The 269,990-nt window shown below is 39.4% G+C and overlaps 4 protein-coding genes across 11 annotated transcripts; 3 read left to right on the top strand and 1 right to left on the bottom strand.

Annotated features, from left to right (window-relative positions):
* The first annotated feature begins 80,905 nt into the window (after nt 1–80,905).
* On the top strand, nt 80,906–90,371 carry LOC134542086 (uncharacterized). The gene is made up of 4 exons (XM_063386009.1): nt 80,906–81,081; nt 81,671–81,743; nt 88,047–89,204; nt 90,158–90,371. Exons 1-4 carry the CDS (start codon nt 81,073–81,075, stop codon nt 90,169–90,171), a joined length of 1,254 nt encoding a protein of 417 aa, XP_063242079.1. The 5' UTR covers nt 80,906–81,072; the 3' UTR covers nt 90,172–90,371.
* Nucleotides 90,372–90,749: 378 nt separating this feature from the next.
* On the bottom strand, nt 90,750–141,379 carry LOC134542220 (lisH domain-containing protein ARMC9-like). Of its 6 annotated transcripts, none has more exons than XR_010076758.1 (17): nt 141,283–141,357; nt 140,266–140,406; nt 137,828–137,912; nt 124,465–124,632; nt 123,325–123,636; nt 122,258–122,489; nt 116,407–116,534; nt 110,955–111,125; nt 109,074–109,399; nt 107,581–107,800; nt 106,052–106,159; nt 103,060–103,173; nt 101,512–101,632; nt 99,313–99,481; nt 98,627–98,748; nt 91,973–92,179; nt 90,750–91,360 (listed from the first exon to the last, which is right to left on the bottom strand). XR_010076758.1 is itself a non-coding variant. In XM_063386301.1 (17 exons), exons 1-17 carry the CDS (start codon nt 141,321–141,323, stop codon nt 91,276–91,278), a joined length of 2,586 nt encoding a protein of 861 aa, XP_063242371.1. In that variant the 5' UTR covers nt 141,324–141,364; the 3' UTR covers nt 90,750–91,275. The 6 variants fall into 6 exon arrangements, 4 of the variants coding, with proteins under 4 accessions (XP_063242371.1, XP_063242373.1, XP_063242372.1 ...); XM_063386301.1 differs by having other exon boundaries at nt 92,137–92,179; nt 141,283–141,364; XM_063386303.1 differs by having other exon boundaries at nt 92,137–92,179; nt 140,266–140,411; nt 141,283–141,350.
* Nucleotides 141,334–198,621, top strand: LOC134542221 (condensin complex subunit 2). 3 transcript variants are annotated; one of them, XR_010076761.1, is made up of 13 exons: nt 141,586–141,985; nt 143,932–144,099; nt 145,571–145,663; nt 146,534–146,734; nt 150,360–150,639; nt 163,799–163,990; nt 165,757–165,975; nt 167,348–167,558; nt 168,695–168,821; nt 173,607–173,750; nt 177,031–177,135; nt 187,329–189,705; nt 189,969–198,621. XR_010076761.1 is itself a non-coding variant. In XM_063386305.1 (12 exons), exons 1-12 carry the CDS (start codon nt 141,866–141,868, stop codon nt 187,539–187,541), a joined length of 2,073 nt encoding a protein of 690 aa, XP_063242375.1. In that variant the 5' UTR covers nt 141,334–141,865; the 3' UTR covers nt 187,542–198,621. The 3 variants fall into 3 exon arrangements, 1 of the variants encoding a protein (XP_063242375.1); XR_010076760.1 differs by having other exon boundaries at nt 187,329–192,321; nt 192,665–198,621; XM_063386305.1 differs by having other exon boundaries at nt 141,334–141,985; nt 187,329–198,621.
* Nucleotides 198,622–223,614: 24,993 nt separating this feature from the next.
* On the top strand, nt 223,615–262,646 carry LOC134541906 (cilia- and flagella-associated protein 300-like). Its single transcript, XM_063385644.1, has 6 exons — nt 223,615–223,722; nt 225,364–225,388; nt 229,894–230,042; nt 230,855–231,027; nt 253,625–253,797; nt 262,361–262,646. Exons 4-6 carry the CDS (start codon nt 230,908–230,910, stop codon nt 262,557–262,559), a joined length of 492 nt encoding a protein of 163 aa, XP_063241714.1. The 5' UTR covers nt 223,615–223,722; nt 225,364–225,388; nt 229,894–230,042; nt 230,855–230,907; the 3' UTR covers nt 262,560–262,646.
* Nucleotides 262,647–269,990: the final 7,344 nt, after the last annotated feature.

Below are 269,990 nucleotides of genomic sequence, written 5' to 3'. Positions count from 1 at the left end.
TTTGCTCAACAATGATAAGTTTACAAGCTAGTAAGTAGTATAGGAAAGTATTTCCGGGGACAGGCTTCAGGCTGTGGAGCCGAGAGACGAGCCACATCTCTGACGTCTCGTCCATCTCTGACGTCACAGCGGCCATCTTGGACGAGCGTAACGGGACACAACGTAACGGGACATAACGTAACGGGACAAGTAGATCTCGGCGGCCATCTTGGATCCGCCATTTTGGATGACGTAATTGTGTTCTAGAAAATTCCGGCGATGTGTTATCCGCCATTTGAATGATGATGTCACCGTTGCAATTTTTTTTGTTACGGACGCCATCTTTAACTTTTTTATTTATTATCTGATTTTAATGGAAAAAAAATTAAAAATTATAAAAAAATTCACTTAATAAAATTTTAATAAAATATTTATAAAAAATATACTTTTACGACACGGAGTTCGGAGTCCTCGGTTCGAACCCGATGAGTGCAAAAAAATAAAAAATGGTGACCGATCCTTCCCCCGTGGTGGCTGCTGGCAGACTGAATCCCACCACTTTTTTCAAAGCATATATAACATCTTCTAGTATGACGTCATGACCGCCATCTTGTCTTCGATGCTGGAAGCCATCATCATTGTATCGTCTGCTAGAGTGCACCAACGCCATGTTTGTTTAATTCGTATCCGCTAGAGTGCAGTAATCATTTATTAATATTACTGTGACACCCGCCATCTTTTCATTTGGCCGCCATCTTGAAAATCCGTAATTATTTAGCTAGAAATTCGGGAAAAGTTCCAAAATTCATTAAATAAATCACTCATTAATTTATATATTGATTCGATCGATTCCCGTCTTCGGTTCGATACCCGATCGATGCAATAATGTTTTAATTTCATGTAAAAAATAATAATTTCAATAAACCATGTTCAACATTCGTAAAGGGAATTTAAATCCTCTACTACCGTCATCCTATCAGACATCAAGACCACCATATTGGAAATGCGTAATTTTAATGCTAGAGATTCGGGAAAAAGTTCAAAATTCATTAACTTAATGTGTAATCTATGTACTGATTGATTAGATCGACTTAGGTCCTAGGTTCGATCCCTGGTCGATACAAAACAACTTTAATATTTTAAAAAAGTTCCACTAAAGTGACAGGTTTGAGAAAATAAAAAACACCACAAGTTCTTTTAAAAAAAATTTATTACATACATACTACACTACTACAAGTACAAAAAAAAACACAGACAAATTACTAAAGTTTTGTGGATTTCTCGATATCTGCATCTGCCACCCACGAATTAAAGCGAGGTGGAAAGCCCCACCACTTGACGTAGGACCGTCCATTTCTTCGTTTTATAATCTTCTCCACCAAGTACGTATCGGGATACAACGTAGGCTGAATCTCTTCGGCATAGAATCCGCCATGGATAGGTTTATGGTCCAAATCTTCGAGGTAGTAGGTCCTAGGCTCTGATTCACGAACATGTGTCACACGGAAAAGTTCGGGACTCCAGTTCGCAGTGAAACCTTTCTCGAAGATACCTTTCTGCTTGGAGATTCGCACAATGTCACCGACGTTAGCTTTACGCTTTCGTGGATCTTTCTTCTTCGTGCTGGAAAACACTGTTTGAAGCAGGCGATTGTCCGTTACGTCCTTTGGCTTCATTTTCGTGGTAGAATGCACCGTGGAATTATACTCGCTTATTAGTTTCGGCAAGATGTCAAGCCACTTGTAATTTCCGTTAGCCGTGAACTGTCGCCACATCTTGGAACGCAAAGTTCTGTTAAACCTTTCGACAACGGAGGCCTTGACGTTACTAAATGTAGAGTAGTGTTTGATGCCATACTTCTTCATCAAAGCCTGGAAGGTTGCATTGTAGAATTCTTTCCCGAGGTCCGTTTGCAGGTGCGACGGTACACGTCCATCACGCAAAATATTGTTCATGGCCTTGGCTACGTCAGTTGCAGTCTTTGATTTTACAGGTCTAGCCCAAGCAAACTTGCTATAAACATCGATGACTGTCAACATGTACTTGAAACCTTTATTCAATCGGGAATACGGTATCATCTCAACAAGGTCCGCCTGGAATAAATCGTCAATTCCACGAACTATGACTTTGCGACGAAGGTATTTTCGTCTAGCAGGAGCATGAAGTTCGCGAGCGATTCCGGTTCGACTCATTGTATGTAGCCGGCTTCCTTCAGTTCTTCAAGTATGGAGACTATTTCGTTGATGTGCGAATAGTTTCCTACACTAAGCGAAGCATGTAGAATTCTAAGGCGATCAACTAATTCATTAGGGTCGTCCCAATATACATAGTCAAATATCTGACCACTTTCTAGCTTTTTTAAACCTTCTCCGTGTATTGTTAGTTCACTGAAGAGATTAGCGAGAATGTCCATTTTTTCATGATCTTCGTCTTTATATACACCACTTTCTGGATCGTTATCGCGAAAATGTGCATTGGTTAGCTCTAGCAGTTTTTTTACTCTTGTAAGTCGTTGTGAGAATATCCTTTAGGTTCCCTGCGAAACAGCAATTCGTACAGACCCGGAGTCCCGCGCGTTTTGAACTCTGCTACGCGCACGATGTTTCCTGGTAGAAAGTCTATTTCTTTAGCACCGAGGAACCACTTATTATGTTTTCTGTACACTACGTAGGTCGTGTCATTATTCCGGCTCGTAAACGATATCAGGTATGGTCGGACCATTGCATTAACTTGATGTCTCTTTTTCGGTATTTTTTTCTTGTGCATGGACTCTACACTTGTTAAGTCCTCTTCTTCTCGATCTGGTTCATACTTTCTCTTCTTTACACTTGTCATTTCATCTTCAACTTCTGTCTTCACAATGATGGCTGGTTCTTCTTTGTTTTTAAGTTCGTCGAGGCGACTAGTGATTGGTTTAAATATCTCCTCATTTGCCATCTCACGTGCAAGTCTGGTTCGTCTAGCAAGTAGATATTTTTCACGAACAGACTGTATAGCTCGATGAAGGTCACTGGCCAGGTCCGACATTGTACTGGCTGAAAACTTACTGCAAGACCTCCTTTTATACTTTTTTATTCGTTCGCAGAAACTTCTTTCTTGTGTTTGGCTGAATCTGAATTTGTTGACAAGTGAGATAGTGATGCTTTCAGACTACTTTGAAAAGTCCTCAGATCGTCCCGTCTTTGTGCATTCGATACTTCAATCATGTCGCGAATGCGAGAATCCGAGGCTTCCACACGCTGGTCGATGGCAACGAGATACTCTAGTAATTCCTTTTTCACACTGTCTACTTTTTGAGCCAGTAGCGAAATGTATTTGCGGATATCGCCGTCATGAGACTTGAGTTCAGTACGTAAGTCTCGACTGCTACGACCGAATTTCGAAATGCTATGACTCATGTTTGGCAATAAACTGATCGAAACCTCGTCTGTACCTGCCCTTATATAGAGGCCAGTCTTTGACTATGACTAGGAATCCATGTTCTTCTTTCCAACACAAGGAGCACATGTCTTTGAATTCCTGGAATGTCATGTCGGTGTTTACATGATAATCATAAGCGTGGCGTAAATTAAGTTCGTCCATGCGAAACAAAACTATGACATTCGCGTTGTCTCGTAGGAGATGTTTTGGAATACGACTGTACGTCTGACACAGGTATACGCAGTCTACCTTGGCGTGTCTGCCCATGGAAAAGTACTCTTGTATTATGCCTTGCTTCTCGCACATTACATCGTCGAAAACAAACACGGAATTGGCTTTTGCTTCGTCGGTAGACACCACATCGGTATTATCGCTAAACGGAAAATACTCCAGACAATCCACAGATCGTAGAACAGCGGCCAAGCGCTGGTACTTTGGCTGTTGCAACGACTTGGAATACAAGTAAACGTTCTCGAACCGAAGACCGTTTGGCTCCTCCAGTAAACTCAGTAAAACGCACGTCTTGCCACAGTTGGACGGTCCTGCTATGATGCAACGTACGGTGGACGGTAATAATATGCCATGTCGTGATTCACGCGCACTAAATACATCGTCTTGCGTAATGCACACTGGCAAACAAATGTCTTGCTTGACGACCTGCATTGTACTGACGAAAATCTTATAAGAGCAATCGTATTTATTGATTTTAGGTCAGTTGCATGTAATGTCTCGAAGAGGTAAGAACAAAAAACACATCGGCGCGGGACTCGTGAACTCACTGATAAACAACCTACCATTCGAGCTACACTACCGGCTACAGATTCTGCGGCCCCGGCACGAAACTAGCGAAAAGGTTAGCTCGCGGTGACGTGGGCATTAATTCTCTGGACGAAAAGTGCAAGCAGCACGATATCGCATATTCATTAAGCAAGGATCTGGAATCCAGGCACCGGGCCGACGAGATATTGGCACAGGAAGCCGAGGAAATAAGCAAATCGTCGAACGCGGGACTAGGAGAGAAAATCGCAGCGTGGGGCGTTTCCAAAATCATGAAGGCAAAGACGAAATTAGGACTGGGTGCTCGTCGAACCAGCTCCATCAAGTCAAAGACTAACTCACGCAAGACCAAACGCAAGACTGGTGCAGGCGTGCAAAAAGCCAAGCAAAAACTACAGACTCTCGACAAGAAGATTATAGGAGGATTTCTTCCTTTGCTTTTGCCTGCATTGGGTGCTCTCGGCGGCCTCATCGGTGCAACGAGCGGTATAGTGCGGGCAGTCAACACTTCGAAGAATGAGCGCAAGCAGTTAAAAGAAGCACAGCGACACAATGCCAACATGGAAGCCATTGCCATCGGTAAAAAAAACGGCGCAGGACTCTACTTGCAACCTCACAAATCAGGTCGTGGCATGAAAAAGAAACGAATGAAAAAATCCTGTTCCCTACCGAAACGACCGCTCACCAACGTAGATTTAATAAAGTACGCACGCAAACTTAAAATACCAAATTTCCGTGGCGTGTTTATGCGAGACACTTTGCCCAGCAAGCCAAAGACACGTGAGCGCGCCATAATTAATTTAGACACGTCGGCGGGTCGCGGCACGCACTGGGTGGCCTATGTAAAGACGGGGAAAAAAGCTACTTACTACGATAGTTTCGGTAATTTACGCCCTCCGCCCGAACTTAGGCGGTACCTGGGCCGGACCACTACGTTGTTTTACAATTACGAAACGGAACAGAGGCCTAATCAAACAAATTGCGGACACTTGTGTCTTCGCTTTTTAACAAACAAAAATTAGCTGACAAATAAAAATTGCTACTTAAAGGTAGTGCAGTGATGATAATTTATTAGTCATGTCGATAACACTTACCCTGACAGGTCACGCATCTGAGCTGCGAGCGGTTCATTTCCCGCCTCTGGATTTAGACGGAGAATGGTGTATCGGACTCGTAGATTTTCAAACGTATAATGCCATACCGAATATCGACGAGGAAAACTGCAAGATCTGCTTCCTGAAAAGCGATGGGACCGCTCATGAAATACAGTTACCTGTTGGCTCTTACGAAATTGACGACATTGCAAATTACATCAGGGATATGTTACCACAGGATGTAGACTTTCAACTGCGTGGAAATCCAAACACTCAAAAAAGCATTCTAACATGCAGTGAAAATGTCGACTTTACGAAACCTGGGACCATAGGTACGATGCTCGGATTCGAATCAAAGGTGTATGATACAGGAAGAACGTACGAATCTACGCGCGCAGTAAACCTTTTGCCTGTGAATGTCATAAGAATAAACTGTAATTTGGCAAGTGGAATGTATCTCAACGGAAGACTAAGCAACATGCTGCACGAGTTTTCGCCGACGGTCCCGCCAGGATATAAACTGGTAGAAGTACCGCAAAGTATCATTTACGTTCCAGTCGTCGTGAAGTGCGCACACGAAGTCGTCGTCCGAATCGTTGACCAGCGAGGACGATTGGTGAATTTTCAAGACGAGGAAATTACATTACGTCTGCACTTGAAGCGATGGGCATAAAGTTCGTAACACCGAACAATTATAAAAGAAATCGTAATGTCGTGAATAAAAACAGTTCTCTACCAGACATCGGTGCGTTAACACCCGACAACATAAAGTATCTCCTTAGTATTGGACAAGTGCCGAATAAATATGGAAGACGAAATCCTCAACGTGGAAGATCCGGTCATTTTTGATGACAGCATTACGAAAATGGAATTGCACGAGTACCAGCCTTTCCTGCTCGGACCGTACGCACTACCATCGGAAGTACGCATTGCTGTACAGCACCAAGATATTTGTACTTTACCTTCGCAGTCATTTCTACGTATAAGAGGCACGCTTACAAAAGCGGATGGTACGCACCCGACAACGACATCAATATCCTGCAATGGTATTCTTCACCTAATCGAGCGCATTACTTATGTACTCAATGGTGTCGAGGTAGACCAGACGAGATATGTAGGCATAACATCTGCTATGAAAAATTACCTTTCGCTCACGCCAAATGAACTGTCTGCTGCAAAGATGGCCGGTTAGGCTCTCGAGGATGAATATAAGCTTCCGGTTTATGCCGAAGGGAAGTTCGAAGTTTGTGTTCCTCTGTCCATGCTTCTTGGATTCGCTGAGGACTACAAGCATATAATCATTAATTCGAAACAAGAGCTCGTACTGCTTCTAGCCAACACGCACATTAATGCAATTGTCGCCGCTGCAGAAAACCCTCAAGATGTCTCGCTAACACTTCAGTCTATCGAGTGGATGCTGCCCCACATCCAAGTGAGCACCGTTGAGCGAGTCAAGATGTTGAAGAACATAGAAAATGGCAAGAACTTCGATGTGCCATTCCGATCCTGGAGCCTGGAAACTTATCCTGGCTTGCCTCATAGTCAGCGTATAAATTGGATAGTAAAGTCCAGCTTCGCTACGGAAAAACCAAGATACATCATCGTCGGACTTCAGACCGGAAGACAGCTCAATGCAGGAGTAAGTCGCTCCGTATTCGATAACTGTCAAATACGTAATGTAAAAATATTTTTAAACAGCGAAAGTTATCCGTACGTTGACATGAACATGGATTTTGAAAGTGGAAGATTTCTTCTAGCATATCAAATGTATGCCAAGTTTCAGCAAGCTTACTACGGGCGAATACAGTCACCGATACTGAGTCCCGACAGTTTCAAGAACAAGGCACCGTTAATGGTGTTTGACGTTTCCAAACAGGATGATCGTATAAATTCAAACATCATCGACTGTAGGATCGAGATAACGACTAGCGGAAATATTCCGCCATACACCTATGCTTTTTGTCTGATACTTCACGATCGTCTTGCATCGTACAATTGTCGAGACAAACTTGTGAAAATTCTGACATAATACTGTTTCGTTTTCGATAATAATTTAGTTACGACCGAGCATTGCTAGCCACAAGATGTACTGCAACCTGCAAGGTTTCCAGAGCCAAAACGGATTCGTGCTCAAGGAAATTGGCGTCACTCACGACGGCCGGACTCGAACACGCACTTTCCGACCTCCGTATCCGTGGAAACTACTAGACGAAAAAAGTAAACGGTCGAATGAATGGCTATGTAAATATTATCATGGACTAGAGTGGGACGAAGGAAAAATTCCGTACCACCAAGTGAAAAACACTATTGAAGATTTACTACTGCAAAACGAAATAATCTACGTCGCCGGACCTGAACAGAAGAAATGGCTACGAGAACTGTGTGACGTCGGAGCAGCTGAAATTGTGGATATACAGACCGACTACGGTTGTCCTTCCCTGCGCAAGCTTAGTGCAATATACGCCGTGCAGCTACGTGACAAGTTTGAACGTGTCTGTGCCTGTACAAACTCGCAGTTAATGCAGAAATGGCACACACAGTGTTAGTAGGAGCCTGTATATATAAATGTCGTACCTACGTACGTGCCTTCAGTTGACGTTCGGCCTGCAAGAAGATGTTTATGTTTCATCCTGCTAACGTGTACGTGAGCGCAAGACCTAGCTTCAGCAGTGTCGAGTACAGCTACTGGGATTCCGGGTATCTACGTACATATACAGAAACCTGTGATGGAGGCGCTCAGCATTGGCGGTTTGCGCACTTTCCTGTGTCCTACGAACCGACTCAGCAGCTGGTAGATTGTTGCGAACCTGGAAACTGCGCCGTCTATCACATTAGTCCGGCAGAACTGAGGTATGGGTTGGAAAAGTGGTCTATAGTTCTGTTTTTGGTCTTAAATTAAAGATTATTATGTCTAGTAACAGGAAATGCCGGGTGACATTGGCTATATGTTGAGCAAATTAAGATATTCAAGATGGCGGCCAATATGGTGTTATATTTTGAAAAATTGCAATACAAACATATTATGGTAATTTTTTGAAACAAAATACATGTTTTCAAGGGTGCTGAATCAAAATATGTGTTTTGATATCGTGTAAAATTTTATTTAATTACATATTCAATATGTATGCCGGATTTTTTTTTAATTTATGCCTAATGACATGTGAATATTAGTATAAAATGTAACTCTTCCAGTTGCTGTGGCATGAACATAGTTTTTTTGTGGATCATGCATGATGGAAGGAATTGGCTAATACTTTTTTATTCTTGCAAGTGTAATGTGAAGTAAATTAGAGAAGAAAATGACAGAAAAATGCCTGTTTGACTGGAAATTTTATTGTGAAAACTACAATGAAAGACTTATTGAAAGTGGTGATAAAATAATTCAGATTATTATAAAATGCAGTAAAGTATACAACGATAATCTCTACAATGTGCTAGAAGAAAAAATAGCTGTAACAAGTGAATTGATTGTGAAGTGCCACAAGACTTATGTATCAACATATTTTCAGTGACACAGCTGGAACGACATCGCAAGAGGAAGCGCCAAGAAGAAGTGTCCTTGAGATCTCCAAAAAGAGCAAGGAAAAATGAAAACACACTTGCACATTTGCAAGCTTGCACACTTTCATACTTGCACACTTGCATACTTGCATACTTGCACATTTGCATTCTTACACAATTGCATACTTGCAACTTGCGTGCTTGCTCAATTGCATACTTGCACACTAGCATCCTTGCATACTTGCACAATTGCACACTCGCATACTTGCACACTCTTACATGCAGGCACACTTGCATACTTGCATTCTTTAGTGCATCAATCCTCTTAATGCAACACAACATGCGGATGGACTGTTAAATATAGTGAGTGGAAAAGTTGCTTGAGCAGAGGTGAATGTAGATTATTCTCTAGAAATTGGACTTGCACAGATGAAAGAGTTCGAAAAAGGTTTACCTGAAAATTTTCACAAGACAATTGCAAAGAAAGTGGTTTCCATGGCTGATAAAAAAAAATGTGTTGTGAAAAATTCAAAAGGCATACCATATCCTAACGTTATCTATTCAAGGATTATTGGAATACAGGCAAGTTCTCGTGAATTAGATATTGGCAAAACACTTTATTATGAGCTTTCACATGTTCCAACATCAATGTTTACCGAGGAAGGAGAAATGCGCATAGGTAAAGCAAAATCAATGCTTAAAAAAGTATGTGTGTCTACTAGAACGATACCCAAACGGAATATAATAATTATAGATGGAATGGCTCTTTTGTGAACTGTTCACTGGCCAAACCAAGGGACAGTCACTACACTTATCTCAAATCTCAAGCATCTACTTAAATTAAAGTTGGATAGAAGTGAGGTGTACCTAATATTCGATCGGTACTATGACTACAGTATAAAATCCACAACTAGGCGGACAAGATCTTCATCTGATAGTCGAGTGTATAAACTCACAGAAAATACACCACTTCCAACCCAAAAAGTTGTTCTAACAGTTACTGGAAACTAAAAGCAGTTGGTTGGACTGATTTGTGAAGATCTCTGTAAAGACAAATCATTTCACAAAGATGTAATAAACAAACTTGTCATAACTGGGTTGGACAAAACACCTTATCAAATATCTCCTGGTCGTGTCATCCAGAATCGAGAGGATTTGTACACAGCACACGAAGAACCCTCAAGTCATATCCATTGTATCAGATGACACTGATGTATTTGTTCTTCAATTGCATTACTATCAACAGTACAATGTCTCCGCTTGCGTGTTAATGGAATCATCAGTACAAGAAATGACTGTTGTGGATATTGGAGAAACCGTAAAAAAACATCCTTCAATCATTTCAGAACTTTTAGCTGTACATGCACTTTCGGGATGTGACACTGTGGCGTAATACATTGGGATAGGTAAAGGCAAAGTTTTAAAGGTCAGGGTTATCGCTCTCCTTGCTTGGAGATGAGAGAGCAGAAATGAATTATGTTACAGATCAGGCAACAAGCTTCATATCGGCGTGCTATAGTCAACGTGGATGTAAAACAATGTCAGAAACCCGTGTAAAAGTTTGGGAGAGCAAAGCTAGTACAGGTTCTGTCACTGCTCCAAACCTTCCTACACTTCCCCAACTGCTGCATCATTTCTTGAAAATGTAAAACGCGCACTTTTTCAATCTTGTATCTGGCGATCAGCAAACAAACCTGAACTTACAACCTTAGATCCAGTAGAATATGGCTGGTCAAAGGATGTGGCGAAAAAATCACTCGTTCCTGTTGCAGTTCCAGACGGGATTGCTTACGCCCCTGAATCTATTTTGAAGCTGGTGAAATGTGGCTGTACAAAACTGACTCCTTGCAAATCTTCAAAGTGTAGTTGCTATTCTTCAAGACTTACTTGCACATTATTCTGTGCCTGCAGAGATTTGGAATGCAATAACCCATCTTAAGTTATTGTAAGAATATACTTGCTTAGTATATATATGTTTTAATGGTCTTATAGTGTTAATATGTATTTGTTAATTTCTTTGTTGTGAGAATACTTTTAGGTATATGACCGATGATATATCTAAGTTATTTAAATCTTGTTCAATAATTCAATATCCTATTCATTAATGTAATATCTGAAATACATTACATGTTTGTAAGAATATTATTAAGTATAGGTATCACTAATGTTTATTTTTTTGAGCTTTAGAATTTACTCATCACACTTTTTCAAGTTTCTTCCCCTTTCTGGCATACGCCTGAAATATGATGTACAGCCAAGTTTCAAGTATGGAGCCACTAAACATGTCTATTTATACAAAAAAATTAACAACATAAATATAAATTGAGGAATTACGAAATTGTACACATTTATTTTCGCAAATATGTTGCTTATCTGCTAGTTTTTTTTACACAGTGTATAGGCTAGTATTTCGATTCAGTGCCCCTAAAACATATATTTTGATACCAAATTTGACATACATATAATTTGATTACAAGTTCTGAACATATTACACCCTATTGACCACCATTTTGAATATCTTAAAATGCTCAACAGATAGCGGATGTCACCCAGCATTTTCTGTTACAAGACACTTATATCTTTCATTTGACACCTAAAACAAAACTATAGACTCCAAATTTCACTTCATGCAAAAAACGGCCAATTTCTGCCGGACTACATGAGACCACACACAATCCTTCCTGCTAGCATCGCTGAGGTAGTCGCCTCGTCTGCATGTGCAACACCAAACATGAACGTGTTGCAACCTGTTGCGACCTATGATGCTTCTATGCAGACGTCCAAACGGTGTGCGTCTCGTCGTCGCAGTTCAGACAGTGAATCTGTCCCAACTGGCACTGAGCCAAAGCCCAGGCGTAGACGTGGTCACAGACGTCACCGACCATGTCTTGTCGGAGTTGTCGACGTTGCAGAGGATGACCAGCTGGAAACCTGTGTTCCTGATCGCGTGACCGGCGAACCAGTTGGAACCGGAGTCAACGAACCAGTTGGAACCGGAGTCGACGAGTCAGTTCGTGTGGCATTAAAGACTTTGCTTGTGAAAATGCTTAATTCCTTAACCTTATATGTATTTGTGTACTTTTTATAAATAAATGTGTAAAACTTGAACTCGTGTGTTTTTTATTTCTACAATTTTTAGGTACCTAATAAAAAAATTTTAAATACAGACAATATTTTGACTCATGTAGTATACCAGTAGACCACGGGTATATATAAGCGAGGTTCGGACGACTGGACCCGCAGTTCACCTCTGGCCGCGGTGCAGTACGGACGTGCTCTCTCCATTAAGTTTCGTGAGATTTAGTTATGTCGACCGGAATAGAATGTTTACCGACAGCAGCGGGGACCTCGATGGCAGCAACGATGATGGAGACGGAGATCCTGATACCATTAGCAGAGGAGACCATGGCAGCGGAGGGCTCAATGGCTGAGGTGTCGACAGCTGTGAAGATCCCGATACCTGCTGCAGAGGAGACAACGATACATGCTGTTCCACCATCAGCTGAAGTTTCACCATCTGCATTCCAGACATCAATTAATGAAGAGCGTGCATCGCATCAATGCAAATATTGTGGTGCATCATTAACCTGCAGTAGGTCTCTGACAATCTCTCGAGAGACATATAAGTGCGACAAATGCGATAAGGTTTTTTCTCATTGTAACAGTCTGGACAGTCACAAGATTATGTGCATAGGAAACGAATCAAGTGATAGTATGCTTCCATACCATCAGACATCATCATTTATTGCCTTACCTGAGGCGATAGTCAACAAAAGAGCAGTAGTCAATTGCCAAAACTTGAAAGACCGGTTTTGTTTTAAATGGAGTATTTTGGCAAGATTTGTCGAGGGAAGTCATCAAAACCGTGTTGATAAGAGGTATTATGCTTTGGAGAATAAGTACAACTTCGATGGACTGTGCTATCCGCCACCGTTAAATCAGATAAAAGTTTTTGAGAAAAATAACCCTGAAGTCTCAGTTAATGTGTATGCGCTAAATGAGGATAATAAGGTGTGTCCGATTCGGGTAACCAAACAAGAAAGAAAAAATCATTTCGATTTGTTGCTTGTGACAAATGAAAGCGGTTCTGCACACTACTGCTACATCAAAAACTTCTCCCGACTTGTGAGACCCCAGGTTACAAAACATCAACATAGGATTTATATGTGTAAGATGTGCTTTAAGTATTTTGCTAATCGACCTCGAAAATCAGGACTCACAGCTATACAGTGTCTTGAACAGCACAAGATTAAATGCGGAAATAAATCTTAACCAAGACTTTAGTAATTTGTCAGTGTTTTTTTTTTTGTACTTGTAGTAGTGTAGTATGTATGTAATAAATTTTTTTTAAAGGAACTTGTGGTGTTTTTTATTTTCTCAAACCTGTCACTTTAGTGGAACTTTTTTAAAATATTAAAGTTGTTTTGTATCGACCAGGGATCGAACCTAGGACCTAAGTCGATCTAATCAATCAGTACATAGATTACACATTAAGTTAATGAATTTTGAACTTTTTCCCGAATCTCTAGCATTAAAATTACGCATTTCCAATATGGTGGTCTTGATGTCTGATAGGATGACGGTAGTAGAGGATTTAAATTCTCTTTACGAATGTTGAACATGGTTTATTGAAATTATTATTTTTTACATGAAATTAAAACATTATTGCATCGATCGGGTATCGAACCGAGGATGGGAATCGATCGAATCAATATGTAAATTAATGAGTGATTTATTTAATGAATTTTAAAACTTTTCCCGAATTTCTAGCTAAATAATTACGGATTTTCAAGATGGCGGCCAAATGAAAAGATGGCGGGTGTCACAGTAATATTAATAAATGATTACTGCACTCTAGCGGATACGAATTAAACAAACATGGCGTTGGTGCACTCTAGCAGACGATACAATGATGATGGCTTCCAGCATCGAAGACAAGATGGCGGTCATGACGTCATACTAGAAGATGTTATATATGCTTTGAAAAAAGTGGTGGGATTCAGTCTGCCAGCAGCCACCACGGGGGAAGGATCGGTCACCATTTTTTATTTTTTTGCACTCATCGGGTTCGAACCGAGGACTCCGAACTCCGTGTCGTAAAAGTATATTTTTTATAAATATTTTATTAAAATTTTATTAAGTGAATTTTTTTATAATTTTTAATTTTTTTTCCATTAAAATCAGATAATAAATAAAAAAGTTAAAGATGGCGTCCGTAACAAAAAAAATTGCAACGGTGACGTCATCATTCAAAATGGCGGATAACACATCGCCGGAATTTTCTAGAACACAATTACGTCATCCAAAATGGCGGATCCAAGATGGCCGCCGAGATCTACTTGTCCCGTTACGTTATGTCCCGTTACGTTGTGTCCCGTTACGCTCGTCCAAGATGGCCGCTGTGACGTCAGAGATGGACGAGACGTCAGAGATGTGGCTCGTCTCTCGGCTCCACAGCCTGAAGCCTGTCCCCGGAAATACTTTCCTATACTACTTACTAGCTTGTAAACTTATCATTGTTGAGCAAAGATAGAGTTCTTGTACAAGCCAGAAATTTATACATTTTTTTATTTTTTTTAATTTTTTTATTAGTTTATTTTTATTTTTAAATATTTTTTCCTGTAATTTTATGATATCAAAGAAAACATGTGGTGGTTTTCTCTGTGTGCTTCCGATTAATCTGGTCAATATTATGATGGTTTTCTCCGTGTGCTTCCGATTATTATTGTTAATATTATGGTGGTTTTCTCCGTGTGCTCCTGATTATTCTTGACAATATTTTGATGGTTTTTCCCGTGTTCTTGCAATCATTCCTGTGGTTTCTTCAAGTGTTTCTGACTATTCTGAGAAACCACTCTCTGCATGGATTTTTTTTGGTCTAATGAGACATGTCATTTTATTTGGAGTTACATTTAATTCGATAATTTCTGCTACTAAATCAAAACTTGCAATATTTTTATCAGGTGGAATTAACAAATATCATTACTCAGTCAAATTAATATTATGCCATGAGACATCTGTGGAGCACCAACATGCAAGACGAACTTCCTTTTCCTTGGAGTCTAGCGAAGCCATCCTTCTTTTGCGATCGTTAGTGAGCATCCCGCATCCCGCATAAAAGAACTAAATATTATTTATCTGCAAGCAACATGTGGCGACATCTGTTGTTGAAAAGCAGAACTACATGCATAAAGTACTTTTGCATGAGATATATTAATTCTCGCTGATGAAATATGAAAAAATTTCTATTTAAGTATTGAATCTAATTTAAAACACTCAATTGGTATCTGGCATTAGTCTCAGTAACTAATATGAATTCCGATTTGGGATCTGACGCTGTATCGAAAGAACATAGGTGTAAGTTTTGCAGTAAAGAGTTTATCTTGAGAAAGAATAAAAGACAACACGAGAAGAATGACTGTGTTAAAAATCCACTGCGCAATATGATAAGTTGTGTTCGATGTAGCAAGTCGTTTACGCGGAGAGAGAGCCTAAAAAGACATGGCAGAACTTGTAGCGCCAAGCCTGCGTACAAGCTAGAGGACAACGATGAATCTACTAGCCTAAGGAAGAGTGATCTGCATTACGACAATAATTTTCTTGGCTCTTCCGATCTCGACAAAGAACTTAAATTGAAGAAGGTTGATGATTTACGGAAGAATGAAGACAATGGAAGAATCCTTAACGTGAAAAGTGAGAATATATTCCAGCCGAATTCAAGTAGATCTTTCCTACTTTGTAAAAATGATGGACTCCTAAAAAGGAAGCATGAAGACGATGAAGACACTTCAACATCATCAACATCGAATTATTACGGTAAATTGGGTGAAGACGATTACTTCTACGGTGATTGTTACAGTGACTCTGAGGCTGTTGACAAAGACATAGACTATGATGAAGCACCTAAAGCTGCCAAGACCGAAGAATGTGGCGGTGTCCTGAGACCAAAACGGCGGAAACGACGTGATATATTAAATAAATCTGATCAAGCTTGTGATGATCACCGTCTCAAACATGAAAGTTACCCTGAGGTTGGTGGTAAAACGGAAGACACCAGAGATCATAATATTTATTATAAAGGTGCAAGGAAGATGGTGGTAGAAGAGAATGATTACACATCATGGAAAGATTCAAACATATTGGTTGACCGGCTAAGACTTCTACATGGTTCGCTTTGTGCAGGAAACTATTCGTGCATCAAAGAAATATCCTTCATACTGTTACGATTTACCGCGGGGGTTCGTAAAGGATAGCCCAATTAATAGATTTTATTTCACCACACAGTTTTATTTATTTCCACTACTTATCATTTACAATTAATCTTCTAAGATGGCAAATAATTTACTACACTTAAATAAATGTCAATTCCCCAGTCACTCGTTTCACACACCTCGCTGGGCCGCACTTCCGGCGCAACTCTCGCCGCAGCACCCCTCGTGGGTCTCCGCCGCGGGACTCCGTCGCCGCACTCCGCCGCCGCCGTCACACCCTTCGCCGAGATCCCACACGACGACTCGCTCGCAACTTCACTCGGGACTCCGCCACGCCCGCGACTCTATCGCCCGGAACCTCCCGACTCCACTGAACTCACTCACTCCCTGCCCTGGAACCTTCGTCCAGGGACTTCGCCACTCTACCGCACCCGTGGCACTATCGCCCGGAAACTCCGCCGCGGGAGAACTCCCGACTCCACTCACTCACTCAGACTCTCTGCCCTGGAACCTTCGTCCAGGGACTTCGCCACTCTGCCGCACCCGCGGCACTATCGCCCGAAACTCCGCCGCGGGAGAACTCCCCACTGAACTCCTTACTGAACTCCACTCGAAGGTCGGCCCAACCTCCTTATATAACCCTTGGGTTCCCGTCCAGAACAATCGGGCATGTCTCCGAGATATCGCGCGACCTTCGTCGTCGAAATGCCCAGAAACGCGTCGTGAGTCCTCGAAGGACGCGGCGGCTGCTCAAAGAACGCCGATAAACTCAACAAGCATCGGGTTCCCACAAAACACACCGATAAACATGTCTGAGTCCCTCCATTCCGCAGTGCGGCCTCCCTTAAGTAACTCGATCTGAGGCAGGTGCGCGCCGCGACAGTCAGGATGTCGCGTGATAGTATGACACGAGATACCAGGGAGAAGATGCGGGTGGAAGGGGGCGCAGACAGGCCGAACGAGCGCGGCGACGCCAAGCACTGCAGCCAAGCGCGATCGTAACAATACTCAAGGAACTGAGGAATGCTGGCTACATACAATAATGGCTTGTTTACTTGCATTTGTATAATGTAAAGCAATAAAATAAATAATTTAAATTATAAGAATTTGATGTTTTTATTTCTTGTATTCTGATTTCTAACTAAGACTTAGATCTCGTATCTTGTGCTTCCTTTTTGCCTTTTTTTTTTGTTGATGGAGCTTCCAAATGTGCTACCTTTTCGATGATGGTGCTTCCAAATGTGCTACCTTTTCGTTGTCGGTGCTTTCAAATGTGCTGCCTTTTCGTAGTCGGTGCTTCCAAATGTGCTGCCTTTTCGTTGTCGGTGCTGTCAAATGTGCTGCCTTTTCGTAGTCGGTGCTTCCAAATGTGCTGCCTTTTCGTTGTCGGTGCTTCCAAATGTGCTGCCTTTTCGTTGTCGGTGCTGCCAAATGTGCTGCCTTTTCGTAGTCGGTGCTTCCAAATGTGCTGCCTTTTCGTAGTCGGTGCTTCCAAATGTGCTGCCTTTTCGTTGTCGGTGCTGCCGAATGTGCTGCCTTTTCGTAGTCGGTGCTTCCAAATGTGCTGCCCTTTCGTTGTCGGTGCTGCCAAATGTGCTGCCTTTTCGTAGTCGGTGCTTCCAAATGTGCTGCCTTTTCGTAGTCGGTGCTTCCAAATGTGCTGCCTTTTCGTAGTCTGTGCTTCCAAATGTGTTGCCCTTTCGTTGTCGGTGCTGCCAAATGTGCTGCCTTTTCGTAGTCAGTGCTTCCAAATGTGCTGCCTTTTCGTTGTCGGTGCTGTCAAATGTGCTGCCTTTTCGTAGTCGGTGCTTCCAAATGTGCTGCCTTTTCGTTGTCGGTGCTGCCAAATGTGCTGCCTTTTCGTAGTCGGTGCTTCCAAATGTGCTGCCTTTTCGTTGTCGGTGCTTCCAAATGTGCTGCCTTTTCGTAGTCGGTGCTTCCAAATGTGCTGCCCTTTCGTTGTCGGTGCTGCCAAATGTGCTGCCTTTTCGTAGTCGGTGCTTCCAAATGTGCTGCCTTTTCGTTGTCGGTGCTGTCAAATGTGCTGCCTTTTCGTAGTCGGTGCTTCCAAATGTGCTGCCTTTTCGTTGTCGGTGCTTTTTTTTTTTAATGTTGTTTTGACTCTAGTATTTTAGTAAATTGCTCTTGATTTGACTAGCGTATTATTTAAACCGGTTAATGTATATAAACGAGTCCTAGACAGCAGGACGCTCAGTTTGTTACTGCCGTCGGCTGTGTAAGGATCACCTAGTTTGCTTCTTCTGGTGCATAAGTCGTGTCAATTAGCTGTTCTTGAGACCTCGATGGCATCTTTACCGTCTTTAACGTCGAACTCGGAGGTTGTACCATCGTCTACGGGAACCTTGACAACAGCTACGATGGAGAAGGTGCAGATCCCGTTGGCAACGACGGCGTCAACATTGGAGGAGATTTCAACAGATGTGATACCACCATCATCCGAAGTTTCATCGTCAGCAATGGATTCTTCAACTAATGAAGAGCGTACATTGCGTCAGTGCAAATACTGCGGTGCATCATTTACTATCACCTCAAATGCTCGCAGACATGAAAGAAGCGGTTGTTCTAATAATGTTCAAAGAATACAATTTCAGTGCAATAAGTGCAATAAACTAATTTCACGTCTCGATAGCTTACATCGACATTATAAAAAATGCTCCGAGACGTATAGTGAACATGGTTATTGATTTGACTCATGTGTTGTACCGGCTAATGAGACTATATAAGTGCTATGAACTTCAGTCCGTCTCTGGCTGTGGTGATGAACGGATCGGATAGACATTTAAAGTCATGTAAAAGGCTTAGTCCGTACAATAAGAAGACTGTTTGAATCGAGGAATCCAAAAGGCTTTAGTTATTTGTCAGTGTTTTTTTTGTACTTGTAGTAGTGTATTGAATTTATGTAATAAATTTTTTTAAAATAACTTGTGGTGTTTTTATTTTCTCAAACATAACACTTTTTTAGTATTTTTTTAAATTAAAGTTGTTTTGTATCGGCCAGGGATCGAACCAAGGACCTTAGTCGATCCAATCAATCATTATATGGATTACAAATTTATTTAATGATTTCTGAACTTTTTCCCGGATCTCTAGCATTAAAATTACACATTTTCAATATGGTGGTCTTGATGTCTGATAGGATGGTGGTCGTAGAGGATTTAGAGTCTCGTTACGAATGTTGAACATGGTTTATTTAAATTATTTTTTTTACATAAGATTAAACATTATTGCAACGATCGGGTATCGAACCGAGGACGGGAATCGATCGAATCAATATGTAAATTAATGAGTGATTTATTTAATGAATTTTGGAACTTTTCCCGAATTTCTAGCCAAATAATTACGGATTTTCAAGATGGTGGCCAAATGACAAGATGGCGGGTGTCACAGTAATAAATGATTACTGCACTCTAGCGGATACGAATTAAACTAACATGTCATCGGCGCACTCTAGCCGACGATACAATGATGATGGCTTCCAGCATCGAAGACAATATGGCGGCCATGACGTCATACTAGATGATGATAAAAAGTGGTGGGAGTCAGTCTAACAGCACCCACCACGAGGGAAGGATCGGTCGTCATTTTTATTTTTTTGCATTCGTCGGGTTAGAACCGAGGACTCCGAGCTCCGTGTCGAAAAAGTATGCTTTTTAAATATTTTTATTAAATTTTTATTATTTGAATTTTTTTTATTAAAATCGGATAATAAAAAAGTTAAAGATGGCGACCGTAACGAAAATTGCAACGGTGACGACATAATCCAAGATGGCGGTCATGGTATCCTTATTCCTAGAAATGGCTTAACTGAGCCTTGATTTAAGGATGCTTAAGCCAGTTTTAGGAATTTTCAGCCGCTGGGATTTTTAAGGACTAAAAACGGGAAATTTTCCCTCGAAACGGGAAATTTTTCCCTCGAAAAGAGAAATTTTTAATTTGTGGAATTTTTTGAGATTTTTTGGCGGAACTTTTTTCCACAGAAATGGAAATTTTGGCGATTTTTGAGGAATTTTGGCAAATTTTGCCCAATTTTGGCGGATTTTGGCGATTTTTGAGGATCAAATTCAAGGTCAAGGTCAAAGGTCAAGGTCACAACCATCCAAGATGGCCGCCGTGACGTCAGAATCCAAGATGGCGAACGCCGACACCGCCACCACAGCCTGAAGCCTGTCCTAGTAGCCCCCAAACTATATTACTCATAACACCAATCAATATATCAAGGGGTGGATATAATTAGGGGTTTAAAGAAAAATAAAATCTTGAATCCCTTGGTAGGCACACTATCAAATCCGTTCAGAGTTATTGTAAAATTTCTAAATATGATCTAAAATTTTTGTTTGAAATTATTTTGATGCTACCAGTTCTTAGGCCTTACTGCAAGAGGTGACATTTGGTTAAAATTGACTGTGGCCTTTTTTTTCCCCCAACGTACTGAAATATGAAATTTCCAAATCTATCTGATCCTGTAGAGCCAAGACGAAAGTTTTTTTTTAAATCTTAGCGTCTCGTCTACATCGGGGTTATTAAACACGATGAGTTATGATGAGATGATAATGGATGAGATTAGAATATTATTCATGGTTTAGCCTTGAATTTACAAGTAAAGTTAAAATTTTCTTTTAGACATGTAGTCTCTAAGAATATTTCCTTGGTTTTTCTCATTTTCAAAGGAAGGGTGTTGGTGGAGGAGAGATTGGGGGGAGGGTAAAACCGTTTCCTGGTCAACATTTAAAAAATTTGCGAAATACTAACAAAGTTCTCTACTATGAGTATTCATTTGAAACTGTGTTTATGTTTGTAAAACCATGATTAACGGGTGAGCCCATGATTCACTAGAAACGGGTACAAATATAAAGTACGAATGGAACATTGGCTGCTCGACCGGGTGGAGGAAACGGGAGCACCCCGGGGAAACCCAACGTCACACAACAACGTCCGCCACGTTCCGGGCTGGACCAGCCGGGAAGCGAACCAGGATCGCCTTGGGCAGATCGCTAACCTCCAGCATTTTGGGAGGAGCGAGCTGATTTTGTTTTTACGATCTTCGCGGTGTTTTGGACCTAAATTGAAACCTTTCTACGTATGGTTTACGGGTCAACGTACCTCGCTTATAGCTCTGGGGTCGTAGTATAAATCCCGCCTTGGACATTGATGTGTTCAGAGTTAGTTTGTAAACCGTCTGTCGCTTAACATAAAACACATCCTCTTAAAACACCTATATTTCATTCGCTTCCCATCCGCGAATTCATCTTTTCTCATTGCCTCGTGCCGTAACCCTAAAGTTCGCGCCTTTATGTCTATGGTGAAGCTAACGTGTGTTTATGACACGTCGTAAATTTACACGCCACTTAATAGACAGGCCTATCCACGAACTGAGGCTTTGTTCGCGTGGGTTGTGCCGTCTGTTAACTCCTGCATTCAAGGGCGTAGTGGTTGTAGTGGGTGTAAATGTTGCCACTCGAATACATGAGGCCTAATGTTAGGGATTAATTTAGTTAATAAGTAATAATCTAACAATAATCTAACTTGTAAGATGTAATTAATTTTGTGTGAAAAAATACAATCACTATAAATAATATATTTTAAATATTTAATTTAAATTTATATATGAGTAGTATATGAATGTCGTTCCGGCACCTGGTTTCAAGATGTGGTGCCGTGGTGCCGAACGATCTCTGACGTTATGTCCGCCATATTTGATTGTGATTTCATGGCCTCCATATTGTTTTCGTCTGCCTAAGGCCACCATATTGGATCTGACTCACTGTTTTCGTCTAATAGAAGGCTGTGCCACCATATTAGTTTAATTTTTACCCACTAGAGTGCAGTAGTATTTATCACCTTGACATCCGCTATCTTATCGTACATCTTTGCCGACATCACTGAAATTCTTTAATTATATAGCTAGAACTTAGGGGGAAATTCCAAAAATCATAAAAAAAATATCACTTGTTAAAATAATAATTGATTCGATCGATTGCGGTGCTTGGTTCGATCCTTGACTGATAAAAAAAGATAATTTAATTAAAATTACAAAAAAAAAGACAAGTTCGAGAAATAAAACAACAAAATTACAAATAAAAATGTTTTACATAATTTCTACAATTACAAAAAACAAACTAATTAATGGCGTTTCTTGATTTCCACAGTCTTCTTAAGGTATTCAGCATGTCCTTTACATATCTTGACATGTCTTTTCAGGACAGTTCCACATGACAGTTGATTACCACATTTTTCACACAGCTCAGAGTTCTCAATTTCGTTAAAAGGACAGTGATATATTTCATGATGCCGCAGAATATATAGTTTGATTCTGATGAATGTTTAATCAGTCTTTGCAAAACCACACGTGATTTTTCAAGTTTCCGTAGCATATAAACCGACTACAACACCTGTTTCACTGGTATTTAATACGTTCAGAGTTATTATTACAATTGTGTATCATGTAATCACGAATTTTCAAAGTTATGGATATTTTCACAGTACATACAGTTCGATTATGAAACACCGTTAGTTGCAACGTCCTTTATCGATATTACTGGCACTGTTGACATCCATTGTCCTGCTACTGAAGACATTGCAGCGTTAAAATCTCCAGCTCTGCTGAAACAGTAGGTGCAACTGTTGAAGCCGATACCAACAGGATCTTCGTCGCCGTCGTTGACATCGGGATCTCTAAAGCTGTCAGCAATGTTGCCATTGGGGTCTGTGCTGTTGATGGTAGACCTTCCATCCAGGTCGTCGTCGTTAATGATTGATGCCATCGAGATCTCAAGAATAGCCAGATACCGGACTAATATGTGAGATGAGTCAAACTAGCCGATCAGCACTGCAACACAGCTAGAGGTGGACTAAGAGTCGCTTTTTTCAGTTCTTACTTGTTTGCACGCAGCGACTAGCATGAGACGAGAGTAAAACAACAGCCAGTTTAATTTTTACAAACATGTTATTGCTATCACTTAACTAAACCAGTGCAGATTTCATAATGTCGATGTAGACTATCTGGCCGTGAAATTAGTTTACTACATTTTATGTACTGAAACAGTATTCTTTGTGCATTATTCCGACATCCGCCTCTTTCGTGCCTGCGAGCGTTTGAAGTGGTAGTGAATGAAGTACCACGGTATTTGCACTGGTGCGATGAAAGTCCGTCGTTCATTGAAGTCTCCGAGGTTACTGGGAAAACCTAAGCCGATGGAACAGTACCTGTCAATGCCTTCTCTGCAGCTGATATCACGGGGTCGTCATCGGAGTCACTGCCGTCGAGGTCTCCGATACCATCGAGGTCTCCGCTATCGTGTACGATGCCATCAGGTTCTGCACTGCTGATGGTAAACTAGCCATCAAGGTTGATATTCAAACACCGACTAACTCTCAGGAAACATAATGAAGAACTGCACTGTGGTCACAAGAGGACTGAGGACTCCGTCTGGACATCACATAAATACTCGCAGCGACTGGTATAAGACGCGAGTCAAAACAACAACCATTTTCCATTAACACACGAGTCAAAACAAGTCAGTTTTAATTCGTTGTTTAAATGCAAGGGCGCCCATATGATAATTTGTAGGGGGGGGGGGCAGACTTAGGAGTATAAAGTATTATTAATGTTTTGGAAGATTAACTGCAGCTTGTTACTAGCCATAAAATAGTTCCAGTTCTGACCCTGTTAAAAATGTTTCTCCTGTTACGAAAATACTAGACCACAGTACTCATTCGCCATAAAAAAAACTTTATTGGCTATTTTATTAATTAAATATTAACTATTTTATTGAAACAAGTGAATTTTTAGCAACACAAATGCAGGAATACAGTCCTTATACTTTTGCAGCGTCTCGGGTACACGAATATCAAGAATACAGTCCTTCAACTCATTGCTCTCTTTACCCTTAAATAAATGTCGCGTACAAATTAAATTAAAATAATTATAAAGTTTAAAACGTGTTGGTCAAAAGATTTAACTTTGTGAGAGAAACGATTTAAATATGTTATCACAGTAAAAAAAAAATAGTTGTTTTTAAATGTAACGCCTGAACTACGCTTATAATTATAGTCATACATTATTTCAAACATTTTTTTTTTCAACTGTTGTTTACTTTTATCACGGCGATATATTATCACACAAAATATTACCTCGCTCACAGTTAAATGAATATTAGTATGTTTAGATATGAATCATAATTGCTTATCATTTAGAATTAGCACAGATGGATTCAGTAGTCGAGGACTATAAGTTTATTTATTGATAGTAAAGCTTCAAATTACAAATGTGAAATCTGTTTACAATATTCAAATAAGATATAAGTTACTATCAAAAGGAATTGTTAGTAGTATGTAAATAGGCATCCTGCGCCAGGCGTCAGGCGGTGGAGCCGGGAGCCGGTGTCCGCCATCTTGGATTTGTGACGTCACGGCGGCAAAAATTCCTCAAAATTCCTCAAAAATGACTCAAAATGACTCCAAAATTCCCGTTTTAAGAAAAAATTTCCCGTTTTCGAGGGAAAATTTCCCGTTTCGAGAGAAAATTTCCCGTTTTATTCCTTAAAAATCCCAGCGGCTGAAAATTCCTAAAACTGGCTTAAGCATCCTTAACTCAAGCCTCAGTTAAGCCATTTATAGGATTATGACGTCACCGTTGCAATTTCCGTTACGCCCGCCATCTTTAAATTTACTATCTGATTTTAATGAAATAAAAAAATTATTAAAATTTTTAAAAAAAATTCAATTAATAAAATTTTAATAAAAAATATTTAAAAAACATACTTTTACGACACGGAGTTCAGAGTCCTTGGTTCGAACCCGGTGAGGGCGAAAAAAAAAATATGACGACCGATCCTTCCACCACGGAAGTCACCTACAGACTAACCTACCACCACCAATAACAAGGTCAACTAGTATGATGTCATGTCAGCCATCTTATCTTCGTCTGCTGGAAGCCATCATAATTGTATCGTCGGCTAGAGTGCGCTGACGCCATGTTAGTTTAATTCTTACCCGCTAGAGTGCAGTAAACATTTATTACCGAGGTGCCCCCGCCATCTTGTCATTTGGCCGCCATCTTGAAAATCCGTAATTATTTAGCTATAAATTCGGGAAAAATTCCAAAATTCATTAAATAAATCACTCATTAATTTACATATTGATTCGAACCGCTCCTGTCCTCGGTTCGATAACCGATCGATGCAATAATGTTTAATTTGATGTAAAAAAAAATAATAATTTCATTATACCATGTTCAACATTCTTAAAGAGACTTTAAAACCTCTACTGCCATCATCATCCTATAAGCTGTGCCGTTTCAGTGCCGCTTTCAGGCACAAATGTACGAATTAAAATTTAATTTTTAATTTTTAAAGAAGAAAACCAAATAATAAATTTGTAATTTTTATTTTATTAAATTTTGTTTCCATTACTGTACACTCCGACGTAAGCTTGTGCTACCCAGTGCACCTGTGCTTGTTCGCAGGCTTCTATTAGATACTGTTTGCTGACGATTTGTGATCGCAGCATCTCGGCCGCGGTTCGCGTCACGTTTGCTCCATGTAACAAAATGACGTTCGTGTTAGCGAACGCTACCCCAACCCCACTGCTAGCAACTTTCATTTCTCGGAGGCAAGCATAGGTAAGGGTTTTGCAAGCACGCCTCTGGAACAAGTTACAGCCAGCGGCGAATTCTCGGGACGGTCCACATGACGCCTTTCCCAGGCGACTTAGCAAATTTAAACCCCCCTCCCCTCAACACCCACCTGTGGCTTCACGAGAACTCAAACCCGGAGCAACGATCCCCAGTGAACCCCGGGCGGAGGCATTGTCTCCCCAAGGACATTCCCACTTGTCAAACAGAGCCCTCAGCGAAGTCTAGCGGTGGGAAAAATCCCTAACCTTGCTCTGAGCGCTGGTCGCGAGCGCGCCCACTGCACTCTAGCGGACGTTTCTATGACCCTCCAGACAGGTTCTCGTCTTGGCCACCAGAGCGCAATACTCATCCCTCCCATAAGAGACAGCTTGTCACAATCGACCTTGGCAGCAGTCGCAGTGCGATTGCGATTTTAGTTCGCCTACGACTCGCGTGAGAGCGCAGCGAACAGGTTGCAGTCTGCTTCGCCCCTTCGGGCATCTCCGGACACCTTCGGGCAATCCCCACCCCCCCCTCCCTTTCTTTGGCTGGGGGCAGTTGCTTACTTTAATTAGGCGCCCCGACGCCATTTTTTGGAGGTTCGGCGGGCAGCATCTGGTCTGTGCGGACCACGCGTCGCGATCCGCGAGAGTCAATCTCTGTTGTTCGACCAAGACTCAACACTACGTCATGTAGTCGCCAACGTCAAGGCATAGAGGCCTCAATTTTCTTAGTTTTAAATTTTGCTGCCTGCAATAGTTATTTGCTAATCTAAATTATTTATCTCTCTCTCAACATGTCTACCGCGACCATCCGTGCCGCGAGCTGCCTTCTCTGCTCCTGCAGCCAGCCTACATGACATCACCCCGCTGTTTTGGGTAAGTGGTCGTCATCCCTACCCCCCCTTTTTTTTTTGCATTTCACTGGGCATAGTCTTGCCCAGGCTTAGCCACCTGTTAACCAGTCTAAGCAATTTGGGACTTTGGTTGCAGGCGGGGTCCAAAATCAGCCTCGAGGTTTAACTCCAAGTTGAGGTCCAAGTTGAGGTCCAAGTTGAGGTCCAAATTTGAGGTCCAAATTCAGCCTCCAAAATCAGCCTCCAAGTTTAGCTCCAAGTTCCAAAATTAGCTGCAAGCTCCACTCCAAGTTTAACTACGAGTTTCTACTAAAAATGATTTCTTCTGGACGTTAATCTGCCGAAACCTCCGGTGCCAGGACACAGGACATAATTAAATGTCTATGTAATTTTTTTTTTGAGCCTGTGAGCTAACTAAAACCAGTATTAAATTCAAGAGGTATTATGGTGTTACTTATATATATGTATTTTGTTGCCCCGGGGCTCCCTCCATTTTGTAATCAAGATGTTTTAATACCAATGTAATTAAAAGATAAAATCAAAAGTAAATTAGTTAAGTAAAAGGGCACTTATATAAACCAAACCACCAGTCTTGTTATTTCATTAGTATTCATCCCCGATCCACATAGCCGACTAGAGTTGCTAGGAGGTTATAAATAAAAATCTTTTATACGGCATCTGGGCACCTCTGTGATTATTGTTATTGTTTTGTTTTCTGGGCTGATGCTTCCAAGGCCTTAATTTAATTATTCAATTTGAGTGTTCACCTGCAGCCCAGCGTTTGCTATAAAAATGGTAGCAGAGCATGGTTTCTTACAAAAATGGTAGCAGTTAGCGTGGTTTGATCTTTGCTACAAGTTGGTAGCATAGATCAATTTTCTGCTTCATGTTGGAAGTTGGTAGTATTTAACATGGTTTGGTTTATATGCATACCCAAATAATAATTTTAATTTTTAATTTGAAATTTAAATTTTAAATTTTAAACATAATGTAATATATAACTAAATGGTTTTTCGAGTTTATTTAGACTCAGATTGTATGACATATTGTTGTAAGTCCTAAAATCGGCACCCCCTTCTTTATCCTCAAATTCATTTAAGTTAACATTCTGTTTTCCCTTTGACCGACGGTCGCGTATTCTTCTCCATGCGGCCCAAGGCGAGCCCCAGGCCTCGTCACTCAGCTGTTGGCCTTATCACTAAGACGTGCTCAACCATTGTAAACAACACCCCCTCCCTCCTCCGCACCTTATCTCTCACGGCGCGCGTTGTAGCGTCGAGTTCAGTTCAGCGCCCTGGGCGACCTTCACAGGACGACTGACTGTACTGCCACAGCGGCCTGCTGGGCACGCAACTTGACGAATGTCGTTCGTCCCCCGAGCCAAGCAGTAATAATTAGTTTTCATTACCGGCTAGGACGCATGTGTTTGACCCCTCCTAGGTATAAAGTTAAAGTTTTCTAAATAAAGATTTTTATTACTTTGGGCACATACTTCCGACCTGCTAGAGTAACGATGATATTATTAAACTAAGTTAAGTTAAGAGTGTCTTATGTATAGAATTTAAGGTACTTTTTAAACAATAGTTTTAAGTCTTTGTTGGTATTTTTTTGACCAACCGACATCAAAAGTTAGTGTATTTTTTTTTGTCTTTGTAAGATTGGACCAAGGTCCAACGACGAAATGAACACAATGCTCACGCCGGAGTATCTCCTCCGTGACGAGCTTATGTATGAACTACGGTTTCGAGGCTTATCAGACCTCGGCGACGTGGCCACGCTCCGGAAAAGACTCCGAGCTGCTTGCGCCGAAGAGATTCAGCCACAAATAGCTAATCTCGCGAACTTGGACCCATTGAATGAATTTAATTGTGTTTGTAACAAATTTCAAGATCTCTACAGCTACACTAATTCTGTAGGAGATGAAACAAATAAAAACAACATCCTCCGTGCGCTAACTTGCTTGAGCCATATCGGCACGAGGTTTACTAACCTCAAAATAGTAGCCGCAAACAAATTAAATGGGATCTACCAAAAGGAGATCGACAAATGTAGGCAGCAGATCCCTGGTCTAACCTTCCAATTGCGGAGCAAACTAGCCGCAATAGATCAAGGATTACTTGAACCCGTAGAGGCAGTGGCAGGAGGAGCAACTGCCACTCAAGTACAACCACCTCCAAAACAAATGCAAACCGGAGATAGCTCATTCCCTACCCCCCTCCTTTAACCTCTCCCCCTCCATCACCCCCCGTAACACCACGCCGTCAGGCATTCCCTGTCACCACCCCTACATCCATTAACTTGCAGTTTCCCTCCGCGACTGTCATGGCGACTGGTACTCACCAGAGCACCAATGTTACATATACTCATCCCATTCAATCGTTCACAGCTCACCCTTTTTACAGGCCCCAACCCATATACCTACCCTCCACCTCACCCACCATTTTCAACCCCTATCGTGAATTCAGGTCTGCCTTTTCATCCCTTCAAACCTCTCCGGAAGCCCAACCCACCTCCTCGGCCATTGAAAGGTCAGGTTCGCCACTTATAGCCTTTCCTTCCGCCCTGGCAGCTACGCTGCCGCAAGCAGCATCTGTGCCACCCGGTGGCAGAGTAGAGTCGCAACTTCCATACATCAGCCCCGCCACCACATACCTGCCATTGGCCCCGCAGGTAAATCAACCTCAACCTCAAAATCAACCTCAACCTCAACCAACCCCACTTCCATCCTCTACCCTAGCACTGAACCCAGTACCTGTATTTTCTACCTCCAATCAAGCAGCTGGAGGCAATTTCTATGCTAAGATTCCACATCCCGTGGAGAGGCTCTTAGCCAATTTCAAGGAAACCACAGGATTGGAGCCCAGGAGCCTAATCGAGTTCCTCAAGCATGTATTCCGAATCAAACAAAAGGCTAATATTCCAGACAGGGAACTGCTGGAAATCATTCTCCCCTTCACACAACCACCCTTGAGCGAGCGAGTGACGCTCGCCATTGAGCAAAATTATTCATTTGACCAATTTTACGAATACGTACTAAATTATTTTATTCCAGCCCGTTTGATGACCAACATCAGACTGGAATGGTACAACAGGCTACAACAAAGAAGTGAAGCCTTACCAAATTTCATAGCAGACATCAAATTAGCTGCACAAATTCTTCGGTTGCGAGTGTCTGAGAACGAGATAGTTTCAAACATCCTTGATGGAATTAATCCGCAGGAAAGATCGAGGGCAGTTTTCCAGTCTCGACCACAAAACTTTGCCGAGCTTGACCGCCTGTGTATCTCCAACACAAACGTAGAATACGCTGACCACCAGCGAAATCGAGAAGCTAATTCCTACGCCCACAACAACGCACGGACGGGAACAGAAAATAAACAGCAATTTTCCAATAAACAATTCCAACAAAGGCACAACTCTGAACACTTTGCTAAGCCCCAGTACAAAGATGAGAGCATACTGGTTTGTAGATACTGTAAAAAGACTGGGCACTACATTGAACAGTGTCGTGCAAAAAACTATCGGCCAAATTTTCACTATTCTCAAAATTCAAAAAACGTGTAAATCGCTGGCCAGAAAGAATCCTTTCTGAGCCAGCACACCAAACAACTGTAAGAAATATTTGCTTCCACACAAACGTAAATAATAAATCTGACAGCAACAAATCAAAACAAAACACAGCTTCCCCAAATCGGTGGAAAAATAAAAAACGAAAACAAAAACACAAAACAAACAAGAAAGTCGGAATTAACAAAAGAAAACAAACTGATCATAGCAAGACTGTTACGCTCAGGTGTAAGAAATGTAACTGTCCTCGCACGACTGACAAACGAACATGTCATAACATTTTCGCCAATCTACCCACAGTTTTGCCCTACGCAAACACAACAATTGGAAAACAAGAAGTCCCAGGTCTAATTGATACTGGATCCGTGCGATCATTCGTGTCAGGCCAGCTGTTCAGGAAATTACAACAGGACCGTTTGACTCAAAAGGTAGAGCCAATATAAATACAGTGTTTTACAGCTGCTGAACAGCCTTTGAAAGTAAATCGCATTGTCCTTGTTAAAGTAAAAATCGTCTTGTTTTCTTGGACTTTCCCATTCTTAGTAGCAGATGATTTAGCCACAGATTTAATTTTTGGTTCAGATTTCATTGTTAAAACAGGCATGATAATTGATTTGAAAGCACGAAAATTTCACTTCAAATTTAACAACCAAGTTTTTGTTTCTTTTGTGTCACCTGACGCAAAATGTCAGAGCAATGTAAATGCCATTCACGCAGATGCTAAAGGTGAAAACAACATTTCACTAACCCACCTTAACTCCGAACAGAGACAAGAAATAGAAAAGTTATGCAGGAACTTTCCCGACGTTTTGAGTGAAAAATTAGGACGCACCCATCTCACACAATATGAAATTAAGCTTTTGGACAAAACCCCAGTTAGGTGTCATCCTTATCAATTATTAGGACCTAAAATGCAGATAATGCGGGATCACATACAGAATTTGTTAGACAAAAATGTCATCGAACCTTCCACCTCCAGTTTCGCCTCCCCGGCATTTTTGGTACCCAAAGATCAAGGTCAAGGTCACCGCATGGTGGTCGATTTTCGCCGTGTCAACCGTCAAATTGAAGTAGAAATGACGCCATTACCAGATCTAAATTCGGCATGTCACTGGTTCAGTAAAGCCAAATTTTTCAGTGTGTTTGACCTCAACTCGGCCTATCATCAAATACCACTAACTCCAGAGTCAAAACACGTCACAGGTTTCTGCGTTCCGTGGAATCTCTATCAATACAAGGTAGTACCTTTTGGTCTAGCCACAGGCGCGCAAGTGTTAACACGCCTTCTAGACCAAATTTTCGGCGACCTGAAATTCAAATTCGTTTTTAATTATCTTCATGACGTCGTTGTTTATTCAGAAACTTTTGAAGAGCATATTGCTAATTTGCAAGCAGTTCTTGAGCGACTACGTAAAGCCGGCCTAACTGTCAATACAAAGAAGGTAAAATTTGCAGTGCAGGAAATTTCTTTCCTCGGACACCTGATTTCAAGTAGAGGAGTAACCATAGACCCTAGTCGCATACAAGCGATAAAGGATTTCCAACCCCCTAAAGATGCTAAAGGCATCTCCAGATTTATCGGCATGGCAAATTTCTACGCTTAATTCATACCTAATTTTGCTGAGTATGCAGCACCACTGAATGCTCTACGTAAGAAAAATTCAGTTTTCAATTGGGGTCCAGAACAAGACAAAGCCTTTGATTTCCTAAAACAGGCAATAGCTAGCCCTCCAGTGCTCAGAATGGCTGATTTCAGTAAGCCTTTCATTCTGCAAACCGATGCATCCAGTGTGGCCATTGGTGCCGTGTTATCCAAAGAGTTCGATGGCTGCAGGCAACCTGTAGCTTTTGCCTCCCGCGCCCTAACACACCAGGAGAGAAAAGCCTCCTCGGTATACGAACTTGAGTGCCTTGCCGTAGTTTTCGGCATAGATAAGTTTCGGCCATATCTAGAACATAAAGAATTTCTATTAGAAACAGACAACCAGGCCCTTGCTTGGCTTTTAGCCCATCCGAAGCAACTAGGTAAATTAGGTCGCTGGATTGTAAAAATTGCTTCTCTCAAATTCAACATCCAACATATTCGTGGTTCACAAAACATCGTGGCAGACACTCTTTCTCGAATGTTCGAGAACCCTTCCAACTCCGATATTCAGGAAAACAATCCCATTGCCTGCCACGCATTGTTAACAGATTTTCCACTAGCATTTTCCGACATACAATCAAATCAAAATTCTGATCCACAATTGTCAAACATAATTAACCAAATAAAATCAGGCTCACCTCCAAAATATTACAAACTTTCAAAAGACATACTTTACCGAAGGACACAACAAGGAAAAAGATTCAGAATAGCCCTACCTCAAAATCTCAGGGACATGGTTTTTCAGTATCACCACTCGTCACCTTTAGGCGCACATTTAGGAATTTTCAAAACGATTGAAAACATTCGCAGGAATTTTATCTGGGACGGGATGCACAAGGATATTACACAAAAGATAAAACTATGCAAATTATGTGCATTGAGTAAACCTGCGCAGCAGACCCAGTTCGGCTATTTAAGTTCTGACGTGGCCGAAAGGCCCATGAAAAAGCTTTTCATAGATTTTGTGGGACCCTTCCCAAGATCAAAGGACGGAAATACAATGCTTTTGGTATGCGTAGACGCCTTTTCAAAATTCGTGTGGCTAATTCCAGTCAGGAGAGCCACGGTCGAAATTACCATTCGAGCCCTACAAAACAACATTTTCAAAATTTCTGGAGTTCCTTCCATCATCGTTTCCGATAATGCCACAAACTTTAAATCGACTCTTTTCAAAAACATGTGTTTTTCACACGGAATACAGCATGTAACCACTACACCATACTATCCCCAGCGGAGCGTTTCAACAGGAACCTCCGATCTGCTCTCATAGCATTTCATGCGAACTTGCAGGATAAATGGGACTCTAACCTCGTGTGGTTACAGTTGGCTTTCAATTCGTCCAGACATGAAGGTCACAAAACAACACCATTTGAACTCATGTTTACCTACCAGCCCAACACCCCACTCTCTAATCAATGGTCTTTGAAAGAGTTACTACCAGACGACCCGAGGAACATTAAGGAAGTCTGGAGTAGAGCTCGTAGAAACCTGCACCTAGCCCATGAGGCAAGTAGACAGAAATATAACAGAAAACGTTCTCCCAATCCCTACAGACTAGGTGATTTGGTGCTGTGCAAGGCACACACCTTAAGCAAGGCTATCGACAAGCGATCAGCCAAGCTTTCGTATCGTTGGAATGGCCCCTGGCAGATACAACGATTCCTCACGCCAGTAACCGTCGCTCTAGCCGACCCGAGTTCTGGCGAATTTCGCGCGCGCGCCCACATCTCCCAAGTGAAGAAGGTGCACCCTGACATGAAGTAGGGGCACTCTTCACTTCTTTCCTTACACAAGGAACAGCGCTAATATTCCGGCATGCCATACTCAACACAGAGTGTTGATATTTCAAGAAAAATTCCTAGGTCCTAATTATAAGTAAAAAAAAAAACCATGGTACTAGTTCATAAGATATTTAAGTTAAGAAGTGTTATATTAAGATGTCTAGTTTTAAGTGGCGCCACTTATTCAATAAGTTATCTGTAAGTTTTAGCTCTATTTAAACGTGTAACAATTCTTATCGGTTGTAAGTAGTTTACTACAGTAGATCCTGGTACAGGGTAAGTCACTTAGGTTTTTGGTGGCTCAAGTTGGCCACCCTGACTCCGTCTTTCAGGAGGGAAGTATGTGCCGTTTCAGTGCCACTTTCAGGCACAAATGTACGAATTTAAATTAAATTTTTAATTTTTAAAGAAGAAAACCAAATAATAAATTTGTAATTTTTATTTTATTAAATTTTGTTTCCATTACTGTACACTCCGACGTAAGCTTGTGCTACCCAGTGCACCTGTGCTTGTTCGCAGGCTTCTATTAGATACTGTTTGCTGACGATTTGTGATCGCAGCATCTCGGCCGCGGTTCGCGTCACGTTTGCTCCATGTAACAAAATGATGTTCGTGTTAGCGAACGCTACCCCAACCCCACTGCTAGCAACTTTCATTTCTCGGAGGCAAGCATAGGTAAGGGTTTTGCAAGCACGCCTCTGGACCAAGTTACAGCCAGCGGCGAAGTCTCGGGACGGTCCACATGACGCCTTTCCCAGGCGACTTAGCAAATTTAAACCCCCCTCCCCTCAACACCCACCTGTGGCTTCACGAGAACTCAAACCCGGAGCAACGACCCCCAGTGAACCCCGGGCGGAGGCATTGTTTCCCCAAGGACATTCCCACTTGTCAAACAGAGCCCTCAGCGAAGTCTAGCGGTGGGAAAAATCCCTAACCTTGCTCTGAGCGCTGGTCGCGAGCGCGCCCACTGCACTCTAGCGGACGTTTCTATGACCCTCCAGACAGGTTCTCGTCTTGGCCACCAGAGCGCAATACTCATCCCTCCCATAAGAGACAGCTTGTCACAATCGACCTTGGCAGCAGTCGCAGTGCGATTGCGATTTTAGTTCGCCTACGACTCGCGTGAGAGCGCAGCGAACAGGTTGCAGTCTGCTTCGCCCCTTCGGGCATCTCCGGACACCTTCGGGCAATCCCCACCCCCCCCCCCTCCCTTTCTTTGGCTGGGGGCAGTTGCTTACTTTAATTAGGCGCCCCGACGCCATTTTTTGGAGATTCGGCGGGCAGCATCTGGTCTGTGCGGACCACGCGTCGCGATCCGCGAGAGTCAATCTCTGTTGTTCGACCAAGACTCAACACTACGTCATGTAGTCGCCAACGTCAAGGCATAGAGGCCTCAATTTTCTTAGTTTTAAATTTTGCTGCCCGCAATAGTTATTTGCTAATCTAAATTATTTATCTCTCTCTCAACATGTCTACCGCGACCATCCGTGCCGCGAGCTGCCTTCTCTGCTCCTGCAGCCAGCCTACATGACTTCACCCCGCTGTTTTGGGTAAGTGGTCGTCATCCCTACCAGAACTACTTGCATCAATTTGCTTTGCATTAGATAACTTAACTCTCGCTGATGAAATATATCAAAAACTCTATTTAAGAAATGGTTCCAATTGGAGAAAACTGACAGTTTGTATCTAACATTAGTCACAGAATCTACCATGGATCGTGGTTTGTTATCTGCAGCTGAATCGGAAGGAAGCCGCTGTAGATACTGTGGCAAGGATTTTGCCATGAGAAGGAATGCTAGACGTCATGAGAAGAATGATTGTGCTAGAAACCCACTACGCAACATGTTAAGCTGTAATCGATGTAGCAGGTTGTTAACACGAATTGACAGCTTAAAAAGACATGGTAGAACATATAAAGTCAAGACTACTTACGGCATAGAGGACACCGATGGATCCACTAGACTAAAGAAGAGTGATCTGCATTACGACAATAATTTTCCTTGTCCTGAGCGTGATGGTATTAGCTCACCCGATCGTGAGGAAGAACATAAATTGAAGGATGCTAATGGCTTCGGGAAGACTGAAACTAATGGAAGTATCAACACCGTGAAAAGTGAGAATACATTCAAGCCTATATTCAGTATATCCTCCATTCTTTGTAAAAATGATGGACTCCTAAAAAGGAAGCATGAAGACGATGAAGACACTTCGACATCATCGATAGCGAATTCATACGGTAATCTGGGTGAAAAGGATGTCTTCTACAGTGATTGTTACAGTGACTCTGAGGCTGTTGACAAAGGCATAGACTGTGATGAAGCACCTAGAGCTGACAAGATCGAAGAATGTGGCGATGTCCTGTAACCGAAACGATGGAAACGTCGTGTTATAATAAATAAATATGATAATGCTTATTATGATCACTGGGACGATTGTGATATTAACAGTATTTATAATAAACAAGCAAGTAATATGGTGGTAGAAGAGATTGATTACACATCATGGAAAGATCCAAACATATTGGTTGACCGGCTAAGACTTCTACATGGCTCGCTTTGTGCAGGAAACTATTCGTGCATCAAAGAAATATCCTTCATACTCAAAGAACTGAGAAAAGCTGGCTACATACAATAATGGCTTCTTTTACTTGTATTTGTGTAATGTTGAGAAGTAATTAAATATTGAAAGTAAAAATTTAGTGTTTTTATTTCTTGTATTCTGATTTCCAACTAAGCCTGTGTGTTTCCGCTACTGTATGTGTGATTTCCTGTGTGTGTACTGTGTGTATACGTTTCGTTTCCTGTGTGTACTGTGTGTAAGTTTCGTTTCCTGTGTGTACTGTGTGTAAGTTCTGTTTCCTGTGTGTACTGTGTGTACGTTCCGTTTCCTGTGTGTACTGTGTGTATACGTTTCGTTTACTGTGTGTGTACTGTGTGTACGTTTCGTTTCCTGTGTGTACTGTGTGTACGTTCCGTTTCCTGTGTGTACTGTGTGTACGTTTCGTTTCCTGTGTGTACTGTGTGTACGTTCCGTTTCCTGTGTGTACTGTGTATACGTTCCGTTTCCTGTGTGTACTGTGTGTACGTTCCGTTTCCTGTGTGTACTGTGTGTACGTTCCGTTTCCTGTGTGTACTGTGTGTACGTTTCGTTTCCTGTGTGTACTGTGTGTACGTTCTGTTTCCTGTGTGTACTGTGTGTACGTTCTGTTTCCTGTGTGTACTGTGTGTACGTTCTGTTTCCTGTGTGTACTGTGTGTACGATCCGTTTCCTGTGTGTACTGTGTGTACGTTCCGTTTCCTGTGTGTACTGTGTGATCATTACATTTATTGCATGTAAATTGCATGTATTGTGCGTACATTGCGTACATTACGTGTTGGAGCTGATGGAGCTGTTGGAGCACTTGCAGCTAATGGACAATTGAAGCAAAGGAGCAAAATGTAGATGGTTCTGATGACGTGAATTGTAGCTCTTGGAGCCTGGCGTATATTGGAGAGATCGAATTATTTTTTTTTCGATCAAATAATCCTCTTTTTTAATTTGTAGATTTGACTCTAGTATTATTGTAAATGGTTCTTGATTTGACTAGCGTATTATTCCATATGGTGCATGTATATAAGCGAGTCCTAGACAGCAGGTCGTTTAGTTTGTTACTGACGTCGGCGGTGTAAGGATCGCCTAGTTTGTTTCTTCTGGTGCATAAGTCGTGCAATTGCCTGTTCTTGAGACTTCGATGGCATCTTTACCGACTTTAACGTCGAACTCGGAGGTTGTACCATCGTCTACGGGAACCTTTACGACAGCTACGACGGAGAAGGTGCAGATCCCGTTGGCAACGCCGATGACAACACTGGAGGAGACTTCATCAGACGCGATACCACCAGCAGAAGAGACTTTAATGCCGGTAGTGCTGGCTGTGCAGGAAAACTCGACGAACTTCGTTTCGCCCTCGATGGAGGCTTCAATGGATGCCGAATCGACAACAACTAACGAACATGAGTGCTGTTACTGTGACAAGATTTTCTCAAACAGCAGCAATGCTCGACGACACGAGAGGAGCGAATGTGCCAAGAACCTATATCGTAAAATGTTTGTTTGTGAGAAATGTCATAAGCAGTTTGCCAGAAAAGATAATATGAAAACGCACATGAAGGCATGGAAAGGTCCTGCTGTGCGGCAGAAAGTAAAGGTTTCGGCGCAACAACGATGCATTGATGTTCATAAGAGTATGCCTGGAGATGGCACAACTGCGGCAACGCCTGTATCTGGATCAGGTCTGAAAGGCTCGTCTTCATCACCACGGTATCCTTGCAGCTACTGTGATATGACGTTCGCATTTTCTCATGATGCACGAAGACATGAACGGAGCAAATGCACGAAGAATCCTTCTCGAATGAAGTTTCGCTGTGATGGGTGTCATGAATGGTTTACACGAATTGACAGTTTGCGTCGACATGTGAAAAAATGCAACGGTAAAATCCGTGTGTCTACTGAAGAATTACCTGTAGAAATTTCGCCTCCTCGCTTTAGGTTAGAGACTCGTGAGCGTACAAGCAAAAAAAAACAGATGTGCAGAAACCGATTGCTATGACGTCTGAACATGAAAATAAACCTAAGACTGTGTTCGGTGCATTACAAGTAAACGATAATGGCTTCTACTTGGCGCAGTCTGCATTTCGTGGAACGTTGAAAGGCTATTATTATCTAAATACGTTCGGTGAGTCGAAGGATATTTGTACTTTTCTTGATGATATTAGACAGGACATAATCAATCAGCTTACTGATGACGTAGCAACAAACGGTCCATTAAAATATAACTTGTGGTTGGACTGTCTATATGGAAAGCCGTATCCGTTAGATGACAAAGTGAAGAAGTGTGCATTCAAGACATCGGCTGCAGTAATTTACAGTTCTGACGATGTGAAGCAAACTGTTAAAACCGGTATCCAGAAACTCTGTCAAGAAGAGGAGAACTATGTCAGTAAAGGTTCTGGTTGGACTCTGTCTAGTATAAACCGATTGGAGCTAAGAATTAGTCATTTCACACCGATGCGGAACTAAATGATTGATTATAAATTTGCTGGCTTTCGTAAGTGATCCTGTAGTAGAATAGAAATTATGTAATACATATTATGTTTGTAAAAGAACTTGTGGTGTTTAATTCCTCGAACCGGTTACTATTATGTTAAATTGATGTTATATTTAATTTTTTTCATCGTCCAGAATCGTACCAAGGACTTAAGTCGATCTAATTAATCAGTACATTGATTGGAAATTTATTTAATGATTTCTGAACTTTTTCCTGAATCTCTAGCATTAAAATTATGAATTTCCAAGATGGTGGTGTTGATGGCTTATAGGATGATGATGGCAGTAGAGGTTTTAAAGTCTCTTTAAGAATGTTGAACATGGTATAATGAAATTATAATTTTTTTACATCAAATTAAACATTATTGCATCGATCGGGTATCGAACCGAGGACAGGAGCGGTTCGAATCAATATGTAAATTAATGAGTGATTTATTTAATGAATTTTGGAATTTTTCCCAAATTTATAGCTAAATAATTACGGATTTTCAAGATGGCGGCCAAATGACAAGATGGCGGGGGCACCCCGGTAATAAATGTTTACTGCACTCTAGCGGGTAAGAATTAAACTAACATGGCGTCAGCGCACTCTGCCGACGATACAATTATGATGGCTTCCAGCAGACGAAGACAAGATGGCTGACATGACATCATACTAGTTGACCTTGTTATTGGTGGTGGTAGGTTAGTCTGTAGGTGACTTCCGTGGTGGAAGGATCGGTCGTCATATTTTTTTTTTCGCCCTCACCGGGTTCGAACCAAGGACTCTGAACTCCGTGTCGTAAAAGTATGTTTTTTAAATATTTTTTATTAAAATTTTATTAATTGAATTTTTTTTATAAATTTTAAAAATTGTTTTATTTCATTAAAATCGGATAGTAAATTTAAAGATGGCGGGCGTAACGGAAATTGCAACGGTGACGTCATAATCCTATAAATGGTTTAACTGAGGCTTGAGTTAAGGATGCTTAAGCCAGTTTTAGGAATTTTCAGCCGCTGGGATTTTTAAGGAATAAAACGGGAAATTTTCCCTCGAAACGGGAATTTTTCCCTCGAAAACAGGAAATTTTTTCTTAAAACGGGAATTTTGGAGTCATTTTGAGTCATTTTTAAGGAATTTTGAGGAATTTTTGCCGCCGTGACGTCACAAATCCAAGATGGCGGACACCGGCTCCCGGCTCCACCGCCTGACGCCTGGCGCAGGATGCCCATTTACATACTACTATTGTTTCAAATCATGTAACTTCAAACTCAATTTCATATTATCAGCTCAAATCATGTTATCAATGAGTGCCTTTAAACAGTGCTTACGGCTATTTTTGCTCAATGGTGTAAGCAAATTGGACCTCTGGATATGAACTACACTTAAGGGACAAGATAAAATCTCAAAAGTAAATTGCAAAGTTAAGTTGTTAATCAAACAGCAACTTCTAATTCCATCTGATCAGACACAAAATCAACATTATAGTTAGAACAAATTAAAATTTAGTTCATGCCAAAAATTATTCACAATACACTTCTGGAAAATTAGTGTGGTCTCAGATTATATGAAAAGAAAATTATTTACTTGATCATCAATAGTTCAAGGGACTCTCGAAAATTGTTCAAATGCTATTCAATACGACGATAACCAACCTCCGTCAGTACATGCGAAAGTATGACGACGCAGATGAACTCTGGCTTGCAACACAGCAGTGCGTGGTCCGGGAACTATGGCTGCTCACTGCCGCTGAATCCCTCCTCGCAGTGGGAAAGGTCTTGTTCGGTACGCACCAATGGTCGACTTCGAAGTTCTGTGTGAAACACGGCGCCCTCAACTGCTTCTATATCGCCACTGCCGGTCAATCGATGGCCTTCCTTCCTTCCGGCTGGAGCGGTTTTGATGTGAACTTGCAGAAATTCTTCCCCTCAGCTCGATTCTCTTCAGCCAAAAATGTTGATCGCTGGCATTACAGCACGTTGAACAGCGTCAGTAATCAGTCTTGTAGGCTGTAAACTTAGTTGACTGGTTTCATTCGTTTCCGTCATGAAAATTTGATAGTTCGTTCCAAAGCAAGCAATAGATCGTGAATAAACCCTATCGTGGTTGCAGTTTATCGCCTACGATGATTCAAATTTGATGTCACAATAATCTAATTCATTAATACTACTTCTGCCACATTGCTTTATTAGTAAAAATTTGAATGTCAGTCGAAACTATAATAAAATCTTGCAAAATTGATATCTCGTGGATAATCAGAAGTAATAACGATGTCTCTACAAAACCGTGGTAGAACGAATACTCTGTTCTAAAGAATGTACTTTTCCTTTGCTATTTAAACGACTTTCAGATGTCAAAACACAAAACATAAGCTGAATGTCCTAGCTATCGCTATTCGCTGATGGATATGCTAGCCAATCATTAACTTTCTTACAAGTTCATATTCTTATAATAATTAAATTTATTGTTTAACACATGAATTTCAATGGGTTATTTATAAAATATAAACATTTTATAAAACAAGCAAAGATTAAAAAAAGAGGAATTTCATATCAGTGTCTAAACACAATCATAGAGGATTAACCTAATTTAAGTTAACAGAATTGTTAAGTAGGAATAAAGTATAAGAATTTAGTTTTCAGTATCTTATGTTTCTCTACCTTCATAATTTAATACAGAAAACAAATTAAAAATGCACACATCACACGATTTTTTACTGGTATTGACATAAAAAGCAAATTTTAAGATAAATTATTATGCATAAGTTTGATTACGGATTTGACTCTAATATTTATCTGAAAAAGCAAACTGTAAATTTATTTTCTTCTTGCCGAATAAGTCAAGCACTTTGTCCTCGAAACCAGGGTTTTTCCCTCTTTTCCTGTGGACACTTAGAAGGCACAAGCTGGACAGACGGTCCTCGCCAGTAGTACTTCTCAGCCACGTCTTCACTTTACGCAGTGTGCTGAAAGAACGCTCTATTGTGCAAGTTGTGGGGGGTATGGTTTGGTAGAATACAAGCAGTCACCTTACTGCTGGGTAAAACATTGTTTCTGAAAGTATATAATGGAGCTTTGTTTTTTCCAAACATTCCTTATTCGTCCAGACGTCATACCATAATCTGGCTTCTGCTTCCAAGTTGTCGATTTGATAAAACTTTTGCAAACTTATTATGTCTCTCATGAAATCTTCTTTCGTCTCCTTTTTCATCAAATGTGGGTGAAGAATTCCACCTTTCAAAGGTAAGCCTTTATCTCTTTCAAATCTTGTAGTAAGTGACATAATTATAGAATCCATGTACGGATTGTAAATTGCAACTTTGAAATAGTCTTCAGGTGATGAGCACTGGACATTCACGTTACATCTGTGGGTCTGCCTTCCAGCCAATCTTGGGATTTTTATATCTATGTCAAGCTCATTACAATCTTCTTTTACTGCCTCGAAAATGGTTTTGAATTCGTCATTGCTTTCTCTCTTTTTTTTGAAAATTTTCTAGCAGGTCAGTATTGATGTATCGTCACCACACAAAAGTTAACACTATGCAATGCGTGGTGCAACTGTGGTTAGTCGCTGTGAGGTCACTTTATATCACTCGTGCAATGAGGCAAGTTATGGAATGTTAAAAAAGAAAAAGGGGGGGGGGGGAACGCAGGGGAGGGCAGAGGGCAGACGGCAGTCATTGTTTTTACTATTTAATATTATATACGCGTATATTCCGTTCAATAAATTATAACATATATCTTCAGAGGTTGGGGTGTTTAAAATTGTATGAAGATAACGATTTTACGAATGCAATCCAAGCGACCGTGAGCGTACGTAAAATCGGGATTCCAGTGTGAATTCCGAGTCTCCTGAAGGTAGCGAAATCCTTATCCTTTTAAACACTTTTGATGGGAAAAAAAGTTTTTGCTCTAAATTCAAAATTCCAACATAAATTTTAAGTTGTAGACTTTTCTGAACAATAATTCTTATTTGAGTAACTTTACTGGTGTAAGCTTACCTAAAATTGTGAATATTCTGAGCGGATGTGACGAATGAGGAAAACTAAGAAACACTACATAATAACAATGGTTATTACCTTTACACTTTTCACTGATTTATTTACACTTAAGTTATTTATACTGACTGACTACACTAAACTAAATCTAGACCAGATGCATAAAACTGTAGACCTAAAGACTATTGAAAAAATCTCTGTTTTGAGATGTTATTTGTGAACATACACATTATGACGAAAAAGTAGCAAAACATTTCGCCGTCTGCAAGCACATGTCAACTGTCGCGTCGTCTAACTCTGACTGGTCTAAATCTGTTGTGTTGTGTTATCGCGTGAGCTTGGGCAGGATTACGAAGGGGAATGACTCGCCACGGGCGTTGCGCTTGCCCGCATTTTCTCCCTGTACACAACACCTTATATGGCAGCAGCAGAAACTAATGCTTGAACTAACATAAAAAATGAAGTAGACATGTAAAAAAACTATATACAATAATATCTTCGTGTTGAACCACTTCTACATAATACCGAATTTAAATAATTTTCTTTGAACACCTGACTACACTATATATTTTTTTCCTTCCCTGAAAGCTAGGGGGGCCACGCCCCCCCCCCCTGCCCCCGGGTATGGGCGCCCTTGTTTAAATGTAATAGTTTTATTGTCTATAAATTCTAGATTAACAAATCAGATTCAGACTTGGCTAAATCGTTACGAGACTCCAAGTGCTCCAATGGGAGGGGGTAGTTTTATTAGACTGTCACTTTTTTGTTGTTGTTGAAACCATTGGTCAGTGACATTCTCCTTACTTCGAACGCAAAGTGAGCAAAATATAATTAAGTAGCGTCAAAGTTCTGTTTTAAGGGGTGGGAAAGGGGGATATGGGTGATTTTTCAAAATCTCATGCATACAATGACTTTACTCTTGTTTCGAAGGTTACGTGTGCATAATTCAGATGCTCACTGTTCCATCTTTCTCTATTATTTGCAATAATAATGTGGTTAAGCTCCCACATCTAAGGCGTGTGTATACCTGCCTTGGGAAACACTTTAGACCAGAAATCGTATTAATGTTTTCAACTTATTTGTAGCGATGAAGTTTTTCAATCGAATTCATACGCATTTTGTATTATATAAGGGTTATTACAACAAGAAAAACTGCATGTTCAAATGATTTTTTTACGAAAGTATAAGGTAATTATTTAAGTTGCGTTGATACACTTTACGTTTATGTCACGGAGTACATTTCACGTACAGGATATGACGAGATAATAGTTTCAATAGTAGTTGCATGTATGTAATTAATGAGTGAAGTAGCATGCAGCAGCTTGCCCCACGCTCTCTGGCGCCAGGCGGCGACGAGGCGCGATGTCGCAAGACGGGACACCAAAGACGGAAGACAAAAGACTAAACACTCCTGACCTCGTTCAGCTTATTTGAAACCTCGGGGAGGGTGCGTCGTCGGCAGCGACTTGCAGTCCCGAGGCGCGATGTCCTGGATAAAGAACTATCGCTGTCTGCTCTTGCGACTCAGTCCGCTGCATCGCACTCACGTATCGCTACTCACTTCCTGCAGGTCCTTCTGTCCTCGGCTACTCAAGCGCGGCTCAAGCCCCTCGTAACACTGTCGTTTTTTCCCCCTAAATATTAGTACAACTAACGGCGACGTCAGGGAGGGGCAGGCAGGGCAACCAAGGGCATATTTTTTGTCAATAACAACGCACTTAATTAACTAACTTAAAATAAGGTTCAATTTATGACCACTGAGTATGAAAAATTATAGTGTATCCTTCTCTTACACGTTTTAGGACATAATCGTAGGCATTGGTAGTGTAAGGATCTACCTTTCATTAGTGGCATTTCTTATTTAAGAATTTCAGATTTGTAAAAGCACTAAAGAGTCCTCAGATTACCTAGATTTTCGTTTTCAAACATAGTATTATTTAAATTTTTCAGGGAATTACCCCTGGGTCCCTCCGCTTACATGGCGGTTGGGGGAGGACCTATCTAAAATATATTAGTATAGCTCCATTCGCCTAAACCCCCCCCCCCCTTCAATTTCTTACAAATACTAACTACGCCCATGGTTATTACTGAATGATGTGCGAATTACATCATAAGTTAAAAAAAAACATTACGAAAACCAGTATTCGAATTTGTTATTCCCTCCATCCTTACCTTTGCAGACACCGACTCCTTGAGCGGGTGTTGCAGTTGCACCCACGAGTGTAACTATGTGGTGGCAACAGTCTGAGTGCTGCTTCCGGTAACAAGAACGCGAAGTTACTGTTTGGTTGCAGTTTGGTCGTAGAAGGTAAAGCTCACGCGATCAAACCCTGTGCAAAACAGAAATAAAGGGTCGTGTCGCGAACGATTTCTGGAGTAAACCCGGTCAGGAAGAGGGAGGGAGCCACTTACCTGACAGCCTATCCGTCATAAAGAGAATTATATTAAACATGAACGATGGTGACGCAAACTTCATGCTCCTCCAGGTGAGAGTTGCAACGACTTCTTCTTCTGCCGGTTATGCGTGGGTACTTTCAAAACCACTCGACTTTATCAGTTCCTTTTTCAACCAAAAAGTCATATTGCACATCCGTGTAGTAATATAATTTCTCTAATTTCTACATTCGCTTGCAAGGTATCTTCTAACCATCTTCTCCATGCTGTTTAAATTGCTTTCATTCATTATTCTATTTATTGTATTTATTTCAGGATTAAATGGGGGAGTAGAAATGGCGCATGGCAATGCACACCCAGTAATTATTTCTGTTGAACACTGGGTTCACCACGCCACAAGTCAGCTGTGAAATCATTAGGATCCTAACTCTTGAATCATTCCATTGCTGTAATCCCTTTCCCAATTTACCTTAAATATTTTATTGTACATGTATGCTTAGCTAATTACTTTGCTTTAGACGAGATTTAAAACCGCAATAAATTTATAAAAAAATATATCATTTGTTTAATTTTGATATTGTTTCCATCTATTTGTGAGGCTTGTTTTAATTCTGTGTTTTGGTATTGGGAGTCAAGCATTGAATCAAATCTTTCTGCAGGACACCGCCTCCCGCAGTTTACTTGCTGCTGAAGAAACCAGTGGTGACGTCAGTGATTGAGGGACCTTGCTGGTAGCCGGACGTACCGGTGGCTGCTCAACACGAGAACCATTTGATACATTCACAAGCAACTGAAGTTCTAGGGCAAATCTCAGACGATTTCCTGCACTTTGCTACAAACATAACTTTGGAGAATTTTTAAAAATATTCATTGCATGAACTCGAAGCCTGTTAAGGGACCTGCGCTTGTTGGATTGGGGATCTCACCACAGACTTCCACAATGAAATTATACATTCACTAGTTTGCAAGTGCCTCGGAGGTGGGACGACGACGGAAATATTGGCGCCAGTTTGAAACCTATCGCAACCCGAGAGAAATCAGTCTAGAAACCCTATAGAGCACCAAGGCCGGCAACGGGTTATTTTGAAATGGTAGAGGACTGGTCGAAAAGCTTCAGGGGAAATGTGTGTCTTATTTAAACATATGAATTATCGTGGAGAGTAAAGAAGTTTCAACTAGACGCAGTGCGCCCTCCCTGGAATTCTTCGCCGGCACGCCGCTGGGCGCGCGGCGCGCCGCAGCCGATACACGCGCCCGCGGAGAAAGCTCGGCCGAAGGATGGGGAGGAGGGGCTGCGATAACCGGGAGAAAGCACCGAGTTCAGGGTTCACGCCCCGCCTGACCGGGGCGCGCGATGCCTCGACCGCCGCCGGACCCGCCCCCTCCACCCCTACTGTCGCCGACCCTTCCCCCTTTCCCTTTCACACTTCACTCTCTCGTCCCGCCGACAGCCATCCCTTCCGTTTCCACAACCCCGCAACTAAAAAATTTAAATACCCCAAGGGGCTTTCTGTACAATTCAAAATTTATGTTTCCCCATTTAACTGGAAAGTATTCTTCTATATCTATATATAGTCTGTCTCACGCTTAGATTGCAGAACAGAGAAAATGATGCCCGCTGGTGCCACATTCATGCTACCCGGCTTGTTAACATCAAAAATTTTATTTTGTATGTAGTTTATCATAAAAAAGTTTTATAATTTTTCAAATTTATTATTTGTTCATTTTTCTAATGCCATAAATTACATTCTTAAAGAAAAAAATTGGCTGAAAGTGTGGCTGCTGTCGTCGCAGGGACTGCAACCCGCATCACAGTGTCCGGGGAGTTTGGGAGATACAATAGTGAAGTTGGGTGGTGTTTCAGCTAGTCCACAGCTGGACGTGAAGGCGTGCTCGACAGACAGACCGGTGCAGTGCTTGCTGGGCGTGGAGCGCAGTTGCGACACTCCTGGCCAGCAGCCCTCCGCCGCAGTCGGCCTCCGAGCCTCTGGACACCAGGAGAGTGCCACGACTCCCGCCCGGGTCTCGGGCCCTCGCGTACCGCTTCACGCGGTCTATTGCGGGCGGGTGCATCAAAACATGCAGTATTCTCACATCTCCATTGCTTGGAACTAAATATTTTTCCTGCCGTTTATGTTTGCAGAGTAATAAGAGTAAAAACTCTGCAAAGAGTTCATTTGATGTTTTACCAGTGGAATATTTGGTTTCGTCGTGGAGGGATTTATCGCAACACCGCCGGATGCATAGTTTTGTCGCGGTAGTTAGTTGCGTCCGTTGCGCTATTATCTTATAATAATAGTATAAGAATGATAGAGACGGGTGGGACTGAGATTGTGTTTGGAGGGAAATTGAAATAAAGTGAGAAAGAAAAGGCCCGTGTACGTAAAAGAAGTACTTAGAAGTTGTACTTTTTTATTTAGACACTGAACTAATATGAAATTTACTGTAACAACAATTGATTCAATACTCAGTATTCAATATTAATATAAACACATGCATAAAATTAATTACTTAATTTAGTAAAATAATGAGATGAATTTTAATTAATAATGAAAATCAATAAGTATGCTGAATGTTTTTCTAATTCATTATTTTCAATCATTTATTAAATATTTTAATAATTTATAATGCAAATAAATTATACACACGGGAATAGAACCTCACTTAGATAAATACACTTGAAAAAAGTTAAAAAAAAAAACTTCTATCCACAATAAATAAATGTTTTTTAATTATATGGACCAGTAGTATATTCAACATCAAACACTAAATTTCTGAACGCGACTCACGTAGTTCCGCACCCGTCGTTATAATTCGCTACCGGAGCAGCTGCATCGACTATCGAATGATTCGATATGCAGAGCGAAAGGTTGAACTACATTTATAATGAAAGGTCTCCGATAAAAACGAAAAAAGACTTGAAAAAATATTAAACACCGGCTTGAACTTGATTTTTGACAAGGTTTCTTATTAAAAAAAACTGCCACCTTGTTAAAATTCATGGAAAATTTAATACCATATAGTTTCAGCACATGTTAGGTGACTATAAATTATCCTACTAATATTATAAACGCGAAAGTTTGTAAGTATGGATGGATGGATGTTTGTTACTCTTTCACGTAAAAACTACTGAATTGATTTGAATGAAATTTGGCCTACAGCTATCTTATAACCTTAATTAACACATATACCCCATATTAATATGAAATTCCATCCCTAAGGGAGTGAAAAAGTGATAATTTAATTTTATAACAGAAAAAATCATAGGTCATAGACATACAGATAGTGAGTGAGTGTCATTTATCTATGTCTGACATACGATCATACACATAGTAAGGTCAGGCAAATTAATATTTTTCTCCTTGGTGAGACCAGTCCGCTTAGTGGAGCTCGCAGCGGCTAGCAAAATAACGGCGCTAATAACAGTTTTGTTCTTAACTTCGTCAATAGATAGAGTTGCCTTGAATTTTAAACGCACCATCGTTTGATGCGTTTGTCATGTATTTAATTTTCGTTTGTTTGTGGCGTATGCGTTCTAATACCATTCATCCGATTGCGATGAAATTTTGGTGATTTGTTATGCGCATGCCCATGAAGGTTACTGAGACGGTATAACTATTTTTCAATAGTTGGAGCACGAATCGTGTCAAAAAATGTGTACTTCATTTTATATAGCGGCACTTCGTCTGTTTTTGTTGTATAAGTACGCACGCATGACACAATTTATTTAAATATAAAAGAGAGACAGAGATAGAGTGATATATATATATAGTGAGATAGAGACGGAGAGATAAGTTGAGATAGAGCGAGGTATCGAGAATGAAATGGATTAGATAAAGAGATATACCTATAGATGTATAGAGATATATAGAGACTTATATATAGAAAATATAGAGATAGTGGGAAGTATATATGTAGATATAAAGAGATAAATAGAGATAGAGATATACATAGATGTATATAGATTTAGATAGAGATAAATATATATAGAGAGATAGATAGATAGATGATTTGTATATGTGGAACTACTTCAAACATATTACAAAACAAAACTGATTGAGGCATTGCAATGCAGGCCGAGCATTAGCTAGATAATGGAATCTTTTCAACATTAGTAATCTCTTATTTTTCAGTTTTTTTTCTATATTGCTTTATTAAGTCTAAATTACATACAGACCAGGTAAATAACTATAAACTGGCAGAACAACGTCTGTCGGGATCTGAAAGTGTTATAAATTACCTAATTTTCACACTTGACATTCAAATTAAGAAGACAATTACTAACTACATCTGATTTCGAAAAAGGTCCCCTTCACCCAGTGTTCAGCCCGGGCAACGCCGGGTATTGCAGCTAGTTAAGTGTAAAAAGTTGAGGGATAATTGTACTACCGGTATTATAGTGTTTTATTTTTATTACCTATGAGAATTCATGGAAAATCATTTCCTAATAAACGAATCCAGTATCTTGAAGTTTTTTAAAACTTAAAATTACTCTTTATTATGAATATTTTAGTTTACCAAATATATTCCAGTTTATTTTCAATATCATAAAGTTTCATTTGGCACACCCATACGTTGATATTACCTTTATTAAAATTATTATTTTTTAAAGTGACTATACATGGGTTTATGTTCATATACATGAGTCCATCATCTTCCTTTAAAATTTTCGTTACAAGTTGCGCGTGCGTCGTAAAAATTCACTCTCATAATTTTTCCATGACACGCCTACAGAACTTCAAAAATATCCATTATAAACTCCAATTACTATTAAACAGGAGAAACTATTTGTAGTAGTTGGTCACTATTAATAACAATATATTTCATTATTTATGTACTATGGTAAGGTAGAGCCCAACTTTTTAATATTAAATGATATAAACAATTTAGATGGCAAAAACGGTTGCGACCAAGATGGCGTCTTTGAGTTATGTTTTCTTAAAAGTATGAATTAAATGTTATCAGATGATGCTCTTGATGAAATACAACAATAAATTGTACTTCCAAATTTATTATTCAACCTTTATTAAATTAATTATTTTATACATTTTAAATTTTTTATTACATCATAAAGTTATTTCTAAGACTTTTGTGCTCTTTGGGATACATAGCAACAGAGCACACTGAAAGAATGACAGCAGCGCTAATGGCAGAAATCGCGCATTCGAAAGAGACAGTAAAGACCCATTAAAATGCACGCTGCCATCTGAGGATGAGAAACGCCATACCAACTAAAACCCTACGGAAACCTTCCCCCCCCTTCCCCCCCTTCCCCCCCCCAAATTAAACAACATAAATCGAAGGTGGGTCCGCCACTCTGTCGAACATTTACGATACGGCGGCGGTAACTGTGGCTTCAGGGCTCAGGCGACTGTGTAGCAATCATTCCAAGGGTTTCACATGCAGGAGCCAATAGACCAAATTTTTATCAATTTGTAAAATAGTGAAGGTCTTGAAATTTTTAAACACTATTAATGATAAATAACTGCAGTAAGAGGACCAAGGGAATTCATATGGATATCTAAACACCCGAACAATAATATAGATCAGGGATCTCCCGTACGGCTCGCGAGCATAACCAATGCCATGCCCGCTGTCCGGCCCGTAATGTTTTTACAATAGGTTGGTATGATGAGCTAGCTATGTCTTGACCTTTGGAACTAGTGTGGCCCTTGGGCTAAAATGTTTGAAGCCCACTGATATAGATTATAGTACTAATCTCAGAAAAAAAAACACTGATTAGATAGCGAAGGCAAACGACAGAAATCACAAATTTAGTTTTGTCGATTGGCCAACAACAACCAATAACAAGTAGGAGTAGACTTGTTCTTTTTGGCTGCACATGAGTCAAAAAGAGGAAGCTCACAAGAGGTCCGTCTAGTCAGGAGTGTATCTGTGTTAGTGAAGCGGGATAATAAGTGCGACGCTCGCTGGTGCTTCTAGCGCGGTATCGCCTCTAAGCGCAAGGCTCTAAACTGGCACGTAGTCTTCTCGTCGTGCATAGGGCAACTATGACATTTTTGCAGTAACCCATAATATTAGATGGCGGAAAAATGAATATAAAGGCGTAATGAGTGCTTTCTAGAATCTTTAACGTGCGTTTCATGTCTAAAAATTATTCTGAAAACACGCATTTTAGCCCCTTTCACTCTCCTAAAAATACTGCTTTAAAACGAAATATGGACACTGAACTGCCCATTCGCCCTCAGCGCATTCTTAAATGCTTTTCGTAAACAGACACCAATATGATATCTTGAACAGTTTTCAAATCACGTGGTTTCTTCTGAAGCTCTGCACACATACTTATTATGTGTGCCCAGGTGGGCGGGCTCTTTGAGGCTGTTTCACAGGCTACGTTTTTATTTTCCCGCCATTACTGTTAATCTAAGGGCTCTTTATGTAAATTTAACACTATACTTCTGTTGCATGTGGTGTTCTTTCACTACATTCTAAACATATATTTACTAAGTGTTATGTAATGGGTGTAAAAATTCGCGCATTTGTAATTATTATCACTTGCACTACTTTTTACACCCATGATATTACATTTAGTAAATATCAGTAGAAACTATTTGTAAAAGAACAATAAGTGTAAGAAATATATAGTGTAAAATTTACAGGAATAGGTCCTAACTAATAATAATTATAAGAAAACGAAAATATCAAAATTGCGTGTGAAACCCAGCCTTAACAGAGGAAGACCTCTGGCTGACTATGTAAGAGCCACATGTCTCTTTGTTGCCTTCTGACCTTGATGATTCCTGCTGGAATGCAGAGGAAAATGCATTGATGTACTCTACCATTTTTACTACTAGCAGACACTTCGAGAGTCAAGCTAGCTTACAAGCTAGAAAACAATGCACACAAAAATCTGGAATAGGTTTTAATGGTTCCACTTTTCAGTGAGAGATTCTTAAAATTAATTTCGTGCCTTTTGGTTGCTTGACTAAAATAATAAGTTAGAATAGCGTTGTAAAATGTCTATGGCCATACACCAAACTTCAGTCAATTAGCAGGCAGAGGAAATTTACTTTAACTTAGGCTGTGGAGTACGACTATATCTCAACTATGTATAGTCGCCAGTTAAAATTACTAGGGTAAGGGTACTAACGTTGAACAGACGGATATAGCTACCGCCTACAGGTCACGTAGCCACTCGGGAAGCGGAAGTGGGGCTTATAATAAATACACCCGGATTTCCGTGAACACATGACTCCCGATTTATTGATAGTTTTTCCTCGAGACACATTATACTAAGTGACGTGCCGCTGTGCACTCCGACAGTTTAAACTGGACCTAAACCCGAGACCCTGGCCAACACACTCCGAGTTATGCACAAGAAGTGATACTAATCGATTAAAATTGCAATAATTATTATAATAATTGGCATAAAACACTGTATCAAACATTATAGCCCGTACATATTAGGTAAAAAAAAAGGGGTCAACCTCGGAATGAAAGATAATAAACTGTAAATTGGTATAAACCTTTGTTTTGTCGTTCTAAATGTTGTCTCAAAAGTCACAAATGTTATCGTGTCCGCGTCTTAAGATATTGGTCAAAGGTCATAAAAATCGGTTTTTCGCGAATATCTCGCTTTCTATTGCCTAAATGAGATTTGCACCAATTATAAATGTTGTAGAGTATAAATTTCTCTACAACTTTTGTTTGAACTTTCTTTTCATACTATCAACCGTTTTTGCGGTAGACCGCGAAAAGTGCGCCGCGTACAGTCATATATGGCCTAATGCAAGGTCAAGCGTGAGTTACGGTTATACAGTATAATTATTAAACAATGCCCATTATTTATGTACTAATTATTAATAATTTATATTTAATTAAAATAAGTGACTTAATTATTTATATTTAATTATTTATATTTAACTATTTAACTATAGTATATTAATAATTCTGGAATGTATATTTTAGTTATATTTTAAGTTAAAACGACATTATATACGTTTTCTTTAAAACGTGTAAATTTTTTAATACTTATATACCTGGAAATACTTGTACCTACCCTATGACCTTATCTATTTATAGCCGGGACAGATATTCTGTTTATTCAAAGCCACGTTCTCTTTTAAGGGGCCACTTTGTATTAGTCAAGATTATTCGTTAGTTTGAAATTGTATCTTCGCAACGACGGACGTACGGTTTTAAGAGCTATGGCTGATTTGTGTTTCATATGTGTAAAGTCACTTTCAGAAGGTGTTTCTGTGAATGTCGTACGTGGCCATATATGACTGTACGCGGCGCATTCTTCGCGGTCTACCGCAAAAACGGTTGATCGTATGAAAAAAAGTTCAAACAAAAGTTGTAGAGAATGTTATACTCTACAACTTTTATAGTAGGTGCAAATCTCATTTAAGCAATAGAAAGCGAGATTTTCGCGAAAAACCGATTTTTATGACCTTTGACCTTCAATATCTTAAGACGCGGACACGATAACATTTTTTGTGACTTTTGAGACAACATTTAGAACGACAAAACAAAGGTTTATACCAATGTACAGCTTATTATCTTTCATTCCGAGGTGAAACCCCTAATATGACTGGGCTATTACACCTTCAGTTATATACTCCATGATGTATATGGAACATATTTAACCTATCTCCCTTGTAAACCCAGCAAGGCCTTGACAGGATATTGTATGCACAAGTTCATTCATTTGGAGTTTACGGATAGTGCTTATGTTTCCAGAGGTTTGTTCTAAATCGAGCTATTGGAATCACATGCGAGCGAATATCGCTATATGGCAACCAAAAAGAAACTATTATTTATGTATTTATACGACAACCATCCATGTTAACAAGTTTTTAATCGTAATGTTTTAGATAAGTAAGTTTAATCCAAATTGTACGTTTATTCAAAAACATCGCTGTACGCGAGTAAAGTTTAAATACTGCACAAATAAATTTAGTAGAATTTTTTTTTTAATAATATACGAATAATTAAAATAATATTATTACCAACGCGCCAGTCCAGTCATTTTTCGAAAACAAATTTTTTGCACTCATTTCAGTAACGTCGCACCTACGACGCGATGTAAATAGAAAATATTTCTAATTGGAATGTCTGTCTTGTACGAAAAATTTTGTCGCACTGACGTCACAGATGTGACGAACGTGATTGGCTAGTAAATTATTTTGTTCGCGTCGCGCCCGTCTCGCTCTCGTAATTCCAGTTACTATGGTGTGCCCGGTGACCAGCTACGCCGCACAATGTTCACCGGGGATGGGTAACGGAACACGGCCCACGCAGACAGCTGCTCGTCGACCGGAAACAGTCGTCCGGCGAAGCTGAACCGCGCCGACCTTGAAACAACACGTCTGCCCGCTCGTGTGTAGAGCAGCGCCGCTTTCTCCTTCACCGGGCAGCATTCGTTCGCTCGGCCGGTGGGTTTGGTGACTTTCGTTCTCGCCTCGTTACCCGCCGGGGATGCCGACCTCTAATTATGTCCCTCTTCTCCCCCCACACCCCTCCAAAACAAGGACTACCGCGGTGGTCTGTCGCCGGTCGCGAGCGACAGTTGCACATCTGTGAGCGGCCCGGTGCCGAGCGAGTCAGAATATTTCATGACGTGGTTACGTGTTTAGTATAAAAATAAAGTCAGTTTCCTTCTTCAGGCTGTGTCCATTATACTGAATATGTCGCGTGTTTGCGACCAGTGGCGGATACAGGAATTTATTTCGGGAGGGGATTGAAAAATAATAATAATAGAAAATGTGTATTTTTGTATTTAATAACTAATAAAAACTTACGGCAACAAAAAAATGGGTTTGGACAGTTTCATTATCATTCCCAACATGCATCACTGCATTTATGGTTTGTGATTCCCAGTGTTGTAATAGCTCAACTTCCATCACAAAATAAAAACATACTACCTTCACCAAGATCTCGCATATTTATTTTTTCATAACTTCAGACCAAAATTTTTGATGGTTTAACTTACAAAATTGATTTAAATTAAGAAAAATGACATTTTTATGATTAAGCAATAGCAGCTTAAATTATATATATATGGTATTATGCATATATTCTTTAAGTAGCCCATATAAATTGTATTAGATTTATGATTTTAAAACACATAAAACTTATTTCACTAAGTTTTTATGTCCTTGGTTTCAACTTATGAATTTGTTGAACTTGTTGACTTTGATGGCTCTGATAAAATTGGCAATTATTTCACTCAGTTTTTCTTCTCCATGATTGGGTTGTTATTTTTCTGTGGTATCCACATTTTAGTTGTCTCAATTTATTTTCATTATTCCATAATATTCTGCTGGGCTTCATTCGGTGAACATAATTTTTTTTCTCTTTTGTTGGTATCATTGTAGGTAGCCGATTTCACCGAATTTCACTGTTACCTGTAGAAACTGGTCCCAGGTATACCTATGAAATGTTGATATCGGTTAAAAAAAAAAAAAAAGTAACAGGTATAGATTGCACTGCCCACCACTAGCCAATACAACTGTCAGAATAGTGTGACATGACGGACGCAGAAGTTAGTTGTTAAAGTTATAACATCTTAAATCACTTTGTTCTCTAAGTTTCAATGTAGTTAGTGTTTGATATTTCATTATTGGTGGATTGTTATGAATTTTCTGCGCCTAATTACTTATTTATATTCAATAACTCTAAGAAATTGTTGAAGTATTATTTGTAAACCAACACATGTGATGGCAAATCATAAGTCAATTTTAGCCTCATACGCAGAAGACTATAATCGACCTACATATTATATGAACCCTATGCAGTGAGGAAGTTGCAGCATAAACTAGAGATATGCTACTGACCGATTAATTTATATTCCACATGAGACCAATTCTTCCCACGTGAGCTTGATATGCTCTCTCCGCTGTTGCAGAACACATGCGCAAGTGATTCCAACACACAGCAATTAGCGGGGCGTGTTTCATTTGTGGCTGCCGAAAATGGTCAGCTGAATGCGGGTTGCCGGCGACGTGATTACTTCTGCGGGCAAGTTGAGGGTGATCTTAGCGTCTCGTTGGCAGAGAGGTCCTGGAAGCCGACGATGTAAGATGGTGTGAGACTGAAGCATTGACGGGTGTACTCCGAGAAAACCCATCCCTTTGCTAAACTTACAGGTTCAAACCCTTCAGGAATCTAACTAGGGTCGTCTCGGTGGTCGGCGTGAGTCTGGCCACTTTGTTTTTTATGAAGCTTTCAGCTCGCTGGTAATTTTCGTTGTACCTACGAGCCAAACGTTCTCTTTGTTTACTTATTCCGGACGATGTAATTTGCTATTGACATGTTCTCTGATTAGTGTCATATTTGCACATTATCTACACCCATGCTCAGTTATTCTGACCCCTACGAGTTCACATCAAACTAGAGGTGGGTCGAAAAGTATCAACCTGATACTTTGGCACTGATACGCGCCTGTATCAGGAACGGCAAACGAGTACACTTGAAAAGTATCAAGTACTTTAGTATCAGTTCAGAATTCGCCTGGAACAACACCACGGCCAATGTGCGCAGAACCCGATCGCAGATGACGGTCACTTGGGCGGAGCTTGTGAAAGGGGAGGGAGCAGGAACGACGAATAAGGGATAAAGAAGGGAAATAATGTAGGGGAGGAAGCGCAGGGGAAGGCGTTGAAGGAGAGGCGCAAAGCGAAATTGTTACGAATCGTTTGGTTATTGTCCCACATCAAAGTACGCTCAGTGCGCAGTGCGTGCACAGTCTCGTTCAATAATAAAACTAATGAAATTTTAATATTAAAAAGTACTTTAATACAAGATATAATATTTATATTTGTGCACCTAACAGCTATGAAAATGCAAATAAATTCTCAGTTGACACTAATAACAGATGTAATCAACATTAGGACTTTTTTTTCCGAAAACAATTAGTAACTAGTGTTTTCATACATTAAAAGATTACGATGTTATCAAAAATAAAAAATAAAAAAAACAGATACGTACATTAGTGAGCATACTATATCAATGTTTACGTTTCAAATGTTTCTTCAGATTAGTCAATGATGATTTATAACTCAGTTTTTGTTTACACAAATTACAATTAGCAAACTCATTATTTTCCGTAAAAAAATTCCACACAAATGAAGTCTTTTTCCTGCACTTATCCATTCCTTATTTAACTATAAAGATACTAACTACAAAGCATGACAGCCCGCAACAATGTACATGGTGGTAATTAATACACGGCCAGGACGAACTGCAGTGAATGTTGAACTGATTGATACTGGCTGTATCAGGCGGGCATGAGAGTAACAGATGTAGAGAATTACCGGGCGTGATAAATAATGTATCAGAGACACCGATACCTTTTTACGCTGGTGATGACGGCACGGAGGATGTGTACCCTGTAACCAGAATGCTGATACCTTGTCGCTTCCTGGGACCGCTACTGCACTGATACAAAAATATCAGAGACTTGTAACAAGTACATTACTGTATCAGTATCAGGTTGGAACAGATACCGAAAATTGATGTAACAACCCACCTCTACATCAAACCTTTATGTATCGTACAACCGTCGGAGCGCTGGTCCGACTTCACTTGCCAGGTTTCTTTTATGATTTGGTTTTAACATGTAGAAAAGAGACGGATAGAATTAGAAAACGGAGTGTCTTGTGAAAACAGGAAACTGTATGAAGGATGAATTTTTTTGTGGAAAATTTTGAGTAATCTAGATTAAGCTAGTACGATCAGTGGGGCGTCAGCCATGGTGACAATCGCAGCCATGATTGGCCAATAAACCCCAGTAACACAATATGTACGTGACCCTTTCCCTCATGGTTTAAACCCAGCATTAGTAGAGTGTAACCTGGAACGTCCCCGCACACTTTAGATTTAACTTAGACAAGGGGAAAATTATTTTCAATAAGCGTGATTTCCGTCGACATTTCGTCGACATGATGCTCAGAGCATTCGACGGTGGCACCAGCAGTTTGATGAACCTGACAAATCTACATATCACCCACGAGTGCCTGAACAAGACGTTACAACAATGAGCACTGATACGCCTCATTGCAACAGCTGTGACTGCAGTAACGCTTGAAATGCACGCAAGTTTGATTACTGTTAAAACTTATGTCATGCGCCCGGTGAGGGGCACATTAAACTTATGTGAAAGGTATATAAAAACTTGGTATTCTTAAAGGTACCTATATTAAAGTTCACCTGAAGGTTCTGTGTTCATACCAGGGGCGTGCATAGGGGAGGGGGACGAGCGGGACCGTATCCCCCCCCCCCCAAGGGCTAAAAATATTTTAATATTAAATTCATAAAATTAAAAAAATGAATATTTAGTATGATATTAAAATAAATTCAATGACACAAGCATAAATGTTTAATTAAACAGTATTTTTAGATGGCCTAAATCAGCAATATTGAACACGTATTTTTCAAAATTTTCCCGGGGGAGGACCCCCGGACCCCCCGCCTAGCTGGGGGGTATTCCATACCCCCCAGGCCCCCCGGAAAGGCCCTAGCCTTCTGCCTGATACCCCCCCCCCCCTTCCCAGAGCAAAATCCTGGGCACGCCACTGGTTCATACAAACATGGAGGAGAAATCCTAATTGACGGGATTGGGAACTAGTTTTGAAGTAGCTTTCATAATATATAACATTGATACATTGATTCTGAGAATGAAATATTAAGCTATTATTAGGCAAACTAAACAGTGAAATATAATTCACTTAATTTTGGTAGCCATATGTTTTGTGGCGCGGCATACAAGAAATACTGCATTTCCTACTCATTTATATAGAACATGACTTTTTATTGCAAAACAGTATTACTATTTTTTTTTCCCAGTTGAAATCTCTTCTACTACGCAATTAGAATTCAAGTTGTCAAATTATTGTTATAAAGCTAACAATTTGGTTTTGAACCTACCGCCAGAGTTTTTTTCCCAAGTAGTTATGGGTCCACTCGACAGATAGCGTTACATGTCGCGCAAACAATGGTTTCAGTTTCCCCTATTAGAGCCCGTCTACAATTGTCCGAACCTGTGCGTGGTCCGTGTCCTTATCCGAATGTGAGTGACGTCACATTGTCTCACCGAAAACTGCCCTGTCCACAATTGCGATGTCCGATGTCATAATGTATTGATTTCTACAGTTGTCACCAGAGCGCAGTAAATGTGCTAAACCAAAGTTTTTTGTTTATTGTTTTGATGATTTGTAGTTTGAGATTGAACTTATGAAAGTTGTGTGAGTTCAATATTATATATTTATTCAGTAAGGCAAAGTGGCAAAAGTAAATGCTAAAAAATGAACTCATATCACACTGCCAGAAATGTATTCGTATGTACCTTCCATTTCCTTCAATAACAAAAACTAACACCACGTTTTCAAACGGGAACCGGAAATTCAAATATCGTGAGTGTTCTGTTCTTTTTCTGTGTCCGGTGTACACAGGTTGGGACAAAAAGTTCAAATTGACGAATGTCTTCGGACCAGGTAGGTTCGGACCATCGCCCACTTGACGCATGACGTCAGAGGGTCACGTGGGCCAATCAGCGACGAGTTTCCTTCGGACACAGTTTAGGACATTGCTATTGTAGACGGGCCTTTAGAGTCGCAGTTCTATGTGTCTCTCCTTGTTCTACGGCTGCAACACTGCCGCGTGTGGCGCGTGGCCAGTGGCGGATTTACCAGTAGGCTGAGTAGGCTTGAGCCTAGGGCGGCAGATTTTTGGGGCGGCAAATTTGGGGACCGATTTTTTTTTTTGCTACCTCATAGAAATCAAAAATATTTCTGCATGACGGTTTTCTGTTTTCTGATGTTTTACAAATAGAAGTCTGCAACAAATTTTGCCGATGACTTTCCCCTCTCCCTTGTCATTGTACGTTCCGTGAATCCGTGTAGCAAACTTCCATATTCCAGAGTAAAACAGCTAGTTCGCTAGTCAGTAAATGCGAATTTTAATGGACAAGGCCTCGGTTGGCACTACACGCCCAAGACAACTATGGTCCCGGGAAAAATGTGACTACCCAAGGTCAGAAGGGCCCCTCCGCCCTCCCTCCGCCGCTATCCCTTCCGCCAGACTGTCCCCTCCCTTCCCCTAGTCCGCCTCAAGGGTCGAACCGCGTCATGTCGCGGGTGGGGCGGCAATTAGAGCTGTTACCTCGGGAGTCGGGACCACAGTTGTCTTACGCGTGTATTGCATAACGAATTGATATTTCTACGTAGGTGTGTCGTGTGGACTGTTATTTTTCGAAGTGTTTCGTGAATTGTATCATTGTATGAATATTTTCACAGCACCGGTAAGTAAAAACTTTTTATAATCATAATACATTATAATAAAGCATCTGTAACGATAACGAATGAATTTATTGAAAAGCCCTGCAATAATATTTTTCATTTTGAAGCTTGGAACATGGTCACGTTAAATTTAGAACATTTTCATATTAACTATAAATAGTATTCTAAAAGATTGCTCATGGTTATCTTGTCATTTTGTCTTTTTCAATGAAGCAAACATCAAAAAATAGAAATAATAATTCACAATAAACAATTCATCGGAAACCATGCAAAGAAATTTTAATTTTTTCGTGATAGAATTAAAAAAATACGTTTTTACGTTAACTATTTATTATGTGAATTCTGAATGAAGGATAGGGGTGAGCAGGGTAACGTGGCCATCCTAAGATAAAACGATACATAAATTGTATATTGTAATTAAAATCAAAATATAAAATAACCCTTCAATAATATAGTTTTCGTACAATCAAAACACCATTAAAATGTAAATATTGGAGCGACTCATGTTTGTTTTTTGTTTGCCCGTCGCACTAATCGGGTAAATGATATGACATTTTTTTTTTCATTTTTCTTTTATCTTAAGGAAACTAAATCACGGGATACCATTTCCGGCCACCTGCACTTGTTTGTGAAATATGAGCCGTCCTTGAGATACTGCCACCTTATCTGCCAAGCCTCTCCTGCTGGCAAATTTTTGTGTAAGGTCGTTCCCCACACGAAAACAACACACACATTGCAAAACACGTTAGAAATTTACAGTGTAGATTTAAAAAAAAATGTAAAATGTTCAATAGTTTGTTTTATTATTTAGTAATACATAAATAGAGCTAAGTATATACAGTTCGGGCAAAGTGAACATGCGGTGGTGGCTGGCCACTTTGCCCTCTGAGACGCCATTACAAAAAAACTAGCAAAAAAAAAAGACATCTTCTACAGTTATTAATATGTGGTATTAAAGTTTAAAACATGCTAATTTGGATAGGCTATATTAAATAATTATGGCATTACTGTGTATTTAATAATGATCAACAGTAATTATTACTTACCTTACATGTTACATCAGAAATAGTAAAACCAGTAAAACCTTAATAAAACAAATAACTTTCACTGCAAACAGACCGGGTGCTCTCAGAACACTAATGGCGTCTCTTACAAATGTTTCACATCCTCGCTACCAAACTTCATCACTCTCCAGCTGAGTAACAGCCAATGGCCACTTTGCTCGCTCTGGCTACGTTACCCTGCCCTCCCCTATCGCTGCTTGTGTACGAAAAATAAACTTGTTAATTTAATCCTTTCCATTTCAGTTCCTGAAGAAAAAATTGTGAAAATGAGTGATGGGAGAAAGCGACTTAGTGGAGCGGAGTACAAAAAGAAGGCCAAAATAAAAAAAGAAGAACAAGAGCAAATTATACGAAAAACCACAAAAATTTACAGTTTTTTTAAAAATGAAAATTGGGTCGAAAAAACGGGAACTTCAACAATGCAATCTGGAAAGGATGAAACGGACTTTAATTCTTCTGCCCAACTGTCATCTGTTGAACTATCGACTAAAGAAAAAACCGATGATTATGTTCTTGACGACGAGTGCTCCAAAATTGAAGATGCCTCTCAGACCGAATCGTTAAATGATGACCAAAAGCAAACAACTGTAGATCAAAACAAAGATCCAGCTTTATGGGAAATTAACGATACTTTAAGGGAAATTATTGCAAGATGCGGCTTTTATCAAAACAAGTCTTCTGACTTCTCTAAAAGTGGAAAACTATATGCTGATCAACGTCGTTTCTTGCCAGTGAGTATCTTTCAAAGAAAAATGAAAAACAATGAAGTGAAGGACCGAAATTGGCTGGTTTACTCTGAAAGTAAGAGTTCCGTATATTGCGGACCATGTTTAGCATTCGGTCCATTGGAGAATAAAACTCAGTTCGAGAACGAAGGATTTAATGACTGGAAAAATGCAGAACACCGAGTAGCTCAGCATGAAAACTCTGCGCGTCATAAATCCAGTATCCTTAGTCTGAAAGCTAGAAGTGCGATTGATGGTCGAATCGACAATTTACTGCATTTGCAAATTGATGAAGAAATTACTTATTGGAGAAATGTTCTGAAAAGGGTTGTTGCTGTAGTGAAGCGGCTGTGTTCAAGAGGTCTCGCTTTTAGAGGAAAAAGTGAAAAGTTCGGTGATCCACACAACGGAAATTATTTTATGATTCTGGAACTGTTAGCTGAGTTTGATCCTTTCTTAGCCAGTCATATTGAACGATTTGGGAATCAAGGATCCGGAAGTACCAGTTACTTATCGAAGACCGTTTGTGATGAATTTATACTTTTGATGTGCCATAAAGTCTTGAAGCAAATTGGAGACGAGATAAGAAGGGAGAAATACTTTTCCTTAATCATCGATTCAACACCGGATATAGCACATGTGGACCAGCTCACCTTCGTGATTCGGTATGTTTTAGAAACAGGAGAACCCTGTGAAAGATTCCTCAAGTTTTTGCCCTCAGTGGGACATAAAGCTGAAGAAATGTTTGCTGTCATTACTTCGGAACTAAAAACCTTGGGTTTGAACATTGAAGACTGCCGTGGACAATCGTATGACAATGCCGCAAATATGTCTGGCATATACAATGGCTTACAGGCTAAAATTCAAAGTCAAGCACCGTTTGCTTTTTTCGTTCCTTGCTCTGCCCATTCTTTAAATTTAGTGGCAACTGCGACTGCTGAATCTTGCACAGAAGCTTGTCGATTCTTCATGTTGCTCCAAGAAATATACGTTTTTTTTTTCAAGTTCAACACAACGCTGGAAGATATTGATGACTGAAGTCGGAGAAGGCAAAACAGTCAAGAGAGTAAACCTCACACGTTGGTCAGCTAGAGAGGATGCATGCAGAAGTTTGAGAGATTCGTGGCACGAAGTCATTAAAGCTTTGGAAACAATCAGGAATGACTGCACCGAAAAGCCTGTCACAAGAAATGAAGCAATGGGAATTCTTTCAAAATTAAAAAAACTGGAAACAGCGTTAATGGTTGTTGTGTGGAATGTTTTTTTGGAAAGAATAAACAAAGTAAATGTTCAAATCCAGGCTTCTACCGTAGATTTGATTACTGTAGCCGATCTTTATGAATCTCTTCGCAAGTTTTTCGTAGAGAAACGAGAAAACTTCAAGTATTTCGAAGAAATGGCAATGGAATTAAGTGCGTCGAAGCAGTACACAAAAGACTTGGGAAAAAGACAACTGAAAAGAAAAAAATTTGCTGATGAAACACCCGATGAAGAAATGAGTATGACAGCGAGTGATACTAGCGATACTTTCAGGGTTAATACATTTCTCGTCATCATTGATAGACTCGTATCCGAATTAGAAAAAAGGAAGAAGGCATACGACAATTTCAATGAAAAATTTTCATTTCTGACCAAAATGAGCGAGTTATCATTATCAACCCTTACGAAAAAGGCTCTGTCCTTAGAAAAAATGTATCCTAATGATTTAGAGACTGAGTTGGTTCAAGAATGCATACATTTTCAAAGCCACATATCTTCGCAAAGCATTCTGGTAAAACCAGATTTTACATCATTACAGAGTCTATCTTCGTTTCTGCGAAAACAAAGTTTGCAGAACGTTTATCCGAACTTGGACATAGCCCTTCGTATGGCCTTATGTACACCAGCGACAAATTGTTCGGGTGAGAGAAGTTTTTCTTGTCTAAAAAGGGTAAAAAATTATCTGAGATCGACCTTGAGCCAAGAAAAATTAAACGCTTTAGCACTTTTGTGCATAGAGTCGGAATTAATGAACAATATTACTTACGACGATATAATCGATGATTTTGCCAACAAAAAATCGCGCAAAAAGGGATTGTAACGAACTTAATCTAGGACATGAAAATTGTAGAGGCAAGGGCGGCAAAAACTTTGCAGCCTATACCTGGAAAATTTGTAAATCCGCCACTGCGCGTGGCGGCTCGGCGAGGTTCCCGCGCCTCCCGCCAGGGCTCGCGCGGGGCGCGTGCTGATTGGAGCGGCGCGGGGCTGACCGCAGACAATGCCGGCGGGACGAGTAGAAAGCGGCGGGCGAGATGGCTATCCGGAGCGCCGGGATGGCCTGTGTCTTCACTGCCGCGCCGGTGTGCTTCCTGCGGCCAACTGGCTTCCTCCCCTCTCGCGGAAATTAACCATTTCGAGGTTAGGGTTTTACCTTGCGCGTCGTGCAACAAAAGCCATTAATTAAGAACAGAGCGGCTTTCCTCACATGTCTGCAACAAGCAACGTGAAACGTGCAAAACCTTTTTTATGTGTAACATCTCAGCTCTCGGTATAAGGCTTTTGGTAAGAGTAATTTCTAGAATGGAACGAAAATGTTTAACCATGCTACCATCAGTGGTGGATGGCGCGAACCATAAGTTCAGAAAGCCAAAGGAAAACTTTATACTAATAACTGTTTAATGTATTTTAACAAGATGGGCAGTAATATAGCAAAATTCCTTGTGGACAATCAGGTCCAAAGCCGGGGTTTATTTAAAAAAAAAAAAAGTCATTTCGCTTTTATCGGAACCATTTAGTTATTCTTATATAGTTTAAAATTTCGCTCTGCAAATCAAATAATTCGATAGTCGACGTAGCTGCTCCGGCAGCGAATTATAGCGGCGGCTGCAGAAATTACGTATGATTTGCGTCAAGAAATGTAGTTGAAAACACAATTTTCGTTGATTTATCACGCTCGGCATTATTTAAAGAATTCTAAATTAAATTTCGTGTCTGAGTTTCGTACAGAGTTGAAGTGAATATATCCTAGTTGAGCAGACACTGCTCGTCGTCGTTACGTGTGGCTCACCCGGTTGACATTTGCAGTGATGAAGTATTGAGCGTTGGTGGGGGGCGTCGAACTGAAGTCAATGAGAGCTGGAACTCCGAAAGAAATAGACCGATTTGTGTGATTTAAACTTCAAGTTGCTCGTGAATAAGCACTGTGTGGTGCTAGTTGAGTGAAATAACTTTCATAAATAGGCTCTAAAAAATGTTTGCAGGGCGTTAAAAATGAAATTGTCCTGTTCTTCAGGTATATTTCCTACAGACTCGAAACTATGCAGTGAGGTTCCTTGTATTACATAGCCATCAATTGAGAACGAGATTTTCCGAAAATCATTTCCCAATGCCGAGTGATTCAGCTAGTTTATGATTAAATTGACTATGTATCATAAATGTTATATTTTATGCAACTGTGTGTAGATAATTGTAATATATTTTACTTTTAATTAAAAAGAGCAATATCTGGTCATTAGTATTAAGACATATTTTTAAAAAGATACATTTTTGATGTGTAGCTCAGTGACCTATTTCATTTTCTTTACAGTTAGTTATTCGAATTTTTAAGTGGATTCCACAGTACCGACCACTCGTCCCGGCTCAGTTCACTGGTTCATCAGTGAGCAGCAGCTGGTGACTGGATCTTCAGCTGGTATTATTTCAATGCCTCATATCACACATTCACTTTGAGTGTGTCTTCTTCAGAGGCTCGTAACTTCAGCTTTCTCTGAGCGTGTCGTGAATGTGTAACGTGAAAGGAGGAGCTGAAAAATCCTCGTCGAACGACCTTTCATTTTCATTCAACCGTTCATCGCATTTTTCCTTTGGATTTTCTGCGGGCTAGTGGCTAGTCATCCAGTTTCTCCTGACCCCCGTGTTACTACGTGCCGGAAGATGATAGGCATCGAATCTTCACATTAATCCTGCGGCAGTATCAAAGCTGGGAGCAAGTAGTATAATTACGAAGATCCGAAGACAGGCTTGAGGATAGGCAGCCGGTAGCCGACTGCGTGAAATTACTTAATGCGCGTAAGCTTGAAAAAAAAGTTTCAAATTCTTGGCAAGCTAATACAATGATTACAGCATGGGGAAAATGCTCTATCGAAGTATTCGTAGCCGTGGACACTAAGTCACCAGTACAATGGTTGGATTCCCCCCCCCCCCCTTTTTGGCTGCTGTACTGCTAAAAATGCCGTCGTGAGGTAAAATACTACTTCCGTCTTTAAAGCGGGGCGAGGCGACACCGAAGTTGGACACTAGACTTCCATCCCGGAGGCTCTGGGTCGGATTTTGGTTCGGCCATTTTGGTTTAATTTTTTTATGACGAACATTTGACATAACAGGCGTGTTCGTGATACAAGGGCCGGCGTGGGCCCTGCTGTGCGATGGGGCTGGGCGGTTGCCCGGTTTGCCCGGCCATGGCTCCGCCACTGTCTGCACGCATGCGCAATAAACTTTCAACCTGTCCTATTTCCGCTGTGTAATGCGCCCTTATTTCATTGCATTTCTTTTGCATACTGAAATTCACACTCATCACACTTAAAGAAGTATAACCTCAAAAACGCAGGCGATGATAATTCCAGTCTAGAAGGAAATGTCACAGGTTCAGCGTTGAGGCATTTACTTGCGACTCGTTCGGTACTCTGTTGTTAGGCTAGCCCTGAGAAATCAATAGTACAATTTCGTTTAACAAAATTAGAGATAGGTTTTAAAATGGAATAAAATGTTACCGTATTTTCCCTAAAATGAATACTTTTCGTATATCTATCTCGCTCGGCGTTATATTTTATAAGTTAAATTTGGTATCCGAGTTTCATAATATAATGTTACGAACGTGAGCAAGGCCGCGACACGTGCAGGTGCACAGCTGGCTGACATCATGTGGCCGCGCAACATGAGATGTTCCGCACGCACCTGGGTCGCCGCTTCCCCTCCCTCCAGCCATCAGCTCCCCGCGCGACGCTGTTAGTTTGACCTCCGAAACCTGACAGCTGCGGAGTTACACGAGTCGCCGACATGTGTTTCGAGAGATTTCTGCCGTCTGGTCGGCGCGGAATGACGCGACTGGCCCCAGCCGCGCTCTTGATTTCTGGAAGGCGCCTGGGCTGATATATAAGATGAGGACGCCGGCCCCAGTGAGTCGGAGTTCAGCTGGGAGTTCAGTTGGGAGTTCTCCCGCGGTGGAGTTTCCGGGGCGATAGTGCCGCGGGTGCGGTAGAGTGGCGAAGTCCTTGGACGAAGGTTCCAGGGCAGGGAATGAGTGAGTGAGTGGAGTCGGGAGTTTTCCCGCGGCGGATTTTCCGAGCGATAGAGTGGCGAAGTCCCTGGACGAAGGTTCCAGGGCAGAGAGTTCAGTTCCGGGCGATAGAGTCGTGGGCGCGGCGGAGTCCCGAGCGAAGTTCCGAGCGAGGCGTCGAGCGGATCCTCGGCCGCGGCGGAGTGCGGCGAGAGTTGCGCAGTGGTGCGGCTCAGCGAGGTGTGCGGTGCGTGAAAACGAGTGACTGAGTGAGCAACATTATTTTTAAGTGCAATTGATTATTTGCAATTTTTGAAGATTATCTGTAAGTGACATAAGTAGTGGCCATCAATAAAACTGAGTGTGATAAAAATCTTTAAAAAAGGGCTATCCTTTACGAACCCGCGATCGTAACAATAAGATTATTTGCAACATGATACCTCATGAATTTTCTCGTTATTACCGGTGTTTGTTTAAACATAACTGGCGAGTACTGGAAGACTCGCTCAGGTTCATTTTATTTTTCCTTTCAAAGTAACGAGAAAAGTATACCAATATTCAAACTCCATTCGCTGGATCAAAGCGAGCGGCGTGTTCACGGCTCAGCGTAATTGACTTCGAGCGATTTTGTACCCCAACGAGTGGATTTGCAGGTGACTGATTAGTCAATTCGTTCATTGTAGGTACTTAGTGGTGATGCTAGAGAAAAGACAAATGCAACAAACACAACGTAGGGAAAAGAATCGCCCATGTGCCATCTCAAGGGACTGTCCCTGTATTTTCCTGGAGTTATTTCGAGGAAACACGAATGGCAAACTCTCTGAGTGGCTGGCTCGGAATTCTACTCCCGCACCCTCCCGAATATTGTGTCACACGTGACACGTGTGTCTCGGTCCGACCTGCTCGCTCAGTTGCCGACCTCCGTAGCCCGGAAGAGAGCTCGCCAGCTTCCCGTGAGAAGGATTCCGGGTTCGAGTCCCGAGTAAGGCCTGGGCGGACTCTTGTCACACCGGTCAGCAAATCGTCAGAATGAAAAACTGTACTTCAAACTTGTATTTAATAATGAAAGAAATTACGAACGACTCCTACATGGTAAGCCTAATATCCCGGGTTCGATTCTGGACCAGCTTGTGGAAAAGTCTTTCGCAGGTCCAGTTGTGTTGTCCCTTCAACTCCCTGCTGCGGTAGGCAATGGTAAACCACTGCAGAATCTCTCTGACCACCACCCTCTTCCACCACCGCGACGTCAACTGAGTTCACCACGCTCGGATACGAGCATCAATGAATCATCATCATCATTATCATCTCCTGTCTCAACATATTGTAAAATTCAATTCGTGACTTAGGTTTTTATAAATTTAAAACTGAATACTACTGCATATATAGCCTATGTATCAGTTGTTACGTAGTAAGCTATTGCTTAGACTTTATTATACAGAATGGTCAGAAAAATTTAATGGGTGGTAGGAATAGCCAAAACAAACTTTTTTTTTTTTTAAGAAAGATATTATGTCCAGAAACGCAGCTGGGAGCTTACAGTAGTTTACAAATTTGAATTTCACGCGCCGCAGAAACTGATTGAAAGGACGCGCGATATCAGCACAGTGACTTCAAACGCCCCAGTGGATGGCGTTGCGATACGTTTTCAGCACGTTAGGCTTCGGGTGATTAAAGCTGTGTTGACTGCTGGTCGGACTTTACATTCGCACAGATGGCTGATGTGCACATGGTGAACGGTGTGGTTACACTGTTAGAAATTACAGCAAATTTACGGAATTTTTAAAGAAAAATTAACCTCAAATAAACGACGAGTTCTTCGCAATTTCAGAAAACTAGTCTTCCGTTGAATCTACGCCGGGTTCAGACTTCCGAGTTGCGTGTCGTAAACAATGTAAATACAAATTCGAAAGAAAAGAGAAGGTTTTTGTTAGAATAATAAGATTATTATTGTTGATTCGTGTTCAAAGTAGGCGAACTCGATTTTTTTTCCTAACCTAACTAAAACTAAGTGTATTTTGGAGGGGTCCGGGTTAGGGAGGGACCTAGGTGCGTCTCAGGCCGAAGCCTATACGCCTAGTCATGCTGGGATTAGCCATGCAAGGAGAGGGTCGCATGCATCATGTGCTAGGAGGGGATTGGCCAGCCATGGCAGCGATTGGCGCCATGACTAACTCCCCTCACTCTTAAATCTAGACTATAACTAGAGATAGGTTGGGCTCAGGTAAAACCTGCATAGACACAGGGAAAACCCTGGGCACATTCATGCGGGATGCAAATTGGCATGCATTACGTGTAGGAATTTACAGGAGACAGAGGATGGTCTGGATGAAGTGTTGGACAGAGTATAAAAGAGTCTACCATGCGGGGGTTGGGCACTTGGACTCGTGGTCCGCTTTTCCAGTTGTCCAGTACTGGATTTAGTGACCAGGGACGCAAGCGCCCCTGGTGGTGAGTGGTTGCACTGACCACTCACTCCGCCGCCAGTCAGCACCTAAAAAACTAAGAAACTAAAACAGAAAAAAGATAAATGACTTACAAACTAGGCATTTCGTTACGAAATATGCAAACACCCACCTCAGGGATGGACGTGCAGTGCTTAAGATAAAACTAAAATAAGAACTAAAAATATATATTTGTTTTAATTTTTTTTTAGATTTTTTATTACTATTTTAGAAATATATATTTTTGATGACTATTACTAAGTATCTAGGACTTATTACTAATTTACAAATCTCTAATATCTACTACTATACTACTAGTTAAATATAGAGGAACTGTCGGTGTATAAAGTTACAGGTGAATTAAGTCAAGACCTATTCGCATTCTGGCATTTGTTGCAAGCTTGTAATTCAAAATCCCATGTATTTCAGAAACACAACCGGCACTGGAGGTGAAGCCTGCCAGGCGGGCCATGCCCATCGTGCATAGGGAGTCAGCCCTAACACAACAGGCAGTGAGCTCCCGGGAGCCAAACCTACACCTGCGTGCTTCGGACCATTTTGAATTAGCTAATTATTTATTAATGTCTATAATTTAAGTTTCAACTCGCGGGAGACTGATTGGCCGATCGCTCAGCCAGCCACAGCACACTACGGAGGTCTGTGAGCCAAGATTGAATTTGGCATTTTATATTTTCCATGCAACTCTGGATCTTGTTCGCCCAGTTATGAAATATATGGGTTTCTGCTTATGGCACATTTATCATAGAATTTTTGCGCAGTTCGGAAATAATAATGTTTTAAAAGTTCGAGTTTGAGCTCTCTGTGCATAGCCCTTACGGGGCAATACACAGGCGCATCTGTCGCAATACGAATACTCTTATTCTGAATTCTCTGTAGCTTGATTAAGTGAGATTCCGCTGCTGTTGCCCACACCGGCGCTGCATACGTGATTATTGGTTTTATTAGTGCGTTATAAATTATTATTCCGTTTTTAACAGAGCTACCTAAACGTCTGCTCATGACGGGGTAGAGGGCCATGAGCCTAGTGAAAGCTGTTTTTCTTTTCGCCTCTATGTGATCGCGCCATAGTAGTTTCCTATCCATGTGCACGCCTAAATATTTAACAACATTTTTGTGAGGAATTTGCTCATTGAAAAGTGTTAGTCGTGGTCTATCTTCGAGTGGCGGGAGATGTTTACGCGTAAAAACTATAGCTTCTGATTTAGTAGGGTTTACCTTAATTCGCCATTTTGTGCACCACTGTTCTATTGAATTTAACGCGGTTTGCAATCTGTCTGCTGCGAGTTCTAGAATACTAGATCTGCTAAACAATACCGTATCGTCCGCGTAGCAGCCAAACTGAACTGATCGGTGTGCGGGCTTAGGCATATCATGGATATAAATATTGAATAAAACCGGCCCCAAAATGCTGCCTTGTGGGACTCCTGCTTTAATTATTTTTAAATCGGACTGTGCTCCTTCTGTCGTGACTCTAAACGATCGATTTTCTAAATACGAGGCCAGTAATTTAATATAACAATCGGGGAAGCCAGTTTTATATAATTTATAAATTAAGCCTTCATGAAGTACTCTATCAAAGGTTTTTTCTATGTCCAAAAACGCTGCGAGATTATAGCTATTCTGATTGAACGCAGTTATTATTTGTTCTGTCAAACGGACCAGTTGATGCGTTGTTGAATGCGCGCTGCGAAAACCAAATTGTTCGTCCGGCAGTACGTTATTTTCTTTAATGTGAGCATTTAGTCGCTGCAGAATTATGCATTCGGCTACTTTTGACAATGTACTCAGCAGACTAATGGGCCTATAATTTTGGGGCAGTGTCTTATCTTTTCCGGATTTATGAAAAACTATCACATTCGCTTCTTTAGGCGAACTCAACAACCCGTAAACTAACGAAAAAATCCGTAAATTTACGAAGGTCTCTGGATATTTTTTTAACCAGGGTTCTTCGCAAATTTCAGGTGAAAAATTCTAACAGTGTAGAGGAACATGCAGCAGAAGTGCGCATTTACCGAGGGCATTTTCGCAACATAAGCGTGCCGAATAGGAAGACCTTCGCACGGCCCAACCAGCGAGTGCCTGGAGCTGGGAGTTCCACGCCACACCACTCTAGTGCACACGTCTGCACCCCACTCGCCGACGGCTTCCCGCGGTGCGTTTGAAAGCCGCGCCACAGCGCTGCGATCGCGTGTCCTCCCAGCCAGTTGAACACATGCAACGAACATTTTTTCAGGGAAGTTGGGCACGGGATCGACCGCGCCTACAGTGATGATCTCAGGAAACAACAGAACACGGGAATAAGAATATCTATGCCAATATTTCTACCCAGAAGGTTCTTTGGAATTAAATCCCTGACAGTGGGTTTTTGTGTTTGGTTCTTCCCAGTTGGGTCAAAACCAAATGTTTTAATTGTTAGAGACGTGGCTGATGTGGTGTATTTTCTCAGTATCTACCACCTCAATAAACTAGGCCTCACTTGGCGGCAAATAAAAAGAAATCAAATTTTCAGCATTGTGAAACTAATTGTTTAGTACTTCAGCATATTAGCCGAAGCTTTGGTTTTTTTAAGCATACATAAGTTATTGCCATGAGAGGATTAGGGCCTGTTCTACAGCCAAGATGCGGCGCTGTTTTCTAACCTGCGTTCCAGAGAGGAGCGCTGCCTAGCAAAAGTTTCCTATTGGAAACCACCACTTAGAGAACTTGAGAGACCTTGAGAGAAGAGGGTAACATCGTACCACGGCTCAGTCGAGGCCGCTAGCTTCGAGGATGTCCTCTTTAAAGTTTAATGCCAATGTTGATGTGATACTGCTTTATGAAAATTAATTTATGTTTTTCAGTATCGAACATGTGTTAACAAAACATAATTGAGAAAACAATACAACTGAATAAAAAACTACTAGAAAAAATAAAACAAAGAAGCCATAGGTATTCAACATTGACCCTAGCAGTTAAATCGTCAATTGAACAAATGGCGGATGCAAAGAAAAACCAAGTAATTTCACAATAATATATGTAGATTAGGACAGTATATCCTTGTAAATAAAATTGCAATGATAAGTATGAAACAAATTATGGGCCAACGAATCGTGATCGTGGTCAAAAACCTATAACAAAAAAGAACATAAAATACAAAACGGTAGAGTAACTCAATCGACACAAAGCAGACACAATGAAAATAAACAACGAAGTAGAACGCTAGCTCAGACCAAATGCATAGTCAGACAATATCAATTCAATTAACTAATAAAATTTACCTATAACCTACAAACCAATCAATAAATAAAAAATCAGCTTATCCCAAATCTAAAGCAAAGTAAATTGTTAGAGAAAGAAATAACACAAACCTATCTGAAAATAAAATAATCGAGATATTAGAAAGGTAGCCCAATGCTATCTATCGGCACTCGAAGAAAACTTGCAGCATCTAAGATTGACTCGTAAATTAAATTACTGCGTGTTTTAATTAAGGATTGGCAGCGCCATATCGTTATATATACACACACACACACACACACAAACACACACACATACATACACACTATATATATGTGTGTGTGTATGCATTAAAAAATACTCTCTGGTCCAGGGGGGGGGACACTTCATAGGGCAAGGCAATCGCATTTTTCCAGTTGCTATACAGTTTTATCCAACATCTGAGCACGAAAATTATAATCAAAATACCACGTTGATTAAATAAATATTACAATTGTTTTAACATTTTATCAAATTTATGGCATAAATTGGTATTGTTGAAATGAAAATAATATATTTACTTAAAAGAAAATAAACAAATTTTCGTTGGCATGTTGAACCACTTGTTTAACCTACAACACCATAATATTAATGGCGTCGGCGTTGAATTAAGTAATATTAGGTTTAATAAAAAACTTTCTAAGGAAATTTTGTTTCAATCAAGTTGAAATAGTAATCTCGTTAAATAACATCAATGATTTCATGAACTACTTTATAAATCACTGTTGACTGTTATGAAACATGCCTGATTCGGCTACGTGTTGTGTTAACTACTGGTACAACAAGAGAAGAGATAATAATAATAAATTTTACTTTAAGTTTCCGCTTCACGAAACTAGGTATGTGTAAATTATTAAAACGATACAAAATAAAAGTTTTGTGTAATTAAAATAGTGATGAGTATTTTGTTTTCATGCCCTACAGAATTTCCTCTTTTTAGGCTGTGTGTAGTCGCACGTTGAGGACAAGCACACAATACATTAATACCTAGGTACTGTTCTAAATGTCAATGAGTCTCAAATTCTGCTCAAACTTGCGTCTTATATACTTTAATTAGTCTAAATGTTTTGTATGAATTTTATTTTTTGGTCGAGAGGGAGGTGTGGGTAAAAATTTTGTATTGCGTATCCAAGTCTATCCCTTGATACTAATGGCATTATCCTGTGGTAATGATTCTTGCTGTTTTAACATTAATTAAAACAGCAAGCATCATGTGCCACCGGATAAATCATACATGATCATGCCAACAGTATCAAGGGATAAACTTGGATACGTGATACGGAACAATTACCGAGGTGAGGGTTGCGATAAAATGAAGTGTCTTTTAAATTTTTATGTTGAAATTAAGGTTTTTTTTCCGTAACAATTGCTATACACCTGTCTTCAAGAAGTGAAGATACGAGAATGATTTGTACTTTCACCTAATCCATAAAGAATTGATGCCATTGGTAACAGCTTCATTTCAGTTTTTGTGGGAAAATTGTACAACTTAGGCAGTTAAATTTGCCAGAAATACACATTGCCTGTGTTAATGATTAAATACTTCTGCACGTTTTTTTATGCATTAGTTTTGTTTGCGATTTGTAATGCAATTCGGTAGGTACCTACGAAAATCCTAACCATAACTTCAATCAACGTGATTCTACTAGAACAGAAATTGTTTCTTGGACATTAAAAAATGCAGCAATTTAATATAATCCAAAAATATGTTACATGTTCTGCATTTTAACAAATGTTATGATACGTAAACAAAACATTTTTAACCGAAATGAGGTTAAGGCAAACACTGTCCCGAAGGTAAGAAATTTACTTATTGTTTTAAAAATATTGCTCTCCTAAATCATTTTATGTTACGTTTACCGATATTTAGTTAAATGATTTGCTTATAAGGAAAAAAAAATTAAAATCCATATTTTTATAAATATTAATGCATGCACGAAAAAAGTCACAAGCTCGCCAACATTCAGTTGAAGCTACAAATTTCCCTACTATTCAAATTAGTGTTTTAAGCATATTAACTGCAAATTGTACTTTCTACGAACAATGTTGTATTTAAATTAAAATTTACTTATAATTTGAAACGTAAGTCTTACTCCAGAAGGTATTTTATCTCGGTTTTAAGCCATTGCAACTTCATTTTAATGTTTGTCAAGTTTGCGTTTTTGTATAGCAACTAGAGCATTTCTGAATAAAAAAAACGTAGAACTGCAATAGCATTGAGTGTCCACTCTGTACTAGTACTTTATTTACTCTATGCTCTGGTCTGTGTTGTTACAGAGTTTAGTGATAATACTATCCTGCAAGTACCTTCATTTTTTCCTAGATGAAGCTATTCAGTTAGTAAAAACGTGTTATAATGAACCTCTTCATAAAATGTTAGGCAGTCGTATTTTAATGACGTTTTAGTGACGTTAATCATCCCACATGAACAGCCAATTATTTCGAGATAAAAAAAATAGACTTTGTATTAATACAGCGTGAGGAAGTAACAAACATAAAAACTCACTCATAGCTCACGCAAATCCTAGGCAAGACGATAGTGCGTTTAAAATTCAAGGCAACGCCATATATTGACGAAGTTCAGAACTAAACTAGGAAGTTCGACAGACCTTATTATATGTATGATCGTGTGGCGAACACAGAGAAATTACATACACTCACTATTAGTAAGTCTATGACCTATGATTTTCTGTTATAAAAATGAATTTTCTCCTTTTTTGTTTCATTAGCACGGGATGTGCACTCATTAGAGAGATACTTGAACAACGTTTTGTTTGTGTGCACGGCCGTAAGAGCGCTAGTGTGCTCACTGCTCAATGTTTGTTTACGATTCGTTGCCAAGGCTCATTTGTAATGGCGGCAATTTTTCTTTCGTATTTTTGTTTAGGACTTTAGGTTATTTGCGTGCTACTTGCTTATTGCTTCGTAGGTGGAAACTGGAAAATATCTGGCGTTTATTTATTAAATTATTTAGTGGCCATATTTTCATTGAGATCCATTGTTAAATTGAGTATAAAATTACGTATTAAGTAAAATACAATGCCGCCACGTGTACGAAAATGCTAGCTGGTGACATAGGTGGTTTTAGCATAAATAGCTACTTAGGTCATTCTTCCACCAATGTTTATACGGTTAGTACTGTGCACGGCCACAACAACGCTGCAAATAGCGTTCTAGCTGTTATTCAGAGTGTGGCCTTTCTATCCCTCCCTCTCTTTTCTATGTTCATTAGTGATGGAACTTCATGGTCATATGTGGTCTATGTGTTAATCCAGGTTATGAGCAAGCTCTATGCCAAATCGTATCCAAATACGTTCAGCGGTTCGGGCATTATTGAGTAACAAACATACACACAAACTTAGCATTTATAATATTAGTGTAAGACCTATACGCGGTGAAAATTCTGCGATATTCACGAAAGCAATATATATATATATATATATGGATGAATCACTCAAGTCCGCCATCTTTTCGAAATTTCTTAGAATTTCACAAATTCCAGCACCGTGTTAACACATTTCCGTTCATTCGACTTTCGTTCCATTCACGAAATTAATCTTACCAAATGCCGTATACCAAGAGCTAAGATGTTTACACATCAAAAATAGTGATGATATATTGTATGCTGTAATTAAAGGGGAAAAAAAAATGGGGTAGCAAACGAGTCTCTAACACGCACTATTTTGATTGCAAATCACTGACTTTATGAATGAAATTCTGGATCGTGGGTTCGAATACTTGAGGAAGCTATTTCGGCTCTGTTGTCTGTCCGGTGCACTGTTTGCATGACTTTGACATTTAAGTAGGGTGTTTGGGTTCTCTTCCCAGCGCAACAATAAGAGGACAGTCTCTGACTGGGGCAACTGCAAGCAGCGGCCTTTTTTTTTTTTTTTTTTTTTTTTTCCCGTAGAACTTCGTTACACATACAATGGACTGTCTTCTCCCGCTCAGAGAAAACATTTCCAAAGAAAACATTTTATAGAAGAAAATCCAGACGACGTGGTTAACAAGTAAGTGGCCCCAATAATTCCAGGTCGCGCGCTCTCACGGAATGCTGTCACTTCGCCCGAGTCTATGGCTACTTTCCTTGCAAACTATGGGAGAGAGCAAATATTTTTGTAATAGTTTTTTAATTGTATATGCCCACTTTAAATCATGTACATAAATATGTTAAACTTAGGCAGCTTATGTGAATAAACTATTATTTATTAACGGCTGCTGTAACAGAATGCATATCACTATGTCAGGTGGCAGCTATTGAACAAAATTAACATCAACTTATTTATAACATGGCAAAAGACTTCCAGAGATTCTCTGAGAGTCTAACCTCGAACTATACGTGGTCTGATACGGCAATGCCTAAACTACCTCGAACTTGCTGTCTCACTGTGCAGGCGTGTGTTTTGATTGTGCTTTAGGTTTGTCAAAATATTTGCTTAAAAATAAAAAATCACAATGGTAACTTAAAAAGCTTAGAGAATATCTTCGTTTCCCAAAATGTATATATATATATATATATATATATATGTTTTACAGCGTTTATGTTATTATTTATAGGTTAAATACCTTGTGTCAAGATAAAATATAAGATGAAATGCGTATATCCAAACTCCAATACCTCTACCTGGAATTATTTTTATAGTTTTGTTGGCGAAAGAACAAGTTATTGCCTAGAGATTGCACAGGCTCACACGTTTAGTGCTCTATTGACTCTACGCGTTTGCATCCATCTAACGCAAGTCCTCTTTATTGTTATTGGTGGAAAGTTTGCTTAAAGAACACTGAGGCACCGTACCTAACTTGACATATATTCTTTTGAAGCGCGTTTTTTTTCTCTCGTACATTCTTGAGCTCGTGGTGAAGCTCCTTTGTTTTATGTCGTGGTGTTCAGTTAAGCTTGGGCGCATGACTTACGAAGACGTTCTAAGTACACCCACGCCTCAGGCGGAACTCTAGTCCACAAAATCATAAATATGTCAGTTCCGTTGACCACTACACCACTGAAGTCGGCTTTTGAATGTTTTAAAAGGAAACCGCTGCAAAGTTTCCAGTGCAAGTTAAATAATAATATTGAGAATATAATTTAGCAGTTTTTGCCAACCTCCTTTGGTGGAACTAAGAATGGGGAAGGTGGGTGTTAATCTTAACTTTTATTTGACATCGGAGACGAGACGACAAGGGGTGATGAAACGTGAACGAAGCATTGACGGAATGCATTGGTGAGGGAAGCGGGAGGATCCAGGGAATACCCACTGGCTCTATCGGCAATGCCCATTTATAGACGGTATGCCCAGTATGAACCATGGAGGTACTAGTCAATTACTTTTTACCTCCATGATATGCACATTGAAGCTGTTTAACACATATGGTACCAAAATTATGACAACGCAACTAACTGTATTATCTCTTAGAAAAACTTATTTAAAAATTATACTTATTTATGGGGGAAATAAACTTCCAGTTTTAAAATTACTTTAAAAAAATTGGTTGTCTGTAAAGTCGGTTTACGGACGATAGTTTAACGTGACAACGTCATAGCAAAACATTGATGAATGATTGATCCAGAAGAAAAGGAAATATCATATTCGGCCTGAGACTGAGCCGGAATATGTTTTTGCAACCAAACCATTTAGGCATTAAAAATATTATATTCTTTGAGGAAGAATATTTTAAATTTTTCAATCTTTTGCATGATACAATCTACCTCTGCATACTTTTATGAATAAAATTGAATATTTTTATTGAATTATCACTATTTTGTATGCAAAGGAGTGAAATGAAATGTGCAATTTAATTAATAAATTTACTTTTATTTGCATTAATTAATTCAAATATATTTATTACTTTTGAAATGTTGCGTGCGCCATATTTATTTTTACAAGTACAAAAACCTTTAATTTAAGAGTTAGGTACGCTAACCACACGCCCACGAGGCCGTACTAAAGTAATAAAGTTTCAAATGTTATATGTACATATTTATAAAAACTTTGTTCACGGTAGGGGTATAATATTAACATGATTTTATAACAAATACGCATCCCAAATACACCAAACTTATTTTTAATGTGTTACAATATTTTTTAAAACATTGTGCAAAAGATCCCGGGTGTAATTTGAATTATTACGTGTAACTGTAAAACACCATTGTTGGTTCAAAACGTATTTGAATTTTCAACATTACTTTTAAATAACCGTACCGATTGTGCTGAAAATCGGTGGAAGATCGTTAAATTACATAATAGGCCCTATTAATAATTCAAACGACGAAAATATGATTGAAAAGTCAAATCGATGGTTGTTCCAATCGAATGGAAGAGAGATGCCACGCATGCGTACAATGAGCAAACAGAACACATCCGTAGTGGGACATCCGTAGTGGGACACTTTTTCGTGCGTGCAGCCGGCTTTCATCGATTTATTAGACGTTGTCACGTCAAAAAAAAAAAAAAAAGGGGGGGGGGTGTAATCGTTTGACACCAGAAATTATAATATAAAATTTAACGATTTATCTATAAAATATTTTTGTAGTCACACCTCTTACCGCAAGGTTATTTTTCACACTATAGCTTGTGTTAGTATAAATCTGTCCGGTATTAGTCTATAGCGTATATGGTGATAGGTTCGAATCGCTGTTAAAACATGGATGAGTTTAAGTTTTTTTTACGTGACAACGTCTAATAAATCGATGAACGCCGGCTGCACGCACGAAAAAGTGTCCCGTTTCGCTGTGTCCCGTTACGCTCATTGTACGCTTGCGCCGCATCTATCTCTCTTGCACTCGATTGGAACAACCATCGATTTTACTTTTTCGAGGCACATTAAACTTGAAACACTCCCATTCGTTTCCTAGTTTACCTATCATCGTCCTATCCTTAAAAGAATAACACAGATTGGAAGAAGTTAAATAGCAAACATGTATAAAAGTTATAATTAAAATAATCTGTTCGTTAAAGTAATAAACATATTTGAATTAATGAGTGCAAATAAAAGTAAATTTATCAATTAAATTGTAGATTTAATTTCACTCCTTCTTTGTATCCATACAAAATAGTGATAATTCAATAAAAATGATTAAATTTTATTCATAAAAGTATGCAATCATTTCATCAATGTTTTGTTTTGACGTTGTCACGTTAAACTATCGTCCGTAAACCGACTTTACAGACAACCAATTTTTTTAAATGTAGTTTAGGTTTATTTCATTTTATACTCATTGCTGATTATTCTATCGGAATTGGATTAGATGTAGAAATGTTTTCTGTTCTATGTACTTGACCTCTCTATTAAGGGCATAGTATCCTAAATTATTTAGCATTTCTATCATTTTGTTTTTCATCATTATATTACATAAATTATCGTTACTTGTTTATTAAAGGTTTTGCGACTAAATAGTGTTTATTTTAAGGTTTATAGAAATTTAGAAGCTAATTAATATTTCAACCTTAACATTAACTAAAAACATTATAATCGTTCCGATAGTTTTAGTAGATTATTTAAAAATATATAAATATTTATTTTCCTAAAACCTTGAAAAACTTAGGCTTTAACTATTTTGGGAAAGCCTTATTGTATTGATTTATGACTGTTGTAGTTCAAAAACTAAATATTTTTATGACAAAGGCAACATACAAAATAGTGAATTCAAAACTGAATAGCACAAGATTTGAAACAATTTCGTATAAATTGGCAATTAAGGTTCTCATAACCAATAATAAAAACTTATTGAAACTATACAAACCTTTATAAAAATCTACTATCGTTGAATGTAATTTTATGTTAAATTATTAGCATATTCTGGAAATGATTGAAGCAAAGTAACTAAGGGTACTGAAGGGGTGGAAGAGTCATCACCACAGCGGGATGTGGTCTCCATTAGACGGCTCACCGACGCAGCACAGGGGTGGGTCTAAAAGGGGGAGGGGGGTATGTGGTCATCTCCCTTTTCCCGAGGGAACGCTCGGCGAGGAAAGCTCCCCTCTCACACAGCCGCGATGAGCACATACGCCACTTTCCCCGCAGCAAGGTCAGTATAAATCAGAAGGAGCCCGGCCACTCTGCGCAGACAGCCAACACCGCTCAAACCAGCAGCTTCTTTCTACCGCCAACAGGCAGCGCTCGCAACACAACCATGGCGCAGGTGGGTTTCGTGTTTATCCGCTTTGTTTCATGCATCTCTTCTTCCTTTTTCATGCGTGGAAGTAAAAAAAAATTAAATTTCTTTTCAAACTTTATTTTTTTTTATGTAGTTTAGGTTTATTTCAGCTTAAACTCATTTCCGATTATTCTATCGGTATTGGCTTAGATGTAGAGGTAATGTTAGAGGCATGTTTCCTAATTTACTTAAAAATTCTTCCTTTACTGTTTAAAAAAAAAATTGTGCATCCTATCTTTACTAATCGAAACTTTAACCTTAGGACAGGAACATAAATCTATTTATATATTCCTCCAACACTTAGTTTTGAACTCAGTTGTTATGCGTTTATGATCTTGCAGTGGTGAATTCAAAGCTCGTAAGAAAAAAAAGCGGGAGAGAGAGCGACAGAAAGATATCTTGTTCAGAATGTAATGTTGCACTTAGTTTTTTATTTCTCTCCCAAAAACGTAATTTTATCCCATGTTGAGTTACGATCACCGAAACCCATGTGGCTTCACTACTGCCAAACATGACATGTCGTCCGATTCCCTTCCCATGGCTACGTCGCTGACGGCGAGTGTGATTGTTGCAGGTGCGAAGTCTGGTTCTCTGCCTGGCCGCCGCTGCGGCGCTAGTGTTCGCCGAACCACCGTCGCACTCCGGGGGTAAGTCCACTCATCTGTGACCATGGACTAACGATCAGGTAGACCGCGCGCGCGTGCTGCGCAGTAAAATATGAACGACCGCAACATGTAGCAACTTAATCGCCAATTCAACTGTCAAAACCTTGGGTCATATACAGTGTTGAGTTATGGAATCTCTTAATGCTTTTAACGTCCGCGTTTCGTTGCAGTAGTCTTTGATATTTCGATACTAGTTTATTAAAATATGACTAATCGATTAACATCAAAATATGTAGGCTATTCCGGCAAATTACAACAATATATTTAACTGATAGTTTTAAAAACGGCGTTTGAGTACCATGTGTAACGATTGTTTATATCCAGAGAGTGGTCCCTCCCCCCCCCCCTTTTCCTTTTAAATTTCACATACCAATATGGCGGACGTTTGTTTATATTTGTATCAGCTGTTCTAGCCTGCTTTTATAAACGACTAGTTAAGCTGTTTGGAAGAAAATTAGATAAAAAAAATTCTGCTAATGTATATATATATATAAATATATATATATTATATATATATATTTATATATACATATATTAAAAGTCCAAAACGAATCTTCCTAATACAAATATAATGATATGAAATGACATTACTGTCCAATTGAACCTCCAGTGCAGGTACAGCTGAAACATTTGTTAACAAATGGCAGCCATATTGCTACGTGTAGTACACTGAAATCCCCCTACCCTTTAGGCTTCACCCCCCTCTCAAGAATAGGACCTTATGCTCCAGCTGTATATTCCCCTAAACTCTGTTTATATCGCCTGCATTTTATAGTTTGATTTTTAAATCATGGGCCAATATTGAAGCCTTATCTAGTGACGAGAATCAGCCTATATATTTTCTATTTTAGTGGTTCTATTATCTAAGCTATACGCCCCAAGCATGAGCTCGAATTATTTTTTGGCGGCGTGTTGTTAAAAAAAAAATATATGCAGCAGTGCTAAACAAAATTATTATTTACCTCACACCAATGCAATTAAGGTAGTTCCCAACGGTGAAACGTGGCGAACGTTGCTGTGAGCCAATGGGTTTTCTCGGGGTGTTCCAGTTCCCCCACCCATTCATTCTGTCAATGATCCATTCTCATTTTATCACCTTCCATCATCTCTAATGACCCCGATGTGGACAGACGTTAAGCCCGAATTCATTCGTAATTTGTTGTTCAAAAATAATTTTAACTTGATTATGAAGTACTTATTTAACCTTGTTCTTAGTTCATGCAAATTATATATATATATATATATATCGTAAGTTTAGCTAGAAATTGTTTTTAAAAAATTATGGTCTCAACTTTTTAAAATATAAGTTAAAAAATTTCCATTTCATGGTGTCTAACGTTATTTTTATTAAATTTGTATCTTTTAAAATTAAAAAAAAAATCGCGAAGTCTAGTTTTAACTACAGGCCAGACAAGAATCAATATTCGAAAAAAAAATTGCATTCGTGTTGTTTTAATAAACATACTTAAACGAACTTAGTGGTTAAAGACTTAAATAAAGCAGTTTCCGACACTTGGACGTACCAAGGCGACTGCGCAAGGGTGGAAACACAGCAGTCGAGTGGGAGGGGTAAGGTGGGGGCCCGTGCTTGCGTTTATTCTAATTGGCCGAAAATTACAAGACTATTGTAATTAAAATCATAGGAAATTTCACATGTAATGCGATACTGACAGATCACGTTTATAGTTATGGCCACAGTATTGAGATTTATTTTTGTTGGGGTTTGAAAAGTTGTACATTAAATAATAGGGAGAGGGGGCACGACAGAATTATCTGCCCCCTGACGTTTGGTTTCCCTCGATGACCGCGGGCGTGATTCATGACGTATCGAGGCTCGCCGGAGACTGCTCGGCCACTCTGAACTCTGTTTCCCGCGGTAATCTGAGGTCACTCGCAGGGGAATGCTGCGACGGCACGCTGGTTCCTTCTCCGATACCCGTGTTTGTGCTGTGCTGGAGCAGACATTTCCTTGTTTCATTATGACCAACTTCGTGGTTACCGTTTACATTTTCATGAATGTAGTACACATGTCACTAGTGTCGTGCGCAAATGTACAAAATCACTCAAATTGTGGCATATACAACACTCGCTGTATCAAAACAAGAAAACAACTTATTATGACACATAAACCGAATACATTATTTTATTAGCAGTGGGGAAGAAATATTTTTTATTGATTGCGTGGTTTTAATTTCATGTTTTTGCTAAGACAGTTTAAAATTTGAATTTTACCTTTCGTCACTGTCTCATTACTAAAGTATTATGAATATAACTTTAAAGAAATCCATATACGATTTTCAAAGCCCTATTTTTCTTCTGTATACATTTTCTTTCGACGTTTCTCTTTATAGGGCTCTACCCAATTATGTACAGTATCACGTATTTTTGTTTTTATTTAATGAAATATAAATTAAAGTTTTTAAATTATTTTTTAAAAATTCTTTAATTTTAAAGCAGATGCTTAGAAAAAACCATACATTAGAGTCTAATTAAATTTTTGTGCATAGTAAATATTTGTTTAAATTTTCTAAATGAAAGCCTAAACTTGTATGACTTAAATTATTTATTTTAAAAGTCAGAAGTAATTAATTCATGTGAATTTAATTGAATTTCGACTTCGGGGCTGTGCGTGGTATTTGACTTCTATTTCGGTAGTTATCAATATTCACCATATCAGCTTGCTTCTGGTAGTGACGCGCTATCTACGAGTCGTAAACACCCACTTTGAAACAAATCAAAGGTTTCCGTGGTAGATAGATATCTGAAGCTGTTTGTCTCTTCCGAGGAACAGGAGCGAGGAAGCGATAACAAGTCGGCCGGAAACTATCGCTACGTGAGTTGAAATAATTTCATATTTTCTTTGGCTCCATAGCAAGAAATACACAATAATCCAATATTTATTCTTAAAAACTAAAATCACACAAATGTGCCGCTTGCGGCGCTAGCCAACTGCACGGGGATAACGACAAGACTAGCATTAAAAACAGCGAAATTATAACTGGGAATTGAAATATCGAACACAAGAACGCAGGTCCAACTAGGTACACATACTGGCGATGATTTTACACTTGTAGTCGTCTTATAATAACACTCAGTTTACAAGTTAATGTTATAATTTCACGAATACAAGTGCACACACACATATAACACACGTTTATAAACATTTTAATTCTGAAAATAATCAATCCAGAAATACTTAAAAAGAATATAGCTTATTATTTGCATCATCTAATGTGACTAAACACTAAATGTTTATAAACACCCACTGCATAACGTAATTCAACAAAGGCTAAGGGAAAAAACAATACATTCGTTCGGTTGCGGCGATTTTCGCACCATCACAATAGCGTTTTATCAAAATTACACTAATTCCTGTTTCATTCACAGCTTCTCAGTTAATTTTCTTGATGTGGTATTATAATCTACTCTGACACATCACAAACAATTACATCAATCTGTATGGCATTGTTTTTACATATACGTACATAAAAGCTTGGGCTTGGTTAATAATTTTGCAGGAAAACCAATAACACAGAACGCATCAAATTAATGTGAGACAGTCGCGGTTATTTATAAAATACGCAAATCGTGAAACTGCACTGTAGTTTTTGGGGCCTTTTTTTTGTTGATAATTCATGTTCATCATACAGGAATGTTCTTAATACTGTCAATCACACGAATAAAGAATATTATTTGCATTCTCTGTGTGGAAGTGCAAAAACTCTCTTACGTAAACGGACATGCTACGGATTCTTCATGAATCTCAGAATGCCATTTGACCGAACACTGGTTTTGTATTCTACATACGTACGTACTATGCGCTTCTGTAGGCGTGGTATTTAAATATAACTTATAGCTTACTTACAAAACTATAATTTAACTGGCTACGAAGAAGGTTAGGAAAACGCCCTGCGCTCACGGGGCAAAAGCACCCCGCCTCTTGCGAGCGGGGTTACCGCGCCTGACAGGGTGTCTTCGTCTGCTCGGCTACCGAGCAGCAGCCCGCAGGAATGCACATATTTTATTTTGGATTTGCGTCCTATCGACAGTGAGGTCATCGCTGACATAAAATTTTCAAACACAAGGGCTTAGCTACCTTAAATGAGAAGGTTGGAAAGGTGGGGAGAGATTTTTCGTAACTCAACCTCTTTTATGGCTATAGTTATTGAGACCTCTCATAAATGACTCCATGTCACTATTTTGTAAAAAAAAAAGTTTCTTTTGAATACTTGAAATACCAGCAACCACCCTGATAGTAAATTTTCAGCAATTTGTTGTTTATATAATATATTTTACCATCATATAAAAAAAAGGGGGAAGGGCAATGATTTAACTCCTTGCCCCCACCCCACCCTCTTAGATACGCCCTGGCAACACAAGCCAGGGAATTTGAGAGAGGTGAAGGTCACGGCCTATCGTAAGAGCACCACCCCAGTGTGAGTTAATTTGGAAGGGTTTTTGGGGGAACCATACCGGGTCCCGTGGGACGAGAGTCCTAGGGTCTACCTTAGCGCCATCTCCCACGGTCGCAGGACAGTGCGTGGGAAAACAGGTAGCGGGCCGCGCATCAAACCAACCCCGCGCGCACCGTATACCAGGCCATTTGCCAGGGAAACCAGCCGCGAACGAGGAGAGAAACGAGGAAACAAAAGAAACAGGAGGGAGGGGGGGGGGGACCCCCAGCGGACGAGGATAAAACGAGGTGCCGCCGAGAAAGCGACATTTGGAAAGCAAACACGCACGGTACTTGGCGAGACGACCAGAAGCCGCGCTTGGGTCTAACTAGCCGCGCACCTTTCACACATGACCGCCGGCCAAGGTCGCTCGCGCCGGTGAAAGTGATGACCGCGCCGCGGAGCCGTCCGGGCTCTTGTTGAATGGACGACTCCGGGGCCAGTGAGAGTGGAGCACTGTGGAAGCCCGCGGGGTGTTCCACTTGCGAAAACTCCGGTTATGATGCCGCCGGGAATATAATTCGGCGAGTGAACCACTAAAACCACCGTGGCCTTGCTGGCTGTTGGCGGTCTAGAGCAGCGGTTCCCAATTTTTTTTTTTCGGCCAGGGAACCCTATGATCGACTTTTATTTTGACGGGACCCCAACACATTTAAAAATAGTTATTCGGCAATAATTGTGCCTGCTTTATATGACATTCGTCCTGACTCACGGAACCCTTGTGACCCTGCCAAGGAACCGCTGGTCTGGAGGAATGGCAGCACCAAGGACAACACAGGCTGGAGAATCATATGCCTCAAACTGCAAGGCACCTTCAGTTGTCGGTCGCTTATCAAGAGATTTTAAGTGAATACCCAAAAGGTTTTATTTGGAGTACCTAGTAATTAAGATGACGATGTTATGAGTCGCCTTGGTGCTTTAAGTTTGTGTATCATTATTTTCATATGTAAAATATGATTTCTACCCATTTTAATAACTTCGGCTCATAAATTAGGGTCCCCGCCTACCAGGACACACACATGGGGTGCAGCGCTTCAGAAGGGACCATGCAGTTCGGTAAACTGCTCAGATATTCGAGTGGTATCTGTTTACGAAAAGTATTCAAGAATAAGCTAAAGGTCGATGAGTAGTTTTTTTTTAATATTTTTTTTTTGCTGTATTTTTAGGAGAGAGAAAATTGCTAAAATGCATGTTTAGTAAATAATTTTTTGATAAGATTCTTGAAAGCACTCAAGGGACTTGCATTACACCTTTATCTTCATTTCTCCACTATATAATGTCATAGTTGCCCATAGTTGCTTGTGCTTAGAGGCGATACTGCGCTAGAAGCACCAGTTTTGCATTTATTGTCCTGCCTCACTAACACTCATACACCCCTAACTAGGCAGGCCCCTTAAATATATTGTTGTTCTGACACAAACTTCATAATTTTGTATAATACTGTTCACAGATTGATGACACTCAGAAAGTCAGAAATATTGATAGCAAAGTATGTTTTCTGGTAAAATTTCCTTGAAGTCGTAAAAACATGGTATAGTGAAACATATTACTTCTCAGCTGTTATAAGAGTCAAACAGTGTACGTTTACCTACTTTTAATTTCAGAGAAACAATCAAAATAATTATAATTGGTTTTTCCAAAAAAACTACTAAATCATTATAATATGATGATCTCAGTATTTTTCAAGCTATAGCTTAACAAATGTATTATTTAAATAAATATTATGAATTTCACATGAACGAGGTACAAAGTTAAATTCCTCTGATATTAACATGAAATATACTTGAAATGCATCGAACAAATAGTAGAAATATTTTTTTTTTGTTTCCAGGTTACAGCAGTGGTGGAGGTGGCTACAGCAGCGGGAGTGGTTATGACTACAGTGGTGGCGGCGGCCATGGAGATCTCGGCGGGGGACTGGATTTTGGAGGAGGTGGAGGGGGGCATGGTGGTTACAGCAGTGGTAGCATTGTGAAGGGATTTTCAGGTAGTAGTAGCTACAGCAGTGGAGGTCTGAAGGGAATTGGCAGTGGTGGATTTGGAGGTGGCCATGGAGGAAGCAGTTACAGCAGTGGTGGTTTCGGTGGTCTTGGAGGAAGCAGCTACAGTAGTGGTGGACTTGGAGGTGGTCACGGAGGTGGTTACAGCAGCGGAGGGCTCGGAGGAGGTTACAGCAGCGGAGGTCTGGGAGGAGGGTACAGCAGCGGAGGTCTGGGAGGAGGGTACAGCAGTGGCGGCTTCAAAGGAATCAGTGGAGGATTAGGAGGTGGTCACGGAGGTGGTTACAGCAGTGGAGGGCTCGGAGGTGGGTTTGGAGGAAGCAGTTACAGCAGCGGAGGCTTAGGAGGTGGACACGGAGGAAGCAGTTATAGCAGTGGAGGATTTGGAGGTGGCCATGGAGGTGGTTACAGCAGTGGAGGGCTTGGAGGAGGGTACAGCAGCGGTGGGCTTGGAGGGGGTTACAGCAGCGGTGGGCTCGGAGGGGGTTACAGCAGCGGAGGTTTCAAAGGAATCAGTGGAGGATTTGGAGGTGGAAGTCTGAAAGGGTACAGCAGTGGAGGTCTTGGTGGGTACAGCAGCTACTCCGGAGGTGGCCTTGGAGGTTATAGCGGCCATTCAAGCAGTGGACTGGGCGGTTACTCTAGTGGTGGTCATGGTGGTTACAGCAGTGGAGGGTTTGGAGGTGGAAGTCTGAAAGGAATTAGCAGTGGGGGATTTGGTGGTGGCCATGGAGGTGGCTACAGTAGCGGTGGTTTTGGCGGTGGAAGTCTGAAAGGAATAAGCAGTGGAGGTCTTGGAGGCTACAGCAGTTACTACTCTGGAGGTGGACTTGGAGGTGGCCACAGCAGCTACTCCAGCGGAGGTGGACTTGGAGGTGGCCACAGCAGCTACTCCAGCGGAGGTGGACTTGGAGGTGGCCACAGCAGCTACTCCAGCGGAGGTGGACTTGGGGGTGGCCACAGCAGCTACTCCAGTGGAGGTGGAGGAGGTAAAAACAAAGTTATTGGTCTTTCCTGATATAATTATCTAATAATAGTTCAAATATTAAGGCCATCATAAAAACAAGTATAACATAACTATACCATTATTTAAAATTCAATGAAATTTAATGGGCTTTGCATTTAGTACTTGAATATCTTAATTCATGAGAATGGAATTGACAAAAAATTGACACTTATCTCAATGTACATGCTTTGTTCAAAACAACATATTTGTATATTTATCATTTAGAACCCTTAACTGTTTTAAAAAATATAAATATTTAATATGTTAGAACTTTTAAATGGCTACTGAAGCACAGAAATACTAGCCTCATGGTTAACACTACCTATATGATGTGCCTTACTGCTACTTTCGGTAACTTACTGTTAATACAAAATTTAATATAGTTGTCACAATGCAAGAAACTGTTCAAACATTATTGAAAAACACTCCTAATACCTATTACCTATTCTGTGCTGCTGGGTAATACGTGAACTGCAAAAATAGTTATGTCCACACTTCGATCTCAACACCCTGGCATGACGCAAGTCATGACCCAAGTGGTTCGGAGCCTGCTATAACCTTTGAAGCCCCGTCGTCTTAAACCTGTACATAACCATATTGCATAAAACCTTCTAAAAAAAAAAAAAAAAAAGCAAAAATAACTCATTACACAGTTATAGTTCTCCTCGGATGCACACGTCACGGTTCAGTAATACTTCAGATGTACATGCACATTCTCTGAACCTCTATTTGTTATTCCTTAAAGGACATCTGGTTCTTAGAATGCTTACTCCTAAGGCAATTTATATTTTACAGTAGCCACAAGCTGTTGAAGTATTTTCTGATGTTGACAGCTCATTGATAGACCAGTAAAACCATTTTTAAAGTGTTTGTTCTGCAACCTTTTCACTTCCATTCCTGTCCATGGCTAAAACAATGCTGAATTATTTCTTCCAGGTGGATACTACTGAAGGCAAACTCATCTGAAACTTGGATGAAGAAAAATCTGACAGACTGATCAATGATGATGACACTCAACCCCAATCCTTCAGTATTACTCATTTTATTTATTATTTTTACCTTCATTGATTTACACATTCATAACTTGTAATTTTCATTTATTGTTTTGTAAAAACCTTTCATATTTTGATAATAAAAACCTAAAAAATGCTTACTGTGTTTAATTTAGATGTGACAGTTTTTAAGAGTGTACATATTTTAACACTTACTGAAACTATGAAATATATTCCACTACTTGAACATGAAAAACTACAAAAGAATAGAAAATAAAAATTTAGCATTTGCTATAGAGTAATCAAATGCAATGCTCTCAGCTGCTATTAAATGATACAAATCCAAGAAGAATACAAAATTTAGCTGTTTAATAAGACAATGTTGTGTACCAGTAAAAGTCAATGCAGATGCAGGGTAAATTATTTTTTGTCTGTGATTGTTGATAAATGTAATTACTCTTGAATGAACAAAAATTCAGATGACAAAGGAAGGTTCACTTTAAAAAAATATATTATTTTAAAAGTCTTTTAATAGTTTCATTACATAGTGCTTGTTTCATTCCATAGGTACCTACCAACTCATAAGTTATTATTACAAGTATAAAAATTACAATAACTATTATTAAGATCAATACAGAATGTATTTCACTGGCTAGACCTAACAATGCCAATTTTTCTTAGTTCGCTATACTCGTTCTAAGGATGCAACCTGCATATACTATGTCAGTATATGCTACATAACTAGGTATAATCAGTCCAGCTTCAATGCCACAAATACATAAAATCTTACCCAGTATGTGCAACTGCCACGAAGGATTATAAATAACAGACGCATACATACACTATGTACATATAACTCTAGAAAGAATACACACATCATTTTTATTTATTATTTATTAGTTTAAGCATCATTTACAGTAAAAGCACTTACAAAAAAATATTTACTTGGTGCACTGCAATTTGCAGATGAGTGGATTGTGTTTGTCACTGTCAAATATATATCTGAGCTCCAAACAGAAGTTCGACCCATCAGGTAGACGTCCCTGGTTGCTAAGGGGCAGCTCACCAAGCTGTGAAAGATCGTTGGAAGGTCGGAGTGCGAGGGATGCGTGGGCGGGAGCTGAATGCTTCACTGTATTCTTCATTCCTATGATGACACATTACACACCGACATGTGGATTTCTGTACGTCAGTAGCACTGAAAAAGTTAGGTACCAGAAACAAGCCAACAAGGCAGCATCATAAAACACTTGACTATGAAAATGCTTGATTATGAATGTTAGTTATTTAAGAAACAATTAGAGTATCAATGTACAAAGGTTCATTTGACTGAAATTAATTTTCTACTTTTTTTTACTTAATATTGCCGCAAGAGTTTTTTCTGTGGTTTAATTTTCTTTAATGTTTTGATTTTCCCCTTCAGATAGTAACAAGTTTGGACTGTTAAGTGTGTTATTTGGTAAAATTGGTGACAGGGCAATTGTGTTCAGACAATGATTATACAGGACCGACTTGCACTCGGTGTATCTGCATTTGAATATCAACATTTTATTACTAAGAACTAAGAAGCAAATTAAATACTGGAATGTACTAAATATGTAGTATTATGCTTACTGTATCATATTAAAAACTATTTGTCTAGTGTGTATCCATTATTTAATACAAAAAACTTTCCGTAAAAAGTAAGAACATGCACACTCCAATTTTTCGTTAACGACCATAAGATTTTAAAACGAATAAGTTACATAAATATACGTACATACACTTAACGTCTATGGAGATGTGACGCATGAAGCAGCAGATGCGTGTGAAGGATCCATGCAGTGGCGAGACTGGCGTGCGAGCGGCTACCGGTGGCGTGACGTGCGGCGGCGCAAGAAGGCACAGAGCATCGAGACGAGTGGCTTGCTACCTAGGACTCACCCCGCCTGAGAGGAGCTGGGTTCCACACTCGACTCCCCGCCACCTGCAACACCCGCGGTGTGAACAGACCAGTAGCCAGTAGAATGCACTGGTTCAACCATCTGTGGACTAGACTCCCCAGTCATCTGCTCATTCTGTATCTTCAAATACCCCATGAGAACGAATTTGAAGTCTTTTTAAATTAAATTAAATTTTTTTTAAATTTTCTAACAAATTTCTTATAACACAAGGGCATTTTATATATGTCATAACATCATACACGAAATTAAACATAAAAAAAATTGGTTTACTATTCACCGGAACATACAGATTTTTATCTTACAAAGCAAAAACATTTTTAGAGATTATTTTATATACTTACCTAATTTACCCAAAAATAATGTAACTCTGAATATAATGCAACCCCAAACCTTTTGATTATTACTTTATTAAAAAGACTTTATGAATTGGAAATCACAATTCAAGTACATAGCACTTGAAAATAATTTTATAATTAAATTTATTCAATATTTACTAGATCATTTTCTGGTGCCACTTTAATCAGCAGTAGAATGATTTACATGATCTCTTTTGAAACACCACGCCGCCGTTAGTAAAATTAATTGTGTGTTATGACTGCAGTTAAAAAGTGGCGCTGTTCGGAAAGAAAAGTGGTCATCTGGGAGAGGTACCTTCGGTAGCAGCCATAATGAAAAAAAGCAGAAAGAACCCCGTTTGCACTCATTAATCCCGCATCTCTCATCTGTCACACCTGTGCAGAGGTTCAGGAAGTCCCGGACTAAAGTGGCATAAGTGATGCAGTTTACATGCACAACATGTAGTTTTTCAAATAAGCTGTTACCAATGGCAAGATAGAAGTTTGCAATTATAATGTGACCCCCACTTTTAGTTTCCACAGTTCTGATAAAAATCATGGCATTATATTCAGATAAATACTGTATATTTAATGTAACTATTGTTGTGTTTTCACCTTGTTTAAATGGACATCAACTCATTACACTGTACGACTATCACATATTTATTCAAAATCGCTCTACTCATTATGTTACATTCACTCTCCACCATTACATCACGATCCACTGCCCGCTCTACCACTTCCTTTCATAGATACCAACTCTCATAGATGCCAACATTACATATCACAACACCTTCCCTTTTATAGCAAATACATCCACACTCTTGACATATTACTACAATCCAGAAACAGAGCAAAAGTTAAAACAGTCATCAGTTTGGGGAATCATATTATTTGGTACTCACTAGTCTTTGTATCTTGCTGGCACTTTCACCTCACGTCCACTTTTTGTACGTCTCGACACATTGACCTTTTCCTTACCACTCATCAGTGCTGGTGGGCACTCTCCCTGCCGCACTCTTGACCCTGCTCCCTGTGACTCTCCTCCTGCCTCGTCTTCTGCTGGGAACCCCCGGAACTCATCATCAGAGTCCAGGCTGGACCTTCTCCTATGCAACTCAGGAGCAAGGCTGGATGGTCTCAAGTGATGGGAGTTCCTCCACACGTGCTGGCCATCCTGATCACGGACAACGTATGATCTCGGAGTCGAAGACTTGTGTACAATTTCTGCTGGTTCCCACTGATTGTTTCTATTTAACAAGACCCTATCTTGGTGCTCGAACTCGGTTGCCTTTCTTGCCCGTTGATCATACCACTGTTTGATCTTCGCTTGCCTGTTACGTAGTTCTTCTGCTACCTTTCCCTGCACTTCCGGTTGTAGTAACTGCTGCCTCATTGGTAGTTTCGTCCTTACCCGGCGACTCATTAGCAACTGTGCTGGTGACAGGCCTACAGCAGTCAGAGGAGTGTTTCTGTACTCTAGTAACATGACAGGTAGATCACTAGACGAATCCGAACACCTCCTCAACATGTTCTTAGCAATCTGCACTGCTCGTTCTGCAAGCCCATTCGACTTTGGGTAGTGAGGACTTGCTGTCACTACTTCGAAGTCCCAACTCATTGCGAACTGCCTGTATTTATAGGAGTTAAATGGCATATTGTCTGAAATAATGAGCTTTGGCACACCATGAGTAGCAAACACAGATTTCAGTCCTCTTATGACTTCATTGGCTTGTTTATTTGCTACTGGTACTATTTCAATCCACTTGGAATAGTAGTCAATGACAACCATATAGCTGTTGCCCCCATAGTCACAAAGATCAATACCAAGTTTCTCAAACGGTAATTCTGGAATGTTGTGAGATATGAGTGGTTCTGCTTTATTCTGGCTTCTGAATTTTTGGCATGTGAAACACCTATTTACCAATATCTCAATGTCTTCTGCCATTTTTGGCCAATACAGTACTTGCCTGACTCGTGCTTTGGTTCTTTCTATGCCTAAGTGGCCCTCATGGAGTAAGAGTAGCATCTGCTGCCTCAATGCCACTGGCACTACAATGCGATCATTTAAGAACACTAGACCCTTGTCGAGATGCAAGCAATTCCTTTGGACAAAGTACATTTGAGCTTGCTGGCTGACTTGATGTTTGTGTTCTGGCTACCCATTTTGACAGTACCTCATAACCTCACACAGTGCTGTATCCTTAGCAGTTTCCCGCCTGAACTCATCCTTTCTAGTAGTCGACACCTGACTTGTATCACTCACACTCACAAGGTGAACCATTTCTGCAGACAAATCTTCATCTGCATGTTCCACTTCTGGCAAATACGCCCTTGACAGTAAGTCTGCTACATGCATGAGTTTGCCTGGAAGATACTCTACCGACAGCGTGTACCGTAGCAGCCTGATTTTCATCCATTGAAGTCTAACAGAATACACATCTGCTATACTTTTCTTAAACACTGGAACTAATGGTTTGTGGTCTGTGTGTACTATGACATGCCTTCCATATATGTAGTGATGAAACTTTCTCGCTGCAAACACAATACTGAGCATTTCCTTCTCGACTTGTGCATAATTCTTTTCTGCTGAGGACAAACTTCGGGAAGCATAGCTGATCGGCTGATCATCACACATTAAACAACATCCCAGTCCATCTTTTGAGGCATCACACTGAATGGACAGTTTTTTGTTGGGGTCATACAAGCCGAGTACTGGTGCCTTGCTGACCAACTCCTTGACTTGCTGCAACACATCAGTGTGCACTGGTAACCACTGCCACTCAGTATCGTTCTTCAGGAGTTCCCTCAGTGGAGCTATGATGCTAGCTAAGTTAGGTAAAAACTTCCTTAAGTAGCTGATGAAACCCAACACTCTTTGCAGCTCAACTTTGTTGGTGGGTGTTTGTAGTGCTAGAATAGCTCGCACCTGGTCGGGATCTGGCTGCATACCATTTGAGGAGAACACATGCCCAAAATACCTTGCCTCCTTCTTTTTGAACTGAATCTTGCGTACATTGAACTTCACATTTAGCGCTCTCGCTCTCTTTGATCGTGCTCAACTTCATTTGCAGCAGCAATCAAGAGGTCATCAAAGTATACTAGTACCCCTGGAATATCACCAAAGTTTTGCATGTTTATTCGTTGAAAAATTTCAGGTGCACTCGATAACCCAAATGGGAGCCTGAGAAATTTATAACATCCAAATGGTGTGCTGAAAGTGCAGTACATACTTGATTCCTCATCTAGTTCCACCTGGTAAAACCCATCTTTCAGGTCCAACACTGTGAAAATGGACTTATTGTTCAGCTGGCAGCTCAACTCCTCTAATGTTGGTATCATGTGATACTCCCTGCAAATTGCCTTATTCAGGTCTACTGGATCTAGACAGAGTCTGAGACTTTTGTCGCCCTTTTCAACAACAGTTAGGTTGCTAACCCATCCAGTTGACTGATCAACCTTGGCAATAATTCCTAGCTTAACAAGCTCGTACAACTTGATTTTTAATCTATCTCTTAAGGCAAAGGGCACTCTTCGAGGTGGTTTAGCAACTGGCTGAACAGATTTATCTACTACCAATGTGCACTTGTTCGGAATACACCCGACTCCCTGAAATACATCTGCAAATTCTGAGAGGAACTTATCTTCCGATAAAACGCTACTGTGTAAGGTGTGGACAAAACTGCGAGAAACTAACTTCAAACACACGCATCCTGGCAGTCCAAGAATGGGCATTCTGCAGCTACCATCTTCAACAACAACAAACTCCAGGCACTCCTGAGCACCATCTGCTGTATTTACTCCACACATTAGCTTAATGACACCCACTGGTTTCACTTTTTTGCCACCGAACCCTTCGAGTGTTATGTGTGACCATTTCAACTGGGTTGGGCGAGCCAGCTGCTTCACAATACTCTGTGATATGATATTTACCTCTGAGCCCGTATCAAGCTTGAAATATACAGTCTTACCTTCAACCCACATTTCTTGGATCCACTCCTTTCGGCCTGGCTTGGCATCCTCCACCCCGGTCGTTGCTTCTGCCACTTCTAATGTGCTGACAAAGAACTCTTCCATCTCACCTCCCGTTAACCTAACCTCTTCAACTTGGTTGGTGCACACGGTTGCAAAATGATTGAACTTCATGCACTTGTAACATTTTTTCCCAAAGGCAGGGCACTCATTCTTCCTATGTACCCTCCCGCACCTTCGGCACTTAGGACTTCCTTGTTGCACATGCTTCTGTTCAGCCCCCCCTTTGTATGGTACCTGCTGCTGTTCAGTTGATTTCTGCTTTCTTCTATTTCGCCACACAGTTTCAACTGTGCCTCCTCTCGGGTGAATTTCATCATCCGACGAATCCTCACGCCGATTAACAGGATTGACAGCTTTGGTTTGTATAGCGTCGGCACGTTGCTTGCCTAGCTCAGCCACCCTACACTGTTCCATTGCCCGTGACAAGCTGAGATCCGGTTCACGCAACAAACGTTCCTGCAGCCCTTTGTCCCGAATGCCCAAAACTATTCTGTCCCGCACAACACTGTCTGTCTGGTCCTTGAAGTCACAACTTTGAACCAGCTTTTTAAATCTCTCACAAACGAGTCAAACGGCTCTCCCTCTTCCTGAGATCGGCAATTAAACTTGTACCGCTCAACTACAATATTTTTTACAGGGTTACAATAATGTTCAAATGCTCGCAACACCTTTTCAAAATCCCTACGGTCTTCCGCTGGAAGATCGAATGTGTTGAACAACTCAACAGCCTCATCTCCTATGAGGTTTAACCACATCGCCGCCTTGACTGCCGATGGTTTGGACTCATATCCAGTCGCCAGCATAAAAATATCAAAGCTCTGTTTGAACCGCCGAAAGTGTTCACACAGATTTCCATCTAGAAGCAGCGCCGGCGGTGGCTTAAACGATTCCATCACGCCGAAACCTGTATAACCTCTATCTCCACGTGGCACAACAACGAAACAACACCACTAAGGTCACGTTGCGAACACTATGCGATTTACTACAGACTGCGCCATGTTGTGTTTTCACCTTGTTTAAATGGACATCAACTCATTACACTGTACGACTATCACATATTTATTCAAAATCGCTCTACTCATTATGTTACATTCACTCTCCACCATTACATCACGATCCACTGCCCGCTCTACCACTTCCTTTCATAGATACCAACTCTCATAGATGCCAACATCACATATCACAACAACTATGAACTGAACAGAGGCAACAAAAACAGAATTTAAGTCAGCAAAAGGCTACTGAAAATTAAAGTTTTGTGATGTCCATCACCGTTACTATTTATTTTGGGATATTTTGTGACTTTCATGACCAGTCCTTCAGTTTTGTTACTTTTTACTGGCTTCTGAAGCCTGTAGACATCTTATCACTGTCTGCTAATTGACTCTGTGCAAATATCAACTGCATTTTTTCATTTATTTTGGTGCAGATGTTTTCATCTGAGCAGAGAACTCCTTAGTCCTTATGAACCAATTACAGAACAAGCTCAAAGTAATAAGTGTTTTATGTATAGCTTGTCCTGGAATGAGTTAGAAAATTCTTTTAAGTTACAATATAACGTGTAAAAAGTTTTAACAACACAACCCAAATACATAGTTTTGCTCATTCTAAGTATTCTCCTATCACACATGAACTGAATCACCTGTAACAACCTCTAACATCAGTTCCATCATCTTAATATTTATTTCATAAGCTATCTCAACCCTAACAGAAACAAACCAACCTGTAGATTGTAGAGAAAGTGGAAACAAAGAATTTTCCTTTTTTCACATTTATTTATATTTTGTTCAAATTTTGCTAAGTACTGCTGCTTTCATACTATCCAATAAGGGCAATAAACCATACATTTCCGATGTTTAAATATTAGAAGAAACTGATGACATTTTTAATACAGTTTAATGGATCAGCATTATCACATGAATAATACATAAAACACAGAATTTGAAATATCTTATTTTAAGAGAAAGTCATTCGAGCTCCATTTAAAATTTATAAAAAATTCACCAAGGTAAAGTAATTCAATAAGTTGAAGATGTAGGGAATGCTAGTTTGATTAATTCACAGTGCATCACTAGAGCCATGTCTGCGCAAGGCACGGACCTGCAGTCTCTTGCGCATCCGGAGCCGGGACGTTCAAGCTGACGGCTGGGATGCTGGCTTCTTCGACCTCTTCCTCCACGTCCTCTGCTTCCAGCTCAGACTCTACGTTCTCCAGGATCAACCTGCGCAATGGCATTTAGCAGGACCACCATGTGAACGACGAGCAATTCAACAAAAAAAAAAAATAGTTTCACACATCTCACATATGGCAAAAAAAAACATTGACCATGTGACATTACGCTGTGGACAAAGTCGGTTTTAACCAAGCCCTGTGGGTGTAGTCTGGTATTCGAGAGACAAAATTACAACCGTCGTAATATCAAGAAACTATGGGACGGAGTCCCTCGAGTCACCAAATCGAGAAAATGGTTTTTTTAGGATCACAATCAGAGACGAATCCATGGTTATTTCTGGGAGGGATAATAAAGTAACAAAAACTCATGGTTATCAAGGTAATTAGATTTAAAAAAACACACACACAAGCTAATGTTAAAGATTCATGGTTTAGTTGTATTTTAATAATATTTCAAACCAATGTGGCCTGTTACATACACTATAGTAAGTATCATACTGTTTATAAGCAATGAGGTAGTATATTTTATGGTAAGGGGGATGGCTACTAATGATCACAATCGAAGAAGTCTGGGAATCAGCGGACTATGACTATAACTGAACAGAGAACTCACGCGTCTGCAGCGTGAAACTGCGCGGCCGTGGGCTGGGAAGTGGTTGTCGCCACGTCTACGGGGGGAGAAGTAGGTGGGCTCTTGGGCCGGCTGGAGAGGGACCGCGGAGTGGTCGGCCGGCGCAGGACTTCCCCCGGCTGGGCATGGGAGGACGCTGGGTGCACCACGCCTGCAAGCCGTCAGAACACGCACGACCCTTACACCCACTCAGGTGCAATACAAGTGTTTGTATTATGATTTGTGACAGGAGGAGACATGGGTTGCTTGTACTGTATTTTTGAATTTTTATCAAACAGACAGGAATTCCATGAAATTTCAAATGTCAGAGCTCTAACCTCACACCAAGAGATTATTTCATACTACATCATCTGATTTTTAAATATGAAAATATGATGTGCTTTACAATGCAAACAATACAAACGCAAAAAAAAAATTATTAAAAAGTACAGAAATCTACATTTTATTTTTTGACTGCATGTATTAATACGCTACTATGATTTTGGGGAAAAGTTTTTATTTCATAATATTTGCAACTTTATGAGCAATAGCATCTTTGAAAAGCTCAAAGATTTATTTCAAGCCAAATAACTTTTTTTTTACAATTATTTGTTTACATGTTTTTATATACATGAAAAGAGCAGAAAATTAGCTTTCATTTGACAACTTAATAAACTGCATACCTTGAAAACTGAGGTAAATGTAACCATTTTTCAGTTAATTTATCCATGAGCAGAATTTTTAAAAATTTTGGAAGGTTAAAAAATTTCTCTTTTAATTATTTTTTATCCAAAATGAACTAAAAAACAAATAAACTTATAACTTTCAAGAAAACCTTCTTAACTTGATATATGATCAGGTGATTTGGCATGAAATGACCTCAAAGCAAAATTGATTAATTTTCCTGCGTGATCAAACCTATATTTTTTTGCAAGAGGAAAATATCAAGAGTAATTGTATTTTCTCAAGACACTCCTATTTCACCTGCAAATGAATTCTTTCACTGCTTCATTTCACCCTACACTGAACTCTAATTAATCAATTTTCAATGCGACATTACACTCTAATACATCCATTCATCATTCAGGAGTTAAATCAAAACACATCTTGCAAGATTTTGGAAACAGGAAGCACAATGAATCTTGCATGTTAAAGTTCAATAATTAATAAAAAAAATAAATGTTCAGTACCTCACAGTTGGCAATGAAATTGTAATGAACCTTCCTAATCCACAATGAGTGGTACAAAAAATGTTCAAAAATAATAAACACCACTTTATGTTACGTATATTTATTATTCAGTTCAAAGCGACTTTTGGTGGTTTTATTTATTTAATTTAATTTAATTTGTATTCCATTGAGCCTTCTTTTGGTAGAAACCATAAGGCTATGGAACATGATATCCAAGTTTATATTGAAATGAGAGTACATACATCTAAAGTGTACAGCAGCTAATATTTACATTTTGGAACTGTTTTTTGGTAGTCCTTCAAGCATGTGAATGACTGCACAAAATGTCATGAAAATTTACTCTGTCTTACAAGTGTTCTGACTATCTTCATATTCAGGGTGTCTAGCAAAACCAACACTTAGAACTCCCAGATTTTTTTCATACTTCTGAAGGTTATTTTTATAACTTTTTACCAACCAAAACATATAATATTTTCACAGAAAACCACCAATATCATTTGTTTCACTTACTGCCATAGTCTCAACGTACTCATATGTTCTTCAATGTCATGACGAAACTGTTTACAGAGTAACAAATATGCTGGAAACTTCATACAAAATGATGTTTCTTACATTACACTCTGAGGCACTACCACAGACAAAATTCAGCCTCACGTTCCAAAAAATCAGTACAACTCTGCTCAAAAATACTTGATATACCATCACTGCAAAAAACTTAGACTAAACCCCGAAATATGATAAAAACAACATAGTTAATGGAATGGTGATTTAGGACTGGGCAATGTTTAATCATTTCGTTTCATTTCCTGATCTGACATGAATTTCCTTGACTTATCCCTGATTATTCCAGAAATTCCAAATATCCTTACAGATCCAGGTTTTCTATCGTACTAGACATCTTGACATAAAGTGATTTAATATTGCAACAAATTCTCGACTGAAGGAAAACACTCTGAAATAATTCAGATCAGTTCAGATCAGCTGGGATGCACGACAGGAGGTGAAGACTGACCGGCGTAGGGGAAGAGCAGTCGGTAGTGCTGGAACAACAGTTGCTCCCCACACGGCTCGCCCTGGCCACCCTTCATGGGGTCATCAGAGTCCAGCTCTTCCTCCAGGAGATCCACTTCCTCCTACAGACACACCAGCGCAGCCCCCACTACCTGCCACACTGCTCCGAAAACACACACACTTCACATGCTCCAGGAAGATTCCTGCTCAGAAACTAATATTTTTCCGTTCTCCACCAGAAAGCTTAATTTTATCAATTGTAACTAACAATCAGAATTACAGATTGTGATGATGGGAAGGGGGGTGGGTGATAGACCCTCAAGGCTGAATTCAGACTATGGGCAAGTTTCCCATGAATTTCTGACAAATTACAGACATCTACGATGGTGCAGTTGGCAGCGTTGGCACCAGATTTTCCATTCACCTCGCTGCAGACTAAAGGAAAAAGTATAAAGAATGATGGCTGGCAGTCGTGATGGCAAGATGTTTGAGAATGCACTGAAGAAAGAATTATTGTGACATGAAACCAAGTGAAAAACAGATAAGGAACATTTATTTATATTTAGTATTGTTAATACTGCACAATACTATGGAAGAAAAATGGAGAACAATACAGGCAATGAAAGAATAAGAAATTAATTCTCAATGGCATTGGGGTCATTAAAAACAAATGAATGGTCGAATGGTGAGGTGAAGAAGCAATGGGAAGCTGAGGTGGGGAGAACCTGACTTCTTTGAGAAAACTGTCCACAATGTTTCCCATTTATGAAGAATTCATGCTGGACTCAAATTAGTATGAGGTGAAGTGATCTGACTGCTCAACCACCGTGCCTCTACAGGCATTGTGAAACTAGGAATAAGAGGGAATTGGTAACTGTTACCGTATTTACCCGCAGAAGAGTCGCCCCTGCGTATGGTTCGCATCTATAATTTTTGGCATAAAAATCTAACATTTACTCAGTGAAGGTCACCCTCACATATGGATCGTACCATATGTCTCCAGTAGACACATGATGATTGTTCACCGACATTTACGATGAGATGGGGAGGGAGATCCACAAACACTGCTGCATGGCCACACGCACCTGAACACATGTGCACGCACACCCCCAACCACCTCTTACACACTGACTTGTTTATTTTTAGATATTCCCCTCTTGCTGGAAGCCAGCACTGTGGCATCTATTACCAGTGGCGGCTGGGTAGCTGCCTGACAGAGGCAGAGGCACCACAACAGCACAGTTCATGATGCTTTTCATGCACAGCAAAGATATTTCAAATAAACAATTTGTTCTTATCCGTAACAATATTTATTAAAAACCCACACATGCTAGTTATTTAAGCACATATTGAACCACACAGTGCAATGTTTTTTTTTTTAACCAAAATGAAAAACTTGTATAAGGATCGCACTACACATTACTAAAATCAGCATAAAATGTGTGACCCATAAGAAGGTATTTAAATTTGCAAACTGTAGCAAGAGAGCAAGAATGCTAAATAATGTTCACTATTCCTGACAGGTCAAAATAAAGAACTGAGAACGCACTGAATCGTCATCTTCGTTCTCCTCGTCACTGAGCGGAGTGTGGTCCGGCTGGCAGTCGCCTCGGTGCAGCCGAGCGATGTACTCCAGCTGCCTGCGCGGCTCCCCTTCACTGCGCTTCAATAAAGAGAACAGTACTTGTGTTAAGAAACCGCATGCCACCGCACCTTCGCTCAACCAGGTGACGTGGCTGCGAGCCAAATGTTCTGTGATCAATCCCCAAACAAGCAAATGATTTTTGCTTGTGGAATAGACTATCAACAATTAAGGCTGATGTGCACAGTCTTGAGTTGGGGCAAAGGAAAGTTAATTCATATGATTAACCTGCAAAGATTTTCTCTTAGATTTTTTTCCTTGACTACACAGGTAGGCCTAAATCTCCTCCCCAACAACTGAAAAGGGCACTGCTTTTCCCTTCACGTCCATAAGATACATCTGCAAACATGTACCATAATGGTGTACTCTCGCAAATGTATGGCCTTTGCCCAACAATTTTTGATGCCGATCTGGAGCCATTAAAAAAAAAAAAATGTTAATGTTTATGCCTGCATGATTACCATGAAAATAATTTACATCTCAATACATTTGTTTTGTTTTTTTCCTCCATCTGGTTTCAAATGGATGAGAGCATGAAATTGAGTGCAATGTTTTATCAGCACTTTGAGATTTTTAATTTATAATATTTGCAACACAATTGAGGAAAAAATTAAGTTGTAAATTTATTTGAAGCTGTGTCCAGTTTAGTTGTTTTCCAGTGGTGGGTAAAAATTTAATTGTTGGCAAAAAAAATCTTGTATTATTACAATGCTGGGCTTAAAAATAGGATATGTAGTGTTAATGGTAGATGCTAAAAAAATTATTTCAATGGTCCTTACGCCGGGTATTTTACGTCAGCTTCCTCATCTGTAGCCCACAGATAAAAGCTATACCTATAGCAATTTATCTCTTAAAAGAAAGGGATTTTTTTTTCTGCGCCTGTTCCTGCGTGGATGGCGCGACTTACTGGTTGTCTTTCGCAGCCAGTATATTGCAATATTAGACAATGGGTAATTTATTCACTTTATACGTGCCACATTTTTATGTGGTGCTCATGTTTCTTAAGAATCATGAAAACTTACATTGTAGTTTCCAATTTGCCACACCTCTTTATTAAGAACACAGAATATACATACCTATTCATATGCCTGCAGCATGTTATCCCAATTAAAATAATATGAAATTTTGTTTGACCACCTTCTGAAACTGTAGTCAAGCAAATGTACAACAAAATTTAATTATTGCAAATATATGTTTTTGTTTCTAGCAAAGAAGTTGCATAATGTTTAAAGTTTTGCTAACGTAAATGTTTGTTCTTCTAATTATACAAGACAACCACTACAATACTTAATGTGGCCATATAAGATATATCCTGTGGCTTAGTGAACAATGTTAACATCAATTATAATAATTCAGATTACAATAAAAATGTATCTGTACCCTAAATATAAATTTAAGTTTTCTCAGCCAATTAAAAATAAAACTTATTTATTTGTATGTTGCATTTGAATGTCAAAGATTATTAGTATTAAATCAGGGGAAAAAAAAAAAATAGATTCCCTACAGATAAGTTGCTATAAAGAAATTATAGTAGGCTACAAACTTACCACTTTCGTTTTTATTTGTCTTTGTGTTGTGCAAATATAGGTAACTCTGCCAAGTTAACATTTTTGGTTTATTTAGGATGTCCACACAAATCTGTATAAAAATTTCCCTGACCTTTCTATGACTTACCATAACAAAAATTACAAATTTCCTTTTTAATTTTTTTTTAAATTTACCTATTTTGCAATTTTCTGAAAGAAATAAAGACAATCCAGCCTTCACTATCCCTATTAATAGCTGTACTAGTTCTAACAGAACCTTGCATACACCATTCTACAGTGTGTGTGTGTGTGTGTGAACACCATCTGAAAAAAAAAGGGGTTCAAAATCTGGGTGATGGCATACTGGGACATGTCAGTTCCCCCTCAGATTACTATAAATGTGAAATTTCCATGACTTTTACAGGTTTTGAAGTAAATTCCCTGACTTTCGTTCACCAATTCCCACTTCCTTAACTTTATCCTAACTTTCTGGATTTGAACACATTTTTTTCCCCTTGTGTTCTTTTATTGTTAACTGGGCAACCATATAAAACACATTTTGTCATTTTGTCACTTAAAATGATTACATATCTATACAAACTTTAGCTGGATCAGCACCAATTTTTTTTGCAGTAGCTCCAACGTGACGTATGCGGAACGCGATACGTTTCACAGAGGTCTTAATATTTAGGTCATGAACCAGATGAAAGGCTTTTTTCGACAGGGTTCTACACCACACTTTTATACACAAAGGCAATGGACCTCCGAGGCTATAGTGGGACCAAAACTACTTGCACACCAATTCAGTTGGGATTGAACTCATTACCCTTTCCACATGAGTATTACGTGTTAACAATCACAGCTACAGAGTACCCCGGAAAGGCAATGAGAAGCCACCGCAGATTCATCCTACCAAGTCTGTCCTATTCATATTGCAGTAATCTCCCTGTAATGACAGTTTGAGGATCCAAAACAGTCTCCATGTTGATCACCCCATTTTCCTGACCGTATCTTTATCCCCATCTAGCCAAATGGTTTCAGTAACACAAAAAAAAAATGCATGAACAAACACACACACACACTTAAATGCTCACTCAACTCAATAAACCAGGTTTATGTTTGATTTTTGAAGCATTCAAGACGAAAGTATTACAAATTAATTGGTATAAACCTGGGGAGGTAATTACAACATAAATAAGACTAATTATTGTAACATACCTATCATTTAATTGACTGCAAATATTCATTTTCCGTATCCAACCAAGAGGTTGTGGCATGTTTAAAAGTTTGCCAAAGTAATATTCATTCTTCTAAAGATAAAACACGCATATGAATTCACGTGGTAAATTAAAACTGAAGCTAGTTTTACAAACCAAGATGTAGTAGTCCAATACTCGACCCAAGCCCATCTTCTTGGCCTCCCGATTGATCTGCTCCTCGGACAAGAGGCTGAACAAGGTGCCGTTCACATATGGCAGGGCCTGGACATACCAAGTAACACAGCAGCCCCCGTATTAATGCTGTTAAGTGCAAAATTTTTGTAATGGGTATCAATCTATCTCCTAGTGACTTGTTTGAAATGTGTATCCATCTAACTCATGGTGACTTGCTAGAAATGTGTATCCATCTCCTGGTGACTTGTTAGACATGTGTATATATCTATCTTTTGGTGATTTGTTAGAAATGTGTATCCATCTACAGGTGACTTGTTAGACATGTGCATCAATTCAAATATTAATTTAGTCAAGAATATTATATGTAAAATTATTTAATTTGTAAAATTTAAAAGGCTTGATGTATAATGAATGTAATAACACGCAACAGGGCCACAATTTGTGATAATTCCTTGGTTTGTGTTCTGTAGTATAGCAAAAGATTTCTGAGATGAACTGCTAGCATGGTCAGTGTATCTCACGCAGAACAGTCAGAGACATTATAATAATTGGAAACCACAATTTGCACAAACCTAACACTAGCGCAAATTACTAATAATAATGTACCTAATAATATAAACTTTTACTTTAACAAAGGAGTTATACAAGATTGTTGTGCTTTCATAAAAACCACTGAGGCAAGGAACTGATAGTGATTTATATATACTAAGCATAAGCATTTACAGTTAAGCCTTACATAAAACTATAAATGTGAATGTAAAGTAGTAGGGCTTTAAGGTGTGTGATTACAACTGGAAAGTCTTTAAGCGATCGGACTTACGTGATACTAGTGACATCCAAACCATTTGGGCGCAAACTTTTGTTCATAAAATTACAGTCTTATGCTCGGGATAAAACAACTGTTTCCCCACTACTTGAGCAGGAACCCGGTGATACTGGGACCACTCTATCACACCTCTGTGTCCTCCAGCATATACTATGCATCTCAAACATCTAAACTGGTCTGCGAAAGTGCAACACTGACCAGAAAAACAAGAAAGAGCATATACTGATCGAAATGGGTGGGAGGGGAGCGGGCTTCATTTTAAGGTTGTGGAACTTATGACTTCCCACAGATGACGCAGTGTCTGTATTTGTTAGTTTATTTCTGGCAGTTCTCCCAACCCCCTCTCGAGAAGGGGTGGCAGTTTCCTCTACCCCTCTTGAGAAGGGGTGGCAGTTCACCAACCTCCAAAAAGAAGTTAAGATAGTTTCCTCTACCTCCACTTGAGATGGGGTGGCAGTTCTTCCAACCCCCTCTTGAGAAGGGGTGGCAGGTCTTCCAACCCCCTCTTGAGAAGGGGTGGCAGTTCTTCCAACCCCCTCTTGAGAAGGGGTGGCAGTTCTTCCAACCCCCTCTTGAGAAGGGGTGGCAGTTCACCAACCTCCACAAGAAGTTATGATAGTTTCCTCTACCTCCTCTCGAGAAGTGGTGTCAGTCCCGAGCGAGAGAGGAAGCAGGGACTCACGTGGGTGGCCTCGGTGGCGAGCAGCGCGGAGAGCAGCTCGAGCGCGGGCCTGGCAAGCGGGCGGCAGCGCTGGCGGGCGCGGCGGTGGAGGCACAGGTTCATGAGCAGGGCCGTGCCGTACTCCAGGGTGTAGGCCCGCGCGGAGCTGTGCCCCGCGGCCAGGTGCCGCACCAGCCACTCCACCACGCCCAGCTCCAGCATGCGCACCCGCTGGCCGTGCCTGCCGGAGCACCATCACGCTGGCGACTGCCCACGAGCTTCGTACACTACCTCGTAGGGAGGATGCTTCTGTTTTCAACTCTCACTCTTCCACAGCGAGGTCGTGAGAGACGGGAACACAGAGCGTTGCGGATCAGGGATTAAGAGGGAGAGCCCAACCTTGGCCTTCAGTGTGGCACCCACTAGGCATTTGCCTTGTGTGATTTAGACAAATCGTGGATGAACAAAATCAGAATGGCCCCGAGGTGGAAGAGATGGGGGAATACCTATACATTTACCCATTCCTCCTTGAAATCCTAAAAAATATATCATTGCTTCCAAACAAATGAAAAGAATGTAGTTCTTCCTCCCTCCCATCACTCTTTCCGAAATGAAATTCTGCGTACACTCTTGGAATAATCAGACTGGAATTCGAACCTGAGACCTCTGGAAAGTGAGTTCAGTGACATACTATTGCGCCACCTTGATTCGCAAGAAACACGATGGAATTGATTATATTTTAAATGTAGTGTAATGTGACTATAGACAGATTCAAAAATGTTTGTACATAGGTACTCAAGTGTAACAAACAAAAATGTATTGGAACATGTGTTGGCAGGGGCAAACATTTATGGTAATGTCAGATGATACAACAAGATACAAAAGCTAGAGAAATTGTATGAGGTGCATCCAACTATAAGAACCTAGTTACAATTGGGAATTAAATACAGTCCATCCAGGCTTATCTGAACACCTTTAAAATTAATTGAAAAAAATTACTGAATGTAAACTGTGAATGTGTTCATGCTCTAGTATACACCCGGTTAATGGCAGTACGGTATATAAAAATGTATTATAAAATATTGCATGCTTAAAACTAGTACCTCGTGTAATTATCTTTATGAATAATAGAATAATATTTGCATGATAACATCATTTTCATATTTCCAACAATGAAAATTTTTTGCTTTGCTGGAGGCATGCCTACTAGAGCTGGGCCAACACCGATTTCCAATAAATGAATTGGCAAATATTGTCATCTTACCGATCGTTGCGATCAGAATCATGCTCGTCGATATTTCATGCCGATCAGCTACCACATTTACCGCAGAAGGGTCGCCACTGTGTATAGGTCGCATCTACAGTTTTGGACTTGAAAAGATGTTCGGTATCGGTTATCGATCGGCAACCAGCGATAGGTATCAATATGATTGGCAAATAGCCTGATAGGGGCCCAGCTCTAATGCCTACAGGCGTGAGGCGGAAGGGTGCTGAAAGCAGCTACATCGCCTGACCTGAGGCTGAGCTTCTGCAGTGCCGCCAGGAGCATGTCGGTGGTGATGGCATCGAGGGCGGCGCCCCCGGTGATGGCTCGCACCAGCACGCCCGCCACGTCCCGCCCCGCCCCGGACAGATAGTCCCGGCCGCAGCGCAGGGAGGCCACGGCGTTGACGAGGCGTGCCGCCGCCTGCTGCAGGGGGTGAGGGCTGGCCGTGTCCGCGGGGAGGAGGCATGCCCCCAGCAGGTCCCCCCCGCCGCCCGAGTGCAGGCACAGCACGTCATGTCGCAGGTACGCGCCCATCACCTCCTCGCGGTCCTCCACACTCGAGCGGGTGATGCGCTGCAGGGCAACGTGATCGCTGCAACTCTCTCTCCCACTGGAACCAACACTTCCAAGAGATTCAGTTACAGGTGTCATTCATTCATATCTATTAATGTACTTGGAGTGAGTTTATTCTTGATTTTTTTTCCCCTATAGGAAACATTCGGGGCACAACAAAATTTCAACTTATGAATTTTTTATTCTTTTTTCTTTTAAGTACATAACAAAATTAAATGTACAGGATAACAAACTATTCCAAACTAGACAGCCTCTCACACAAAAAACTATGAAATATGTTGAATGCTAACATTAGACTTAAGTTTTTTTCACTGTATTTCATAACTATTAGCAGTATTATTTGCAGTATTTTTTTTTTTATTTCAGAGTGTAAAAAAATCCATTACATCAAATTGAAAATGATGATGCATCCACAGAACCTTTAAAACAGAGGAATCAACAACCATTTAAAAAAAATGTATAAGAGTAAACACTATATCTGACTTCAATACATCACGCACTGCACTACCTCAATTATAGATCTAGGAAAATGTAATCTATTACCGCAGTAGTGCCACTTATATTGTATTTGGTTTGCACCAATGCAGGGAAGCATCAGAGAAAAAATATCTAATTTCCACTGTTTTCAGACAATTTGTTTTCTTCCAAGAGTAGCGACCAACCATTAATAGATAATCCACAAGGAGTGAGGGAGCTGGAATGAGGCGGTAAAAGTTGGAAGAAAAGAGCTGGAAATCAATAATTTCCTTGTTTATTCCCTGTATATCACAGGCAAATCGTAACTCCTATTAAGTTCGACATTAACGGTTTACTGTACCCTTGGAATTCAACTGGACATTTTGTTCTCCGGTTTGAGAAGCAAAAAAGATGGCATAAGTACAAGAATTATATTTTTTTATAATTAAATAATAAAAAAAAACTTCATATGCCCATAAAAATAAAATCACACATATATAAAAACAAAAATATTAAAATAAGTTTATTAAATTTTCTTGTAAAATACTTAAAATAAAAAAAAATACATGCATACATAACTGAATGGACTGAATTATGCTTACTGTTTGGTGCTGTTCCAGATGGCAGGGATGGTAGTGTTCCAGATGGTGAAGATCCATGTGATGGGTTATGACTGATGAGATGAGAATGGAGCATCGATGGAATGCAAGCAAAAATCCAGATTGACCTTGCTTTGGTTTGAGGAGAGTGATCTGACCACTCAATCACCGTGGCCCTTAATTAAAAAGTTGATTTGGTTACAATGAAAGGTAGGCTACATTCTTTGAATGATTCTTGTGATGGGAAAGATTGATTTAAAACGTACATACCACGTTGCTAATTTATAATGACACGTCATCGAGAAAACCTGAAGAATGGACAATGGCTGATTTTGGCTTATTTTCTGTGTGTTTGAGTACTCGCCTTTCTTCAGGTTTTCTCGATGACATAACAGTGTACACCAACAATGGTATATGGCCAAAACAATGTTTTACGAGGTAGGCTAATAATCAGTATACAGTCCAGAGCACTGAAATAGGAGCGGAACAAGATGCCAGACCCATCGCAGTGCCTGGAGCAGCAGGAGTTGGGTCTTCATGCTGCCGGTCAGCAGGTGGTTCTTCAACTTCCTGAAGTCCACGTCGAAGCTAGTCCACAGGCTGGCCGCGTGCGACCGGTCTCTCTCGCTGCCGGCGCCGAGGGAGCACTCCTCGTCACCTTCTGGGACTGTCTGTGGATTATGTCAGGTACTGTAGTACCACATTGCGTACACCTGCTGATTGGAACTACAACCATGGGTGTTGCTAGAGTTTTAATGGGTGGTCGTATTCCCAGAACCTAGATACCGATATCCTGTTTTACTAAACTAAAAAAAAAAGTCAGTGTCCCGCCATTTTTTTTTTCAGTACAAAGCCTCGATACTGATAGGTTAATTGCCATGTCTCTTGTTTGTAAGTAAACGTAGATGTTGGTGAAAAACAGTCAGTAATGTGCAGCCTTGTCTACTCCCTTCTATATTGACTCCGTGGGATTTGTAAACCACAGAAATGAAGATGTCACCTGCCAGACCTGATGTGATAGGTAGTTCTATGCATACCCGGTAATGCCTCTGACTACAACATTTCTACAGCTTAAAACAAAGCATTCAACAATTGCTATGTGCATACACTGAATTAAAAATGACACTTCACCAAAAGGAAAGAGCAGCATCACTTTTGTTTGAAACTTCTATGATTCTCTTCACCCAAATTCTGATACTGAACACATCGGGAATACAGGTACATACAACTCGCGCAGGCTAGGAAGGGCTTTGAGACGCGCAGGTTGTGATACCGCCCCCCTCGGCAGTCAAAGCGGCGCCTGTGCTCTAATTGGCTGTGCCTGCGAAGGCCATCGATAGCGCACGGCTGTCTAGTAGACTACTACCGTGCGTGAATATATCAGTCTTCCTCTTTCCGTGGTTGTGTTGTGTACGTATTTAACAGAGTAGGCTACCGCGAGAATTGTCGGATTTTGTGTGCACGTTCTCTTGAGGTATATACGTAACAATGCCTCCAATACATTCGAAGCTGAAACACAAGGTTCTGCATAGTCAAACGCGAGAAGTTATTGCGAATGTGATTGAGTTCATGAACAATGAAAAAGCGGCTCAAGAGCCTATCATCCCTTTTGCCGAAGCACGAAGACGTGTTGCTGTGGCTACAGGCGTGTCTACAAATGTAGTTACCCAGATTACCAAAGAGATGCAGCGTATTGCAGTCGGCGAGGGCACACGTTTCGAAACACCAAACAAGCATAGGACGCGTACGAAGCATGTTACGGGACTTGACGATTTTGATAAGTGTGTTGTGCGACGAAGTATTCACAATTTTTATATAAATCAGAAAATCGCCCCTACTATCCCAAGACTACTACAAGAACTACGAAAGAGTATTGGTTTTAAGGGAGGAGCAACAAGCTTACGAAAAATCGTACGAGAATTGGGATTTAGATGGAAGAAAACGAGAACAAATCGTTCTGTACTTACAGAGAGACAAGAAATAAGATACAAACGGATTGCGTATCTAAGAGAGATAAAGGAAGCTAGGCAGCAAGGCAGGCCTATAGTGTACATGGACGAGACGTATTTACTGAGCTCGCACTGTACAGAAAAATCATGGAGTGACGAAAGCAATGCAGGCCTGTTGAAACCCGTATCTAAAGGCGAGCGAGTGATAATTGTTCACGCAGGTGGCGAAATGGGTTTTATCAAGGATGCGTTGTTAATGTGGCGTTCAAAGCAAGCTACGGGTGACTATCACAATGAAATGAACGTCACTAATTACGAGAAGTGGGTATTAGAGAAGCTTATACCTAATCTTCCAGAAAACAGTGTTCTGGTAATAGACAACGCACCGTATCACAATAAACTCCGTGAAAAGTGTCCTAACTCCAACTCCAAGAAAGAGGACATGAAGACATGGCTACGTGAAAAAGGTATTTCATTCTGGCCCGACATGTTGAAACCAGAGTTGTACGAAATAATAAAAAAACACAAAGAACTACATAAGAGTTACGTTATTGACGAGCTTATGTCACAGCACTCTCACCGAGTTTTACGTCTTCCTCCATACCACCCTGATTTAAATCCCATCGAACTCATCTGGGCGGACGTTAAACAGTGGGTTGCGCAACGAAATGTTGATTTTAACATTAAAAGTGTTATCGCTTTGTGCAATCAACGGTTCTCCGAGATAGATCAGGGCAAATGGAAGTCAGTATGTGCACACGTACAAACAATTGAAAACGGATATAGAACACAGGAAGGGGCAATTGATATCGCTGTGGAAGAAGTGATAATTAACTTAGGCGAAGAAACTGACACTTCAAGTGAAGCTGATAGCTACAGTGATGACAGAAATCACTCTGAAAGGGACAGCGAGTTGTCGGGCATTGAAGAACTGCAGTAGGTAAGTAACCTGGAAAATGTATTTTGGTTTCAGTGTAATGTATACTGTATACACGTGTTTTGCTGTGCCGAAAGTAACCACTCTGAAAGGGATAGTAAATAAAGTATTACAGTAGGCGAACCAACTACATAACAGCCGCATGATGTTTTCAGTATGGTGTGTACCGTACACGTGTTTTCTTTCCTTTACACTCCCCTCTTCGTCACCAAGAAGGGGGGGTACTTGAGCTGCGCAGTAGAAGCTAGTTTTCGTCCGTTTTTAATCTCCATCAAAACCTTTCCTACAGCGAGCCTGGTGTACGCACTTATTTCGTGAAAATTTTTTTTCTCACATGGAAGTTATTTTATTTTAGCGTACGGTTGAAGTGTAAGCTCTCTCTGGCCCTAAATAAGGGGGGAAGTGATTGGCAAAAACTTTACATTACTTAACAATTGAATGGCATTTAAAGTAATTTAAACAGTAATCTAAAACTATTTATACACTAACCTTACTTTTTATATGTAAAGGAAAGCCCTTCAAAAAATATTATACAAATTATCTATACAATAATTGAATAATTATTTTCAGGTCAAAGAATACATATCTATGAAAATTACATCACTACACAAATAAGTATTATCCCTTTTACAAAGTAGACAGACCATATGTTTAGATTAGTAACCTAAAAACCTATAAAACCAAAACTGTACTGACGTCGTCCGGGCCTGCGGCCCCTTTGAGCCCGATATGACACCGCCAAACCACCGCCTCTATTCAAACCTCCCGCTCGTGCGTGCGTGTGTGCGTGTGTTTCTAGCCCGGCAAGAGGGCGCTTAGAAGCAGTGCGGCGACCCCCTAATTTGCTAAGTTTAATGTTAATTGTAAACCTTTTGTTTTCATTCATTTTTTGCCCCAGTGTTGTGCAGTTTACTCATGTATTCTTTAATTTAAATATCATGTTACTTGAAAGAACTACAGACGTTGCCCGGGCGGACCCGAATAGGCACGGACTTGGACGAGGGTAGGAATGTTTTTATATAAACATTCAATAATTACGTAAATATTAATATACTTTAAATTGCCAGTAGCTTTTATATATTTTTCAATGTTAATCTATAATTTACTTAACTTTCGCCGGGGCACGGAATCACAGAATGTAATAACGGTAATTGATCAAGTGCCTCGCCGCCCGAGACGCCACGCGCATGCCGCAAGTTGGCAACATTGAGACGCCGCACCTTCAAGTCACCGCAGCTACGGGGTCGTCGGAGCTCCCTGCATCCGCCTGACGCAATGCAGGACGACGCCACGACACCTGGACGCCCGACCGTCCCATCACCGAACATGACAACCAGCCGTGCACCTGTCACCCGTCTGTCACTACGAGCCGCGAAACGCCCGCATGTCGCCGACGCTGAACCAGGCCGTGCCGAGCGCCGCTTGCGCTTGCTGCCCACCTGTCACGAGCCGCCTGACCTTGGTCGCCACCGCCCCTGCCGGCCGGCACCCTGGCCACCACCGCGCCGCAGCGCGCTGCGAGACGCAACAGCCGCCGCAGCCGCAGATTTGGAGCTCGGAGCAACTGGTGGGTCTCCACACCCAAGGTTAGTCAGCCAGCGCCCATTCTGCCCGTGTGTATTGTCCGTCATGTAAAAATTACCCGCCCGCCATCATGTCAACATCGTCGTCCGCCATCATGTCAACATTGTTCGCCGCCATCATGTCAACGTTGTTCGCCCATCACGTCAACATCGCCACCTGTCCGCACGGACGTAAACAATAACATTACCACGTGCGCAAGGTAAACATTACCGACCACGCCCCCCAACCATCTGTCAAACGGCGCTGTCATATCGGCCTACTTTCGGAGGGGGCAATTGACGTCGTCCGGGCCTGCGGCCCCTTTGAGCCCGATATGACACCGCCAAACCACCGCCTCTATTCAAACCTCCCGCTCGTGCGTGTGTTTCTAGCCCGGCAAGAGGGCGCTTAGAAGCAGTGCGGCGACCCCCTAATTTGCTAAGTTTAATGTTAATTGTAAACCTTTTGTTTTCATTCATTTTTTGCCCCAGTGTTGTGCAGTTTACTCATGTATTCTTTAATTTAAATATCATGTTACTTGAAAGAACTACAGACGTTGCCCGGGCGGACCCGAATAGGCACGGACTTGGACGAGGGTAGGAATGTTTTTATATAAACATTCAATAATTACGTAAATATTAATATACTTTAAATTTCCAGTAGCTTTTATATATTTTTCAATGTTAATCTATAATTTACTTAACTTTCGCCGGGGCACGGAATCACAGAATGTAATAACGGTAATTGTGTTGGCGCGGAGGCGCCATGTTAGTCGAGACGAGCAGAGCTCTCGCCCAGTTCATCTTCATCACCGACCGAGAGCAGACGTGCCAGCACCCCGGGGACCTCAACCGTCGTGAACCACTGATCAAGTAATTCTGTATCTTAATTAATTCTTAAATCTCTTTCATCCGTCATTCCTCGGGGCAGCTCTCGGTCGGCGGGCTGCATTAAAAATTAATTGTCTCAGTCGAGTTTTTTAACCATTGTGTACTAAGCATCCTTTATAGCATGGCCACGTGTGTGGACCATGCATTCACTTAAGCCGATTCGTGCCTCAGGCTTTTTAACCGTGTAAAGTGTAACGTGCGTAGAGGGAAGCGTGTCCGTGGAATTAAATCTGGGTATAAGTAAAATCTGAGTATTTTATTTAACCACGTGGTGAGTGAGCCTACTTAGCCTAGGAGTGTGGCGTGCCCGACGCCTAGAGCGGGCCAGGTCTGGATCTAGATAGGGTAGAAAGGGCTGGTAACTCGTCCCCACCTGGGCTACGTCACGCCCTGAGAGAGAGACTCCGCCGGGTCCACGTGCCCTTACACGTGGTGGCGCCCATTCATAACACCTTAAAGTCACCGGGAACGTGCGCGCAGCCCTCAGTACGTAAAATTAACTTGTACCACTAGCACACGAGCGACAGTGTTTTGGGGGACAGAGCAAGAAACCAAGGCAACAGGAACGAAGCAAATCTTAAGAAATAGTTCAGGAACGTGGTCTGAAGCATACCTGTGGAGTGACGGATGGCTTGAACAGTTCCGGGAAGATGGCAGCACAGTTGTCCAGGGTTGCAGCCAAGTCCACAGCCTTCCCTTTCACTGTGCTCTCAAGGGCTCCCGTCAGCTCTGTTGCTATGCCTGCACACCCAACACGACACACACTCAGCCCTGAGCCTGGCCTCAATTACGAAGACCTGCATTCCCATTGCAGGTAACAGATTAAAAAAATGTTTGAGTAAATTAATTTACTTATTCATTCTGAGGGTTTATATTACGATCAATCAATTAAGGCGTCTGCCTATTTGTGCACACATACAATGTGCAGTGTTTCAGAAAAAGCCATACAATTTGACAACTTGACAATTTGAAAAGCATTTAAGTTTATGCTGAAGGCGGATGAGTAGTTCTGTTACCACATTTAATTTTTAAATGGCTAAAATATGTGTTAGCATCAGCAGAATGATTTTCAGGCATGAAACTCCCAGTAGAGATTCTTGAAAACACTAACGGTCACTTGCATTACACCTTTATAGTCACTTCTTTGCCATATGTTGTTATGGTTACTGCTCAAATTTGAAAGTTTCCCTATGCACGATGAAAAGACTGTGCGCCAGTTCAGACTCTTGTGCTAAGAGGTGATACCATGCTAAAAGCACTAGCAAGTTTCTATGATATCATTCTGCCTCACTAACAAAGATACAACCTTGACTAGACGGGCCCCTTAAGCACCATTAAAACTTTGCTATAAGTGAAATATATGCAGAAAAGAGTTTATGACTTTGTTATTCAATACTTATATATGTCAGCAACAGTGGCGTAGCCAGAGAGGGGGGGGGGGGGGGGGGCGGCCCCCCCGAAAGTTAAATCTTATTTTTTTTAAAATATAAAGTTTGCATAAATAATTGTTATTTATTTTAAAATACTCTTACACTTATCTTATTCATACAAAATTTTACCTCAGTTTTAATATTTTAAAATGGCATTGAGGACACAGAGAAGTAACATTTACTCGGTTCCAGTGCTTAGTCTAAGGAAAGCTGGAATAACTTTGTGCTTCATAGGAAGGAAGTTGTTGCCAGGTCAAACAGCTCGTTGTTACACGTAAAGTATAGATATATGCGACAAAAAAGGAAAGGAAGTAATTTACTTTCGTATTTTAATAAACTGCCGAAGCAAGACGGAAGTGGAGATGATATGACAATGAAAGGTGTATCAATACAGGTAAGATTTATAACTAATAAGTTAATCACGAGTTGGAAGTTAATATTACTACAATATTAAGTTTCCATATAGGTTCGATAACATTTATAAAATGCTTATCGTTTTCAAAATGGCCACGGAAACGGGTTTCAAAACGTTATGTCTCAATGTCATTACACCAATTGGAATAGTAACTAACGGACTTAGTCGAACATAAAATGCTATGGAAACGCGGATCGTATTGGGAAGGGATGGAAAGTAAATGAAATATGCATTTTTTTTCCGGCTACAGTTGCCACATAATCAGGAATAACAACACTTTTATCGTGTCCATTAAGTTTACTTGCGGAATTTAATTCCATATGTGGCAGAATGAAAACAGCTGTTTGTATTTATTTATTTGTTTATTTAATGTGAGCCAACATAAATTAAATCACGCCAATAATCCAACACGCAAATATGTCATGCGAAACGAAGCCGTTTTTAATCAGACTGAAATTTTCCATGGGAATAGGTATTGTTCACAATCTAGATTCAATAACCAAAACGTTTTGGTACCTACATGGAAACAATCAATGTTTTTTATTGTTTCATCTAGAGATGGACGAGCCTTAGACTCTTGAGCCGACCCAAAATGAGCTACAGAAAAACAACATAAAATCAAGCTGGGCAAAAAAAAAAAAGATCCTCTTTGAGCCTAAATCAATGCCATTTATAGGAAGGAAAAAATATTTTCTCTTTCTTCATAATAATTACGTTAATAGTTTTAGACGACAATAAATTTTTTAAAGGTTTCGAGTGTGTGAACAATTTCTTATTATTTATTTTTTTATTAAATTTTTTACTTTTTTGAAATCTGTGACTTGATTCAGTGGTTAAAAATCAACTTATTTGATATAACATTTTATAGCTCATGAATAAAACAGCATAACATGCATGTGAATGGAATGGGGGGAAACTAATTTATATACATCATTAGTCACATGCATGTTATTTATATCAACTGCAGTTATTAATGGGGTACTTTGTAGATAAAAGGTGTACAATAACATTCTGCACTTAATTATTAGGTTCCCTGTGAGTTATTTGTTTATGTATTTTACGAAGTTACGTATGAAGTAGACAGTCAAAAAACATACCGTAAATATTTATAATAACATAAATACTTTGAATTTGTATATTGTGACTTTGCAAATGCTTTGGTACCCATGCTCAACCAATTAATCGGACAATGCTACAGAAGTGTCTTTGTTCTTCATTTTGTACAGGCTGCTGACGAAAATAAAACATCGCAGTGTTCAGGTCCTTCTTTGGAACACAGACAATCTCTTGATGAGCAAAGCACATTTGAAATGGTGAGTTTAAAAATGCAAAATAAGCATGACATCGGGAGTTACATTGACAGACACAATGTAAGCGAAGATGAAAAGGAAGCTGTTTTAAAAAACACGTGGACTCCAAGTGCTGACTACAAATTCGAAAGTCAATTTAAGGGCAATAGAAACAGGAATTTTCAGATTAATATAAGATATGTTGATCCAGAAGTCATTGAACTACGGGAAGATTTTCTGTCATTTGTTCCCGTGTATGATGTAAGTGGGGCTGGACTAGCAAATACTATAAAGAAAAAATTGGTTTCCCTTGGTTTGGATATGAACAGACTAAGAGGTTGGGAATACGATGGAGCATCAGCAATGAGAGGCGAATTCCGAGGTGTCCAAGCTATTATAGCAGAAGAATAACCGAAGGCATTGTATACTCATTGTGCCTCGCATTGCCTTAACCTATGCCTCAACGATTCTTCAAAGATCCCATGCATTCGAAATTCTTTTGGTATTATGAGTGAGGTGTGCAATTTTTTTAGAGCTTCTCCTCATAGAACACATGTACTGAAAACCAAATTAAATTCTTCACCACTGAACCACACGGGCTTAATGAAGTACTGCGAAACACGTTGGGTAGAAAGGCACAAAGCAGTTTCCTTTTTGTAAATGCTCTGCTCCATGTGATTGAAGCTCTAGAACACATCACCGACGAAAACAAAGAAGGAAGTGCTAAAGCACAGATCCTTCACAAAAGTGTCTGTGACTTTAGCTTCATTATTAGTCTTAACGTTTCCGAGAAAATGCTTTCACTGACTTGTTCACTCTCCCAATGTCTACAAAGCAAATCCATAGACCTCGGTACAGCTCTTAGCCAAGTTGAGTTAGTTGGCTTAAAATTAGCTGATATGCGCAGCAACAGCGATGAAGAATTTGAAAATATTTTCAAAGATTCTTTAGAGCTTGCAGATGTTCTTGGTGTGGTTCCAGCAATCCCAAGATGTGTAGGCAGGCAGAAACATCGTGAAAACTACTCAGCAAATTCACCAAAGGAGTACTTCAGGAGGATGTCTTTCATTCCTTATATTAAAGAAATAGTTCATCTCTCAGTGAAAGATTCTTATCTCATAAGAATATTATCGTAGGATTGCAGTGCAACATACCAGTGAATGTTGTAAAATCTAGTTTCAGTGATTTAAAGAGAGCTTTTAATTTCTATGCTGATGACCTTACAAACACCAGTAAAGTCATGTTCAAAGGTGAGTGGGATTTATGGAAAATGAAATGGAAAAACTCCAAAGATGAGCTACCGAAGGACGAAATCACTGCACTGAAGAAGTGCGAAGAAATGTTGTTTCCAAATTTACATATACTTCTGGAAATTCTGGCCTCTCTGCATGTTACCACAGCATCAGTTGAAAGAAGCTTTTCAACTCTGAAGAGACTGTAAACCTATCTCAGGAACAGCACTGGTGAAGACTGTCTAAATGGACTCGCACTAATATCCATACACCGCAGCATACCATTAAACGAAGATATATTGATTGAGAAATTTGCAAAGAAAAACAGAAAATTTCTGCTTGTTTAGATGGGTTAGTAAAAGAGTGGCCTTTAAAATGATTAAGAACGTGGTTATAAATTCTTAATACATAGCAGTTTTAAATTTTTGTTTGGTGTTTACAACTTTGAAATGATTTTTTGACATTTTGCAGATAACTTTTTTTTAAGAAGTATTGAGTTTTCATAAAATTACTATGAACACATTCGAGAAAACATGTAAATTATAGAAGTTGTTCACTTTAGGTGTCTATACTGTATATACGTGTTTTCAGATTTAGCTCTTAATTTATTTCTTCAGTGCAGATTTTACTTTTTCAGATACCTAGTGTTTGATGTTTTAAAAGTTTAAATGGTTGTTATTTAAATGTTAGTATACACTTCTTAAGTTCTTAATGGCTGAGTTTTTTAAGTATCATGAATGAATACGAGAAAATTAATAGATTATATTTGTTCGTGCAATGTGTTTATACAGTATGTAGCTAATGTAATATTTGAATTTTGTGATCGATTGACCAAGGAAGCATTAGCTCTTGCTTAATGTAGTTTTTTATTTAATGTATGTTTGTTATTATAAGATTATAAGTTTAGAAATTTTTACTTGAAATGCCAATATACTAAGCTATTTTTTAAAAGCAGTCCCGAGTATACTTTCTAAAGATACGATAAAAGAAAAAAATGTATATTCAGTACAAACAGTGCAGCTAAAATAGTATGAGAGTATTGAGATCAATATATTGATAAAGATTTAAGAAAACATTAGCACTTGCTTAACATATATGTTGTACTATTAGAGACGTAAGTCACGTAATTATTGTCGACAGGCTAAGTTGAAGAAATTGTATTTTAGTTTTAGTGTTCCTGCTTGCAAGCCGTTTGTATAAGTACTTTGAAGGTAATTTAAATAATAGTGAAATTTTTCACACAAAATTTTTTTTACAAATATATTTTATTATCTGCTAATTATAAATTCTGTATTGTGGGATGATAAACGCTTAAATAGCACAAATTTGCACCTTGCAATCCTAATTTTTCCGGGGCAACTAGGCGACAACAAGCCAGTGAAAACATGTTGTGTTGTCTTACCTACTACCCGATATGACGATCAGTGACCGCACGAGTCACCGTGCATGTGTTACACTCGCTATTGTCGCAGTTGCAGAGGCGACATGGATGGCTACACACTGGCAGAGCTAGCCGATATGCATTTAGTGTATGGTGCAGCTGGCGGCAATGGAAGAGAGTCGGAGAGACAGTATCGTGAGAGGTTCCCTAACCGACGGTATCCTGCACACACAATGTTCGCACGCATTGACCGCCGTTTGCGGGGAACGGGTTTGCTGCGCGTCACGAAGCCAGCAAGTGGTTCGAGAAGGACAATACGGACACCTAGCGAGTGTTTCACATGGACGGTGACTTGTGCGGTAATTGATCGTCAAATCGGGTTGTAGGTAAGACAACACAACATGTTTTCACTGGCTTGTTGTCACCTAGTTGCCTACCTACCCCTGCTACTTTGTTGCGCAGTTTCAGGTTTAAGAATGCATTTCCGGACATGGGTTTCTTAATAAAATGTTTTCCACACATCTAAATCTACCATCCCTATCAATTTGTAACACATATTCATGGCCACCCTGTATATTTCCTCCCCCGTTTTTAATGTTTAATATATTTAAATTGGTAAATGTGGGGGGGGGGGGGGGGCTTAAGTGAGTAGATGTAATACTAACAGGCAGGCAGTTTCACAAGTACAAAAAGCTAGTGAAAAAAAAAAAAACAAACCAATGAGGTTCTGGTGGTCCTTGCTGAGGCGACGGAATCTTCTCTTCAGCTGGCGATAACTGTGCTCCAGCTCTGCCAACTGCTGCTGCAGCCGTGCCCTGCTCAGGGCGGGGGTCTCGTCCCGCATGGCCTCCAGGGCCATGCGGAGCAGCCGCGGGGCAACTCTCTGGCCCCAGCAACACTGCACCAGGAACTGCTCCAAGCTCTCCTGAAGCTCTTTCTTCCAGTGTTCCTGGGCACCCACAGCCATAAGGACTTGCAGACGAGCCGTTCCCCACACTACTATAGGCTCGACTTGACTAGAGACAAGCTTACAAGTCTAGTGGTGTAGCTGTCAGAGTACCTTTGAAATCAGTTATTATGTAAGCAATTTCCCCAAACGCCTTGTGGTAAAGGGTGGGGATGTTAAATTTCTCTATAAATTTTTTTTTGCTACGGTCAACAAATTGATACCAACTACTACTAGCTGACATTTTGATCTGTTCCTGTATTTACAGGAATTGAAACAGTATTACTAAAGAATGGACAGGAGGAGGGGTTGAGCTGACATTTTTTGAACGTGTCAGATATGTTCCAGTATAACTAGACAAGGTCACTAAATATAGCATGAAACATTATAGCAACTGTGCTATTTATTACATCAGCCCATAAAAATGGCTACCCTACTTGTTTCTGCAAGATTTTAGATTTATGAGTGGGGTGGACAGGTAGTTGGTCAACTCAAATCATGGTGTTCTCCTGCACAAACAGTTTGTCTCATAGTCTGAATGCACCAATAGGTTGACAGGCTTCAGTTCAGTGTATAATGGATCTAGAAAAGATTCACAGATTGAAGTCTTCTAAAGTTAATTTGCTATCAACAATAAATAATGGCTCAAACTCATTTGGATTATAGGCACCTTAAACTGTGAGTTTTACCCAGTGGATGTCCAACAAAATCATGGCAGAGAACAACGGTAGTCAACATAGGTTATTTGTAAATGCCTCATAAGAGGTAAAATTTTACTAGTACTATTTAAGAATTGCTCAAATGACAGAAAAGGCAGCTGTTTCCAAATGAAACTCACACTGAAGACGCTTGCAAAGGATGGGTGGTTCACAGGGTCGCTGACAAACGGCAGAGCATAGTACGGCAGGAACTCTGGTTCGTTGCTGAAGTCCCGGCCCTTTGTCTCCAGAAATTCTTTCAGCACCTCCATGCCGTCTGCACTAATTCCGCCCTCCTCTCCTTGCACACAGCCATTGTCGCTGGCCGGGAAGCCAGACCCCGCGCCCACACTCGTCAGTGGCAACACAGCAAAGTAGACGTGCAGGTAGAATGTCAGCTTCCTGAACTCCAGTTCTGCTTTGATGGGGTCCGGAACTGATGTCTCCCATGCCTGTACCAACAGGCACCCATCAGTGAGAAACTAATAATAATAATAATAATAATTTAATATTTTAATATAATTTAATGAACTGTGTGGTATGATGGTTAAAGTACCAACAACAGAATGGTTCTACGTATGAATCCTGGGTGAGGGACTGATGTGTGTAGTGTTTTTAAAAGTAAGATTAGGTATAATCAAGAAACATTTTTTTCTAGGATGGGAGGAGGAGGTAAATTCATATCTTAAGTTGGTGCTGAAAGCAACACTATTAATTATTCTTGCTGTGTGAGCTACTCAGGCCTGGAAATGACTGTTTGACCTTACGGCATGGCTAACAACTTACCTCGCTACAGTTTAAGCAGTCCATCTCACCTTACTGCGAAATTAATTTCTAAGGCTGACTAATATGTAAGACATTTTGCTATGAATAATCAAAACATATTCTAACTCATTCGTCACAGTTATATATGAATGTATTTCAAAGCAACGGTATCACAAATGAATCACTAAGAAAATATACTAGAAAGGTTTAAGCATTTGAAAAAAAAATTATAACAAATAACCATTACTTTTACCAATATGTGAATTCGAAATAAAGAGAGGAAGAATCCTAGAGGAAGAAAGACATTGTTTATTAATACTTGGTAACACACAGATTCTTTATAAGTTCTTCACTCTACTGCTAAGTTTCTCATTAGAAGTGGTTTTGAGAGAGTTTCATTACATATTGTACATTCTGAAATATTATGTTCATGACAAAACCAACAAATTTGACAATGTATTGACAACTTCAACTACCATTCCCAACACACGGGGATGAAACACACACACACACACCTGAAAGAAGTCCACCAGATTATTTTCTGTGAAATGCTTCATGATGTTTGAGACACTCTCTTTCTTGATCCGCTGCTTGATTACAGTCTTTGGCACCTCGAAGCCCAAGCTCTGACATTCCTCCAGGAGCGTATCTGCAGTTATTCCGAAATTGTAGCTGGCAAGGAACTACGACATAAGGACCAAAAAAAAAAATTTATGTGCCAAACAATATTCCACATGTGAAATTCACATTTATACCAAATGGTCTAACAGCATTAAGGCATTATGAATGAACAAGAGATGAAGTAATGTCAGTAAATAAGATGTGTACTATTACTTATTAGATTTTACACTTAATTTAATACGGAAAAAAATTCCATAGGAATAACACTAAGGTTAGTGTGAGGAATATACAGGATTTGTCCATAAAGTAATGAGACTAGTTCTGGTAAAAATAATTTAAAGAATCTGATCGGTACATATTCTTAAAATTCTTCAAAATAAGGCGTACCATTGCCAATGTGATTCCCACACTGCAAAGGCTCCCTGGAAGTCAGCTGCGGTAACCTCTTTCAGAGACTCTGTGACAGCCTGTTGGATGGCGGGAACATCTTTCAAATGGTGACCTTTCATCATTCTCTTGAGCTTTGGGAACAGGAAAAAGTCTGGCAGACTCACATCCAGGCTGTACGGTGGCTGCGGCAACCCCTATCTGTGCCAGGTAGGCGCTCACAACGAAGGCGGTGTGGGCTGGAGCATTATGGTAGAGATTCCAGCACTCTGCCATCTCCGGTTGTTTCCATTTGACAGGTCTGTGCAGGCGTGCAAGGACTTGTTTGTAGAAAATTGCATTGACGGTTTGTCCCGGACCATTTCACGCTTGTCAAAAAAGACAATGAACATTGTCTTTATATTGGACTTTCAACGTTCTCGCTTTCTTCGGACACGGGGAGTTCAAGGTGTGCTACTTCAAACTTTGATGCTTGGTTTCAGGATCGTACTGGAACACACATGATTCATCACCTGTTATTACGTTGTCTAGAAAATCTGGTTTACTTTCTAACTGCTCCAACATTTCATGGGAAAAGTCAACTCGTCATTGTATTGTTCATGAGTTCATGACTCAACACTTTTGGCACCAATTTTTCACAAACCTTCGATATGTTCAAGTTTTCAGAAATAATTTTGTGAACTGTTGTTTTGCATGTGTTTAGGTCTTCGGCGATTAATCTTACACTCAAACGACGATCAGAATCGGGCAGATTTTTTACTTTGGTCACATTTTCGTCTAACCCACTCGTTGAAGGGCATCCAGATCGCTTTAAGTCTTCAACTGTTTCCTGTCAATTCTTGAACTCACTGAGTGCCGGAAATTAGGTATTTTGGCACGTTTTTTTTTAAATTGTTATTATAATTTTAAATTATTTTTGGAAATTTTATTTTCCATATAAATTGGTTACAAAAAGGTGATTTACACTTTGTTAGGCTGGTGTACTCTACTTAGTTAAAATTTGCTGCAGTGGCCCGAGGCACCTTTTCACAGGGGCCAATCTGATATTTTGCAAGGTTAAAGACGATGTTAGCAGCTCGGATGAAATTTCCCCCGCTTGCAGTCACGCCCGGGACTTGTAACATTAATTCCCTGCATGACTAAATTTGCATACTACAGCTCTGGACGAGTTGTTACCTCTTCTCAGAGCCCTGCTTAGAGCAGCTCTTCCCGTCACGCATACGTCTTAGGTTCACTCATAGAAAGTCACGTTAGGGTGCGTTTTCCCATGCCGAGTGGTGTCGTTTAGTCCCCCCTCTTACCCCGTCCCCTAGCGAGTGTCATTGAAAGTTCATGAACACAGCAGGGCGAGTGGTCTGAGTCAAGGCCGTTCAGCCTCCAGAGCTGCAGTGCGATTTGGAGACATCCACGACATCTGACGAGCTCCTATAGAACTAACCACCTTGAGGCTGACAGAGAAGGGCCACCAGCGCTCCCTGGGCGCTTGAGATGAGTACTTCCATTCCCCCTCGCAGATAGGCCGCCAGAGCGCAGTACTGGCTACAGCATAAGGACACAGGCTTCACCATCTCGACCTGGCTAGAGTCGATAGGCGGTTGTTTTCGGAGTTGCTCTCTAGATAGCGCAGTGGTCACGCGAACTTCGAGTTAACCACTCGGGTTGTGTTTTGTTCTCGCCCCGCCCCTTCGGGCATCTTCGGGTACCTTCGGTACACCCCTGCCCCCCCAACCTTTGTTTCAGGGCTGAACCCTATTTTTAATTAAGACACTTTTCGTGCGCCCCGGCACTTCTGCGCGCGACCTCTTTCTGGCTGGTAAATGTTAATCATCGACGCGGTTTCCAGCAGAGAATGTCGCATTATGTAGTCAACATGCTACAAGGGATGAGATCCCTAGATTAGATAGTATAATATAGCCAGCCAGTAGTAAAAATTAGTTTTATATATTCAGTACTTCTTCTTTTATTTAAATTATATTAAATTATGAAATTATTCTATATCTACCGCGTCAGGATTCGGCCAGCCAAACGCGACATCTTCCGGAGTCACGGCATCATCCACCCTGCTTTGGTGAGTGTTTTTTTCTACTTCGCTACTTCCACCCCCTCTTCTGGCCTTTTGGGCCAATGTTTTTCGGGACTGTCTGCTAACAGGTCTTATTCGCAAGAATGGATTTCTGTTGCAGGCAGGGTCCAAGATACTTATCCAAGAGCCCAAGTCCGGGTAACCAACCCCAAGGATCAGTCAGTCCAAGAAACGGATTCAAGATACACTCCTAGAGCCAGACCCAGAGCTATGGTAGTTTTTCTTGGGAGTCTTCCCAGCGCTGCTTCCTGCGATGGCCTAGGGAATACCGCCCTGGTCCTCTAAGGGCCTATGGCCACCTTTTGATCCATTCCCCACCAAATTGTCAACGTTTTGTGAGTGAAAACAAGCTTAAAAGTGTCAGCTTACGGACCGATAGGAAGATGTGAACTTAAGTAACAGGAACTTACAAATATATATATGTCAAGACCAAATAATTTTATTGTTATGTGTGGGTATCTGGTAATATCTTATGATTGGAACTAAAATTAAACAATTCACTGATAGCTTGTCTTAGCACATTTATAAATTTAATAGGCCTATATATATATATATATATATATATATTGACGCCGTCCCCGCTACCTCTGAGTATTTAGACGTGATTTTGTTCAGTTCGTGATCTCAGGGAAGGTTCGGCCTTGTGGCTAGAGGTAGGGGTCAACGCAGTAGGGCCCCCCGAGCTGTTGAGGCCACTCGGGACGCCTGAATAATAACACAAAACTTCTTCAGATAGTTCGTGAATTTAATACAGCACAGCCCAATACATGGTGCTGCCCGTTCTGGCCGTAACGGTTTGCCCGACGCGACTAGTCACACGCGCAGCTCACTTCCTCAGTGGCGGCTCACGATTCTTATGCGCGTGAGGGGCAGACTCGTTTACGTGATGCGAAAGTTACAAAAGACACTCTGACATGGCACACAATATTTTGAAGCACAATACACTACACTAATACCTAGCTCTGGATTAAGTTTGGTGGCGCACTGCCGTACGACGGTGATACATAAGCCCTGACATGACGAATTACACTTAGGCGAACAACTATTCCACTAATACATTACACTTGATAAACTGGGCTAGCAGCACGTAGGCCCGTGTCTCTGGCGACTCTACGTGGTGTCTAGGTGTGTCCCAGGGACTGAATCGTTATTAAGTCTGATAGCACGTGTCGCCTGCTGGCTGCCCCGTGCGGGCCAAAACTAAATAGCCGGTAGGCTAGGTTGGGCGTGAAGCGCCGACGTGAAACCACATAATCTCCCCACAGTACTTACGTATGACGTGGAACACTCATCTTGAGCACTGATTGAATTAAGTTAAGTACCTCATGGTAAATTTAGGCCGACCGCGGAACTGTACAAAAGGTTGAAAAGAAATTACACTATGGAAAACTACATGTCGGTGAATGCAAAGTTTGAAGGTTCCGCGTTGCGCGCAGGCTGCCGGCCTCGTTGAGCTCTCGAAGGACACTAGCGGTGTCGCCGCGCGCGACCCCCCTCCCCCGCCAGCCCTCCCGCGGAAACGTGTGAATTTCGCGGGAAACTGAACCGGCCAGGTTCGGGACAAATCGCACATTGAAACATGATTTTGCAAAGACTTAATTATTAATTAATAAAAAATAATGTTTAATAAAATCCTGTGGAAAAACATAATTATAACAATTTGTTGTAGTGCGGCGGAAGGATATGCCACACCCGGCCGGATCCTTGCGCCGGTGTAGCACTCGTTGTATGGCGTTCGCCTCGTCGCACGAACTGCACTTTGCTGCGCGCACGGGCGCGTTCGGTGCACACGCTTTTGCGAGACGTTGATGAGGCATAGCGGTCTATGCGACAGAGGAGCATTGGAGGTCGGCGTCAAATGCCCCCCCTTCTCTGAGACCGCTATGTGCATCAACGCCTCGCTTCACACGCTGAGCACTTCACTGGCGTTCGCCGCACTGCGAGCCCTACACTACGCGGCGGAGTGGTGGTGTGTTGTGATGTAAACATTCTGCCCTGAATACCTCTCCCACTCAATGAATGATAAGGGGTTACGCCCTGACCCGTGTCCTTTCCCCCCCTGGGACTGGGCAGCGACGTGCGCCTCTTCTAGCTCAATATGGTTACAAGTGGGTGGGGGGGTCAGTGTGGTCGGGGTGTGGCAGGGTGGTGGAATGGATGACGTGGGCGGGGGGAATGATAGGGGTCCGGCCACAAGTGTTGGCACCCCTGGATCGCCCCTTACGGGCCGCGCCCGGGTGGAGTAGCTCGACGGGGACCTGGACCACTCGTAATCCGCCAGGTAGGCCGGGGGTCGGCGGGCCCTCTGTGGTCGTGTGGTGGGGACTGTGCTGGTAGGGGTCTCCACTGTGCAGAGTGTGGTAGGTCCCCTCGTGTCCGGTTGGGTGGTCGGGCAGCTCGCCTCCACGGCGGGGACAGGAGCGAACTCTACCGGCTCGCTGTCGTCCGCGCAGCACGTCCTGACCGGGGCCCGACGTCTGCGGGTGGGGCGCCTATCCCTACTGTCCGGCTCCTCCTCCCCCTCCTCGGGCTCGTCCACGGACACCCGGAACGTGGCATCCGCCAGGCTGAGGTCCAGCGGCCACAGTGGCTCGTCGTCCTCCTCCTCACAGACCTCCTCCCCCTCCTCGTCAGGAAACCAGACCAACGGATTCCCCACCTCCTCGGGGACGTGCGGAACTGTGGCCAGCGGCACCGGGGACCTGCTCGGGGTGTGCCGGAGGTCGGGTTGGTTGCACTCATGTGCCTGATCAGGGCTACCCACGTCTGTGTCTCCCGTGTGCATGTCCCCCCGGGTGGTGGGTTCAGGTGCTGCTCCTTCCCGCGGCGTATCTGTGGCTTCCTGGAGTGTGGGGGATGGTGAAGAGGGGGTCGTTGGGCCAACTCTGACCCCGTGCGCGACTACGCGCAGGTCGTCCCGGTGCACTTTAGCGGGCCGCCCCCTTGGCGTCCGGACCGCATAGGATGAGGGGCCCGTCCTCCACAGGACCTCCCGCGGCTCCGACCATCGGGGCGCCAACCCCGCACAAAAGTTACGCGCCCCGGACGACAAGTGGTGCTGCCTGACATATACCAGCTGACCTGGCTGGATGGGGGGTGGGGGGTGACTAGTCATGGGCGTGTGGGCCGCCAGGAATTGGGCCTGCCGTTGTCTGGCGTGCTCCCTCCCCTCCTCATGATTGGGGCGCGCCACCGTGCCCATGGCAACATCGGCCACCCTGCTTTCCCCGGGCAAAGCCAAGTTCTTCCCGTACAGAAGCTCGGCAGGGGAATGACCGGTGACAGCGTTGGTGCGGCGCCGGAGGCAATACAACAGCTTCGGCAGGTGGACGTCCCATTTGGAGTGGTCGTCCCCCAACCTCAGCCGCAGCTGCGCCTTGACCTCCTGGTTGCGCCTCTCAGTGGGGTTGGCCTGGGGATGGTAAATGGGGGTGGTGTGGTGGTCGAGACCCCAACGGCGACAGTCAGCTCTCCAGCGCCTCCCGCTGAACTGACAGCCGTTGTCCGTCAACAGCACGCGCGCGAAACCATACCGCGGGAATAACTCGTGGTCCAGCAGGGCGGCTATGGTTCCGGCGCGCACGTTGGACACCGGGAAGGCCTCGACCCACCGGGTGAAAATGTCTGTGATGACGACCAAGAACCTCCTTCCCCGGGTGGTCCGCGGGTAGGGCCCCATTATGTCCAGGGCCAGGGTGTGAAACGGGTCGCGGGGCCGTCGGGGGCGCTGCTGCTCCACCCCGTCAGACCGCCTCGTCTTCCTCTGCTGGCACTGCTGGCAGCGCCGCACCAGGTCCCGTACGTCCCGCGTCACCCCCGGCCAATGGAAGGTCTTACGGATGTCTAACTGGGTTTGGTGCGCACCTGGGTGTCCCGCCAGCTCGTGCGTGTGGTGGAAGCCCATGACCTGCTCGCGGGCACCGAGCGGCACATGAAGGCGCCAGGCGTCCATGTACCCTGGTACCCGGGTCTCCAACACCCCGTCCACGCACCTGTGGTAGGGGTGAACCTGCTCCCCACATGACCGCACCTCGGCCTGTGTGGGGTCGTCTGTCCGCTGGGCCTGTTTCACGAATTCCACTAATCCGCTCAGGGTCTCCACAGGCAAGACGGCGGGATGATCGGGGGCCCTTGGGATGTGAAATAAAGTTGCGGGCGCCTCCCCTGGAGTGACCGGCGGCGCGACTCCCCCTGGCGGCAACAGACCCTCCCAGTCCTGGTCATCCTGAAACGTGTTGTGTGGGTCGGGATGGCGCGACAACTCGTCGGCGAACTGGTTGTCCCGTCCAGGGACGTGCTCGACCGCGAAGTCGAAGTTCTGGAGCATCAACGCCCACCTCGTGAACTTCGACTTGCGGCCCTGGGCGGAGTCCAGCCAGCGGAGACACTGACTGTCCGTCCGCAGCGTGAACCGGCGGCCCTCCAGGTGGTGGCGGTAGCGGCGCATAGCCCAAACGACGGCCATGCACTCCTGCTCGTTCACATGGTACCGCCGTTCGGGCTGGCCGAACTTGGCGCTGGCGTACTCCACCACCCGGCGCACGCCTTTGTCCCCCACCTGGTATAAGACGGCCCCCATCCCCTCCTGACTGGCGTCTGTCTGAAGGAACAGGGGATGGTCAGGCTGCAGACGGGCGAGCTGGTGGCACTCGCGGAACTGCCGTTTCACCGCATCCAGGGCGGCGTCCGCTTCGCTGGTCCACTGAAACCGGAGCTTGGGTGACAGCAAGTCCGTCATCGGGGCGGTGACGCTGGCAAAATGCGGAATGAACGAGCGCAGCCAGTTGAGAAGGCCCATCAACTTCTGCAGCTGCTTGCGGGTTCGAGGGGCGGGTTTGGACTCAATAAGGTTCAGGTGCTTTGGCAGAGGGCGGCAACCCTCCGCGTCCACCATGTGCCCTAGGTACTCCAGTTCAGCCGCGCCCACGTGGCATTTCTGGGGGGCACACGTGAGGCCGTGTCTGGCCAGCCGCTCAAGGACCAGGCCGAGGTGCCGGGCGTGGTCCTCCCACGACCGTGACCAGATGATGACGTCATCCAGGTACGCGGCGGCGAACTCGCCCGCGTACCCGTCTAACACACGCACCATCATGGCCTGGAAGGTCGCGGGGGCGTCCATCAGCCCGAACGGCATGGCACAGAACTGGAAACGCCGGCCGTCAGGGGCAGTGAACGCGGTCTTCGGGCGGTCCTCTGGACGTACCGGCACCTGCCAGTACCCGGACTTGAGGTCCAGGGACGTGAAGATGCGGGCGTCGCCCAGCCCCGCCAAAGCGTCTGTTATGTTGATGAGCGGTGGTGGGGCGGGTATGGTTACTGAATTGACTGGTTTGAAATTCACACAAAAACGCATGGAGCCATCTTTCTTGTTCGCCATGACAATCTGGCAGTTGTATGGCGACTCACTGGGTTCGATGACTCCATCGCGTAACATTTCCGTGATCTGGGTCTGGATGACGTGCCTTTCAGTGGGTCCGAACCCGTATGGTTTTACGAACTGGGGTTGGTGAGGTCGGGTGGGGATGGTGTGTTCCGTGGTTGTGGTACGGCGGAGCATATCTGTGGCCGCAAACACCTGTGGCTGTTGAGACAAGACATTGTTTATGAGCTCTACATGGGCAGCGGGCACACCGTTCCTCAAGTCCGCGAGCGTGATGGGTGTCTCCTGCTCGGCGGGTGGCCGATAGCCCAGGCTGTAAACTGTGCGCCGCTCGTGGTGGCCAACGTGCAACCTCCCCTCCCTGACTTCCACAGTGGCGTCCTCCTGCGCCAGCCAAGGCAGACCTAGGATCAGCGTCTCCCGTAGTCCCTCTACTACTAGTGCTGTTGTGTGACTAACATGGTCCCTGATGGAGAGGGTGATGTTCGAGCGGCCGACAATACGCGCTGTCGCCCCCTGCGTCGCTAACTGTACCTCCTCCGCCCCTGAGTCAATGTCCCGTACGCTCGAGCATTGAGCCGACACATACGTGTGGCTGGCGGCCGTGTCGACAAGAGCATGCACTGGCCGTCCATCCATCCTGACGGGAATCCGGAGTAAATGCCCCGCCCCAGGTCCCAACTGCCCTAATTGGAACGACTCACCACACTGCTCCCGGGGCGCTGCCGCTGCCGTCAGGCGGTCCGCAGGTGCTGCCGGTGTCGCCGGGGTCACCTGGTGTCCGGTACTGCTCGCCGACGACCCGGTGCAGGCCGCTGACGAGTCGGGTGCGCCGCGCCCGTCCGTCCTGACGGGGCGTGCCGGTGTGTCAGCGGACACCGCAGGTGCTGCCGGTGTCGCCGGGGCCACCTGGTGTCCGGTGCGGCTCGCCGACGACCCGGTGCAGGCCGCTGACGAGTCGGGTGCACCGCGCCCGTCCGTCCTGACGGGGCGTGCCGGTGTGTCAGCGGACACCGCAGGTGCTGCCGGTGTCGCCGGGGCCACCTGGTGTCCGGTGCGGCTCGCCGACGACCCGGTGCAGGCCGCTGACGAGTCGGGTGCACCGCGCCCGTCCGTCCTGACGGGGCGTGCCGGTGTGTCAGCGGACACCGCAGGTGCTGCCGGTGTCGCCGGGGCCACCTGGTGTCCGGTGCGGCTCGCCGACGACCCGGTGCAGGCCGCTGACGAGTCGGGTGCACCGCGCCCGTCCGTCCTGACGGGGCGTGCCGGTGTGTCAGCGGACACCGCAGGTGCTGCCGGTGTCGCCGGGGCCACCTGGTGTCCGGTGCGGCTCGCCGACGACCCGGTGCAGGCCGCTGACGAGTCGGGTGCGCCGCGCCCGTCCGTCCTGACGGGGCGTGCCGGTGTGTCCGCCGACACCGCAGGTGCTGCCGGTGTCGCCGGGGCCACCTGGTGTCCGGTGCGGCTCGCCGACGACCCGGTGCAGGCCGCTGACGAGTCGGGTGCACCGCGCCCGTCCGTCCTGACGGGGCGTGCCGGTGTGTCAGCGGACACCGCAGGTGCTGCCGGTGTCGCCGGGGCCACCTGGTGTCCGGTGCGGCTCGCCGACGACCCGGTGCAGGCCGCTGACGAGTCGGGTGCGCCGCGCCCGTCCGTCCTGACGGGGCGTGCCGGTGTGTCCGCGGACACCGCAGGTGCTGCCGGTGTCGCCGGGGCCACCTGGTGTCCGGTGCGGCTCGCCGACGACCCGGTGCAGGCCGCTGACGAGTCGGGTGCGCCGCGCCCGTCCGTCCTGACGGGGCGCGCCGGGGTGACAGTGGAGGCCGGGCTAGGGTTCCAGGGACAGTGGCCAGCCATGGCACTACCCCATAGCGGGCGTTTCCCGACGTGGGGCCGCCCGCCCCACGGGCTTGCCAGACAGCTGCCCGCGTGGGACAGACGTCGTGCCAGTGGTACCGCTCCTCACGGCAGTACTTGCAGCGTGGAGCCCCCTGGTTTGGTGCCCCGGTGTTCTCCCTGGGTGCGGTACGTCGGGACGGCTGCTCCCCCTGTTGCCTCGGCACTGGCTCCACGTACGGTACCAGAGCCCTGGAGACCTCGGGGGCCGCCAACATCGGTGGCGACGCACCTGGCCGTCGGGTGGGCGGCTCGCGGCTGCGACGGACAACTTGCACGTCGCGCTCCACCTCGTTCGCCAACCGCACGAACGTCTCCAGTCCCTTGTCGGTGGCGGCCCTAAGGAATGGCCGCAGTTCGGGCAGCATCTGCTGGACGACTACCCCTAGCATGCTGCTGTCGTCCTCCCCTTCCGCCAGCCGTCGGTGGAGCCGCGCCTTAGACCTGATGAAGGCCTCCGCGCTCTCCCCCGCCTCCTGAGGCCGGCAGAACAGTGACTGTTGACACCGGGCCCGGGCACGGGCGTCGTTGAAACGCTCCTCCAGTCCGTTGGCGAAGTCGCCCCACTCCATGCCGTATTCTCCGGCTGTGGTCCACCAGTCAAGGGCACACCCCCTCAGCTGCTCGCACGCCTTCTCCGTCCACTCATCTGTAGGCACCGCGTATCGTGCCAGCCTGTCTCGGCATGTCTGCAGGAACTTTGCGGGGTCCTCGTGCTCCTGCCCTCCGAACTCCGGCAGCTTGAGGGTGCCGCCGGGGCGCGGTGCGACAGGGGCCGCCGGCGTCGCTGACGGTCTGTCCAGCGCGAGCTCGCACGCGCGGCACATGAATAGCCCATTCCGGAAGTTAAGGAACTCCCGGGCCTCGGTGCACGAGCGGTGCCTCACGGTGCCGCACTGGTGGCAGAACGCCACCTCATCGGGCCGCCGATGACATCCCCTCGCGCCGCACTGAATTGTAGACGTCGGCCCTGATTTTCTGTCGTCAAAGTCTGTTTTGTGCTTCCTATCTGTGTCGCAGGTACAGGTGGCGAAAACCCCTGCCGCGGCATGATTTATTGGCAACCCTGGCAGAAGGCATGCGTGGCATACCCCTTCCATGTCTATCTTTACCGCTCCGTCACGGCTCATGTTCGTGCTCCTGTTCGGCGCGTAGCAGCTGCGCAGCTGCGCCACCTGATCCGTGTGCGAGGCGCGCGGACTTCCGCTCCCACAGCCGTTATCTCGTCTGGCGTGTAACTTGACGCGCGCCTATCGCCAGGTGCCCGCTCCTTTGGCTGTCTGCGCGTCGCGTCCGTTTCCGCGCGATTCCCGACTTCCTACGCGAGCCCTTACTGGTACACTAATTTGAAGTATAAAATTTGAAAAATTTGAGAAAAAATTTGAAAAATTTGAAACAAAATTTGGAAATTAATTTTTAGAAAATGAAAGCCACACTAGTCGGGCGCCTATTTGACGCCGTCCCCGCTACCTCTGAGTATTTAGACGTGATTTTGTTCAGTTCGTGATCTCAGGGAAGGTTCGGCCTTGTGGCTAGAGGTAGGGGTCAACGCAGTAGGGCCCCCCGAGCTGTTGAGGCCACTCGGGACGCCTGAATAATAACACAAAACTTCTTCAGATAGTTCGTGAATTTAATACAGCACAGCCCAATACATGGTGCTGCCCGTTCTGGCTGTAACGGTTTGCCCGACGCGACTAGTCACACGCGCAGCTCACTTCCTCAGTGGCGGCTCACGATTCTTATGCGCGTGAGGGGCAGACTCGTTTACGTGATGCGAAAGTTACAAAAGACACTCTGACATGGCACACGATATTTTGAAGCACAATACACTACACTAATACCTAGCTCTGGATTAAGTTTGGTGGCGCACTGCCGTACGACGGTGATACATAAGCCCTGACATGACGAATTACACTTAGGCGAACAACTATTCCACTAATACATTACACTTGATAAACTGGGCTAGCAGCACGTAGGCCCGTGTCTCCGGCGACTCTACGTGGTGTCTAGGTGTGTCCCAGGGACTGAATCGTTATTAAGTCTGATAGCACGTGTCGCCTGCTGGCTGCCCCGTGCGGGCCAAAACTAAATAGCCGGTAGGCTAGGTTGGGCGTGAAGCGCCGACGTGAAACCACATAATCTCCCCACAGTACTTACGTATGACGTGGAACACTCATCTTGAGCACTGATTGAATTAAGTTAAGTACCTCATGGTAAATTTAGGCCGACCGCGGAACTGTACAAAAGGTTGAAAAGAAATTACACTATGGAAAACTACATGTCGGTGAATGCAAAGTTTGAAGGTTCCGCGTTGCGCGCAGGCTGCCGGCCTCGTTGAGCTCTCGAAGGACACTAGCGGTGTCGCCGCGCGCGACCCCCCTCCCCCGCCAGCCCTCCCGCGGAAACGTGTGAATTTCGCGGGAAACTGAACCGGCCAGGTTCGGGACAAATCGCACATTGAAACATGATTTTGCAAAGACTTAATTATTAATTAATAAAAAATAATGTTTAATAAAATCCTGTGGAAAAACATAATTATAACAATTTGTTGTAGTGCGGCGGAAGGATATGCCACACCCGGCCGGATCCTTGCGCCGGTGTAGCACTCGTTGTATGGCGTTCGCCTCGTCGCACGAACTGCACTTTGCTGCGCGCACGGGCGCGTTCGGTGCACACGCTTTTGCGAGACGTTGATGAGGCATAGCGGTCTATGCGACAGAGGAGCATTGGAGGTCGGCGTCAATATATATATATATCTCTATCTCTGTGTGTGTGTGTGTGTGTGATATGTCCATTGAGTGCTATTTTGGAACTTAATCTTTAACAGAAAATGAAAATTCTAAGGAATAAACCAGGATGCCTAGAGACATGTTTGTAGTATCTCTTTAACCAATAACGATCCTCTTTTCCCCACCTGTTTTAAGGGGAAAATATAAATTAGTTTGTCTGGCCTCTCGTTGCTCCCTCTGATGGTATATTTACTTAGTCTTTTTTGCTCACACACTTCCAGTTATTAATCAGCCACTTGAGCATTTATATTTAATTAGTAGCACGAGAGCCAGTTACAACTGAACCACCGGAAAACCTGGGCCCTTGACAGGGTGTCGTATTTGTAAGCCTCCTTAACCAAGGCAAGCATCTCGGAAGTGGTTTTGCCCAGGCGAAAGCACAATTTAATTGTGTAGCGCTGCTCCAGCGAACGCTCCATTTTGGACGTTTTCTGCAGTGACAATAACTCAAATACAGCTTGTGCACCTCGCGTAATCCTCACTGCGTCAGAGTACAGACGTGACTGCCACCAGGTTTGTTGCTTAGTTTAGACCCCCCACTACAAATTCCCTTGCCGGGGACCGCCCTCCTGGTGATTGGAGCTCCGTGAGCGGCCGGTCTCATTACTTTATGGACAAACCCTGTAGTACAGTAATTAAATATAGGACAAAACGTATACCTACTAAGGTTTGAAATACAAACAGAATATCAGCATTAAACAATTCGCTGGTAGGTAGCTCACCTCATAGACAAGATCAATGCAGTATTTGTCTGCAGCGACCAGTCGAGGCACATCAGCCAATACAAGAGATGCTTCGTGACACTCACTGCAACAACAATATTCACAAAAACAAAATGTATAAAGAATAAAAAGCTTAACTCCCACAATTTAAATATCACCAAATAACTTAAAAAAAAATTATTAACTTAAGGAAGCTTAGTAAAATTCAATAATAATATCAGATATAACACTTATAGTTTTAGAATTATTACATCTAAATTAATATATTCAATAAAAAAACTTGAATTAAACATTTCTAGAAAGATGAAATAAATTGTAAATAACTAATTAATAAATATATTAAATGTATGTAACCCTAATACAAAAGGTAATAATCAAATTGTACTTTAAAAATATTTAAAGAAAATAGTACAACCAAAGCTAATGACTTTTCTTAAATACCTAAAATGCTAAAATGTTTGTAGACTTTGCTCTTCTTACACTAAGTCTACAAACAATTTAGGATTTTATGGGAGCATCCTGCTTTGTTAAACATGTTTTCTTTATCTTTCTTTTGTTTTCAAATTATTCTTTCAAATTAAAAAATTTAATAATCAATGACTATTAAAACATGGCTAATTGTACAATGGTTTAGTGTTTAGACCAATCACAAAAATAGTCCAGGTTCAAATCTTGATGGATCTGAACTTTGACACTTTGCCGATGATCAATGTGATGCTTTTGCAGTTAACTGATTTTTTTAATATTTATATTATCATTCACCATTACTCTTCATTCCCACTTCATCTCCTTTACTTTCCACGCTGTCTAGACATGACACCATGTTGCTGCTACTTGCAGGGACAATCTACTTCTGGCTCAATTTTCACAATACAGTTAATATAGGTATAATTTTACAAAAAAAAATATCTTGGGTATTGCAGACACACTTGGAATGAAAGAATCAGGTGCTCAGTGGCTGGGACTTAGGAAAGAAGTGTAGTAGTACATGGAACTACTTTGTGGCAGAATAGTTGAGGGGCCAGGCAGGAATGTAAAGGACGGAGTAAGTACTTAAACTGGATAAGATGATGCCATGGCCCCCACAAGGGTGGGGCTGGGTGGACCCCTGGGTCCAGGGCCCGGGCCTGGAGGGAGCCTGGGACCAAATAATTATATTTTTCTGTAACTATTTTCATTTTTATCTCAGTGTGTGAAATAAATATACATACTCGCTGTGGTTACTGTGCCCGGCAGTTATCTTGGCGTCTGAGCTCCCAAAGTCCTGTCTGGCGGGGAGGGGAGGGCGAAGAGAAAGCAATACTCTATTGTCAAGGTCAGCGGCCAGGTTTGTACTAGCAGCACAGAAAACATTCGGCACGTGACTTCCTACACTACGTAAGTCTGTATCCACGCCCGTGGGGACCCCAGGGCGGTAAGACCTTTTGGCTAAGAGCGCTGGGTTACCAAACCAAAAGTGAGAAATCCTATGAATTGTACTTGTACTACGTAAGTGTAAAATTGTGTAAATTGCAGTGGTTGTGCTCGAATATTTGTACTCATCTGTCAGGAAAAGTAACAAACTATTATCTAAACCTGCAACGATTTACTTTGTCCCTTCAAATATACTTACGGTGTCTGCTAATTATTATGATAACCAAAATTAATTGAAATGTTGTTAACTCAGAAACTAGCGAAAACCAGAAACAATTTATTTTGGAAAACTAGGTCACTTAGTATGTTAAATAAATTTAAAACTATGCTTCTCAATTCATTGTGTTCTTAAAGTTATATTTAAAAAAAAGTCTTACAATAAAAAGCAAACGACCAAAACATTACACATTTGTAGCTCTCTGCGCGAAAGCTATCTCACAGTTGATGACACAGGAGCCAGTTTAGCCCTTATCGTTCTACGGTTTCCGTACCTAAAACGTGCCATTTAGCGCTGGATTTACATTTAACTAAACATGGAGCTTGTTATGTTATATTTGCTGCTTTAACTTAATGTCAGTCGTTTAGGAAACACCTGACTACCAACGTTAATGGCATTTAAAAAATGCCTGTGTATGTGTGGCTTTATATTTTAATGCACCTTTAATCGATTATTTATTATAAATATAAATACAATTTGCATTGTACTTCCACTTTAGAATGCATATTATAACCTTCAAAACATCATATATATTACATGATTTGTTTAATGTAAGTGTGAAATTCTCTTTCCATGATAATTGATTGTATTAGGTGACGAAAAACAAAATTAAGTTAAAATTAATTACTATTATTACTATTCGATTGTCAGCATTCATAGTGTACAAACAATGCAGAACATATAACCTACAATGTTAAACTTTCCATTTAAGACACTTTTGCGCTTTTTTGGAGTAATAGCAACTTATACCATAGAATAAACTGTTTTTATTATTTCCCGCTTTCCGCTATTTATCACTTTACCGCACCTCTGCGAGTTGCCACCTTCGTCTTCCATTTTCGGGTATACACTGAAGGGCGATATTTTCCTAACAGCCACTGCACGGCTCTCGGCTGCGTGTCGCCTGCTTACCCCCTCTTCTTTCTCCGGTCCCGCTGTCCCCGCACCCCTGCGCTGAGAGACGCCAATATAACTGCCGGGCACAGTACTTTAAAGTAAAATTATTTTATAAATAAAGCTTAGTTTGGACTATAAATAGTAACCATAATTATATCCTGTATTTTCAAGTTAAATAACATTATAAAAAGAGTGTACATAAGAAATAACCATGCAATTATAATGTAGCACGGTTGAGGGGGGGGGGGGGGGGTCGTCCTCCGATCCTGGGTACAGGGCCCAGGATGATGCTCAAGTATACAGCTGCAGTTTATAAGATAGCTATGCAAGCTAGATAAGGTGAACCAGATGTTCATCAAAAATGGTTTCACATGGTTGAGGCATGCTACAGAGAGGTAGGCAAAGGGGAAAGGCTGTTAAGACCTTTCAAGGTGATATTTGAGGTGAAATGTAGTCCTGGGGAGGGGAAAGAGGTAAATTTGAATGAGCAGGGTTTCAGGAGGGAATTGAAAGCCTAGGAGTATAAGTTGTGTGAAAAACTTCTTGCCACCAGGCGAACAACCCAGTAGCCATTTGATTGACTGATGTTACATTCGCAATCGGATTTTCACACGGTGGAAAGGATTCCTCCCCTATCTCCCACCCCCCTTTACCAGTCTTTTAGTCGTTTCCTCAGCTCCTTAGCATCTCACCACTAACATGCCTTCCTCCCGCCCATTCCAATCCATCCCTGTCCACCCACACCACAGAAAGTATCCCTCACTCTTTCCGTTCGCCTTTCAAAATATTAAGATACGTTCGGCAGTAATTCAGTTAGATTTGATGTGATTTTATTTACACACGCAATGGGGCTTTCATCCGGTGCAAAGCCACAGTTTGCAACCACTATGGTAAAGAAATATTATTGGTACATAATTGCAGTACGTACACTGCAGTATCCGATGTCTTTGCAATGTTACAATCTAACATTTTTCTATTCACTTCGTTCTATCTGACAAGACTAGTCGGTAGTCGCAAAACAAAAATAATTAAACAAATGAAAATTTAATAATATAGCTCCAGTTTGCCAAATAATTAAAAAAAATAATTTAAATGTTTTCTTAAAATACAAATTACTTAAAAGATTAATTGTTGGATTTTAAAGCTAAAATTATTTGTCTCATTTCAATTTAAAAACTACTTTAATTTTTAATTTCTGTTGGGAATTTTTAATAGTGCAGTGTTATGTTGGGCAAGGTGATGTCAAAAGAAAATGTCGTTCCGTTTGTTTTGGCGCTAACTTTAGGGGCTTGTTTGTCAGAATTTGAGTTTGTTGTGTTTTTTTATAATAAAAATAATCTTCGATTTTAGACCATGTTTGTATTAGTATTATAATGTATACCTGTATAGTTAGAATTATTGTGCGGAAATATATAGATTTTCGAAAATCCTGTGAGAATATAAAGTAAACGTGGTATAATTTAAGTGATAAGTGTGTTTTAAAGACTTTATTGTCAAGACTCGCCGTAAAAATGAATAAGTCCAGGCATAGTTTGAAAGCGAGGCGCTCTCTTGGTGTCATCAATGCAGATTCGCCATTGAGAAGAAAGTCTTTTGGTGTAGCTCCTGTTGCTTCCGTGGATTTACCAGAGGTAACGTATAAAATTTTGTTGCTGCCTTTTATCTACTTTGTTACGGTAGACTGCATTGTAAGCATTTTAACTAGCTACTAGTTATGTTGGGCTATGTTCTTAATAAACATTGCTCTGTGTTACCTTCATGTTTAGTGTTTATATCTAGTTTAATGTTTAGTTTACAAGGCTATTCTAGACTTAGCTTGGAATCACTGAGGATAAGTTAGATACCAACTTAACAGCACCAAACGCACTGCTACACCCAGAGAGAAAAACACAAGACCGAACACAGAAAGGGAATATGTAACATATTGGTTTTTGTAAGCAAAATAACATAAACCAAAGTAAGAACTTGCATCTTGTTACAGAATGTTGGTTAGGTTAGCGACATTTAAAATACTTAAAAATAGTTTGGACAATGGTTAGGTTGGGTTACCTTCATTAAAAATACTATAAAATTATTTGAATTATTGATTAGGAATTACCAATTTAAAATGTAGCCAACCTAACCAACCATCATTACTATTTTGTAGTTTTTATTAATGTTGCTAACCAACAATTCTCATAATTTAAAATTATATCTAATTTAGGGGACCTAACCTTACAAACCGTTCACACTATTATTATAGTATTTTAAATGTTGCTAACCAACCATCTACACTGTTACTAAGTATTTTTAATGATGCTAACCTAACCTAACCTACCATTCATACAATATTACATTATTTTTAATGTACCTAATTTAACCACTCTGTAAAATGGCCAATTACTGATAAACTACTTCAAGTATCACAACACCCTGTTAGAAAATAATTGAAAACATGTCAGGGAGAAAAATTAAATTATTTTGGGATTTTAATTATAATTTTGCTGAAAAGTGGCTCTCCTTCAGAAGTACAGATTTAGCTTTATTTAAAATTGGTAATTCCTAACCAAGCGTTAACACTTTTAGGTAATTATCAAGGTGAGGAGCGTATCTGAAAAAATAAATGTGAAAATGCATTTTTTTTTCTCTGACTTCTTTTATAATCATTAATCATTTTGTAAAATGGCAATGTTATATTCCAATTACTTAGATTTATCATTGGTTTACCTTTTTAATGATTGGATATGGGTAGCTAGCTACATTTAAAATACTGTACAATAGTATTACACAAGAAACGCAAGATTAAAAAAGTTTTATAGCAACGTTTTCAAATACCCGTTCATAAACTACACAGGTGCAAAAACGCAGTACAAGCATCTGCCAACTTTCAACTTCCTGCATTTTGATTTCTTTTCTGGTTTCCGTTTTTAAAGTGAAATGTTCCGAAAATTCATAAAGACATATACGGTATGTGCATTTTACTTGTTAAACTTTAGTATAGTGAAACAAAATTTATCATATTTAAATCAGATTATTGACAATTTCATTTGATTTTATGATAAATATGTATTATAACAGAAGCCTGGTCAAGAAAATTGTGTGCTTTATAAACTACCATGATTGTCTTGCGTTGTTGTGCTGTTGTATTCCTTGCGTCATAAACATAGCCATAAAGGTTGATTAGGAAATACCATTTAAAATTTATCTAATTTAACCTTACCAGTTGGTTGAGTAGGGGGGGGGGGGGAGACTCCTTTCCACCGGGCGGAAGCCCAATCACAAGTGTATTAATCAAAAAATGAAATATAGACATTCCCTTCTACAGAATGATTGTAAAAAAGTCAGAAACTTAAAAAAAAATGTGCTTTTTCTAATTTGTACTTGTTTTTTCTTGGATGTAGGCCTACCCACTCCTTGAAAGTTACCCTGTTTTACAGTATTTTCAGTTTAAGTTAAGAGAGATGTTAGAAACAAAAAAAATGGACTATCAGATTTTTTTATTTTTGTATGTGTTCCTTTTCTTGATACTTATCGTAAAGTGAATATCAACTTACATAAGTATTATTCCTTACTACTTGGTTTTTATTGTCCTTATTAGAATGATGATGCAGCGGAACGAGAGAGAATATCCTCTGCTACTGTCGACCGGTCTTCATCCATTTCAGTGGCCGAAAAGTCCACACCATTGGTTTCGGCATTGTCGGGCCTTACTGCGGACGAGATGACAGAGCACTATGCCAAATGTATGAAGCTCTCTTCTGAAAACGTAAGTAGACTCAATACTTGAATGATCTTTGGTGTGACGCACTGCTGAAATGCTGAAATATGGTAGATATTTTGTGATAAATGCTTATAATTGATGTAGGTATGTTTTTATGAACAATTTTACCCGTGCTTTGTATGTCTTGCCATGTGTTATCTTTCAACTGCATAAAATTAAAATTAATGAAAATGTGTCAGTTGTACAAAGCTGTGAAATTGTTATTATGTGTGTGAATGTAATTATTTATTCAAATTTAATTTTTAATGTAATATCAAATAATTTACAGAGTATTTTTAAATTGAATCTAAACATACAGGGATTTTTTTTTTTACATTTCATGCAAGTCCTAGTAAAATATATACTCAATACAATAAAATGGAATAGAGAGAAATGTATACTAGACTGATTCTCTGTGGAACCATAAAAGAGTTATGTAAAAAAAACACAAGAAAATGAAAATTTGGCAAAGGGGGAATTTTTTAAAACAAAAACAAAAACCTAAATAGTGGAAATTTGGCCATCGCCACTCCACATGGCGGCCACCGTAAGCCCGGAATTCCCAGGCCGCTAAAGGTGATAATAGCCAGTGGCGGGAGATGCGTGGGGGTAGGGGGGTAGTGATGACCTTTGTAATTTGGCCAGGCACGTGTGGCGTGCCTTACATCAATGGGAAGCACGTGACGCCAGTGGCCGTGCAGGGCCGCCAGCCAGCTCCGAACCAGGCGCGTGTCGCTGTCCTGTTTGCGTTCGTAACAATATAGTTATTTGATTTTATGACAAGTATGAGTTGTTACACCAGAATCAGAAATAAACCATTGCTACACTCAATGGTCGTGATCCACCAACTTTTCCTTCTGAGCTACTGAGCAGAACTTAACTAAATACCTACTATTTATAATTTGACCATAAGTAACACAGTGTGGAGATTGTTTGGTTGTATGGTCAGAACACTCGCCTCCCGTCAAGGTGATTCGGGTCGATTCCCGGCGGGGTCGAATCCAGGTTTATCGCAAGTTGAAAACATGGGGATGTTGCTGTGACCTGCTGGTTATCTCGGGTCACTTCTGTTATCTCACCGATTCCATATCTCGTTTCACATCATGCATTCTTCAGGCTGGCTGGAACGACAGGTCTGTCACTTTGGTAGGGCAGCCGGCTCCTAGGAGTGTCGGCTCCCTTCCATACATGTAGACCTTGCCTCAGGCAGGAAACTATATGTTGATTTTTTTTTTCAAACACAGTCTGCACTCAGTAGTGACACTTGTAACTGTCATTTAAAACAGTGTCGAGAAAAACTTCTGAAATACATAGTATCTATTCTTGTAGTTTTCCTTACTTCATCTTATAGATATAGTGGGACATAGTATCCACACGTGCATTATCATGAAATTCTTACATCAATTAAATCTAAGTGCCAGAAAAAACTAAAGTGAAACAATTTTCAAAAATTAAAAAAAAATGTTCTCTCTTCCAGAAAATCACTACCAAGAATGCATTTAGCCTACAGTTGATTGACTACATGGCTACAGTGTTCAAAAAAAAAACCTTTGATTCAAGTAACTTCCAGGTAAGCAACTATGCTGTAATATGATACTATTTTTCTTTGTATTAGTTAGGCCTCTTTTGTTATTTTGTAAGTACTTTTTTATATAAATATTGCTAGTCATATTAGATGCTTACATATGCCTGTAATTATCCATAGGTATGATAAAAATTAAAAGTTTAATAAGCATTGCTGTAGCCTGTGATTTAGGTTATAGAATATTGCAAGTTTTTGTTAGTTAAGCTTAGAGCTTGTGGTAAGTTCTCAGGGCTCCATAATATCAGTTATATATATACACAAGCGCGCACGTGTTGAGAGATTAGCAAAAATTCTCAAATATTCATTATTCATCATTCATCTCGTTTTTTAATTTTTCATAATTTAGCCAATAAATGCTTTGGTGAAACATTTTCCAAGTTCCATATGACAGTGTTGATTGAGTGGAAGATAAAATTATTGCAAAAATTATGCAGCTATGTGATTTGTCTCGAACTACATTTGACAATCACTCATTTGTACTTCACCATTTTAATGAATCGGTGACGGTAACGAACACCATTTCCGTTTTCAATTGAAACTTTTCTGATTGGCTGATGTTGTCCAACATCCAACATATTTTAGAACCTGCCCTACAGTATATGCAAATTATTTTATGAAAATTCAAGTCATCCAACATGCCAAACAAACATGGCTGTGCTAGTGACATTTTCAGTGACTCAATAACCACTAACACTATTTGACCAAACATGTTGTTTTGAAAATGTAAGTTTGGCAGTGACAGGGCCTCAAGTACCTAGTTGTACAGTGTTGTAGTGGGTGATTTGCTGTGTCATTGCAACACCTGTGCACTGGGAAACAGACTCACAATGAGTGTTGTGTGGCCGTCTCTCCCAGGTGGCAGGTGTGGCGCTGGATGCAGGTGCCAAGATCTATGGCTGCCGCGTCGACAATGTGCATGAGGCCGTGCTCAGGATGGCAGGCGCGCTCGCGCAGGAGAAGAAGAAAAGTGGCAAGGGTGACAATGAAGGTAACGAAGAGAATGTGCCAGAGGATGGAACAGATGGGTCCAGCAGAAGAAAGAAGAAGGTTCGGAAGGTAAAAGTTCCCATTCATTAGTCTATTACAACTTTTTAAATGGTAATGAAATGATTTTGATATTGGTAAGATTAAAAGCAATTATTTTAGTAGAACAATATAGGAAAGTCGTCAAAAAAATGGGAGACTCGTTGTGCAGCACATTCTAGTGACCTGATCCTACAGCTTAAGTGCATTTGGGACAAGGTTATTTAACTATTTTAATGTACTTTGTTTTTTTTTCTTACACATTTTCTCTAGTTGTAGTTTTTTATTATGGCTAGAAAAGTTAGTTCAATGCTTGGTTGCATCAATTAAGATGTTGCTAAATGCTCGAAATCATTTTTGAAGTTAAAATTTGTTAAAATTTCTTAGGCCTGTTGGTGCTGAAGTCGTCTGCATGTGGTGGCATTAACTTATACATATTCGCTTATATGAACTCCGGGGTACATATCAATCTTATCTGTGACAGATAAAAGGTTCTGGAATACTTTTTATAAATTTTAATAGTCACACAAAGAAATAATAGCAACTTAAAAAATATTTTATAATTCCGGTATTACTATGCTAATAACATAATATTTTACAATAAGTTTCAAACTACGTATGTGTTTATAAATGTGATATTATGCGTGATTAATAATTGAGAGTATTCAGGCTCAAAACCCGTCCATTTCTATATAAATTTTACATTTTCTTGTATGACTTATTATTACATAGTTAAAGAAAATCATATTATTACTTATTAAGTGTTATAATAATAACTTTATATACAAAGCCCAGTCCGTTGATTTGGTTATTTTACACTAGGTAGGCATATAACATAATTTAAAATAAATCTTATAAACATATTTCAACTGTTTGATTGGATGTACGTGACTATGTGTACAGGGTTTGCCCATAAAGTAATGAGACTAGGTCTGGCAAAAAGAATTTATTGATTCGATCGGTACATAATGTAAAATTTTTCAAAATAGTCTCCTTGGGCATCAATACGCTGCAAAGGATCCCTGTAAGTCAGCTGCGGTAACCTCTTTCAGAGACTCTGTGACAGCCTGTTGGATGGCGGGAACATCTTTCAAATGGTGACCTTTCATGATTCTCTTGAGCTTTGGGAACAGGATAAAGTCTGGCAGACTCACATTGAAGCTGTACGGTGGTTGCGGCAACCCCTATCTGTGCCAGGTAGGCACTCACAACGAAGGCGGTGTGGGCTGGAGCGTTATGGTGGAGATTCCAGCACTCTGCCATCTCCGGTAGTTTCCATATGACAGGTCTGTGCAGGCACGCAAGGACTTATTTGTAGAAAACGACATTGACGGTTTGTACCAGAGGTACAAATTCTTTGTGGACCATCTCATGCTTGTCAGAAAAGACAATGAACATTGTCTTTACCTTGGACTTCGACATTCTTGCTTTCTTGGAGCGCGGGGAGTTAGAGGTGTGCCTCCGAACTTTGGTGTTTGATTTTGGGGGAGTACTAGAACACCTATAATTCAACCCCTGTTATTACGTTGTATAGAAAGTCCGGTTCACTTTCTAACTGCTTCAACATCTCATGGGAAACATGAGCTCGTCATTGTTTTTGTTCATGACTCAACACTTTTGGCACCAATTTTGCACAAACCTTCCGCATGTTCTAATTTTCAGAAATAATTTTGTGAACTGTTGTTTTGCACATGTTTAGGTCTTCGGCGATTAATCTTACACTCAAACGACGATCAGAATCGGGCGGATTTTTTACTTTGGTCACATTTTCGTCTAACCCACTCGTTGAAGGACATCCAGATCGCTTTAAGTCTTCAACTGTTTCCTGTCAATTCTTGAACTCACTGAACCACCGGAAAACCTGGGTCCTTGACAGGGTGTCGTCTTTGTAAGCCTCCTTAACCAAGGCAAGCGTCTCGAAAGTGGTTTTGCCCAGGCGAAAGCACAATTTAATTGTGTAGTTCTGGGATCACCAAGGTGTGCTACTGGTTGATTTCATGGAGCCAGGGACAACATCAATGCTGCTGCATACTGCGCGACACTACGACGGCTAAGACAGTCGATACGCAACACGCGGAGAGGAATGCTGACATCTGGTGTTGTCTTGCTTCATGACAACGCCCGACCGCATAGTGCCGCCGTAACACAACAACTCCTTGCAAGATTTCGATGGGAAGTGTTTGATCACCCTCCTTACAGTCCGGATTTGGCACCGAGTGACGATCACCTTTTCCCCACGTTGAAAAAGTGGCTTGGAGGATGACGCTTCAACACCAATGATGAACTGCAGAGCACTGTTAAAACGTGGCTGAATAGGAAGGAGGCATCATTTTATGCAAAGGGTATTGGAAAGCTGGTGCATCGATACGACAAATGCCTCAATCTGCACGGTGATTATGTGGAAAAATAGAGTAAAGATGTACGTTTCTTTTGACATTAAAATAATTTCCCAATTCATTTCCGTTTTTTTATTACAGCCGATCGGAGGTTGAAAAAAAAATAACCCTCGTAGTTAGCCAAAATTTAGTTCATTGTTTTGAACAGTTGATACAGTTAGGTTACCTACATTTAAAATGCTGTAAATTGGTGTAAGTAGTTTGTTATTTAAATTAGCAACATTAACATCTAAATGAGTTTTCAGGCACTAGTATTCAAAAGCAAAATTTTCAGAGTTTTTTTTTTTTTTCACATGAGCACCTATTCTAAGAAATTAACAATTTTAAACATGTCTCACAGAATTATTTATTAAATAAACTATTTACAAAAATTTAGGTTAAAGTTAAGCATGTTTCATTGTTTAAAGTTGTATGATATTTATCTTTTTGTCATGTTTAAAGTTAGGTCATTTTTTTATGATCTTTAAGTCAATATATTTTTGTAAATTGTGAAAACTTTTTTTGATTATGAATTCACTGTTTTAATATAAATATATGGACAATAAATTCATTTTGTGATGACAGCAAGTTTTCAAAAGACGAGAGAAAATATGTGCCGAGATTTCCCATTATAATACACAAAAATTTGAATTTCGTAGGCGTTCTTCAAGCCGAGCCACTAGGATTATTTTCATTGCAGTCAGGTGTGTCTCAAGTGTTTGCCATGTTAAGAGTCTCGAGTTTCCTTTATTGTTCTACTACAATATTTGTTAAAGTTACGTACGTATAATAAATGAATTGTTTCTGCTTCCTAAACAGATAATTTATTCTTAAGCAATAATTCAATTTTAAAACTGTACTTATTAAAAATTTATATAGCAGTTTAAAATGTAAATATGCAGTAGGTATTTTTAAACCTATGAAGAATTATTGATAATAAAATGACTAGTTGGTTCATTAAATATATTATGAAATTGTATTTTGTGTACATATTTTTTGATCATAAACTGTATTTGGAATAAATTTTGTGGGAAACATATGTTTCTTAATCATAAAAGAGCAAAAAAATTATTCAAACTCTTTATGTTTCGGCATATTTATAACTTTAAATTTTAGGAAAAATGGTTATGATGGAATATGATACATGTTCCACTTAGCACATCTTCACAAACGCTCGTTATTCTTGGTTGACTTATCAATCCTGTTGCCAAGTGATGTGTTAAATTAGCAAGCTGGTGGCACAAAAGGTGTCCGTCACTCACGGACGGGTATTGTGGGCGCAGCGCAAGTCTGTGCTGGCGGAGGACCCCTCGGTGCTGAACGCCAAGGAAGACGTGGTTCCCCGGACGGACCCGTACTTCCAGCGGTTCGTCACATCGGTGGGGGAGAGCCAGGAGGGGAACTGCAACTTCCTGAACAAGCTGAGGGTGAAGGACGACGGCTGCAAGCTGCTCCTCTTCCCGGAGCTGCCCTTGTGGTCGGATGGGGGCAAAGAGCCGGGGCGGGCGGCAGGTTGCGACCGCGAGGGCTGCAAGGCGAAGCTGCCTCGGCTGCCTGTGAGCGGTGAGTCTCCTCCCTGGTTTCGTGACTGACTGCCGTTTACGTTACCTTAATTTACACATAAGGACATAATGTGGACTTGTAGCTGTGTACGTATACAGTCAATCGTAGACTTTAAAATGAGACCACATAGAAATTATGGATGTGAAACTAAATTGCATTTGAGAATCTCTGAAAATAGTGAAGTGCCAGTGGAGTTGCAGGTAAACATCACACAGATTCCCAAAAGAAAAAAAAATTTAATTTGCAATTTAATGATTTGTTTGGTTTTCCAAAGCACCTTTGCATGTCTTATCTCTGTAGTATTTTCTTTTCCATTCGTGTACTTTTAAATGTAGCATGACCTTATAATTACCGGATGGAACTTTGGAAACATTCATGCAGGTTACCAATTACGTGTATTAATATATTCTTGATCTTGTTGGCTGGAATATTTCCTAAGTTCCCTTGGTATTTTTTTTATTTCATTTAATTTCTCCCAGTGTGTTTTGATTCTGTGTAAACTATTAAATTGAACATTGCAACAAAACAATAGCTGTATCTGTTACCCTCTTTTATCGCGTAATCGTCGCACCTATATTTTAGGCCCTCAAAATTAGGATTAAAATAACTTCACGCGTAAACGTCGCATGTTGTTTTTGGTCCTGCTATTATATGCCGAGCGCTTTGTGTAGGTATCTTTTCCGTATAAAACAATGTATTTTAAAGTAGAAATCTAATATTTATTCGGACATTATCTCTTACAGTGGAACCTCGTTATTACGAGTACGGAATACTACGAGACCTTCGTTGTTACAACAGTTTTGTAATGCACTGTCAGTTTGACTACGTAAATCATACCAAATTAAACCGGTTATTACGAGTGCCTCCTTGTTGGCCCTTTCGTAAGTACGAGTGATTTGAATGGCATCTTCAAAATAGGAAAAACCGTCAGTTAAAAAAATAATGTTCATGCAGTAAACACAGCTGCGTGGCTACCGGCGCCAGATGGACTGTGTCCTTAGCAGGTATAAGCAAGGATCAGGGGAGGAAGGACTGGTGACAAACAACATGCGCTCTCTCTCTCTTTCCCTCCCTCTCTCTGTCAGTTGACGGCGCCAGTTGCTTTCCCTCCTAAATCGGCGGAGGGGTAAACCTAAAAATAGACCAGCCAAAACCCTTCCTTTCTTCCTTCGCTCTTTTTTTTTCCACCGCTTCAAATACCCTCCCACCGTGGATATGAACGGCGCCAGTCTTTGTATCAGGCCATTTCATTCGCAATTAAATCAAAAACCGTTGTAGATACAAAAAATTCCATAGAGACATTTTCTATTCGTAATTTAATTTGCTACAAAATTTATTTCACACGTTTTTTCACTATAGTGCACCGTTTTCAAGTTACGGTGTGAAATTAAAGACTGTTTTGACAGTCCAGAATCTAACTTGACTTTAATTTTCTATATTCAGTTATAACGAGTATTCGTTACGAGAATTTTTCCTGCCATCGTCAGCTCTCGTAGTAACAAGGTTCCACTGTACTTATTTAATTAACGGAAATACAAAGTTGTCTATAACATGTAAATTTTTCTTTTAAAGACTTTTTAAATGTTTTTACCTTAATTTATTCGTTTGCATCGTCGCGATGTACCAACAGAACAGGGAAGGATATAGAACACTATCTCCCATAGTGAGAAATGAAGCCTGTACTGCCGCAATCTCTAGCGTACAGGCCCCGAACTATCGCATAAAAATTGCCGCACTCAATTCAGAATATCAACTTACAAAATTCACTTTTATAAACTCTGAGCCATAAATCTTGAAATGTGTGCACTTATTTGCCAACGCCAAATCCAAATTAAAATTAAAAAAGAGAGTAAATATGTACAGTAGAACCCTGTTATAACGAATCTGAAGGGAGTAGTTTATATGTTCACTATAGAGGGGAAACTTTATATCTGGGAAAACTTTTATATTGGCAATACATACTCAAAAGCAAAATCTTAACTACACATAGGCCTAAGCCAAGAAAAGAACGAATGAAAATACTCAAAGCAACTGTTTTATGAGCAAATGCTACTATTATTTTTAATGAAATACTCATGTACAAACTTTCTATTATATTGTGGTTCTTGGACATAGGCGTATTATCCTTTTTTCAGGCATTATGTGACGTTTTCGCAGCTTGAGCAAGAAGATTGTTCAGGTTATTAATATTGCACTTAATGTGGATGTTGCAATTCCCAGTTCCTTTGCTATTAACACGTGCGGGACAGTGGAGTTGGAGTGTACCTTTTCAATAATGTCCAGTTTATCTCGCAGAGATAATGCCTTACGTTTTTTACTGCGTTTTCACCCATTTTTAATGTACGTATTTTTTATTGAAGCACATTTGCAGCTTAATAACACGAAATTCATTTTACAGTCAAGTAAATAAACGAAAAATAACGAGTTTGGCGCATCAAAGATCACTACGTATCATTTAGTATCGCAGTTGCTAAAGCTGGAACGAAATTTTCTCACTTTCTATGGAATAATTTAGTCCACAGAGTTCTATCTAGTGGTAGTCTTACCAACCTTACCTGATCAAAATGTCCGAAACGTGAACGATAAAAATGAGACGTATAAATATTGAATTTGCTGCTATAATGTACATACGTATTTGTGTGGCGGTAATTTATGTTTAATTTTGATAACATATTAAATGTACACGCGTTCGCCCATTCTTTAACTATGCAGGGAAAACTATTTTTTATTTTCACCAAACTGATGACAATTTTTGGCTACTTGTAGCCTACCGAGGCCACTCGAATACAACTTGTTTATAATATGAACAGTGCACAATCAAGTAGTGTATTGCGGAGAAAAACTTCAATGTGATCTAGAATAGACGTTTTGTGAAAAAACTTGTAATTATATGAAAATATTTGAGATAAATGTGCATTATGTCTGCAAAATTTGTTTGTGGTACACGGGAAAACGTATCAACATTGACAAAAGTTGTGCGCTATATCCAATAAATTAATACATAACCTCACATCATTTTGCCGGGACTCAAGACGGAAATTCACAATAAACTGGAATTCATTATAGGCGGGTTCACTATAAACGGGTTCTACTGTATAATTTCAATGAGAAAATTGATTAATATTAACTTGAAGAAAGACTATTTACTCTGTTTGTATATGATGCTGGAAAATGTTCATGCACATTTACAAGATTCGTGTCGCCTCGGGAGTATACAAAAGCAAGCAATAAGTTACATGTAATATTCTGATTTGAATGCGGCACTTTTAAGGGGTAGCAGAAAACGATGTGTGTTCAGAAAGCTAGCGTAAGGGAAAGGATTTGTGGATCAGGAATAATAAACCTTGCCATAGCGTCACGGACTAGCGAGTCGGCGCCTTAAATGTCAGGGACCTCGGGCTGATCGCAAGTTGTATACAAGATATATTTTCCTTTTTATCCTACTTAGGATCTTAATTCATTTTTATACCACAATTTTTTTATGCATTATCTTTCAGTAGTTTGTTTGTCGTTTATGAAGAAGGCACTGTTTAAGTTGTGTTATTAAGTTTTTAGGTATTGCTAATGGGTAATACTGAAGATAGAAATAACAAATTAAAACTTTCACTGTATTCATGAGAATGGTTGGTTAGATTAGTTACATTAAAACTATTATAAAATTGTGTATCTATATAATTGGTTAGTTAAGGTGGCTAGCAACAAGAAAAACCTGAAAAAGTCAGCGGATTTTCAGGAAACTGAATAAGCCTGGGAATGTTATAGGCACTTGAGAAATTGTTTTGGGTAATTTTCTCGTGCCGCAACATTTCCTTAAATAAAGTAATAAAATTTGGAAAATACTTTTTTTGAACACGGCCGGGAGTTCAAGCCGGGCAGACGTGTCTTGTGCGCGCACTCGGTTCTTGTAATCATTGATGTTCAAAGTGTGATAACTACCAATATTGATTTGTCTCTATTAGATCAGCAAGACTTTAAGGGGTTCCCCTTACCCTTACAAGATGGTGTATTTGTGAACTGTATTAATAATACTAATTTAGCCATGTTCAGGTCGCCTACGAAAAAATCGTCAAATAATTCGGTCGACAGCCTGAATAAAAATTCAAATTCACCTTCATTTACTCTGAAACTTCAAGACACCAACATGGATGATCTATTTAATATGATAAAATCTCTCTGTGTTAAGTTTGATGAGCTTAAGAGTGAAAATGCGGTGCTTAAATCCTTGTTAATGGACTCAAGAGAAGAATACTCTTTAATCAAACAAGAGTTAAAAGAGATCAAAAAAAGCTTATACATAAAGCAAAACTCAGATTTATCCTACAGCCAAGTGACCAAAAGAGCGCCCAATAATAAGGTGATTGATGTTAATGGTGCAGTGAGTATACCCAGCAACAGCTCCACACGCGCAGTGACCTACTTTCTGGTCAGCAAGAAACGCGCACGGTCAGGAACTCTAACAATAACAACCAGCGAGTCGACTCTGAAGGTTTCACGTTGGTACAAAAACCGCATAAGTCAAGACATAATGAAAACCCAGTTGGTACCCATGATCAAGAACGTAAGAAATCTCCACCCCAAGTAGGAATACGTAATACATTCACTCTTAAAACTGTCTCCAAACCTATCTACAAAAAGACTAAATCCCTGTTTGTTACCCGTTTTGAAGCCTCAGTTAAAGAACAAGAAATTATGGATTACATCACAAATGAACTCAATTTATCTCAGGTCAAAGTTACTAAACTCCGAACGAAGTATAATACTTATGCTTCATTTCATATATCAGTACTTGAAAATGACTTCAGTAGAATCAATAATATTGTGTTTTGGCCAAGTGGCTGTTTAATTAGCCCGTTTTACGGTAAACTACATCCGGATCAAGTCTACACTAATGTTACCAATCAAGACAATACAGCAGTGACCATCATGCCTCCTAATCCAATGGCGTCAACTTCCACATCTAATTTGATGCTGGAGGAGCATCCTACTTCCCACAGTGAAGCAGTTCCTTAGAAATTATGATATTGCATATCAAAACGTGAGAGGATTAAGAACTAAGTTTAACGAATTTCTGGAAAACCTTTTAAACTCTCATTACAACATTATTTGTTTAACAGAAACCTGGCTCAACGATAACAACATAAATTCTCACTATTTCACAGACCAGTATATAATTTTTAGAAATGATAGAAATCCTCGACTTACACTGAAAAATAGAGGGGGTGGGGTACTTTCAGCCTTTAACAAAACCAAATTTTTATCAGTGCTACCTGTTTACATTTACGACTTTCCCGGTATTGAAGCTATCTGGATCAAGGTAAAAACTTCTCCTGCAACAACTTTTATCATCGGAACTATCTACCTAGCCCCTGACATCTCGCCGAATAAATATCTCGAGTACCTTGAACACTTGGAAGAAAAAATATCTACCACTCAAGAAGATATTTTAATTCTTGGTGATTTTAATGTTCCAGGTATTGATTGGCTCACTCGGCACTCTTCAAATATTACTCATTCACATGTCAAATCCAAAGCCAATTACCTTCTCAATTTTGTGTCTACATTGGGTCTGACCCAATATAATCACACCCAACCTTGCAAAAATCTTCTCGATTTATGTTTAACAAATCTACCTCAGTGTACAGTAACGCAAGCCTCTGAAATACTTACCAAAGAAGATCTGTATCATCCAGCTCTACACATTAACATTGAAATTTATTCTAGCTCAAGAAGTGTTAATCCTCCCTACAGAAATTACAAGGACGGTAATTTTTTAGGTCTTTATAACTCCATAAAAAATTATGACTGGTCTCATTTCTATGAATCAACCAATGTTAATCATCAGGTGGATGTTTTAACAAATTGTATAACTGACAATATGAACACATTTATACCACTAATTTCTAAAAAATTACCCAAATATCCGTTATGGTTTTCTAATGACTTAATTCAAGCATTAAAATCAAAAAAAACATTTTTACAAACTTTATAAACGATCCAAAAATCCTTATTATTATTTACAGTTTTCACATTTTTGCAAAATGGCAAAATCTTATATAAAACGTGATAAAATTAATTGGATCCGCTCTACTAATAACATCAAGAACAATCCAAAGAAATTCTGGAAGTATGTTAAATTAATGAAAGATGGTTACTATGAACAATATTCTTTAAAAATCAATGATGATATTTGTGATGATCCAACTGTTTTATCTAATGTTTTTGCACAATATTTTTCCAGTGTCTAAAAAGACTTCAACCAATAATGTGACGTCTTCAAACATGTCCTCGGATTCTATTCCTATGTGCTACATTTCCGAATCCCTTATTCTATGGGGCATCAAGGCTCTCAAGTCATCCAAATCCACTGGCCCAGATGGCATCCCTAATTTTATCTTAAAAGGCTGTTCATACTTATTAGTTCCTCTTCTTTATCATATCTATAACACCAGTTTGCATTCTCAAGTTTTCCCTGACAAATGGAAAATAGCAAAGGTCATTCCGATACACAAACATGGCTCTAAATTGATTGTGTCAAACTACAGACCAATATCTTTACTTAATGGCTTCGCAAAAATATTTGAAAAAGTTATACACAAAATTTTCAATTTTCAATTTCAAAATAAATTATCAGCCAGTCAGCACGGTTTCAGATCTGGAATGTCCACCACTACTAACCTAATTACTTTTCTTAACCCAATCCATAATGAAGTTACTAACAGAGGTCAGGCAGATGCCTGTTATTTTGATCTAGCTAAAGCATTCGATACAGTAAACCATTCGCTACTTTTAAAAAAATTATCAGACTTTGGTTTTTGTACTAACTACTTGAACTGGTTTTCTAGCTATCTCAATAATAGATATTTTTTTGTATCTGTCAATAACCATAAATCCTCTTTACACCATGCTAGTTCTGAAGTACCACAAGGTGCCACTCTCTCACCTCTCCTCTTCAATATATTTATAAATGACATTACCATGGTTCTTAATTACTCAACTGGTGTACTCTTTGCTGACGATCTGAAAATCACTAAAATAATATCTACAGTCAATGATTGCGCTCTTCTACAAATGGACATTAACGAAATCAATAATTGGTGTCTTCTAAACTTGGTCAATCTTAACGATAATAAAACTAAGGTAATATCCTTTACTAGGAAATATAACCCTATAGTTTATAATTACATTCTGAATAGTAACCCAATCTCAAAAACTTTCATTATAAAAGACTTTGGTGTCTTTCTAGATTCAAAATTATTTTTTCATAAACATATTGACTACTTAAACTCTATTTCAAAAAGAACATTTGCTATTATAAAATATATCACTCATTATGCTACCAATTCCGATTCAATTATTTCTCTTTACTTGGCATTAATTCGATCTAAATTAGAATACTGTTCAACTATCTGTAATGACATTGGGTCGACTGATATTGAGAAACTAGAAAATTTACAAAACAAATTGTCTCAACTAATAATTCATAGAGGTTTTCCGCATCCCAATCTTATTCCTCTAGCAGACCGTAGAGCCTATTTTGACTATATTTTTGTACATAACATTTATAACTATAAAATTAAATGTAGCTATATTCTTGAGAACACCGGATTGAGAATCCCCCAATTCAATTCTCGCCTCTTTTCTAGTTTATGTACTATTTTTAACAAGAATGATCTTATTTATAGACTCGTTACAAACTACAATAGACACAACACCAAGGCAAATCAATTGTGAACAGAACTATGTTTTAAAGTATTTAATGTAATTTATATCCTCATACTAATTATAGTAGTATTTTTTTTCTCTTTCATGTTTACATTATTGTACTCTATTAAATTTTATGTCTTGCTGCTTACTACCTTACTACTTTGTACTAATTATTATTTTAAGTATTATATTTGTATTTGTCCTTGTATTGTCTGTTTGTATGGATGTCTTGTCCTCTGTTTCTTGTTTCTTTATGTATTTGTGTATATTTTGTATACGTCGTGCCCACCACTAAAGTCCCCGGACTGTTGGTGCGTATGTAACAAAATTCAAATAAATAAAGACTTTTTCTGTTTACCCTGAAATCACCGTTTCTAAATTCCTACCGATTGCTGAAAAATCGCTGTTTATACATATTGTAGCGGTCCAACCAAATGTACCGTTATGTCCTACCCGACAGACTCCACCAAATGTACCGTAGGACATTACTCGGTGCCTAAACCAAATAATACGGGGGGGGGGGGGGGGAATCCGTAATTCTTAACATACTCTCGCTTGGCTTCAACAGGTACTTTGTTATCCAAACTGTACACAACCCGGGATCCTAAAATAATAGGCTCTGCCCCCTGTACAGGAGATTCTGGAGAGAGAAGGAATTACTTTAAATTAGTTAAAACTTAGTTCTAAAGAAAGTACGTTTATTACACGAGACCTTAAACTCATACAAAATGTTGCTAGTCGATGGGAGACAATCATGAAGTATTAACTTTTACATTTAAACTTAATAAATACAATCTAGGGCAATCTGTAAATCAGTCTTATTAGTTGCTTTACAATTAAGTACTTTAACTTGAGTGAACTAAAAGGGGATCATGATTTCAAATGCTATGATCCATGCGCAGCTAGAGAGTATCAAAATCTTTTACGAAGTTACAACTCATTCTAAGTCTTTAAAGTTAACTTAAACATTACTTCTGCGACCCCAACCATCTTTACATTAATGTATTTCTGTTCTGGAGCATAGCCGCCTCAAAGAGCTTAACATCCTTAAACCCTAACCGACTCGTTGCCACAGGAGAGAAGCATAGCCTCCCCCAGAGTGAGCCCCGAGCTACCTCCAGCAGCCGCTTAAAAACCTTCCCTCGGCCCCGTTGACGTTTCCAGAGAATCTCGGCCGCCACCCCTAAATTTCGCAATCAGGGCCCAAGCCCGCTGAACGAGCACCGTGCTGCGACCTAGTTACGCCAGCAGACAGCCACTTCGCGAGGTCGGCGGCCCGCGCGACTAATGAAGAATGTGCAGCGAGGACACGCCGTCGGCCGGTTGCTTACGAAACGAGGCCGCTTCTCGCACGGGCGCAGCGACCCGCCCACGGCTCGCGCCATGAAAGACAGAAATCTGAACCCAGCCACAAGGTCCGTGTGTTTATGTTTTGGAGAAAATTCAAATATTGAGAATGTTCAATTAGTTTATGTTAACTACTGTAAAAATACTTTAAAACATAGTGGTTAGTTACAATTTGTTACGCTAGTATAGCTGCGTTAAAACTAATGTCAGTAAATATCTTACGTCACAGCTTTTCCGCAAAGTAAAAATTAAATTACAAAAATACAATTTTGCAACACTAGAGACATTCCTTTATTTACCTTTTTAGGTTAGCTGCATTAAGATACTCAATAATTGTGTGGACGGTGTGGTAAGTTAGGTTAATGACTTTGAAACAACTTTAAAATTCAGTAGATTGTTAGTTGATGTTACCTACATTAAAATTCCTATAAAATAGTAGAAACAGTGGTAAAGTTATGCTAGCTTTATATTATATTGATAATTCCTAACCAATCATTCAAATGATTTTACAGTATTTTTAATGTAACTAATCTAACCAACTGTCCACACTATTTTAGTATATTTTAAATGATGCTTATCTAAACTAATACTATAATAAAGTACATATTTTGAATGTAGCTCACCTAATCCTACATACCATTCACGCAGTAATATTTAGTAATTAATATTTAACATAACCTTATCAGTTATCACATGTTAAAATGGTAAACTACACTAAAGCTAAAGCTGAAATCAGAGCCATTTTGTAACTAATTAAATTAATAACTAGATTATGTCATAAACAAAGTTAATAACTTATTATGTACATATTACTACAATTTCATTTTAATTTAAGTATATGTTTACTTTTGGACACTGACATGAAGTATGTATTTCTTGTTTAGGGTAATGTAATAGACTTCTTCAAATTAAAAATTAGTCAAAACATTCAGAATTTTAACTGTTCCACACTTTGTGTTTCTCTGATACAAAAATTAAGTAAGGAAGCATATGCCAATGTTAATTTAACATTTCATTGAATAATGATTATACAGTGGCAGAGAAATACAACCTTGGGGGTGCTCAAATAAACATACCTAAATAGATTACAGACCCTAATTTTTATATTTTTACAAGCCATACATTATATAAAGCAGAACAAATAATTGTTCTTCCAGATTGCATGTACACTTAATTCCAAAAGAAAAAAATTCTTAATAGGATATACATTTTGCAACTACAGATAGTCACAACCTAATAAGGAGTACAAAAAATGCATACAGTACCGCAAATTTCTCACAGCTCGAAATTGACACATTACCAACCTCTCCGCATTCCTTCTCACTTAAATTGCTCAGTATCTTAAATAATTTATAGCATCTGCAATATTAAAGACAGTATCAACTGTTCCAGTAAATAACATACCTGGGTGATCAGCTGTAGTTGGTGGTTACACTCTCAATGTTCATAACAAAATGAATTTTGTAATTTTGGTTCACCCTCAAATCCTGTACACAAACAAGCCAAACACTATAACAATGTCGAACCAATCTTAAGTGAGTAAATGAAAGAGCACTGCTGGCTAAAATCTATTAACTTACCTGGCAAAAACACCAAAGGTATACTATAAATTTTAACGCGTTTTGTACCAGGATCGCTACATTCGTGAAAAAAATGTCATCCACAAATCCTGTAGTTATTGTTCACGACACTTTTTAGCAATGAAAATAGTTTGTCATTCCTTATTCTGTTGAGCCATATGTCATATATACAATCAGAATATATTGGTATCCTGTGTCTATACGAGTCTGTATCTTCACAGCCCGGAACACAACAAACATTTTTTCGTGCCATTCGTAATTCTGACTGTGAACCTCTGTGAATTAAATTAACACGAAGTACTTCGGCTTATCTTTCTAAAATCATAACTCAATTATATTATTCTACTTCTATACTCCTTGATTAGAATACATCTTGATCAATTAACCTCATATTTGTGAAACACGTTTACATATAAAATGGCGTTGGGGCTTGATTGGTAGAAAACGGCGACTGTGATGCTGCCAAGTGGACGGGCCCGTAACTGCACATGGGTGTCACCTCTCCCATATAAAGATAACCCTCCCCCCCCCCCCCCCCCCCCTGCATTTAAAATAATGTAGAAAGCGCTAGTTGGTATCGTACGTGTTTGGTTATGTTGCTTCCCGGATAGAGAGCGCACACATAGTTGAATATCGATATCTCGCCGATTCCTGCAACGCGTGCTCTCTGTCAACAGCCGAGTTAACTACATTTGAAGGCCCGCATTCTTTCGTGGCAAGTGTGTACTACGACACGTTAGTTCACGTCACAGATTCAAGTGTTTTGCATTCGCGTCTGAGTTTTGGTTTTTCTATTTAAATTTGAAGATTGGTTTTTGTTGCAAGACTTATTAATTTAAATTGTTTGGCGTGCTCCTTTAAACTTCACTTTTTAAATAAATGTACTTTCCATGAATGGGTTTTGTTTTCATAAATAACTTTATCTACTAAAAAAAAAAAATTTTCTCACATAATTTTCGCACCCCTACTTTTCAAACTTAATTTTAGAATAAAAGTGCGACGATTATGCGAGAAAACACGGTAGTTGGTATGAATAAAAGTACATAGTTATATTTCCTCTTATTCTGTTTTATAACAAAATGTACTGTTATTTTAAAGATCCTGGCATGATCCTTTTCATTTAGCCATGCAAATGCAGCATGATAAGAAAACATCAACATTTTTATATAGCAAAATAATAAAATTATGTCAAGTTTTTTTTTGTACAGTGATATTATAAATCTAATTTCATTTGCTGTGATACATAATATAACTAGAATGTATAAACTTATATGCATATATTTGTTTCTTGTGGTTGTGTAATATTGGAGGCTTTATTGGCAAGTATGATTTCGGTGAATTAGTGATAGTGAAATGTGAAAAGTAAAAAAAATTCCCTTTATTTAAGGTGTGCCAAGTGAAAAATTGTGGTCTATAACATGGTTTAGAATAGTTAATTAGATTGGAGATGTAATAGACTTTAAAGGATACTAAACAAAACAAAGGATACATATATTCACACCTATGTGGCTTCTGGCACAATTAATTTTATGAGCCAGCTATAATTGTGGTGGGTTACTTGTCTTTTTGCATGATAAATTTGTTGATATATTTTTTGAGAATTTGCATGTCTGTTTTACTTAAATTCTTCCATTTGACTAGCTTTTTAAATCTTAAATATGAGATTTTATTCAGAGCTAGCTTATTTTAGGGATGGGTGGGTCGAATCCTCAATTACTTTGAACACTATTGAATCTCCAGTAGTATTTGAAATATTTGGGATTCGAGAAAAAAAGATTTGAAGAAAATATTAGAGAAAATTTAGTAAATTCAAAAATCAAGCACAGACAACTGAAGTTTATGAAATCTTTTTCTGTTTTTCTTTGTACCTGTCCTATTATCATTCTACAACATATTGTATGTTTAAAATGTATTTGTGTTAAAAAGAAATTTAATTTTTATATATTTAAAAAGTTAGTTAATGAAATGTAAACATTTAAAGGTTTCAACACAAACCAGTATTTTTTTAAATTTCTTGTACAGTATTTTATTTTTGACCCTAAGACTAAATTGAGATTTGAGGGGTATATTCGAGGTACTCTTTGTTTTTCTAATTTAAGATTCGGATCAGAGGAAATTGGTATTCAATCGCTAAACACCTTTTTAACGTGGTGTTTCTAAAGCATAGAGCTTTATTTCCCTTTCCTTATTTGAGCATTTTTGCATGTTCAAAAGACCTTGTACATCACATACTTGGCTTGTGAGCGGAAAATAAATCAGCCTCACCACTGTCAGGTTTCTTGTCAATATAGTCTACTACCAGGATGTTGCAGTGCATTTCATCTTTTGTATCTATCTTTCTATCTTCTTCATTCTCCAAACCTGTACTAACGAAATTTTTTTTCATTTCTCAGTATTTACATCTTTAATTACATTTGATTGTATAATCCACAAAGCTAGGAGTGAATATTTTTTTAAAGGCATGGTCAAGCATTTACTACAGGGTTGTGTGTGTCATTAATGTTTATGGATTATTTATTAATTCGCAGGTTGGCAGGAGCATGAGATCTGCTCGGCATTCAGTCACTTCTCGTTTAACAACTGGTCGCTAGAGATGGAAGAAAGGATGTCTGTGGGCCACAGACTGAATGAAGACTGTGATATGGATGGCATAGAGCCTCTGGCAACACCTGCCCGTCTTATGCCAGACGAAGACTATGCTTTTGACATGGATGCAGAAGGTTTGTTGTTATAGCAGCGCGTGCAATCAATGCAAGATATATGTTCTTCAGCCTTAATTTGTATTCTGAACTTTCAGAATGTCATTGCTGAACTTTTTTGTTTAATTTCCAGTCTGAGCACTCATTTTCTGCCTTAAAAGTTGTTGCATTGCAAAACCCCTGCCCTCCCCAGCTTGGCAGAGTATTTGAGTGATTGTTAATTTTTAGTAAGGCTGTATATCAGCTGATTTAATGGTTTAGGATCATGTTGGCCTCATTTTATATTTGTATTTTACTGTCTTTAATATTTCATAATAAATAAAAATAACAACAAGGGAAAAATAAATTTAAAAACAATTAAGAATATTTTTAAAGTTATTAAAATAGATTTATCACCATTGTCAGAACAGAGTTGTTGAGATAAACCCCCCCCTTTTTTTTTCTCTCTCTCTCTCTCTCTCTCTCTGTGTGTATGTGTGTGTGTCGTCAAGGGCTCTCCTGGACTAGATTTAAATTGTTAGGTAAAGCAGTTTTATCACCTGGAGTAGGCCTGGAAGATAAAAGAAGAGGTTTAAGAAATTATTATGAGCAATGGATGCTAACAGATCAGAAATACGAATGTGGAAGACCTTGAGGTGCAATGGTTGCTTCCTACTGAGGCCGGTGGTTGAGAGAGACTGGGGAGTGTCCCGTGGTTTTGGTTGTAGGAAGCTTCCGAATTACCGTTAGGTAATGAACAATTATGTGAGGAAAATAGAAACATAGCAAAACTCTGCAAGCTCTTTAATACTATTTCACAAGTATTTACCATTTTCCCGGTATTAATATTACTTATATATTTATATGTTTAGTACTTAAATGTTCACATATAAACCGCCAAAATGAGGGTGCATTCCGAAAGTGTTGCACTTGGCTTGGGAATTGAAAAAAAAAGTGAAAACGATAATTATAGTAATTAGACAACTAAGCATTAGTGGTGAGTGGCACAGTGCCACGGTAGCGTACCAGCACACATGAACACATGACGTTTTGTGGGAGGTTTGAAATACGTCGTGGCCATAGAGGGTGTTGGTGGGAAGAAAAGGAGCCTAAAGCAGAGCAAGGCACATCACCTCAGGCTTAAGCCATGGCCGATGTCAAACTTAAGAATTAGGAATAAAATTTAAAGAGAAAATATAATAAAACCCACTTTGAACCTTAAGATTTTTTAAAATAAAAATTACAAATACCAACTGATTCAGGATCCAAAAATTGTTTTTTTTTTTTTTCCCCCAGACCTTGCAGTACTAAACAAACATTTTGATTTTAGCTGGTGGTAAATGCAAAAATGTTTTTGGTTGTTTCTGCAATGTAAAATAATATAGCCCTGGTCAACTACAGAAGTTTTTTGTTTGATTTTATGAAATTTTTCTTCTGAGAATTTTATTAAATAAAATATTTTCCTTGAATATCAAATTTTCTAAGTAATAAATAGTATTTGATGCTACGTATGTGTCTGAGGGTTTGAGTGTTTGCGACCTGTTTGTTGTTTCTACTTCATACTGGACAAGATTGTAAGGGAAAACGTAGAGGAGTAAAAACATTGAAACTGTGTGCTCCTCCAGGGTGGCTGTGGTGAATTTCACTCTTGCCACCTTTAGTTGTTACAAAATGTGCCTTATATTACTTACATGTGTTTACATGACTTTTCTTATGTGGATTATTGTTTGTTGTTCGGTAGGGATGTTAATACTATTAACTAGTGAGAAACTTGGGCATGGTAAACCCACCTTATAATCTCTGTGCAGTCGCGCCATTGGAGGACAATCACTACGGCCACTCGGACGATGACGAAGTGAGCCTGGAGAGGGGTCTTGCGTGCACCATCAGCAAGTCCAAGCGAGATGTCATAGTGGATGTCCGCAAACACTTGTCGGTCGTCCCGCAAGAATACTCGTTTTTCAAAGGCAACCTGATGTCTCTGTGGGCGGGGCCCAACCACTGGAAGGTTGTGCCGGCTGCCAGAGGTGTGTATTTGTATATTCTGTATGTGTCGTGTAGTGCTGTGTACCCATTTGTAGCACATACAGTGGAAGATCTTTAATCCTGAACATTTGGGACCACTACAATGCTAAATTATCAAACTTTAATATAAAGGGTTCATACACATCCTTAATGTCCTTAAAAAGTCAATTAATAATATCTCCTGAGTAAAGACTGATAGCATACAAGTAATGGATTAAATGTGGGTCTTTTAATGTTTTTTGTTTCCAACTTGGCAGAAAACAATGCTTCGTGCAGTACAATTAGTGAATTTTGAGCTGTTATTACATTTTATGTATAAAAATCCTTTTGATTTCATTTTTTGTATTTGGTATCTCACCTTTATACAAATAAGGTGCATGTTACTGTCTTACTTTGAACGTATGAAATTAGTGATCAAAGTAAATGTTATGACTATAAATTTATGATAGACACTATGCTTGTGTTAGCTATATGTGCCAGAGATAATTCTGGACCATAGGGGCATAGCTCTAAGAATTGAACTAACCAACAAAATTTAATTTAAAAAATTTTTTTTTTTTAACTTTATTTAACATTGTGATTTTATTGAGGGATGTTGTGATATTACTAATAGTTTTCTATCTCTTGATAGTGAGATAGGTGATGAAATAAAGGGGACCTTTAAAACTCTTTAATTTTTGATTGCACAAGAGGGTTCAAACCATGATATCATTTTACAACGATTTCCCATCCAATACGGTCAAATGTTTAATTCCCGCCAATAATAAGATATGCATTATTTTTATTTATTTTTCCCAGTGTAAGATGTTGCCCATAAACTTCTTTACCTGTATAAAACAATGTATTTTAAAGTTGAAAAACATTATTTGTTTGTATATTACCTGTTACTTATTTAATTAATAGATGTCGATGTGTAAAATTTCTTTCAAAGATGCTTTCAATGTTATAGTCTTTTTTGCAGCGCATTAATATTTGGTTAAGTTGATTACTGTATAGAGTGCGCTCGCATTGTCCAATTTTTTATTGATAGCTCGCTGGTTGCATGAAATCAAACTTCATGAACCCCTCAGAACATTTTTCTACAGTTTCAAAAATTATTTTTCAAGTTTTTTTTATGTGCAAGGAATGATCATGATCATCATCTCTCTATTACTGTACTATAATTTTCCAGGTGGCCAGCAAGTTTTACCATAGTAAAAAAAATTAGCTAAAACTATATGGAAGTATTAAGAATGGATACAAAACTATAAAATTTATGCTGTTTGTGGATTAAAACTGTTTTGTTTGGTGATAATAGAGCCTCGTACCAACAGTGCTTGCAGTACATGGTATCAGGTTATGTTCGAGATTGGCTAAGAATGACTTACATTGCAGGGAAGCTGTCAAGCGAGGCATGCAAATCCTCTGTGAAGCGAAGGAGGAGAAAAGAAGCGGAGGTGAACTTTGACATTGACTTGGCGGCCCTGCAGGATCATTTCTCGGCGGGGAAGGGCGTGAAGCTGAGCAGAAAGACCATACAGTTGTGGAGCAACGATAAGACCACCTTGCCTCAGGATGAGCACTTCGACCCCTCTGTGTTCTACAGGTCAGCTGAGTCATCTGTAGTTCAAGCCTTGTGTTTGTGTGTCGCAGCGCTGCCTCCGATTTCAAAATTAAACTTGAATACCTGTGCAGCAACAGTGTTGCCTGCCCATTATTTGCTTCTCTTTCACTAGGCATCTGCAAAGCTTTCACCATAATAAGTACAATTTAATGATTTATAATTAATCTTTTAAAAAAATTAGTTACTGTAAATGATATGAAACAAAAAAAATTAAATGTAAAAACAATATTTTGATGAAGTCTGCAAATAGCGTGGGCTCCTCTTACATTTGAAATGCTGTTATTTGGAGAGTTTATCAAAGTTTAGAAAAAAAAAAAATATATATATATACACTTAATTTTCACATTTGAACCAACTTTTATGGGCAAGAAAATGCATCTATGCAGTTGCCAATTAACATATCTTAGCTAATTTGAAAATTTTCCAAATGAAAATACAAATTTAATTTTGGCAAGTTTAAAACACTTTATAGTTGTATTCAATAATGCACATAAAAATCCAAACAAAATACTCACCTGTGATGAAATACTGTATGCCAGACAAATGAACAATTATTCATTTTGACATTTACCACCACCTGCATAAGTCAATATTTCCACTGTTCATATTATAGGTACTAACCTAATATAGGAAATTTTTTTTTTCGTTGCATAATTTTTTTTTTGTGTTTGAGAAAGTGTGTATTTTTAATTAAAAGAAAGATAAAATGTATTTTGCAGTTACACAGTTATATGTGAATGCAATTAAGATGAATATTTTGAAAGCAATAGGGCACAAAACAAAACTTACTTTTGAAATATATATATATTATAAATAAATATAATATATAATATATTTATGTATATATTTGATAGAATGTCAAAATTTTTGAATAGTAACCAAACATTTTCTGCATTTGATTTAAATTGAAAAGTCACTGGTTTGAAAATATTGATGAAAATGGAAGACATTTTATTGTATCAGCCATGCAGGTAAAGGGGCTTGCAAAAATTTAGTCATAATATTGGGGAAACTAAGAAAAGTGAACAGAACATACAGGACTGATATTTCAGCTAGGTAGCAGATTGCATATGCAGTCAGCAAGCCATGGTAATATGGTTCATTGGTTGTGGTTCCAGGTTAGGGCTGAGGAGCTGCATTAGTGTGACGCGTGTGGACCACAACAGTTCTCAGATCATCGATGATGATGTGGATGCCTACAACTACGACAATGACAACGACCGCCAGAGCTTCTGCCCAGACCTGGTGCGTTACTTCCTTCCCCGTATCACAGGCATGCTACCGTTTCCGTTATTTTTCAGTACCATATTATCATACACGATAATAATGTTCAAGTTATAATGTAATAGTCAAATCCTTGAAACTGGAGCTGGATGATCAGGGACTTTGCCGGTCATACCCATAACGATCGCTTGTTGCCGATCTTACCGATACAAAACAGTTTCCCAAAACAGTTTCTTGCCTTCATACTTTCTTTGAAAATAACTTGATCTATGTAAATCAATGCTTGAACAGATAATTTTGTGATAGTGATTAGAAAAATAAAATTAACAACAGTGAATATTTCACTTGAATCCAAATTATTTAAAGAAATAAAATTTGCACACTAATTTACTGAAAGAATAAAACTGTAGCATTAGAAAAATAGGCATCAAAATTTAATTTAAAAATGTTTTATAAACAGCATAATTATTTGAAATATCAGCTGCTTATAGTAATGATTATGTGCTTAACATATTTGTGTTAGAATTAAGTTTTGATTTATCTATAAATGTGAAAACATGGTCAATAAGTTGAATGTGAGAACATTTATAGCAACATAGGCTACTGCCATCCCCACTTTGTAAATACATAAGTTTATTAATGATTTAATCTTTTTCTAAAAATTTTTTTTTCTTGGTTAGGTTTTATGGAATGATTTAAATAACAGTTGTTTATTCTATTGAGTAGTATATGTGTTTGCAATGTTTTAGGGACATAATTTACATTATTTCATGGTTTTGAAGTATCTTAATAATTTGCTGGCTTAATGGTGATCAAACCACATAGTAGTTATTTTTATGTGTTTGATTGCTTGCTTATTTAAGTTTTTCTGTGCTTTCACATATTTTATAGTTATTGTTTGTTGAATTTCTTTGTTTTCTAAGTGCATGAATACGGGAATTGTTTTAGAAGGTTCTAGAACAATCGGACTGATGCAATGGTTTTATCTATACAGTAGAACCCCGATTTAACGAAGTGCTATGGTTACCGAAAATGTTTACTCTAAATCGATGTTTCGTTAAATCCGATTTACCGATTTTCAATGACCCCCGCACTCATAATCGCGTCCCTACGTTTCCATATCGTAGACAGGGTCGACGCTGATATCTTGTGCTGCCGTGCTATCTCAGACTTCGTCAACTTTACATCTTCAACGTCTTTTAATCTCGCTCGTACGGCCCCCGGTTCGTAAGTACACCTCGGTCGTACATACAGATTTTCAGAAACCGTGAAAAATGAGGCATAAAATAAAAAAAGTTTAAAAATATGTAAAGTGTAAGAAATACGTTAAAGTTTATTAAAATACGGTCGCAACCTGCAGCGTTTATAACAAATACGAGCTACATACACATTGCGTCACAGTAAAAAATTAAAAATAAAAAAAATGGCCGCAAATTCATGGAAAATTTCCGTCAATAGCGCGCCGTACGCAGAGAAAGGTCATTGTACTCGGTCAGCTGCTGTTACGGCGCGGCGTAGCCGCCGGCTGACTCTTTGTTCGCTGAGCTGCGCAGCACTTATAAAAAACGTATTCCAAAACTAAAACACCACGCACAAAGCTCTTACTGAGAATATATAGAGCTGTAGCAAACCGTATGTATTCGGTACTGAGTAACATCTAGTAACGAGTAACGAAACGTTACACACGGCTGCATCTCGTTACTCGCATTTTTCGTATGTTTTACGCATGCGCGCGCATATTCGATGAATTTGCGTTACAAAGAACGATGTTTGTTTATTAAGTAAAGTATAATTTGGAAATTCGTCGTCAAAGTTTTTTACTGTTTATTAAAGGTATTGTGTGTGTAGACAAAGTTTGAGATTGAAACAGATACAACGTAAGAAAGTATTGTTTACAAATTAGAAATATGTTTTTTATTATCACGTATTTTAACGTTTTTTGTTCTTATCTTAAAAGAGATAGTATAAAAAGGCCGCTCTAATGAGATTTAATTGTTTCTTGGTTAACAAAAACTGTTAATTATCAAATATTGTTAATTGTTTATATTCTATTTATTATTATTTACGCGACATCATACTGTACGCGTACGCAATACGACTCGATTCGTTGCTGCAACATAACATAGCATGTTATGCGGTATCAGAAGTAACGAGTAATGTAACGTGATACGATAGTTACGAGTACTAATTGTTAATAGTAACGAATACATACGGGGACGCTTTTTTTTCGTTACTTTTACACCTCTAGAGAATAATGATAATGGCGTATTGGTGTGACGTGGTCACAAGTTGAAAAAACCTGGAGGATGGGAAAGGGAATATTTGGAAACGTGTGATTATTGACTAGCACTGTTACTATGCGGGCGTGTTTGAAGATAACGTGGTGAGTCAAGCCAGGGATATGGATGGAGGAGGGGGATGCAGACAAAGAAACCCTTCATGACGTCATGTGTCGCGGACAGTCTATCTATTCAGGCGCGCGCAATGGCACGCACCTACGCAATTCAGTTACAGCACCCGGAGTTTTTAAGTAATTTGAACAATTTTTTTTATTTTTTTCGTATTTGGACAGATGATGCAAAGGCACATATTAATATATAGTACCTCCATTCTATTACTGACACCACATAGTGTAATTTTTAATAAGATTCCATTACTATTTACTTTCATCTTTTGGAAATCTATATTATTATTTTAATAAATTGGTGTTTTTTGATGGTTCCTGAAAACCTTTACGTTAAATCGCTGTTTTCGTTAAATCCGTGTTCGCAAAATCGGGGTTCTACTGTATATTGGAGAAAAAGATTCACTGACTCGCTCGTCACGAGATATCCGGAACTATTAGATTTACTGACTTGAAATTTTGCAGGCATGTTTCTTTTTCTGATTAGATAGGCTGAGAACAGATGTTACAAACATTCATTTCTAAGTTGATAAGTGGACCGAAAATCAACTGCTATTACACTATTAGAGTTTGCAAGGGATGTTTGAAAATATAGTTTTTTAACCGTAAGACCTTCAGACATGAAATTTGGTATGAATATCTATTGAATTAAATGAAATTTATTGATTAATTTTTTTCTGATAATTGAACACTATGTGAGTTTGTTGAACTTGTTACCATGTGCCAGGATTAGCTAATATTTTTCTGTGTATTTTATGTGATTGGTTGCAAATTACATCACACCTTTGTTCTTTATGGGGAAGACGGGAGTGGTTGTGGTACCAAAAGGTCACGGTCTGATGATGACTCGCAATTAATATAATAATGTAGTGGATGAGACTATTTTGTGGCTGTGATCCGTAGTGTAATGAACTTGAAACCTTTCTGGACACTTAATTAGTTGTGTGAACTTTCATAAGGGAGGATTAGAGAACATTTAAATCAGAGGGTGGCCATATTTGCATGATACATAACATGGTGTGTGAAGCCATTTTTTTTTTTTCCAGTTAATTTTCGCACCATAATTGTTAGACTCCCAAAACAATGGATGGAAGTGTAATGTTTGCAGTAGAGAAACGGTTTTAAATGATTTTTTAAAATGAAAGTGGCTGTTTTTAAAGATGGAGATTCTAATTCATACTTACTTACCATCTTCAAACGTGGTCAAGCACCATTTAGCAATGTTTTGGGCAGAACGTTATGACAATGGCGAGGTTAAAAAGTGACTTCAACTACGTCACAGTACGCTGTCTCCTGTCAGTTTGTAACTCCATGATAAAAATCTGCCGTAGAGACTTTAATTTAGTAATCAATAATCAACCAAAAAAAATTTAACACTTGAGACATAGATCAGAAATGTCAGGCAGGCTGATGCAATGTATCATGTATTAAAGTGTTTCTAGTTCTTTACTCTTACGCATACCTCTTTCTTCCCCAAATTTCTGGTGTGTTATGGTTTAACTATCTATAGCTTTGTTAAAAACTAAAAACGTTTGTTAAAATAATGAATCTATGAATCTGTGTTTTCTATTGGTGGAGCAGATTTTTTTTTTTCCTAAATCTTAATTCATTACCTAAGATTACCAAAAAAATTTCATAGAGCATGTTCTTTCTACTGTTTTAGAGATGAGGTAAAATTTAGATTTCTGAATTTGTCATTATTATGTTTTATTAAAATGTTCCAAAATTATAGTCTCTTTATGTTTGTATTGATGAGATTTGAAAGCCTTCTGGATAGTTTTCAAAATGTGTGTGGCTGTCCTGACAGTTGTAGTGTGTTGCAGAATGACTTCATGTAAGTTTTTGTACATACGCCATTGCTAAAAACTTTTTCTGTTGAAGAAAAACTAAAAAATAAAAATAAAGAAATAAAAAAATCAAAAAAACACAAATTAAGCAAATAATTGCTCTTGTCAACAAGGATATAAACACCACAAAATATTCCGTGACAGGAATATGGTCAACAAAACAAAGAAAAATGTACTAAGAGAACGAAAAAAAACCACAAATGATGACGACACAGAAATATTGAACCCAAAAATAATTCAGCACAACGGTCGAAACGAAACAAAACACGACAAAACGAAAAGACGGAACAAACACAATATTTTTCCAAAACAGAATAGAACGATAAAAAACCCCCACAAATGATGACAGCACAAAAATATTGAACCCAAAAGAATTCAGCACAACAGTTGAAACGAGACAAAAAACACGACAAAATGAAAAAGACGAAATGAACACAATAGTTTTACCAAAACAGAAACAAGCGACGTTTCGGGAACTGCAATCTGCTCCTGTCCTCAGGCAGAGACACACATGGTACGGAAACACAGGTGCGACTGAGTGATAATGTGTTGCAGAATGTTGACGACAATGGCCAGCAGGATGACGGGCTCACTCAGAACTACGAGGCGAGTCTGCTGCCGAGTCAGGATGTTCATAGTACTGACATGCAGCCGACTGGGACCTTCACAGGGGACAACCTGGTTGCCCCGCCCCAAAAGGTTTTTGTTTTTTACTACTCATGCTCATCAAAGAAGTCTAAATGGTCACATGTATTGTAGTGAGTAGGCTACTATTGATTAATTCATAATTATTATGCATGAATAATAGTTGTATTCTTTGAATGGTTCTTGCAAGATTGAATTTAAGATTTTTTTAGGACATACATTATTGTTGGTTACATTGTGTGTCATAAGTAGGGACAAGATTTTGTGTTTTTTATAACATTTGGTTTTACAATAGGAGATTTTGATGTTATTTTTTTATACATATTGACTTTTTTCATTAAAAATTCGTCAAATATGAAACTAAAATATTTCTTAATATAATAATTTTTTCACCAAAAAGTCTTATTGTGATTGACATGTGATGCACATGTACAGTAATATCATTAGTAATAATAATAATAATAATAATAATAATAATAATAATAAGCATTCTAGAACAGAATATTCAGAAAAATAAAAAAGGTTACTTAATTTTTGTGTGTTAGAGACATGTACCGTCATTAATGTAAAAATGTGTTATTAATGTAAGAGATGCAAGATCAAACAAAATAACATTAATTTTTAGGGATGTGCGAATCCTTGATTTTCAGTTCGGTTCGAATCCGTTCGAATCCCTGGCAATATTTGAGATATGAATCCGATTCCGAATATTAAGCACAGAATAATTAAAAATAACTGATTAATTTAAAAATAATGTGTGTTCTCTTTTTTCTAACTGTAACTACTGGCAATTATTTATTACACTGAGATTGAAATGTTTATAATCATGCAAACTAAATTAATAATAAAACACTTTACCAAAACATATTCGATTCTCCAACTCAATCGTAATAAACTGCATGCCACAGGGAAATCTCAGTTTTATAAACGTTTCAGCAAACGAAACCATTTTTTCTCCAATAAATAGCCAAGACGTTTTTTTCTTGTAGGTATGTAATTGTTTTTAGTTTATAGTTTGCTATACGACAAAATTCGTGATTATAGTTTAAGCTCTCAAAATCTCGAAATTCTTTTAATGTCACTGTGTTAATTATTTAATTTACATATCTTTCTTTGATACATCATATTATAAATACTTACGTAATAGTAGCCTAATTTTATTTTTCACTGCTAGTATTTTTGAGCCGTATTAAATTAATTTATAACTTTTGTGAATATTCGTAATACTGTTCGAATCGATGTACGTACAACGATTCTGGGTTCGGGTAATTGTGGATTCGAACCGTACCCGAAAATATTGAGTACTCTCGCATCCCTATATAATATTTAACCAATCCATTTAGGTTATTGTACATTCGGGTATAACATTCATGCTCAATAAACTAATGCAATGAATTTAAAATTATAAAAGATTAAATATTTGTAATTTGAGTTAAGTTTTATCAAATAGCTGATGAAGTTCATGATGTTAATTAAATTTTGGTGCTAAATGGTGCATTTATTTGCATTTCGGTCTTAAATGTTGTATTGGCATACTTAGCAGTATAAGTTCGGTTTTATCGCAATTCACCAATTAATATTGTCCCTGGTGATAAGAAACCTTAATAACAGACAAAAAATATGATTGTGCAAGTACGCAGAAAACAAGCCAAAAACAGCAAATATCAAAAGTTAAAAACAAAAACAGTAAATAAAATTCAGTGGAAGGAATTAGTCAGAAATATATTACAACACAAACGGACACAGTGAACTAACAAGGATGAGACAGTTGCAACAAGAACATTAAATAAAGACAAAAATTACCTTAGATAACACGACAGACAAACCCAACGATGATATAATGTTACGTGCCGGCACCTCAATCTTAAAGCATCTATGTCAGTTCTCCTTTTGCCATACTCTACATGCACACAGGACTTTACCAGTGCCTGAAAGCCGACAACTCAACGTGCAACCACGTACTCTCCACTCCTCAAGAGCCTTGGGAAGGGGGGGGGGGGGGGGGGGCTAGCCATGATGCACCAACCTCTGCTGAAGGCCTACGTGTCTCTTCGGCCACTGCTTGCCTTACACCCCCTTTCTGGCCAAGATGGTATAAAAGGCGGTGATCAAGCAGCCACCAGCAGTGGTCTTACGGCCGCAAGCCCTACGGAGCCTCCCTTGCTCTTGCTTCCCGCATTGCCTCTCACAACAGCCCCTCCAGACACAGCCTCCAGATGCTGACGCCACCACTGTCGAGAGCTAGGGCAGTTTAAGCTCTTAAGGGTGTTCTTCTAGAGCCAGCCAGGGGTTAATTACATTGCAATAACCCCCCCACGCTTCTCTGTTTACTAGGGAATATCTCTTTCTTTCTCTCTCTTTCCTGTCAGCTATCTTTTTCCCACCAGAGCCCTTTCCTGTCGCCCCACCGACCTTGAGAGAAGGAACAGGGTACACAACTTGGTGACCAAGGTTTGTCCCACGCACCCTGCCTTATTCCTCACGGACACTGCAGTGGGGTGGGTTCTCAGTGGCTGGAGTACCCTGATATATCAGCCCTGTATCATTTACTATTAGGTAAAAAAAAATTATTTTATTGACGTATCAGCCAGATAAACAACCACTGCGGATCTGTTGCCCAAATTTGCCATACCTGAAGGCTTGGATATGACTGGAAATACTTCATGAAATTGGTCTGTCGGGAAAACAGTTACACCTGAGGACGAGTCGATCGGTCAGGAACAACCACCACAGTACACCGCACCACCTCAGGCCTGGTTGCCACCAGCAACCCTTCTACCCTCCACCGACGCTGCCTAAGCGACCCAAGGAGGCTCGAGCCGGCACCCTCTCTGATGCTCGGCTGGTGGTCCATGTGGAAACATTCTGCCAGCTCCGCACCCCCACCAGGCCCGTTGCAGAGTCTCAGTACCTGGCCGCAGCCCTCCATCTGCCACCTATCCTGTGGCTTTCCACCAGAGATAATGTGGACAACAAAACCCAGAGATCCACAGGCGAACCCAGCGATGTGCCAAAACAGATATTCTTGACACCACAGCGACCACAGCACCGACAAACACTTCCTAAGACAAAACCGTTAAGACAAATCAGAAGGAAAATACCTCTAAAAAGGACTTATCTTTTTGCCTTTACCAAAAAAATTGGCTTATTCTTGCAAATAGTTGTATCATTTTGTGTTTTAATTTAGCGTATTATGTATAAAAATGACAGATAAAAAGCAGTTGTGTGAAAACTTTACTAAAAGGTCTGAAAAAGTCCTAAAATGGGTTTAATGAGTATATGTAGAAACTCTGGAAAAACATGTTCATACATAGTTCATTGTGTTGCTCACCAGGTGGCAAAAATATGGATTCCATATGCTCTCAAGGCCAAGAAGATGGACATGAAGAAGCTTAAGGACAAAATTTGGTACCTTTTGACTACAATGAGCTTGCCAGAGGTAATTCAACAACATCTACTTGTGTGACTGATGTGAGGTTTATCCCTTGCTCAAATTCTTTTTAAAAACCTTTTTCTTTATTATTTCTAATGGGAAATCGTCAAGTACTGCATCATTATATTTTCCATCATTCTTCATATTTTGTAATCTAACTCATGATCATGAGTGATCGCGCCATTGTTCTGAGGATGTAGTCCTGTGGCCTCGTACCGTGAGTTAGTATACATCCATGGGACTTAACAATGACCTCTCTTTAAATATTCATCCTCCAATACCTGCGAACAGTCGACATGTTTGTTTTGAAAACAAGTAAGAGGTTATGTGCAACGTGTTTGTAAATTTTACTTGTACTTTTTTTTTTGTAGTCACGAGATGGCTGTCAAAATCACTGTGAATTTTCTTCAAGTATCAATAAAAGTATGTCAAAATCAGTTTGGTGTCTGAGAGACATTATTACAGTAAACAAATCGTTGATAGTAACATTTTTCTGTAATGTATATAATTATCGCCACCGAAGTCCTTTCTTCAAGTTTTACTGAACTATGTTTATGTTTGTCCATTCCTAGACCAATCCATTTGCTAGTCAGGTGATCTGGGATGTGACAAAACTTATATTGATTGCTTGGCGGACTAGTTTTCTTTGATAAAATTGAGATTAAGATAAGTTATGATGTGAAGGTAAGTTTTGTGTGTCCCACAACTATATTAAATGAAAGTGTTCTTTATTTTCACTGAGAAAGTTTTGTCTGTGAAGATTTCTGTGGGGCCAGGATTAACTTTCCGGTTCTTCATATTTAATTTAATTTAATTTAAATAAGTAGAGACAAGATTTTATGGTATTTAAAAAAATGCAAATTTCATTATTAAAAATATGTAGTTGATTTTATTATCATTAAAGATTAAACATATGTAATAATAAGTACATATCAAACTAGGCTGAAGTTGGCTTTATTCTAGATTTATTTTCCTTCCCTTCATTTCCCCCACCCGAAGATATGGCCGGAGCCAAGCGGTACAGCACTGAACATACAAAAAACAACACGTTTTGTGTACAGCACTACACATACAAAATGCAACACGGAAATAAAAGAAATTGCGCAATGGTACAGTACTACACATACAAAATGCAACACTTTTTTGTACAGCACAACACATAAAATGTGCAACAAGTGCGTGACTACCCATACAAAATTCAACAAAAAGTACAACAATACACATACAAAATGCAACACGGAAATAAAAGAAATTGTGCAATGGTACAGCACTACACATACAAAATGCAACAATTTTTTGTACAGCACAACACATAAAATGTGCAACAAGTGCGTGACTACCCATACAAAATTCAACAAAGAGTACAACACTACACATACAAAATGCAACAAGAAAGGAAATGTGAATACCTTTCAGAACATATAAAATGCAAAACTTTTTTGTACAGCACAACACATAAAATGTGCAACAAGTGATTGACTACCCATATAAAATTCAACAAAAAGTACAACACTACACATACAAAATGCAACAAGAAAGGAAATGCGAAAACCTTTCAGAACATATAAAGTGCAACACTGCAATTGAGTTAACTCTATTGTAGTTGTAAAGAAGTACAGCCAAACCCAAACAAAATGCAACATTAAAGGAAAAACATGAATGTACAGCATAAACATCTCTGTAAAGTACCGTTATTAATAAAGGTTGCAACAATAGAGCTGTTGGGCTCTTCTTTTGTGCGCATGGTCTGCTAATTCAAAAAAATTATAAATATGTGGTTCCACCGTACAGCACGTACCAAAGGCATCTGAATCAAAAAAATTACACCAATATGCAGTACTACAACATTCAAATATTTTTTTAACTTTAACTAAAGCCTGTAAGGATAGAGCTGATATGTCATTCTTTTGTGCGTGTTGTGTGCTTCACCAAGAAATTACAAAATGCTTGGTACTCACCGTACAGCACGTACCAAAGGCATCTGAATCAAAAAAATTACACCAATATGCAGTACTACAACAATCAAATATTTTTTTAACTTTAACTAAAAGCTGTAAGGATAGAGCTGATAAGTCATTCTTTTGTGCGTGTCGTGTGCTTCACCAAGAAATTACAAAATGCTTGGTACTCACCGTACAGCATGTACCAAATGCATCTGAATCAAAAAAATTACACCAATATGTAGAACTACAACAATCAAATATTTTTTTAACTTTAACTAAACGCTGTAAGGATAGAACTGATATGTCATTCTTTTGTGCGTGTTGTGTGCTTCAAAAAGATATTACAAAATGCTTGGTACTCACCGTACAGCTCTATCAAAATCGTCTAAACCAAAATGATAACACAACTTTGAGCAGGGAAACAATTGGTTTTATTTTTATTTCGTTTTAAATCAAGGTTGCGAAAATAGAGCTGTTAGGCTCTTCTGTAGTGCGCATGGTCTGCTAATTAAAAAAAATTATAATAATGTGGTTCCACCGTACAGCACGTACCAAAGGCATCTGAATCAAAAAAATTACACCAATATGCAGTACTACAACAATCAAATATTTTTTTAACTTTAACTAAACGCTGTAAGGATAGAGCTGATATGTAATTCTTTTGTGCGTGTTGTGTGCTTCACCAAGAAATTACAAAATGCTTGGTACTCACCGTAGAGCACGTACCAAAGGCATCTGTATCAAAAAAATTACACCAAAATGCAGTACTACAACATTAAAATATTTTTTTAACTTTAACTAAACGCTGTAAGGATAGAGATGATATGTAATTCTTTTGTGCGTATTGTGTGCTTGACCAAGAAATTACAAAATGCTTGGTACTCACCGTACAGCACGTACCAAAGGCATCTGAATCAAAAAAATTACACCAATATGCAGTACTACAATATTCAAATATTTTTTTAACTTTAACTAAACGCTGTAAGGATAGAGCTGATATGTCATTCTTTTGTGCGTGTTGTGTGCTTCACCAAGATATTACAAAATGCTTGGTACTCACCGTACAGTTCTATCAAAATCGTCTAAACCAAAATAATAACAAAACTTTGAGCCGGAAAACAATTAATTTTTTTTTTTTTTTTCCGTTTTAAATCAAGGTTGCAACAATAGATCTGTTAGGCTCTTCTGTTGTGCGCATGGTCTGCTAATTCAAAAAAAAATAAATATGTGGTTCCACCGTACAGCACGTACCATGGGCATCTGAATCAAAAAAATTACACCAATATGCAGTACTACAACATTCAAATCTTTTTTTAACTTTAACTAAAGGCTGTAAGGATAGAGCTGATATGTCATTCTTTTGTGCGTGTTGTGTGCTTCACCAAGAAATTACAAAATGCTTGGTACTCACTGTACAGCTCTATCAAAATCGTCTAAACCAAAATGATAACACAACTTTGAGCCGGGAAACAATTAATTTTTTTTTTTTTCCGTTTTAAATCAAGGTTGCAACAATAGATCTGTTAGGCTCTTCTGTTGTGCGCATGGTCTGCTAATTAAAAAAAAAAAATTATGTGGTTCCACCGTACAGCACGTACCAAAGGCATCTGAATCAAAAAAATTACACCAATATGCAGTACTAAAACACACAAATATTTTTTTAACTTTAACTAAAGGCTGTAAGGATAGAGCTGATATGTCATTCTTTTGTGCGTGTTGTGTGCTTCACCAGGAAATTACAAAATGCTTGGTACTCACCGTACAGCACGTACCAAAGGCATCTGAATCAAAAAATTACACCAATATGCAGTACTACAACAATCAAACATTAATTTAATCTTTAACTAAACGCTGTAAGGATAGAGCTGATATGTTATTCTTTTGTGCGTGTTGTGTGCTTCACCAAGAAATTACAAAATGCTTGGTACTCACCGTACAGCACGTACCAAAAGCATCTGTATCAAAAAAATTACTCCAATATGCAGTACTACAACAATCAAATATTTTTTTAACTTTAACTAAACGCTGTAAGGATAGAGCTGATATGTCATTCTTTTGTGCGTGTCGTGTGCTTCACCAAGAAATTACAAAATGCTTGGAACTCACCGTACAGCATGTACCAAAGGCATCTGAATCAAAATAATTACACCAATATGTAGAACTACAACAATCAAATATTTTTTTAACTTTAACTAAACGCTGTAAGGATAGAACTGATATGTCATTCTTTTGTGCGTGTTGTGTGCTTCACCAAGATATTACAAAATGCTTGGTACACGTACCAAAAGCATCTGTATCAAAAAAATTACTCCAATATGCAGTACTACAACAATCAAATATTTTTTTAACTTTAACTAAACGCTGTAAGGATAGAGCTGATATGTCATTCTTTTGTGCGTGATGTGTGCTTCACCAAGAAATTACAAAATGCTTGGTACTCACCGTACAGCACGTACCAAAGGCAGGGGCGTAGCCAGGGGGGGGTTTTAGGGGTTCGAACCCCCCCCTTAGCTCCAAATCTTTAATTAATTTCTTATTCATCACTCAAACAAATTTCATATTAAAATTAATAAAATTTTTACCATTACAATATTTAAATTTAAGTACCGAAAACTGCTAAAATAGCACTATTATACACCTTAAAATCCAAATTTTCCCGGGGGAGGACCCCCGGACCCCCCGCTTTAATACGGGGGGGGGGGGCATGCTTCTTAACACCCCCCATACGCAAATCCTGGCTACGCCACTGACCAAAGGCATCAGAATCAAAAAAATTACACCAATATGCAGTACTACAACATTGAAATATTTTTTTAAACTTTAACTAAACATATCAGCTCTATCCTTACAGCTTTTAGTTAAAGTTAAAAAAATATTTGATTTTTGTAGTACTGCATATTGGTGTAATTTTTTTTGATTCAGATGCCTTTGGTACGTGCTGTACGGTGGGTTCCAAGCATTTTGTAATTTCTTGGTGAAGCATACAATAAGCACAAAAGAATGACATATCAGCTTTATCCTCTCAGCGTTTAGGTAAAGTTAAAAAAAATACTTGATTGTTGTAGTACTACATATTGGTGTAATTTTTTTGATTCAGATGCCTTTGGTACGTGCTGTACGGTGAGTACCAAGCATTTTGTAATTTCTTGGTGAAGCACACAACACGCACAAAAAAATGACATATCAGCTCTATCCTTACAGCATTTAGTTAAAGATAAAAATAATATTTGATTGTTGTAGTACTGCATATTGGTGTAATTTTTTGATTCAGATGCCTTTGGTACGTGCTGTACGGTGAGTACCAAGCATTTTGTAATTTCTTGGTAAAGCACACAAAACGCACAAAAGAATGACATATCAGCTCTATCCTTACAGCGTTTAGTTAAAGTTAAGAAAATATTTGATTGTTGTAGTACTTCATATTGGTGTAATTTTTTTGATTCAGATGCCTTTGGTACGTGCTGTACGGTAGGGCTCCAAGCATTTTGTAATTTCTTGGTGAAGCACACAATACGCACAAAAGAATGACATATCAGCTCTATCCTTACAGCGTTTAGTTAAAGTTAAGAAAATATTTGAATATTGTAGTACTTCATATTGGTGTAATTTTTTTGATTCAGATGCCTTTGGTACGTGCTGTACGGTAGGTTCCAAGCATTTTGTAATTTCTTGGTAAAGCACACAATACGCACAAAAGAATGAAATATCAGCTCTATACTTACAGCGTATAGTTAAAGTTAAAACAATATTTGAATATTGTAGTACGTACTGCATATTGGTGTAATTTGTTTGATTCAGATGCCTTTGGTACGTGCTGTACGGTGGAACCACATATTTATAATTTTTTTTAATTAGCAGACCATGCGCACTACAGAAGAGCCTAACAGCTCTATTGTCGCAACCTTGATTTAAAACGAAAAAAAAAAAAACCAATTGTTTCCCGGCTCAAAGTTGTGTTATCATTTTGGTTTAGACGATTTTGATAGAGCTGTACGATGAGTACCAAGCATTTTGTAATATCTTGGTGAAGCACACAACACGCACAAAAGAATGACATATCAGCTCTATCTTACAGCGTTTAGTTAAAGTTAAAAAAAAATTTGATTGTTTTAGTACTGCATATTGGTGTAATTTTTTTGATACAGATGTCTTTGGTACGTGCTGTATGGTGAGTACGAAGCATTTTGTAATTTCTTGGTGAAGCACACAACACGCACAAATAAATGACATATCAGCTCTATCCTTACAGCGTTTAGTTAAAGTTAAAAAAATATTTGATTGTTGTAGTACTGCATATTGGTGTAATTTTTTTGATTTAGATGCCTTTGGTACGTGCTGTACGGTGAGTACCAAGCATTTTGTAATTTCTTGGTGAAGCACACAACACGCACAAAAGAATGACATATCAGCTCTATCCTTACAGCGTTTAGTTAAAGATAAAAAAATATTTGATTGTTGTAGTACTGCATATTGGTGTAATTGTTTTGATTCAGATGCCTTTGGTACGTGCTGTACGGTGAGTACCAAGCATTTTGTAATTTTTTGGTTATGCACACAACACGCACAAAAGAATGACATATCAGCTCTATCCTTACAGCGTTTAGTTAAAGTTAAAAAAAATATTTGAATGTTGTAGTACTGCATATTGTTGTAATTTTTTTGATTCAGATGCCTTTGGTACGTGCTGTACTGTGGGTTTCAAGCATTTTGTATTTTCTTGGTGAAGCACACAACACGCTCAAATGAATGACATGTCAGCTCTATCCTTACAGCGTTTTGTTAAAGTTAAAAGAATATTTGAATGTTTTAGTATTGCATATTGGTGTAATATTTTTGATTCAGATGCCTTTGGTACGTGCTGTACGGTGGAACCACATATTACTTTTTTTTTTTTTAATTAGCAGACCATGCGCACAACAGAAGAGCCTAACAGATCTATTGTTTCAACCTTGATTTAAAACGGGAAAAAAAAAAATTAATTGTTTTCGGCTCAAAGTTGTGTTATCATTTTGGTTTAGACGATTTTGATAGAGCTGTATGGTGAGGACCAAGCATTTTAAAATTTCTTGGTGAAGCACAAAACACACACAAAAGAATGACATATCAGCTCTATTCTCTCAGCGTTTAGTTAAAGTTAAAAAAATACTTGATTGTTGTAGTACTGCATATTGGCGTAATTTTTTTGATTCAGATGCCTTTGGTACGTGCTGTACGGTGAGTACCAAGCTTTTTGTAATTTTTTGGTGAAGCACACAACACGCACAAAAGAATGACATATCAGCTCTATCCTTACAGCGTTTAGTTAAAGTTAAAAAAATATTTGAATGTTGTAGTACTGCATATTGGAGTAATTTTTTTGATTCAGATGCCTTTGGTACGTGCTGTACGGTGAGTACCAAGCATTTAGTAATTTCTTGGTGAAGCACACAACACGCACAAAAGAATGACATATCAGATCTATCCTTACAGCGTTTAGTTAAAGTTAAGAAAATATTTGATTCTTGTAGTACTTCATAATGGTGTAATTTTTTTGATACAGATTCTTTTGGTACGTGCTGTACGGTGAGTACCAAGCATTTTGTAATTTTTTGGTGAAGCACACAACACGCACAAAAGAATGACATATCAGCTCTATCCTTACAGCGTTTAGTTAAAGTTTAAAAAAATATTTCAATGTTGTAGTACTGCATATTGGTGTAATTTTTTTGATTCAGATGCCTTTGGTACGTGCTGTACGGTAGGTTCCAAGCATTTTGTAATTTCTTGGTGAAGCACACAATACGCACAAAAGAATTACATATCAGCTCTATCCTTACAGCGTTTAGTTAAAGTTAAGAAAATATTTGATTGTTGTAGTACTTCATATTGGTGTAATTTTTTTGATTCAGATTCCTTTGGTACGTGCTGTACGGTAGGTTCCAAGCATTTTGTTATTTCTTGGTGAAGCACACAATACGCACAAAAGAATGACATATCAGCTCTATACTTACAGCGTTTAGTTAAAGTTAAAAAAATATTTGAATATTGTAGTACTGCATATTGGTGTAATTTTTTGGATTCAGATGCCTTTGGTACGTGCTGTACGGTGGAACCACATATTTATAATTTTTTTTAATTAGCAGACCATGCGCACTACAGAAGAGCCTAACAGTTCTATTGTCGCAACCTTGATTTAAAACGGAAAAAAAATAAAACCAATTGTTTCCCGGCTCAAAGTTGTGTTATCATTTTGGTTTAGACGATTTTGATAGAGCTGTACGGTGAGTACCAAGCATTTTGTAATATCTTGGTGAAGCACACAACACGCACAAAAGAATGACATATCAGCTCTATCCTTACAGTGTTTAGTTGAAGTTAAAAAAATATTTGATTGTTTTAGTACTTCATATTGGTGTAATTTTTTTGATTCAGATGCCTTTGGTACGTGCTGTACGGTGAGTACCAAGCATTTTGTAATTTCTTGGTGAAGCACACAACACGCACAAAAGAATGACATATCAGCTCTATCCTTACAGCCTTTAGTTAAAGTTAAAAAAATATTTGAATATTGTAGTACTGCATATTGGTGTAATTTTTTTGATTCAGATGCCTTTGGTACGTGCTGTACGGTGGAACCACATATTTTTTTTTTTTTTGAATTAGCAGACCATGCGCACAATAGAAGAGCCTAACAGCTCTATTGTTGCAACCTTGATTTAAAACAGAAAAAATAAATAAAATAAATTGTTTCCGGGCTCAAAGTTGTGTTATCATTTTGGTTTAGATGATTTTGATAGAGCTGTACGGTGAGGACCAAGCATTTTAAAATTTCTTGGTGAAGCACACAACACGCACAAAAGAATGACATATCAGCTCTATCCTTACAGCGTTTAGTTAAAGTTAAAAAAATATTTGAATGTTGTAGTACTGCATATTGGTGTAATTTTTTTGATTCAGTTGCCTTTGGTACGTGCTGTACTGTGGAACCACATATTTATAATTTTTTTGAATTAGCAGACCATGCGCACAAAAGAAGAGCCCAACAGCTCTAGTGTTGCAACCTTTATTAATAACGGTACTTTTCAGAGATGTTTATGCTGTACATTCATGTTTTTCCTTTAATGTTGCATTTTGTTTGGGTTTGGCTGTACTTCTTTACAACTACAATAGAGTTAACTCAATTGCAGTGTTGCACTTTATATGTTCTGAAAGGTTTTCGCATTTCCTTTCTTGTTGCATTTTGTATGTGTAGTGTTGTACTTGTGTTGAATTTTATATGGGTAGTCAATCACTTGTTGCACATTTTATGTGTTGTGCTGTACAAAAAATTGTTGCATTTTGTATGTGTAGTACTGTACCATTGCGCAATTTCTTTTATTTCCATGTTGCATTTTGTATGTGTATTGTTGTACTTTTTGTTGAATTTTGTATGGGTAGTCACGCACTTGTTGCACATTTTATGTTTTGAGCTGTACAAAAAAGTGTTGCATTTTGTATGTGTAGTACTGTACCATTGCACAATTTCTTTTATTTCCGTGTTGCATTTTGTATGTGTAGTGCTGTACACAAGAACGTGTCGTATTTTGTATGTTTAGTGCTGTACCGCTTGGCTCCGCCCACATCTTCGGGTGGGGGAAATGAAGAGAAGGAAAATAAATCTGGAATAAAGCCAACTTCAGCCTAGTCATATCAAGCACAATAATTTTGATCAACTGCTACAAAAATTTGTAATAAGATGCTTCAAATGTGTACATAAAACAATACTACATATGTACATACATTGATAAGAGTAAGTTAAAAAATATATGCAATATTAAATATAAAAAATCACATGTTTCTCTGTAGGCCTTTAGCCATTGTCTGTAGATATGATCTATAGACTGTTTTAAATTTACTTTACTTTAAAAAATATATATATGTAGGAACTAAATAAAAATTTTTTCTTAGTACATAATACCCTAAACTAAAGATTTATGAAATAAATCCTATATTTTAACAGACAAAATAATGTAATTGAGGTAAATTTCACCCCCCTTTTTTTTGTGTGTTATGCGATGCATTGACTTCCATTTCAGTGTTTGGCGGTTATTTGACTTCACTTTCATTGTTATTTTGGTTTCATCGCTATTCACCATGTAATCTTAGTAATCTTACCTCTATAAATACCTAGGTTGTGTAAAGTTTAAATGTCTAAGCAAACAAGGCATGCCTTGGTGAAGCAGGAAGCAAAAATGTGGCAGCCGAGCACTTGAAAGTCTACGGGTGTTTTCCTGCCAGGACACGACGCCTGTCATCAACCCAGACAGGATGGCGGGGCAGGTCCTGTTCAGCAAGGTGTACCGCACCCTGCCCTCAACGCTCTCCCAGACCATGCGGGAGAACCTGAGCTTCCCTCTGGCCATGTTCGCTGCGCTGCACCTTGCCAACGAGAAGAGCTTGTGCCTGGAGCACGCGGACGACTTGTCGGACTTTGTCGTCAAACAGTTCTGAGTCGGCCAACCGCTGCTCCAGTTTGTACATTTTTTTTTAGTGAATCTGTATATTTGTGATACAAATTTTAAATTGGTCGTATGTAGAGGCTCACAGAGATATTTATGGATTGATTTAGTTGATTTGATTGACTATGTATTATGTCGAATTATAAAAAGTACCCTGTGATGGGCCCACGGCACACAGCGTGCAGGGGAATCTTAAAAAATGGACTATGCTTGCTATGCCGTAGAACACACCACAACTATGCACAAGCCACAAAGTAATTTTGTCCTTTGGGGGGGTTGCCTCTCCCCCTCTCCTGCAGTCGGGGGCTTCCACAAAGCTTTAATACAATCCAGCCTATGAACACCATTGAAGGGTCCCCTCCTTTACCATTTCCCTGAGACGAGTTCAAATTACGAGCGAAACTTTTAGTCTTGAATAATGGGTATTATTCATAAAGTATATACGTACAATATATTTTAAAACAAATTCTAGGCTTTTTACTATTTGCCAGGTTTTTTTATTATTTTATTTAGTCCAAGTTGTTTTATTTGTAAAAGAAATTAAAAATGATACTTGTTTGTTGTTTGATTTTATAAAGTACATTCTTTACTTGCTGTAGAAATGTTAGGTGGGTGAGTGTATGCAGTGAAATCTTATTACTATGTACTCACTACGAACTTGAAACTAAAAGTAAAACATTGTGTAAAGATCTACATATTACTTAAAGTAAAAGATTCTTCAAAATTGTGGCACTATATTAAAGTTCGACTGTGATTCATATTTGTGACTTTTGGTTCACTGTTTGACATACATAACATTTTTTTTTTCTTTAATCACATTTGACGTAATACTTCAAATGTTTGGCTTATTGAATTGAACTATAGTTTCCAATTTTCATGTAATACAAATTTCTCTTCATATTTTGTATGTAATTGATTACACTGACCTGCAATGCTGGCATGCTGATTCTGAAAGTGAAGTCAAATTTTCTCTATCGCATCACGTTTTATTTTTTTTGCAAAATCAAAATGAAAATATGAGACATATGAGACACGTGCACATGCAATATTACAATTATCACATATATGGAATGTTTTTTTCACTATTGTGAACATATTATGTATAGAAATATTTAAAGTATTGTGTAACAGATTTGAATGAAAACACAGCCAAATAGACTAAAATTTGTTATACATTAAGTCTCATAACTAGAGACCCCGAAAAATGGTGAAGCGCAAAATTCACGAAATAACACGAAAATTTGATACTTTAAACAAATTTTGTGGCTTTCCTTTGATTTCGACATAGTCGCGAAATTCACGAATTTTCGCGTGAAGTTCATGCTTTTTCGTGCGAGATTCACGCTTTTTCGCACAAAATAATGTCCTTATGTCGCAAGTTCTATTTATTTACGCCATCATAAACATAGGCGTGAAATAAACATAGATTGAAAGACTAGTGCCGTGATATTATCTTCATTTTGACACGTTACTGAAATCCACATATTTTTATTACTCTGTTTACAAGCAGTAAATATTGCAATCGCAAATGAAAACAAAATGTAACAAATGTCAACAATCGATATGTTCGCACTACCAACATAACAAAATTGACTGTTCACAGTTTTTGTGTTTTGAATAATGGTCGTTTCTGCCGCAAGGCGCACTGGTGTTGATTTTTCTAACCTAATTTAATCGCATGGAGCTAAGATGGCAGTCATTTTTGCATGCACATATCTATGAGTGTTTACAACTACCGTCCACATTTTGTAAGTTTTGTGATACAATTGAATTTATGGCTAAGATGCCGAAAACTTCGACAATGTTTGATTGCGAAAGAGAGATGAAATCGGATGATTTTATATTTTTGATCAGCGGGACAAAATTATGATGTGCAAGTTCTGCAACGTGCGGGTTGATTGGACACGCAAAGACACGTTCAAAAAGCATGTGGCAAATGACACGCACAAAACAAAAAAGACAATTATTTTGTCAAGCATTCTACCGTGTCTAAAAAAATTTCGATAGGCGACAGCGTGAATAAAGCAAATAAGCTTGAAAGTGCAGAAAACAAGAATTTGTTTCTGATTTTGTTAATGTGATGCTGTAAGTTAACATTCCTTTGGAAAAAGCTGATCATCCAGTTATGAGGGAATGGTTTAACACCCATGTTGAAGGTTAGCCTTATTTATTTAGAAATGTTTTCCCCCTCTATTAAAAGTTCATAAGCATATGTAGGCCTACAATATTATTGATTAACTCACCTTTAGGCCCAACTTACCTTTACTTCAAATAAATATGCAAGTACCTCAGATTAACAAACACATAAATAGGATGGATTGCATTGTGAAATTGAGTAAATTAGCTTTAATATTTTCAGTGATAACCTTATAAATGCTACCTATTTATAAGTATATTGTAAGTTATGTATACATTTTAGGTGCAGGGGATTTGTCATCATCAGCCAACACTCTTAGAGAAACTTATGTCCCAAAAATTGGCCAGGCAAATAAGGAAGCAGTAAGGCACACTGTAGAAGACAAACAGATTGTATTCTTGTGTGATGAAAGGACAGACAAAGTGGGCCGATATAAGGCAGAGTCTGCTACTTTGTAGTGCCTATGAAAGATACTATGGTAACTGTTGTGTTACACATTTGTGTACCAACCAAAGCTTACCTGCAGAGGAGAATTTCTAGTATGTACAGTGAGATAGACTATAATTGAATTTGAATATTGAAATACTGTGTATTGTAACTTAGGATTTTTAATGGAATATCTCGAATGTTTTTATTTTTCCTGTTTATGTAAAGAAGATTTTCACATACAAAATTTAACAGCTATTTATAATTGTATTTTTATGTACAATACAGTAGAACCTCGATGATACGTTCCCGTTTCATACATTTTCCCGTGTCATACGCCGATTAATTTTGGTCCCGCCGAAAGTTCTATATTTACAATGGTTTACTTTCCCGGAACATACACTTATAAAATCTTTAATTTCCCGTTTCATACGTTTTTACGAAGCGGAAAAGTCCTAAAATTCACAATTTTTTTTGTTATATTCCTCCTGATAAACTACGTTTTAATGCTTTTATTTTGAAAAACGTTCATTGTTTACCTTTGCAAACGTAAGAAAATAACTTTATCGCACCATAGATATGGATAGTATCGGGAAGACTGTGCACTTCGCTATTAGCATCTATGGCCAGCACCAAGCGAGACTAGTGGCGCGAATGATTATGAAAATGGTGCACGTGATTTACCAAGGCACGGATCTCATATTTTGTGCATTCATTAATCTTTGAACTGAATATACTTGTTTGTAGGGATGGGAAATATAGTTCTTTGGAACGAACTAGTTCGTTCGGAACTAGTCACTTCAAAGACTAGTTCTTTAGGAACCGTTCTATTGAACTACATCGGTCGCGGACTGTATCGCGGTTTCCAATGTTTAAACAAAATATTCCATACATTGCACCAACACAATCGTTACAGACTTTTTGTTTTATGGGCATTTCTTTTTCTATAAATAAAAGAGGCACACAGTAATCCGATGCTTGTAAACAATATCTCCCATTACAAATGAGCGACTATCATATTGTTTTTCTTTCACACACTTCTTACATTTTTGAATGTGTATTAATTTATTTTCTGCAAGTAAAGTGCTTATTTTCACATGTTTACAAAACAAAATAATGGTATAGTGTTTTCTCATCTGTGACAACCTAAGCTGATTTTTTTCGTATTAGGTAAGTTTTATTATGTTTCTTTAAATTTTAGTGTAGTTTTGTAATGTGTGGTCTATGTGTAATGAAAGTTTAATTTCAGGTTATATAGGCTATCTGAAATTTAACGTAATTACACTTATTTACGTGACACGTTTTTTAATGTCAATATGTAATGTAAATGTCTAAAGAATATTAGATAAAAATTAAGAGTTCACGATAGTCAAACGATACTATCTATGTCTTTGAACTAGCTAGTTCAGTGTGTATATGTACTCCCTTTCTCTTCGGTCTTCGTAGTTCAGATCAGTACTTGGAATAGAGGTGGGTCGAAAAGTATCAACCTGATACTTTGCCACTGATACGCGCCTGTATCAGGAACGGCAAACGAGTACACTTGAAAAGTATCAGAGACTTTAGTATCAGTTCAGAATTCACCTGGAACACCACGGCCAATGAATACAGTACCCGATCGCAGATGACGGTCACTTGGGCGGAGCTTGTGAAAGGGGAGGGAGCAGGAACGACGAATAAGGGATAAAGAAGGGAAAGAATGTAGGGGAGGAAGCGCAGGGGAAGGCGTTGAAGCCTTGAAGGAGAGGCGCAAAGCGATATTGTTACAAGCAGGGCTGCCACTCATGGGTTTTTCCACCCAGATCTGGGTTTTTCCAATGGTGTTTGGGTTTCTGGGTTTTTAAATAATGAATTCCAACAATTCTAGGTTTTTTATAATTTTAATTATTTTTATACCTAAAACAATAATAAAGGTAGTAGCTACTGTACCGTAAAACGGGGTGAGAATGTGACTGCATGGGTGAGAATGTGACAACACACATTTCTGTCCTTGAGTGCACTCCTGGTGAGTCACAGCAAAGTTATTTTTTCGATCAATTAATCGTTGAATTCTTTAGATTTCGATACATGCGATGGAAGTGTTTTTGTTGTCATACTATCTATGGCCTATTTGTATGAATTTTTTCTGCAAAGTTGGGAAATAAACGTGTTGTTTAAATATAGAAAAAGTGTTCCAGAAAAGGGATATTCCGATGTTTCATACATAAAGGTAAAATTGGTTTTTGTTAACTACAATTAATACCAAGTTATTTGCTGTATAAATTATCTGAATATTATGAAACTGTAATTTTTGAAAGAAGGTTAAGTAAAAAATGTGCATTTGAAGGGGTGAGAATGTGACATCAGTGTCACCAATTCCAATTTTAAAAAGTCACAAAATCCCTCATAACATAGACAAGATATTCAAATTATCAGAAAGACTAACTAAAATAAATAATTTAAGATTTTAGAAAGACTTATAACTTTATGTTAAATGCTTTATCAGCGACATTTTGTAAGATTGTTTATTTATCAATGTTCTTTGGTATTGATGTTTTTGTTCATTCTTTCAGAATTACCTACAGTTTTTACCTGGTAGTTGTTTCCAGTATGCCACGCAATTACAAAAAAAAAGTTGGCGGCAGAACGTATCGTAATTGGACAGATGACCAATTAAAGGCTGCAATTGAAGACATTAAATCTAAAAGAGAGAGTCTACGTTCAGCTTCTGAAAAGTCTGTTAACATTTGATTTCTATCATAATTAATTTTAAAGTTATTGTATAAAATATTAGGAGCACAAAGATAATGTTAATTGTTTAAATTTTCAGATATGGGATCCATAAAAACACTTTGTGGAAAAAAATGCATGGCGAATTGTCATCCAAAACAGGCGGACAAACTGTACTAACAGAGGAGGAAGAAAACGTAATTGTTGCTCATCTCATCACTGTTGCAACTTTTGGCTTCCCCTTCACCATTTTGGATCTTCGATTGGTGGTCAAATCATACCTTGACAGGTTAGGGCGAATTGAAAGAAGATTCCAACGTAACTTACCAGGTAAAGATTGGGCAGATTTGTTTTTGAGACGCCATAAAAAGGAGCTAACTCAGCGGACAGCTCGTCCCATTTCACGAGTTCGTGCTGCATTAGATAAGGATGTTATTGTTGAGTATTTTAACCATTTAGGCAACAGTATTGATGGAGTGCCTCCTTCTCATATATGGAACTATGATGAGACGAATATAACGGACGACCCTGGAAATAAGAAAGTACTCGTCAAGAGAGGAACCAAATATCCCGATCAAATTAAAAATTCCACTAAGGCTTCAGTTTCTGTAATGATGTGTGGGAATGCAGCAGGGGAAATGGCCCCACCTTATGTCACCTACAAGGCTGAAGGACTCTATCAAAGTTGGACTGAGGGAGGACCACGTGGCACACGCTATAATCGCTCGAAAAGTGGTTGGTTTGATGCTAGGATATTTGAGGATTGGTTTGAGGGATTGATGCTCCCTATACTAAAAAAGCAAGATGGTGTTAAAATTTTAATAGGAGATAATTTAAGTTCTCACATAAATTATCATGTTGTTGAACTGTGTGAAGCTAATAACATAAGGTTTGTAGCATTGCCTCCCAATTCCACACACTTGTTGCAGCCATTAGATGTAGGGTTCTTTAGACCAATGAAGGGAGCATGGAGGAACATTTTAAATGAATGGAAAGAAAGTGACCAAGGTAGGAAGCTGAGAACAATCCCCAAAGAGAGTTTTCCTGTTTTTCTAAAAATGTTAGTTGAAAATCTAAAAGTGAAGAGCAGCCAGAATTTAAAATCAGGTTTTCAAGCATGTGGCATAGTTCCTCTAAATCAGGACGCTGTTCTCAAAAAACTTGTTGGCAACGAGATGGCTTCAAGTGATCTCCGTGAACATGTGGCAGAGTCCTTTCTGAATGAGATGGAAAAGAAAAGAAAATCAGTTGTTTGTGTTGTGCAAAGGAAAAGGAAGAAAATTGATGTGCCACCTGGAAAAGGTTTCACCACCGCTGACATTCCTCACATGATCCAATCTCAACCTACCACTCTGATGGAAATTCAAGAGCAGCAACCTTCCACCTCTGGAGTAGTTCAATAGATTCAGCAGAAGCCTCGTCAAACGAGCGGGACAAGGAAAAGGAAGGCCATAAAAAGGAAACAAAAAGATTTCTCATCTGAAGAGGAAGAGGAGAGTGAGAAAATAATTGATGATGAAAGTGAAGACAGCGTAACAAGCAATTTTTTTCAAGATTCTTCTAATTCTTCTGAGGAGGACAAGTCTGAGGATGAACAAGAACCCCTCACTCCAGCACCTGTCTCTGAACCGCAGTACGTAAAAGGAGATTATGTAGTGGTGACATATGAGGGAAAAAATTATCCTGGTATTGTCATTGACCTGGATGATGATGATATTCATGTATCGACTATGATTCCCTGTGGAAAGTACTGGAAATGGCCAGAAAAAGTCGATTCAATTTGGTACAAACGTCATGCTGTTTTATTCAAAGTTCCCCCACCTCGACAAATAAGTAAAAGAGCAGTGTTTTGCATAGACATGAAGCCTTAAATACACGTTGATGAATTGTAAACATTTTGTATTAACTTTATAATTGTATTGTGTCAATGTATGGTCTGTATCAGTAAATCACTGTATCGTAGTTCATTGTATTAAGCTAAAATGTTTTTGTGTATGTTTAACTTTATTTTTTCTTCAATGAACATGTGTTTTGTGGTCTAAAATACATTGATTACTTATTTTTGTAAAGCAAAATGTAATTTATGGGGTTAGAATGTGACACTACTAACTTAGCAGCAAATATAATACAATATTGCTAACGTCACATTCCCACCCCACTCATTGGGGTGAGAATGTGACAAACAATTGTTTTAATAAAAACATTTTGAATCCATTTTTGAAAATTGATATTTTCAGAAAAGTAAGAAAAAGGTGTTATCCATCATAAATAAAATTTTCAGTCCATAAATATAAATACTGTAGTTAGGGAAGGTCAAAAACTAAGAAACCTGTCACATTCTCACCCCGTTTTACGGTATCTGTTGCAATATCTGTTTGATAAATGCAAACAAGTCTATGTGTTTCACACACAAAAATACATATAAACACAAAACTAGTTTTCAAGAAGCTAAGTCGAATATTAAATTAGACACATTCTTCAAAGAGGCTTGCAGAACACAAAACCAATGCAACAATTAACCTTCAAACCAATCTTGTAGAATCAGACTCTGAATAAAGACTAACGTACATGATGCAGTTTTATAAAAACAATTACCGGTTTAAAGGATGCAGTGATGGTGTTTGTTTTGTCATGTATCAGGGCCGTAACTAGGAGATTCGTTAGGGGGGGCAAAGCTTAATTTGCCGCCCCCTTCTTACCAACATTATAAAATACCCTTTTTCGTTAGAAGCGGTGGTTGAAATGATACCATTCACTTATACATAATTGAGAACTTTTATTTATCAAGTATACTAATTGGAAAACTAATACAATTACATTTTTATTATAATGAAGTAGACTGTTATCAAACTATTGTTTATTGTTTGCACAACAGTGAAAATTAATGTCTTACCAATAAGTTTATTAAGTACTCAAATTACATAAGGAACATGTGCTTCTGAATTAAGTATAATATTGTATTGATAACCATACAAAGAAATTCAGTTCAAAATTTAATTTTTCGAGCATGATTAGCTGCAAAAGTGTTAATAATATCATCAAAATTGATCAAAGCAGCTCGTTTGTGTTCAATAGATATAAATAATACTTAGATTTGTTAATCTCTGCTGGCCCATCGTGCTTCTCAAATAGCTTTTAATAAGTTTAAGTTTACTAAATCTTCTTTCACCTGACGCAATTGTAACTGTAAGGGTGAAAAACATTCTCAGAGCAGTAGTAATGTTAGGATGTGCCTCCTCCAATTTAATTTTGTAGATAAGGCTCAACATTGTTGATGCTGTAGCATCTTTTAATTCATAGTCTACTGTTAATGCATGGTGCTTAATACTTTCAATTTCAAATACGAATTCTTCTTTGTTAAGATCGGCCCTGTGTTTCCTAATTCTGCTGCTTTGACTTTTAAATCTTCTACTTCCATTTTATGAATTTGAACACCACTAAAAAATCCAAACTTATTGTTAATGTTCTCCAAAGCCTTAAACCTGTTACTCAGTTCCATAATTAATCTGTCAATGACTTTCAACATTACATTTGGACATACGCCATTGCTAAGCACTTTTTCTGTAAGAAAACTAAAAAATAAAATAAATAAATAAGTAAAAATAACCAAAAGACAAAAAGCACAAATTAAGCAAAAAAATTGCTGTTGTCAACAGAATATAAACACCACAAAATATTCCGTAACAGGAATATGGTCAACAAACAAAAAAAACAAAGAAAAATGTACTAAGAGAACGAAAAAAAAAAACCACAAATCATGATGACACAAAAATATTGAACCCAAAAAAAAATTCAGCACAATGGTTGAAACGAGACAAAAACACGACAAAACGAAAAGACGAAACAAACACAATAGTTTTTCCAAAACAGAAACAAGCGACGTTTCGGGAACTGCTATCTGCTCCCGTCCTCAGGCAGAAACGCACATGGTACGAAAACACAGTAGCGACTGAGTAGGGGATGGTAAAATGAGGGTATTTATCAGAGAAAGGGCTACATCTTGCTCAGCCAAGTGATCACCCGCGAAACGGGTCCTTGAGATACCAGCTCTCATCGCAGTGGTTTTACTCACTCCAGACCACGAATTATGGTAATACTTGTTTCTTAGAGTGAAGTAACGCATTTGGAGTACGAATATATTTACAAATTATGCATAATCAAGTTAAATAGAATTTCTTAATTCCTTGGCTAACATATTGGTTGCGATATGTACACTTTCAAAACTTTTTTTAATGACTAGAATCAAGTTGTTTTAGTGAACCATTTTTAATATTTTGCCGCCCCCTGATATTTGCCGCCCGGGGCACATGCCCCCCATGCCCCCCCTTAGTTCCGGCCCTGTCATGTATATATTTGTAGGTTTTTTTATGATATGTACTGGTCCAAGAATTACTTATACAGCCATTTTGCTGCAGTGTAATTTTCTTGTATTGGTTGTATTTAACCGTTTTCAGTCTTGTAAGGTAATTAATTGTTTTATATTAAAACCAGTTATGTTTATATTTTTGAATTAGTACGCAAACATTTTCAACGATAGCATTTTAGACGCATCTGGGTTGTTTACCCATGTGTCTGGGTTTTTTTGTAGGTTATCTAGGTTTTTCATGAATATCAGAGTGGCAGCCCTGGTTACAAGTCGTTTTGTTTATTGTCCTACTTCAAAGTACGCTCAGTGCGCAGTGCGTGCACCGTCTCGTTCAATAATAAAACTAATGAAATTTTAATATTAAAAAGTACATTAATACAAGATATAATATTTATATTTGTGCACCTAACAGCTATGAAAATGCAAATAAATTCTCAGTTGACACTAATAACAGATGTAATCAACATATGGACTTTCTTTTTTCGAAAACAATTAGTAACTAGTGTTTTTATACATTAAAAATTCACGATTTTATCAAAAATAAAAAATAAAAAAACAGATAGGTACATTAGTGAGCATACTATATCAATGTTTATGTTTCAAATGTTTCTTCAGATTAGTCGATGATTTATAACTCAGTTTTTGTTTACACAAATTACAATTAGCAAACTCATTATTTTCCGTGAAAAAATTCCACACAAATGAAGTCTTTTTCGTGCACTTATCCATTCCTTATTTCACTATAAAGATACTAACTACAAAGCATGACAGCCCGCAAAATGGTGATACACGGCCAGGACGAACTGCAGTGAATGTTGAACTGATTGATACTGGCTGTATCAGGCGGGCATGAGAGTATCAGAGGTAGAGAATTACCGGGCGTGATAAATAATGTATCAGATTCTCCTTCCGGTCGCACGGTCTGCGTACGCGGAGCTTTGTTGCCTCCTGGGACCGTCTGATACAGAAGTATCAGAGACTTGTACCTAGGTACATTACTGTATCAGTATCAGGTTGGGACTGATACCGAAAATTGCTGTCCCAACCCACCTCTAACTTGGAACGTCTCTGCTTGGAACTGACTAGACTTGTGTAGTTCGCGATCGAACTAGTTCGGAAGAGCGCTCCCACAGACGAACTACGCGAACTAGCTCCCAGAACCCTCGCTCCTCAGTTCATTAGCTCGTTCTTTTACCGATCTCCTTCTTTTAGTTCTGTGCACATGATCTGGCTCTTATCAAAAGTCGTCACTCGTTCTCCCTTTCGGGTATTAATTACGGCTTTTTTTCTATATCTAATTGTAAGGTAACAAATTAGAAGAGTAATGGGTCTCTATTCTTAATAATTTACGTAATTTTGTAGCCTGTACATAATAACACATTTTTGTTGATTATTTCTTAAAAAAAAATATAATTTGTATATTTATAAAACGGTATTTTATTCACTAAAATAAACGCATTTCATAAATAATATTTCTTAAACTAGCTATAAAATAAATCCTTTTATAAATTAAAATGTTTCGATTATAGTGTATGTTAAGTGAAGAATAAAAACAGAACTGTTATATACGCCATTTTACCCAATTATGTCAATTATTGTTTTATTTACTCATTTGATGTATAATAACCCAAAAAAGGATAATAATCTAGGCGTTCACAACACTGATCATTATAAAAAATAACTATTATAACATACAAAGAAGATCGCCTGCAGTAGCGGTAGCAAAGCGAACGAACTATCTGTGACCTGTCTTCTTTGAATTCGAGATGGGAGCGGACGAACTAAAAGAGCGACCTAGTTCGCCAAGGAGCTGCGAACTAAAAGGAGCGCTCCCGGTCGCGAACTATTATGCGCAAGTCTAGAACTGACGAAGCGATGGGGAAATAAAGGTAGGGGGGGGGGGGATGAGACCAAATAAAGAACAAACGTAAGAGAGGGAAGAAAGCAAGAAAGAAAGACGTGGCATATTGGGTGACAGTGGTTTTGGTGGGGGGGGTAGGGGGGGGGGGGTGGTTTATCTTTCGCGCATGCGCAGTAAGGACCAAACAGTAGGCGACGAGAAACACGCAAAGAACGAAAGAACGATTGTTTTTGGTAACAGCGAACTAGTCACCTAGGGATCTTTCGCGCATGTGCAGTAAGGACCAAACAGAGTAGGAGAAGAGAAACACGCAAAGAACGAAAGAACGATTGTTTTTGGTAACAGCGAACTAGTCACCTAGTTCGCTCGTCAGAACAGTTCCAAATGAACTGGTAGTTCGCGAACTACCCATCCCTACTTGTTTGTTATTGTTTTCTTACGATCGGATTGTTTTGTATTTTACGTTTCTCAAGTTAAATTTTATTGAAAATTGTTCTGTTGCATAAAGTTGTTTGTAAAATGAAACAAACCAGCAAAAATTTCTGTTTTTCTTTTTACAATAGCCTAATTTTTTTATTTCTAATTTAGGCTTGGTGACTTTTCCCCTCTCCAAGAAAGGTACTTGATTATGGACTGTATTTTACATTTCTGGTAGTTTTATTATATGTATATATAATGATGAATTCATATCTTTCATTAATATGATGCAATTATTTACACATTATGTATTTAAGTTTAATCTGACATTGGGCTGGTATGCTAGATTGAAATTTTTTTTATTATTGCCATTCCCTTTTCATACACTTTCCCGCATCATACACCATTTTTGTGCCCTCCGTTGAAAAGTGTATGACAGGGGTTCTACTGTATAACATATTCGTAAACACAGCTTTCCTCATTTGCATGTGCCGCTATGAGGTTTTTTTTACACCGCCAATGGCACAATTTTTTTCACAATTTTTTGGGGTCTCTACTGATTGCTTATTTTTACACCGATTTTTTGCACAGCTTGCTTATTTTTACACCAATTTTTTGTACCGATTTTGTCATTTTTTTACACCGAAATGAGCCAGTTTTATTTACCATTTTCTGGGGTCCATACTCATAACATATTGACAATGGTAAGCTCATGGTTTAAATTTTATAATATGTATCTTGATTTATTTTAAGAAACTTCTTTGCCTTCCTTTTCGTGTGTGAGATGTAATTGGATCTTCTGCCTTTAGTAACCAGCAGTAATCTTTTGAGCATGTTTTGGTTCCATTTCCCTTGATATCTGCGTTACAATTCCTTTAGAATTTTAGATCCTGGTGAAATCTTTCTCCTTGCTCTTTGCTCAGCATTCCTAGTTTCTCAGGGAAATAGCTCGGATGTGAATGTCACATTTGCACCTTTAAGCTCATTTTGCAGCATAAATCTTGAAAAGAAACAAGCATTCTATCCACCATTTGTTTTTAGTCTGAAATTTTTCTGTTACCAAGAAATTTTTGGCCACATCCCGGAATGATTTCCATGCCGATCATTCTACAGCGTACATAACATCTTCAAAATTAGCGTCAGAAAGAAGTTTTTTGATATGTGGACCCTCTTTGATCTTGACATTACTGATGCCTGGAAATCGATGACACAGGTACTGAAAGCAATCATCTTCTTTGTTTAGAGCCTTAACAAATTGCTTCATAAGCCCTAGTTTGATGTGAAGCGGAGGTAACAATGTGTCGGACTTGACAACAAGAGTTTTTTTGTTGTATGTATATTTTTTGAACCTACAATTAATCCTCTATGTGGCCATTCATTTTGGGTCCAGTGATGTAACTGTGATTAACTGTCCCACTCACACAGAAAGTAGGGGGCTTTGTGTAACCTGCTTGTAAACCAAACAGAATAACTATACACCTCATCATCTTAAGATTTTCATATGTTTTTCGCATAACTGAATGAGCGACGGAACAGATGCAAGTTTGTTTTAATTTTGAAGAAGGATGCACTTCTAACTATGCTTGGAGGTATTTATAAAAAGTCTCCATGGGATAGGGTCGTACTGTGGTTATCCTAGTTTCAGCATAACCTCCGGAATTTTGCTGCAATAAACCAAAGTTCCCTCTATAGAAAAGAAAGGAGTAAATTCTGGTTTGTGATGTCTGTACCAATAGTACTTCGTCCCTGGTGCCAACATGTTCCTTTTACGAAGTCTAGACCCGAGTATCTTGGCAGATTCCTTTGTAAGGCAAAGATCTCGAACAAAGTCCTTTAATGCACTTTGCTTGAAAAGTTTCGGTTCTTTTTCAACACCTTCAGGCGAGAAATCACAATCAGAGGTAGGGCTGGCCATTTCTGCGTCACATTCAGATTCAGAAGAGGGACAATTCTGTAAATGTTCCGAACGCTGTGGTACTGGTACATCAGGGCCATGAGGAACAGGTAAAACTGCGGATGGAATATTGCTGGGATACACAACGTTACTTTGGTTCCTGCTGTGTAATCCCTTCACATTCACAGACCAGAAGTAGCAGTGAGTAATGTGTACAGGTATGCACTTTTTGTGTTTATTTGTTCACATAATTCGAGGTTATTTTTCTCTGAAAGGGAGGTTATTTTGACTACCAAAATGGATAACAGTAATACCAATTTCATATCTCAAGTGTCGTGAAAACTGTTTTAACACTTAATACACACCAAATACTAACTACTTAATATTAAAAAAGATGACATTAAAAAGGTATAATTAAAATTGAATGTCCAGTATTTGGAGAAGTATGAAGACATTTCTCAATTCTTATTTAAATACTTACTGTACTCACTGAATTGTTCACTTCAAACCATTGGCAAACTGGGACCTTACTGCTTCAAAATTATTACAACACTTAATCAACACAGCAAACACTATTTAAAATGAAAGTTAACTTAAAATAAATGAATATCAATTAAAAACAACACATTAAGTAGGCTACGCTCACTAAGGTATTCACAGCTCAAATCTTCAAAAGAAAATATGGCCATTGTTGCAAGTTTTACCTCTGTGAGTGTTGTTCTTCTATCCATCAACACTGTATTGTACGAAGACAAGAACCGTTCACAGTCAACATTGGCACAAGGGAACCAAATCGCTTCGAAACACTTGGTCGCAAAATCTGGCCTCGTTAATTTCACAACTCTCAAAGCTGTGAGAATGTCTGGGCGATTACTTTCTGAAACCTGCTGGTTTAGTGCCACTTGCAACTGACAGAAACCTGAAGTTATTTCTTGAGTATCCAGTGAAGTAAATCGAAAAATATTTCTAATATTTTCAACCAGGCTTGGGTTTACTGTTGCTAGGATGATATATTTTGGATCCAATTTTTAAGGTGTTCAAACATTTTTTTTGCTGGGATCCTGTGCCATTAAAGAAGTCAACTTTGCTTGGGCTCGGGCTTGTGAAACTATTCTTTGAAGTGACAGTTTTGCTTCTGCTGCCTTAGTTGGGGCAAGAGACTCTAGTGCACTTTGGGTGTTATCAAAGTAAACACCATTTGAAACAGCTGTGTAGCATTCTTTGAGATGCTCAAGTTCACCATGTAGCAAATGTGATGTTGGATATGATGAACCCTCCAACTTAAGCATCAAATCCACCAATTCCTTGGCATGCTCCTTTACGAAAATTGCTTGTACATGAACAGCTGCCAGATGCTGATGGCACTGAAGTATTCTACACCAGCATTCTGAAGTGCTTTGATCTTGTCTTTTTGGCAGAAGTCAGCAATATCAAGCAAATAATCTGCAAGGTAAAACACAGATGTGAACCAAGAGTTCCACCTAGTAATTACAGGAACGGTAAACAAAGGTTGTTTCTCTCCGTACTTCTCTTCTAGGAAACTTGCGTACAGGTGTCGCCTCTTCCTAGTATTCAAAAAAATGTTCTTTACCTTAAAAACTGTAATATTCAGCTCGGACAGTTCTTTGATCCACGCCCCACCAACAAGATTGAGTTTATGTGGCCAGCACTGCACATACTGTAAATGATCGCCAACAATGATTTCCAAAGCTTTGCTGCACTTGACCATGTACCTTGCAGTGTCTGTAACTAAGGATCTCACATTGTCATATTTGATGTCGTACTTATGCAAGGAATCAACAGTTGCTCTTGTGCATGTAGTTACATTAGCTGCAGCTAAAAAATGTAAACCACCCACAAAAATTTGTGGCTTATTGAAATCATCAACAAAAAAATGAAATAATACAACAAACACACACCTTCCCATACGATCTGTCGTTTCATCACAAAACCATCCACTAGTTTCTCTTTCAGGATTCTCTTTAGGTATTCTACTCGCTGGTGTGCCAACACTTCCACACATTTTTTTTTCTTCAAAGTACGTGTATTCGGAAAATCACCAGCTCCTTCTATGTACTTATGAGCCATTTCTTAATGTTGGGATTATCAAGTTTTTGTAAAGGTATATTTGCTTTAATGAAAGCCTCTGTGGTGTCCTTGATGAAGTTAGTCTTGAAATCTGTCTTCTTTGCGATGTTACTGAAAGATGCCGATGTCGAACACTGCCGTTTTACACTTTGCTCAGCAACACTTTCTGTTGCCCGTTTATTATGTTTTTCACTGCCAATATGCTTCGCACACGAGTCTATTTTTTTTAATGTACCTATCTTATAGAAAATTTCCTCCTCTTTCACATAGTACCAAGCTCATTTTTTTGTGAGGTCTGCCTTTTGAGATACAGTCTATTTTGTAATAAAGGATGCAGATGATACATGAAACATCAGTCATGTTAATAATTCTGTTATAACTTACAAACCATTCTAGATATAGCAATTTGGTGGCAAAATTTGAATTCTCTAGAGAATTTTACATAAGTAAAAGTTTTCTTATTCTGAAATATTGGTATTACAGTGAAATACAAAGCAAGGAAACACTGCTACTGACCAATTTATGCTGTCATTACAACCTGTTTTAGGCCAAAAATGGTCACAAAGGAACCTTCAATTTCTCAGGAAGTATCTAAAATTTTGGATCTAAAATTTTGGATTTTAAGTGGCCTTTTGTCACCTAACAATTGAACCAATTTTTATTAAAATCAAAAAACATGGATTACATGCCCTGGATGAACTGACATGGAATGACCCATTTTATAAGTTGATTATATATAACATGGTTTTATAATCACATTATTAAAAGAATGGGCCAGCCCTTATTACATAGACAATTAAATGGATTATTAACACAATTTAAATAAAATTCGTAACAATAAACTGAGTCACAGTCCCAGACTTCAGTGGATCTTTTGAGTCCTAAAAGAAAATTTCTGGCTGTCTGATCTGTTCAACGTCGTGATTCAATGCTAGTCTGAAAAGGTTAAAAGATACTGAAGGGATGGCGGTTGGAAGGTTGCTGGACGAAGTGGACAGCTGACTGGAATTCAGAGGGCCTTAGTCTTCCGGCCCTTGGAATGTGTCCGGTTCTTGTACCCTGTCTGTGAACAGATCCGAAACACATATGTTCAGGACTGATTCACAGACAGTTGGCGAAATAGGCAGAAAATGCCTTCTAATCATGATGATGGTCGGGGGTAAAAGTTGTCAAACTCACAAAACAGGGAGATGGTTTCCAGGATCAGCCCGGATGTGCTAAGCTCGCGGTTGTCGCGGACATTTCCATGATTAAAAAAAAAAAATTAATAAATTATGCTGAATAAAACATGACTACTCCTACGAGGTAGAGCTACATGGACTGACTAAAGTCTAATCACTACAGTTGTGGGAATCATATCCCTTATCTAGCTGATTACATCTTAAAAGAAAAACGGAGAGGCGTGCTGATGACGAAGATACAAAGTGGTCAGTCCAGAATCACGGCGCGCAGTAAATTTGGGGCGGCAGCCCAGGCGGGAATAAACGGATACAGTCTGACACGCAAAAGACTCTGCAATAATCGGATCTAGGGCTGGGAAAAATTAGGGAGGCAGGCCTGGCAAAGGTTGAATGGGAGTGTACAGGAGGAGGAACAAGTTTAAGTTCTTGCAGCAAAGGAATGACTCGTGACATTATTTTTTAAAAATTCAAATTTAAAATTGTGCCAAAAATACTAGTTAGTTTGTTTATTGTGGATGGCTCACACTGTGTATAACTTGTAATATATCATTTATATCATTGATTAATTTTGGTTTTTGATTTGGAGTGAATAGTGAACACAAAGTAAAAAAAAAAAAAAAAAAAAAAAAAATATTTTTTTTTTTCAACATCTATGATACATGAATTTGAAAACTACACAATGCAATATAGAAAACAGCTATGTTTTTGTTTGAGGCTGTTATAACTCAGTGCTCTTAAAGATAATCCTTATGAGCTATTTAAGTACATTTATTTAGTTTCAGTTCACTTTTTATAGTAAAATTGTATGTTTGGGTGTACAGAACAGGAATTAGCACTCAGAAAACCTTAACTGTTTGTCAATTTCACTGGGAATATGTGCAATGTTTTAATCACATAGACAACTTGTCAACAATATTGAAGGTAGAAAATAATATTAAAAATATATTAATGGACATTGCATTTATCTGATCCTGAAAGTTCTTTCTTGTGATCTTGATTTTGTAAAATTATAATTTATTTGTGTATGTAATAAAGATGTAAGCTGAATTTGGCACATTATTATATTTTAACAATTTTAACACAATGGCTTAATGTCTTTAGCAATAATAGTATTTACCTAGTTAGCATTTAGTTTATTTTTATTCTGGTAATAGTCCCTTAATTCTTTTTCTTGTAATAAAAATTTGCTAAGAGAATATCTTTACATATAGTTAAATTTTATTACAAAGAATATCTTTGTTTTGTGGGGGCAGTGGTGGTGGAAGGGGTTATGAAACTGGTACTTCTTCTGTGCCTTGTGCACAGAACTTGCCACATGACGTAGGTAAAGCACTGGCATATTGTTTGGTTGTTTAAATGTTTTAGCGCTTCAAGCAAGAGTACAGAACTTGAATGTGATCGTGGAAAAGCAAGAATGCAATTGTTTGGCTGTTGTACTGTTGTATTTCGAACACAACGGGGATATGGAAAAAAACAGTTGGTCCTGTGACGGATACACAAGATCCCGATTATAAGTTAATTTTAGTATTATCAGAACCTACATAAACAATGTAATAAGTAATGTTTGGCGAATTGTGTGTTTCTTCTTTGGACAGAACTCCTTAAACCTGATTAATATGCAATAAACAAACGTTTGAGATTAATGTAGGTAGGTTATGGAAATATTTCTCCTCCTCCATACAAAGACACTCAATTCAGTTTAGCCGTTGACAATGATTACAGAAGATTAAAAGGTGAATTAAAAAATGGCACTTCACATCGTTCCACAAATTTTATTAGTTTTTAAAAGAATGATTATAGTTTGTTTAAGTTTTATCAAAATTAATTTTCTGAAGCAATCTGTACTTGGCTTGAATATCGTAATTAAAATTCAAGATGACTAAATAAGTTCTATAACTGCCACCGAGTGATGCTGCCAAATACTGAAGATTGTACTCGCCTTTTTTTTTTCGGTGTCTCAAAGGACGCTGGATTGGTGGTAGCCTCTCAGGAAAGGGTGTACTGCCTTGCTTGTTTGTCCGTCTCTCGTCCACCTCCACGGGTAAAAGCTCAGGGTGCAACATCGCCAAGGTGGCCATCGACTTCCCTTTTTTAAAGCATGCAGTACTCCCCCAGTGTGTAGGCAATCGCTGCTGCTGTACTCAAACCATCGACCCTCATAGTAATGACGACCTCCATGTTGGATGTGTTCAGTCGCCTTGGGTTCCGCAACTTGCCCAGCGAGTTTGCTACTTGCTGCCTCAGGACTCGAACCCATGGCCCTCGTAGTCATGTTGATAGCCACCTCCTTCATGGTGTTTGCCGAACTCATGTGTGGGTTGTCAACTCGCCCAGGTAGTTGCTAGTTGCCGATGGAGGACTTGAACCCATCACTCAAGTAGGTAGTTGTGTTGGCCACTTTTGTGGTAACATTGGCTGTTGCTCATTTCTCAGGTGTCACTTAGCCAAGTGAGTTGCTACTTGCTGATGTAGAACGTGAACCTATAACCCCCGAGTGCGTCTCTCGTCATCTTGTACTGTAGGGCCGCGACGTCTTGGCGTGTCGTTTTGCGGGGAAGCGGGGAAGAGTAAATGAAAGGGGAAGCAGCTGCGCGCGCACATCAGCCGCTATGCGGTTCATAGCAAAAACATCAGGCGCCACGCTCTCAGTCTGAAGTGAACAATGGAGCCCGACGCAGGACGTTCAAGATACAATAAAGTAATACATAGTGGGGAGAGGGAAATTAGAAGTAGTGTAATCCAGTGTTGTGATGAAGAAGCTGCCAACATATGTCTGCTAGTACCTCTAACAAATGCAACCGAAAGAGCTGCGCGATACACAGGTATAAGCCAAAGATCAGTTTCGCGCATCCGAAAACACAACAGAGAGACGCCAAATAAAAAACAAACAACAACATTATAAGTTTTTCAACGCATTCCCCGTAATTTCACCCGCGGTTTGTTTGTTTTGCATTTGGCAATTTTCCAAACTTTCTGCACCGCTTGTTAGAATATGTTTTATCTACAAGTGTAGCCGATATTGCTACACATTATATTGCATTATATTACATGATATTATATTACATTATATACATTATATATTGCATTATATATTTTATGATATATATGATTTTATGATATATATAAATGTTTATTAATACATTATTTATTTATCACTCCTTTATTTGACCGTTAAACAGCCTCTCATGTTTAATTATTCATTTCAAGCCAAAAAAAAAAAAAAACTGGGAAACGTTTGTTGTCAGTTGATGACTTTGATAGAAGAGTGATCAGACACACTAGCCACGAATTTTGTGCAGTAAAAAAACGACAAGGAAACTACTGCCAGTTTTGAAAGAAAAAATTCGGATGGAGTTAGGGAAAGACATCGCTGCGTAAAATACTCAAAGAAATGGGTTTTGTGTGGAGAAGAAGCCAAAATAAGCGAATGCTTCTTCTCGAAAGATCTGACGTTGTTGCTTGGCGATAACGGTAGCTGACTCAGATGAAACAGTGCAGGGAGACTGGGAAGAATATATTTGACATGGATGAATCCTGGGTTGACACTAATTTAACCTTTCAGAAATGTTGGCAAAAGAAAGGTGACGTTGAAGGTGTAGGTAATGGCAACAGGAAATGCAGCGCACAGGCTGATGGTTTTAAGCGTTGGTTCTAGGTAGGGTTTCCTTCCTGGAGCCTCTCTTGTTTATAAAGCAAGCACAACAACAGGAGACTATAAAATACGCGAGGATGGTTTGTTATAAATATGGTTTTCGGACCCCTCGAAATTACTAAAATGGTTCTTTCAGAGTGCTGTTATGGAAAAAATACAAACCCGTGTGCATAAAAGTGGTAAGGTTCTTGAAGTGCGTGAAAGTGTCATGTCGATCGTCTTCACATTTCAGCCAAACCAAATGGAAAAGTAAGCATTAGCGAGGGAGTTAGCTGCAAGTCTTAATTAATTGTGTTTTCTACAGCAACCCACAATTACAAATTTAGTTCTTAACTTTTAAAGTATTGTATATCTATGTTTAACTATGTTTAACTAAGCTGCCCAGTCGAGCAAATAGTACGCTACCTTTAAATAATAAATTACCGTAAAGCATTATCGCATCTTTGTATCATTAAGATCTGCGCTGTGTTGCACCGTACGTGAGATTGTTCTCGACCAATGTTTTCGGAACGGCATGGAGACTTCCAGGCCGTTGTTATCTGCGGAGCAGACAAGGAGGGACGTGTCGATTACAAGGTCGCTGAGCTCTAGGGAGTCGACCCGCCAAGACGTCGCGGCCCTACTATACTTCTGCCGTCTGACATTTCCCAGGGTGCGTTTGGTCATGCCGACTAGCAACTGTCGCCAACTTGTATGGTTGCTTTGGGCTGGTCCTGGTTGACTCCTGGCGTACTGCTATGTGCTGCAATGAACGCATGATCACGTGCTGGGCCAGCTTGTCTACTTCTCTGGTAGTGATGGTCTTAAAGACCTTAAACCTTTAGTACAGCCCAGGGATTCTCTTCTTTCACTGATAACCTGTTCAGTTTCGATTGCATCACAAGAGTTGCCAGGAGGTTTCACTGACCCTCAGTCTGGTTGCTCACTTCTGATTCTGGCATAAATGTGATGGGCATATGTCCCATTACTTGGACATGTGCAGAGAATGGGAAAAGAGAGGGAAATGATAGGAGTTGGAAATGACTAGGAAGAAGGTTCCAAGGAAGACCAAGGAGGAGGTGGGAAGACCAGATAGATAAAGGAGAGAGGAGAAGAATGGAACAGAGTGTAGGAAGGGGAATGGTGGAGGCATAGAGGAAAATTTAGGCATTTTACTTTCCTGATCAGGCCACAGGCTGGAAGCAGATAGTGGTGATGACCTCTTTGTATGTAACATAAAAGTGGTTGATGGTTCTTGACTTGTACAAAAGTCTGGGTGTACTGCTTCCATTTGTAGATCTAATACTCATATCCTAGTTAAGTAACAGTATATAAGTTAACTAATTCATGAGTTTACTACAGACAACACTTTCCAGAATATACGTCAGGTACGTACAGTGGCTGTAATTACCTTTTAAATATTTTGACGTGAATACTTTTTTTTAAAATTGCTTCTATAGTGGGAGGCAATTCAAAAAACAAATGATGAAATCGGGGGTACAGTTTGGTTATGCAGCTACTTGTCTCATTAAAATCAAACTTTTCAATAAATGGTACAAGGGCTAGAAAATATATATACCTATCATCTCTATTCAAAATTTAATTACACCACTGGATAGCTAAAGGATCAAAGAATTCGTTATGCTAAGTCAGAACTGTGACCATCGTGTGTGATGGAGGCAGAAGCGCCACCATTTTGAGGTCATTTTGCAGCGTTTCGAAATTTCCATTTAGTATAACTTTTGATTTGGAGAAGCTAATACGTTCGTTTGATTTTCAATTGTCAGCTCTCATCAAAATCTATTGATCACGTATATAAAACATTAGTGGAAAATAGTTACAGTGAATATATATGGTGTTAAAATAATAAAAAAAATACAATCAAAAATATATAATGTCGGCCTGTACGTGTCAAAAAGCGAAATCAAAATACAGAGATCATATATGGTTGGAAAGGGCTTCCTAAAAGAAATCGTATGATACCAATAAAACACCATATGACCGAGTGAAGCAGTGCCGGGAACGTAAAAGAATGAATGCGGTCGAGCCGATCAGCAACGGTGCCAGTACATCTGCAACTGGAGTGGTTGAAATTATGCAAGTAGATACGTACACATATTCACATACAACACACAGCCGTGTCCATGAAACAGCCACACCCCATATTTTTTTTTTTTTTTTTAATGAAAGTTATGTGTAAATGATGACCTCTGATGCCCCACTGCTCTGCCTGAAGATTTTGTAGGTAACTCACTCCCCAGTTGAGGAGCTGTGCAGCAGCACTGCAATGCAACCTATACTGTGGGTGTATAACGTGCTTTATGGTAAGTGAAATGCAAGTTACCTATTTTTTTCCTTCAGCGGACATGTAAAATATAATACACTGTATTCTTTTGAGTTTTTGTACTATTTAAAAAATAATTTTGCCACTGACCTACCTCCTTTATTCTCAGCACTATGTTTTAACACACTGATACACAGTGTGTTAATGTGCACAGAGACACGTTTTCTGTACACTATATTTTAGTGTTCTGTTGGCTTTAAAGATTTTTCTTGATTACGTTGAATTTTTTTTTTTACAAATATGTATAGTAGTTACCTTAATTCTCCAGGCATAACTATCTTTGCTTTATGTTTGTAATTTCTGTTTATATATTTTGTTTGAATTTTTTTGTATAAATAATTTGGTGTTTAACTAAATTCTGATTGGCCAGAAACTATTACTAGGTACGTATAGAGTTAAAGGTCTGTTGATAATCCAAACGTGAAGTTTAGATTAGATTTCTACGTGAAATGGTATTCTTCAGTAATTTGAAGACCTGATGATTATGAATCTTACTGAATTGTGAGCATAGACGCAAGAGATGCTATGCAGTGTAGTGCATGTGGATAATTATATTAAGAACACATCAGGAAAGGACGTTTGATTCTACGCCAGGTTAGAGCTGTGTGTAGCATTTCTAGGAACAGTTACAACTTTGCGACTTTCGAGTTCATGTCTACATCCAAGGGAGCTATTTTAAACCTAATTCTTGCCACGTAAGATTTATGATTTGAACTGGAAGAATTCTGATTGGTGAGTAACTAAACACACAAACAATACTGTAAAAGATAAAAACCAATGCAAGGTAGGTGTCTTGTAAATATTTACAGAAATAAAACTAAAATAATGTTGAGAAAATGAAAAAAAAAAAATCAACATTGCATATGAAACCTAGCATTAAGTAGAGCGTATTTTTGAATTTGAGTTTTTCGCTTGTTTTATTACCCCAATTCAATGAAATAAAACTTCTAGTGATACACTCATCTGAATACTAGCCTATATTTATCTATTGGTAATGACTAAACATATTTAAGTATCTACTGCCCAGAAAAAAAAAATACTTTTGAAAAACTGAGCGAATATACTAGGGATCGTATTTTCTACCTACACCCGAGCCAATGTTTATAAGTTGGTGCTGCTGATGTCAAATTATATTACATAAATAATATAAATAAGCTCCTCACTGATTGACTGTAACATTCTAATTTAGTATAGGCTGGCGGGAAACAACAAAGTCGGCCCCGAAAAAACCTGTGCCCGCCAAACCCAATGTGGACATAAATTCCAAGCGCCCAACCCCCGCATGATAGACTCTTTCTACTCTGTGCAACTCTTCTTTCTGAACCATCCCTCTGTTTCACTTCTTGTAATTAATGTATGAATTTTTGTGTCCCGCATGTAAGTGCCCAGGTTTTTTCCTGTGTCTATGCAGGTTTTACATGGGCCCAACTTATTTAGTTTTTAGTCTAGTTAAGAGTTAGTCATGGCGCCAATCGCAGCCATGACTGGCCAAATCCCCTCCTACCCACGGCATTAGAACTACAGGTCTGGATACTTGTCTATCTTGCCATGCGTTCAACTTGACCCCCTTATTGACGGATTTAGTTCATGAAACGGCCGTTGGCGCCACAAGACACTGGTCTGGTTTTAGCTTGATGGCAATAGGAATTGTTTTATCTAAATCAGAAGTAGGTACTCGTTTGTCAAAAAGGGTAGTTGTTTTATATTTTTGATGTTTATTAGTTATATTAAAATAGTTATGTATGTGCATAAAACTGAACATTGAAGTGTGCAAGTTTTGAGTAATGTTTCTGTTTGGGGCGGGATGGTGGAGAGGTTATTGGAGGCAGTTTTTGAAGTAATGTTAAACTTCCTATTATTTTTTTTTAACCAAGTTCAAATAATTCATCATGCTGTACAATGCCAAATCACTGCATTGCTCCAGGTTGTAAAACAAATTACGACAGTTCATTTGACAAGTATCATGTGTTCAGTGCACCCAAACATGAACAACGCCGATTGTTGTGGCAGGCAGCAATTCCGAGGAAGGACTTCATATTAAAAAACAGTCATTTCGTATGCGAGAAACATTTCATTGATTCTGATATTGTCCGCAAAATTGTGCACAGAGATCAGCTTGGCAACGTAATTGCAGAGGTAAGTGTGATGTTATATTTTTGGAGCTGTAATTAGAGTAACATGCATATATATACTTATATACATATACATAACATATATATATGTACACACACACACATATATATACATTTGCATACAAAAATGTACATGTACGTACACATACTTACTTACACGTGATCTTAAATATTATTAATGCATTAAAATTTTAGCATTACGAATCACAATTTTCAATAGCGCGTAGTTGGCCGACGTTATTAAGTTATGAAATTAATCTTTGAAAACAATAACAAACATAACCTATCACACATCAACATAATGATGGTGTTGAACTGCAACCTCATATGTCAAAAATTTTAATTTTTCAGGGCAGTCAAAAAACACTTTTAAATTACTATATTTACTAAATAATAAATATTTACTGTTCATACATGTTTACAATCAAAGTAAACTCTTTAAAATTATGTAACCATAATTTTTCATTCAATCCATTTTTCTCAAAGTGACATACAAGTAGGTATGCTGTATGTAAATATTGGTGGAATGTTGACATACTACAAGTTTTTTTGTATTTGACATAAGAGTTTGGTGCAGAACTTACTACAAATGTTTTTGTAAAAATCTGTGATATAAGCAATTGCTGCACATATAAAAAAAAACTGTTTTGAAAATGGACTAAAATACATTGTAACACAAAGATTTATCACTAATCCATTGATCCATTATAAACAATCTTTGAGGAATAAACATACTTCACTGGAATTAAAAACACATTTAGGCATCTCATATTGAGAAGATCCCCAATCTGTAATTTACATAAACTATGTTTTGATGTTTGAATGGTGTATAAGACCATCGTAAAACTAATGTACATGCTGTGGAAGAACCTTCTTCAGGTTTTGTAGGTTTTCCCATTTAATGTGCGTCAGCTTGAGCCTACTGGCATACATCTGTGGATACACAACATTAATATTAGTTAACTTAATTCTTTGGGGCATCTTCTGGAGAATCGAAGGAAATCACAATTTGTAAAAAAATACCTTCTGATTTGTAGGTCAACTGAACAATATCATTAACATGACATTGTGTTATTTGTTTTTATATTCCCTAAGTGCAACGTGACGGCAGATCGGCCGGGAGGGTTTTATGTACTTTTATTTTAAAATAATGTATTAAAATATCATAGCGTTTCCGGACATTCCCGAGGAAACCCGAAGCCAGACAATAATTAAATTTAAATCTTAATAATTATAATATGTATTATTCTTCTCAAGTATTCATAAATTGTCACATAATTTTTAATTCATTCTTGTCATGTTAATTTAGTTTCCCGTGGCACGAATTTGCAAATATCTTTTAACGGCAATTGTTTCGGCGGGAGGACGCCATGTTAGTCGAGCGAGCCATGATCTCAGCCCAGTCCGCCGCCATCAACGACCGAGAGTAGACGCTTCAGCACTCCGGGGACCTCACTGCTTGTTTCACCGCCAAGTAATTCTGTTTCAATTTAATTCCGTATAAATCGATTTCTTTTCGTCCTCGGAGCTCCTCTCGGTCGGGGGACTGTATAACTAATTGTCTTACGACCAGCAACGGTCTTTTCTCTTTTGTAATACGTAATGTAAGATGTGACCACGTGGGGGTCTTCGCACCTAAACCGATTCGTGCCGCGGGCGTTTTAAACAGTTTCAATCGTGTAAGTTGCATTCGCCGAATAAATCAGGTGTGTAAATCAAATGTATTATTTTCTTATTTAAATCTGTTTAACCACGTGGAGTGTGACGGCGTGTGGGACGCCTGAGAGCCCACTGCGTAAATAATAGCGTGCCCGACGCTGAGAGCGGGCAGGGATTCGTGCTAGGTGTATTCAGGGGGAAATTAAAATCACGCCTCACATGGGCGACATCACGACCCTGAGAAAGAGTCTCACATCGGTCCGTGCACGTGGCACGGTGGCGCCCATAAAACCCGAGCACGCATTACAATTCAATCAGTAAATATCAGAGACTATGGCCCCCGTATTAAGAGGTGCCGCCACGAGTGGCACCGTAACAAACAGTTGGATCGTTTTTGAGATGTCCAGGTCTAATGGAAGGGTAAGCCTTCCCTTCAGGAATATCAAATTTCCTGAAGAAATTGTGGTTGATGCTCTTTGCATGGTATGGGAAAGGCTTACTCCTTGCTTCATGTGTCACTGCATGGTAATCATGTGGATGGTGAATCTCCCGGTTCTTCAGCCTTCGCTGCATGAGTCAGCCTCCATCTGTGTATGGCCTTTATGCAGGTACTTCTGTTCTATGGTAAAGTTTGTCTTCTTTGTAAGATGAAATAACCCATTTGCAAGTATCTTATTTTTATTTTGGTACACACATCCATCTGACCAAATGATAATGTGCTTCGGCTTATTGTGTGGCCATGTTTCAATTTCATTTGAAACAAAATCAACAATGCAGGATGTGAAATTACTTGCCTTGATCTCTCCCTCTGATTTATCCCACCAGGGCCGCCGAGAGGGAGGGGCAAAAGGGGCAAATGCCCAGGGGCCCGGTAGCCTTAGGGGCCCGAGCGCCCGGCTGGGAAGTGGAAAATAAATGGCTGGAAAAACATTTTTCCCCTGCTATTAAAACATCTTGTACTATATATGTTTTGTGTGTTCGTAAAACTACAGTCAATAACCAATAACCTAACCGAGCAGTACTTGTAACATTCAGTTCACACCAAAATACTTGCGTAGTAGCAGAAATGGGAACGCCAGGTATGAGCACAATAGGTTTGTTGATCCCGTACATCCCTCCACTTGGGGTCAATGCCATTTAGACTCGCCCTTCTGAAGTAAAGAATGCGGTGATGGGCCCTGGCTGTAGGGGGTGTCATGGAGATATATGATGAAATGAAACATCTCAAATCAATTCATGTTTAAAATATTGGTCCAAACCTGTTGAAACCAATCCAGCTTTTAAACACACTACGGAGATTAAAATTGGATAGTTTATTTCCAAACCTGTGTATCGCTGTTCGAGTGTTCTGCACAATTCCCGTGACAGTTGCCGAAGCCTAAAGGTCCTTCAGCAAAATGAAGGAAATAAAAAATGTACATCGCTCAACCATGTCTCAGGAAAGGATTAGTGGGCTCACCTTGCTTGCCCTAGAGCCTGATATCGCTCGGTCATTGAACTACGACGATGTAATTAACGATTTTGCTTTGAAAAAGGCACGGAAAACAATTTTTTTGTGATTACTTCTGAACTATTTAATTGTTTGTAAATCAATATTATTGAGTAGCATAATCCTTTTAAATGCATTATATGTTTAAAATTTTAAATAATATACTACAGTGTATGATTATTTTGAATATAGTCATTCGATATGAAGTAATGACTGTTATGTTGTAAAACATTTTGACATGTTAATAAATTTAGACAATTTTATATAGTATATGACATTTGAATTGTTGTGTTTTAGTAGGATGTAAAATATGTATCATTGTTATTTAAAATGCATATCATTGATGATTTTGCATCGAACTAAGGGTATTAAATTAATTTGTATAAATTATTAATATGTATCACAAATTTTTCAATGTAATGAACGTGGTACAATGTGTTTGATGTTTTCGAAATAATAAAATTTATTATTACTTTAAATTATTTTAATAATATTTATATTCAGAATAAATTACACAGGCCTGCAATGAAAAAATTGTTTGGAATTTAAAGGGTGATTCTTAAGTATTTTAGTGTGCTCAATTCAGGAAAAATATTTTAAAAAGTCCATCACGTACAGTTTTTTTACAAAATATACTTACCGTACAATTGTTATATTACAATTTTCCCCTCAGGAGTAAATGCATACACTAATGTTTTCTGATTTTGTATATTTATAATTATAATTGCGGGGTCTAATTAGTTTTAATTGTTTTAAAGATTTCTGGTATAAAAGCATTAAAGTTCAAGAGCAGGTGATAAAGATGACTTTCGGTAGAGGAATGAGAGCAGCCAGGGTGAAGAAGTTCTTGGCCGCCAGACAGCCAAGAACATGTTCAATCAGGTTCTAACAGGATTTTTCATGTTCTGTCCTTCTCGTTCATAGCACTTCTTACTTTCCTTCTATCATTCTTCCCTTGGTGTGCCGACCTCCGTAGCGTAGTCGGATGCACACCGGCTTACGGTGCGAGGGGTTCTGGGTTCGAGTCCCGGGTAAGGCATGGGTGTTATTTACAAGCTACAAATTGATTGATTAGGGCATGATAATGATTCGAATATGGACGAATTGTACAGAGATTTTATTGATAAGATATGATAAAAGAAAAAAAAGCTTCGTATAAGGACACGCTCATTTCTGGCTGAACGGGTACCCCCCAAGGCCATAACTATCAAGGTAGAAGAAGAAGGTTCCCTTCGTGTTGACACAGTTAACGTGGTCTTACAGTCGTATAAAATCTAATTTGCTCTTGGTTTTGTTTGTGTGTGTTTTTTGTTTTTTTGACCACTGACTTATTTATTTATTTATAAAATGACCTCCAGAGGATGTCGTGTTTCTCCTGATAAGTTTTGTTATATTTGTGGAAGTTTTATTGTGAAAAAACAACAGAGAAATATTACTGATTTTGTGAAAACAGCGTATTTTGCCTATTTTGGTATGAAGCTAGGGGACCAAGACAAATCGTGGGCACCACATAGTGTGTTCTATTTGTGTAGAAGAACTTCGTCAGTGGACCCAAGGTAAGAAAAAATCTTTTCGATTTGGAATCCCCATGATCTGGAGAGAGCCTCGTAATCATTCAGATGATTGCTATTTTTGTTCTTGCGATATTCAAGGTTACAATTTGATTAATAAGAAACAGATTTTTTATCCAAATATTCAGAGTGCTATGCGTCCTGTTCCCCATGGTCCAGATATTCCAGTACCCGTTGCTCCAAAGTCATTAGATGATATATCACTACCAGAAACATCTGAAGAAGAAATCACTGTTTCAGGTGATGAAGAATTCTATATACCTCAAAGTGAACCTCAACTGTTTTCCCAATGTGAATTGAACGATTTGATCAGGGATTTAAGTTTATCTAAAGAATCTGCTGAGTTGCTATCTTCTCGACTGAAAGAAAAAAATTTATTAGCTCCAGGTACTTCTTTCTACTGGTACAGAAACCGTGAAAAACATTTCACTCCATTCTTCACTCAGCATGAGGAACTGGTTTACTGCCATAATATAACAGCGTTAATGAGTATGTTTAATATTGAGTATAATAGCAATGAATGGCGTCTTTTCCTTGACTCGTCAAAGAGAAGTTTTAAAGGCGTACTTCTGCACAATGGTAATAAGTATGCATCAGTACCAGTAGCCCACTCTGTTTACTTGAAAGAGCGTTATGAAAATTTAGAAATGATATTGTCAAAGATTAATTATAATGAACATATGTGGACGATTTGTGGAGATTTAAAAGTGATCTCGATGTTACTGGGACAGCAGGGAGGGTACACAAAATTCCCATGCTTTATATGTGAATGGGACAGTAGAGACAAAAGTTCACATTGGATTAGAAAGGAGTGGCCAAGAAGAGAAGCATTAGTACCAGGAGTTAAAAACGTGTTAAGAGAAAATCTTGTCGAACCAGAGAAAGTTCTTCTGCCCCCACTCCACATTAAATTGGGTATTATGAAGCAATTCGTCAAAGCATTGCCAAAAGATGGCCCGTGTTTCAAATACTTGGGAGAAAAGTTTCCAGGATTGTCTGAGGCGAAATTGAAAGAGGGCATTTTTGTCGGCCCTGATATTCGTAAGTTGATGAAAGATGATGTGTTTGAGACGAAAATGAATATAACAGAAAAAGAGGCTTGGCTTTCTTTGAAAGAGGTAATAACCAAGTTTCTAGGAAATTATAAGGACCCTAACTACATGTTCATTGTAGAGAATATGCTGACTAAACTGAAAAATCTGGGTTGTTCGATGAGTTTAAAACTTCACTTCCTGAATTCCCATCTTGACTACTTCCCACAAAACCTAGGAGCTGTGAGTGAGGAACAGGGTGAAAGATTTCACCAAGACGTGAAAGAAATGGAAAGGAGGTATCAAGGTCGATGGAACATTACTATGATTGCTGACTACTGTTGGATGCTGAAGAGGGACTTACCGGACAAAGTCTACAAACGAGAAAGCCATAAAAGGAGCTTCAAAAAGAAGAGAATGAGGCATAATGAAGACGAATAAACATACAAATTGGTCATATCATATAGTAAATGGTGTTAAAAGCGCTCTAAGTGATTTATGAACAATAAATTTTATGATAAATAAAAATAAAGTGAAGTTTCTTGATCATTTATAAAATTGTATTATTTCTCCTAATTTTTATTTGCATTTTGTAGGAAAACCTTACGTGATGGAAAAAAACCATGGTCATATTTGGATTCAGCACACTTAAAAATATAAAGTTCAGCCACCAAATGTGAGACAATTTTCAAAAATTCGAAAAATGCAGGCCTGTGTTATTATACTTATGTATTTTAAACACTCATATAATAATGCAATTTCCGATTACCATTTCAGAATTTTTTTTAGCAATATATTCATCAAAATTAATTATTATTTGTATTTTTATGGGATTAAGAATGTAAAAGTGCACTGAGATAATACATGCAAATGCTCTTTTTTTTTTTTTTTTGCGTAACTAGGAAATCGTTATGTATGTTCAAATGAAGGATGCAATTTTACGATACCATATATATTTATGGTATACGTAGTACGTAGTAGTGGTGTGCAAAAAAAAGGAAGGGGGCCTACTACCATAGCTGCCCAGGGTCCCACAAATTCTCTCAGCGGCCCTGCATCCCACCAATAACAAGCGACTTCTTTTGAACTTAGGTTGTAGTATGTGTGGTTGTGGCAACACAATTTGGTCTTATAGTATAATGCAGAGGCTTTTATAGCTGGTGCAAGTTTGACCTGTTGAAGGTCAACAGTGTAAACACTGCATTCACCATTGTCTGCCAGTAGTTTGTCAGCATTTTTTTTCTTCACGTGCTTCATTTTTTGCTGTTTGATGATCTTTGTACTGTTCTCAGAAACAGTTCCTACTTTACGTTGGCAGCAGATGTCACATTGATCCTTTTTTGTCTGGAATGGAGAGATATTCAGGGACTTGACTGCTTCCATGAAAGTAAACCAACACACTGGAGTTTTGGCATGAGTTTCACAATCTTTTAGGTACAAATTGTACAGCTCTTGCCCTGAGTGGATTATGAGTTCAAGATAGAGTTTCGATGTGTCCTTCCTACAGTAATGGGATTCCATTTTAGGAAGTCTGTTAAGAAAATAAATTGCAAAACCTTTTTCTTCAGTTTTTCCTTTTATTTGAGTAGGCCTACTAATCCGTAATGTCTGTTTATTCATGTTCTAAGCAGCATCACCAACCTCCTGATCAAGATTTTCTTTAATACTATTTCTTTTTATGTTCATTCCATGTTCAGATTTCAGAACCCAATTCCTAACAGACCATTCTCCGACATCAAATGTATTGAGAAAAGTTTTCTTGCACACTTCTGTAAGCTGTCCATCAATGTTTAGGTGATAATGCAATGTCATTTCACGCTGATCTCCAGAATCTTTTCTCCTTATTTGCTTCTTGGTTGTGGATGTAACAAGAGAAGTAATATAAGTTTTTCTCTCATCCCAATTTAAAGACCAAAATCTCTAGAACATTGAATTACGGGCTGCATCTGTTATTTCCATGCATTTTCTTTTACTTGATTTCACACAAACAACAGAGTTACATATTGGTCCAATCTTCCTTTCCTTTCTTTCCTTCATAACTTTCACTATTTTCCATTCTCATTTGTTTTCCTTTCTAGGCTGCTGTAATGTTTTCCTTCCATATGAAGTCTCTTCACGTTAATTAGTTGCCACTCTTTCATTTTCTTTCTTTTTGTCACAGCAGGTCTCTCAGGTAGGGCTACCAACAAACCACCGTCACGTGCAATCAAATCAACATCAGGCCTAGGAGGCTCTGGATCATCTGCATGTTTACTGTCATGACTGTCCAGTATGAAAATTGTAAGCCTAAGCGGCTCTGGATCATCTATGTGTTCACTATCATGACTGCCCAGTATGAACTTGTAGACCTAACAGAAAGAGTTGAATGGTCACTTTGGTGGTTTTTCACTAGATCTGTATTTGATGTCTCTTCCAACACAGAAGAAACTTCAATTGTGGATGCAGAGGTAAAGTCAATAAAGTCAGTTACATCAATATTATTGATTTCACTGTACTGTACAGATTTCATTTCCTTAGTACTATTCTCCGTTCACTCATAGCTGAGTTCTGAAATAAACAAACACCGCCGTATCACTGCGCCGCGTCAGCAAGTGATAGGCTGAATTCATCTGGCGTGCCAAGCACTAGTTGCAACACACACACTTCAGTACAGTCGGTGCTAATAAAATAACGGAGACGTAATATAACAGGAAGCACCGTAGCACTTTGTTCAGCGAAGGTGGTTCATTTGCGAAGAAAAAACTATGCACTTTACGCCTAATAACCGTCTTCACAAAATCATCACAAGTTTTTATAACAGGATACTAAAGTTTCCTTTTCTTCCCGAAAGATGTTAATGTCCCGGTGTCCTGTAATTCTTTCCTTGCACGAAGCACACTGCTCTTCGAAACACTCCTAAATTCCGCAGTTAAACTCGCGATATCGTTCACACGACAATCCGGATATTTGTCTGAAAATGTTTTAAAAACATTCAACACAATAGTTTTCTGTGCACTTTTCAAAGGCTTTCCCGTTCTGTGTTTTACAAAGCTCGGTCCGACGTCAGCCATAACAAACCGTGCGCGCGTGAATCCGAAATGCAACTGTTGCGCCGGGCATCAACTGTACACTGTACAGTACCTTTTGTCTATGCCACTGTACACACGGCATCTGCTAACATAATTGTAAGTAAATACTTGCTGACACATTAAACTGTATTGTAAATTAATGATGAAACGCTATAATGCTATATATCAACAATTGTTATAAAAAAGGGAGTGTAAAAATACTTACAAATGGTACATAACCAAGGGACTATTTCTTGCGCACGAATAATGTGCGCGGCGGCCGGCAGCCAATGAAAATGTTTGTTTACAAGAGGCTTTGTTTATTCCAAAACTCAGGTAAGAGTGAACGGAGAATAGTAGATGCACTAGAAGTCACCTGCACAAATTCTTCATTGAAACTTACAACTGAAGGTTGTGAGACTAAATGTTCAAACCCCATTTGCCGCATAAAATCTTCCTCTGTAGGTGGTTCATCTTCACTAGAATCTTGCTCATTTACGGCTATTGCCATTGACACTATCCTTAGTGCCCTAGAATTGTAACGCTCCATCTGGAAACAAAAATTGCTTCCAAAAAATGTTTGTGATTGTTGTCAAGCTTTCCTATAAAGAGAAATTTCATTATCTTGTAATAACTTATTGACACATACCTGATTGTGAAAAGTTTTTTTTTTATTTGGCCTAATTAAATAATAAAAATTTAAGTAAATAGGCCTACCACATTTTTGCATGAGCATTTTTCCTTAAGTAACTTTAAATAAAATATTTTCAGAACCAAGCATGTGTGATATGAAAACTTATGTTAACTTAAAAGTGGTAAACACATAAAAACTAACAATGACTTATCTGAAGTAGAGCTTAGTTTCAGTTTAAAAAAAGTGGCATTGGTTTAAAGATCACTAAAGTAATGTGGCAAAAAATTTTAAATTATTACTTTTATTATTGTGCTAAAATATACTGTTAAAACAGTTCTTCACTTCCAGTAATCATGTTTACACTGCTGAACAAAATAATTGCTGCACACAACTAGAGAAAGCATTGTTGTCACAAAGGAACAGTACAATATTGTGTATTAATACTATTAATAGATAGAACCACAGAGTAAAGGGGGAATAGAGCATGAAAGATTGACATGCTAGGTCGAAGCAGGAAAATTTGAACTATGGACATACGAGAAAGTTTTAAATCCAATGTTAAAGCCTTATTTATTTGTTTTGACATACGATATTTTAGCAGCAGGATAAGAAAATTTTTCTACACATGGAAATAGTCGAATCAGAAAATTCAATTTTTTTACATATGAGGTTGCAGTTCAACACCATCGATAAGCCATTTTCTTGAACTGTGCACATAAATTCTTTCTAACGTTGGAAATTAGTTTTATAATACCTGCATCCCTCATCGAGTTTTTAAAAAAGCTGCCAAGTATGTTTAACCATCATTTAAATGCAATTGACTAAAAAAAGTTCATAAAGCACAATGTTAAAACCAGACCAGTGTCTTGTGGCGCCAACGGCAGTTTCATGAGCTAAATCAGTCAACAAGAACCCGTCTACAATAGTCCGGACCTGTGCGTGGTCCGTGTCCTTATCGGGAAGCCTACAACTCACGTAGTTTCGTTTCCCTGCAAGAATTTCCGAAGATTTCCGAAGTTTTGCGTTTTGGTATTAACGCCACTTCAGCCGCTAAATCAGAAGTTTCCAATGAAAACAAGCCTGTTGTGACTGACCTAACCTAACCATTCAATTTTTTTTTTAATTTCAATTTTTGAGAGAAATCCGAAGTTGCACGAACGTGGTAGGGAACCGAAACTATATGAGTTGTAGGCTTCCCGTCCTATCCGAATGTGAGTGACGTCACATTGTCTCACCGAAAATTGCCCTGTCCACAATTGCGATGTCCGATGTCCGAATGTATTGATTTCTAAAGTTGTCACCAGAGCGCAGTAAATGTGCCAAACCAAAGGTTTTTGTTTATTGTTTTGATGCTTTGTAGTTTGAGATTGAACTTATGAAAGTTATGTAAGTTATAAGTGACTAACACCTTCCATTTCCTTCAAAAACAAAAACAAACATTACGTTTTCAAACGGGAACAGGAAATTCAAATATCGTGAGTGTTCTGTTCTTTTTCTGTGTCCGAAGTACACAGGTTGGGACAAACAGTTCAAATTGACAAATGTCTTCGGACCAGGTAGGTTCGGACCTTCGCCCACTTGACGCATGACGGCAGAGGGTCACGTGGACCAATCAGTGACGAGTGTCTTTCGGACACAGTTTAGGACATTGCTATTGTAGACGGGCTACTCAAGGGGGTCAAGAAAATACGCTTGTGTCCAGACCTGTTTTCTAAGGCCGTGCTCCTAGCACATGATGCTTATGCTACATCTCCTGCATGGCTAATGCCCTGCATGTTGTGTAGAGCGTATAGGCTTCGGCCTGAGACTCACATAACCTCCTCCCTAACCTGGACTCTTAAATACACTTAGTTTTTAGTTAAGTTTGGGAAAAAAATCTACTAACGTATAAATTTGATTTCCAACTCTTGCAGTGTAAAATGTAACAATTTCATTGCTCTTTGCTAACCTGTTCCTCCTAGTCTTTGCTGCAGAGTTCGTAGCACAAAGATAATATGTATAGGGGCATAGCATCATATTTTGACGAGGCCTGTACATAGTGCTTTTAATATTCATTTTTTTTACAGTTGGTGTCTTAAAATTAACTTGTATATAATAATAACCAAATAATTTATTAACTATGGTCGTGATCTCTTGGGTGTCACTTGTGTGGCAAAATAAAGGATCATGAAGGAATTCTATCTTTAAAAAAAACAAACAAAAAAACTATAATTAAAATTTTTGAGCACAGAATCTGTTAAAGAAGCGGTTCGGATCCAACTATAATTGATATGTGAGGTAAAACCCTGTGAAAATAAAACACATGTTTAAAAATAAAAGTTAAGATTCGAAGATGAATTATTAAAATTGTTATGTGCTATTTAACCGTTTTACATTGTGAAAAGGGCGTGGTATTACAGATTAATTCGAAAATAGCTTCTACCACAGGAGTTTATAGAAGGTTTTCTCTCTTGATGATGCAAAGCAGCAATAATCAGTGATTAATATGATTATACATACAAGAAAGTATGATTTGCTACGTTTACGGTCTCATGTAGACAGAATACACCTTACTTCACAAGTAGTTTATGGTTTACGTGTTCGTTACACAATCTGTGACATGTTACCATAGATGCCAAGAGTATACAATATGAACGTCAAATTTACGTTTATCCCGGCAGTCAACGAAAAATACTCTGCCCTAGCCAGTACAGATGTACAGCAGTTATTTATGAAGTGGTAAATATGATGTTTAATACATTTTCTTTTAAAATACATTAATGTTAAGGTGCCTTGTGTATTTGTGTTAATGAGACGGAATGATAAGTGCGACGTCCGCTGATGTTTCAATAAGCGCCTCTAAGCGTAAGGCTCTAAACTGATAGGGTACTCATTCTACTCGTGCATAGGACTAAGTAAAAGATTTTAGCGGTAACCATAATATACGGCAGAGAATTAAATATAAAGGTGTAATGAAGGTATCATGAGTGCTTTCAAGAATCTTTAACAGTTGTTTCATCCCTAGAAATTAGTCTAAAAAGTCGCGTTGTAGCCATTTGACTTCTAAAAATACAAATTAAAAACGAAATACGGAAAAAGACCTACTCATCTACCTTCAGCGTATTCTAAAATGTTTTAAGTAAAAAAAAAAAAAACAAAAAAACAACGCACTCGGATAACTTGAACAGTTTTTAAATCGCGTGTATTTTTTATTTCAGCTCTGCACACCATATGTAAGCCCAGGTAGGTGGAGCCATTTAAGCAACTCTGCGTGGGTCTAGTGGTATGAGATATCGTGTATCATATTCTCTAGAATAGAACCTCATTATATAGACATTACTTTCTAGAGACCCCATAGTAGATTCTATATTGATGGCGTTGATATTGCCTCGGGTGCACATTGTATTGTTGTATACATCATGATACTCAATGAGACGGACTGCAGATTCCGATTAATAATAGTCTGAGACTGCTGTGGCTAAGAATAAAGGTGATGATAAAAACATTAGGCCATACTAAGAGAGAGAGAGCATGACATTTTCACAGAATGCAATTTATTACCTTCTTTAGTGTCTTACTGCTATGATTGAACGGTGCCACATTTACTTCAAAATGCAACAATGACCTAGACGCGTGCAGTGGTGGATCCAGAAACTTTGTGAAGTTTTCTCCATAAAATGTAATTTCATCCAGTGAAAGTCACTTAAGAATTGCCCCCCCCCCCCTTTTCTCTTCATTAATATTTTCCCTTGGACCCACCCCTGGATGACTCACAAATAAATTAAGTTAAGCAGGAACAGTTAAGTCTGCATCCATGATGCCCGATTTTCCACGAATTTTAAGTTTTCACCAAGTATACAAGAGCAAAAAAAAAAAAATATTCAATTGATATACCTATTCGTATTACAATTTTATCGCTGTTATGATATTGCTAATAAATAAATTGTCTTTTGTTTTATGATATGTCATAAACTCTCCACACTACGCATTTGTTTGTTTTTCGTTTTTAACAATTTTCGAACCATTGAATCATTTAGCTTTATTGGGTTATGCAAAATACACTATAGACTAATACCGGACAGCTCCAAGATTGTTGTGTGAAAACGCGTCGGTCCGATAAATGCAGACGGTATGCTCAGTATGGACCATGATGGACCATAGAGGTATTAGCAAATATTTAGTATTAGTCTACTTATTACTTCTTACTTCCATGGTATGAACAATTTAGTTATCTGTTTAATACATTTGGTACTAATATTATGATAACGAAAATAATGTTTTTCCCTAAAAAAAACTATTAAATCCTTATACAGATTCATAATAAAAATTATGACTCCATTCTTCAATTATAAAAAAGTTAATCAGATTGAAACCAGATAAAATAATCTCTGCTAATGTATAAATCTATAGTGTCTGTCTGTAAATTTGAGTAATTTTACCAATACGTATTGCGTGAAATAGTCATTATATGACTCGCTGATCGCAAGAACAGTGCAAAAAGAGGTTTGCAATAAAGGAGATGTTTTGATTTTTGTGTCATAATATTAGTAAAAATAGCATTAAATATCCATATCATTGGAAAGGAACCAATAAGAATTTGTATCCAGGTTTTTAAATTTTTAAATTAACATAATGAAAATAATTAGCCTTATATTTGCCCTAATTTTTAAAAAAAGTATTCTCCGTACAAACTAAACCAGTGAGGCCGGGTTATCACAGTTCGTTAATATCTTTCCGGCTCAAGAGGGCCCGTTCCGCTGGTTCAGTTAGTATGGAAAAACTTTTTTTTGGGTAAATTTAAGAATAACTTTACTTCAAAATATAATTTCAAAAAAAGTTGTCATATTTTTTTCTGGGTTTAATTTTACTTTAAAATTCACAGAAAGAAGTACATAACAAAAAATTGGTTGTCTGTAAAGTCGGTTTACGGAAGATAGTTTAACGTGACAACGTCATAACAAAACATTGATGAAATTTTTGCATACTTTTATGAATAAAATTGAATCAGTTTTATTGAATTATCACTATTTTGTATGGATACAAAGAAGAAGTGAAATGAAATCTACAATTTAATTGATAAATTTACTTTTATTTGCACTCATTTATTCAAATATGTTTATTACTTTAACGAACAGATTATTTTAACTATAACTTTTATACATGTTTGCTATTTAACTTCAAGTTCGTCGAGAATGTTTTACGCTTTTTCGCAACTAAACATTTAACGACGAAGTTTGTTCGTCGTGAAATTTAACGTAGAATTTAATAAAAATGCCCTTGCAGTTAATAAAAAGTATTAATTAGTTTAAGAAAGAATTTCGGCTTAAATCTCCAACCCAGACGCTCGTGGTGCGCTGGGGCCGAGACTAAAATTCGTCGAGAATATTTTACGTTTTTATGTCTTCCAGTGCTCAAAATGATATGCAATTGTGGCCCCGGGCACGAAATTTTATTTATAATTAATTAATAAGAACGCCCCTCGCGATAAACAAAGGAAAATATGTATTAACGAGTGCATGGTTGCCGCGGAAGCGGATAGATAGCCAGATTCTTTCGGTTCGCGTCCGTCACCGTAGATTACAGCACCTTTGGGGAATAATATTATTTCGTTTTTATAATACGATTTTATAACAAATACGCATCCCAAAACCACCAAACTTATTTATAACTAGCTGCCCGACCCGGTTTCGCACGGCTATACTAATGGAAAAAAATTAAGCCACATCTCTCACAGTAATGGTAAATAAAAAAAATTCAGTGTAAATTTATTACAATGCTGTATAATGTACCGGAGAGAAAATGAATAGCACCGATGGTTTCCCGACTCGTGCACGCAAAGTACAACTGATGTACCCGTACTTCGCTACGGCAGTCTACAGGCAGATCACTCTTGCGTCGCTCATTATACATGCCCCTCCTTGTGGGTATGCCACTGCCGCGCGGTGCCCGTTGCCATGGAGACGCAGAAGGCATGAGCAATGCAAAATCCTGTTCTCATGCAAAGTACCCACTGTTGCCTGGTTTTAACCACCCATGAGATCTAATTTTCGGAAAATGTCATCCTGCGTTACATAAGGAACATTACTGTGAAATTTCAAGTCTGTAAAATATATATACTTGAAAAAAAGGGCAATTTTTGATATTTAAAGTACCCGCAAAATTTCAACGGTGATGAGGACTGCACTAACAATGAAATAGTCGTTGCCATGGAGACGAATGAAGCATCAACAAAGCAACAGCCATTGCCATGGTGATTTCCTACCAAAATCTGGAAATTTTGATATATTACGCCCCCGAAACTCCCCTTGGGATCGGATTTCCGCAGAATACGTTCTTAGTGAGCATCTACATCACAAAATGAGTAACTATGCTACATTTCAAGTCAATCGGGTGTATAGTTTTAGAGATCTCGTGATGAGTGAGTCAGTGAGTGGTATTTCGCTTATATATATATATATATATATATATACACACACACATACATACATATAGATACAAGTCCTTGTCAGAATTGTAACGGAAGAGGAAAATTATTGATGGTCCGAAAAATGAAAATTAATTAAAAAAAATAAAAATAAATCTAGTAAAAGAAAAAAAACAAATTAAACACAGAGAGAGGAAAAAAAACAATAGTTTAGGTTTGCGATTTAAAGTGATAAAAAGTATTTAAATACTAATTGAACTCTTATGAGGGTACTGATTGCTTCGTTTTTAATATCACACGGGTGTTTTTTACTTGTATGGGAAAATTAAGAATGATAAGGCATCTAGTGCGTGGCAACAATGTTAATAGGCATTAGGAAATAAACTTCTAGCGCCTGCGGCATTGTCAACACACACTTCCTACGTGTACTGCATGTTGTATCTAATCCCCTCCAACGAATTTGATTCTAAATTGGACTTTTAGTAAGGATCCGTAATGTTATTGATAATATAATATAGCCTATAGCCTTCCTCGATAAATGTACTATCCAACACTGAAAGAATTTTTCAAATCGGACCAGTGGTTCCTGAGATAAGCGCGTTCAAACAAACAAACAAACAAACAAACAAACTCTTCAGATTTATAATATTAGTATAGATTAAATCGACGAAAACATGATTGAAAAGTCAAATCGATGGTTGTTCCAATCGAGTGGAAGAGAGATGCGGCGCAAGCGTACAATGAGTGTAACGGAACACATCGTAGTGGGACAATGTGCGTTACGGGACACTTTTTCATGCGTGCAGCCGGCGTTCATCGATTTATTAGACGTTGCCACGTCAAAAATAATACGTTTAACACTGAGATGCCAGACAATATAATAATATGTACCAAAATTCTAATTTTTTTACTCTTGTCAAATTTCATAACTTGCAAACTGATAAACAAAATTCAATGATTTAATTTAATAAAAATGTATTTCGAAAGAAGCAATGATAAAACAAATTATTTAAGTACAAGCGTTTTGCACAAATTTTGTAATGGTACTAAACTTTTGACGGGAACTGTTTGTAGAAAAATGTGTGTATTTGACCGGTGTTGATTGTCAGATCCTGGGAGTGTTGAAAGCACTTGAATAATGAAACAAAACAGATGTGATAGTATTACGATTACATTTTTTTTAAATGTCGTATGGGTATAGTTGAAGGAAGATTCCATGGAATAATCGATTAAGTAGAATTAAAGTAAAAAATAATACTTTTTATTAGTATTTTCTACATATATGCATGATATTGATAATAAATATAAGTTTTCATATTTACAGGTCTCTTAAAAGTCACTTAAAAGTGCAGTCGTACGTTTTCAACGAATCCTTCAAGCCTTATCAAAAACAGGAATTTGTGTCATCATTTTTCAAAGATGAAAATGTTGTGAGTACTCTTCTCAATTTTACAACTGACTGGAATCCTATAGGTAAGTATTATTTACGAATGGTTCTTTTATGTTTAATATAAATAACGAAACATAACTTTCATACAAATTTAAATGGGTGTTTCCTGTTACCTAGCAACGGAGAAAAATTTTCATCAATAGTACCTAGTTATTTTTGGTAAGCTACCTTGTGATCTCTCGTAGTACATTTATTCTGAAGACATAAAAAGATCATAATTCAAGCATTCTTCAATGCTGGAATATATATTTGCTCTAACTCTGTAAATGAAATTAAAAGCTAAGTTTCTACCTACCTCTTCTATTAGCACGACAATTCTAGCCACTTAGTAAGTGTAAAGTAACTAAACACTAATAGTGACGCCCGCAAGGGGGGTGGGAGAATATATTTTCAATATATCAGTGAAGACTGTGTAGGTATGTTATTTTGGGCGGTGAAAGATGAGTAGTAACAACACCTTTACATTCAATTGTATGAGAAGCTACGTCGCCTGTGGCTACTACTATAGGTCCATATGTCAATGTGTTATTGCCAATAGAAATAAATGTTTTTAAAATACAAGTTTTCAAATTTTAAAATTTTAAAACGTATTTTGTAAAGATCATATTTCGGTATTCATTCAAACGATACCTTTTATCACCTCCTTTAATCTATTTGCTGTATTTTCCGCTTGGTAGTAGGGCTAAACTTTTAAAGAACAATGTACCCGACCAAAATCCAAAACATGTGTAAATGAAAACGTCCAGCACCTCTTAATCTTCTATAGAACCTTTCACTGTGGCATGCACTGTTAAGCTGCTTCTAATCGCACGCACCACTTGGATTCCTTGTCCAGGCTCTGCAGCCAGCACGGTAGAGGTGGAGGCGGTGTCTTGCTCCGTCGTGTCCATGACGGCGTTCGAGCCCTTGACGGACCCGCGCAACGGCGTGGTCTCCCCCGGCGGCAGGATCGTGGGCTGCCCCCAAGTCGTGGTCGACGGCTTCCTCGTGGCCGACCACCTCAGAGAGGTACTGGAGGGTCACACCTGTTGGCTAGCGGTTCGTAGCTCTGATCGCTTAGAGCACGCCCGGAGGGGTCCCCTTCCTGTTGAATGGCGGACGCAGTGAGCGACGACACAGCTCCGGCACTAGCCTGGATGCACTTAGGCCAGATAACAGGCTCTCTGTGTTGTCTGAGGAGCCCCAGAGATGTAAGAGACTTGGATAAGCGACTCGTGATACTCTTAGGATGGGGATTCCACTGAGTCAACTGCAGGTTAGCCAAATGGTTATAAAAATAAAAGGGAGTGGCGTATTGGCAGTGATGTTGGGATGGGTTCCCTCAGCCTCTCGCCGTAGTTCCTCCTCAAACACCTCCAAGTTGCAATGAAATTACTTGTTCATTTCCCTAAAGCTCTAGGAAACTCGTGAAGGTGGATTCAACCCTCGCCATAAAATCCAGCACGCTAAACACCATAGTATTCGTAGCTGATTTAGTGTTGGCTAGCAGTCTGGTGTCCTCTGGAACGGCGGAGTCAAACTGCCTTAAAAACATTGTGGGCACAGTATATAGTCGGAAAAACCTCGGGTTACGGGTGCTTTGTTTTGAGGGGGTAGGTAGCTGCAGCCTCTTGCTCGAGGTAGGCTTTGGAGTTTGAAGGACCAGCGGAAGGGCCGCACAGGGCCCCCACATGGCCGGTGCTACCGTTGCTATGGCAATGGGGCCCGTGGGTCTAGGGACCCTGCGAAAGAAATAAAAAATAAATAAAACTATTTTTTTTAATAGACAGCAAACAGGTAGGCCTAGTTTTAATTATATCGATGAAATATTGCACCAAAGTAATATGATTCGGAATATCGGAATATGCTGTGTTTACAGAACATGTCTGAATCTACAACTGAAACAAAACCTTCTGACGTGATAACAGTTAACAGTACAGAACACCGCCTGGCTTCCTCCTCTATCAGGCTACTCGGCTCAAGGTCAATGACGTAATGTTGCTATTTTTGATCTTTCTCATCCCGCGGCTCGCTTGCTCATCTGTACAATATATCCCGTGTCCTGTCAGTGAATCAACAACCTTCACAGGTGCTTGGTACTGATTAGTGTGTTTCCGTGGTGTTTTTCCGTATGAGAGTTTGTGTATGTAATTATTTATAAACAGTTAATACTTACTATGTCATTATGTCTATGAGTTATTTCAAGCAAAAATCTGGGGCGCAAAAACGGAAGTTAAAAGCCATTAAAGATTCAAAAGGGGCTGTCGGCCGGCAGAATATTACAAAGTTTTTTAAAAAGAATGGTGGCAGTGATAACAGTTCTCTTTGTGTTGATGATCGAGTGCTAAAAGTGACAGTTTACCTACTTGTAACACTACTGGAGATACTGCGACGGTGTCCCGTGAATTACTGGTTGCAACTGATGAAAATACAAACAAGACTTCCTCTGAGGTGCAGGTAGGAAAAGAACATGTTGTAGATTCTATCAATAAGGCTTCTAATCACGAAAACGACATTTCAAATGACGAGAGGTTTAACAATGATTAATCAATTTTAGATTTTACCGACCCAGGCACAGGGCCAGAAATAATTAATGATACTAATCGCCAGAATATTGTCTCTCAAAATAATATCAAATTTGAAGAATTATGTACTCAGGCTAAGACATTCCCTAAAGGCAAAACAGGAAAACTTTTCTAACTATCTTCTCAATTCTAAATATGTAAACAATCGAGAAAAGTACCCCAGAGACTGGTTAATTTGTAGCTCTTCAAAACAGACACTTCATTGCATTGCTTGTATACTCTTTTTGCTAATGGCTCAAAAAGAAGTAAATTTGCAAACATAGAATTATCCCCTGCTCAATCTCCATGGAAAATGTTGTATAATAAACTTCCCGAGCATGAAAACAGTTATGACCATCGTAAGTCTTATTGCCAATGGAAATCCCTCCAACAATCAATTAATTCAAAAGGTCTTGACAGTGGTCTTCAAAACCAAATTTTGAACGAAGCACAAAAGTGGAAAGCTATTTTACAACGAATTTTAGATGTAACACTCTTTCTAGCTCCAAGGGGGTTGCCTTTCCAAGGAGATAATGTATCAATTGGTGATGCAAATAATGGCAATTTTCTTTGGACTTGGGAGTTAATAGTAAAATACGATGAAATTACAAGGGAGAATTTGGCTAAGGTAAAAAATCTGCAATTGCAATGAAAAAACATGAGAGGACAAGCCCATTACTTATATTGGATGAGTCAAAAAGAGTTCATTTCACTTTGTGGTGAAAAAGTTTTAAAAGTTATACTTGATGAAAGGCAAGAAGCATTTATTATGGGCTTATTGTTGACGCAACTCCTGATGCATCGCATCAAGAACAAAATGTTTTTTATTTTGAGATATGTCCAAAATAAAGACTTTAAGAAATATGAAATAAAAGAAAGGTTTGTGAAATTCGTTAACTGCAACGAAAAAAGTGGAGAAGATATTACTAATGAAATATTAAATGTTTTAGCAGAAAATAATATCCCTCTTGAGGACTGCAGGGCTCAAGGGTGCGATGGAGGATCAAAAATGTGTGGAAAAATCAAAGGAGTAAAATCAAGACTGTTAGAGAAAAATGATGTGGCATTTTATTCTCCATGTGGAGCTCACTCTTTAAACAGAATAGGAGTTAATACAGTAATAATGTGCCCAGAAATTATCACCTTTTTTTGGAAACTTGGAAACAATGTATACTTTTTTCGCACATAGCCTTACAAGATGGAATATTTTAACTTCTAAAGTGCCGCTTTCGCTAAAAAAAAAAAAAAAAAAAAAAAAAAAAATCACAAACAAGGTGGTACGAAAGATTTGAAGCCGTAGTTTCCGTCGCAAAGCACTACCCAGGAGTATTAAAGGCCTTAGAACGAGTATTAACTGAGTTGAAGTCAAGCTTAGAACCAAAAAGCATACAATAAAGTTATGGGTCTTAAAAAATACTTTTCTTCTTTTCAAGGCCTATGTATGACAGTATTTTGGTACAAGGTATTGGGATGCATCAATGAATAGAGTGTAATAATTCAGTTGCAGAGTATTTCTCTGGACATTGAAGTGAAACTGATTAATGATCTGAGGAAAGACATACAGCGACTGAGAAATTCGTGGGAAGACATAATCAGTGAGTCACGTTTAGTGGAGGAATCAATCAACATACCATTGTACCGGAAATTAGGCATTTCGTCACCTTTTTTTAATTTTTCTATAATTTTAATTTTTTTTTGGAATTCTTATTTTTTTAATTTATCTGGTTGTTAAGGGGGTGATTTACTTTTTGTTAGGCCGGTGTACACCACGTGTTTAAACTTTGTGCCAGTGGACCAAGCCCCTTTCTCAGGGGGCCAATCTGATATTTTGCTGTCTAATGTGGACGTGGGCAGCCCGGGTTTAAATTTCTCTCGCCTGCAGTCACGTCCCGAGTTTGTAATATAATTTCTCTTCATGACCAAAATTGCATAGAGCAGCTTGTGGGCTGCAAGCTGCTACTTCTTACAGGCTTGCTGAGAATAGCAAGTCTCGTCACGAATGGGTCTCCAGTGGAGCTGCGTTCCCACCTTAGTAGCTATTTCTGTCCCCCCTTACTCTCTCTCCACCTCACATTAGTTCTGAGAAATCAAGTCGGGAGCAGTGACCTGACGTGAACTTAGCCAAGACCATGGCCGACTTCAAGGACCTTCCCCCTGGTCCGACAGAGACGTCCACCACATCTAGCGGCAGAAAAAGTAACCGCGAACCTGGTCGCCAGCGTGCAGAGCTCACCCTCATGACACCTGGTGGCAAGTCAGCTCACCGCCTCAGTTAGTTCTTCTTTACGCCACTAGAGAGCAGCGCCGCGGCTCCCTAAGGCCCTATGCTTCCTTCTCGCGGCCTGTAGAAGTCGATTCTTTGTAGCTTCCTGTCACCGCCGGTAGAGAGCGCGCATGTCGTGTTGTTGTCACGCCCGCCTCGGGCACCTCCGCATGTTTGCGGCCCTGAGCAGAACCTTCCCCCTTTTTTCTTAGGGCTGAGCACCCGATTTAATTAGAAGCTTTGACCGCCATCGCCGGCACTTAGTTCTCCGACCTCGGCTACTGACCACATCTTCTCGGCGTCTTCTGTGCTAAGAGGCTTTTCGCGGCAACGGCGGATTCGTGTGCACAAGAATGTAGTCAGCTTGCTTTAGGGATGTGATCCCAGTGGTACAGTAGCCAGTCAGATGTAGTATTTAGAAGAAGTCATGTTTAGTTAAATTTTATTATTTTTTTTACTTTCCTAAAAATTTTAGTTTCTTCCGCGCATCCGCGAATTCTAGGTACGCGCCATCCTGATGTCGGTGCGAGACACCTCGCGAGCCCTGATTTCACACCCTTTTTAGTGAGTAATCCAGCCTTTCCCCCCCCCCCCCCAAATTCCCGTTTGTTGGCCTTTCGCGCCGACTGTGTATGACTGTCTGGACGCAGGTCTAATTCGTTTTGAATTTGACATGTGTTTCAGACAGGGTTGTAGTTTCCGGGGAGAGAAATTGCTCCCCGCATGATCTTCGAGACCTGCAGCTGATTTCCCCCTTTAGAAGAGTTTTCCTCTCGGTCCGACGTCATCCTGGGAAGACCCGGGTGATATGAGCTATATATATATATATTACACTTGCATAGAAGGAACTAAATTAATTAACAAGATACCAGCGAGCAGTGCTTTAAGAACGTAAACCTTTAGAAAATGTAAAATCAAGGAAACTCATATATATGTAATCGGTGGGAGAATCAAATTTTGGTGCTATACTTGAAATTTTGTTAATGTAATCATTTGTTTGTTAAGGTGTAATGTGTATTGTTTTAAATAATGTAGGGGCGCCCCCTTTACTTTGTTAATTACTAAGATTTTTATTATCATGTCGAAATGATGCTAAAATGAAACCTCTTAAAAATAAACCAGGAAAACCTATAGACCAAGCTGTTTATATAGCGTATTTATTTATCATATACCTTCTTCTACATAACGATCCACGAACTCGCAAGTTACTAGTGTGCAGGGAGTGTAAATTTTGTCTTGTTCACCGCCTCGTGTCCCCTCTGGTAATTAATTTTAATTTTCTTAATATTTTGCCCAGCTGTTTCCAAGGTGTTTTTTTAATTAATTTAAAATAATATAATTTTTGGGCATGAGGGGCGTTACACCATATATGTTTACAAAATTAAGAAGTCGCCCTCAGTTCGAAACAACTAGTACAGAAGAAGAAGAAGAAAAAAACTTTAAAAATAGTATTGTGTATAGAGCTTTGGATCTTATTTTAAAATATCTCAAGACAAGATTTGAAGCGACCAAGACACTCACTGAACTCTTTTGCCCAGTGATTCAATTCAGCTCTATGGAAGACAGTGATTTGAGGGCTAAGGCTGAAAACTTAGTCACAACGTATTTTAGAACGATTTGTCAGTAAACTTTCCTGACGAAATAATACACCTGAAACATATTTACAATTCAGTGTTTCAAGTTGAACAAAATATTGTTTTAAGTAACCCGCTACAGTTGTTGAATTCAATCCGTGAAAAACCATTAGAACCAATATTCATAAATTTCTGTATTCTATTAAGAATCTTTTGTACGATTCCAGTTACCGTTGCATCAGCAGAAAGAGCATTCAGCCAGCTGGGAAACGTATTAAAAACATGGCAACGTTCATCAATGACCCAAGAACGTCTTAATTCACTTGGAGTATTGGCAATCGAACATCGTCTTGCATCAAGCCTTGACTTCATAGATGTAATTGAAAAATTCTCAATAATCAAAGCCAGAAAAATGTAAACTATCGATTTTCATAAGCACTACAATATAACTTTTATTTAATGTACACTTTTTTTTTGCTGAGCTTAAAATTTCAGTTGATTTTAGTAGTAGGACCTATTTGTGAAACATTTATTTGTTTTTTCTTCATTTTAGGGGAGCTAATTTCTGTAATGCAATTTCATAGTATTTACTTTTAAGACCATTTTTTTTTAAGTTGAAATACAAGCTCTGTGAACGACATATGCAGCTAGTTATTGAGAAAATTTAATTATAATTTTCTGAGACCTGGAATAGTGAGCATGTCGTTGATACTGCTCATGAAATATTTTATTTGATTCTGAGATTGTATGTAAAGAAGATTTTATTTATTGTTTGTTTTAAAAGTTTCAATTTATTTTGAAATTTTGTATGACCTCATAGTGGATTGGTTTTTATTGTGACATTTCACTGAATGTGAATTTAATCACGACTCATAGTTGCAAAATAAGTGTATTGTGTCTTGAAGAATTTTACAGTGTCACTAGTTTTGAAATTACCTTTTCATCGAGTGAACGGACTAATTTCACTATAAGATTTTGTGTGATACAACATTCAAGACATAGACTTTTATTGGTGATAAGTAAAAAGAAGAGTCACCCCCTGCAGCAGTATTTCTGACTGTACATAAATCGAATAACGGAGAACTACCAGACTTTTATCATCATTTCATCCAGACGTAGAGGAACTTCTACAGCTGTGGTAGTAGTACCAGCGAGATTAGAAGTTTCACCAGAATACGTTGACGGTGCGATAACTGTTCCAAAAAGATATTGTTATGTGAGAAAGAGAAATCTACGAATGTATGTATTTCATAGGTAAATGTTTTATGTGTAATATTGTATATTTGTAATCCATAGTTGTATCTGAATTCTAAAATTATATTTTTGGTTTGACATCACCTAATTTTCCGTGTGTGATAAGAATATAATTTTATAGATAAATTTTTATTTAATATTTTTATTTTTAATATATTCTCACTATAACTTTAATTCCCCTAGTAGTCCTAATTTTAATTTAATAGTAAATTTTGTTATGCTCTATATTTGAACTACCATTGCACAACAATTTAATAGCATTTAATTTATTTCCAAATTACTTTTGACATATAATCATATAGATAAAATTTGAAAATTATTGATAAATTATGTTCTGAATTAATTAATTGATTGATTCGAGATACAACTAAACCTTTGTAATGTTTAGTATAAGATCTGTATCTTGTTTAATTGAAATTTTAACTAATTGATAATTTTTTGCAAACATACATTGTAACTCTAGAACTTAATTTGAATACAGCGTCCGTCGCCAATGGATTTGTTTTCAATGATTTCAGTAGTAAAATAATTTCATAGATTTCCTAACATTGTACCTATTTAATAATGAGCAAGTGATTATTGAGATTGTCATTATTAGTAACGTGATTTAAAAATGCTATATATTAAGTGTGGTACCTCCCCATTGCTCGCCAGAGTAGTGCTCTCTAGGGTCCCCACCCCTTTGAGGTGTGTGGAAAAATGCTATATATTTAACGAGTAAAATATCATTTTACAACTTTTTAAGATTGAGATTACTCTGATTTTAAATAATAATTTTAAGGATTACAACTTGATTTAATTTTCAAAGATTCATTTTATTAATTAAAGTTGACTTAGTTGGAATTGCACAACTACTTAGTTTCTCCTACACCAAAATTTCACATTTAATTTTCTATAAATTTATCTAAATTTGCCATTAATCAAAATAAATTTACGTTGACAATCAAAACACTGACTAAAAACTAGTTTTAATATGTGTTTTAAAAACAATTTTGGTAAAGTTTAAAAATAAAAAACTAAAACAATAAACAAAGAATGCCTAATTTTTTTTTTTAAATTTATGGGGGCCAATCATGACTTCTAGCAACGGGGCCCACAGAATGATGTGGGGGGGCGGGGGGGGGGGGGCTGGGGCCGCATCCATAGAGACGGACTTCTGCCCTACTCAGGTGTCATCCGTGGATTTAACTCAATTTGTGCTGTGGCTGACACTCATTGGAAGGAATACAAACTTCTTTCTAGACACGATATTTAACCCTTTTGACAGTCGGGGATGTGGACAGTGTGGCCATCTCTCAGATGTACCTTTAGGGGATTATGTAATGGGATCCGTGATTTTGATGCTTTGATGCATTAAGACACTAGCGGTCAAGATGAATAGAAACGTGTCGGCTCTCGTACTATCTTTAGCTGTATTATTTTTATTTGAGTTTCCTACTTTTGCTTGTAAGCAATGTGTTACAATGCCGAACAAGTAAATATTTCGCATTTACCATTTTACACTAAACGCAAATAGGACAGCTTTTTACATAAAAGTAACAAGCAATATTTTTATTTTTTGAAGTTATCTCTACCAATAGCATAAGAAACCTAAAGAGTTTGTTTACATAATACAACCAAGCTCCTTGTACCTTGTGCTGCCATCTGTAATGCACTGAAACAACCACCATTTATTTAGATTTAATACAACAACCGTAACTCTAAAACCCCTAAAACCCCTTCTATTGTCTCGGCAACGTTTGGCCACTTCAGTTCATGCACAGTAACAGGGACAGACGCAGGAGGGAGGGGGAAATAGGGATATATAGGAAGTTATGAAGAAAATTGCAAAATATCATTGAATACAGTATTTTATTTTGGATGGTGCAAGGTGAGCTGTAACAACACCTGCAATTTCAACTGTGAAAAGCCTTGTCGCCTATGGCTATTACTGTAGGTCCTTAAGTCAGTGTGTTAGTGTCAATGTTACAACAAACATTTCCTGTACCACTTATACTTTTTAAACTGATAATAATACCTTATAAATTATCTCTCCATCAATGGTTCATAATACTTGCTTAATTAAGCAATCCCCAGAAGTCTTTGCTGACTGGCTGACAGTGATCTCATCATCGCCATGGCGAGCCTAAGGGCCGAATGCCTGGGCTTTGCATCGAACCCCGAGGCCCGAAAAGGAGTGCCAGGTCGCGGAATGCGGCCCATAACCTCCAGTTTTGATTTTAGAATAGTTTAGGTTTGATATTGAGAAATTGTTCTCAGCCAATCAGCTCCAAGTGTGGGGTGGAATTACAACACAAAAGCGACGCATTATTTATTGACAGCACTCGCGAATTTTTTTAAATTGACTATCCTTTCTTTGGTGTCTAGCTTTCTACACCAAATGCATAGGTAAAGTGGTTATTTTTATATAAAAGTCATCTAATTAAAAAGTGAACATACGAGTACAAAACATATCACTTTATTGATCTCGTCCTTGAACATAATTTAATGTTTTTTCAGCCTCTTCTAAAAAGGATTTTAATAATTGAGCTACAAAGGAGCACTACTTTTAATATATTCTTACATCTTGTCTGTTAAAATTAGTGGAACGAAAACCATTATCACTCCTTGTCATTTTCGGCGCCTCTGATCACATGTGGAGGTAAGAGGTCTGGTACGTTTTGCAAACAGTAAATTAGAAATCATGTAAAAATAAAAATAATATAACCTAAATTGTGGACAAGACGGGCATGCCAAAATGAAAAATATAATTAATGTCATAAATACTTTCTCTTGGGGGTAAATAAGTACTGTACGTGACTTATGGAAAGATCCGTAGACACGTGTGTGTTGGTGTTGGGGGGGGGGGGGGAACCAGTCCCTACCCGTAAACATGGGGGGTGGGCGCCAGTTATAGCTTGTCGCCTGAGCAGTGTACAGTTCTACGCGCAAACATCGTTTCTTGTTTTCAAGTTGAGGCGCAACGCCTGGTCCGCTAGTATTTTTACTAAATCTATATATTTGAAATTTATAGGTAGTTATTTAATTAGTAATTATTAAACTCTACTATTTACGTAACTATAGATAAATTTAAATAGTAATAATAAACCTCATTTTAGCAATGGCTTCTACCGGGAAAAAGAGAAAAATTATACATAGTGAAGGACGCGAAATTATAAACACTGTTGTAGAGAAGTGTGACAACGAAGCAAAATAAGGTAACTTAGCTTTTCCTGTGAGTCAAGCCACACGTCGCGCAGCTTTATTATACAGGTGTGAGTGAAGCGACGGTGAAGCGAATCAGAAAGGAAAACCAAGTAAGAAACGCTACAGATTCTACGAATAAATTATCAACACCTCGAAAAGATCGTTCTGCTTGGCGAAAACACACTACCATGACTGTAGATGATTTCGACAGATGCGTTATAAGAAATGCTATACATGACTTTTACGTAGGCGAGAAGAAAGTTTCGACAGTCCCGAAATTGCTGCCAATAATTAAGAATAAAATAGATTTTCCATGGGGAGCAAGATCACTGCATCGCCTAATTAAAAGTATGGGTTTCAAGTGGAGGAAATGCAGATCCAAGAGAAAAATTCTCGTTGAGAGAGCAGATATTGTTACGTGGCGTAATGATTACCTACGCAAGATACGGCACTACCGCGAAGTCGGCACAGAGATTGTTTATCTCGATGAAAGTTGGATTGACAACAATTTAACGTTTTCCAAGTGTTGGCAGCACGACGATGAATTTGGAGTTGAGGCTTATTGTGTTGCAAGCAGGTAGCCAGAATAGGTTTATTCCTAATGCGTCACTTTGTTTACAAAGCTGGAACTGTTACCGGAGACTACCACGGACAAATGAACAATGCAAACTTCGAAAAATGGATAGACGAAAAAGTATTACCTAATCTTCCGCCAAATTCTGTCATTGTGATGGATAATGCACCGTACCACACTGTGCAAATAACAAACCGCCGTCAAAGTATGCTACAAAAACCGATGTTATGACGTGGCTCGAGAAAAGCGGTGTTGGATTCAGTGAGAGCATGCGAGTAGTATGTTTTGGGGGCGCCGGGCACAGGAGTAGGAGTGTGAATTGTGATTGTCGGTCCACCATATTGGATTGTGACGTCACGGTGGCCATCTTGGACTCAAAAATTCCTCTAAAATGACTCAAAATGACTCAAAACATCCCGTTTTGAGGAAAAATTTCCCGTTTTACTCCATAAAAATCCCAGCGGCTGAAAATTCCTAAAACTGGCTTAAGCATCCATGTCTACAGCCTCCGATAAGCCAGTTTTAGGATTATGATGTCACCGTTGCAATTTCCGTTACGGTCGCCATCTTGTAAATCTTTATTTACTATCCGATTTTAATGAAAAAAAATTAAAATCTATAAAAAAATTCAATTAATAAAATTTTAATAAAAATATTTAAAAAACCTTCATTTACGACACGGAGCTCGGAGTCCTTGGTTCGAACCCGGTGAGGGCAAAAAATGACGACTGATCCTTCTACCCCGTGGTGGCTGCTGTCAGACTGACCCCCGCCACTTATGTCAAAGTATATATCGTCACCTAGTATGATGTCATGTCCGCCATCTTGAAAATCCGTAATTTTTGTTAGAAAATCGGGAAAATTTTTAAAAATCCTAAAAAAAAAAAATAATCGAATTAAATAATACAAATCTTAAAAAAACACTGTTGAAATTATAGTTATGGTCGCCATATTGGATTATATAAATGTTGCTTGTTTTATTACGCCCGCCATCTTGTTTGAGTACAATGTCTTCGTTAAAATTTACGTTACGACCACCATATTGGATCCTATTAATGTTGCAATTCGTGTTACGGTCGCCATCATGAAAATCCGTATATTTAATGCTAGAAATTCGGGAAAAATTCTAAATTTGATAAAAATTTTTTTACTCATTCAAGTAATGATTGATTCGAAACTTGGTTCGATCCCTGGTCGATACAAAAATAATTTTATGTAAAAATACCACAATGATGACAGGTTCGTAAATAAAACACCTCAAGTTCTTTCACAAACATAATATTTATTACTTAATCTATATTTTACTACAGGATCACTTGCGAAAGCCATCAATCTTATAAATATTTAGCCCTGCATAGGCGTGAAATGACTAATTCTAAGCTTACAGACATAGTCCTCCTCTTCTTGACAGATTTTCTGGATACCGTTTTTAACAGTTTGCTTCACATCGTCAGAACTGTAAATTACTGCAGCCGATGTCTTGAATGCACACTTCTTCACTTTGTCATCGAACGGATATGGCTTTCCATATAAACAGTCCAACCACAAGTTATACTTCAAAGGTCCGTTTGTTGCTACGTCATCAGTAAGCTGATTGATTATGTTCTGTCTGATATCGTCAAGAAAATTACAAATATCTTTCGTCTCACTAAACGTATTTAGATAATAGTAGTCTTTCAACGTTCCACGAAATGCAGACTGCGCCAAGTAGAAGTCATTATCGTTCACTTGTAATGCTCCGAACACAGTCTTAGGTTTAGTTCCATATTCAGACGTCATAGCAATCGGTTGCTGCGCATCTGTTTTTTTGGTTGTATGCTTCCGTGTCTCCAATCTAAAGCAAGGAGTCGAAATGTCGGCAGGTAGTTCAGCAGTAGGAGCACAGACTCCACTTTTACATTTTTTCGCATGATGTCGCAAACTGTCAATTCGAGTAAACCATTTAAGGCACTCATCACAGCGAAACTTCATGCGAGAAGGATTCTTCATGCATTTGCTCCGCTCATGTCTTCGTGCATCATGGGAAAATGCGAACGACGTATTACAGTAGCTGAAAGGATACCGTGGTGATGAAGACGAGCCTTTCAGACCTGATACAGATACAAGCGTTCCGACAGTAGTACCATTTCCAGGCATACTCTTATGCACATCGATGCATCGTTGTTGCGCCGAAAACTTTACATTCTGCCGCACAGCAGTACCTTTGCATGTCTCAATGTGCGTTTTCATATTATCTTTTCTGGCAAACTGCTTATGACATTTCTCACAAACAAACATTTTACGATATAGGTTCTTGGCACATTCGCTCTTCTCGTGTCGTCGAGCATTGCTGATGTTTGAGAAAATCTTGTCGCAGCACCGATGTTCGTTAGTTGTTGTCAAATCAGCATCCATTGAAGTCTCCATCGAGGTCGTATCGTCGATCGTCGTGGTTTCCTGCACAACCAGCTCTGTAGTCATTAAGCTATCTTCTGCTGGTGGTACCACATCTGTTGAAATCTCCTCCAATGTTGACGTCGTCGTTGCCAACGGGATCTGCTCAACCATTGTCGTCGCTGACGTCAAGGTTCCCGTAGACGATGGTACAACGTCCATCGAGTTCGACGTTAAAGTCTGTAAAGATGCAATCGAGTTCGCAAGAACAGGTAATTACGCGACTTGCACCAGATGAAATAAACTAGGTGATCCTTACACCGTCAACGACAGTAACAAACTGAGCGACCTGCTGTCTAGGACTCGCTTATATACATGCACCGGGTGGAATAATACGCTAGTCAAATCAAGAAAAATTTACAATAATACTAGAGTCAAAACAACATTAAAAATAGAAGCACCGACAACGAAAAGGCAGCACATTTGGAAGCACTGTCAACAAAAAGGCAGCACATTCGGAAGCACCGCCAACGAAAAGGCAGCACATTTGGAAGCACCAACAATGAAAAGGCAGCACATTTGGAAGCACCGACAACGAAAAGGCAACTCATTTGGAAGCACCGACAACGAAAAGGCAACTCATTTGGAAGCACCGACAACGAAAAGGCAGCACATTTGGAAGCACCGACAACAAAAAGGCAGCACCATCATCGAAAAGGCAGCACATTAGGAAGCACCGACAACGAAAAGGCAGCACATTTGGAAGCACCGTCAACAAAAAGGAAGCACCATCAACGAAAAGGCAGCACATTTGGAAGCACCGACACGAAAAGGCAGCTCATTTTTCATTGGCTCCAATATTCATTGGATCCGTCTATTGATTCCATCAGTCTAGTGACTCCATCAGTCATTGGCTCCTACAATCATTGGCTCCAACTGTCTTTTGTCTCATCAACTCCAAATATGTTTGGCTAGAATTCTACGAGTCTAAGAGACTATGAGGCCACAAGGCTACGAGTCTAAAAGGATCTAGCTGGTTACGAGTTATACACGGCTACGAGACTGCATGGCTAAAAGACCGTGTGGCTACGAAACTACATGTCTTTGAAGCTACAAGAATACAATACTCGGCTCCAACTACTCCAGCAGCATTATGCTATTAGATTGCATGACTACTTGTTTACGTAGCTACAAGTCTACGAGGCTACTTGGCTACATAGCTACAATTCTACGGGGTCCCAAGATATCATGACTATGCGACTACGAGCTATGAGGTTACGAGACTATGCGACTACGAATCTTCAACTTTACGAGAATGCAAGGCTACAGAGCTACGAAGCTTCTAGAACACAAGTTTATGTGACTGCGAGGATACAGGACTTCAAGTCTGCATGAGTCCTTGACTACGAAGCTACTCGTCTACAAGGCTCCAATTGCCGTATCTTTCTTCGACGGAATTTTCTCTTTTGCTCCAACTGCACCATCAGCTTTATGTTATAAGACTACAAGGCTATTTGCTTACGTAGCTTCAAGTCTACGAGGCTCCAATGCATCATGACTACGAGACTACGAGCTATGAGGTTACGAGACTATGCGATTGCAAATCTTCAAGGTTACGTGATCGCGAGGCTATAGGACTATGAAGCTTACAGAACGCATGGTTACGAGACTGCTTGACTAATTGGCCGCGTCGCTACGAAACTTCATGTCTCTAACTGACTAAAAAAGCACCATTCAGTGGTGAGAGTTAATTTATCTCATGCAAAGGTACTTGTTGCAAGTATTTCCGCTTTTCAACAACAGATTACGCCACGTGTTGCTCGCAGGTAAATATTATTTATTTATTTTATGCGGGATGCGGGATGCTCACTATCGATCGCATAAGAAGGATGGCTTCGCTAGTCTCCAAGGAAAAGGAAGTTCGTCCTTCCTGCTAGTGCTTCTCAGATTTCTCACAGTCCGCCATCTTGGATTGTGACGTCACGGCGGCCATCTTGGATGGGTGTGACCTTGACCTTTGACCGAAACCACAGGAATGATCGCAAGCACACGGAAAAATCGATCAAAATATTGATAAGAATAATCAGGAGCACTCGGAGAAAACCATCAGAAGTCTAGCCAGGAATAATCATAAGCATTTGAGAAAACTATCAAAATATTAACAAGAATAATCGGGAGCACACGGAGAAAACCACCATAATATTGACCAGGTTAATCAGAAGCACTCGGAGAAAACCGTCACACGTTTTCGTTGATATCATAAAATTAAAAAAAAATATATAAAAAAATTAATAAAAAATTTAAAACAAAAAAAATACAAAAAATACATAAATAGATTCTGGCTTGTACTAGAACTCTATTGTTGCTCAACAATGAGATGTTCACAAGCTATAGAGCATCCCACTCTTAGATTGCAGTGTGGAAGTAAATGGGCGCATTCTCTCTCTCTCTCTAACACACGCCGATTGCCGTTAGCGCTGTCCTTGTTTCTTCGTGCGTTGTTGCCAAATATCAAACGAAATTAAAATTTTAATTTTTGGACCAAGATTTTTTTCATATTGTATAGCATCGAAATACGCATATGGCAATGCTTATTTTGAATACTTAACAATATTTTAAGTGTCCGAAAAAATTAAAAAACATAACTTATTCACTGCGAACTGTTTTGAAGTATTCCGAGATGTTTCACATCAAAAAAAATAACCTACATGTGTATATCATTCAGATTTTTTTTATTAATAGATTAATGCCTTAGGACGCCACCGAACAAATGTTAAGACAAAAACTGTACAGGTTTCACTTAAATAATTTTTTAAATATATTGAAATGCATTTTCTCACAAACTGACACATCAAAACGTTGACCAACGAAAAAGTTTTTTTCTATTAAAGATAGATGGGGTACGAAAGCGTGAAAAATGTTCACAATGAATTGAATTAGTTTTTAAAAGCAGCTCCATCTCAATTGCTTCTATAGTTTCCGTGGAAATAGCTGTTAAAGACATGTCTTATCAGTACAAGAGCGCGCTGCAATAGAGGTTTCTCTCACAAGCTGCCGTCGTAAGAGGAAACAAGGTCGTGTGTTTTAGATAAGTGGGGTTCTGTCCTGCAAGCAATTTTAAATACATGGATTCTTTAGTCAACCATGCATTTCCTTAGACACGCATTTCTGAAAACCAGCCTGTCAGTTAGTATCGCGTCTCGCGACGAAGCAACGCGTTGTGTCCGGTGACTCGTTACAGTTATAATTTTGACAAATTATATATTGACACACGTGATTTTATTTTCTACATTTATTTTTATTACGTACATTTAAAATATGGAAGATAGAACACCGAAAATAAATTATATCGGTGGGCTACGCGGGAGGGAGCGCAAGATTGTGTTGAATGTATTTGAGTATTTTTCAAAAAATATGAGTGTGTGCAATGCAATTAAGGAAGCTTACCATTCTTCTGGTCAGCTCTGTGCTACTCTTATGGAAGGGGTATTAACATTGGTCAGCGGTAGCGATAGTGATTAAAAGGTATGTGATGTTATTAATTTCTTAATCAAGTTAACGTTACATTTATCGTATAAATTCCTATAAATGAAATGTGTGTGAACAGATTCTTGTTGTAAGTTAAAAATAATTCCTTATCGGCACAGCCTAAAGGCGCAGGAAGATTTTTATGATTATATTTCTTCATTAGAACTAGTTATATAAAGTTTTGGAAAATAATTATGATATTTACAAACAATTTAAACAGTTTTGATAAGGTGTCTACTAAGGCAGTTACGTTTTTTTGTCCGGTGAAATTTTTTTTCGAACCCAAACAGTTATGGCTGGTCGTATCAAAAATTTATTTAGAAATCATTTTTTGGCATTAGGTACTCCGAGTTATCATACCTACGTTAAAACGGATGCGATATTATTCATATTATGGGAGTTCTTGCGATTTTTCTGTTTTTCAAAAAATCTTCCCCATTTCGACCCATTTGTTCGGATTTTTCCCATAACTTACTCGACCTAGAATTTCCTTTACCGTATTTTATTTATCATTTTGGACATGACTTGTCCAAAAATACGGCATTTATCGGGCCCATGAAAATTATATATATATGTATGGAATTTTTAACACATAAAAGAAAACTATAAGAAATTTTCGTCTACAATATATAGTTTTTATTTGAAATTTACATAAAAGTGGCATTATTACAAATTTATATGTGTAATAGTATCAAATATTATAAATTACGATATGATTTCTTAAAATGCTTCTTGTTCGATCCGAATTAAAAAGACACACATCTCCTCAAATTCGTAATGTGTTAGAGATTTGGCAACAGCACGCACCATAAGCCGTGTACTGCAATCTAAGAGTGGGACAGGCTATAGCAGAATCTATTTATGTATTTTTTGTAATTATTTTTGTTTTAAATTTTTTTAAATTTTTTTTTTTTTTTACCAGTGCACCTGCGCTTGTTCGCAGGCCCAATTAGATACTTTTGCTTACGATTGGTTATCGCAGCATCTCGGCCGCAGTTTGCAACACGTTTTCTCCCTGTAACAGTATGACTTGTCGTGCTAGCGAAAGTTACCCCGATCCCACCGCTAGCATCTTTCATTTCGCACGTAAATTTAAACTTTTCCAATGCTTTTAAAAGCACAGTAGATTCAGAAGCACGAGGGGGGTGGGGGGGGGGGGGGGTCTTGCCGCGGGAATAGGCTCGTGATGCCGGCTACTCGTACGCTGATACTTGGAAACTGTTATGTGGATGGTGGTCCTTGGATCTTGGACTTGGATCAGTCTCTTGGACTTAGTCTCTCGGACTGATACTTTGATCAGTATCTTGGACTCTTGGACCCTGCCTGCAACAGAAATATATTCTTGCGAATGAGACCTGTTTCCACACAGTCCCGAAAAACATTGGCCCAGAAGGCCTGAAAAGTGTGTGTGTGTGTGTGTGTGAGGGGGGGGGGGGGGTAATCTAGCGAAGAGAAATAAACACTCACCAATGCAGGGTGGGTGATGCTGTCACTCAGGGTGCTGGGTGCTGTCGCGAATTGGAGTCCCGACACACGCAACGCGATTTTTACAAAGAAATCCATCATTAATATAATTTAAATAAGACCAGAGAAAGAAAATTACTCTAACACTTAGACTATTAAATACTCTACTGGCTGTCTAAACAATTCTATCTAAATTAGGGAGTTCATCCCTCGTAGTCTGTTGACTACATAGTACAAGTTACGACGGTCTTCTTGGCGGAGACTAGCGTCGACGATTACGGTATTACCAGCCAGAAATGACCCGCGCGCCGAAGTACCTGCTGGCGGGGAGACATCGTAATTTTCACGGGCGCTCAGGCCCGGAACAAAAGGTGGGGGTGTGGGAGGATACCGAAGGTAGCCGAAGATGCCCGGAGGGCTAAGCAGGCGGAAATAGCGCTCGCCGCGCGCTCACCAGAGTCGCGGGCGGACTAAGGTCGCAATCGCACCGCGACTGCTTCCAAAGTCGATTATGACCAGCTGTCTCTTATGGGAGGGGTGAGTAGTGCGCTCTGGCGGCCAAGAGGAGAAACTAGCTGGAGGGTCACAGAAACGTCTGCTAGAGTGCACTGGACGCACTCGCAACCAGCGGACAGAGCTAGGTTAGGGATTTTTGCCGCCGCGAGAGCTCGCTGATGGCTCTGTCGGACCAGGGCGTAGGTCCTTGGAGAGAGCATGTACTTTGCGTGGGTTCATTGGAGGTCGATGCTGCGGGTTGAAGTTCCCAAGAAGCCACTGGGAGGAGAAGAAGGAAGGGGGGGTCAAAACTTGCTAAGTCGCCTGGGAAAAACGTCGTGTGGACCATCCCGAGGCGTCGCCGAGGACTGTAACATGCTCCTGGACGTGCTGGCAAACAGCTTACCTATGCTTGCCTCCGAGAAATGAAAGATGCTAGCGGTGGGCTCGGGGGTAACGTTCGCTAGCACGAAAAGTCATACTGTTACAGGGAGAAAACGTGTTGCAAACTGCGGCCGAGATGCTGCGATAATCAATCGTAAGCAAAAGTATCTAATTGGGCCTGCGAACAAGCGCAAGTACACTGGGTTGCACAAGATTACGTCGGAGAGTACAGTAATGGAATCAAAATTAAATGAAATTAAAAATGCAACTTTATTTTCGGGTTTCCTTCTTTAAAAATGAAAAATTAAACTTAAAATTCAAAACTTGTTCCCGAAAATTATGATAAACGGCACACCTTGTAGACTCGTAGTCTCGTAACCTTATGAGTCGTAGTCGCGTAGTCTTGATGCCTTGGAGCCTCGTAGACTTTTAGCTACGTAACAAAGTAGCCTTGTAATCATATAACATAAATCTGCTGGAGCAGCTGGAGTCAAAGAGAAAATTCCACTGAAGATTGATGCAGCAATTGGAGCCATTTAGACTTGTAGCTGCGTAGTCAAGTACTCATGTAGACATGCAGTCCTGCAGTCTCGTATCTTCGTAGACTCCTAGTCTTGTAGTCTAATAGCGCTAGGTCTAAGACTATTTGGAGTCAAATACTTTTGACGTCATTGATTGTTGGAGCCAAAGATTGTTGAAGCAAATGACTGATGGAGCCAAATGACTGTTGGATTCATAGACTAATGGAGCCAATTACTATTGGAGCCAATGACTTTTGGATAAATAAACTGTTGGATTCATAGACTGTTGGAGACATTATATCCTAAATTAACTGTGACCATCGCATCCTACCGAGTTGAATGTACGTGAGAATGCACCTCCTTTTCGTTAAAAGCGCTTCCGTTTTGTAGAATTATTGCCCAAATGTGCTTCCTTTTCATTAAATGCTTGAGATACATGAACGTTGCGTAGACATTGCGTGTACAGTGCGTAAATTGCGGGTACATTGCGTGTATTGTGCGTCAATTGCGTGAACATTGCGTGTTCCTTCCATTTACGGTGTGTACAGTGTGTACTGTGTTCATTCCGTTTCCTGTGTGTACTGTGTGTTCATTCCGTGTATTGTGCGTACATTGCATGTCAATTGCGTGAACATTACGTGTTGGAGCTTTGGAGCTTAGGAGCTGTTGGAGCTTTGGAGCTTTATAGCTGTTGTTGCTTTGGAGCTGTTGGAGAATTTGGAGCTTTGGAGCTGTTGTAGCTTTGGAGCTGTTAGAGCTTTGAAGCTGTTGGAGAATTTGGAGCTTTGGAGCTGTTGAAGCATTTGGAGCTTTGGAGCTGTTGCAGCATTTGGATCTTTGGAGCTGTTGGAGCATTTCGAGCTTTGCAGCTGTTGGAGCATTTGGAGCTTTGGATCTGTTGGAGTTTTGGAGCTTTAATGCTGTTGGAGCTTTGGAGCTAAAAGACTTTTGTAGTCATAGACTGATGGAGCCAAAGACTATTAGAACTTTGGAGCTGTTGGAGCTTTGTAGCTGTTGGAGATTTGGAGCTTTGGAGATGTTGGAGATTTGGAGATGTATAGCTTTTGGAGCTTTTGAGTTTTGGAGCTGTTAAAGCATTTGGAGCCAAAGACATTTTTTTATTTTCCTTGACGGTATCAGGCAGTTTATTATAAATCAGCTTTCTGATGATGTAGCAACAAACATTCCTTTAAAATATAACATGTGGCTGGACTCTATACATGGGAAGTCATATCCGTTCGATGACAACGTGAAGAAGTGTACGATCAAGACATTGGCCGCAGTAATTTAAAGTTCTGACGACGTGAAGCAAACTGTTAAACATGGTGTCCAGAAACTCTGTCAAAAAGAAGAGTACTATGTCAATAAACGTTCTGGCTGGTCTCTCTCACTAGTATAACCCGATTGGAGCTAAGAATTAGTCATTTCACGCCTATGCAGACCTAAATGTTTATAATATTGCTAACCTTCGCAGGGTGATCCTATAGTAGAAAAGAAATGAAGTAATAAATATTAGTTTGGAAAAGAAATTGCTGTGTTTTATTCCTCGAACATGTCACTATTATGCTAAATTGATGTTTTATTAAATTAATTTTATATCGTCCAGAGATCGAACCAAGTTTCGAATCAATCATTACTTTATTGAGTGAATTTTTTGATGAGTTTTGGATTTTTTCCCGAATCTCTAGCTAATTAATTACACGATTACAAAATAGTGCTCAAATTTCAAGAAGGAGGGCACCTCAGTAATAATAAATGATAACTGAACTATAGCGGGTTAGAATAAAACTAGCATGATGGTAATGCACTCTATAAGACGAGTACACACACGATCCAGCGGACGAAGGCAAGGTGGCGGACATGACGTCATACCAGTTGAAGATATATACCTTGGTATTGGTGGTGAGAGGTGGCTTCCATGGAGGAAGGATCTGTTGGGTTTTTTTATTTTTTTCTCTTACCAGTTTCGAACCAAGGACAGGAATCGATATAATCAATAAGTATCCAAATAAGTTAATTTTTTTTTTGAATTTTGAACTTTTTCTCATTAAAATCGGATAATAAATAAAGATTTTCAAGATGGCATCTATTAAAATAATTGATACAGTGGTGACATTATTAAAATTTCCGATCGTTACGTAAGGCGTTTTTATTAATTTTTATAGAGATTTTTTTGATTACTTTAATAAATTACTGGTTACTCTCGCTGAAAATCGAACCGAGGACCGAATTCGTTTTGTAAATAAACATTTGTTGTATGCAGTTTTTAAAATATTTTTTGGAATTTTTTGGAATTTCTAGCATTGAAGTTACGGATTTTCAAGATGGCGGCCATAACGAAACATGCAACTGTTTTTTTTTAATTTTTTAAATCAAATTTTGATAATTATTTTTTAATTTTAAAACTTTTTTCATTAAAATTGGATAATAAATATAGCTTTCCGAGATGGTGGACATGATGTCATACTTGCTGACGATATATATACCTTGACATAAGTGGTGGGAGGTCAGTCTGCCAGCGGCTTACGTGGAGGAAGGATCGGTCGTCATTTTTATTTTTGTTTGCCCTTACCAGGTTCCAACCAAGGACTCCGAGCTCCATCATGTAAGTGTACATTAAATTTTTTTAATAATTTTTTTATTAATTTTTTTCTTATTCAATTCGATTGATTGATTTTAGTATGAATTTTAAAAATTTTCCAGATTTTCTAACATAAAATTTACAGATTTTCAAGTTGGGGGCCGTAATGGAAATCGCAACGGTATTTTTTAAATGATTTTAATTCAAATTTAAATATTAATTTTGTTTTATAATTTTGAATTTCTTTCATTAAAATCGGATAATAATTATGGATTATCAAGATGGCAGCTGTAACGGAAATTGCAATGGTGATGTCATAATCCATGATGACGTCAGAGGCTTATCGGAGGCTGTAGACATGAATGATTATGCCTATATATGGTCATTTCTAGCCGCTGTTATTTTTATGGGCTAAAAACGGAACATTTTCCCTCGAAACAGCATTTTTTCTCTCGAAAAGAGAATTTTTTTATTTTTCTAATTTTTTGAGATTTTTTGGCGGAATATTTTTCCAAAAAAAAAAAATGGATATTTTGGCAAATTTTGAGGAATTTTGGGCAAATTTTGGAAAATTTTGGTATATTTTGAAGGCCAATTGTCAAGATCAAAGGCAAAGTTCAAGGCGCAGGTCATTCAAGATGTCCGCCGTGACGTCTGAATACAAGATGGTGGACCGGCTCCCGGCTCCACGCGCCAGAGCCAGTGCCCGGAGGAACTATAATATACTACTTAAATAACCCCAGCAAATGCACCTGCAGTTGTAATTGAACAGTGGTTATAGGTACAACATGGATTCGAGTTGACTCCGGTAGTCTTGACGAAGCGAAGCGGGGAAAAGCCATAATGGATGTGTCGTGTTTGGCAGGTGCTGCTGGACCCAGAAAGTGAGAGATACCACATCATCCCAGACACTCTCCGCCAAGAGTTCATCTTCAGGATCTTCCAGTTCCTGTGTCTGGGAGGCCAGTGGTGTCAGTACGAGGACGACATCCAGCCCTACCTGGACACCACCAAGATGCTCTACAAGGACCTTGTCAGGTGATCATCGAGCTCATCTTCGTATAGTCTCCATCGAGAGTGGAAATTATAACAGTCGTATGTAGCTACTTGTGGTGTTGTGTAAGACCAAAGAACTGAGCCGCAAGCGGTGCTTTAAATGTACACATGAATGGCATCAAACACGAAAACATACTATCTAAATTATGATATTCTTTCTGTCGTTCGTCAAACAACTTTAACTGATGTAGACTGTTCGGTTTTAAATGTAACCTGACGTCAACTTTGTGTTGCGCTCTTTAGATAGTCTGTAACGAAAGCTAAAGACTGTTAACTATTTGTTCAGATTCTCTGATCCTGTGTAAATGAGATGTTTCCTCCAGTTGCTTGGCAGCAGTAGACATTTTGTTTCTCATTATCTATAGTGTATGGAAGAGCAGGGTCAAAAGTTACCAGGCTCAATTTTCCTCATTGAATTAGCTCCGAGAGGAGTGAAAAGAATATGCGCACCGACAAACACTTATCTTAGAAAGTCCTGTGGTGTACTGTGATATCGCCTCTAGCACATGTAAGTTTATTTGATTTTTTTTCTCACTTATTTGATAGTTATCTGTAATATTTTTGGTATGTGTAAGAATTCAATCATCTAGTAATGACGTGTTAAAGTCGACACGAAGTTATTTTCATAACCTGTGCTAACATTTGCCTTTACTTACGTAGGTGCATGTCATTTGGGGATGTGTTCCTGTTTCGGTGTAAGGTGAGAATGTAGTTGTGACTTCGGAAAAACTTACCTCGTTCTTCCAACCCCGAATTCATAATTAATGTTATTTCAGTGTATGATTTTGACTTATAAGAGAAAATCAATGAGGGGTACTATCACTAAAAATTCGATAAAATGAGTTACAGATATATTTATTAAATAAGGTTGTAAGAGAATATGATATTTGTCATATGACATACATATCAGTAAAGAAATTAAAATCAGGATTAAATGTTAATTTTGGCTATAAAACTGGCAGCAAACTCATTAGTATAACTTTTCCTCCTATGTTTGTTTTCCGAGACAATTTGGTTTGTCAAAGGCATATACCATTGGAATTCATTCGTGCAGGAATCAGATCTGAATATATAATAGCTACGGAGTTTATAATAAATACTTAGATCATGTTATAACGCACACCAGACCAATTCCTCAGATCCAGTTTTATTATTGCTCGACAGTCATAAATCTGGCATCGATTACAATGCGGTAGAGAAAGCCAGAGCTTACTCAATTGTTATGCGGTCGTTTCTTCGTCATTGTACCCACTGGATGTTGGAGCGAATGCGCCATTCAAAATCTACTGCGCCTAGGGCAAGGTTTTGAAACAATGATATTATAGAAACCGTCATATATGTATTACCCTTGGCTGCAACTCCGACTTTTGCATACAAAATTAAATTTAAAAACATTTGTTAAAAATAGGCCCCATAGATTTTTCGGAATAATTATATAGAATATATCTTTGAAAAACTAAACTACATTAATTATATGACATATTTTATACATACCTAATTATAGTGTTTGAAAAGCGGAACAAAACTGTTGTTTATTTGCATTCACTTTATTATAGCCATGAAAAAAATTTATTTGACTCTCCAACATTTTCTCGATAGTCAGCAATAAAAAAAAAATCCACACGCTTGCACCTTTCTTGTAAGTATTGGGAAGTGTGCTGGCTTCTCTTCTGTTAACATAATTGAGTACATTTTGTATTTGTTGGTTGCATTTAGTTAGTGAGAACTATGCAATACAAGCAAAGTCTGACGTAAAATTTCTTATCGCAGTATCACAATGAAGAGATAACATACATATCCATGGGCCGCTTGCCGATTTAAAGAGCTATATATATTTTGCTTTCGAGTTCTAACTTTGAATATCTTTCATGAAACTGCTCGCGTAGTTGATCGTCAGTTTTTGTTTTTACCAGTTACAAAAGTGTATTTAGATAAAATCTAAATTTTTTAAGGGAAAGTACTTTACACCCGTTAGTATAAAAGTTGAGACTTACTAATAAGAGCGTAACGAAAATTGCAACGCTCAGGAGGAAAGTAGAGACAACTGTAAGGTAGACTTTTTGCATGTTTTTCTTCTCCATGTTTGTTACAATTTTAAACCTCCAGTGTGAAGATCCATTGTGTACTTTATTAATTTAGGTTTACCATTCAAGAGAATTATTGTTTTACGGTTCAAGTTGATAACTGAAGTGTAGCGCGTGGCGGTTGATCACATTTTTTTCCTTTAGAATACAGCTACATTGTTGTTAATCTCGTGAAATAATATGTGATGACACTAAAATATGAATAGACTGCAGACAAGCTGATCGCCTTGCGTGTAGAGGTGACGGTGTCACCTTTAGTGGTCAAAACTGTGGTGCCCATCCCCCCCCCCACAATGATGATGGCACATTTCTCCCCCTCCTTGAAATAACAATAGTCCCCACTTCCCCCCCCCCCCAAAAAAAAAACAACAGATACTTACCTAGGACTTTGAATTTGATAGTGACAACAGGTGGTCCGGGGGTCCTAGCCCAGGAAATGTTCGAAAATATGTTTATAAAAATCGTATTTTAATGCAGATATAAAACTAAAATACTAAGCAAAATATTATAATTTAGGGGAGCAGCATACTTTGGGGGTTCCGGCGCCAGGGTTCAGGGTGTGGAGGAGCTGTGTGTACGGTGTGTACGGCTGCCATATTGGATTGTGACGTCACGGCGACCATATTGGATGACCTTGACCTTTGATCTTCAAAATGTGTAAAATTTGTCAAAATTTATTAAAATCTGCCAAAATTTACCCAAAATTCGCCAAAATTTCCATATTTGGTAAAAAAAATCCCGCCAAAAATTCTCAAAAAATTCCACAATTCGAAAATTAGGATTTAGAAAACCTTAAAAGCCATTTTGCATTAGAAAGAAGACAAATTCCTAAAAGAGGCTTAAACATCCACGAATACAGCCTCCGATAAGCCGTTTCTAGGAATTAGGATGCCATGACTCCCATCTTGGATTATGATGTCACTGTGGTAATTTCCGTTACGGCTGCCATCTGGAAAATCCGTAATTTTTATGTTAGAAAATCGGGAAAATTTTTAAAAATCATAAAAAAAATCAATCGAAATTAATAATAAACATTTAATAAAAAAATATAAAAAATTTTCACTTACGTATTTGAGCTCGGATGTCCTCGGTTCGAACCTGGCGAGGTAAAAAAAAATTACATCAGATCCTTCCTCCACGAAAGCCACCGAAAATGTAACCTCCCACCACTTATAACAAGGTATATATCATCAACTAGTTTGAAGTCATCTCTGCCATCTTGAAAATAAGTAATTATTATCCGATTTTAATAAAAAAATTCAAAAAATTCTAACAAAATTAATAAATAAAAGTTTAATAAAATTTTACTTAAAAACCACTGTTGCACATATCGTTACGGTCGCCATATTTGATTCTATAAATGTTGCATGTTTCGTTACACCCGCCATCTTGTTTGAGTATGATATCATCCTTACACTATTCGTTATCGTCGCCATTTTGGGTTATAGATCGTTGCACTTTTCGTTACGGCCGCCATCTTGAAAATCCGTAATTTTAATTCTAGAAATTCCGAAACAATTCCAAAAAATATTTTAAAAATTGTTTGCTTAAAATGTTTAGTTATTTAAACGATTTGGGTCCTCGGTTAGATTCCCGACGAGAGTAAACCAGTATTTATTAGTATATTTAAAACATTCTCAATAAAAAGTAATAAATAGTCTTATGCCACACTCGACATTTTGAATTATGTCACCACTGTATCGATTATCGTTACGGCCGCCATTTTGAAAATCTTTATTTATTATACGATTTTAATGAAAAAAGTTCTAAATTCGTTAAAAATAACTTATTAATATACTGATTGATTAGATCGATTCCCGTCCTTGGTTCGAAACTGGTAAGACAAAAATAAAATATCCTTTCTCCACGGAAGCCACCTACAGACTGACCTGCCACCACCAATACCAAGGCATATATCGTCAACTGGTATGACTGAATGTCCGCCATCTTTTCTTCGTCCGCTGGAGGCTACCATCTTGTTTTCGTCTGCTAGAGTGTAATTTTCTGTTCACCATACCTTGGACCTCGACTGTTGGCATTGAACTTAGACCTTGAAATTGAACTTTGACCATGTCCTTGATCTTTGACCTTGAAATTAGATCTTTAAATTTCATATTGACCTTGAACTTCGACCTTGAACTTAATATTGACCTTGAAATTTGACCTTACCTTGAAATTAGACCTGACCTTGAAATTTGACCTTACCTTGAAATTTTACCTTGAACCTTGACTTTGAACTTTTACCTTGACCTTGACGACCATCATGGATTCGGAATTCTGTGTTCAGTACATGCTACCAGTAGCTACCACCTGCTAGAGGACATTACCACCATCTTTTTTTTTTCGTCTGCTGGAGGACACCATCGTGTGTGTGTACTCGTCTTATAGAGTGCATTACTATCATGCTAGTTTTATTCTAACCCGCTATAGTTTAGTTATCATTTATTATTACTGAGGTGACCTCCATCTTGAAATTTGGGCACTATTTTGGAATCGTGTAATTATTTAGCTAGAGATTCGGGAAAAAAATCCAAAACTCATCAAAAAATTCACTCAATAAAGTAATGATTGATTCGAAACTTGGTTCGATCCCTGGACGATATAAAATTAATTTAATAAAACATCAATTTAGCATAATAGTGACATGTTCGAGGAATAAAACACAGCAATTTCTTTTACAAACTAATATTTATTACTTCATTTCTTTTCTACTATTGGATCACCCTATGAAGGTTAGCAATCTTATAAACATTTAGGTCTGCATAGGCGTGAAATGACTAATTCTTAGCTCCAATCAGGTTGTACTACAGAGAGACCAGCCAGAATGTTTACTGACATAGTCCTCTTCTTTTTGACAGAGTTTCTGGACACCATGTTTAACAGTTTGCTTCACGTCGTCAGAACTTTAAATTACTGCGGCCAATGTCTTGAATTCACACTTCTTCACGTTGTCATCGAACGGATATGGCTTTCCATATATACAGTCCAACAACAAGTTATATTTTAATGGACAGTTTTTTGCTACGTCTTCAGTAATCTGATTGATTATGTCCTGTCTGATATCATCAAGAAAAGTACAAATGTCCTTCGACTCACTTATCGAATTTAGATAATAGTAGTATTTCAATATTCCACGAAATGCAGACCCTGCCAAGTAGAAGCCATTATAATTCACCTGTAATGTACCGAACACAGTCTTAGGTTTAGTTCCATGTCCAGGCGCCATAGCAATCGGTTGCTGCACATCGGTTTTCTTGCTTGTACGCTTACGAGTCTCCAATCTAAAGCGAGGAGTCGTAATTTCTGCGGGTAGTTAAACAGTAGGCGTACAAACTTCACCTTTACATTTTATCGCATAATGATGGAAACTGTCAATGCGAGTAAACCAAACATGACACTCAATGTAGCGAAACTTTATACGAGAAGGATTATTCTTGCATTTGCTCCGCTAATGTCTTCGTGCATCATGGGAAAATGCGAACGACGTATCACAGTAGCTGCAAGGATACCGTGATGAAGACGAGCCTTTCATATCTAATCCAGATACTGGCGTTGCCACAGTTGTACCATTTCCAGGCATACTTTTATGAACATAAATGCATCGTTGTTGTATAGAAATCTTTACATTCTGCCGCACAGCAGGACCTTTACATGTCTTCATGTGCGTTTTCGTATTATTTTTTCTGACAAACTGCATATGACATTTCTCACAAGCAAACATTTTGCGAGGAGGATTCTTAGCACAATCTCTCTTCTCGTGTCGACGGGCATTGCTGATGTTTGAGAAAATCTTGTCACAGTAACGGCACCGATGTTTGTTATTTGTTTTACGAATCACCATCATTGAAGTCTCCATCGAGGGCGAAACAGCGTTCGCCGAGGTTTCCTGTGCAGCCAGCACTGAAGTCATTAAGCTCTCTTCTGCTGGTGGTACCACAACTGTTTAAGTCTTCTCCAGTGTTGACGTTAGAGTTCCCGTAGTCGATGGTACAAGCTCCATCAAGTTCGACGTTAAAGACGGTAAAGATGCCATCGAGTTCACAAGAACAGGTAATTACGTGACTTATGCACCAGATGAAACAAACTAGGTGATCCTTACACCGCCGACGTCAGTAACAAACTGAGTGACCTGCTGTCTAGGACTCGCTGATATACATGCACCCGATGGAATAATTTGCTAGTCAAATCAAGAACTATAATACACGAGTCAAAGCCCATATCATCGTAAAAACTCGATGCGGTGTGATATTATCTCGTCTCAGTAATTCGATATCACCAATGTAAGCTAGGCTCCTAAAGCTCCGATTCGCGCCATCAGGTCCATATACATTTGGCTCGAATGTTCCAATTGCCCATCAGCATCAAGTGCTCCAAGAGCTCCATCAGCTCCATTTTCTCCAAGACGTAATGTTCACGCAGTTGACGGGCAATACACGCATTGTACTCGCAATGTACGCAATGACCACACAACGTTCAAGCAGTTCAAGCATTTAATGAAAAGGAAGCGCAATCGGAAGCACAATCATAGAAAAAGACGCACATAAACGAAAAGGAAGCACAATAATCAATCGGAAGCACAAATATAGACAAGGACGCGCAATCGGAAGCACAATCACCGAAAAGGAAGAGCAATCCGAAGCACAATCATCGAAAAGGAAGCACATTTGGAAGCACAACCACAAAAAGACGGCACATTTGGAAGCACAATCTCAAAAAGGAAGCACATTTGAAAGCACAATCACAAACAGGAACCACAAACGGAAGCACATTTAATGAAAAGGAAGCAAATGTAACGAAAAGAACACACATAACACGAAAACAAGATGGTGGCCTCCAGTAGACGAAGACAAGATGGCGGACTTTCAGTCATACCAGTTGACGATATGTACCTTGGTATTGGTGGTGGGAGGTCAGTCTGTAGGTGGCTTCCGTGGAGGAAGGAAATATCGTTTTTTTATTTTTTGCTCTTTCCGGTTTCGAACCAAGGACGGGAATCGATCTAATAAATCAGTATATTAATAAGTTATTTTTAACGACTTTAGAACTTTTTTCATTAAAATCGGATAATAAATAAAGATTTTCAAAATGGCGGCCGTAACGATAATCGATACAGTGGTGACATAATTCAAAATGTCGAGTGTGACATAATACTTTTTATTACTTTTTATTGAGAATGTTTTAAATATATTAATACATTACTGGTTTACTCTCGTCGGGAATCTAACCCAGGACCCAAATCGTTAAAATAACTAAACATTTGAAGCAAACAACTTTAAAATATTTTTTGGAATTTTTTCGGAATTTCTAGCATTAAAATAATGGATTTTAAAGATGGCGCCCGTAACGAAAAGTGCAACGATCTATAACCCAAAATGGCGACCATAACGAAAAGTGTAACGATGATATCATACTCAACCAAGATGGCGGGTGTAACGAAACATGCAACATTTATAGAATCCACTATGGCGACCGTAACGATATGTGCCGCAGTGGTTTTTAAGTAATATTCTATTAAAGTTTAATTAATTAATTTCGTTATAAATTTTAGATTTTTTTAAAAAGGATAATAATTACTGATTTTTAGATGGCGGACATGACGTCATACTACTTAGTTGATATATATACCTTGGTAAAAGTGGTGGGAGGTCACATTTTCGGTGGCTTCCGTGGAGGAAGGATCTGACGTTTTTTTTTTTTACCTCGCCGGTTCGAACCGAGAACTCCGAGCCCCAATACGTAAGTGCACATTTTTTTATATTTTTTATTAATTTTTTATTATTCAATTCAAATGATTAATGTTTCTTTTATGATTTTTAAAATTATTCCCGAATTTCTAACATAAAAATTACGGATTTTAAAACGGCAGCCGTAACGGAAATTACCACAGTGACGTCATAATCCAAGACGTGGTTCATGGCATCCTAATTCCTAGAAACGGCTTATAGGAGGCTGTAGACATGGATGTTAAAGCCTCTTTTAGGAATTTGTCTTCTTTCTAATGCAAAATGGCTTTTAAGGTTTTCTAAATCCTAATTTTCGAATTGTGGAATTTTTTGAGAATTTTTGGCGGAATTTTTTTACAAAAAAAATGGAAATTTTAGTTAATTTTGGCGAATTTTGAGTAGATTTAAGCATAATTTGACAAATTTTGACAAATTTTACCAATTTTGAAGGTCAAAGGTCGTCATACAATATGGCCGCCGTGACGTCACAATACAATATGACGGCCGTACTCACAGCTCCACACCCTGAACCCTGGCGCCGGAACCTCCAAACTATAATACTTAGGGGAAATTAATGTCAACCGATAAACCGTTTTTTAGATTTTGAGATTATTTTCTATACCACCCCACCCCCCCCCCCTCCCCCAAAAATAATTTTTCTTAACGGCGCAATTCGCGTCGGCAGGCTGTACGAAGATGCACCCGCCTGGTTGAAAAGAACGCGGCGTGTGATCGCAGGGTGCGTAAGGACGCCGCCACGGACGAGGTTTGCGTGACGTCCGTGGTGCTGCGCGTGGCGGCCAAGGACTCCAGGGGGCTGGCCTTCTACCCCAGGAACCCGGGGCACGTGCAGAACTTCGCGTACCTCGTGGTGGACCCCGTGCGACGGCGCGTCACCGCCTTCCACCACCAGTTCGAGGGGCCCTTCCACTCCTGAGTGCCCTTTTCCCTGTGGCGCGATAGTTGTTGCCTTTGTAAGTTTTGAGACGATCAGTTGGAAGGGTCGAATAAATATGACATCTTATTTATCTTTTATTGAAATAAGAATATTTTTCAGTTGCAGTTTATGATAATCAGTACCAATTTTTTAAATAAATTTGAACAGACGCTGGTTTTTGGTTTTAAACGAAGCAGTTCATAAGATTTCACTGTTCGTTTGGGCATGTATTTTTCGCGAAGTGATTTCGAGACTAGCTGAGAGTTTGAACACTGTAGCATCTTATGTGTTTCGTGACTGAGCAATCACAGTTATTCAGTGCGGAAGCAAACTCCTCCTGAGTGGCCAGTCTTGTAGACGGTCGCTAATTACAAGGAAGAAACAGCCTGCGCGGGCATTGGATATAGCAGTCAAACGTGTGGATAGTATTTTTTTTGTTCCTAACAGTTAGTTATAATATCCCAGCATTCTTGTGTTATGTAATCACATTTTATAGGTTTTATGCAACCTTATAATATAGTGAACCCGTTTTTATTTAAATATACTTTCATCCATTCATGTATTTAAAGTAGACCGACGCAAGAAATGAAACAAGCCGTGTGCACGAGTTTAGGGCATGAATTACGGAGAAATTATTATTCCAGCATGAGTCGACCAGAGTCTTCTAAGTTCAGTCAGCAGTGAGCATGCCATAGGACTCGCGGACATTAGTTAGTTCATATGCAGCAGTATTCAACAGCTTTCAGTTCACGTTCGACGCTGGCCGGTTGAAGATCAGACTTGTTCACTGGAACTGCATTCTTCACTCTGGTGACCTCTTCTCGCTGCTAAGAGTGACCATGAAGAGCATGGAGACTAGAACCACTCACCCAGAAGCTGGCCAATTTAGGAAGAAAATTTTTCTGTACTTTTAAAAAAGATTCCTTTGGAAACCAGCTGCCAAGAAATAGTTTGATATACTACAATAACAATTTTTTAACTTTGTACACCACGTGGCTATGGCTATTTTTGAATATATGAAATACGGTTTCGATATAATACTGAGTAGGCTATTTATTACCAATATTTGCGCATAATTTTATATCTTAATTGATTTTTCAATCAAATATATATTTTTTTAAATTATAAAATTCGAATATTCAACCATTTAACTTCATTTTGTTCTATCATACTTATTTATATGCGCAATTAATACTGGAAAGCTATTCAGGGAAAGGTAACAAATAACTTTAACTATTGGAGGTACTGAAACAACACAAAGCATAAATGCCTGGGTAAGAATCGGAACTCAGTAGTACTGCAAACAATATTTTGTAGGGTTCAGTTGTTTTAATGTAAATATGCAAATTTACAAATATCTGTAATTTTATATTAATAATTATCTTCCATTTACAAACAGAAAAACAGTGTAACGTGGTTGAGTAAATTATGTAAAAAATCTCAAATACTTACTGACGCTTGCCCGCCCTCCCTATATTAAATATCACGTTACTTTACGTTATAATTAAACCCAAAACGAGTTTTAATAAGTTCAGAAGCAATTCGGGGAAAAAGGTATTTCGGTAATAGGCCTACTCACGTAATATGCGGCGACGAATCTGTGCGACGTCGTAGGTTATAAACAAAGCGACGAACAATAGAATAATTCATTAAAGCAACAAACCATCTTTGTCCTTTATTTTTCACGTCGCTATAACCACACATATTAATGCACTTCAAAATATAATAGTAAATATGGACGAGTTGTGTAAACAAATGTATATTTTTCTCTTTCCACAGCTAAACATGTACATTGTGACGCCATCTTGTGACCGGCGATCTACCAACTGTATTTATCTTTTATAATAGTATAAATTTAACTAATTAAGTTGTGAAAGCAAGTATAATACTTTTTAATACAAAGGATTGAATATATATGTATGTAAATATAATTATTTATGCCACATTTATCTTTTCTTTTTAATTATTAATATCTAGTTTATACTTCCACCACCAGGGCAGGGAAATTTCAGCGAGATTCATGCGCGCGCATCTCATCCCTTCCAAAGAGGAGTTAGTTCGCCCCTCCCTTCTTTTTCTTCGTTCCCGCGCATTTCTCCCTATATAAAGGCGAGGTCATCCACCTGAAAGTCAGTTGATCGGCCCGACGGCCAGTGAGGCTGAATTCCGCCCACTGGCCATAGGACGATCATAGGGGGAGCAGCAGAACAACTGGCTATCCGTTTTCTGCTGCTCGCACCCCTCCTTCGCGAGTCAGGCCATCCGAGGACCTATCTCGGCCTAGGGAATTTGTCTTCCCCCCCCCTTTCTTGACGATAGGGTGTACCGTGTATCAATTCAGTGTATGTTGTAAAAGCCGATGCAGGCGACAAATTGAACTGTTTGGACATTCAGGTCAATAAAAGTTCCTTGTAAAATACCGACATTTTCAATTAATAGTTTAGTCCCATCCCTCACCCCACTAGCTATTCGCCTGCATACCAGCCGAGTGTGAATCCTGCCGCAAGACCAGCAGCTTAGACCTTCTCCACCCCGGATACCTGGCTCTCACCCAAGAGAGGGCTCGGTGAGAGAAGAGGAGGAGGACGAGGAGACGCACCACAAATTAGCTGGCGCCCAACGTGGGGCCAAACCAGCAGTTCGACCTCCTCCACCCCTGCTGGCTCTCTGTCAAGAGGGCTGGGTGCGAGCAGAGAAGAAGAGGAGACTGCATCACCACAACTAGCTGGCGCCCAACGTGGGGCCAGACCAGCAGTTCGACCTCCTCCACCCCTGCTGGCTCTCTGTCAAGAGGGCTGGGTGCGAGCAGAGAAGAAGAGGAGACTGCACCACCACAACTAGCTGGCGCCCAACGTGGGGCCAGACCAGCAGTTCGACCTCCTCCCCCCTGCTGGCTCTCTGTCAAGAGGGCTGGGTGCGAGCAGAGAAGAAGAGGAGACTGCACCACCACAACTAGCTGGCGCCCAACGTGGGGCCAGACCAGCAGTTCGACCTCCTCCACCCCTGCTGGCTCTCTGTCAAGAGGGCTGGGTGTGAGCAGAGAAGAAGAGGAGACTGCACCACCACAACTAGCTGGCGCCCAACGTGGGGCCAGACCAGCAGTTCGACCTCCTCCACCCCTGCTGGCTCTCTGTCAAGAGGGCTGGGTGCGAGCAGAGAAGAAGAGGAGGCTGCACCACAACAACTAGCTGGCGCCCAACGTGGGGCCAGACCAGCAGTTCGACCTCCTCCACCCCTGCTGGCTCTCTGTCAAGAGGGCTGGGTGCGAGCAGAGAAGAAGAGGAGGCTGCACCACAACAACTAGCTGGCGCCCAACGTGGGGCCAGACCAGCAGTTCGACCTCCTCCACCCCTGCTGGCTCTCTGTCAAGAGGGCTGGAAGCGAGCAGAGAAGAAGAGGAGACTGCACCACCACAACTAGCTGGCGCCCAACGTGGGGCCAGACCAGCAGTTCGACCTCCTCCACCCCTGCTGGCTCTCTGTCAAGAGGGCTGGGTGCGAGCAGAGAAGAAGAGGAGACTGCACCACCACAACTAGCTGGCGCCCAAAGTGGGGCCAGACCAGCAGTTCGACCTCCTCCACCCCTGCTGGCTCTCTGTCAAGAGGGCTGGGTGCGAGCAGAGAAGAAGAGGAGACTGCACCACCACAACTAGCTGGCGCCCAAAGTGGGGCCAGACCAGCAGTTCGACCTCCTCCACCCCTGCTGGCTCTCTGTCAAGACGGCTGGGTGCGAGCAGAGAAGAAGAGGAGACTGCACCACCACAACTAGCTGGCGCCCAACGTGGGGCCAGACCAGCAGTTCTACCTCCTCCACCCCTGCTGGCTCTCTGTCAAGAGGGCTGGGTGCGAGCAGAGAAGAAGAGGAGACTACACCACAACAACTAGCTGGCGCCCAACGTGGGGCCAGACCAGCAGTTCGACCTCCTCCACCCCTGCTGGCTCTCTGTCAAGAGGGCTGGGTGCGAGCAGAGAAGAAGAGGAGACTGCACCACCACAACTAGCTGGCGCCCAACGTGGGGCCAGACCAGCAGTTCGACCTCCTCCACCCCTGCTGGCTCTCTGTCAAGAGGGCTGGGTGCGAGCAGAGAAGAAGAGGAGACTGCACCACCACAACTAGCTGGCGCCCAACGTGGGGCCAGACCAGCAGTTCGACCTCCTCCACCCCTGCTGGCTCTCTGTCAAGAGGGCTGGGTGCGAGCAGAGAAGAAGAGGAGACTGCACCACCACAACTAGCTGGCGCCCAACGTGGGGCCAGACCAGCAGTTCGACCTCCTCCACCCCTGCTGGCTCTCTGTCAAGAGGGCTGGGTGCGAGCAGAGAAGAAGAGGAGACTGCACCACCACAACTAGCTGGCGCCCAACGTGGGGCCAGACCAGCAGTTCGACCTCCTCCACCCCTGCGGACTCTCTGTCAAGAGGGCTGGGTGCGAGCAGAGAAGAAGAGGAGACTGCACCACCACAACTAGCTGGCGCCCAAAGTGGGGCCAGACCAGCAGTTCGACCTTCTCCACCCCTGCTGGCTCTCTGTCAAGAGGGCTGGGTGCGAGCAGAGAAGAAGAGGAGACTGCACCACCACAACTAGCTGGCGCCCAACGTGGGGCCAGACCAGCAGTTCGACCTCCTCCACCCCTGCTGGCTCTCTGTTAAGAGGGCTGGGTGCGAGCAGAGAAGAAGAGGAGACTGCACCACAACAACTAGCTGGCGCCCAACGTGGGGCCAGACCAGCAGTTCGACCTCCTCCACCCCTGCTGGCTCTCTGTTAAGAGGGCTGGGTGCGAGCAGAGAAGAAGAGGAGACTGCACCACAACAACTAGCTGGCGCCCAACGTGGGGCCAGACCAGCAGTTCGACCTCCTCCACCCCTGCTGGCTCTCTGTCAAGAGGGCTGGGTGCGAGCAGAGAAGAAGAGGAGACTGCACCACCACAACTAGCTGGCGCCCAACGTGGGGCCAGACCAGCAGTTCGACCTCCTCCACCCCTGCTGGCTCTCTGTCAAGAGGGCTGGGTGCGAGCAGAGAAGAAGAGGAGACTGCACCACCACAACTAGCTGGCGCCCAACGTGGGGCCAGACCAGCAGTTCGACCTCCTCCACCCCTGCTGGCTCTCTGTCAAGAGGGCTGGGTGCGAGCAGAGAAGAAGAGGAGACTGCACCACCACAACTAGCTGGCGCCCAAAGTGGGGCCAGACCAGCAGTTCGACCTCCTCCACCCCTGCTGGCTCTCTGTCAAGAGGGCTCGGTGCAATTGAGAGGAGAGGATCAACAACACCACATTACTTTGAAATATCTTTCGTAATTTTTAGCACGATACGGCTTAATCGTATGTTTAAAACTTTTTTTGTGTTATCTTATGATTAGATACCAGAAAATTTCACGCATTCATTTATAATTTTTGTCTTGCCGAAATTGGCATTCTTTATGTATACTTTACCTACATACGTTTTCCTATTTCCTGTTTTCTTATTGTATAATTTCTTCTTTTGAGTGGGTCAATGTGATTCGGGGACTGAGATCTGGTCCTGTGATCAGACATACGCAGTCTGATGGTGGACACCGGTATCAGGAAGCCTACTCCAATGGTCTATGTTCTTGTAGTTGTGTCGTCCAGAATACATGTTTTTTGTTTTTGTATCATCATAGGGTTCTTCTGTTTATCACTGTGTTGTCCAAGAGTAATTAGTATATATTGGTTTGTCCGGCGGCTTCAATAGGAGCCAGGAATGAAGAGACAGGTCCGCCATCTTGGCTTGTGACATCACGGTGGCCATATTGGATGACTTTGACCTTTTACCTTAACCTTGACCTTCACCAATCAAACGAAATTCTGAATAAAATTGCACGTCTCATTTCGAAAGAAAATAAAAATGCCTTCAGTGATTGTTTTCTCAGAAATAAGCAGGAGCACACCGATAAAACCAGCAAAATATTGTCATATAAAATCAGAGTACACCAACAGAATTCTCGAAAATTTAGCTCTGTGAATACAGTTATACGTATATTTTATATTTAATATAATAATATACTTAACATATCTATAAGTATAATATTTATATTTATGTACTTATCGTTACATTCACTGAGCTTAATTTGCGAGAATTGTGTTGTTCTACTTGTGCTCCTGATTTATCTCTCAATATTTTGTTGGTTTTCTCCGTGTGTTTTTGTTTATTCCTGGCAAGACTTCTGTTGGTGTACTGGTGTGCTTTTAGTTATATCTAAGAAAAAAATTAGTGCGTGCATTTTTTTTTTAAAATGAGATATGCAATTGTATTCAGAGTTCTGTTTAATTGATGAATTTTTGTTACGAAATCAGCATTTAACAATATTTTTTATTATGTGGGATCCAAACAAAATAGTTTCATTGCAAAGTCGATTACTATGCCTTAAAACAGCTCAGATACACTATCATATAAGACGATTTCCCTTCCCATTGTGATTTAGCGAAGCCGCCCTCTTGCGATCGTGAATGAGCATCCCGCATCCCACATAAAACAGCGACCGCCTGTAAAACATATCAAAGATATTCATTACTCAGTCGATTACTATGCCTTATGACACCTTACAAATATGGTGGCAGCGCCCTCTAGCTGATAATGTGTGTATTATGTGACACTAGTGTTACTAGTAGCAAGTGCTGAAAACAAGATGGCGGCCTCCAGCAGACGAAAACAATATAGTGGTTGTGATGCCATAATCTAAGATGGCTGCCTATAGCACACTAACAAAAGATGACGGATTCAAGATGGCGTATGTGACGTCATACTATATGCTGTAATATCTGACTTGGTAGTAGTGGTGGGAGGTCAGTCTGCTGGTGACCTTCGTGGAGGCAGGATATGTCGCCTTTTATTTTTGCCCTCACCGGGTTTGAACCAAGGAATCCAGAACTGAAGTGCGTTTTTTTATTAAAATTGTAACTAAATATATATTTTTTTAAATTTAAAATTTTACACGGATTTATGCGTTAATATTTACAGATTTTCAAAATGGCGACCATGACTTCATAAATTCAAAATGTCGGCAGTTTCAACCGTAACTGAAAATGCAATGTTTGGGAGTGGAGCATTCGATGATGTAATGGTAACGAAAAGTGCAACATCCGGGAAGTGGGACACTCGATTCCAAGATGGCGCAATGTTATAGAATCCAACTTAGTGTATCCCAGATGGCGTCATCGCATTGCCCTCAGCATCACGTGTATTCGAGTCCCTACCGCGTTCCCGCCAAAGAAACAAATTTTAACAACACTTTAGACGTAACCCAGTATTATGTTTTCTCACAGACATCCACACATAAACTGAGGCAGTGGGCGGCACTCCGCAGCCTGGAACTCTTCGCTGGCCCTTGGTTCGATGCTCGGCTCTGGCACACGGACCACGAGGCCCGCAGTAGCTGAGATGACGATACAGTTTGCGGCACACTGTGTCGCAGTGTTG

Source organism: Bacillus rossius, assembly GCF_032445375.1.
Source record: "Bacillus rossius redtenbacheri isolate Brsri chromosome 4 unlocalized genomic scaffold, Brsri_v3 Brsri_v3_scf4_2, whole genome shotgun sequence".
NCBI lineage: Eukaryota > Metazoa > Arthropoda > Insecta > Phasmatodea > Bacillidae > Bacillus > Bacillus rossius.
This window is presented reverse-complemented; position numbering and strand designations above follow the sequence as displayed.

Bases quoted from the DNA above. Each gene is read 5' to 3' on its own strand.
- LOC134542086 (XM_063386009.1), top strand. The intron at 81,744-88,046 runs GTAAGTCCACTC...TTTTGTTTCCAG, and splicing joins ACCACCGTCGCACTCCGGGG to GTTACAGCAGTGGTGGAGGT.
- LOC134542220 (XM_063386301.1), bottom strand. From the start codon at position 141,323: ATGTTAGATTGTAACATTGCAAAGACATCGGATACTGCAGT. The intron at 122,490-123,324 runs GTGAGTTTCATT...GTGGGTGCCCAG, and splicing joins CCTTTGCAAGCGTCTTCAGT to GAACACTGGAAGAAAGAGCT. The intron at 99,482-101,511 runs GTCAGTCTTCAC...GACGGCTTGCAG, and splicing joins ACTGCTCTTCCCCTACGCCG to GCGTGGTGCACCCAGCGTCC.
- LOC134542221 (XM_063386305.1), top strand. From the start codon at position 141,866: ATGAATAAGTCCAGGCATAGTTTGAAAGCGAGGCGCTCTCTTGGTGTC. The intron at 141,986-143,931 runs GTAACGTATAAA...TGTCCTTATTAG, and splicing joins CTTCCGTGGATTTACCAGAG to AATGATGATGCAGCGGAACG. The intron at 163,991-165,756 runs GTTTGTTGTTAT...ATCTCTGTGCAG, and splicing joins TTTTGACATGGATGCAGAAG to TCGCGCCATTGGAGGACAAT.
- LOC134541906 (XM_063385644.1), top strand. From the start codon at position 230,908: ATGACGGCGTTCGAGCCCTTGACGGACCCGCGCAACGGCGTGGTCTCC. The intron at 231,028-253,624 runs GTACTGGAGGGT...CGTGTTTGGCAG, and splicing joins TGGCCGACCACCTCAGAGAG to GTGCTGCTGGACCCAGAAAG. The intron at 253,798-262,360 runs GTGATCATCGAG...GTGTGATCGCAG, and splicing joins CTCTACAAGGACCTTGTCAG to GGTGCGTAAGGACGCCGCCA.